This window comes from Dreissena polymorpha, chromosome 4 (genome assembly GCF_020536995.1).
Source record: "Dreissena polymorpha isolate Duluth1 chromosome 4, UMN_Dpol_1.0, whole genome shotgun sequence".
Classification (NCBI taxonomy): domain Eukaryota; kingdom Metazoa; phylum Mollusca; class Bivalvia; order Myida; family Dreissenidae; genus Dreissena; species Dreissena polymorpha.
The window spans coordinates 86,345,644-86,549,077 of NC_068358.1; the positions used below are offsets into that span (position 1 = coordinate 86,345,644).

General features: G+C 35.9%; 1 protein-coding gene across 9 annotated transcripts; it reads right to left on the reverse strand.

Annotated features, from left to right (window-relative positions):
• Window positions 1-4,369: 4,369 nt before the first annotated feature.
• LOC127879450 (arf-GAP with Rho-GAP domain, ANK repeat and PH domain-containing protein 1-like) lies at window positions 4,370-199,112 on the reverse strand. Of its 9 annotated transcripts, XM_052426286.1 has the most exons (46): window positions 198,983-199,112; window positions 171,535-171,844; window positions 169,804-171,021; window positions 155,175-155,290; window positions 152,696-152,739; window positions 148,903-148,981; window positions 147,133-147,195; window positions 141,801-141,845; window positions 136,914-136,952; window positions 125,014-125,089; window positions 124,238-124,305; window positions 122,726-122,782; window positions 122,040-122,123; window positions 118,011-118,117; window positions 108,462-108,546; window positions 107,648-107,708; window positions 105,569-105,708; window positions 95,472-95,654; window positions 93,962-94,030; window positions 93,055-93,091; window positions 90,519-90,587; window positions 89,799-89,836; window positions 78,135-78,207; window positions 77,806-77,867; window positions 76,637-76,704; window positions 73,682-73,790; window positions 73,058-73,147; window positions 71,413-71,469; window positions 69,735-69,804; window positions 68,148-68,293; window positions 67,377-67,467; window positions 64,116-64,193; window positions 61,861-61,995; window positions 61,488-61,593; window positions 58,148-58,241; window positions 48,492-48,587; window positions 43,076-43,123; window positions 39,472-39,546; window positions 28,501-28,593; window positions 26,058-26,163; window positions 24,549-24,682; window positions 23,929-24,057; window positions 23,007-23,092; window positions 15,650-15,697; window positions 14,859-14,943; window positions 4,370-14,320 (listed from the first exon to the last, which is right to left on the reverse strand). In XM_052426286.1, the coding sequence occupies exons 2-46, from the start codon at window positions 171,821-171,823 to the stop codon at window positions 14,297-14,299; spliced, it is 5,070 nt and encodes a 1,689-aa protein (XP_052282246.1). In that variant the 5' UTR covers window positions 171,824-171,844; window positions 198,983-199,112; the 3' UTR covers window positions 4,370-14,296. The 9 variants fall into 9 exon arrangements, with proteins under 9 accessions (XP_052282246.1, XP_052282238.1, XP_052282242.1 ...); XM_052426278.1 differs by having other exon boundaries at window positions 169,804-171,844; XM_052426282.1 differs by lacking the exon at window positions 141,801-141,845 and having other exon boundaries at window positions 169,804-171,844.
• Window positions 199,113-203,434: the final 4,322 nt, after the last annotated feature.

A 203,434-nucleotide genomic window follows, 5' to 3' on the forward strand; every position in this document is an offset into this window, starting at 1 on the left:
TAACCCTGACTGTTTTGTAAGGTTTTCTGTTGATTTTCCATTAGCATCGTTAGCAATTTTAACAGTACGCTAAAACGGTCTTCACTAAACTATGCGACCACGCAGGTTTAAAATTGATAGGCGTAAATGGGTTTCGCATTTCGAGCACCTGATAATTAAAATCGTTCTTTTTTTTTTGCTTTCATTTTAATTTTTAGTCATTTTAATACTATCAATTTAATAAAATTGTAAAGAAATAATAAAATATTTACTTACAAATCGATTCCATTCAGGATTTCATTTGACGGTTGCATAATTATTGGGAAATTAGCAGACTGCTGATGAAAGCGTTGTAGCGTTCTTGATGTTGAACAAACAATGATGGCGTAGCTTTTGGTAAATTCCAGCACATGTACATGATGAAGAATGTTCACGCATTAATGTGGGTAATTAAAACTGAGTTTGTTATGATGATTTATAACTCATTTGAACTTTTTCTAAAAACCGGCACGCGTTTCGTGTTTAAAAGCCACCTTTTGGCATCCTAAAAAAATCGAGATTTTTTTTTTTGGTTTCGTAAAAGATTGGAGTCGGCGGGTCCGAAAATCATTTTATTAAAAAATTTCTGGCCTTATGGTTGGGCAAATCGATCAATATTGAGCTCGCTAATACTTGAGAAAGCGTTGTTCAATGACAGATTACGATGGGTGGAGCTACCGGGGAGTGAAGCAAAAAAATCTTGCCTAGAAGACGATTGTTCAGTAACGTTACATATTGAAGCTGCCAATAGCAGATGCACGGGTAGGTTCCAGCATCCCGCAAGTAACCGCGTGCGATGATGGAAAAAAGTTATAGTAAACTCTTCTGCTTCATGGACAGATTAATACAACATTGCTTTGACTTGTTTCTGACAGAAATAATGTTATGATTACGAGCATTTCGATAACTTACGCAGATGGGGAACGCAATACTACCTACGAGATGCAATTCAAATTAAGCATTGCTGATATAACAATTATCAATCTTTGAGATTGAAAGTGCCAAACAAAGAAAAGTTGGGTCATTTTCAGAAATAAATTAGCGGTTTATAGCGGGGATGTCGTCAATTTCGGATTTCGAAAAGGTATAAATTGAATGCCTCCGACTATTTGTGCTGGTTACCGACTGTCTGAGTTGCAAAAATCTTATTGACACCGTTACACAATTTTTCATTTACGTCTTTTCGACGAAAATAAGTAATGTCAACCTTGACATTAAGCTTTCGCTGAAAATTGCGATGGCAAACGGATCCCGGATTTAACGCTCACCATTTTGTCGATCGATATTTACATAAAAGTTTGATTGAGAGGTGGCGAGATGTTAATTATATTTCATTAATGACATCGGCTCATTCATGTATAATCATTAGATGACTTGAATACACAGTTCATATCGTCGTTTTACTACGAAATATCTACCGGCGTTGTCAGATGCTTTATAAGAAACGTGACAATTAATTAGTTAATTCAAAGCTGATTACTTTTTTCCACCTATATGTCCGTTATCGATCTTAAGCACAGAGTGATAACTAATTAATTAGTTTTTTTTACCTACAAACCAAAACTACAGAGAGCGACGTAGTTTTATCAAATGAATATATATGAACGACGATTTCTGTTTAATTGTAATGAACTTTGAATTAATGTTTCGAATTTCTAGCACATAAGAAGCGTAATTCATCTAGCTAACTACATTTTGTACATCATGGGCCGTAACCCACGTGTCTGTATAGTCGCTTCAACGGCATTCTTTAAGCTAGATGCTTTCCGTGAACGAATAATGAGCATGACCAAACAAACAAAAAACGTAAGTTTACAACAGAGCATTCCAATGGCCGTGGAAAGTTAACCATTGGCTTCGCTTTGAATGTAAATGTTAATTCATGTTCTGTGAAATACTCATTTAGGTGCAGAATTCAAAGACATTTACTGTTGTCCTGTATGACGATATCGACAATCGTGCGTTACATTAGGATACGTGATGATACGTGCTTAGTTATCATTAAATGAAATAAAAATGATATAATAAAAATGATATAATTAATAAAAGAATGTTCGATTACCTTTTCTCACAGGCCGACATACGCAAACTGATTCAACGAAATGATTGTCCAGTGTGAGACATGACAGTATATTTAGAAGACGGGTTATAAATGCAAAAACTTGCAATTTAGATAAATATTCCCTTGATGAAAATTTATTTTCAGGAGTGTCCCTCACGTCGACGATAAACATGTCTTTTTCGACAACGACATAAATTATCCCGAAAAAGGTCATGCCTCCTGAAACAGATTTATCTTTCCACGCGATTGAAAAATACGTTTATTAAAATATTTACGGGAAATTATATCGAGATTTCCGCAAGCGTGATCATAAAATAGTAAACGCCAGGGATCGAAAAATAGTAAACGCCATAAAAGGGCTCGAATAACAAAAGCCAAAACACGATGAGAATAGTTTGTTCTCACATTTTTAAATTCGAAAGCGTTCCAAATAACAGCTCATATACACGAATACTGTTTAACTAGTGTGTTATTTTCCAGATTAGAAAACTTTTCTCAGTCATACACACCATCTATCCGAGATTGTAAGGAGTGTATCTGCACGCAAGTAAAATAACCATCAAATAAACAGGAGGCACACGAGTGCCTTTTGTTTCGCTGCAGATGCGCATTGGGTCAACAGCAAGGAATGTGATACGGTATGTACAACTTAACTAAACGAAAGAACATCCATTAACGTAGCTTCATTTATATGTAATAAATTATGGGTTTTTATTTCATGACTTTAAATCTCAGTTGTAGTGTCACTGAACGGATTTTAATCAATCATTACAAGGTAACGGTTGACTGAATCTAAGTGAACATTGACGACGTCGGAACAAAATACACAAATAATGTGCCAGCTTTGCATTCACGTGTGCAGGTGCGGCAAGAAACGCTGCCTAATGTAGGACGGAGTGTCAACTAAAGTTAGGACAGGACCCATGGCCGTCAAGTTCCTTAATTAACTTCAAAGTAGAAATAATACAATATATTGTCACCTTAAAAACATTTGTTGTTTGTATATGTTTTTTATATTGATATAAATATTTTTACTTTGCTATATTTGATATAAAAGTTGTGATTTTAAAAAGGATATTTAAATGAAATATTTCAAACTCTCATAAACCTCGTTGTGAACAGGGGTCAGAAAAATTATTTGTTCGGGAAATAAAATGTGTACATTTGTAATACAAAAGACACATACGTAAGTAAGAAAAACCTTTTGTTACAGCGAAGCCTTGTGTTCACGATTCCCAATCACAAGTATAGAATAGCGGACACTGACCAATGTGTCCTTGGGGGTCACAGTGCATCCAGGTATAAGCGCTTCAGTGGTTTAAAAGGTCGGTCTTGAACTTTATTCTCGTGTCATGAAATATTAGTCCATACGGCGCGTTCAGGAGCATAGTTCGCTAGATTAATCTTTACAAAATACGGCTAACACGAGTGGACCAAGCTTTTACGATACATTTGATAAGATTACAGAGCTTCCTTTTTATTGTATTACAGAGTTCCCTTTCCGTTGTAATGTCATTAATATAACCATCAAAGCTATTGCCTTTAATTGACGTTTGTTACAGCCCATATCTAATACATAGACGTCATGTCGTGTGTCGTAAGACTACCTTTTGAACCTACTTGTAATAACTCAATGGTGTTTAAAGCATGGTTGTTCTTAAGGCATAAAGGGTAAAACACCGGTTCTTGGTGAAATTTTTATCAAGCTTACTCAAGCTCACATCGATCGCAAACCAGTCAGCCTATACAGAACACCGTCAAGGCTGTCAAACGTCTTATGCGCAGTGCTCGTTTCACGTTTATGACGTAAATGTTTTCTTGCAGTTACATTTATCAAAGGTTATACGTCTAAACGTGTGTCTTACTCATGCGTCTGCACATCCTATCAATGACGTCAAGATTTGAGCAAAGTTTCGTGAAAATTCTTCAACTAGTATAGGAGATAATTATGGAGCCGACAAACCTTTGATCTTGAAATTCGACGTTGACATTGAGCCTGCATGACAGACTCGTGCCTTCTGCATATCGTCAAAATACACTAAAATAATGAGGCAAGTTTCATTAAAATCCATCAACGTGTATAGAAGATATGGAGCAGTCCCACACAATTGTTATGTACATCTTAAGATGGACAAAGGGCATTCCAATAATCTTCTAATAATGATAGCAAAAACCAAAGACCTATAGATAATTGTAATCTATAGGTCTTTGCAAAAACGAAAGGTTACATATGAAGTATGAGATCAAATTAACGGTTTCTTTGTCGGTAAATTAAAAATAAAGACAGAAACATATTTATGCTTTAATTGCTGAAGATCGTAGACCTCTGACATACTGATTCATTGATCATAACCAAGCAATGCATAGATAAACCCATATGTATAAATACATATATCACAAGTATAAAGATAAATGTACATAGTAGATATATAACAATGAGGAAAAGTTGTATGTGCATGCGTTTATGAACAAAAAAAGATAATGACCACAAGGGAAATGATGGCCCTTACGTGCTCACCTAAATTCAAGGTATATCAAGGGTAAAGACTTGACCCGGTGACCCAGTTTTGAATCCCACTTCACTCAGATGCAAACATTGACTTGATATCGTCAAGATTAAAATCATGACCATATTTGTTCAAGATTGAGTAACAAATGTCGCTTCTAGAGAGGTAATATGGGTTTTCAAGTCTTCATATAGTGATCCTGATTTTGGGAAACTTGTGGCAAATATTCAATTTTGGTCTAAATATTGTCAAGATAAATGTTCAGATCAAGTTTCATCAAGGTTGAGTCATAAAAAAGGCTTCAATAGGTTTACAATGTACATTTTACCTTATGGCCTAGTTTTTAGATGCATCTTACTCTGATTCAAACTCTTGATATTGTTAAGATTAACTTTCTGATCAAGTTTCATCAAGATGAGTTATAAATGTTGCCTCTAGAATGGTATTAAGTTTTTTCTCAGGTTTGACCTTGTGACCTAGTTTTTGAATGCACAAGACCAAGATTCCAAATATGCCTAGATATTATCAAGATAGAGATTCGGAACCAAGTTTCATAGAGATTGAGTCATAAATGTGGCCGCTAGAGTGGTAAGAAGTTTTACTAAGATTTAACCTCGTCACCTTCTTGTTTGAAGCATGCGACTCAGATTGGAAGTCTGTTTAGATTTCTGACCAAGTTTCATTTAGATTGACTCACAAATGTAGCCACTTAAGAGTGATAAAAAAAAATATTTGACTTAATGACCTTTTTTTACACATGTGACTAAGTTATAAACTAAGCCAGGGTATACTGTCAAGATAAACATTCTGACCAAGTATTATAAAGATTGAGTGAAAAATGGCAATTAGCTTTTTCTATGATTTGACATGTCAACCTAGTTTTTGGTCATGCATTACCTAGACTTGGACTTGGTCTAGATTTTGTCAAGATAAAAGTTTTGACCAATTTATTCTAGATTGGATCAAACACATAGCCCATAATGCCATAGTTTTTTTAAGTTGACTACACATGATGCCAGACCAGAGTTTAAAATTTACGACACACATGGGGCATAACATGACAACACTAGCTCACCATGAGCACTTCCTGCTTAGGTGAGCTAAAAAGAGTTAAAACATGTTGTCGTTGTTCATAAAAATTACATAAAAAATACAATAAGATACAAAGACATAAGCAAGTGTAAAGATGCTTCACAATGAAAGCACTATTGCGATTCACCATATTGAGAAATAATTGTAATTGGGTTCATTTCAAAATGTCAACAAAAAAAAGAACATTCCTAAAACTGAACATTTGCCAAGTAACTTTTAACGTGCATAAGAATTATTTTAAACAAGATGGCCTGAAAGGCCCAAAGTCGCTCACCTGAGATAACAAGATATTATTGGGACAAATCTTCTGACCAAGTTTCACGAAGATCGGAAAATAAATGTGGCCTCTGGAGTGTTAACAAGGTTTTACTAAAGCCATATAAGGAAAAATGCCCCGCCCCCTGGCAGCCATGTTTTTCAACCAACCAGCATCATTTTTGAACTCATCCAAGATATTATCGGGATAAATCTTCTGACCAAGTTTCATGAAGATCCGACAGTAAATGTGGCCTCTAGAGTGTTAACAAGATTTTACTATAGCCATATAAGAAAAAATGCCCCGCCCCTTGGAAGCCATTTTTTTTTAAGCAAACATAATTATTTTCGAACTCATCCAAGATATCATTGAGACCAATCTTCTAACCAAATTTCATGAAGATTGGACAATAAATGTGGCCTCTATAGAGTGTTTACAAGGTTTTACTATAGCCATATATAGCCATATAAGGAAAAATGCCCCGCCCCTGGTGGCCATGTTTTTAAAGCAACCAAAACCATTTTCAAACTCATCCAAGATATCATTGGGACAAATCTACTGACCAAGTTTCATGATGATCGGAAAATAAATGTGACCTCTAGAGTGTTAACAAGGTTTTACTATAGCCATATAAGGAAAATAGCCCTGCCCCTGTGGTGGCCATGTTTTTCAACCAACCTTTAATTTTTAGACTCGTCCAAGATATTATTGGGATGAATCATCTGACCGAGTTTCATGAAGATCGGACTTTAAATGTGGCCTCTAGAGTTTTAACAAGATTTTACTATAGCCTTATATTGCCATATTAGGAAAAATGCTCTGCCCCTTGGCTGCCATGTTATTCAAGCAAACGTAACCATTTTCCAAATCATCCAAGATATCATTAAGACAAATCTTCTGACCAAATTTCATGAAGATTGGACAATAAATGTGGCCTCTAGTGTTCACAAGGTTTTACTTTAGCCATATAACGAAAAATGCCCCACCCCCTGGCGGCCATGTTTTTCAACCAACTGGCATCATTTTGAACTCGTCCAAGATATTATTGGGATAATTCTTCTGACAAAGTCTCATTAAGATTGGACAATAAATGTGGCCTCTAGAGTGTTAACAAGGTTTTACTAAAGCCATATAAAAAAAAAAATGCCCCGTCCCCTGGCAGCCGTGTTTTTCAACCAACCGGCATCATTTTCGAACTCGTCCAAGATATTATTGGGATGAATCTTCTGACCAAGTTTCATGAAGATCAGACAATAAATGGGTTCTCTAGATTGTTTACAAGATTTTACTATAGCCATATATAGCCATATAAGGAAAAATGCCCCGCCCCTTGGCAGCCATGTTTTTCAAGCAAATGTTACCATTTTCGAACTCATCCAAGATATCATTAAAACCAATCTTCTGACCAAATTTCATGAAGATTGGACAATAAATGTGGCCTCTAGAGAGTGAACAAGGCAAATGTTGACGTTGCACGACGGACAATGGACAACGGACGAAAGGCGATCACAAAAGCTCACCATGGAAAATGGAATAATTTAAATGCAAAGAAAGAGAATCTTATTAAGGAAGGCTTAATGCTCTATTAAACAAAGATCAACATATTTACATATAAATACACTCACCGCCAGCGTCAATCATATAGGCTCCTAATTTGTTCAATAAAACAATATTTAAACAAAAACTTGTTGCTATGTATAGTTATTTTTAACATTTCTGTGAATGAAAACAGTGATCCACAATTGACAATAGTTTTATACGTTTGTTGGCATTATGAAGGCATGGAAATATAAGACGGTCATTATTTATTGTTTACACAAATAACTGTTTATTGCTTTTAGATCTTTATATGATGAAGGTTTTTAACTCTTCAAAACGTCTTTATATGGTGACCTGATCTCATTAAAACCACACCTTATGGCATTAATGAACCTTAATTTTGTTCTCACAGCTATTCTTACCATAGAGCAAACAGATGTGTCTAAATGGAGATGACTTTAAAGAGACTTATGGGCATCATTTATATTCACTTTCACAATAATGTATATTTTTCTATAATGATAGCTGAACATAAGGCTGTTTTTCCTCCTATTTTTTACATTGTTATGACAACAAGTAGCCCCACCGTTCTCAAAAAATAAAAAAATAATAAGGTAATTACCACAGGTTTTGCAGTTGAACAAAATGTCAAAGGATTCTTGATAAGGTAAAACATACAGATATCTAACCACATAATGACATCATAAAATAACCTGGGTAAAAAAACAACACCTTTTTAAACCAAATTTCTTTCACTTTGTATACCAGAAAAAACATTTGTATCCCATCATCAGACGGGCATTGTCCAAATCAACCACTGTGGAATATATTTTCCTTTATTTCGGCAATGCTGAAATATAGCTGTCACGCGCAGCGGACTCTTAAAGTCATATTACTCAGAATCAACTATAAAGTAATCATTTTAGTAAAATCGAATCCAATTCAACAAAACAAACAATTTCCTACCATGATGTAATATATTTTTAACACAAAGTGCAACACAAAAAGCAAAACAACATTTTTACAAATATTAAGAGCGCGTTCAGATTTTCGAGCCGAGAAAAAAATAAACGTCGCTTTATTCCGCACCGACCTTGTATTCTCTATATACTAATGTATCTTTATAAAACGTTAACGGTTTTGTCTTTTAAAACAAGAGGGCTAACATGGCCCTAGTTCTCTCACCTGAGAGGAGTCGGTTCATTCAATCTTTACCAAATGTCAAACTTGACCAAGATATTGTCCAGACAAACATCCTGGTCAAGTTTCATCATGATTTCATCTGCGAGTCATGATCAATGTACCTATGAAGTTTCATGATCCTTGAGTTATCATCCGGAAACCATTTTTCTAAGTTGAGTCACTGTGGGCTTGACAGCCATTGTGTGAATACGTTTTTTGGCACTGTGACCTTGACCTTTGACCTAGTGACCTGATAATCAATAGGGGTCATCTGTGAGTCATGATCAATATACCTATTTAGTTTCATGAACCTAGGCATAAGCGTTCTTGAGTTATCATCCAGAAACCATTTTACTATTTCAGGTCACCGTGACCTTGACCTTTGACCTAGTGACCTGAAAATCATTAGGGGTCATCTGCGAGTCATGATCATTGTACCTATGAAGTTTCATGATCCTAGGCATAAGCGTTCTTGAGTTATCATCCAGAAACCATTTTACTATTTCAGGTCACCGTGACCTTAAACTTTGACCTAGTGACCTGAAAATCAATAGGGGTCATCTTCGAGTCATGATCAATGTACCTATGAAGTTTCATGGTCCTAGGCCTAAGCGTTCTTGAGTTATCATCCGGAAACCATTTTACTATTTGGGGTCATCGTGACCTTGACCTTTGACCTAGTGACCTGAAAATCAATAGGGGTCATCTACTAGTTATGATCAATGTACCTATGAAGTTTCATGATCCTAGGCCTAAGCATATTTGAGTTATCATCCAGAAACCATTTTACTATTTCGGGTCATCTTGACCTTTGACCTAGTGACCTGAAAATCAATATGGGTTATCTGCAAGTCATTTTCAATGTATCTATGAAGTTTCATGAACCTAGGCATAAGTGTTCTTGAGTTATCATCCGGAAACCATTTTACTGCTTTGGGTCACCGTGACCTTGACCTTTAACCTAGTGACCTGAAAATCAATAGGGGTCATCTGCGAGTCATGATAAATGTATCTATGAAGTTTCACGATCCTAGGCATAACTGTTCTTGAGTTATCATCCGGAAACCATTTAACTATTTCGGGTCATCGTGACCTTGACCTTTCACCTAGTGACCTGAAAATCAATAGGGGCCATCTGTGAGTCATGATCAATGTACCTTTAAAGTTTCATGATCCTTGGTATAAGCGCTCTTGAGTTATCATATGGAAACAATCTAATGGACGGACGGACCAACATGAGCAAAACAATATACCCCCTCTTCTTCGAAAAGGGGGGGGGGGGGGGCATTATGAGAAAACTGCCCCCCTCCCAGCAGCCATGTTATTCAACTGACCAGAACCATTTTTGAACTCAACTCTTGTATCAAGGAAACAAATGTTCTGAGCAAATTTTATGAAAATTGGGCCAAAAATGTGACATCTACTGTGTTCACATGTTTTCACTATATACATATAGAGAAAAATGCCCCTCCCACTGGTGGCCATGTTTTTTCACCGATCCCGACCATTTTCAAACTCGTCCGAGATATAAAAACAAACAATGTTTTGACCAATTTTCATGATGATTGGGCAAAAATTGTGACTTCTAGAGTGTTTACAAGGTTTCTCTATAGCCAAATAGGGAAAACTGCCACTATGTACATATAGAGTAAAATCTAATCTCGTCCGAGACATCAATTGAAACAATTTTTTGACCTACTTTCATGATGATTGGGCAAAACTTGTGACTTCTAGTGTTTACAAGGTTTCTCTGAAGCAAAATAAGGAAAACTGCCCCACCCACTGGTGGCCATGTTTTTCATCGGATCAGAACCACTTTTAAACTCAACCAAGATATCATTAAGACAAACATTTTGACAAAGTTAAATGAAGATTGGGCATGAAATGTGACTTCTACAGTGTTTGCAAGGTTTTTCTTTTTTTTGACCTAGTGACCTAGTTTTTGACCCGGCACAGCCCAATTTCGAACTCGGCCGAGATTTCATTGAGACAAAGCTTCTGACCAAGTTTCATGAAGATGGGACAAGAAATGTGGCCTCTAGAGTGTTTACGAGCAAATGTTAAAGGACGGACGGACGGACATACGACGGACAAAGACCTGTCACAAAAGCTCAACTGAGCAATCAGGTGCGCTAAAAATCTATAAATATAGAACTATGATTTTTAACAAGATTCCTTTTTACACCTGGATTATATCTACTTCCATATGTTTCAAAATGTTCTATTGGTAACAACAACAGTAACAATACAGATCTCTATACTTCAAATATTTGGAAACATCTCAATCTAACCTTGAAATAATCCATTGGTATCACAAGATAAGAGTTTATATTTGATGAAATACATTGCCTTGATGCATATTTAAAGGAATCTGATATGTTATTAAAATGACATTGATAAGAATGTCTAGATTTGTTACAAGAATGAGCAACAAAATAAAACCATAAATGAAGCTTTCAATCAACAGTTTTCTTGTTCTTCTGTGTCATGCTTTGAATGGAATGTACATAGATATACTTAGAGTATTAAATATATTCTATCAAAGTATTAAATTGTACAAATGTATATATTGCTAATTGCATTCATAATTATCCCGTGCCATTGGCGGAGGGATATTGTTTTGGCTTTGTCTGTCCGTCCGTCCGTCTTTCCGTCCGTCCGGTGCCATATCTTGGAAGTGCTTTGACGGATTTCATTGAAACTTGGTATGAGTATATATATGGATAAGAGGATGATGCACGCCAAATGGCATTGTACATCATCTTTTAATAACGGAGTAATAGCCCTTTGTATCTTGAAAAAATGCTTTTTTGAGTGTCAAATATAACACTTTTTGTCCAGAAGCATATTGGCGGGGATATCAATTCAACGAATTTGCTTGTTAAAATCAATTTTACAACACTCTACAGCAAACGTTATTGAATTATTTTCAACACCTCCACACACTATTGGGCAGTCAACAAAAACTGTAAAAGTAAAATCACACCAAATTACTTCCAATAAGTGTACATGCGAAATAGAATGACATTAAAGGAACACTATCGATATTGCACAAATGGAAAGCATTTATTACATATCAACTGTTTCAATCTTATGAAAAATAACATGCTCTTCAACCAACCCATGTATTTGGGAGCCATGTGATGAAAAGTTGACCTGCACTTCAACCAACCCTTTATTTGGGTGCCATGTGATTAATAGTTAACCCGCACTTCAACCAGCCCATGTATTTGGGTGCAATGTGATTAATAGTTATTTGCATATGGGTACCACATGATTTGTAGTCAACCAATAATTGCATTTGAGTATCACATGATTTACAGTTAACCTATAATTGCATTCATGTACCACAGGATTTACATGTAATCAAGTATTGCATTTGGGTATCACACATGATTTACAGTTAACCTATAATTGTATTCATCTACCACATGATTTACATGTAACCAAGTGTTGCATTTGGGTATCACACAATTTACAGTTAACCTATAATTGTATTCATATACCACAGGATTTACATGTTACCAAGTATTGTATTTGGGTATCACATGATTTACAGTTAACCTATAATTGTATTCATATACCACAGGATTTACATGTTACCAAGTATTGCATTTGGGTATCACATTATTTACAGTTAACCTTTTTAATTTCGATACATTTGTGCTCCACATTAAGAGTTGTTAAACCAACCAATTCTTTTGTACATACAAATTCTTTCTATGGAAAGTTGACAGGATATAGGATACGAAATGAATTTCAAGAAGCATACATCACAGTAATTGTTTACAAGTGATCTTTACAAGAAGTATGATGCCTGCTGAAATGCCCTTGATATCACATCTAGCTGCTGCAATATTGCCCTTGATATCACATCTAGCTGCTGCAATATTGCCCTTGATATCACATCTAGCTGCTGCAATATTGCAAACACCATTGGGCAGCATTATGCAACAATACAGCAACCCTCAGCCCAATACTTTTATGGACATTAATAGTTCTCTTAAACTTACTTGGAATAAAGAACTGACTGCAGTTTCAACACACATAAACATTATACGCATGCAACAAGAAACAGGAATGTAAATTGGACATAAAAATAGGTATTTCATAAAAATATATTTCTTTTTTTTTATGAAATACTGCAATTGTTGTTCAAGCATATTTCAATGTAAAAATATAATTTGTTCAGGACAAAAAGTTAGATAATGATGTCTCTACCTTTGTTAAGCACCAACCACACTCAAAACACCCACCCCACTCAACACTGACTGTACAGTATACAAATCTGTATTCACATAAATGAATCATTATAATTAAGCTAAGCCTAAGTTTGGAGACATATATAACAAAATATGATTTTAATGATTTTTTAAGGCGATAATAATCAATTTACAAGTAAAATAACATAATATAAAAGTCCATACTGCAGCGATTTTTTACTGTACATATATTGCTGAATGAACAGTTATATAAATATGCATTGATTAAAAAAATACAAATGACATACAACAATTAATATGTTGACAAAGATTAAAAATATCACAAATGCCTATATGTGACACACTTTCAACATGCTCATATTGCATGAGCGATTCTCTATCAATAATATTCCACAGATAAATTTATAGCAAGGCCTTTTTGTTGTTTCTCCAAGGTTGTAAAGTTAATCCAATTAGATATGCAGCCATGTGAATTTAATTACCATTACAAATATAAACTTACAATTGGTAAACACAGGCATTTAAGGACACTTAACCCTTTGCATGCTGGGAAATTTGTCGTCTGCTTACATGTCGTCTGCTGAATTTATAAAATTCGCATTTTCTTTGATTTTTTTCAAAGAATACTATCATAATAGCAAACAGTTTAGATCCTGGTTCTGTGGCGTCTCATCTGGATCCAAACTGTTTGCAAAGGCCTTTAAAATTCGGTTCCCGCACTGAAAGGGTTAAACACTTGTCCAGACTGCAACACAATCACATTCATGTTGGTAACACATATGTTGCTCAGTAACATATCTTCCCTAATAAAAAATGTCTGGTTCACTTGACCAATACACAACCTCAGCTTCAATCAACCAAAAACCACTTTCTGAGTTCATTTTCTTTCTGATGATTTGTTCTGTAAGACTCTTTGTTCTATCTAGTTCTAAGGGTTTTTTTCATGGCCAGGAAAATTCCTTGGCGAATTAGGCCCTAGCTGTCGAGTAACTGCCAGTCCTCTGAGTTGATCCTTTCAGGAGAAAGAAAGGGTCCATAGACCCAGCTAATAATTTTGAATCTGAAAATGTGTTTTTGTCTTTAATGATTTAAATAAGACAGATGAATCATCCAATTCAGATTCTTCTTGTGGCAACATTTCCAAAGTTGGTATATAACACATATCTTTGTTTCACTTTAATATGAATAATAAAATATTAAAATGTTCCATATCAGTCTAGTAAATATTATTAAAATCTTTAACAAGTTTTTGGTTTCTTGATAGCTGTTCTTCCACCTCCAGCCAGGCCATTCTTTAAGGTTCTTGTCTCCACAGTATTACTGAGGATAACATAATCAGTGATCATTCCACAGATTGTTCCGTTGTGACGGCAAGTTCGGCAACATTGCACTAGCCCATAAAAACATGTGCATACAGCTAGCATCCTGCCCCAAGAGGTGACTGAAAATTAAAATATTTAATGTCATAAGTTCAGATTAAAACAAAAAGTCAAATGTCTGAGGCATCTGGAAACTTGAACTTAAAAAGAATAGTAGTGTGTAGCCAACTAAGCCTTATTAGTGCAATGTAGCCTACTTAATTGAAGTATACCAAATGGAGTATGCTCACAATAGTCAACACACTTTGTTAAATAACCTGTATAGATGACTGCTTAATAAAGCCAGAGCAGGAATCTGACACTTTTTAAATAAGAATCGTAATTTTTAACTTTTTTTTAATTTTATACATGTATGTACTAAAATGCAATCTTGTGCATTTTTAAGCACAAGACAAGGTGATTTCAGTATCCCTGAGCAATAGAATGGGAATATCACATAAAAGGTCGATTTTGAACATGTCAACTAGACAAAGCACACATTATGGCCTGATATAAGTCTATGAACGAAAAGTTACGCCGAAATTGTTATATTTGCAAAGACCCAAGAAGTTTTGTTTGTTAGTTAAGTAATTCATATGTCAGAGAATGATTGCTGAATACCTGAGAATTGAGCAATGCTGCCATCCACATAAGTTTCTCCTTCTCACTGGTGAAGAAAACTGTGTGACCAAACAAGTCCTTCTCACTGAAATGAAGTAAACACTCTTAACCCTTTGCAAGCTGGGAAATTTGTCGTCTGCTAAATGTCGTCTGCTGAATTTCTAAAATAAGCATTTTCTTCAAAAAAAAAATCAAATAATACTATCAGAATATGAAACAGTTTGGATCCTGATGAGACGCCGTGTTCTGTGGTGTCTCATCTGGATCCAAACTGTTTGCAAAGGCCTTTAAAATCTGGTTCCAGCACTGAAAGAGTTCACAAACAAGTCCTTCTCACTAATATGAAGACAACAGTGTGACCAAGTTTTTCTCACTGAAATGAAGAACCATGTGGAACCAATCAATGTCTTCTCACTTAAAATAAGAAAACTGTGTGACCAATCAATTTCTTCTTAATTGTTATCAAAATTGTCTCAAAAGTTTTTTATTTGTTAAAATCTGACTTTAAATTTGGCATGTACCTTTAGGACAACTGACACTACCTTTTTTGTCAGTATTTAACCCTTTGCATACTGGGAAATTTGTCTTCTGCTAAAATGTTGTCTGCTGAATTTCTAAAATTAGCATTTTCTTCGATTTTTTCAAAGAATACTATCAAAATAGCAAAGAGTTTGGATCCTGATGAGACGCCATGTTCTGTGGCGTCTCCTCTGGATCCAAACTGTTTGCAGAGGCCTTCAAAATTCGGTTCCAGCACTGAAAGGGTTAACTTTATTTTTCTTGATACTTACGCCATCTTGTGACCATCATTGACATAGAAGGAGAAGCAATGCTCCCATCTACAATGAACAAACAATCATTGGAGTGTTTCCTTTATATATAAGGAAATGAAGAGCCAGTATGCATGAAGCATCTAAAGTAATGTGCTTGTGCTTTTTTTTTTTGTTGCTATTTTAATAATTTTCATTTCTATAGTATGTATGCTCACTTCGTATGCTGCTGATAACAATTATATTAAATATTATGCTAGTTATAGTGTTATGTTTTTTCCTGTTGATGTATGATATAGTCAGAAAAGTCCTTTTTGTCTTTTCTTAATCAAATGTTATCAGTGATAAATGTTCAATACACTCAAAATCTTGATGTTACATGTATCCTTGGGCAGGGTCACGAACAGTAAACAGAAAAAAAAGCAATTTATTTTCCAACAGCTTTTATCTTTACCACATAGGCAATATTTGACGCATAAAGAACAAAGCAAATATTGAAACACTGATAAAATTAATGACATATTCTAGAGAAAATGTGGGCCTGTAAGTAAATGCTATCTTTACTGCTTTGATGTCATTATCAATCATGAGTGCATAACCATCTTATCTGAAATATTTGCTAGATACAAAAGTCTTAATCTTATCCCTCATCCGATATCTAGCTGCTAGCCAAATTAAACCAGGAAGTTGCACGTATGCACAGAAGGTTACCTGGCTATGACAGTTACAAATCTAAAACTCTGTCTCAACATTAAACAAGAGATGTGTTTGTCAGAAACACATTTTCCCCTATTGCGCCGCTTTGAAGCCATAAATTGGACCTTTGACCTTGAAGGATGACCTTGACCTTTCACCACTAGAAACATGCAGCTCCAAGAGATACACATGCATTCCAAATATCAAGTTGCTATCTTCAATATTAAAAAAGTTATGACCAAACTTTAACGAAGGTTAAAGTTTTAGGAAAGAAAAATACAATGATATTTGACCTTTGACCTTGAAGGATGACCTTGACTTTTTACCACTCAAAATGTGCAGCTCCGTGAGATACACATGCATGCCAAATATGAAGTTGCTATCTTTAATAATGCAAAAGTTATCAAACTTTAACCAAGGTTAAAGTTTTGGGACACGCAATTAATGAATGAATGACAGACAGACAGACAGGCCAAAAACAATATAACCCCAATCTTTCGATCCCGGGGCATAAAAACAATGTTAAGGTATAAGCATGTTTCTCACTCAAAAACAAATGGTTGTTACATGTAAACTTGTTTTTTATATTGATTGAAAATGGTGTTACATACAGTAAAAACTCTCTAACCCAACAACCATCATTACAACCAACTCGCATTGACGACCACCATGTTTCAGTCCTGAAATTTTTCCCTTCAATGGTGTTTACACTCACTAATCAGACCAATTCTCTAACAGCTATTACACCTACTGTTATCGGTACCAAAATGAAATTGCTATTATTGATACCTGCCAACCGGTCACTTTCACACCTTACTTGATTATGGGTTGTGGTTCGATCAGGTATGTGTTTAAAGCCATTATGACCAAATTAACGACTACGGTATGTACATCGACTGCGAGGTGATAAGAATTATAGCCTTTGTTGTTTTTTTAACCCTTGATTCTTGATTTATAATAAGCATATATCATTGAGTCTTTGATGGGTAATTTGGTTATTGTTTGGCACACACTTCTCAATAAAGACATATAATAAGTATAAAATAACAGATAAAATTAAGAGGATTTAGCTTTTGTTGGAAATAGATAAATATAACAAGAGCTGTCAGAGGACAGCGCGCTCAACTATTCGAGTGCTTGACAGTATAACGTAAGCCATCATGGGGAAATTGTTCATATTCAATAAGGTCAAGGTTATATAGTCATATACTACGTGGAAGAGGACCGTAATTGAAACATATTGATTGCTTATTTTTTAAAGAAGTTGTACTTTATAGATGATTCTGAGTTCAGGTTATTTTTTTCAAAATCTCTTGATCATTTGTAAAGACATAAAACATACTAATAAGATTTTATTTCAAGTTTGATAGCAATAGCTTGGGTGGGAGGGATGGACGATCCTTCAAAAATAAAGTAAATTAATATTTGTGGCTTTTTTTTACCATGTTTCAAAGAAAAAAAATCTTTTTGGGTGGGGGTGGGGTTGGGGTGGAGAGGGAGGTATAATGTGGGGTGTGGTCATTTATTAGATGATCTTTCAAAAATAAAAAAAAGGAAAAACTTTCTTCTTTTTTTTGAGGGGGGGGGGGGGGGATCCTGGGGTGGTGGGTGGGGGATGGCTTGGGTAGAGTCCATTGTGGTATGTCAGGTAAGTAGTATAAATCAAATCTGATCATAAATAAAGAAGTTTTGGCAGTTTAATACAAATTTATTAATTTGACCTTGACAGTCAAGGTCGTTCAAAGGTCAAGGTCTAATTCAACTTCCCCGATACAGAAACCTCATGATAGTAAGAAAGTATTTGAAGTTTGAAAGCAATAGCCTTGATAATTAAGAAGTAAAGTGGATCTAAACACAAAATTTAACAAAATATTAAAAATTTAACAAAAGTTACTAAGACAAAAAAGGGCCATAATTCTATTAAAATGCCAACCAGAGTTATGCAACTTGCCCTGTACAGTCCCCTTATGATAGTTAGTAAGTGTTGCAAGTATGAAAGCAATAGCTTTGATACTTTAGGAATAAAGTGAACCTAAACACAAAAGTTAACAAAATTTTCAATTTTCTAAGTATAACAAGGGAACATAAGTCTTACAAAATGCTTGATACAGTTGTCTGCTCCTGTTTATAGAATGTTGTCATGTTAGTAAAGAAATATGAAAAATATAAAAGCAATATGACAACGTACATTGAAAATATTTGAGGTGGTACGCAAACTTTAACATAGATTTATCAAAACATAATATGCATATTCTAAGTGGAAAAAGGGCCATAATTCTTACAAAATGCTTGTTACAGTTGTCTGCTCCTGTTTATAGATTGGGGTCATGTTGGTAAAGAAGTATGCATAATATGAAAGCAATATGTCAAGGGACATAGAAAATATTTAAGGTGTTCCGCAAACTTTAACATAGATTTATCAATAATATGCATATCCTAACTGAAAAAAGGGCCATAATTCTTACAAAATGCTTGATACAGTTGTCTGCTCTTGTTTATAGGTTGGGATCATGTTGATAAGGAAGTATGCAAAATATAAAAGCAATATGTCAAGAGACATAGGAAATATTTGAGGAGGTATGCAAACTTTAACATTCCAACGGTTACAGGAACGGTAACAGGAACGCCGATGCCGGGGTGAGTAGGATAGCTCCACTATATATATTTCATATATAATAGTCGAGCTAAAAACAACTAATTTGCCGTACCTTTATTCAAAAGAAAATATTGATTTAATAAATACCATTAATAAGAAATCTAAACGGCAGTTTGCCAATTTATTTGGATATAGAAAGACGCATGTCTGGTAAAATCTTAAACTGTCCTTCCCTCAAAAACGATTCTAGCTTGGCTCTGTTCTGTTATTGATAACTCTTATATTGCATGCAAAACAATAAATGTTCATTGAATATTTACCATTTGTATTATCTGTCCATCGAAATTCATAAAAACTCAGCATTAAGACCAACTTACTATTATGACAACTTTTCAAAAGTCCCACAAGTGGTCTTAATAATGAGGTATCACTACTGGATTCAAATAAACTGATACTAAAACTTTTCACAAGAATATAAATAGCCATAGAACCAGAGATTCTATAAGATTGCCCACACCCTAATCCAGACTTCAGCATGAAACTGCAAGCATGGAAGCTGCATGTGAATGTATTTCGAATATAAAAGAGGTCCTTCCAGGCTGGATTCTGCCATATGTGTGGACCCAGACTGTGTCCCAATTATGGAACGCCATAACTGGCGCTGTTTGCAGTACATTCATCATTAGTTTCTGTGGGATAAGCTTTATGCTGTGTGCAATCTTCTTTACGTTCTTTACATTCGTTATTATGTTCAGTATAAATTACAGCATTACGTGCAGTAGTTACATCATTATGTTCTGTCAAAACTTAATTACGTTCAGTACATTCATCAATATGTTCAGTAGTTACAGCATTACTTGCAGTTGTTACAGTTGTACGTTCCGTGGACAATGTTTTATTTTCTGTGCAAACTTCTTTCTTTTCTGTGCAAAGTTCTTGGCGTTTTGTACATTCATCAAGAGCGGTAGTTACAATATTACGCGCAGTAGCAGCTTCACTGTTTGCTTTGCAATTTCATTATGTTCAGTGCATTCGTCATCATGTGCAGTAGCTACAGTATTATGTTCTCTCTAAATGTCTTTATATTGGGTAAATTTAACATTTTGTGCAGTAATAACATCATTTCGTGCTGTGCAAACGTCTTTACGTTGAGTACGTTCGTCATTATGTGCAGTTGTTACAGCATTACATGCGGTAGTTATAGCATTAAGTTATGTCAAAATGTCTACGTTCGGTACATTTATCATTATGGGCAGTAGTAACAGCATTACGTGTACTAGTAACAACATTATTGTGTGAACAAATGCCTTTACGTTCGGTACATTTATCATTATGTGCAGTTGTTACAGCATTACCTGCCATAGTAACACCATTATGTTCTGTCCAAATAGTTTTACCTTCGGTACATTTATCGTTATACGCAGTAGTAACAGCATTGTGCGCATTAGTAACAACATTATGTTCTGTCCACATAGATTAAAGTTCGGTACATTTATCATTGTGTGCTATAGTTATATAATTATGCGTTGTGGTTTTAAAATTTTGTGCTGTGCAAATTCCATTGTATTCAGTACTTTTGCCACTACGCGTACTGGTTACATCGTTACATTTGATAGAAACGACTTTATGCTTGGTTGATACACCTTTTCGTTCGGTGGATAGGTCTTTCTAGCAACATTTATACGTGACACCGGATGACGTAATTTTCCCTCAAGTGTGAAACAGAATCTTGGACTATTCACCCCAAGACAATTCACCCCCTGGACAATTCACCCCCTGAATTTGATTTCCTTGGACAATTCACCCCCAAAGACAATTCACCCCCAAAGACAATTCACCCCCAAGACAATTCACCCTGATATTTTTATATGAGATTTTAGTGTCATTTGCTTTTGTCATATTTGAAAATAAGTTGTGAGCAGATGTGTTGGGGTTATAATTTTGACTTTGCAACACAATTTTGACGTGAAAATAATAAAATGTAGTGTGTCAATGAAAGATGACATTGTGATTTTTGTCAAATGCAATTCAACAAATGTATTTTTCTATAAACTGTGCTACAACATAAAATATTGAAATAAATAAAGCATTTTTTATAAAATTTGTGCATTTGTTTTAAATAATATTATAAGGTTACTATTTTATTAGTAGTACTTTGACAAATATTGAAGTTCATTAATTAATCATTGAATTCTTAGAATTTTACATTATCACAATTACTTATTTATTAATGTTAGATGGTATAATTAATTTAATAAAATACAATGGTTAATTGAGAAGAAAATGTTAATTAAAGAAAGGAAATTTAATCTGGTTGGGAGCGTGCCATTAATGGGTATCACAATCAAGCATTCACACCCCTGATGAGGCTTAATCAAAAGTGTCAAAACAGATTAATCAAAGACTTCAGTTACACACATTGACAAATAATTATATTGGGCTGGGCAATTCTAAAGGTCTAACATCTCAAAATATAAATATAAGATAAAACAAACAACTTCATAAACATTAATTATGACTTTTATTGCAAATGTCTATAATGTCTACATAATGCTATAACTAAGTGCACATAATGATGCGTCATGAACGAAAAGAGAATTACACAGCATGTAATGTTTTTATAACAGAACGCATTGATGTAACTATTGCACATAATGTCGAATGTACCGTACGGAAAGAAGTTTGCACAGCACGTTATGTTGTTACTACTGCACATAATTATGTAACTGCTGCACTTAATGACGAATGTACCGAACGTAAAGACGTTTGCACAGTGCCTAATGATAAAACTACTACACATAATGTTGAATGTACCGAACGTAATGAAGTTCGCACGGCGTGGAATTATGTTCGTACTGTGCAGTGCATAATGATAAAACTATTGCATGTAATGACGAATGCACCGAACATAAATAAAATTTGCGCAGCACGAAATGATGTTACTACTGAACGTAATGATGAAACTACTGCACATAATGACAAATGTACCTAACGTGTAGACCTTTGCACAGCAAGTAATGATGAAACTACTGCACATAATGTTGAATGTACTTAACATAAAGAGGTTAGCACAAAACAAAATGATGTGACTTACTGGACGTGATGGTGTAACTACAGCACGTAATGACGAATGTACCGAACGTAAAGAAGCTAGCACAGAACTTAATACTGTAACAACTGCGCGTAATGCTGTAACTACAGCCCCTAATGACGAATGAACGGAACGTAAAGAAGATATCACAGCACGTAATGATATTGCTACAGTGCGTAATAATGTAACTACATCACATAATGTCGAATGTACAGAACGTCAAAAAGTTTGGACAGAACATAATGTTGTTACTACTTCGTGTTATGCTTTAACTTCTGCATATAATGACATATGTACCAAACGTAAAGAAAACTGCACAAAGCATAATGTATATTCCACTGAAAATAATGGAAAATGGAACCTAACCCCACATACCTGGTTTGGTAAATGAAAAGAAAATAATAACAATCAGTTAGTGAGTGTTGCTATAAGCAGGCAATAAATGGATAAGTTATCATCAATTGAGGCAAAACAGGCATCAAATTGCAATTTTTGTAACACACTTTCGACATTTATGAAAGTGGATTTTTTTTCATGTGAAATTCCTGATCAATGTCCAGGGTAGAAGCTAAGATCCCAAGGAGCAAGGGAAAGGTACAGATCTTTTCAGGGGGTTTTCAGCTATGTAAAAAAATGGCTGTAAATTAAACACAATTCCAAAGCCAACAGGCTTGATTCCAGACTAAAGTTATTTGTTGTTGTTTTTATTTTTGTAAAGATATGTCTTCTGATTAATATATCTCAATTTTATTTCATAAACATCTAACAAAGTATATTACTATAATTTACATGATTTTTTCCAAAATGGCCAGGAAAAGGCCTGATGTGTCAATATTTGTTCATAAATAAATCCCAATTTGGTCCATTTTGTTGATAAAAAATTCCCAATTTAACCATTTTATCTATTTAAAAAATCCCAATTAGGCCAGACTCGTTTCCCCAAAATGGCTAGAAAAAAAGTTTTTGGTATATATTTGGTTTCCAACAATACTCACTCCTTGGGTGGCTTCTTCTTGGGATCACATCCATTATAGATGACAAGATTCTCTATGTTCCAACTGCATTCTACCTTCGATGCATTCTGTAACATCAGTTTGACTTGTACATAACATTTATTGTAACCCAAGGAACAAATTATTTCCAAAGATTTCTTAATTATTTATTTTTTATTCTCAGGACAAGAGCAAGTATTTCAATGACAATGTTGATATGTCTGAGAATCTTGTTTTTAAATTGTTGTCCATCTTTTGTAGAGAGTAAACCTTATAAAAAGCTAACTTTTTTCTTGATGTTGAACAATTAATATTGAGCAAATGAAAACCTGTCCAGGCCCAAGTTTGTAGGCCTGAATGGTATATGCTCTACAAATATTTAAAGACTTGTATTTATTTCAAATATTACAAATAAATTTATTCACAAAGTCATGCAATTATATGTAAAGCTTGTGATGTTTGCAAGCATGTAAAATACTTATAATTATATACTTTATAACTGTCTTGTATGTAAAACATAAATACATTTTTGTAATGTAACAGAGACATTAGATAAAACATGATCCCTTAAAAGATGGTATGCTAATAGCTTATTTTCCATATTGAATGCAAAATAAATACAACAAAAATGAACCTCACTCTGAGAAAATGGGGCTAAATGCACATGTATAAAGTGTTGTACCAGATAAGTACTCTGCACAGGCTCATCAGGGACTTTCCCCCTAAAATGGATTTTCATTAAGAGAATTTCTCACACAAAAAACCATACAAGCTGAAGGTGTTGTCCTTGATGAGCATGTGCAGACTGCGCCGGCTTATTTGTGACCACATTTAAGGCAAATGCATTAAGCCCCATTTTCCCAGAGAGAGGCTCAAATGTAACATAAGGTGAAAGCACCACATTTTACACCAGTATTGTATTTACCTTGCTGTATGACAACACCGCCTGTTTGAACTCCACCATGACCTTGGAGTGACTTTTCTGCAATATCTTCTTACTCGAGGTGGCTGGGGCATAGTACAGCTCAGCTACCAGGGTTCTTCTGGGGTCATACTGAAATAACCAAATAGCCATGTATGCATGAGCCATGTATAAGAAACATGTAACTGACACATTTAGATACGCAGTGTATGTTGATTAATTCAACTAAAGAATTTACAACATTGTTCTCCAATTCTTAAACAATCGAAATTTTAAAGTTTAGAGTACCTTAAATATAAATCTGAAATATTTAACAGTAATTCTGGAATCAAATTATGAAAGTTTATGTCAAAGTTTGCCCATCAGCTAATATGTGTTTCAAAGGTGCTGAAAAAAACGTTCTATTTAACACTCACTGCTGGAACCGAATTTTGAAGGCCTTTGCAAACAGTTTGGATCCTGATGAGACGCCACACAACGTGGCGACTCATCAGGATCCAAACTGTTTGCTATTCCGATAGTATTCTTTGAAAAAAAATGAAGAAAATGCTAATTTTAGAAATTCAGCAGACAACATTTTAGCAGACGACAATTTTCCCAGCATGCAAAGGGTTAACACTCACTGCCTGCTGTAGTTTTTGTTTGAGTTGGGAGGCTGGACACAAACAAAGACGGGCTGAGGAAGTGTAGTCATCCACCCATGTCTGCCATTGGTGCACCTGGGGCCATAACTTGGTCTTATCCGGTAGAAATCGCTCTAAACACAAATGAGTATTATAGCTATTAACAATACACCTATATGTAGAATTCGGCAAACCTAAGTGAGTTATTAAAGTCTGATAAAAACATGTTTTGTTATAATATGTGTTGTCTATGAAGCCTTAAAGCCTTGGTATGGATAATGGAAGATATATCCATTGCCATGTCAAAAAAAATCTTGAAGTTTGACATCAAACTTATTTATAGAATGTCCATTTGGGAATTAAAAATGTGCTATCTGTATAATTTATGGACTTCGTGTATGTAATGTTTGTTTTCAGGTAAATCTTGTGGTGTGGTTATGAGTTGCGATCTGGGAAAACAGGGCTAAATGCATGTGCATAAAGCGCCTTCCCAGCTAAGCATGTGCAGTCCACACAAGCTTATCAGGGACAACACTTTCTGCCTAGACTGGATTTTTCTTTTATCACGAGACTTTCATGAAACAAACAAGACATGTGTTCGTCAGAAACACAATGCACCCTACTGCCACACTTTGAAATAAAATTTCTATTTATCATTTGGCAGGTATGGAAATCATCTCCCTTTAAAGCTTATTACTTCCCTTGGATTTTGTCCAATCCAACTGGGGTGGGGGTGGGGGGGTGTCTGTAGACAGTAAAAAATGACCAAGTCAGACATCGCTGACAACCAAGGCCTGTGGTAACCAGAGTTCATCATGTATTTATGGACAAAAGTCCACAGGTATGTAATGAACCCTACCATTGACAAATTAGTACAGGAAAAAAATGATAATTATATTATTTAAAAAAAAACTTTGACAAATCAATCATTTGAGTTATAAATAATCAAAATAATAAATCTGTACAGTAACTGTGAAAAGAACTTAAATTCTTGGTAAGGAAATATATAATCTGAGATTTATAATTATATAAATTACTTCCCTTGAAAATAATTGTCTCTAACAAATCTCTATTTTTAGTAGCAAATAATTAAAAGCCACTACCGTAACTGTAGATTCACCACTCAAAATGTGCTTATTTCTTCCCTTGGATTTGTTTTTCGACCCTGTGACCTAGTTTTTGACCCAGCATGACCCATATTCGAACTTGATCTAGATATTGTCTAGATACAACTTCTGACCAAGTTTCGTAAAGATCGGATGAAAACTTTTTGAATTAGAGAGCGGACACGAAAAGTTTGACAGACTGACAGACAGACAGACTTACAGATGGACAGTGCGAAAACTATATACCCCCTTTTCTTCGAAAGGGGGCATAAAAATCATATGAAAGTTGAAAGTGTTGACCCTTATTAGCTTGTGTGGGTTGCACAAGCTAACCTGGGACGACATTTTTCAATGCTTCATATCCTATTCTCCTAGAGCAGGCTCATATAGAGATTGTCCTCACCTAATTGGTCCTTAACAATCTCGTGTAGTGCCCAGCTACCCTCCTTCAAATTCAGGGTCTGGCGTAGAATCCTCACAACTGTATCAGCTGTGGTGTCCTTGGTGATCTGAAACAGAACATAAACTAGGTCACCAAGTCAAAACCCTTGTAACCACTCTAGAAACCATATTTATTACTAAACCTTCAGTTGATGAAACTTGGTCAGAATGTTTATCTTGACAATGTCTAGGCCAAATAAAAATATGAGTCAAATGTGTCATAATAAGAGCAGCGCATAATGGGTGCCACGCTCGGCTGCGAAAACTAGTCAGATTTTTTTCTTTTTTTTTAAGAGGTTACAGTGACCTTGACCTTTGACCTAGTGACCCAACAAGAGATGTGTTTGTCAGAAACACAATGCCCCGTACTACGCCGCATTGAAATAAAATTTCTATTTATCATTTGACAGGTATAGAAATCATCTCCCTTTGAAGGTTATTACTTCCCTTGAATTTTGTCCAATCCAATGGGGGAGGGTCTCACAGTCAATTATGACCATGTCAGACATCACTGACAACCAAGGCCTGTGGTTTAAAAGAGATCATAGCCAGAGTTGATCATGTATCTATGGACATAAATCCACAGGTATGTAATGAACATCAAAGAAATGATAATTATATAATTTAAAAAAAAACTTTGACAAATCAATCATTCAATCATTTGGGTTATAAATAATCTAAATAATAAATCTGTACAGTAGCTGTGAAAAGAACTTCAATTCTTGGTAAGGAAATATATACAGTCCACTCTCATTATGTCGACATCGGATATCTCGATATTCTCAATATGTTGAAGTAAGCTCAATGTCCCAACTTTTTTCCTTCGTTATCTATAAAAATAAACATCGCATATCTCGATTTTCGTTATGTCGAATAATTCGATTTGTCGATATAAAATTTTGTCCCGAGTCTCGATTTTACATGTATTTACTGTGGTTTATCTTGAAGTGCGAATAACTGTCCCAGTGTCGGCAAAAGGTGAGAAAAATTTTCTTTGATACTTCACCGCCCCGCTTCGCCCTGCGGCTCCCGATACTGTGCGGTAGGAAATCGATCTGTTGCATCAATGATCATACGTGTGTAATGTCGTTAGCAATTTATCTCGTCTTCTTGCCACCAAACACCACCAGCATCACGCAGCCGATGGACCAGGGCGTAATCAAGAACCTCAACACTACAGAAAACGTGTTGTTTCCAAGAAGCTGGTGGCCATTGAGAACAACAACACGCTTGTCAATACCGTCCTGGACGCAATGTTCATGCTCAGAGAAGCCTGGGATAGAGTCACACCAGCGACTATTGCTAGCTGCTATGTCGTTAGCAATTTATCTTGTCTTCTTGCCACCAAACACCACCAGCATCACACAGCCGATGGACCAGGGCGTAATCAAGAACCTCAACACTACAGAAAACGTGTTGTTTCCAAGAAGCTGGTGGCCATTGAGAACAACGACACGCTTGTCATTACCGTCCTGGACGCAATGTTCATGCTCAGAGAAGCCTGGGATAGAGTCACACCAGCGACTATTGCTAGCTGCTACAAACACGCCGGTTTCAGTGCAGACCCGACGGCAATCAACGAGTTGGACTCGGACCAGGAAGACACCCGAGGACGAGATCCCACTGGCACAGCTGATCCTTGCCTATGGTTCTTCAGTCAACATCAGCAGTTTGTCGACTTCGACAGGGTTCTCACCTCGACAGAATCACTGACGGATTCCGTCATAATCAGCGACGTCGTCAATTCCAGGACAGCACCAACCGATGAGTCCGACGGCGATGACCAGGATCCTGCACCAGTGCCTGTCACTGCGAGCGAGGCACTGAAGGCATGTGACTTAATCAGGCGCTATCTTCAGCAGCTCTCTACGCGCTCAGACGGTCAGAGGAAGGCCGCCGACGTGGAATTGATTGTTCAGAGACAATTTCTGCAGTGTCTGTTCTAAGCAGAAGGGCATAACTGAATTCTTCAAGCCTGTATCTAGATCTGGGAATGTTGAGTAATAAAGATAATAAAGACAAGACTCAAAATGGCTTTTTATTTTTTATTTTATAACCGATTGAACTTTGCATTTTAAACTACAAAATGTTCAGTATTCTGGAACGTGATTTACGCATGTTCAGATGGAAAACCCTCGTCTTGATTGGACGTCAATTGCATCATAACTATAAATAGCAACATTACCGGATGTTTACTTGACAGTTTAGAAAAATTATAACCGCATGTCTTCATGCAATTATGTAATACTTAAAACGTCATTTTAAGCATTTAAATTTAATCATGCCTCGTTAAAACGCGTATACATGTATATCAGAAAGAGAGCATTATGCCACACGGTGACGGCCTTAGTTAGACCACTTAGCAGGTATATTTATGTTAAAAACAAGGTAAATATTCGTCTTACTTTTTCTTTCAAAACGCCAAATCGGATATCTCGAACTCTCGTTATCTTGATATTTTTTCTTATTCCCGCCGACTTCGAGATAACGAGAGTGGACTGTAATATGAGATTTATAATTATATAAATTACTTCCCTTGAAAATAATTGTCTGTAACAAATCTCTATTTTTTGTAGCAAATAATTTAAAGTCACTACCGTGACTGTAGATTCACCACTCAAAATGTGCAGCTCCATGAGAAACACATGCATGCCAAATATCAAGTTGCTATCTTCAATATTTAAAAAGTTATGGCCAATGTTAAGGTTTTAGCACGACGCCTATGGTGGACGCAAGCTGGCTATGACAATAAATCTCCGAAAACAGCCGAGCTAAAAATTAGGTCAGCAGGTACAATCTCATATTACAACTAAAAAATCCTCAATCTTGATGAACCAAGGTAATAATGCTTATCTGATAAATATCAAGGCCATGTTTGAATCTGGGTCAAGTGGGGTAAATAAGTCAGACACAAAATGAAATGTTTGACAATTGGTGTCTACTAAAAATCTAATAATATACAAATGTCGGGTTTGTGAGCTTCATGTTAACATTTGTTTATTTCTGCATTCAACAAGATGCGTTTGTGAAACACAATGTCCCCCTATATGACGTTTGACCTTGAAGGATGACCTTGACCTTGACCCTTCACCACTCAAAATGTGCAGCTCCATGAGATACACATGCATTTCAAATATAAAATTGCTAGCTTCAATATTGCAGAAGTGACATTACATGAGCAATTTTGACCCATATATTTGACCTTGAAGGATGACCTCGACCTTGACCTTTCACCACTCAAAATGTGCAGCTCCATGAGATACACATGCTTGCCAAATATCAAGTTTCTATCTTCAATATTGCAAAAGTATTCATAAAATAAGCAATTTGGGCCACATATATTTGACCTCTGACCTTAAAGGATGACCTTGACCTGGACCTTTCACCACTCAAAATGTGCAGCTCCATGAGATACACATGCATGCCCAATATCAAGTTGCAATCTTCAAGATTGCAAAAGTATTCATAAAATAAGCGATTCGGGCCACATATATTTGACCTCTGACCTTGAAGGATGACCTTGACCTTTCACCACTCAAAATGTGCAGCTCCATGAGATACACATGCATGCCAAATATCAAGTTGCTATCTTCAATATTGCAAAAGTATTCATAAAATGAGCGATTTTGGCCACATATATTTGACCTCTGACCTTGAAGGATGACCTTGACCTTGACCTTTCACCACTCAAAATGTGCAGCTCCATGAGATACACATGCATGCCAAATATCAAGTTGCTATATTCAATATACCGTAAATATGCAGTCATAAGTCGAGATTTTTTTCCTTCAAAAATTGATTAAAATTATAGTCTCGACTTATGAGATCGTTCATGAAAAAAAAATCCAGGTAGATCGATCCCCGCGGTAATGGTTGTTAAAGTTGTTGTTGTCACGAAAAGTCGTTGATTTACAGCGCAAAAAGTCTTATTTTAACTGACGCGAATAAATTAAATCATATTTGTCAACTTAACTTCTGCTTTATTTTGATAATTTAAACCAAAGTTTAATGTTAGCAAGTGTTGTTTTTTTACTGGAATTGTAAACAAAGAGTTAGTAAAATTTGCACTCAGCGTGAATTGACAGTTTGACGTCATCAAAGGAAAGCCGCTTCCTGTCTAAAGCCATAAAGCAACAAATTTCTTGCCGACAAAATTGGCTTCCCTTGTCTAGCAATCAATATGCTTAACCAATTGTATTTTTGTTCATTAATGGCAATCATTATAATAGCACGTGCATAGCTCCGCCTTTCGACGGTTAATTTAGCAAATGTTTTACCCATGTTGAGTCCCGATTTGCTGTAATTACTCGGCCTAAGCATTAAAACGACGAATACATTTATCTATGATTTTTCAAGAAATACCGATAAGTTCCAATGTACAAACTTCATGTACAGTTCCTTACAATGGCCGACGCTTGTGTTAACAAAATTCCTAAACACATATATCGTAAATAATGGTGCAGTGTGTTGTTGGATTATTACTAATTATCAAATTGCAAGGTAAAACTATTTGTAACTACCGGTACTATAATATCAGGTTTGTTTAATATAATAAACATGTTAATCAATATAGTTGCATTACAAAATCGGAAATAAATTTGATGGGGTTGCAATTTTATTGACGCTGATTTTCCAATTGTCTGTATTTTTTACCCGACTTATGAAGTGAACATACACAAAATGTCACATTTTCGAACCATTTTTATACCCCCGACTTATGAACGGGTAGACCTATGACTGCATTTTTACGGTAGCAAAAGTTATTGCAAAATGTTTAAGTTGGCGCAAACAGACCAACAGACCAACCAACAGACAGGGCAAAAACAATATGTCCCCCACTACTATAGTGGGGGACATAAAAATAACAATCCCAAATAAAAGTTTGTTACAATTATTCAATGAATATCCATGCAGATCAAGAAATTGAAAAATGTTTTGCACATTGAATTCAATTACTTACCAGGGGAAAATTAAGTGCTGAAAATAATCTACAAAGCTTGCTTACTGTCTGTCATATTAAAAATGTTTCAATATAAACTAGTATAAAACAAACAAAGAGATCAATGTGTCAATATTGCACATGGAAACCATCAAAAACAATGTGGGTGACCACAAAGACAAAGTAAACAATAACCGGTGTTATCTCTTTAGCTTTTTAAAAGGTGTTTTAAAGGCATAAGTACAAAACATAAAATGTCAGTCAGCACACAAAACTCTAAAACATGCCACCTGATACAAAGAGTAAATTGGAATCTTTGATATTGATGTGAATAAGAGCTATGTTTGTAAAACAAAATCCCCCCTACTGCGCTGTGAAGTCCCACAGCAGCTATTTAAGAGAAAACAATGCTCATAACTTAGCCAAAATTCAACAGACTGGAACAAAAGTTCAAGGCCCATAACTCCGCAAAAAATAAAATATAAACAAGAGCTGCCACCATAGGATGACCTTAGCCCCCTATAAACGCTTGATAGAAGTTATGAGCTTTTTTCGAAACCTAAACGCAGATTTCGAAACCTAAACGCGGACCCTAAGTTCAAGGTCAAGGTCACAGGGGTAAAAATTTTTGTGCGTATAGAAAGGCCTTGTCCATATACACATGCATACCAAATATGAAGGTTATATCTCAAGGGACATAGAAGTTATGAGCATTTTTCAAATCCTAAACGCAGATTTCGAAACCTAAACGCAGACCCTAAGTTCAAGGTCAAGGTCACAGGGGTAAAAATTTGTGTGCGTAAGGAAGGCCTTGTCCATATACACATGCATATCAAATATGAAGGTTATATCTCAAGGGACATAGCATTTTTTGAAACCTAAATGCAAAGTTTGACGGAAAGATGGACAGACAGACGGACAGACGGACAGTCCGATCACTATATGCCCCCTTTTCTTCGAAAGGGGGCATAAAAAAACTGGAACCAATTTCACACTTCATCTGTAGGTCATGTATGTAGACTCACATACCAAAAATAAAAAAAGATGATTTTTGTTTGAACTTTAAAAAACATATTTTATTGCTGTAGTTTTTTTAAAAGTTTTTTTAAAAATACAAACAGATTTTACCTACAGGAGTAGCTTTAAATTATCAGCAACCTGAGACACATACATATTGATTTGTTTCCAGTGGTTGGGGCTTTAATGCTCAGAGGTGACTACCAAACAGATATAAGAGGAATGCAATATCAAGGAACTTCAGTCTAACATGACATTTGAATATCAAGGAGAACAATTTTATTTGGAATGCTGAAACAAAAATACAATTTATGAAGATAATGGTACTGGATTCAAAACAATGAAGTTTGCTTTGCTATAATGTATCTACTTATTATTATTCAAGAGAATGAAACTCTTGGTAAATGCTCAAAAGCAATCCAGAGATGCCTCAGACAGATTTCCCCACAACCAAGAATAGAGGATCTATTGATCGTAGATCAGAGAGCAGATAAAACCAAAATCCTTTGTGACAAAGTGGTGTTTCTCATTACAAAACGATCTGCTTCACAGCTGCAGCAGTCTGTCTCAGAATGGGTGAGTGTTTTACCAAAGATTCGCAGCATAGAGCTCAATTATTGTATACTGGAATGGGACAATGGAGAGGAAGCAGTTGAACCAAAGGCAGAGTCTTCTGATCATGAACAGGCCGATTCTGTAAACATTAAGGCACCCCAGGAAAATAGTAACTTCACTGAGGTAGACATAGAGAAGCTAGAAGAAAGCCTTTATGATGATAGAAACAAAGATGAAGGAGTCATAAAAGCCAAGAACACAGACATAGAAGAGGGACATGAACCAACTACTGACAAGAAATCTAAACAAAAGGGACAACTTACAGTATCCAATGCTGCAGGTCCAAACATTGAACAGATAACTGTTCTTAAATGTACATCACATAAAAATATCATAAAGGTCAAAGACTTGGCTGACGAAAGCTTCACTTGTTGGCCAATGCTTTTTCAATTCCTGTTTGGACGTTGCTGCGCCCCAGGTGGTCTGGAAAACCACTTTGAACAAAACCCATACCGTTTGTACACAGTGCCAAATTGTGTCAACAACGTTAGAAACTTCTACGAAAACACTGACCCCAATGTGAAGGCAATTAAGGCTATGTTAAAGGGGTATGATTTGTTTAGGGTTCCCACGAGCAAAAAAGAAGTACCCTGTGTCCTAGTGGTCGCTACATCCCAGAGTGCCTTGCCAAGTGACATAATGGCAGTGACTAATCCAAAAAAGGCAAAAGTGTTTACTTTGGCCTTACATGGTACAGTGTTTTCGGATGAAATCAAACAGCAAAGTAGTATGACATTTACTTCAGCGCAAAAAATGGAATTTATCTTCAATCTGATGGTACATTTGAAGATAATCAACACCAAAAGTCACCAAAGGAAACAATATGACGTAAATGTTTCAAACTTCAAAGCAGCTGAGCTGAAAATCATTGGGATTTTCTTGTTCATCATCACTTTACCAGCTGCATTTTTGCAGTTTTCAATTGCCTCTGTTATTCCATGGCCGCTTTACATCCGATATCGAAATGATGAAATAACAGATGAAGAAACAAAGACTTTTAGAATAAACATTGGTTTCGTGATTGTTGCTGTTCTGTCCATTATTTTAACAATATTAAGTGAGTGCGTGTGGTTTCCGCAGGTTACATTCAAGACTGAAGTGCCAATTTCTGTATGGGTTACAATCTATTTGATGTTATGGCAGATCATGGCTCATTGGATACTTATCTCTAAAGGTTTTAAGTATGGTGTGTTCTCTATTCCGTCTGTGATGTTCAATTTTGCAATTAGGAAACAACAAATAAGCCCTTTGCATTTCTATTGATAAATATAAGATAGGAAAGAACATTGTAATTGTAAAAAAGGTACAACTATAATATCCATAACCCAGGGGTCTTGACCAAATTTTGAGTTGCGATCATATAAAAAATAATATACTGTCTTTTTTTATTTATAATAGTTACTTTAGACTATCCATATAGACCATTTCAAAATGTATAATTACATGTAGAACGCCGCCATTTTGTCTGTCACATGACTGTCCGCCATTACACCTCTGCCAACTTCTGCGATTCCAAAAGCCAAAGACATAGAGAATACCCGCTTCGCCAATGTCGGATAAATAAATTACTTAATGAATTATTTTCAGGCGATTATCACATTTTAAAATGATTGTTTGAAGTTGAGATTTGATTGTAACAAATAAAATGTTTAAAATGCTTTAGTGTATTTCTTTTTTTTGTGTGTAAACAAGTGGTAATCATCTGCGAAAATTTGCCGGTACAGTCTTTGATTAGACTTTTTACTTTTAACTTTTTACAAACAATTCACGCATGTATTGTTGTGTTGATTTTAATAGCCGCAACATCAAGTAGATTATATTATAATTAATACTTATTAAAGATTCTCGCACAATTAATTACCGCTAATTGTTTGTAATTGGTCTCAATTGGTAAAACTCTATATTCTAAAATCATAACATATTATATTAAGTATGATATCTTTGATACGCCTTTCATTATTTTTCTTGTTCTAACTGAAATCAGAGATAAAAAAAATGTTGTTTGGATTTGAATTAAATTTTGTGAGCTGGAATTATGTCACGTAAAAAAACAAAACTTTTTATCATGGGAGAGTGATATTGATCTTGACGATCTTTTAGGTGATTATACGGAAGATGAAGAGAATGTGAATATATCTAGTTGAATAGATTTTCATCTTTGGAATCATTTAACAGTTATAAAGCTAAATATCCTAAAAAAATGTATTTTATAGGTCTTTACAGTATAATGCAAAACATATGGATAACGACACTTGTTTAGTCATTTAATCGAAAAGAAACTCCGAAAAAAAACACCTAAATTATATTTCAAAAATATATTATTAAGTGCCAAACAAATTTCTTAATACGTTTATTTGCATCTTTAAAAATACGCGTCATTAGCATCAAATTAAAGATTATCTGAAGACTGAAAGGCTGACAATTTGACACAACAAAGAGCTTTATGCTTAAGTCGTATTATTTTTTGCAGAAAAGCTTCAATAAATTACAATAGTAATACACTGTAACTCCAATATAACGCGCTCCGTTATAACGCTGAATCCAATATAACGCGGGGGGTGCTTGGATCCCATTTTTCTCCAACCTTCCATTTGATTTCTGATTCAAATCAGTATTATGCAACTTCATGTATTTTCAGACAATTCAAAGATGGCGGCAATCAGATGTTGATTGCTTTATTAAACCGTCCGTTGAACCGATTATAATCGCCTCGAGGTTAAACAACACCGACAGCTAATTGGTGTTAATCTGTTGTGTAATGTCAATAAAGGTGTGAAAAACTCGCGTGTCAGTGTTTATTACATGTATTCCTCATCAGAGCCGTTCAGTGCGATAATTTCCATTAGTAAAGTGCAAGCGGGATAGTTATAAAATTAAAGTAATTCAAAACGATTGAAACATTCTTACTTTGATATGGTTGCAGTTTGACTATATTAAATGAGCGGCTGTGAAATATACTGCCCACTGTATAAAACAACTTTTTCTGTCTTTTCATTATCATTCTAGTATTATGTCATTTAATCTTTCAGTTCGTGTATAAGAAATAAAAAAATGCAGACGATTTATTTACATGCGAACGCAGTGTACCGGTAATTATTAACAGAGTTTCACTTTCATTTTCGCGCGGTATCAGAAAGTCCCCGGGAAACACGTTTTTTGCATGCGTATGACGTAATAAAACAATTTTTTGTTCATGAATCATATTGCATTCAATCTATATTTAAAGTCGCTCGTCCAATGAAAGCTCTGCCCCATAATGCACTGTACTCTTAACACTTCTGAAAATGGCATATATGCGTACGGTTGTGTTTACGAATTTCTTAAACAATATCGTCATTAATGTTCAAGATTATTATTTTTTAAGTGATGTTGCAATTTTATTGGATTATCGGATGAATGTGCACATAAGAAAAGCGGTATGTATACTGTTATCGATACGATGCGGTTTATATGCATGTATTTGCGTCAACACAGCATGGCAATATACATGACCTATATTATAGGCTATTCTATACCTGTTTTTTTATAGCGCCCTGCAGTAAATGAGCTCAAAACTTATAACGCGGATCCGTTATAACGCTGTTTCGCGGCTTGAACCCCATTGACCGCGCTATATTGGAGTTACAGTGTACTTCTAATTATAAAAATATAATTATCCATGACATTAGTTCGCTAGTGATAGAAAGTGTAAGGGGTGCATTGAAAATAAACATACTTCAAAGCGCTCTTAAAAGCGAAGTGTATGACGGTATTTACATGTAATTTTAATTTGATGGGTTTTGTGCAAAGAATGACGCTATTGAAGAATATTAACATACAACTGAAAAACACAACTTCACATGATGCAAATTGAACTGTGTATTCATGTATATTAAAAACTCGTAACTTGTGAGTATGAGTGACAAATATCTAACACTTTAACGCAAATATATCTACATGCATATATTATTTTTTTGAAAACATTTTTTACTCCTGTTAGTGTCAAATGTAATTTCTTTTTATGATGTCGTACGTGCATTGCCGTAACATTAAATCTTCATACAGAATGATGTAGATTTAATTAACTGATACCCGCTAAATATGTTAAATGTTTTTACGTAAATTTTATAATTATTAAATACTTTATTTTTTTCATAAATTAAACTGACTAGTATCTTTACGGTGTACAATTTCTGATATTCTATATTGAACATAACTTTTAATTTGTACAATATGTAACAATATATCTAATGTACGCAACTGTAAAGTATGTCGGAGGTAAATTATTCAACCAAATGACTGCTTAATACTACCAGAAAGAGGAGACATGGTGGCATCATCAATTGTGTTTAATGACCAGACTGTTATCTGCCACCCAGTGTGGTTTATGACACCATGTTGTAAGTTAAATCTGGACAATATCTGATCAAAACGAGATAATCGGATTATGCAGAACAAAGGGGCAATTAAACACTGAAATGCAAAGGCTTACACGATTTTAAGATTGATGCAAATAATCAAATGAAAAATATTGCATATAATTTAATTAAATGTTTTTTAATTTGTCAACGTGTTAGTTTTCCTAGACAAATACCTAAAAATGCATGTTTTTTAAACATTTTTCTGCCATAATACAAGCTTAACATCTCCTCTAGCAGAAAAACTTTCATACAATTTGCATGACAAACAAAGAAGTTTTACGAAAAGAACCAAGGCCATGTCATGACGGCCGTAAAATTTAGAAAGAAATTCATCCGTTGAATAATCGGTGCATTCTTATATGTTATCGATTGTTAGGCAGCAGTGTAATGGCGGACGCTGGGAGTATTCAGGGGAGATAATTGGGTAGTGACTAAATTCTGGAACGGTCTATAAACTGAGATACTAACATGTCAACAAACAATATGGAAAACAATGATAAGTGTAAATGCGACTTAGTGATGTAAATTGTTAAGGAAACTACCTAATGTATCATGTTGACTGTATGATTTTAAACAAACCTGAGGCAAGATCTTAAAAATGTGTCAATAGCAAATAATAAATTGAATAATTCATAGAGAACTGATGACTTGTGTGTTATAAATTTGCTAATAATGGATGGACGCCTTAAAGGGGCCATCTCACAGATTTTGGAATGTTAACTGTTCGAGTCACTGTGACCTTGACCTTTGGCCTAGTGACCTGAAAATCAATAGGGGTCATCTGCCAGTCATGATCAATGTACCTATGAAGTTTCATGATCCTAGGCTTAAGCATTCTTGAGTTATCATCAGGAAACCATTTAACTGTTTCGAGTCACTGTGACCTTGACCTTTGACCTAGTGACCTGAAAATCAATAGAGGTCATCTGCCAGTCAGGATCAATATACCTATGAAGTTTCATGATCCTAGGCATAAGCGTTCTTGAGTTATCATCTGGAAACCATTTCACTATTTCGGGTCACCGTGACCTTGACCTTTTACCTAGTGACCTGAAAATCAATAGGGTTTATCTGCCAGTCATGATCAAACTACCTATCAAGTTTCATGATCCTAGGCATAAGCGTTCTTGAGTTATCATCCGGAAACCATTTTACTATTTCATGTCACCGTGACCTTGACCTTTGACAGTGTGACCTGAAAATCAATAGGGGTCATCTGCAAGTTATGATCAATCTACCTATCAAGTTTCATGATCCTAGGCATAAGCGTTCTTGAGTTATCATTTGGAAACCATTTTATTATTTCGGGTTACCGTGACCTTGACCTTTGACCTAGTGACCTGAAAATCAATAGGGGTTATCTGCGAGTCATGGTCAATCTACCTATTAAGTTTTGTGATCCTAGGCATAAGCGTTCTTGAGTTATCATCCGGAAACCATTTTACTATTTTGGGTCACCGTGACCTTGACCTTTGACCTAGTGACCTGAAAATCAATAGGGGTCATCTGCGAGTCATGATCAATCTACCTATCAAGTTTCATGATCCTAGGCATAAGCGTTCTTGAGTTATCATCCGGAAACCATTTTACTATTTTGGGTCACCGTGACCTTGACCTTTGACCTAGTGACTTCAAAATCAATAGGGGTCATCTGCGAGTCATGATCAATGTACCTATCAAGTTTCATGATCCTAGGCATAAGGATTCTTGAGTTATCATCCGGAAACCATTTTACTATTTCGGGTCATCGTGACCTTGACCTTTGACCTAGTGACCTGAAAATCAATAGGGGTCATCTGCGAGTCATGATCAATCTACCTATCAAGTTTCATGATCCTAGGCATAAGCGTTCTTGAATTATCATCTGGAAACCATTTTACTATTTCGGATCACAGTGACCTTGACCTGGCGACCTGGCGACCTCAAAATCAATAGGGGTCATCTGTGAGTCATGATCAATGTACCTATGAAGTTTCATGATCCTAGGCCTAAGCGTTCTTGAGTTATCATCCGGACACCACCTGGTGGACGGACCGACCGACAGACCGACATGTGCAAAGCAATATACCCCCTCTTCTTCCAAGGGGGGCATAATAATAAATATACACAAACATCATAATGCAAACTTTACTGCAGCTCATACGAAAAAAAAAAAACAGTTCGACGAAACAGCAGTTTGTGAGAACTTGCAAAATGTAATTACAGTGGTGAAATGAACTTAACAACTTATTTAAGAACTTAGTTTTAAGCTTCCAATCTGTTTAAAAGCTACAAATCTTTTTTACTAAGCTAATCCAAAGCTCGGATATCACCACAACAATATAACTGTTTAACATATATTGTAATTAATACTTAAAATTAGGGACAACATTTCACCACCAATCTGCATCAAAACGCTTCCTTACCTTTACCATCTCAATCTTGCCCATGTTTGACAGGTACTGAATAGGAACAAGTATATCGTCGGTTGTTCGATTGTTCTAAAAACAAGATGAAATATGCATGTAAAAGAAAGCATACATTACTCCCCGTTCCTGAAAACATGTGAGTTTGCTTGATTGTCACCATACCAGACAAGTGGAGTTTCCTCTATGTTCTTCGGCTCCTCCCTCCCATAACACAAGACCATACAAAAATATATAATATCTTTCTGTACAGAAAAATGGCTGGAGATTGCAGCTTTAATTCAAAATTCATCCCAACTTTCTTGAGTCAAAAAGTTGATAAGGTATACTATGCGGCCCGTGATTTTTGCCTAAATCACCGATCACCGCGTTTGGGCCAACGTGGCAAATCGCGGTGATTCGCCGCAAATAGCGGTGATTCACCGTGATAACACTCTACGGTAGATTCGCGGTGATTCCGCCGTGATTTCACTGCGACCATCTCGCGATAAAGATCAGCTGTTGAATTATCGCAAAACACCGCGAATTGCCGTGATTGGCATTGAATACTATATTTAAATTTCAACTTATTAACTAATGTCATTATTATTGACGATCACATTATATCGCGAAAATGTATTCCAATATGAAAGTAAAAATGTACTTGCTGAATGTCAAATCCTGATTTCCAAACAATATCTTTATTTGTTGAAATAACAATTGTACAGTACGGCTCATGCAAAACCAACAAAGTTTGCGGCTACAGATTCTCCGCAGCCACAACGAGTATTCACTCCGAATCATGCCGAGGCACTCGGCGATAATTCGCGGTAATAAGAAACAGGTTCAGATAATAACCTGATATTTTTACTTCTTCGCGATTGTTTTAACATTTCGTCAGCTTCTCTGCATACTTCATACAATTACCATCGGATGTCATCTGTCAATGATTTTGTAGGTCAGTAACCATATCAAAGAAATTTACATAGTTTAATCTCGGAAACGAAACTTTCTTTATACGTTGAAATAAACGATATATATTTGCATAAAACTTGCTAAAATACACAAACGACACAAATATAAACAAGGGACAAAATTGTCACAAAACCAGGTTTTCATTGTGAAAAAAAATATGATTAAGGGAGACAACTCAAACTGAACTTTTGAAATGAACAAACAAAATTAACCCCCTTTGTAAGTTTGTTTCAAAATAAATCTATTTTAAGTTGTGGTGACCTTGACATTGGAGATATTGACGTGATTCTTTCGTGCGACACACCGTCCCATGATGGTGAACAAATGTTCCAAATAATTGTAAAATCTCACAATGAATGACATAGTTATGGCCCAGACAAGCTCATTTATTGCCAATTTTGACCTTTGAACTCAAAGTGTGACCTTGACCTTGGAGATATCGACGTAATTATTTCGCGCGACACACTGTCCAATGATGGTGAACAAATGTGCCAAATGATTTTAAAATATATCAATGAACAACATAGTTATGGCCCGGACAAGCTTGTTCCGCCAGCCCGCCAGCCAGCCAGCCAGCCCGCCAGCCAGCCAGCCAGCCCGCCCGCATTTGCCAATCTAATAACCAGTTTTTTCCTTCGGAAAACCTGGTTAAAAACCTGGTTAAAAACCTGGTTAAAAATGTCGACCATTTGAATAAAATCAAATGGTTTATTTGTAAAATTAATACTTTCACTTCGTCCCGATTTTTAGAAAATGACTTTTACATATGCATCTAAATTTAAATTTACACATTGCTTCAGATGATGTACGCGTCTCCAATCCCGATTGGGCTGCTAGATATATTTAATAAAATAGTAGCGTGTAAAATTCATTTGATGGAACAATATTAAACATTTGTCTTCACTATTTCTCGAGCAATGTTCAACGGCATATACTTTTGAAAATGGAAGTCGTAATCATTCGGAATTATCATTATTTTAAATGTTTCAAACATAGTTTGTTACACTTAAAATTAGGCGGTGAATCGTTTGATTTGGTGGCATTCTGTTTCATTTCGGACCTCGTGCAATTTTTCAGATCATAATCTCTATGCTTTATTAACCATCAGGCTGTGTATTATGGTCCGTGGAAGTTGCTAGGACCCGTGTTGATGAGCCCTAAATGTTAGATAAGCATGTGCACTATCGATTAAGTTGGTAAGTACAAAAGTTCTACTGAAAACCGCCGACTGTGTCTTTGTTATATTATCCAATCAAGCCCTGAACATCCAATATCCTGTGTATTAAGAACTTGACCTTTGATCTAACACCACAATTTTGATAGGGGTCATCTACTGTCCAAGGCCCATGTGCATGGGAAGTATCAAGCCAATTGGTCAATTCGTTGACGAGTAATTGATCAGAAACACTTTTCCCACTTATTTTGCAAGTGACCATGACCTTTGACCTACCCAGTAGTGACCCCAATTTCAATAGGGTTCATCTACTGTTCAAGGCAAAGGAACATGAGAAGTATAAAGCCAATCTGTGAATCAGTTGACGAGTTATTGATCTAAAACAATTGTACTCTTAATGTGTAACAGTGACCTTGACCTTTGACCTAGTGATCCCAATTTTAATAGGGGTAATCTACTAACCAAGGCTAATACACATGCGAAGTATCAAGCCAATCGGTCAATTGGTTGACAACTTATTATTGGAAACGATGATCATGTTCACACTTAGTGTGATAGTGACCTTGACCTTTGACCTTGTGACCCCAATTTCAATAGGGGTCATCTACTGTCCAAGGCCTATCCACATGTAAAGTATAAACCCAATCGGTCAATTTGTTGACGAGTTATTAATCGGAAACCACTTAATGTGATAGTGACCTTGACCTTTGACCTAGTGACCCCAATTTGGAAAGGAGTCATCTACTGTCCAAAGCCAATGCACACGTGAAGTATGAAGCCAATCGGTCAATTCTTTGATGAGTTATTGATTGGAAACGATTTTCACACTTAGTGTGATAATGACCTTGACCTTTGAACTAGTGACCCCAATTTCAATAGGGGTAATCTATTGTCCAAGGCCAATGCACATGTGAAGTATCAAGCCAATCGGTTAATTGGTTGACGAGTTATTGATCAGAAACTAACTCGTCTACTGACATTCAGACTGGTCTACAGACAGGTCTACAGACAGACCGACCGACATCCAGCAACACATATTGGGTGCCACGCTTGGCTACGGTAGCAGATTTGAATAAATGAAAGCTTGTCAGATTTTTTTTTTGAGTTTTTCAAAGGTCACAGTGACCTTGACCTAGTGATCCCAAAATGGGTGTGGCGTGTAGAACTCGTCAAGAAGCATCCACATATAAAGTTTCAAAGTTGTAGGTGGAAGCAATTAGATTTTAGAGCCAATGTTCAAAACCGTAACAAAATTTTAAGGTTTTAGCACGACACGGATGGCGGACGACACGACAAGCTGGCTAAGACAATACCTCAGGTTTTCTCTGAAAAAGCCGAGCTAACCAGATGGACAGGACAATCATGCCTCCCACACAATACCAGAACATACAAGGCAAACTGAAATGTGTAAAATTCTTTACTTTGAGCAGAATGCTGCATAGATTAGCAGCATACCAGTATGATAAAAAAACTTACTTTCATTAGAGCTTCAAGTCTTTTTCTTGCAATACCATCAGGGTCTTTCTGGAAAAACAAAAAATATAATTTCTTAGTGAGTATATTATTCTGTAAGCACAGTCATGTAGATTTAAAAAACTGAAATCAACCCAAATCATTTTTAAGAAATGCATCTACCTTTAACAGATATGGTTTCCTATATCATAGACAGTACTTATTTAATGGACAACAAGAGCTTGTCACAGTAGTGCCAAATCCCCGCCAAAATGTGTTTGCTTGTATGACAACATTCAAATTTTGTTATAGACAGTAGAATAATATTTGTTAAACATGGCAACTGTGTCATCTATTTATATTTCAAGGATCAATTAATTATATAGTGTTGGAATTATGCTGTAGAGAATTAAATATATGGACATGAAAGAAAGGGAGGTAATTAAAAAAGAAGACTATAAACAGGACTTATTAATTTCTGTATATAAATTAATAATATTTAATTTTGCGGAAAACGATCGTTGTTTACCGGTTTCCATAGATACGATTTCGGAATACTTTGTCTGTTTCCTTATGTAACGTCATGTACAGATTGCCTCAGTCGAGATCGTTAGTACAATAGAATTACGCAGTTTCCATACCACGTGATATGACGTCATTCCGCCTTTTGTAAATTGCCTATGCTGGTGTTTAGATTGCCAAAAAACCCACTTACTGCACCTTGATTGATATTGTGACTGGTCGGTCGTCCACAGTTACAGATGCACAGATTCAATGTAATACCAAATCTTTAGTGTTTTCCAAGGCCGTTTTAGCGTGGCGCGGTTCCATGCCCTTTTTTTGTAGCGCCACGCTGCCCCTTTTCAAAGACTTTTAGCGCCACGCTTCCCTTTTCAAAGGCTGCTGCCCTGCCCTTTCATGAGCACCCGATGTTTTCCGCCCTTATTGATAACATCTTAATTGCCCCTTGACCAAACTCCTAAGCCGGATAGTATCAGATTATGGCCCAAAGGCAGAGAAGTCAATTCGCGCGGTGTGAATTAGTAATGCCTGAATAACCCCCCGTCAATATCAATCGATAATGCTATGTTATACCAAGCGCAGTTATCGGTCGGTGATGTGTACTCCTCCAAGATAAAATTGTGGACTGTTACTTCGGAGACTTTTGATGAAAAACTCGATGTTATCTTCGTGGAAATTGTGCATTTCATGCATGTCATGCATAATTCAGTTATATAAAAACGTATATTTTTACGCATATTTACATTTAAAAACACAAAAAATTAATTCTTTATTGTTATCGTCTTTAAGGTATTTAATTATTGAAGTAATAACTGAGACGTATACTAATTAAACAAAATGCGAATTGCGTATAAGTATTGTAAAATTTTACTTTGATATGCGCACCTGTCGCTTACATCATGATTTTAACAAGATGGCGGACATACAGAATTAAATCATGACTCTGCAAAAATGGCAAATAACGTCGTAAACGATCAAATTAACGATGGAGATCATACATTTAGAAGGAATTTATGAAATGTCTGTGATAATCAACGATGCATAAAAATGTTTTAGATAGCAACTACTTATTTATTTGTAATCTACTCATTGGATGTATGTCCTGGAAACGAGTGTTGGCATATTGTTAGCGATCAGTTTACTCGCAATGTTAAACATCTTACAAGATTATCGTTAGAAAATGGGATAAGACAAACATGGTTTCATTTATATGTTAGTGCATCTGTGTATAATCAGTTTCATATGCATAAAATGCTTTATCATGTTTGCCGTGATGTACAGTGTATTGAAATAGCATGGAACTTAAATGTACATTGCAAGGTAAATATATTAATATAAATCAAAGTAAGTTAAATACATCAATTACCATTAAATATGCTTGTTTATATTTATTTTTTTCCACAACTGCCTCTGATGCGATAAAATGCCTTTTTGAAATTAATGCACCATGCCCCTTTGCCCTCCTGGGAAAAACACTAATCTTACGGCAATAAGGACTAAAGTTTTTTGGTTATATGATTCTGCCGGAAAGTTCTTTATTTCCAGTAAATGTTCATCCAAGCGCATATTGGCGCTGGGTCCCGGCAACCTCCTCACAAATGTTCGTTCTATGATACTGCCGCCAAGTTATTTTATTTCCAGTTAATATCCACCGGCTCTTGGCAGGCTCCTAAACTCTGGTGGCTGGCATCCAATCGCATTGCGGTGCCGGCGCCAGCAAATCTTCTCACAAGATCGTTATGGGTCTACCGTTCGGTCCGGTATAGAAGGGACGCATCTCGACGGGCAGTGTGACACAGTGCTTGGACCTTCTTCATTGCTTGAACTGATCAATGAACTGTCGTGTGTATATACTTGCACAGTATTCTTTCTACTTGTTAAGATTAACATATACAAACATTCAATATGTTGTCTTTCTTATCTTTTATTTCAAATATGCCTACTTATGTTATTGTCATGCTTGTATTTTTAATTGTGTTTGCTTTCCTGTTGCGATGCAGAATTCTGTTTGCCGGGGCCAGATGGGCAGGCCTACTGATTCTATAACATTATCTCTTAAAGCTAACCTTAGCGACAATGACGTAACACATTTGCTCCAATGGACTCTGCGCTACTTGTGTAACATCTGCGACTTCTTTAGGGTAAATGCCTACTTATTCTACAACATATGTCTATTAAAGCTAACCTTAGCGACAATGACTTCGCACATTTGCTCCAATGGACTCTGCGTTAATTGTGTAACATCAGCGGGTTTCTTTCGGGTAAATGCCTACTTATTCTAAACCATAAATCTCTTCAAGCTAACACTAGCGACAATGACTTGACACATTTGCTCCAATGGACTCTGCGTTACTTGTGTAACATCAGCAGGTTCTTTCTGTAAATGCCTACTTCTTCTAAAACCTATATCTCTTCAAGCTAACATTAGCGACAATGACTTAACACATTTGCTCCAATGGACTCTGCATTACTTGTGTAACATTAGCTGGTGCTTCAGGGTAAATGCCTACTTCTTCTAAAACCTATATCTCTTCAAGCTAACATTCGCGACAATGACTTCAGACATTTGCTCCAATGGACTCTGCGTTTCTTGTGTAACATCAGCGGAAGCTTCAGGGTAAATGCCTACTACTTCTAAAACCTATATCTCTTCAAGCTAACATTAGCGACAATGACTAAACACATTTGCTGGAATGTACTCTGCGCTACTTGTGTAACATCAGCGGGTTCTTTCCGGTAAATGCCTACTTATTCAACACCATCTATCTCTTAAAGTTAACCTTAGCGTCAATGACTTAACACATTTGATCGAATAGACTCTGCGTTACTTGTGTAACATCAGCAGGTTCTTTCGGGTAAGCATATAGAGCACATGCATTTTGCCAGTTGTTGTAGCTACCATATTCGAACATTCATTATGTTGTCTGTTTTTATACTGTAATATAATTTGTCTGGTTCAATTCTTGTAATATGTGTCTGTTCTATATTTTAAATATGTCTGGTTATTTAATTGTCATAAATGTCTTGTTTATATATATTTGCCTCCCTGTCACAGTGCTGGAAAATTGTGTTTGCCGGAGTGTTAGATTGGCATGCATACTTATTCTACAATATTTATCTAGCTAACCTTAGCGACAATTACAAAACACATTGGCTCGAATGGATTCTGGGCTTCATGCGTAGTATATCCAAGTAAGTAAAAGGTTAAGCTTAAAAAAAAGTAGCAATGCCGTAGGGGAAAAACTTGTTTGTGTCTAATTGTATTCAATGTCCAAGTTAAAAAGTGTGTAATCGCTGGTTAAGCAATTATTGTGATTAAATGACGGAGTTTTAAAAGTAAGAAATCGCTGGTTGAGCAAGTAAAAAAGTGTGAAATCCCTGGTCAAGCGATTATTGGTATTAAATGTCCGATTTAAAAGTAATGGTCATGTGACCATTGGTGTAAAAAGTGTGTAAAGGTATTGTGTTAATGATCAAGTGACCATTTGTATAAAAAGTGTGTAAAGGTATTGTGTTAATGGTCAGGTGACCATTGGTATAAAACGTGTGTAAAAGTATTGTGTTAATGGTCAAGTGACCATTGGTATAAAAAAGTGGTGTGTAAAGGTATAGTTGCTGGTTGAGCGATAAATGGTCAAGCGACTGGTAGAGCGAGGTTTAGCCCAATCAAGTGAATGGTTTTTCCTGGCCCGGTCGCTTGATTAGCAAGAACATTTTAATTTTGGGTAGGCGGTGTTGCTACTATAGCGGCGTTACTTCACATTGGTAATTTAACATGTGATTGTCCGCATAGGCATAATTTTCGGCTGTTTCTTTTTTACACTGCGGCCATTATATCCCACTCTCTTACTTGCATAATATATTATATAGATCTGTTAGTGAATACTTCATACGTGTACATTCGATTTCATTTGTGTGATGTTTATTGGGAGGCAAAATATATTGGAATAAACTAATCAACTTAACTAATGTGTTGTTCAATCGTTGCAGTCTTAAAATAATTACTGTTCTTAATCACTGTATTTTTCCTTAAACTCGTCTATTCATTTTATAGTGAATACTTCAGTGTTCAAATAAAAATATTATTGTAAAAATAGATAAAGGATGATATTAAAATTAAAAAAGCTTTAATATTACTATATACTATGAAATTAAATTAAAGATGATTTAAAATTATAAATAAATAAAATATTTAAAAAAAATAAAAATAATAAATAAATAAAGGGAGATAATTCAAAAACTACGGCAAACAGAGTTATGGTTTTTAGTCACTGCACTTCTCCTACTGTACTTGCCATATGTTTATATTTAAAGTTTCAAGTAAATCCCTTCAGTAGATTTAGAGTTATGCTCCCGACAAAAATTTACTTTGAAATTATATAAAAGGGGAGATAATTAAAATATTAAGGTAGATAGTTATGGTTCTTAGGCACTGCACTTCTCCTACTTGCCATCTGTTTATATTTTAGGTTTCAAGTTAATCCCTTCTGTAGATTCAGAGTTATGCTCCGGGCAAAAATTTACTTTGAAATTATATAAAAGGGGAGATAATTAAAAAACTAACATAGATAGAGTTATGGTTCTTAGTCACTGCACTTCTCCTAGTTGCCATCTGTTTATATTCTAAGTTTAAAGTAAATCCATTTAATAGATTTGGAGTTATGCTCTGGACAAACTTTCGGACGGACAGACGAACAGATACTATTACTATATCCCCTCCGAAAAAAAAATCGGCGGGGATAATAATCACCTGGTAACATGTCATGGACACTTAGCTTTTTATATTTTGAATACAACCCAAAAATACATATGTGTCTTGGAATTTAAGTCCCCAAAACCTGTCTTGGACTGCAGATTCAAACAAATAACTATCCTTTGGATTTGAAGTGCCATACTGAGAGGCCTAAAGTCACCATACCTCTTCTTTGTTGTCGAGCTCAAAGAGCCATTCATGATAAGTGATGATGTCTGTCATCACCTGGATCTGCAGGTGGGGGAAACGAGGAGGGTTAGTCTGAAAACACAATCTTACACTTGTACAGCTGCAACATTATACATGTACAGCTGCAACATTATACCGATACAGCTTCAATGCTAGACCTGTACAGCTGCAATGGTAAACCTGTACAGCTGCAATGTTATACCTGTACAGCTGCAATGGTAAACCTGTACAGCTGCAATGGTATACCTGTACAGCTGCAATGTTATACCTGTACAGCTGCAATGGTAAACCTGTACAGCTGCAATGGTATACCTGTACAGCTGCAATGTTATACCTGTACAGCTGCAATGGTATACATGTACAGCTGCAGAGTTATACCTGTATGGCTGCAACAGTATACCTGTACAAACATAAAATAATAAATATAAATATTTGTGTTTTTTAACCGTTTCAAAAAAAACAATTTGGGGGTGGGGTGGGGTGAGGTATAGTATAGTGTGAGGGTGGTGGCGGTCATTTGTGAGATGATCTTAAAAAAAAAAAATAAGCGGGGGGAGGGCACGGGGGATGGTTTGGGTGGAGTCTATTGTGGTATGTCAGGTAAGAGTAGTTTTGTAAAAGTATCAATCAAATCTAATCATAAATAAAGAAGTTATAGCATTTTTAGCAAAATTTAATAATTTGACCTTGAGAGTCAAGGTCATTCAAAGGTCAAGGTAAAATTCAACTTGCCAGGTACAGTAACCTCATGATAGCATGAAAGTATTTGAAGTTTGAAAGCAATAGCCTTGATACTCTAGAAGTAAAGTGGATCGAAACACAAAATTTAACCATATACTCAAAGTTACTAAGTCAAAAAAGGGCCATAATTCTGTAAAAATGACAACCAGAGTTATGCAACTTGTCTTTTTACTGTACCCTTATGATAGTTTGCGAGTGTTCCAAGTATGAAAGCAATATCTATGATAGTTTAGGGGTAAAGTGGACCAAAACACAAAACTTAACAAAATTTTCAATTTTCTAAGTATTAAGGGCCCATAATTCCGTCCAAATGCCAGTCAGAGTTACATAACTTTGCCTGCACAGTCCCCTAATGATAGTTAATAAGTGTTGCAAGTATGAAAGCAATAGCTTTGATACTGTAGGAATAAAGTGGACCTAAACACAAAATTTAACCAAATTTTCAATTTTCTAAGTATAAAAAGGGCACATAATTCTGTCAAAATGCCAGTCAGAGTTACATTACTTTGCCTGCACAGTCCCCTTATGATAGTTAGTAAGTGTTGCAAGTATGAAAGCAAAAGCTTTGATACTTAAGGAATAAAATGGACCTAAACACAAAACTTAACCAAAATTGTCAATTTTCTAAGTATAAAAGGGCACATAATTCTGTTAAAATGCAAGCCAGAGTTATCTAACTTTGCCTGCCCAGTCCTCTCATGATAGTTAGTAAGTGTACCAAGTTTGAATGCAATAGCATTGATACTTTCTGAGAAAAGTGGACCTAAACACAAAACTTAACCGGACGCCGACGCCGACGCCAAGGTGATGACAATAGCTCATAATTTTTTTTCAAAAACTAGATGAGCTAAAAATTCTGGTCTAATGTTGAAATCTCCAATAAATATTGTAGCTATAAATTGAATTAAACATTGACTAAGATGGAATTGAAATTTCTCTTTAAAATTTGTGAATGACAAAGACGGCGCTTTGTAATAGTAGTATTTCTTTAAAATGTATATTTTTGTTAGTGTAGTTTTCAAAAATGATCTCACTTAAAAACTTTTTTACCATAAAGCTAACACCATCTGATCAGTTTGAAAATAGAAGGGCACTTGAAAAGAGTGAAAAAACATATGCCCCATGTTGGATTCGAATCCATGTGGCATCAGGTATTGACTGACAATTGTTAAGCTAATTTACGTGTTAGAACAAGTTTCTATCATCATTTCACAAAAAATAATGTTATAATAGTCTGAATTTAACAAGATATGGATTGATAATCTAGCAGTAAATGTATAGATAAAAATTGTGGAAAATCTAGTGCTAAATGTGCAAAACAATAAAGACAAAATTAGTGTATACGCTGCAAGAAGATCAAGAAATATAATTTTTATTTTAAAAAAGTTTGCATATTCCGTCAGGTTCTGATTTTGAAATTATTGTAGTGAATACAAAATAATATACCAGTGAATAATAAAAATTACACAACGACGGAATGCGCAAACTTCGTTTTTTTCCATAAAGATAATATTTCTTTACCCATTCAACTTTTGAGATAAATTACAAGAAACCGTCAGAGACGGGTGATGCTCCCCAAAGTTGTTTTTTTGTCACAATATTGCACTATATATTCAGATAAAAGGAAACGTCTTGAGGGGCATAACTTTGGACAAAATAATACGATGGATGGTTTAGCAACTTAAAAATTTCAAAGGGCCATAACTCTGTGAAAATTAAATCATCTGACCAGAACCCGCTGATAATATGCAAACCTCCTCTTGGTAGTGAAGCTTCCCATAAAGTTTAATTTAATTCTTGTCATTAGTTTCTGAGAAATAGCCCGGACAAAATTGTGCACAGATGGACACACGGACGGACAGACGAAGCGGCGACTAAATGCTCCCCCAAAATAAATTTTGGGGGAGCATAATAAATAATTGGACCCCAGTCTGTTTAAACTATTACTCGTATATAAAAGATGGTGTATTTCTCAAACTGTCATTGCTCTGAATATTAGACCAGTTGTATTTACCATTTTTATACTTTTTCTGTACATATTGTTTCATATAAAAGAAGGGAATAGTAACATTATATATTGTGAACTCATTACAATCCAATATTGAGTAAGGAGATTATATCCATGTCTATTCATATCTATGTTGTCAGTAAAATAAATTCATATATTTGTTTTCAGTAAAATATAAACTGGAAAAGTGGCTCCTTTTAAAGTCTCGTTATCAATTAATTAATGCTGTTATTTTTCAGTCAGATTCAAATTGTATGCTTTATTCATAAATACATTTGCATACAATTATCATAATCTAAAACTGCAAATATATGTATTCAGTTATTGATTGTTAATTCATATGTAGCTAAATTGTAGTTTACAAAATAACAAGGGACAAAATGTCACAAAACCAGGTTTTCATTGTGAAAAAAAATCTGATAAAGGGAGAAAACTCAAACTGAACTTTTGAAATGAACAAACAAAATTAACCCCCTTTGTAAGTTTGTTTAAAAAAATAATAATCTATTTTTAGTCGTGGCGACCTTGACATTGGAGATATTGACGTGATTCTTTCGTGCGACACACCGTCCAATGATGGTGAACAAATGTGCCAAATGATTTTAAAATCTGACAATGAACGACATAGTTATGGCTCGGACAAGCTCATTTATGGCCATTTTTGACCTTTGAACTCAAAGTGTGACCTTGACCTTGGAGATATCGACGTAATTATTTCGCGTGACACACCGTCCAATGATGGTGAACAAATGTGCCAAATGATTTTAAAATCTGACAATGAACGACATAGTTATGGCCCGGACAAGCTTGTTCCGCCAGCCCGCCAGCCAGCCAGCCAGCCAGCCAGCCCGCCCGCATTCGCCAATCTAATAACCAGTTTTTTCCTTCGGAAAACCTGGTTAAAAAGAATTATGACCTGATTACTTTCTTAAGTATATATAGTGAATAATTCAACATTTTGTGCAAGAAGATTATCCTTTAACGTGTAATTTGTTTCATTCTCATCTGATTATTTGTAAATTGATAATATCATTATCTCAGAAAATTAAAACACTGGAGCACATTTCATCTTTCTTATCAGTTGTAATCATCCCACACAGTGCTGGCTGGTGGCAAGCAGATATCAAATTACCTTGCTCCCCAGTGTTTAATTGTCAAGCAATTCATTATGGATTTCGCCCTTCATGATAAGGTGTTAGGTGAAAATGCTGCCTTAGGCCGGGTTTCCATGCATCCGTGTCCGCGCTCCGCGTCCGCGTTCCCTGTCCGCGTTTCCTGTCCGCATTCCGTATACGGACACGGAGTATCGTTTCCATGCATCCGCTTATTATTTTAGCCTTACCGTGTAAAAAGCTCATTCCAAACGTGGTGGTGCTTGGATAAGGATGTCGTTATTAGAAGAGCACACATTTTTAAGATGACTGCATCGGCAGTAATGCATGTTAGTAGACGAAAACACAGACATAGGTACATGACATGTGCCATCATACGGAACCGTCAAACAATTAGCATAATTATATTGATAAACGTTACTGAATTATTCGTATTAGACAGACTTCAAAACGTATATGTGAACTCGCATAGAAAAAAAAGAACATAAATAGCGACTTCTTTTAGCGTTATATCTTATTTGAAATATATACTGTGCCTTTTGAAAAGCCATTATAGAGTGTACAATATGCAAACGATATATATTCGCATATTACTATTCCCACTTACATGAAACGCCATCAATTAACATTTCTTTGGCTATGCTTTGCCAGATGTTTGATGCAATTTCTTTGTCTTTGTATTCTTCCATACGTTGGTTGTATATTTCAGGGTGATCCCTTACTAAATATATTATTTTTCACTAATATCTATGCTTGAAAGTCGACCTTTCATGTTGACTGCCGTCCGTGTATTGCGTCCCACACGCAATACGCGGAGGAAAAATGCGGACGCGGAACGCGGATACATGGAAAAGCTCCAACAGATTTCAACCAGTTCGTTTTTTCGCGGACACGGACACACGGACACGGAACGCGGACACGGAGACATGGAAACCCGGCCTTACCCTTGTCCTATAACCCAATCAAATAAGAGCACTCCTATTCTTAGCATCCAGGTAAAGATAAGCACTGATCAAAGTTTGTCACTGACCACTGATGTAAACTATCTGCACAGTTCTAAGACAGGCCCCACATTCCTGTGCTGACCACTTTTCACACATTTTGTTGCATGTAATTTAATGACCCACAGACCAATGAAATAACCATTAGCAACAGCAATACCTCAATATCTCTGACAGTTGCTTGATGCCTAACCCCTTATTTACAGCCCTTTGCAGGGAACAGCAATTGCTATACAGTGGTATCAATATAGAGATAAACTCATAAATACACCTGTCTGGCATTTATTTTCGGAAAAAAATCAGCATGCTGACTGCATAGAAAGAACAGATTACAACATTGAAGCAAGCTCTTGAAATAGAAATATTATGTACTTATATATTTCCAAGAGAGGTTTATACAATATATATAAATTTAATGGGCGTGATATTTCATATTTCTTAGCTTAAAGAACAGTGTTGTCTGTTGAACTTACCTAATATGGCTATTATTTAACGTATATATAACTATCACAAAGTCCTAGTGTATATTATGAATATCAAGAAGAAAGAGTAAAGATATGTACATAAAAATATCATTTACAGCTTAAGCAACAACTGTTGTCAAAATTCAATTATGTGGATAAATAAAAAAATTAATTGAAATATTCTCCAACTTTACTGTTGAACATTTTTTGACAAAAAATTATCGTGTCTAAATGTACACATATCACGGATATACTTTGGTCAGGAATTAAAGAGATAGAGAAAATGTACTTAAAACCCACTATTTGCGTTACTAATGATATTAAATGCAGCTGGTATTTGAGAGTAAAGGGATAATTAATAGATAAGTAGAATTAAAACAAAAACTGTTTTGGAACATAGATGCGCAACTATTATTAAATGTAATAAGACTAATACGTTAGATTTGACATTTTTCTAGAAGATAAGCTGATTGCTCTAAATAAATTGATTTGAGCATCCCGATTATACTGCCGGGAGGCGATACTTGAAAGTAATACAATTATGTTTCTGGATAATTTTAAAACTAAACTTCAGCAAGACTTATTGGTGTTTAATCGAAGAATCCGAGCTGTAAATATACTTTCCGTATATTAGTCTAAATTTTTAACTATTGTGTATTTATATCACAATTTCTATGTTAAATATATTTTTCTTCAGAACACAGACTTACAGAAAACTGTTAACCATGTACTGAGCAAATGCGGAGGTATTACATTTGTTAATGCTGATCAGAGAACTAAACATAGATTTAGAAGTCCACTGTGCTGATTTCCCTAAATAAATTTGCAACTTGAATTCACAAAAGTTATTTCAATCAAAAGAGTCTTTATAATTTAGAAAATGCCAAATAACAAGGTTGCCATGAAAACAGTTTCATAGCACAGTAATCTGCTAAATACACCAACACACAGTAGGTTAACTTGGCTTATCAGTAAAGATCAAAGATAAGGCTCTACAGTGCATTAGTACATGTACATTTATTTTATGAGATAGGTTTATTAAATTGCATGCAAACTACTGTCTTTAGGCCACGACTTTTATATTTCTTGGTTTACAAAACCGCCGACCCTAATTTTTGGAAAATGGGAAAACAAATCAAACGGAAAATTGTCTTTTGTATATATATTTTATTCCTGACCGCACTAAAAAACAAGCGAAACGAGAAAAAACATCCGGTTTGAGTACAGTTGCGAATAAAATCAAGTAAGTACAATCAACAATAGGTTCACATATATTGCAGAGATCGGGATATTTTTCAATGTGACACATTATGTACATGTACCAGTCCTTTTATGGGCACTTCTCAAAATCTATTTTGGGTAAAAATTACAGACAATAGGAAAGTCAGCGTCAGTAAAATGTCGAACCCATCAAAATTTATTTCCGAGTCTGTGACGCAACTATATTGTTTAACACGTTATTTATATTAAACAAACCCAATATTATAGTAGATAAACAGTATTACCTTGCAATTTGATAATTAGTATAAATAATCCAATAAAACACTGCCATTATTTATGATATATGTGTTTAGGAATTTTGAAAACACATCCGCCATAGTTTATAGGTACTGTACAGAAAGTTTGGAAATCGGAACAAATCGGTATATCTCGGAAAATCATTGATAAATGTATTTGTCGTTTCAATTCTTAGGGCCGAGTAATTTCGGTAAATTGGAACTAAACTTGCGTAAAACACTAGCTCAAATTAACCGTTAAACTCCGCCTCCGTTCTCAGCAAAAGATTCGAAGGCGGAGCTATGCACGTGCCATTATTAAATTGGAGGATTGCAATTGAGAAACAAACACACGATTGGTTTGGCATGTTGATTGCTAGACAAAGGAAGCCAATTTTGTTGGCGCGAAATTTGTCGCTTTATTACTTCAGAAAGAAAGCGGCTTTCCTTTGATGACGTCAAACTGTCAATTCACACAGACTGCACATTTTCGGAAGACTTTAACTGACTCCTTGTTTACAATTCCAGTAATAAAAAAAACACTTGCTAACATTAAACTTTAGATTAAATTTTCAAAATAAAGCAAAAGCGAAGTTGGCAAATATGATTAAATTAATTCGCGTCAGTTCAAATATGACGTTTTGCGTTGTTAATCAACGAGTTTTCATGACAACAACAACTTTAAAAAACATTACAGCGACGACGCGGGGATCGATCTACCTCGATTTTTTTTCATGGACGATCTTATAAGTCGAGTAAGAGCAAACACATAATTTGTGTATGAGTTGTTTATCTTATAATTTATAAGATTTTTGCAACAGGCATCGCATTGCGTAATGGTGCGCATCAAAGAACAGAAATGAAACGCAGTTTTTCGTTTTAATGGGAAAAGAACGAATGTCATGTAATGGAGTGTTTAAAATTGCCTGATGTTACAAAAGGTGCTTTAAGGACACATTTCATTTGAAGATATAGATGTGTTTCATTGCATAATTTGATTTTTTGTCTCTGTGTTAAGGTTATAAAAGATATGTTGTCTTTGTTCTGATGTTATTAGTATTAACTTTTTTTCCAATGTTTTTTTGTTGTTTTTTTTCGACCGCCTGATGGACCATTTTCAAAATAATTATTGTAAACCAATAAAAAAAAAGTCGTAGCCTTATGTACACCACATTTTATGAAAGAAGTTCAAGGTTTATACAAGGGAGTTAACTATTTCTTAACTATTAGAAAGTATGTACAGGTTATCTTTTTTTAACATTATGGCTAGACTGTTTTCACTATATACATATAGAGAGAACTACCCGCCCCTTGGTAAGCCATGTTTTTCAAGCAAAGGTTACTATCTGAACTCATCCAAGATATCATTGGGACAAATCTTCTGAGCAAGTTTCATGAAGATCGGAAAATAAATGTGGCCTCTAGAGTGTTAACAAGGTTTTACAATAGCCATATAAGGAAAAATGCCCCGTCCCCTGGCAGCCATGTTTTTCAACCAACCGACATCTTTTTCGAACTCGTCCAAGATATTAATAGGATGAATCTTCTGACCAAGTTTTATATGGATCGGACAATAAATGTGGCCTCTGGAGTTTTAACAAGATTTTGCTATAGCCATATAAGGAAAAATGCCCCGCCGCTTGGCAGCCATGTTTTTCAAGCAAACGTAACCATTTTCGAACTCATCCAAGACATCATTGGGATCAATCTTCTGACCAAATTTCATAAAGATTGGACAATAAATGTGGCCTCTAGAGAGTGAACGAGGCAAATGTTGAGGCCTCACAACGGACAACGGACGACAGACAAAAGGCGATCACAAAAGCTCACCATGAGCACGTTGTGCTCAGGTGAGCTAAAAAAGGCTTAGTTTCCCATCCTTAAATACTGATGAGCAGCAAAAAGCATAAAACCTGAATAGTCTGTTAGTTACAAGCAGGCTGTTCTGGATTCATGCTACTTTCAAATAACAACTTTAAGTTTGCTTCTAAGTTGTGCATTTACCTCAATAAGAGAATTACACAGATGATGACACCAACAAATGAATGTCTAGTTGAGCTATAAATCAAAGTTACAATGTGTATTAAATGAACAAGATGCACTGAAGCCCGTGAGGTGTTTTCATTTAGAAAATGCTTCATATACAAGTACATTAAATACATAACCAACAAAGGACAAACTGAATGATCATAAAATATACACATGCATAACAGATACGCCAAATATATATTACAATTAAAGTGAAATAATTAAGAATATAACTGACTTGGTATTCATGAATACTCCCAATAATTGATTATAAGAATGCGACAAAAGGGCTATTGAATTCAATGAAATCACCTATACCATCATGATATTTGTTGAAAATAAGTTTGAATTCCTTGGCATGAACAAGCACCATTTGCCGAGACATGCGGCAGATGCCTCTATCAACTTAACTGTCAGACTGAAAAAAGATTTATTTAATTTCACCCATACTTTAATAGTTATGCTGTGAAGAGCAAAACGGGTACAGCTACTCCTAACTAGATTGGTAAAGCTTGGAATATAACATATGAGCTTTGTTTTGGGAAAACAGGGCTTAATCAATACATATGTAAATTGTCGTCCCAAATTAGACTCTTCAGTCTGCACAGGCTTATCAGGTACAACACTTTTCCTTTTTATGGTATTTTTTCCTTTAAAGGAAGTCACTTCTTAACAAAAATCTAGTTTATGTGGAAAGTGTTGTCCCTTATCGATTAATCTGCCTTTTAGCCCCATTTTCAAACAGTTCAACTTATATAGAAACTGATTAAAGCTACACGTACCGGATCAGTAACGCTGTCGGAAACCATCATGGAGCTGGTTACAGTGGCCAAGTTAGCTATCGTCATGGCATTCTCCTTGTCGGAAAGCGACACTCTATCATGAGAAATATTGTAAAAGTGTGCGTTTATATTTAAGCAGATCTAATTTTATGTAGGTAAAAATTTAAGTCAATAATTGTAATGCATGATGGAAAATGCTAAGTATGTATGCAATTCAATTTTCACTGCAAACATTTCTCAAGAAGAAATGATTCAGAAACAAAAGTTCTTTGTGGAGTACATGACTAAACAAGAGGGCCTCAAAGGCCCAAAGTCGCTCACCTGAGATAACAAGATATTATTGGGACAAATCTTCTGACCAAGTTTCACGAAGATCTGAAAATCAATGTGGCCTTTAGAGTGTTAACAAGGTTTTACTATAGCCATATCAGGAAAAATGCACCGCCCCCTGGCAGCCATGTTTTTCAACCAATAGGCATCAGTTTTGAACTCATCCAAAATATTATCGGGATGAATCTTCTGACCAAGTTTCATGAAGATAGGACAGTAAATGTGGCCTCTAGAGTGTTAACAAGATTTTACTTTAGCCATATATAGCCATATAAGGAAAAATTTCCCGCCCCTGGTGGCCATGTTTTTAAAGCAACCAAAACCATTTTTCGAACTCATCCAAGATATCATTGAGACCAATCTTCTGACCAAATTTCATGAAGATTGGACAATAAATATGGCCTCTAGAGTGTTAACAAGGTTTTACTATAGCCATACATAGCCATATAAGGAAAAATGTCCCGCCCCTGGTGGCCATGTTTTTAAAGCAACCAAAACCATTTTCGAACTCATCCAAGATATTATTGGGACAAATCTTCTGACCAAGTTTCATGATGATCAGAACATAAATGTGACCTCTAGAGTGTTAACAAGGTTTTACTATAGCCATTTAAGGAAAATAGCCCTGCCCCCGTGGTAGCCATGTTTTTCAAGCTACCTGCATTATTTTTGAACTTGTCCAAGATATTATTGGGATGAATCTTCTGACCGAGATTCATGAAGATCGGACTATAAATGTGGCCTCTAAAGTGTTAACAAGATTTTACTATAGCCTTTTATAGCCACATAAGAAAAAATGCCCTGCCCCTTGGCGGCCATGTTTTTCAAGCAAACGTAACCATTTTCGAACTCATCTTAGATATCATTAAGACAAATCTTCTGACCATATTTCATCAAGATTGGACAATAAATGTGGCCTTTAGAGTGTTAACAAGGTTTTACTATATATTGCCATATAAGGAAAAATGCCCCGCCCCCTGGCGGCCATGTTTTTAAACCAACCGGCATTATTTTTGAATTCGTCCAAGATATTATTGGGATGAATTTTCTGACCAAGTTTCATGAAGATTGGACAATAAATGTGGCCTCTAGAGTGTTAAAAAGATTTTACTATAGCCATATATAGCCATATAAGGAAAAATGCCCCGCCCCTTGGCAGCCATGTTTTTCAAGCAAACATAACCCTTTTCGAACTCATCTAAGATATCATTGAAACCAATCTTCTGACCAAATTTCATGAAGATTGGACAATAAATGTGGCCTCTAGAGAGTTAACAAGGCAAATGTTGACGCCGCACAACTCACAATGGACAAAGGACGACGGACAAAAAGCGATCACAAAAGCTCACCATGAGCACGTTGTAAAACTAACAAACAAAGGCTGTTTGTAAAACATGAATGCCACCCATATGGGCTGTGAGTTGTAGTGGCAGCCATTGTGTGAATACGTTTTTTGTCACTGTGACCTTGACCTTTGACCTAGTGACCTGAAAATCAATAGGGGTCATCTGCTAGTCATGATAAATGTACGTATGAAGTTTCATGATCCTAGGCCTAAGTATTCTTGAGTTATCACCCGGAAACCATTTTATTGTTTCAAGTCACTGTGACCTTGACCTTTGACCTAGTGACCTTAAAATCAATAGGGGTCATCTGCCAGTCATGATCAATGTACCTATGAAGTTTCATGATCCTAGGCAGGTTGTTTTTTTTGGACCGATTTTATAGCCGAAATTTGGCTATATTCCCAATCGCAAAAAGTATACTTTTTTCTTAACCAAATTTTCAATTTTCTTAGTATAAAAAGGGCACACAATTCTGTCAAAATGCACGCCAGAGTTATCTAACTTTGCCTGCCCAGTCCCCTCATGATAGTTAGTAAGTGCACCAAGTTTGAATGCAATAGCTTTGATACTTTATGAGAGAAGTGGACCTAAACACAAAACTAAACCAGACGCCAACGCCAAGGTGATGACAATAGCTCATAACTTTTTTTTCAAATGACCTTGACCTTTGACCTAGTGACCTGAAAATCAATAGGGGTCATCTGCGAGTCATGATTAATGTACCTATGAAGTTTCATGATCCTAGGCATAAGCGTTCTTGAGTCATCATCCGGAAATCATCTTACTATTTCGGGTCACCGTGACCTTGACCTTTGACCTAGTGACCTGAAAATCTATAGGGGTCATCTGCGAGTCATGATCAATGTACCTATGAAGTTTCATGATCCTAGGCATAAGCGTTTTTGAGTTATCATCCGGAAACCATTTTACTATTTCGGGTCACCGTGACCTTGACCTTTGACCTAGTGACCTGAAAATCTATAGGGGTCATCTGCGAGTCATGATCAATGAACGTATGAAGTTTCATGATCCTAGGCATAAGCGTTTTTGAGTTATCATCCGGAAACCATTTTACTATTTCGGGTCACCGTGACCTTGACCTTTGACCTAGTGACCTCAAAATCAATAGGGGTCATGTGCGAGTCATGATCAATGTACCTGTGAAGTTTCATTATCCTAGGCCCAAGCGTTCTTGAGTTATCATCCGGAAACCGGTTAGATTCTGACTTGCAAGGGTGGGAGATAAAGTAATTGACAGTGAAGTCTGTACGCAAATGTACAGGTGGGTGATAAAGTACTGGATAGTGCAGTAGATTTTTATGTAGTTACTAACAATTACTGGTGAGTGACAAAGCATGTTACATTAACCCTTTCCCCCATAAAAGCAAAGTGAAAATGGCTTTTGCTACCAGCATAAAACCAGAACAGCCTGTGAGTAACTCGCAGTCTGTTCAGGTTTCATGCTGTTTGCTGCTCATCAGTAACTAAGGGTTGGAAATGAAGCCTTTAAAACTTGAATTTAGTAAGAAAGGTCTTAAATATAATGTTTCTATCTATGGGACTACAAATGCGTTAAAATGTGTATCTAAGAGGTAAAGAGTTAAGGTAGTCACTTACTAGTACAGGTGGGTGACAAAGTACTTGATGGTGCAGTAGATACTTACTTGTACAGGTGAATGACAAAGTATTTGATTGTGAGGTAGTTAATCCTAGGCAGTTGCTGCAGGAGATACTTGTACCACTGAAGCTTTGTATTGTGGTCAGTCTCATCTGATGAGAAACAACACATATATTGCAAATGTAGTGTAGTGACATTAGTGGTGAAACTACATGTCATTTTGTACAGATTATTTAGTAAAAAAAGATTTTTGCACAATTTTAGACTTTGAAGTCCAATTTTAATAACAATATTTTATATTAACTAAATATTGAGCCTTAAAGACAGAATGCAATATTTTGATTACTTCAATAATGAAATTATAGTTCACCCCCCCCCCCCCCCTTTACTTTGTACCAGAGGTAAAACTAGTTGCTTACTGGCTGTCTGACACCATCGCTTGTAGAGATCGCTGGTGAACACTGGCTCTCTCAGCATACGAAAAAATCTCTTCAGAGTGTTACTGACCATGTACACTGTTACCTCGTCTAGTCGCAAAACCACTGAACGGGCATCTGCAGAGGTAAGATAAACAAGAGACGTGTTTCAGAAACACAATGCCCCCTATTGCGCTGCTTTGAAGCCATATATTTGACCTTCGACCTTGAAGGATGACCTTGACCTTTCACCACTCAAAATGTGCAGCTCCATGAGATACACATGCATGCCAAATATCAAGTTGCTATCTTCAATATTGCAAAAGTTATGACCAATGTTAAAGTTGAGGTACAGACACACAGACAGACAGGCCAAAACAATATACTTCCGATCATTCAATCTGGGGGCATAAAAATAGGAGCTTCACTCTGAGAAAATTCAGTTTCATGCATAAGCTGTAAAATGTCGTCCCAGATATGCCTGTGCAGTCCACACAGGCAAATAAGGTACCACACTTTCCATTTTCATTTTCGTTCAAAGGAAGTCTCTTTTCAGCAAAAATCAAGTTTTGGCGGAGATAGTACTGGTCATGTACGTAATTCCGGCCACTTTTGGGACTATTTAAGAAAAATCTTTAGTGTTAGGCAACTGGTTGAAACTAAACTTCACATATATAATCCTGGGTTCAAAACTAACCTAGCATGAAAATTTAAATAGAATTAGATCAGTGAATGTTACTTAATGAACAGAAAATGATGACATGTAAACTATCCATTTTCGTAGGTTAAATGTACCTAAAAAATCGGCCACTTTTCAGTTTGATCTGCAGATAAAATTACAAAGCATTATCTTTTGACAAATGTCCTCAAATTCAGAGTATTAATCAATGTTTATACTATTAAAATTTTTGACTTGAAATTTAAATAAATGCGAAATTATTATACCAGTTACTCCCCCTACCTATTTTAATAAATATAAACAATGGGAAACTGCTAATTCATTAAAAAAAATATTTCTTTTGAATGTGTTTAATAAATTTTTTCAAACATAGCTAAAAAAGTAAACACATTTTGTTTGAAAAGTTGACTTCAGTTTTGATGATTAGTAAACGCTTATATATAATATTAAAACATGTAATCTAGTAATATTCTTATAAAGGGAGGTAATTCATATATTAAAAAATATATTTAGGTTCTGATTTTTATGTTTTGAATATAATTTTTTGTACAATTAATTGGTAAAACTTTAATTTAAGTTTATTAGATAAAATAAAAATAATTTTATCAAATATATTTGTTTCTTATATGAATATAATTGTTGAAACAAATGATGACATCACTTTCCCCACGAGCCAAATATTTCCCGCTATATTTGTGACATTTTAACCCAAACGTTTACAGTGATGTGGTTCTTACATTTGCAAAACATTGAGAGTAGGGATGGTTTTCATGTTGATTTTTATAAATAAAAACAAAATATGTGCGTTAAGATCATGAAAATGATTTTACATAGGTGGCCGATTTTTTACGTACAGGCCGGAATTACGTACATGACCAGTAGTCCACGCACAGGCTAATCTGGGATGACACTTTACACACATGCATTAAGACCATCTGCAGAGTGTAATTTAAACATATTTATTTGAGTATGATTGAATCTGGAACTTATATGGCTTACTGTGCTGTATAGAGAATGCTAGGCAAGTGTTGACTACAGGTTCTTGAGGATTGGACAAACTTAACAATTGGCTGTTGGACTCTCATGAGTGTGTTTGATGTTTTTAAATAAATGGAAATAACACTTAGTTTATACCACAGGGTGTTATTTCCTCAATGGAGATGTGATTATGGGCTAAAAGACACTAAAGTAATGACACTCATTAGCCAATTTCTTGGGTACAACCAGTCAGTTGTGCCACGGTGAAAGACTTACGAAAGGTCAGATAATTTTAAGTTTATCTAAGACAAATCAGTTGAGAGAAGCCAGGCTTGACAAAAAGCATGTTTTATATGGAAATGTGAAGTTTGACCACAAAATATTGCTACAGGTAAGTCTTTTTTCTTTAATACAATTATTTGACAACATTCAGTAATAAAATTAATTTTGTTATCATTCTGACTTTATCAACCCTTATTTTAATCAATATAAACAATATGTTCAAGCCTCTTTATACAACTCAATCTTGCAATCAAACTGGGCTGGCTGATAAAGCAGCCAAATTTGCCATCAATTCCATCTCTCCTGTAATCAAAATTACCCTCTCTAAATTTCTGTAGCAGATTATTGATCTTTGACTCTTGGTCTGCCTTCCGGTAAATTCCTTCAACTTTCATTCCTGCAAAAACAAAGTTTCCAGTCATTGTTAATAGTATTAGTCCTCTATGATAAATATCAAATACAAAGCAATTCTAACTGAACACTTCATACCTCAAATCAGATATATAATCTAAAGTTCCCAAAAGAGAGCCATCTGACAAAATAATGCTTTTTACTCAGGCACAATATGTAAGTTAATAGCTATAACATTACAGAAAAGGAATTGTGGTCACTGAACACGTTATGTGTTTGGTATATGGCTAGATATGTTTCAACTAGAGCTTTGTCACAGACGTGAAATATACCCCCACATGATGCATTGACACAGACTATTTTGCATGCTGTCTCCACAAAACAAGAGAATCTAATTTATGGCGATTTTTAAGAATTATTATGCCATTATCATTTATGGCCATTTTTGACCTATGAACTCAAAGTGTGACCTTGACCTTAGAGATATTGACATAATTCTTTTGTGCAACACACTGTCCAATGACGGTGAACAAATGATTTTAAAATCTCACAATGAACGACAAAGTTATGACCCGGACAAGCTCATTTATGGCCATTTTTGACCTTTGAACTCAGTGTGACCTTGACCTTGGAGATATCGACGTAATTCTTTCGCGCGACACACCATCCAATGATGGTGAACAAATGTGCTAAATGATTTGAAAATTTGACAATAAACAACATAGTTATGGCCCGGACAAGCTAATTTATGGCCATTTTTACCTTTGAACTCAAAGTGTGACCTTGACCTTGGAGATTTCGACATAATTCTTTCGCGCAACACGCTGTCCAGTGATGGTGAACAAATGTGCCAAATGATTTAAAATCTCACAATGAACTACATAGTTATGGCCCGGACAAGATCATTTATGGCCTTTTTTGCCCTTTGAACTCAAAGTGTGACCTTGACCTTGGAGATATCAATGTAGTTCTTTCGCGCAACACACCGTCCAATGTTGGTGAACAAATGTGCTAAATGATTTGAAAATTTCACAAAAAACGACATAGTTATGGCCCAGACAAGCTCATTTATGGCCATTTTTACCTTTGAACTCGTAGTGTGACCTTGACCTTGGAGATATCGACGTAATTCTTTCGCTGACACACCGTCCATTGATTTTGAACAAATGTGCCAAATGATTTCAAAATCTCACAATGGACGACTAGTTATTGCCGGGACAAGCTCATGTATGGCCTTTTTTTACCTTTGAACTCATAGTGTGACCTTGACCTTGGAGATATCAACGTAATTCTTTTGCAAAACACACCGTCAATTGATTTTGAACAAATGTGCCAAATGATTTTAAAATTTCATAATGAACGACTAGTTATGGCCATTTTTGACCTTTGAACTCAGTGTGACCTTGACCTTTGAGATATTGACGTAATTCTTTCGGACGACACACCGTCCAATTATGGTGAACAAATGTGCCTACTGATTTTAAAATTTTACAATAAATGACAAAGTTATGGCCCGGACAAGCTCATTTATGGCCATTTTTGACCTTTGAACTAAATGCGTGACCTTGACCTTTCAGGTATTGACGTAATTCTTTCGTGCGACACACCGTCCAATGATGGTGAACAAATGTGCCAAATACCGTAAAAATGCAGTCATAAGTCTACCCGCTCATAACTCGGGGGGTAAAAAATGATACGAAAATCGGAGATTTTGAATACGTCCATGTCAGTAGTCGAGTCAGAAATTATCTGTGCAAGAATTTCATAAACAGACTCAATTTTAAATGTACGGGTTTTTATTCTATACATAGACTATGACGTCAATATAGCACTGTGGGACGTAGACATAGCGGACATGTGTATTATGTACTTTGTTTAATATAATCAATACGAATCGATATATAATTAGGAAATTGAAAATAATATATGAAAATATAGACAAGCAAATCATAATGAACCACATAAAAACAAAAAACTTAGGAAACCAGAACTTATATACATGTACATCGTAATTTACACATCAACAAAATACGAAACACCAAACTCGCGTTCAGCAGCACTATTATTGATTGCTCTGCAAACTCTATCACGCGTATTTTAAACGTATTGTCATAGGCATGGCGTTTTCGAGGCATTTTCACAAATCAAATGTGTTAGTCAAATTAATAAATTATTATTATAAAGTTTGCACTAAATAATCCACAAACTTATAATCCGATGACACACTGTGATCACTGTAATCAAATCTTTGTACTTTTAATCTGACTATCAAAACAATTGCTTAAATCCTCGGTAAACACATTTTTATGACAATGATTGACATAACCAATAGACTGCTAACTCCACCTTTGTTCTACATAACAGTTTAAAAGGCGGAGCTATGCACGTGCTCAAACATAATTGGACGATTGCCAGTGAATAACAAACTCGCAATTGGTTAAACATGTCGCTTGACAAATTAAAGAAATTTTATTTCATCGGCAAGAAGGGTGATGCTTTATGGCTTCTTGACAGGAAGTGGCTTTTTTTTGATGACGTCAAACTGTCAATTCACACAGGTTGCCAATTCTTGGTCTACTTTAAAAATGACTCGATCTTTTGTTTACACGTTTGGTTGTAAATAAACACCTGTTACATGAAAACTTTGGATTAAATTATGAAAATAAAAACAAGGGAAATGTTGCGGCAAACTGTGGTTATATTAATTGGTAAGTATCAGTTAAAAGAGGAAATTTTGTGTGTCGTATTTCAACAAGTTTTCTATACAACAACAACAACAACAACTTTAACCATTTCTGCGGGGATCGATCTTAGTAGAATGTCATCATTATTTTTCATGGACGACCTCATAAGTCGAGACTGTAAATTTAATCAAATTTTTGAGGAAAAAATCTCGACTTATGACTGCATTTTTACGGTAATTTAAAATCTCACAATGAACAACATAGTTATTGCCCGGACAAGATTTCGGGACAGACCGACAAGGTGACTCCATTATACCCCCATTACCAATGGTAATGGGGGTATAATAAGAGACGTATGCAAATGGGCACATCATTTATTTTTATTTTACTGTAACAAATACACATAATGACAGTTGTAAAACATATATAAGTGCACTGGAAATATGGAAATACAAAAGTTTTGTATGAGAATGGATCATCAAAAAGGATTGGAAGTGGATGTTATTACCAGTCACTAACATTTACCCATCAATGAAATCACTCACCAAATTGAGCAATGAATGTCACACAGGTCTCCACGATGACAGGAATCTCTTCTACCGTCAACACCTGGTCCTCTATAGTGTCACCCCCATACTGATGGCAAACAACCATTTTCTTATGTTATATAGAGGAAGTATAATTTATAATGAAGTATGCTTATGTAAACAAAATAAGTTAAACAGTTGTACAGGTATTTCAACAGACAGGAGTCAAATAACCATGTGCTTGAAATGTGCAGGGGTGAAATTAATGTTTAACCCTTTGCATGCTGGGAAATTTGTCGTCTGCTTAAATGTCGTCTGCTGAATTTCTAAAAAAAGCATTTTCTTTATTTTTTTTTCAAAGAATACTATCAGAATAGCAAACAGTTTGGATCCAGATGAGACGCCACGTTCTGTGGCGTCTCATCTGGATCCAAACTGTTTGCAAAGGCCTTTAAAATTTGGTTCCCGCACTGAAAGGATTAAGGGATCAACATACGGAAGTCAGAGAACTTTTGTTTCTGCATATTTGTACAATGCTCTGCAAATATTTCTAAATATAAATTTGAAAAAAAAAGGCTTATTTTATTATGAAAAAAATATTAAATAGAAAATATTATAATATAAGCTCCCTGATAGATTTTGCATTAAAATGATGCAAGGCAGATCATGTGAAGGAGTCAAAAGTGAGAACATTTTAAACTGCTTGTATCTAAACGCTGGATTCTGTTGCAATTCAAACCCAAACAATTCTTAAAAACATATCAACCAAAAGTGTACAGGTTAGTGTACCTTGACAGCGTGTTCCAATTCCCCAAACATACGCCCCGTGTCCCTCACAAGGTCTGCCTGGAAGTACAGCATTCTCTCTGTCTCCTGGCGCACCTTCATCAGGAACTGGAAACCAGTCTCTAGACACGTCTTGCACGAGTCAATACCTGCAATATGTGCAACAGAAGTTTTGAATAGGTATACAGAAGGCAAGGTCAAGATTTGTGGGTATAAGAGATGAAATCTGCAGGGGGGGGGGGTCAACCATTTACAGGATTATAACATTCTTTAAGCATATTTAAAGAGAACAAGATGTGTTTGTGAAACACAATGTCCCCCTATATGATGTTTGACCTTGAAGGATGACCTTGACCTTGTGAAGGATGACCTTTACCTTTCACCACTCAAAATGTGCAGCTCCATGAGATACACATGCATGCCAAATATCAAGTTGCTATCTTCAATATTGCAAAAGTATTCATAAAATAAGAGATTTGGGCCACATATATTTGACCTCTGACCTTGAAGGATGACCTTGACCTTTCACCACTCAAAATGTGCAGCTCCATGAGATACACATGCATGCCAAATATCAAGTTGCTATCTTGAATATTGCAAAAGTATTTATAAAATGAGCGATTTTGGCCACATATATTTGACCTCTGACCTTGAAGGATGACCTTGACCTTGACCTTTCACCACTCAAAATGTGCGGCTTCATGAGATACACATGCATGCCAAATATGAAGTGGCTATCTTCAATATAGCAAAAGTTATTGCAAAATGTTAAAGTTGGCGCAAACAGACCAACGTACAGACCAACAGACCAACAGACAGGGCAAAAACAATATGTCCCCCACTACTATAGTGGGGGACATAAAAAGGGTAATTGATGCCGTGAAAATGTGTGTCAAATCAACCTTATTGTGATGTACTCCAAATAGGAGTTATACCCAGTATGAGTCAATATATGGAGATGTTTAAGGAGAGGACACTATTTGAGGTATTCATCTTGTAGGTTTAAAAAAAAATAAAAGAAAGCACTTTTGACACATATATCTCATTTATATGATAGATTATTTTTGAAAAAAAGGTATATATGTATATCAGCACAAAACAAACATGGGCAAAACATTGAGAAACTGGTTACAAAGCTTGGCCAAACATTGATAAACTGGTTACAAAGCTTGGCCTAACATCAAGAAACTGGTTACAAAGCTTGGTCAAACATTAAGAAACTGGTTACAAAGCTTGGCCTAACATAGAGAAACTGGTTACAAAGCTTGGCCTTACATCAAGAAATTAATTACAAAGCTTGGTCAAACATCCAGAAAGTGATCACAATCAAGGCCAAACATTGAAAACCTGATTGAAAGCTTGACCTAACATAAAAAACTGGTTACAAAGCTTAGGCAAAAATCCAGAATCTGACCTTACATCAAGAAACTGGTTTCAATGATTGGCAAAAAATCAAGAAACTGATCACAAAGCTAGGCCAAACATAAAAAAGCTGGTAACAAAGATTGGCCAAATATCAAGAAACTGATTACCAAGCTTAGCCATGGCATATCAGAGGCTGGGAAGCAAACATTTATCTTAAAAACTTACCTTGTGTTATCTTAGTGATGCTAGTGACCCGACGTAGATCTATCACATCTACACTTCGTTCAGGTTCACCCTGCAATAAACATTACAAGACCTAATACTCAAGGTGATAAATACTGTTTTGACACACTAAGAAGTACGACCAACATTTTGACCTTCAATCTCACAGTACACATGAATGAAGAAGTAGTTTGAAGGACAAACTATATACAGTCCACTCTCGTTATCTCGACATCGGATATCTCGATATTCTCGATATGTCGAAGTAAGCTCAATGTCCCATTTTTTTTCCTTCTTTATCTATATAAATAAACATCGCTTATCTCGATTTTTGTTATGTCGAATAATTTGATATGTCGATATAAATTTTTGTCCCGATTCCCGATTTAACATGTTTTTACTGTGGTTTATCTCGAAGTGCGAATAACTTTCCCAGTGTCGGCAAAAGGTAAGAAACTTTTTCTTTGATACTTCACCGTCCCGCTTCCCCCGGCTGCTCCCGATACTGTGCAGTAGAAAATCGATCCGTTAATTACATCAATGATCACACGTGTGCAATGTCGTTAGCAATTAAATCTTGATTAAGGCCTGTCACTTTAAGTGTCACTTGAACATCAATTAACTGCAATTAATACACAGCCTGCCGAAAGGCCGAAAGACTAATTGTTTTTACAAACAACATTCCAAAATGCATTGAGTTATATTTTTGCGTATATACACCGTCGTTTACTCGACAGTTTAGAAAAATTATAACTGCATGTGTTCATGCAATTCTGTTATACTTAAAACGTCATTTTAAGCATTTAAATAAAAAAATTATTCGTGCCTCGTAAAACGCGTATATATCAGGAAGAGAGTATTATGCCACACGGTGACGGCTTTAGTTAGATAACTTAGCAGGTATTAAGATGTTAAAAACAAGGTAAATTTTCGTCTCATTTTTTCTTTGAAAACGCCTAATCGGATATCTCGAACTCTCGTTATCTCGATATTTTTTATTGTTCCCGCCGACTTCGAGATAACGAGAGTGGACTGTATGCAAAAATGCCAAAATCCCCCTCATCCCAATCATCATTCTAATAATGAAACAAACATAAATCATTCTGCCTTCAAGATAGTTTGTCAGACAATTCACAACTTTTTTTCTTTATGTACCCATTTACTTTCCACTAAAATATATTAAAACGGGGTAAACCTATTCCTCGATTGAACTAAACCTAATGTGCATATGTCTTTGTAAGAACATATTGCATTCACAATTTACCATTTTTGTAAGTAGTTACTTAGTACAACATTTAAAGTATAACAAAAATACAATACATTGAGCTTTGTTCTGAGAACACTGGGCTGAATGCATGTGTGGTAAGTGTTATCCCAAATTTGCCCCTGCATTCTGCACAGGCTAACAAGAGACAACAAATTCCACCTAAGTGGGATTTTTGTTACGAAGATAATATCACCCCATTGATGCAAAAAGGTACCATGTGTCTTCTATTTTCAATGTTACATGGTACCTTTTTACACCAAGGGTGCAATATTTCCTCTAAACAAAAAAAATCAATGAAAACAGAAAGTGTTGTCTCTGTTCAGTCTGTGCAACTGGAACAACACTTTACACACAAGCTTTAAGACCCGTTTTCCCAGAGCCAGGCACTTATACGTATACAAGAAATACACAAACCTCATCAACAAACAGCAATTTCCTGCCTTCCAACACAAACCATGTCCTTTGCCAATCCTGGAACAATAACATGGTTCAAACAGAAATCTCAAACCTAAATTCAAGCACTTTTCAAGGACTTTTCAAGGCCAGATTTACATTTTCAAGGCCGAGAACCGTTCGTTAGTTTCCTTAAAAAATGCATTTTCAAGCAAGTATAACACAGTAAATATCATTTATTTGCTCAAAAAAATTAAAATTATTCCACAATAACTCATACATGTTATTTTTAGTTATTGCATACATGTTTTCCATCCTTAACTCAACGAGTCTCACATACAGTTTGTCAACCAGTTCCGGATTATCAGCAGTTCCGATTAATTTGATTTTAATTTTCCATAATGCCCCAATAAAAACAAAATGATAAGTGTCTAAGATATACAATAGGTAAAGGAATAAATTAACAAAGTTTTAGCAACAAATCTTTTGTAAATAGCTTACAGAGTAGAAAAATGCAGCAAAAAGTTAACCAGAACTGATTGAAGGAGTTATGTTTTGAAATGTGCATATGGATATAGAAGGCTTTATTATTTTCAAATAAACTTTTTGCTGATTGAAAACAAATGCTATGACAATGTTTTGAAATACTAATTCTGTAAGTTGAATGATTTTTAATAATTTTCCGAAGGGTGAAATTAATTGGCTATTTTTGACAAAAAACTGCATATGCCGTCTGGCCTACCCTGTTATCATACAAAATAAATGTTACCCTTTATTTTTACATCTTCTCACATTGACACTAAATCCCGAAAGAAATTATTGTGGTCAAAAGAATAAACGTTTTTGCCGGGTGATTCTTAACTGGTTAAATGACTGTATGTATTTACTTTTTAAAGTTATTACAAGCAAACACATTGCTTCTCAATTTCATGTTTTCTTTGTGGGTTTCCTCTTTCTCGTGGCTTTTCAAAGCACTTTCCCCCATCCCCCGACACCAATGGTCTTCATACAGACCCGACAATGTGCTTTTCGAATGTCCTTTGTTTTTCTGTACCCAGTAATATTCAGTTAACCACCCTGGTTTGAAACGACACTTCCCCATCACTGCGTTTTCACTCGCAAAAATTGATCACAATGGAGAACCTCTGACGTAGTACACATAATCTGTGACGTGTACGCATAACGTTTCGTACTCAATAGTGTACAAAACTTATATTTCGTACTCAACTTTTTGCGCGAAGGAATTTATGAAAAATTTTCGTAATATTTCCCTTTAGAACGATTTAAGTTTATAATCAAAGCGATGATATAAGTAATTTTGAGCAGAAATAAACATTTTCAAGGCTTTTTTTACATGAAATAAGCACTTTTCAAGCACTTTTTCAAGGCCAACCTTAGTTCAAGGGCTTTTCAAGCCTAGGACTCGTTTTCAAGCACTTTTCAAGCCCTGTGCGAACCATGAATAAGTTTTCTTATATTACTGCATCAATACAAGTGGATGTTGAGTGATATTAAACAAGACGAAACAAAACTACTGGATTTGAAGGTTCAATAGTTCATTAAAATGCATTTCACACTGCATGTCATGCCTGAAGCAAACATTACATCAAGCAATTTGATCCTAGACAATAGCAACATTATGCCAATCTATGAACGTTCAACTCACCACATTAAGGGCAGTCTTTAGGTGGGTGTATCCAGCCAGGGAAAAGCTCTTGGTCCTCATAGAGTCCATCAACTTCACGGGACAGCAAACCTGCAGGCAGTAAGTATACGGCTTTGAATATTATTACCATTATTTTCAGCACAAATTACGAAGGAGCCCAAAACTATAATTGCTGATCAGTGTTAAATCGGAAACAATAGCTTTATATTAAGGCCTCAATACAACATGCATATAAGCATTTAGCTTGTTGTAACATGTAAATATAGTTTGTGATGTAATATAGTTTGTTATGTTATACTAACAACATACTGTCTATTTATTTCTTAACAAACATCAAGTCCATTCTACTAGAAAGTGCACACGGACATGCAAGTCTCTAATAATCTTATGCAAAAATCCATGAATAGCATACTCAATTTTAACCGTGTAGATATTGTGCAAGGATGTTGGCTTATTTATAAATTGGCTGTTAAGATTTGGATAAATGGGAACTAGAAATATGCTATTGATACAAAGTTCAAGCCATAGGTCTCAACTATGAAGATTTATGAAGACCTGTGCTATAGCCTTGCCTGTGCTATAGCCTTGCAAGTGCTATAGCCTAACCATTTGCTATAAGCTTACCTGTGCTATACTTTGCATCCAGCCCAATCGCTCTTCATCGGAGGAGGCAGCAAACAAGTACACCCTGTTGTTCTCCTTGTTGGTGCTGATCTCAAAACAACCCACTTGTCTGAAATGAGGGAAGAACAAGCATTGCTTGTTAAATAGTAATACACACCCTTTGTTAAAAGCAATGATAAACTATCAAAATTGAAGGATGAAAACAGTTTGATTTACAGTGAGCATTCATGATTACAGACAAAAATTGAGACAGACAGAAGGACATATGGAACAAGGTGTGTTTGTGAAACACTATGTCTCCCCATATATTTAACCTTTACATTGACCTTTGACCTTGAAGGATGACCTTGACCTTTCACCACTCAAAATGTGCAGCTCCAAACCCATGCCAAATATCAAGTTGCTATCTTCAATTTTGCAAAAGTTATGGCCAATGTTAAAGTTTGACGCAAACAAACAAACCAACAGACAGGGCAAAAAAATATGTTCCCCAGTATAGACTGGGGGACATAAAAAGGCGAATCTAAATTCCCCCTCCCTCATTAAGTGTGGGCATAAAAAACACATAAAACTTTGCTTACCTATTAGAATTATAATTTATCATGTTCTGTGGGGAATAGGGTGAAACATGAAAAATTAAACTAAAAGGACCATATTTAACAAAAACAAGAATATCAGTTTCACTGATGGATGCTCCCCAATAATGCTTTGTCAATATATGGGTTGTGTGGGAAAAAAGTGTGACTTGAGAAAATACATTATTAGCCTCGGTGACCTTGACACCAGCGACCTCAAATCTCATCAAAAGGTAGAGGTCCATGCAAGGTACCTACATGCCAAATATGTAAGAGATGGGTAAAATATTGAAGGCGCTGTGAGAATCTGTAACAAAAGTATGACGGAAAAAATATTTTATTAGCCTCTGTCACCTTGACCCCAGTGTCTTCAAACCTCATCAAAAGGTAGAGGTCCATGCAAGGTACCTACATGCCAATTATGTAAGAGATCGGTAAAATATTGAAGGTGCTATGAGAATCTGTAAGAAAAGTGTAATGGAAAAAATCTGTTGTAAGTCTCGGTGACCTTGACCCCAGTGACCTCAAACCTCATCAAAAGGTAGACTTCCATGCAAGGTACCTACATGCCAAATATGTAAGAGATCGGTAAAATATTGAAGGTGCTATGAGAATCTGTAAAAACAAGAGCTGTCAGAGGACAGCGCGCTCGACTATTCGAGTGCTTGACAGTATAACGTAAGCCATCATGGAGAGGAGGGTATAATGTGGGTGTGTGGTCATTTAATAAATGATCTTTAAAAAAATAAGGAAAAAAAAGAAAAAAAATTGGGGGGGGGGGGATTCTGGGGTGGGGGCGTTGGGATGGTTTGGGTGGAGTCCATTGTGGTATGTCAGGTAAGTGTTGTTATGTCAAAGTATGAATCAAATCTGATCATAAATAAAGAAGTTATGGCCATTTAAATAAAATTTATTAATTTCACCTTGCGTCATTCAAAAGTCAAGGCCAAATTCAACTTGACAGGTACAGTGACATCATGATAGTAATTAACTATTTTAGGTGGTACGCCAACTTTAACATAGATTTATCAATAATATGCATATTCTAAGTGAAAAAAGGGCCATAACTCTTACAAAATGATTGATACAGTTGTCTGCTCTTGTTTATAGATTGGGGTCATGTTGGTCAAGAAGTATGCAAAATATAAAAGCAATATATCAAGGAACATAGAAAATATTAGGGATGGTACGCAAACTTTAACATAGATTTATCAATAATATGCGTATTCTAAGTGGAAAAGGGGCAATAAGTCTTACAAAATTATTGAAACAGTTGTCTGCTCTTGTTTTAAGATTGGGGTCATGTTGGTTAAGAAGTATGCAAAATATAAAAGCAATATGTCAAGGGACATAGAAAATATTTGGGATGGTTCGCAAACTTTAACATAGATTTATCAATAATATGCATATTCTAAGTGGAAAAGTGGCGATAAGTCTTACAAAATTCTTGATACAGTTGTCTGCTCTTGTTTATAGGTTGGGGTCATGTTGGTAAAGAAGTATGCAAAATATAAAAGCAATATGAGAATCTGTAAGAAAAGTGTGATGGAAAAAATCTATTATAAGTCTTGGTGACCTTGACCCCAGTGACCTCAAACCTCATCAAAAGGTAGAGGTCCATGCAAGGTACGTACATGCCAAAAATGAAAGAGATCGGTAAAGTATTGAGGGTGCTATGAGAAACTGTAACAAAAGTGTGACAGAAAAATCTAATATTAGCTTTGGTGACCTTTACCTTGACCCCAGTAACCTCATCAAAATGTAGAGGTCCATGCAAGGTACGTACATGCCAAATATGAAAGAGATTGGTAAAGAATTGAAGGTGCTATGAGAAACTGTAACAAAAGTGTGACAGAAAAATCTATTATTAGCCTCAGTGACCTTGACCTTGACCCCAGTGACCTCAAACCTCATCAAAAGGTAGAGGTCCATGTAAGGTACCTACATGCCAAATATGAAAGAGATTGGTACAGTATTGAAGGCGCAATGAGCAACGGTAACAAAAGTGTGACGGTAATAGGGAAGTATGGAAGTAAAGACAAACTGGCAACTATATGATCCGCCGACATTTTATTTCGGGGAGCATAAAAAGGTGACAGAAGTAAGGACAAACTGGCAACTATATGCTCCCCATATATATCTTTATATATGGGGAGCATAAAAATTGTCTGGCTCTACGAACAAGCGTTTGAATAAAATATGATTACGATGAAAACTGTTCGACTAAATAAGTAACATTTTGAAAACTATTTGACCTCATATAATTTAATGATGAATTTAATGATACAAACATTCATAGGGATACGTAAACAAAATGCTTAACTATTTTCATACATCATGTCTTTAGCCATGCGTCATATGACATTCAGACACCACCTACTTGTCATGAGGTATGCTCTGTACACACAGGATTGACTCGTTGTCGATGCGATCCTTCTCCACCTTGCTCTAAAAATAGAAAATATCATAAGATGAGGAAGGCAACACATAAACAAAGTGCAGGTTAATAAACTAACAACTAACAAAATTGTCACAAAACCAGGTTTTCAATAATTAAAAAAAAGGTTTGATAAAGAGAGACAATTCAAAATGTGCATTGTTACCACCTTGTTTCAAATTTAATCTATTTTTACTCGTGGCAACCTTGATTTCAAGTTGAAACAAGAGATGTGTTTGTCAGAAACACAATGCCCCCTACTGCGCCGCTTTGATACATGTTTTTTTACCTTTTACCTTAAAGGCTGACCTTGACCTTTCACCACTCAAAAGTTGCAGCTCCATGAGATACACATGCATGCCAAATATCAAGTTGCTATGTGAAGGGAAATAGAAGTTATGAGCATTTTTCGAAACCTATGTGAAACCTAAATGCAAAGTGTGACGGAAAGACAGACAGATGGACGGACGGATGGTCCGATCACTATATGCCCTCCTTTGGGAGCATAAAAAAAGTCTGATAAAGGGAGACAACTTAAAATGTGAATTGCTAATGATTGTTCAAAGTTACCCCCCCTTGTTTCAAAATCAATCTATTTTTAGTCCTGACGACCTTGACCTTGGAGACATCGACGTAATTCTTACACGACACACCGTCCAATGATGGTGAACAAATGTGCTGAATGATTTTAAAATCTCACAATGAACGACATAGTAATGGCCCGGACAAGCTCATTTATGGCCATTTTTGACCTTTGAACTCAAAGTGTGACAATGACCTTGGAGATATCGACGTAATTCTTTCGCATAACACCGTCCAATGATGGTGAACAAATGTGCCAAATGATTTTTAAATCTCACAATGAACGACAAAGTTATGGCCTGGACAAGCTTGTTCTGCCTGCCCGCCAGCTATCCCACCCGCCGACATTCGCCAATATAATAACAAGTTTTTTCCTTCGAAAAACCTGGTTAAAAAGTTAATCAGGTGCCTACAAGTTCAACAAACAATAATAACATATTGGAAAGTTTCATAAGCGATTTTAGAACCTTGTCCCAAAACTAAACAGGAGCTGTGGAGAAAAACTTGGAAGTAAATAAAATGCAACTTACAGCTTCACTGACATAGTAACTCAAGTGGCCATGTTCAAGTACACAGTGCCTCTTTAAGAAGTCTGAAATGAAATATGTCATAGTAACTAAACTATTGTTCTGGTACCTATAACAATTTGGAGATATACTTCTGACAAAATTGTAACTATTGTTTACTGTAGATGTGCACTGCAAATCCCCTCAAGGATATCTACCGAAATGTGATTTTTTAAGTTGGTAAATCAAATTGTTTTCAAAAATTAACAAAGGCTAGTACACAAATACTCAAAACAACAATTACTACTACTACTAGTAGCGTATGAGTTTGCTTTTTTAAAATAAAGACCTACCTTTCTTATTGGATCCCGTCTTCATGAGGAAGCCCTGTTTCTGCACCTCCGCTCTCAGTCGGGCATTTAGGGCCTGCAAGTGGAAGCAAGGTAACAAATAGGAACACAATAGCCAAAAATATCGTATTTATGCCATATGCAGCCAGTATAGCCCCAGAACAGGCTGGACATGTGTTAAGTCTGGTCAAGAGCTACTGTGCCCAAGAAACCTTGCATGACTTCACAGAGGACAGCGTAGCTCCTGGCGCAGACTGTGCGATTGTGCAGGCCGGTCTGGCACCATTGTTGTGCTTCATGGCATAAGACCCATTTTCGCATGATGCAGCTCATATAGTGTAAACAACCTTAACCTATGAGTATGCTTCAAATATGTGGAATATTTTATTTTTATTTTATATCATAATTTTGCTGATTTGATGATTTCAGATAGCTTTCAAATATACTGCCCAAAAATACGTTGTCTTTTTACATGTATATTTTAAATGTCTATTAAAAACCATTATTTCATCTGGACAAAAGGACACTTTTGTAAACGTTTGGCTAAGTTCCTAATTATGCTTAAAGTCATGCACTATTCATTTCAAACAAACATTTCATTCTTTTCTAAATAATGAGTAATCTTCAACCTATCTTAGCCAAAATAGATTCACGTTTCTGGTAAAAACAAGCACATTCGTTGAATTGATATCCTCCGCCAATATGCTTCTGGACACAATAGTGTTATATTTGACACTCAAAAAAGCATTTTATCAAGATACAAAGGGCCAAAACTCCGTTATTAAAAGATGGTGTACAATGCCATTTGGCGTGCATCAACCTCTAACCCATATATATACTCATACCAAGTTTCAATGAAATCAGCCAAAGCACTTCCAAGATATGGCTTCGGACACACAAAAAAGCATTTTTTCAAGATACAAAGGGCCATAACTCCGTTATTAACAGACAGTGTGCATCATCCTCTTATCAATATATATATACTCATACCAAGTTTCAATGAAATCCGCCGAAGCACTTCCAATGGGTCCGGACACAAAAGTGCCGGACGGACGGACGGAAGGACGGACAACGCCAAAACAATATCCCTCCGCCTATGGCGGGGGATAATAAACTAGCAGCTGCTGCAAGGGATCCAAATAAAAAAACTAGAGCTTTGTCACAGACGTGACGAATACCCCAACATGTCGCATTGACACAGAATATTTTGCATGATGTCTTCACAAAAAACAGCCGACAACATGCTCGATGTTTAAAACGCATTAAGTGACCTAATGACCTAGTTTTTGACCCTGCATGGCCCATGTTAAAATTTTACCTACACATCTAGAAACAACTTCTGACCAAGTATGGTGAAGATCGGATGAAAACTACTTGAATTAGAGAGCGGACATCATGCTGAATGTTAAATAACGCACTAAGTGACCCTGTGACCTAGTTTTTGGCTCAGCATGGCCCATATTCAAACTTGGCGTAGAGATCATAAAACTTATGACCAAGATAGGTAAAGATATTGGATGAAAACTACTTGAATTAGAGAGCAGACAACATGCTGAATGTTTAAAACGCACTAAATGACCCAATGACCTAGTTTTTGATCCGGCATAACCCATATTCAAACTTGATCTAGACATCATCTAGATACAACTTCTGACCAAGTTTGGTGAAGATCGGATAAAAACTACTTGAATTTGAGAGCAGACACCATGCTCAATGTTTAAAACGCACTAAGTCACCCAGTGACCTAGTTTTTGACCTGCCATGACCCATGTTCGAACTTGGCCTAGACATCATCTAGATACAACTTCTGACCAAGTTTGGTGAAGCTCGGATGAAAACTACTTTAATTATAGAGCGGACACCATGCTCAATGTTTAAAACGCACTTAGTGACCCCGTGACCTAGTTTTTGACCTGCCCTGACCCATGTTCGAACTTGGTCTAGACATCATCTAGATACAACTTCTGACCAAGTTTGGTGAAGCTCGGATGAAAACTAATTATAGAGCGGACACCATGCTCAATGTTTAAACGCACTAAGTGACCCCGTGACCTAGTTTTTTACCTGCCATGACCCATGTTCGAACTTGGCCTAGACATCATCTAGATACAACTTCTGACCAAGTTTGGTGAAGCTCGGATGAAAACTACTTTAATTAGAGAGCGGACACCATACTCAATGTTTAAAACGCACTAAGTGACCCCGTGATCTAGTTTTTGACCTGCCATGACCCATGTTCGAACTTGGCCTAGACATCATCTAGATACAACCTCTGACCAAGTTAGGTGAAGCTTGGAGGAAAACTACTTTAATTAGAGAGCGGACACCATGCTCAATGTTTAAAACGCACTGAGTGACCCCGTGACCTAGTTTTTGACCCGGCAACACCCATATTCGAACTTGACCTAGACATCATCTAGAAACAACAGCTGACCAAGTTTGGTGAAGATCAGATGAAAACAACTTGAATTAGAGAGCGGACACTTAATACGGACCAACAGACAGACCGACAGACAAGCTCACTCCTATATACCCCCCTAAACTTCGTTTGTGGGGGTATAATTAGTTCAACAAGCAAATTCGTTGAATTGATATCCCCCGCCAATATGCTTCTGGACACTCATACCAAGTTTCAATGATATCCTCCAAAGCACTTCCAAGATTTGGCTACAGACACACAAAATAGCATTTTTTCAAGATACACAGGGCCATAACTCTGTTATTAACAGATGGTTTATAATGCCATTTGGCGTGAATCATCCTCTTATCCATATATACACTCATACCAAGTTTCAATGAAATCCGCCAAAGGACTTTCAAGATATGGCTCCGGACGGAAAAACGGAAAGACAGACAACCCCAAAACAATATCCCTCCGCCTATGGCGAGGGATAACAAAAGCCCAGTGTCATGTTTATCACAGCAAAATGAATAACAAGCCACAAGCTGCAAAAACAAAATAGGCCATCACTTTATAAAATCCTGCATCATACAGACAAATTATCCACTGAAATTAAAGATGCAACAAATATACAGGTATTCAATGCAAAACTAACAAAATTGGCTTTGTTTTTTTAAAGCAGATATACATTAAGACAAGTTTCGTGAAAGAGCAGTAACTGTTACATACAAAATCTTGATTATTATTGTGCATTTTTCTCACATGTAATTTCAATCTAAACAAGGCAGTGCAGGTGACAGCTCCGTCACCGGTCCAAAATTAATTGACCTTGAAGTGCTAACATTGACTTCAAGCCAGTACCCTTCAAAGGGATGTAGGAGATATGCAGATATGAACAACTGAAGGCTTAAACTATTTAACTTCAAAGGTGACCTTGACCTTGTTCCAGTGTGATTGACTAATGCCTTCTGCAAATCAATTCAATGACTAAAACAATTTTCAAGTTTAACCGTATGAGAGAGCCAAGTTTCATGAATATCCCCTTCCGTCAGTATGGAGGTATGGAGCGGACACAAAAATGGAGCATCAAACTTTTGAATTTCAACTGTAACCTTGACCATAAGTCAGCCTTTGAGGCTCTAGGTTTTGAACTTTAAGTGTAACATTGACAATGAGCCAGACTGGTGCGAGAGGCTAAAACTTTTGACCTTGACCTTTAACTAGTGTGACTGACTCATTCTTTCTGCATATGGTATAAATTCACTAAATATTTTAGCAAAAAAACTTGGAAGGGTATAGAAGCTATGGAACAGAAAAGAACATTTAGGCTGAAATCTTTTACTCTTCAGTATAACATTGATCTTGAGCCACCATAACTAACTGATGCCGTTTGCACATGGCCTTCATGCCCATTAAATGTGTCACAAGAAACTGACAAAAAACAGGCATTCTGCTTTGTGGTTGGGGGTAATACTATATACAAAAACTCTTTTTTGCCTACAAGTTGTAAGTTAAAAATCGATGATGAACAACTGTACATATCTACTGATTTAGACGTTTTATGAAATAGTTAGCAGGCTTTTGCTATTTTAATAAACTCCCTCACCTAGCTGCATAATTGCACTATAATTGTACTATATCTACACCATGCATGCTTTGATATACTCGTGTACATTGGTAACTTGAACACCATACATTTCATAATGCAGCCACTTAAATATTTCTACAGCAATTACAAGAGCATCGATTTAAATTTAATGAGATGTATGCAATTTGGATTCTTGTCTGTTACTTTAGTTGTATTAAGACAGACTTTATTGCTGCATTCTTCGGATAACAAATCATAAATGTAAAATTTGGTCCATTAAATATATTGTGAATATTATATAAATGTGGCTTTTCGGTGGGTTGTATCACACAAGTTGATTGTGTGATGTTTGCTAAGTTCTTGCAGGGAGAGTGGAATACCATGCCCTACCATCAACGAGTGGGTACAGCACACCGAAACACCAAAGTCTTGTTATATTTTATTTTTTGTCTACCCGTTTACGATTAAAGTTAAATATTGATTGAAAACAAGTTGTATAACAAATTATTACATTTCAACAAAAACAAATCACATTTTGTGACAAAAATTAAAACAACACTTGGAATAACATACAATGTTAATGAAATGTCTTGTGTCTCTTTGAAAATAAAACAGAATTTCTGAATGTTGCTCAATACGTTAAAGACATTAAAAATGAATAACAAATAAAAAGTAATCAGCTTTTCCAGCCATTTAAGACAGAAAAACATTTCACACTATTATATTTGGATTTCCTTTTAAGAAGCCTGACATTCACCACACCACGTTAATTAGTTTGAATAATTACAGGTACACAATAAAACAAGGGACAAAATTGTCACAAAACCAGGTTTTCATTGTGAAAAAAAAATCTGATAAAGGGAGAAAACTCAAACTGAACTTTTGAAATGAACAAACAAAATTAACCCCCTTTGTAAGTATGTTTTTTTGAAAAATCTATTTTTAGTCGTGGCGACCTTGACATTGGAGATATTGACGTGATTCTTTCGTGCGACACACCGTCCCATGATGGTGAACAAATGTGCCAAATGATTTTAAAATCTGACAATGAATGACATAGTTATGGCCAGGACAAGCTCATTTATGGCCATTTTTGACCTTTGAACTCAAAGTGTGACCTTGACCTTGGAGATATCGACGTAATTATTTCGCGCGACACACCGTCCAATGATGGTGAACAAATGTGCCAAATGATTTTAAAATCTGACAATGAACGACATAGTTATGGCCCGGACAAGCTTGTTCCGTCCGCCCGCCAGCCAGCCCGCCAGCCCGCCCGCATTCGCCAATCTAATAACCAGTTTTTTCCTTCGGAAAACCTGGTTAAAAACCTGGTTAACAATATTCAACAATTTTCATATCATTTTATAACATAAGGTTAGTTTGAAAAACAAGAGCTGTGTTTGTGAAACACAATGCCCCCTACTGCGCCGCTTTGAAGCCATATATTTGACCTTTGACCTTGAAGGATGACCTTGATCTTTCACTACGCAAAATGTGCAGCACCATGAGATACTTGTTTGCCAAATATCAAGTTGCTATCTTCAATATTGCAAAAGTAATGACCAAAGTTAAAGTTTTAGGACATTTATATGACAGACAGATAGACAGGCCAAAAACAATATAACCCCGATCATTCGATCTGGGGGCATAATAACATATGCATGTAGACAATGCTAGTGGGTTTAAAACAGTAACATTACAAGTGAGATTCACACAGTAACTTATGCTTGTGAGATTCCCTCAGTAACTTATGCTAGTGGGATTCACAGAGTAACTTATGCAAATTGGTATTCACAACATATTTTATGCTAGTGGGATTAACCACAGAACTTGTGCTAGTGGGATAAACAACCTAACTTATGCTAGTGATATTTACAATGTATCTTATGCTAGTGGGATTAACAACGTTTTTTATGCAAGTGGTACTCACAACGAATCTTATGCTAGTGGGATTCACAGAGTAACTTATGCTAGTTGTATTCACAACATACCTTATGCTAGTGGAATTCACACCGTATCTTATACTAGTGGGATTAACAACATATCTTATGCTAGTGGGATTAACAACGTAACTTATGCTAGTGGTATTCACAACGTATATTATGCTAGTGGTATTCACAACATATCTTATGCTAGTGGGATTAACAACATTACTTATGCTAGTGGTATTCACAACGTATCTTATGCTAGTGGTGTTCACAACGTATCATAATCTAGTGGGATTAACAACATAACTTATGCTTGTGGTATTCACAACCTATCTTATGCTAGTGGTATTCATAATGTCTCTTATGCTAATGGGATTAATAACATAATAAATGCTAGTGGCATTCACAACACATCTTATGCTAGTGGGATTAACAACATAACTTATACTAGTGGTATTGACAAAGTATCTTATGCTAGTGGGATTAACAAGATAACTTATGCTAGTGGGATCAACAACATAACCTATGCTAGTGGGATTAACAATGTATCTTATGCTATTCACAACATATCTTATGCTAGTGGGATTTACAACATAATTTATGCTAGTGGTATTCAAAACCTTTCTTATGCTAGTGGTATTCACAACGTATCTTATGCTAGTGGGATTAACAACATATCTTATTATAGTGGTATTCACAACGTATCTTATGCTAGTGGTATTCACAATAGATCTTATGCTAGTGGGATTAACAAAGTAACTTATGCTAGTGGTATTCACAACCTATCTTATGCTAGTGGTATTCACAACATATCTTATGCTAGTGGGATTAACAACGTATCTTATGCTAATGGGATTAATAATGTAACTTATGCTAGTGGTATTCACAACGCATCGTATGCTAATAGGTATTAACAATGTATCTTATGCTAGTGGGATTAACAACGTAACTCATGCAAGTGGTATTCACAATGTATCTTAAGCTAGTGTGATTAACAACGTAACTAATACTAGTGGTATTGACAAAGTATCTTACGCTAGTGGTATTCACAGCGTAACTAATGCTAGTGGGATCAACAACATAACTTATGCTAGTGGGATTAACAATGTATCTTAAAATTGTGGTATTCACAACATATCTTATGCTAGTGGGATTAACAACGTAACTTATGCTAGTGGTATTCACAACCTTTCTTATGCTAGTAGTATTCACAACATATCTTATGCTAGTGGGATAAACAACTAATCTTATTATAGTGGTATTCACAACGTATCTTATGCTAGTGGTATTTTCACCGGATCTAATGCTAGTGGGATTAACAATGTAACTTATGCTAGTGGTATTCACAATGTATCTTATGCTAGTGGTATTCACAAAATATCTTATGCTAGTGGGATTAACAACGTATCTTATGCTCATGGGATTAACAATGTAACTTATGATAGTGGTATTCACAACGTATCTTATGCTAGTGCTATTCACTACGTATCTGATGCTAGTGGGATTAACAACGTAACTTGTGCTAGTGGTATTCACAACGTATCTTATGCTAGTGGTATTCACAACATATCTTATGCCAGTGGGATTAACAACGTATCTTAAGCTAGTGGGATTAACAACGTAACTTATGCTTGTGGTATTCACCACCTATCTCATGCTAGTGGTATTCACAACGTCTCTTATTCTAATGGGATTAATAACATTATTTATGCTAGTGGTATTCACAAGGTATATCATGCTAGTGGTATTCACAACGTATCTTATGCTAGTGGGATTAACAACATAACTTATACTAGTGGTATTGACATAGTATCTTATGCTAATGGGATTAACAAAGTAACTTATGCTAGTGGGATCAACACATAACTTATGCTAGTGGGGTTAACGACGTATCTTATGCTAGTGGTATTCACAACGTATCTTATGCTAGTGGGATTTACAACGTTACTTATGCTAGTAGTATTCACAACCTTTCTTACGCAAGTGGTATTTACAACATATCTTATGCTAGTGGGATAAACAACGTATCCTATTATAGTGGTATTCACAATGTATCTGATGCTAGTGGTATTCAAAACGGATCTAATGCTAGTGGGGTTAACAACGTAACTGATGCTAGTGTTATTCACAACATATCTTATGCTAGTGGTATTCACAACATATCTTATGCTAGTGGGACTAACAATGTATCTTATGCTAGTGGGATTAACAATGTAACTTATGCTAGTGGTATTCACAACGTATCTTATGCTAGTGGTATTCACAACGTATCTTATGCTAGTAGGATTAACAACGTATCTTATGATAGTGGTATTCAAAACGTTTCTTATGCTAGGATTAACAACTTAATTTATGCTAGTGGTTTTGACAAGGTATTGTATGCTAGTGGGATTCCCACAGTTACATATGCTAGTGGTATTCAAAGCGTTGCTACTGCTAGTGGGATTCACAAAGTTATTTATGCTAGTGGGATTCACAAAGTAACTCATGCTAGTGGTATTAACAAAGTTAGTTATTCTAGTGGGATTCTAAAATAACTTATTAGTGGGATTTACAAAAAAACTTATAAGTGTGGGATTCACAAAGTTACTTATGCTAGTAGGATTCAAACATTTGCATTTTCTAAAGACATTATAATTGTTCATGCATCATTCCAAATAAAAACATTGCATACCCCAACAATAATTTAAATGACATTGAATATATTGTATGTATTGAGTAAAAATAAAGCAACAAAATGTTACACACACGAAACTACTAACCACCTGAGAGAGTGTTCAAGTTACCTATGTTTTTTATCTACTAATAATATAATATGTATACCTTATGATACTGAAAGAAATAATATTAAAGAATAAAAATTCTCTTTGCAATACATGTTAGCACACACCATTTAAAACAAGAGCTGTCACCATAGGATGACTTATGCCCCCTATAAATGCTTGCTAGAAGTTATGAGTTTTTTTCCAAACCTAAACGCAGATTTCAAAACCTAAACGCCGACCCTAAGTTTAAGGTCAAGGTCACAGGGGTCAAAATGTGTGTGCGTATGGAAAGGCTTTGTCCACATACACATGCATACCAAATATGAAGGTTATATCTCAAGGGACATAGAAGTTATGAGCATTTTTCAAAACCTAAACGCAGATTTCGAAACCTAAACGCGGACCCTAAGTTCAAGGTAAAGATCACAGGGGTAAAAATGTATGTGCGTATGAAAAGGCCTTGTCCATATACACATGCATGCCAAATATGAAGGTTATATCTCAAGGGACATAGAAGTTATGAGCATTTTTCGAAACCTAAATGCAGATTTTGAAACCTAAACGCGGACTCTAAGTTCAAGGTCAAGGTCACAGGGGTCAAAATTTGTGTGCCTATGGAAAGGCCTTGTCCATATACATATGAATACCAAATATGAAGGTTATAGCTCAAGGGACATAGAAGTTATGAGCATTTTTCAAAACCCAAACGCAAAGTGTGACGAAAGACGAACAGACGGACGGACAGGCCGATTACTATATGCCCTCCTTCAGGGGCATAAAAACATGTGGTTATCCCTAAATTATTCAATCTAGTTCTACAAACTGATTCAACATTCCACACACAAGCATGCAACTCATGTTTCTGTGGGTACATTGAGTTTTAGTCACGGTACTAAGTGATTAACATCATCTATACCTCAAAGGAAACACATCATAACATAATTTTAAATAACACTGTGTATTGTGTTTTTCGGGTAAATTCTACTATTTTCTTTTGTTGGCTTTCACAATAAGGCTCAAGGTTTTAAGAAAATTATGGGATGAATAGAAAACTATATAAATGTTAAAAACAGATACATTTGTTTGCTCAGCTTTATCGGAGGCTTGAGATACACGATTTCTAAATCTTGCTAAATATACAGAATTCAGCAATAACATAGTATTCTATTTAAGCATATCAGTTTAGTGCCTTACACAATCACTTCACTTAAACATCACATCTATAAAAGGTGCTTATTCCAGAAACATATTAAAATCAACAGATTATTTTCATTAAGCTTTAATATAAATAATACTAAAGTCCATTTATCAAAAAGTATGTGAAATTCACAAAAAAAAGTTTCTTATAGTTAATTAAAACTTGCAATGCCATGATGAAAACTTTATAGGTACATGTCAATGGTGATTTAAAGTTATGAATAAGGTTGTAATAAAAACTAGAGCTTTGTCACAGACGTGACGAATACCCCAACATGCTGCATTGACACATAATATTTTGCATGTTGTCTGCACAAAAAACAGCGGACACCATGATCAATTTTTTAAACGCACTAAGTGACCCCTTGACCTAGTTTTTGAACCAGAAAGGCCCATGTTCTAACTTGGCCTTAAGAACATCTCCATAAAACTTCTGAGCAAGTTTGGTGAAGATCGGATGTAAACTACTTGAATTGCGAGCGGACACCATGCTGAATGTTAAAAAAACGCACTAAGTGACCCCCTGACCTAGTTTTAGGCCCAGAATGGCCCATAGAGATCATTTAGATAAAACTTGTGACCAAGTTTGGTGAGGATTGGATGAAAACTACTTGAATTAGAGAGCGGACAACATGGTGAGGTTTAAAACGCACTAAGATACCCCGTGACCTAGTTTTTGACCCGGCATGACCCATATTTAAACTTGACCTAGACATCATCTAGATACAACTTCTGACCAAGTTTGGTGAAGATTGGATGAAAACTACTTGAATTACTGAGCGGACAACATTGTGGTGTTTAAAACGCACTAAGTGACCCTGTGACCTTGTTTTTGACCTGGCATGACCCATATTCAAACTTGCCCTAGACATTATTAAGATACAACTTCTGACCAATTTTTGTGAAGATTGGATAAAAACTACTTGAATTAGAGAGCGGACAACATGGTGAGGTTTCAAACACACTAAGTGACCCTGTGACCTAGTTTTTGACCCAGCATGGCCCATGTACGAACTTGACCTACACATCATCTAGTTACAACTTCTGACCAAGTGTGGTGAAGATCGGATTTAAACTACTTGAAATAGAGAGCGGACACCATGCTCAATGTGTAAAACGCCCTAAGTGACCCTGTGACCTAGTTTTTGATCTGGCATGGCCCATGTTCAAACTTGGCCTTCAGATCATCTAGATAAAATTTCTGACCAAGTTTGGTTAAGATCGGATGAAAACTACTTGAATAAGAGAGCGGACACCATGCTGAATGTTAAAAAACGCACTAAGTGACCCCGTGACCTTTTTTTTTGACCCGGCAAGGCCATGTTCGAACCTGGCCTTAAGATCATCTAGATACAACTTCTGACCAAGTTTGGTGAAGATCGGATGAAAACTACTTGAATTAGAGAGCGGAGAACATGCTGAATGTTTAAAACGCACTAAGTGACCCCGTGACCTAGTTTTTGACCCAGCAAGGCCCATGTTCGAACTTGGCCTAGACATCATGTAGATACAACTTCTGACCAAGTTTGGTGAAGATCGGATGAAAACTACTTGAATTAGAGAGCGGACACTTAATGCGGACCGACAGACAGACCGACAGACCGACCGACCGACAGACAAGTTCACTCCTATATACTCCCCTAAACTTCGTTTGTGGGGTATAATGATTCTGGAATTCTGCCCTTGATGTTAACATTTCAGTCACATACATGTATTAACACTAAGACATGGTAGGTCAGTGCATTTTTATAATTGTCTAGTGAGGTTTGAAAACCAGTAACTTACCGCTTCTTCGTTTGAGCCTGCAACAAAGTTCCGAGTCCCTGAAAAATTTGATTTCTAAATGAACACCGGCTTTAAAAGCACTAACATATTTTCACAAGATGGCAATGGGCTCTAAGGCTCTAACCTGAGACTGAAAGGAACTAAACTTTTCTGAGAAGTTGCAAATCAGAATAATAAAAGTACTATATGAAACATAAATATTTGATTTCTAGGCACATTTTACTTCTATAGAGTTAACAAGGTTTCACGAAAGCGATATAAGGCACACTGCCCAGCGCTCTTGTGGACTGAACCATATTTTCACTCCGCTGCGACATCATTAACACATTGTTCTGGCCAAATTTCATGCAAATTGGACTATAAATGTTAATTCTTGAATGTTTACTAGTTTTTTTTTTTCATTTTATATATAAGCCTAGTTTTTTTACCTCAGGTGATCGAGTTTTCATCTATGTCAAGATATAGTCTAAACAAATATTTTAACAAATTTTCATGAACATCATACAATAAAGGTTGCTTCTAGAGTGTTAACAAGGCAAATATTGATTAAAGTGTAAACAAGTCAAATATTGATGACAAACAATGCACAACAAAGAAAAGGCGATCTTAAAAGCTAATCATTAGCACATGGAGCTCGGAAGGGGACATAAAAATGGCATCTTACAGTTCACAAAATTTACATGATGTAAAAAGTAATGTCCATATATCAAAGCCACCTACTATCTCCTCCATTTTGTAGCAGGAACTCCATCTGAATCCTCTGGTGGGCATCCTTGGCTCTATCATACGCTGAAACAGTTAACACTTAAATGTGTAGATGCGCATTTTGACACGTTTGTTGTCCCTAAGAAAATCCCTTTAAACCAAAAACCTTTCTTCGTAATTTCAAGTTTTAGAGGCTTCATTTCATAATCTAAGATGAACAGCTAACATCACGAAACCTGCAATTTGAAATTATCAGACCTTGACATTTTTTTTAGTTGTTTGTTCCCTCATTTACTTAAAGCAACAATACACCAATATTCAACCATTTCCCTTATCTGAAGAACATGAAATGCTTTTGTGAATGTTTCAACCTCTAAAACGTGTTTTACACAAGCATGAGAGTTGGAATAAATTATTACACAACCATGCACCTGCTTTGATAGAAAACAAGAGATGTGTTTGTCAAGAACACAATGCCCCAAACTGCGCCGCTTTGATTTATTAAAAAACAAAAACAAGGGCTGTTTGTAAAACATGCATGCCCCTCATATGGGCTGTCAGTTGTAGTGAAAGACATTGTGTGAATATGTTTTTTGGCACTGTGACCTTGATCTTTGACCTAGTGACCTGTAAATCAATAGGGTTCATCTGCGAGTCATGATCAATGAACCTATGAAGTTTCATGATCCTAGGCGTAAGCATTTTTGAGTTATCATCCGGAAACCATTTTACTGTGTCAAGTCACCATGACCTTTGACCTAGTGACCTGAAAGTCAATAGGGGTAATCTGCAAGTCATGATCAATGTACCTATGAAGTTTCATGATCCTAGGCGTAAGCGTTCTTGAGTTATCATCCGAAAACCATTTATCTAAGTTGAGTCACCGTAACCTTGACCTTTGACCTAGTGACCTGAAAATCAATAGGGGTCATCTGCAAGTCATGATCAATGTACCTATCAAGTTTCATGATCCTAGGCATAAGCGTTCTTGAGTTATCATCCAGAAACCATTTTACTTTTTCGGGTCACCATGACCTTGACCTTTGACCTAGTGACCTGAAAATCTATAGGGGTCATCTGTGAGTCATGATCAATGTACCTATGAAGTTTCATGATCCTAGGCATAAGCGTTCTTGAGTTATCATCCGGAAACCATTTTACTATTTCGGGTCACCTTGACCTTGACCTTTGACCTAGTGACCTCAAAATCAATAGGGGTCATCTGCGAGTCATGATCAACATACCTATGAAGTTTCATGATCCTAGACATAAGCGTTCTTGAGTTATCATCCGGAAACCATTTTACTATTTCAGGTCACCATGACCTTGACCTTTGACCTAGTGACCTCAAAATCAATAGGGGTCATCTGCGAGTCATGATCAATGTACCTATGAAGTTTCATGATCCTAGACCTAAGCATTCTTGAGTTATCATCTGGAAACCATCTGGTGGACAGACGGATATACGGACTGACCGACATGTGCAAAACAATATATACCCTCTTCTTCTAAGGGGGGCATAAAAATCATTTGGCAGGTACAGATAATTATCTCCCTTTAAAGTTTATTACTTCCCTTGGATTTGTTTTTTTTAACCCTTGACCTTGAAGGATGACCTTGACCTTTTACCACGCAAAATGTGCAGCTCAATGAGATACACATGCATGCCAAATATCAAGTTGCTATCTGAAGCAACAAAGAAGTTATGAGCATTTTTTGAAACCTTAACACAAAGTGTGACGGACAGACGGACAGACGGACAGATGGACGGACGGACAGTCCGATCACTATATGCCCTCCTTCGGGGGCATAAAAATCTGTTGTTAATAGATTACGCAGATAAATAAATTAAAAGGAGTGAACTTATGTATTAAATTCTTAAGGTACTGACAAAACATGTTATGTATGAGGTCAAACATTTCCATAGGCTGGACATGTATAGGCATTCTGTCAACCCCACAGGAGATTGACAAAAAAACTGGAAACTGTTAATTTCACAGGCACATACAAAATTTAATGGTTATCTTTTTACCAATGATTTTGTTGTTCTTTCATTTGGTGTCGCATACAAAATAAACAGGTGCAGAGGCTATTTAATCTTTACCAAGACATTGTATCTGCTCATCATGCCAAAATTATTTTTAGACAGTTGCTATTCATTATAATGGAATGAAAACTGTAAATTGTGTCCACATCATTTCTTTCATATTTGTTTTATGTAATGACATACCTCAAACACTTCCCAACCCTCATACATTATCCAACAGATCCATAAATATTTCTAGGGAATTAATTCTTACTTATTATTTCCATTCCAAACAGATCTTATACCTTGTGCTCATTAGGAAGTTACAGGGTGATATGACTTTCATCATACAATGCTGTTGCATATGTGGTCTTTAGTAGATTGAATTTTTTTTTTCATCACAAAAAGACAAGGATGTTAAAAACATTTTGAGATTATAGATAACTACTTTGGTCAGAAAGATAAAACTGAATTGTTTACGTGCAAAAACATAAAGTATCCTATGAACTTGTGTTATATATTTACCAGTGTAATTTGGCTGGTCTGGACTGCTATAAAGCACCTGAAATAAATCAATACAGAAATACTCAATCATGGGAACTTTAACCATACATTTATATTTCCATATACAAACTTACGTCATTATGTTTGTGAAATTTAAACTCGTGTAATGGCATTCTCAAATGATGACTGATGCTGATATCGAATGAACCATGTTTACTTAATTTTGTTAGTAGTATTTATGCTGCATGTTCTATAAAACTCCTGTAAATAATATAGATTTTAATGCACTGCAGTATGTACTTAGGGCAGTTTTTATGATTTTGTGGGCGTTTCTCATAAATATATATATATGAGCTGTGCTCTGTGAAAAGGGGGTTTAATTCATGTACGTAAAGTGACGTCCCAGATTAGCTAATGCAGTCCGCACAGTCTTATCAGGAATGACACTTTTTTCAAAAACTCGATTTTTGCTAAGAAGAGACTTTCTTGAAACATTAATATCATAAAAACCGAAAGTGTTGTCCCTCATTTGCCTGTGTTGCCGAAAGTGTTGTCCCTCATTTGCCTGTGTTGCCGAAAGTGTTGTCCCTCATTTGCCTGTGTTGCCGAGAGTGTTGTCCCTCATTAGCCTGTGACGTTATAGGCTAATCTGGGGCGACACTTTACTTAGCCTGTGCAGTCCACAAAGGCTAATATGGTAGGAAACTTTCTATCCAGACTTTATATAAGAAAAGACTTACTTTAAAAATAATTCCATAAAAAACAAAAAAAGTCATCTTGCTTTTCCTATGCAGCCTACACAGGCTAAGCTGGAACAACACTTTACCAACATGCATTTTAAGCCCAGTTTTCCCCAGACCGCAGCTCACACAGATATACACACTTATGAGACTTCATGATCCCCATTGAAATGTTCTGTAGTACTTACCTCTGCTCCGGACAGTAGCACCTGGTACGTTAACAGAATATCATCCGTTATAGAGGTGGCTAACAGTTCCTGCAATCATGCAATAGAACATTGTCTATATAAGCCTCTACAAATATCAGACAGATTTAATTGACTTCTGTAACTTTATCCAATTAATGCCTGTGTATCTTACATATTTAGTAGCTTAACAAATTTACACAAAAGGGCACATAAGATATGTTTATGATTTTAAAGCAAGCACATGGTGATGTTTGTCATTTAGCATGAATGCTAAAAAACATTTTAGCCTTGTTCTGAGAAAACTGGGCTTAATGCATGTGCGCAAAGTGTCGTCCCAGATTAGCCTGTGCAGTCCGCACAGCTAATCAGGGACAACACTTTCCGTCTAAACTTGATTTTGGGTAAGGAGGGACTTCCTTGAAACTAAAAATTCCATTAAAGCGGAAAGTGCCGTCCTTGATTTGCCTGTGCCGACTGCACAGTCTAATCTGGGACGACACTTTACGCACATGCATTAAGCCCAGTTTTCTCAGAACGTGGCTCATTTATAAACATCTGGGCAGGAGGTTTAAAGTGTCATTGCAAATCCACTATCAGACATACACCATCAAAAACCTAATCAGTTTCAAGAACCAAGGATCAAAGGGTCTGAAGAATTCAACGTTATTATTTTTTTAATCCATAAAAGGATGAACCATGATTTTTTACCCAATAATCAATTTGTTTACCTTCATAGTCACTTACCTTACTTCAAAGAGCTTAGGTTGAAAGTTTGCAAATTTCTATGATGGAAGAAATTCATAAATTATTTTGTGTGATTAAAAACAATCTTTTGACCTGTTTGAACTTTGACCAATAGACCGGAATATAACAAATAAGTAAATCAAGATTGTAGAAAATTGTTCATGGTTCTGCCTTAACATGGGCTGATCTTCCAGTATATGCCAGTCACAGGAGACTTGGTCTGGGAAAACTGGGCTTCCTGCATTATTCTAAACTATTGTCCTAGATTAGCCTGTTTAGCCCCCACAGGCTTATATGTGACAACTTAATAAGAGACTTCCTATCAACAAATCCATTAAAGCAAACAGTGTCGTCCAAGATTACCCTGTGCATATTGCAAAGGCTTATCCGGGACAACACTTTCCGCCTACACTGGATTTTTTTTAGAAGGAGAGACCTGCTTTAACCAAAAAAATTGCATGCTGGGAAATTTGTTGTAAGCTAAAATGTCGTCTACTGAATTTCTAAAATTAGCATTTTCTTTAAAAAAAAAATTCAAAGAATACTATCAGAATAGAAAGCCGCTTGAATCCAGATCCTCATCTGGATCCAAACTGTTTGCAAAGGCCTTTAAAATTCAGTTTCAGCACTGAAAGAGTTAGAGAGGAGAGTGTCGTCCCTGATTAGCAGACTGCACAGCCTTATCTGGGAAGACAGTTAACGCACATGCATTGTGTCCAGTTTTCCCAGAAAGAGTCAATACGACAAGTCCTTCTTCAGTATTTACCTCATTGAGTTTTTGTTTATCCCCAGCTAGATGATGCAGGTTGCAGTATTTTTTGTCCTTATACTTCTCATGTATGAACTGTTTGCGCTGGTCGATGGTACTCACGGAGGTTATACCGGCGCCTGGCGGCAGGTTGTGTAACCAAAACTGGTTCCCGTTCTCATTGCCGATCACTTTAAACATCTAAAATTCATGCATGATTATTAAAAAAGAGAGTTCCTTAAATGTCATTAATAATTATGAAATGGAAACATATTTTAAGCTTTAAAGATTTAAAATGGCGGACAGTGTGGATGTAAAAATATAGCCGGAGAACATTTTAGAATTTTAAACGTGGATATTGAACATATAGTACACTGAAACTATATATTTTTGACAGTATATTAGACGTTGAGTGAATTAAAGGTATCGTTTTATGGAATTTTAAGTGATTGCATGTGATTTCATGTGAAATATGGACTAATATAAACTATCCATTGTGAATTTCAAATTTTTCATCGAGCGGGAGTACACGTGACATACGGATTTATAAAAATGGCTTACCTAAGCAGGCAAGATTTTATTGATAGTACACCTGATAATAAACTATTGCACATGTTTGATGAGCTTAGGTACATAAGAAAAGAGCAATTAAATTGTAGCAAAAATCTTGAAGAGTTTCAAAAATCGCTAACACAGGTTGATCAGAAAATTGGACATATAATCAATGTGACAAATTCACAAACAGAGCTCTTGAGAGCAGTGGCGTATAAGTCGATAGACCTGGAGGCTCGTTCAAGACGAAACAACCTTATATTCAGAGGAATTACGGAAACACGGGAGGAAGATTGTTACGCGGTAATTGCTGACTTTCTAGAATCAAAATTGGACGTAAATTCGAGAGACGTGTACATGGCACGTGCACACAGACTGGGAAAGCGAGTCCAAGGTAAAAATTTCAACAAGAGGCCGATAATCGTAAATTTTAGAGACTATGGAGATATCAGCTATGTGATGAGCAAAGTAAGTCGGTTGAAAGACCATCCGGGTTATTCAGTTGACTATGACTACCCAAAAGAAATTCAAAGTGCAAGATCTCGACTCTGGCCATTGTTAAAAAAACACCGTGCCGAATATCCAAGGTCAAAAGTAACTATTGTCTTCCCTGCCAAATTGATAGCAGATGGCCGGCTTATTCAGGACGAATTCCCCAATTGGAACTTTTACGTCGGTTACGACAGAATGACACATATAAATGTGATTAATCAAAATGAACAAGTGCAACAAACGCATGCTCAACAACAGGTATTTACGAATGTCGTACCAGAACAGCGCGCTGAAATGAACACCTCGACTATAAACCCCCCTCCTGGTTTCCCACCTGGATACGCCCCGCTCATGACCAGACAACAAATTCCGCTCACTGATAATGTCGGACCAAATAACTATAACAGTAAATCTGGATTTCAGCCAAATAACACATATATCCACGATATGGACTCTCCGTTAGCCAGCACTAATTACAGTCCAGGATTATCAGTTGTGTCAAATGTAGAAAACACGGGTTTTGCGCAATTGTTAAATTTGCAGAGTGTCCAAGTGAGCGATGGGTCATTAAATAGAGCGGACCAGACAGACAAAGTTGTGAACTCCGAATATTTACACGGGAGTTATTTTGGAGCGATGCCTTCCCTGTTAAAAGATACATGTGCACTATTATTACCCAATACTACCCCTGCGTCCGGTAGCATTAACACCCATTCGCCGGTCGTTAGTGAGCAAAATCAGTGTAATATTTCTGAAAACAATGCGCCTTTAAATGATCAGACATATGCTAAGGTGGTGACAGGTAGTGGCTCGCATGTATCCCGTACAAGAAACCGTACATCTCGGCGGACCTACTCCGCTAGTCCATATAGTAGAAATTTGACAGCTGTCAAAAATGGGAATTTCCCAGTTTCTAAAAATAGAAACGAGACGAACGATGGACAACAGAGTGAGCCGGAGGTCAAGAAGTAGGACGGAGAGGAGAAGATCAAAGTTCGATGCGCTTATATGAACATTAACGGACTATGTAGTAAAAGGACTGACAAACTGAAATCGGATTTTGTAAAGAAATTATTCGATAACAATGATTGTATTTTATTTACAGAAACATGGACAGATGCTTTTTCAAATTTACATGTAGATGGTTTCGAACATTACGTTTTAAATAGAGAAGATATTAAAAGCACAGCAAAACGAAATTCAGGCGGTATTATTGTTTATATAAGAAATAATCTAGTGTCAGATGATAGTTTAGTTTTTACATCAAAAGATGACATTATTTGGGTTAAATTATCTGCCAAAAAGTTAGGTACAGAGAGAGACTTTTTTATAGGTTTATGTTATGTGGTTCCAGATGATAGTAGCCGCCAATCTATGGATGAGACTAATGTTTTTGATAGGTTAATTGATTCCGTTATATATGTAGAAAGTTTGTCAGAAAATGAAAATTATTATGCAATTTTTGGAGACTTTAACTCACGCACTTCAACTTTGCCTGATTATGTAGAAAATGATATTGTGAACAATTTCAATATTGATTTACTGCCTGAGGGGTACCAGTCGGATATTGAATTACGTAGGTTTTCATTAGATAAAACGTCTGTCAACAATAATGGAAGACTTATGTTAGATTTTTGTAAGCAAACGGGCTATAGAATTGTAAATGGTAGAAAAGGCAATGATAATACGATAGGGAAACATACATTTGTAAGCAATAGGGGATGTAGCGTGGTGGACTATTTGTTATGCAAATATGCTATGTTCAAGAATATTTCCATATTTGATATCGATGTTCCAAATATTGTCTCAGACCACTGTTTAATGAGCGTTACATATACATTAGACTCAATTATCAGTAAAAATACAAGTGATAGGTGTGATACAAAAGATTTTGAAAGTGTAAACTATAAATATGTATGGAAGCCCGACTTGAAAAATACTTATATTGAAAATTTAGAAAGTGAAGAATGTTTAGAAAGCTTAGATGTTTTGACGAATAATATAAGGGCTAGCATGACATGTGATGATATAGATGTGTGTATAAATAATTTCGAAACTATTTTAGACAATGTTGCCTCACCTTTTGTTAAAAATATATGTACAGAAAATAGTAATTATGTTGTTAACTCGGAAAGTTCACAGCCATGGTTTAACGAGGAGTGTTTTGAGAAAAGGAATATTTTCTTAAGATGTCTTAATCAGTATAGAATTAGTCAAAATGAAAACACAAGAGTGAATATGGTGAAATCTAGGTCGGATTATAAGTTAACAATAAGAAAATGTAGATACAATTATGATAAAGAAAAAACAAACAAACTGTTTAGTAACAGGCACAAAAATGCTCGTTTATATTGGAATATGTTAAAGGAATCGGCTGGTATCAAAAAGTCAAATATATCAATGTCAATGTTTGAAAATTATTTTAAAGCTGTTAATAATCCAGAAGATAGGTTTTTTACACCTGATGAGGATATTATGTATTTTATTGATAGGTACGAAAATGATGAATTTAAAATTATGTTCAGTGAATTAAACACATGTATAACTATTACGGAAATAACAGCAGCCATTAACCAGTTGAAAACCAACAGGTCAGGTGGTCCTAATTGTTTAATAAACGAAATGTTTACTGTCGGTAAAAATGCATTGATGAACGTGTTTTATACATTGTTTAATAAGATTTTTGAAAACGCATATTTCCCCAAGCGATGGTCGGAAGGCTTTGTGATTCCACTGCATAAAAAAGGCAGTATAAATAATGTGGATAATTATCGGGGTATAACTTTATTGAGTAGTTTAGGTAAGCTGTTTACTAGGATTATAGATAATAGATTGAAATCATGGGCCGAAAAGTATAACGTGTATATAGAAGCCCAATCAGGATTTAGGGCAAATATGAGTACGGTAGATAATATATTTGTGCTTAACGGTTTAATAACACATGTTCTGAATCAAGGGAAACAACTCTATACATTATGTGTTGATTATACTAAAGCGTTTGACTATGTGGTTCGTGAAAATCTTTGGTTTAAGCTGATACAGCTGGGACTTAGAGGTCATATACTCAACATTGTTAAATCAATATACGATTCTGTTAAGTCTAGAGTTAAGTATTGCAATAAGTTAAGTGATGAATACACATGTACTCTTGGGGTACGTCAGGGGGAGTGCTTATCTCCCTTTTTATTTTCGATGTTTATCAATGATTTAGAAGACATGTTTATTCATAACAATGCAGATAGTATAGATGTTAATATGTTTAAGATATTTATGTTACTGTATGCCGACGACATTGTCATTTTTGCAAATTCGGCTGAATCATTACAGCGTAGTATTGATATATTATATGATTATTGTTTAACATGGAAACTGAAGGTAAATGTTGCTAAAACAAAAGTTATGATATTTAAAAAAGGCGGTTCTATCCCAAATGACATTGCTTTTTATTATAATGGCGAACCAATTGAAATAGTTAACAAATTCTGTTATTTAGGTGTGGTTTTTACTACAGGGGGTTCGCTTAGTACCGCACAAAGTACTTTGGCCGGACAGGCACAAAAAGCCATTTTTACTATGAATAAATACTTGTATAAATTTACTTATATACCGCCAAAACACAAGTTGGAACTTTTCGATAAGCTTGTATCGCCAATTTTGAATTATTGTTGTGAAATATGTTGTTTTGCGAATGACTTATCAATTGAGACAGTACATATGAGATTTTGCAAAAAACTGCTTGGTGTGAAGAAAACTACTCAGAACGATTTTATATATGGAGAATTAGGCAGAGTATCTTTTAAAACTATACATATGTATAAGGCTATTAAATATTGGTTACGAATTCTTCAAACGAAAGAAAATAAGTATATTCTTCTTGTGTATAATTTATTAAAGAATGATTTAGAATTGTATCCCAATAAAACAAATTGGTGCTCCTTATTGAAGAACTTATTATGTTCGCTTGGTTTTGTTGATGCCTGGACTTTTCAAGGTGTAGGTAATAATGACACGTTTCTATATATTGTTAAGCAGAGATTAAATGACCAATTTATACAGAACTGGTACGCCAGATTAACTCAGTCTAGTAGAGCTTTATTCTACAACACAATTTCATCTTTTAGATTTCAACCATATCTCGAATGTTTAAATATAAGCAAGTTTTGTCAATCGTTTTCTCGTTTTCGAGTCTCATCGCATAGATTGCATATTGAGGCTGGTCGATGGACCAGACCTTTGAGTACCTCAATAAGTGATAGAAAATGTGCAAGGTGCAATACAATTGAGGATGAATATCATTTTGTTATGGAATGTGTAATGTATACTGACATAAGGAAAAAATATATTGGCAGAAAATATTGGTTTAGACCTAGCATGGCTAAATTTGTAGATCTTATAAAGTCAGAAAATGAGAATATACTTAGAAACTTAGGAACCTATATTCATAAAGCATTTATTATTAGAAATGAGGTAATGTATAGAAATTGACATGGTAAAATTGTTGCAAAATGTGTTTCGTGTGATACTGAAAATACATGCTTTCTATGTGTTTGTTTGTACTTGAATTGTATATATTTCGTGTTTTCAATGTTTTTCTGCTGAAACTATTAATATGTCTGATGTACTATGTATGTTCCTTGGTATATTACAGAAACCATACGCAAACTATGTTTACATGATTGTTGGTTACTGTTACATACATTTTGTCATACGGATAATAAATATGATATGAGGCCTTTATGCCGTTTTAATTGTTTTAATTGTTAAGTATACCAGACTATGATAGCGTGCTATTTAGAACTGTAATGTATTGTAGTGAAATACGATTACATTATAACATGTACATGCATTTTTCTATTACGATTAATAGATAAGACATGTTGCCTTAATACCCTTTGTATTATTAGTAGTTCACGATCGTACAATTAATGTATTATAATGTGTCATTTTAAGTCTAGTTTCCACAATATTTGTCTTACATGTTTCTTTCGGTAAGACAAATATATGAAAAGTGGATATAAATTGTTAAGTACAGATGTTAGTGATAGCAGTTGCATATGATATCAGTCTTACATTTTCGTTTCGGTAAGACATATATATCTATGGCACTCTTCATGTTAATTCCATAGATGTTAAAATACCATCTGTGATAGATATATAACTCATACATGTTTAATAATTAAACTATATTATAATTTTTTGTATTCAAAGGTTTCTTTGCGATTGGTTATTTTACTTGTTTTTCGTAATAGTAAAATTGAACTAAATTTATAAACATATCCGAAGAGGCCGATGTAGAGAAACCATTTAATGCAGGATAAAGTGGTGTAATATGGCATACTTATGTAAATGTGTATGTTATGTCGTTGTTTGTTAAATCGATGCATATGTTTAGAATACAGCCCGAAAATGCTTCCTTTAAACAACATACTACCATGCTTATATGATGATATTTGATAGTACGAAACAAATTAGGATAAATGTATGCTACATTTTAAAAGCCAATTTCTATGTTTCTACATTGTTATTAGAATATCATCCAGTAATCGGATTGAAGAAACCTCTAAGAAAAAAACATATTGTATTATATCTTGAAATAGATTGGTTAAATGCTTAGAAAACGTTCCAGAATTATCTTGCATGTATGCTTTTTGAAATATTGTTTTCAAAGCGATCTTCTCCAAATGTTGGAAACATACAACTACAACTTTTGTTAAAATTTTGTATTCTAGTCTACACTGTTCGTCAACACTTGTATTGTATATATGTCCTTGTGGGCTTAAATGCCTTATTGGATTGAAATAAACTGTCTGTCTGTCTGTCTGTCTTTAATATGTGAAATAAACAAAGAATGTCAATTCAAAATATTAAGTACAAATATGAACAGATCAGAATGGACAAAGATGAAAATGTTAAAGCAAAATACTCAAAATTAAGCAAAAGCAAGATTGGCTTCAGGAAGTGTCAGAAGCAGGATATTCTCATGAGCTGCCGAAGCCAATCTTGTGTTTGCTCGTTAATGTTTGGATATTGTCGTGGTATATACACATGGAATATATTGTCACACAAAAAATAAACAAGAAACAGTCGGAGACTGGTGATGTTCTCCAAAGGTTTTTTTTTGTCACAATATTGCACTATATATTCAGATACAAGGAAACGTCTTGAGGGCACAGTAGTTGGGGGGACAAGATATTTTTTATAGAACATTTCAAAGGGTCATAACTCTGTGAAAAATCATCCGACCAGAACCCGCTGATAATATGCACATCTCCTCTTGGTAGTGAAGCTTCCCATTAAGTTTCATTGAATTCCGGTCATTAGTTGCTGAGAAATAGCCCGGACAAGAATTGCACTATATGTACAGTTAATGGAAAATTTCAAAGGGCCATAACTCTGTGAAAAATCATCCGACCAGATCCCGCTGATAAAATGCACATCTCCTCTTGGTAGTGAAGCTTCCCATAAAGTTTCATTGAATTTAGTAATTAGTTGCTGAGAAATAGCCCGGACAAAAATTGTGCATGGACGGACACACGGACGGACAGACGAAGCGGCAACTATATGCTCCCCCCCAAAATAAATTTTGGGGGAGCATAAAAACACTAATTTGTAACTATGATTTTGAGTATATATGTGACTTAAAAAAAAAAATTATCAATTGAAAATATAACAAGAATGGTCAAAATTAATTGAAAATATGAACAGAACAGCCTATACAAAGTAAAAATATGACATGGACTTGTTCACGGACATTTTTGATAAAGTCATTACATAAATATACTAATAAACTGTAATATGTGAAATACTATTAAATAAATTATACTTACATGGAAAAAGATACAATAAACTAGTAATGTGAAAGTAATATTGATGCCCCGATAACACATTACTACACAGCCGAACCAAATGTATATTCTACAGTGGACAAAGAGGACAAAGTGGACAAAGAGACTTATTTCATAATTCAGCCCAAACTGGTTGTAGTCACTGTTCTATTCTTTACAATCATGTACACATTAAGGTCATTCAAACATAAAAATTTCAGCAAGATTCACCAAAAAGTTAGAAAAGGAGTTAACAACACATAATTTTGGGACTATAAATTATATTTGATAGTGGAAAAACAGACATTATTTCTGTCACAAGTCCTTGCAGTCAAGATGCCTTTCTTTATGATCATCTGTACATTAGGAGTTTTCACCAACAGTTAAAGATTAGTTGGAAACAGAAGCTTCAGGCGACTATATATTATACAGTAGAGTAATACACAAAGGTTTATATGAATGCCAAATAATATCGCAGCCAAAATCCGTTTCTTAACAATCATCAACAAACACAGGTCATTATAATGTGAAAATTTAGAGCGCAATCCTACCTGTCATTAACACACCGTATTACGCGTCACATCAATGACAGAGGGTGCCGTCGAAGACAGACAGTTGGACTCGACCGCGAACAACAGGTATGTTATAAATTCGGTCGATATAACTATATTACGCAAGTAAGGCCAAAATCATTGCTACGAAGATATTGTCCATTGACAATTGAGTTAAAAACACTTACTTCAAGACATACCTACGTAGGGACCAGTGAAGCAATGCAATACCCAATACTCATGGCTCTAAGGGACAAAAGAATGTTCCCGACCTGGGATTAAAATCCCGTACATTCAGAAACAAAAGCTAACACGCTATCACTACACAAACTAGGCTTTTGAATTCAGGTGGTAGATTATGTCAGTAATACAAGTTTTTGCCAAATTTTTAATGAAAAGCGTTACAAACATTGTCAGTAATACGAGTTTTTGCCAAATTATTAATGAAAAGCGTTACAAACATTGTAAGTAATATGAGTTTTTCCAAATTATCAATTGAAAGCATTACAAACATTGTCAGCAATACGAGTTTTTCCAAATTATTAACGAAAAGCGTTACAAAAATTGTCAGTAATACGAGTTTTTCCAAATAATTAATTGAAAGCATTACAAACATTGTTAGCAAAACGAGTTTTTCCAAATTATTAATGAAAAGTGTTACAAAAATTGTCAGTAATAAAAGTTTTTCCAAATTATTAATTGAAAGCATTACAAACATTATTGTCAACAATACGAGTTTTTCCAAATTATTAATGCATAGCGTTACAAACATTGTCAGTAATACGAGTTTTTGCCAAATTATTAATGAAAAGGGTTACAAACAATGTCAGCAATATGAGTTTTTCCAAATTATCAATTGAAAGCATTACAAACATTGTCAGCAATACGAGTTATTCCAAATTATTAACGAAAAGCGTTACAAAAATTGTCAGTAATACGAGTTTTTCCAAATAATTAATTGAAAGCATTACAAACATTGTTAGCAAAACGAGTTTTTCCAAATTATTAATGAAAAGTGTTACAAAAATTGTCAGTAATAAAAGTTTTTCCAAATTATTAATTGAAAGCATTACAAACATTATTGTCAACAATACGAGTTTTTCCAAATTATTAATGCATAGCGTTACAAACATTGTCAGTAATACGAGTTTTTGCCAAATTATTAATGAAAAGGGTTACAAACAATGTCAGCAATATGAGTTTTTCCAAATTATCAATTGAAAGCATTACAAACATTGTCAGCAATACGAGTTATTCCAAATTATTAACGAAAAGCGTTACAAAAATTGTCAGTAATACGAGTTTTTCCAAATAATTAATTGAAAGCATTACAAACATTGTCAGCAAAACGAGTTTTTCCAAATTATTAATGAAAAGTGTTACAAAAATTGTCAGTAATACGAGTTTTTCCAAATTATTAATTGAAAGCATTACAAACATTGTCAACAATACGAGTTTTTCCAAATTATTTATAAAAAGCGTTACAAACATATTTCTCAGTCAATGATGTTATTTTTCATGTTTGAATATATAGCAATCATTCTTTATGACAATATTTCTTATTTTTATAGTTGTCATTTTGCTAAACTGCGAACAAGTCCTTTTACAGAAAGATAATTTTATTTGAAAATATGTATAGAATGGACATAAAATATTGAGAATATTGCAGAATGGTACACCATGGGCTGAACCCTACCTCAATCAGACTGGAGTTCCAGACTTTTGTGTCCATGCGGAGGGATCGCACCTTGGACAGTCGGTAGTCAAAGCCTCTGTGTATACCCGCGCAGTGCATGCACAGAACCAGGCCAAGGTTCATGGAGGCCCAGTGTGCACCTGGAAGGAGGAGGTGGGGGGTGTATGTGTAAGCAAATATTTTTTCGACGTAGCTGTATTAAGCCAGCTTTTCACCTGACCTGACCTTTGTAAGTGTCCAATAAAATTCAAATAAAATTTCCCGCGGCTAGGTACGAATGAATACACTTCATTTATTCGATTGGCTGATTTGAGTATACCACCAGAACATTGGAAACATATCCGCGTCTTTGTAACACTGTTTTACTGCATGAAACAATTTTATCTCTAATGAAAAGGCTCAATAGATAGAACAGTTTTACACTCAATTCTCCACATAAATACAGTTTGTGCGTGCACCTTTTATTTTCAGAGAATTACCAGCGCAAAAGCGTTTATACTTAAAGGCTATGTTCTCATATTTAGTACTTACTTCCATATTCCTGTCAACATGTTAACATGTAAAAGTATAAAGAGCAGTGGAAGTGAGGCCTCACTTTCATACATTGCATTTTAAGCTGCCAGGTGTCGGGTCAATTCGCGGCCAGTGTGTGAATGTCAGAGTTTATATACAGTTCATCACCGGAGTTCGCGGCCAGTAAAATAATCGTTATATAATAAAGACGCTATCCGTGAACTAGGTGACCTGGAATTATCTTTAGACCAGAAATATGTTGAATGAAGATATTCAGCAATTTAATTATGGTATTTCAATAATAGATTCTTAATGTGTTTTCAACAATACAATGATCAGGTATAGGAATTAATACACATACCTGACAATGATAAATATTATTTTTGATTAATTTGACAATAATTATTCCACCATATTGACTAATGTATTAAGCATGAGCGCCATGATTCTCAACACTGTTAATAATCTAATCAAATAGCAATGCCCGACAAACCACTCCCAGTCAAAATCCATTTTTTTACAACCAAATACATGTGCACGAAATTCAACTAAGTTTGCGCAAGATTCACTAGTTAAAAAGGATTTGAAAACAGAACATTTTGGGACTTGACATTCTACAGTAGACAAAAAAGGCAAAGAGCATTAATTTAGCCAAATCTATTCGCAGCCCAAACTAATTTCTTTAAATTCATATACACTTTGAGGTCATTCAACCGTGAAAGGTTGAGCAAAATAAAGCAAGTAGTTAAAGAGGAGTTAAAAACACATAATTTTTGGAACTAGATATTCTATTGTTGAACAAGAGATGTTTTTTTCAGAAACACAATGCCCCCTATTGCGTCGCTTTGAAGCCATATATTTGACCTTTGACCTTGAAGGATGACCTTGACCTTTTATCACTCAAAATGTGCAGCTCAATGAGATACACATGCATGCCAAATATTAAGTTGCTATCTTCAATATTGCAAAAGTTATGAGCAAGGTTAAAGTTTTGGGACACACACCATGAATGAATGAATCAATGAATGAATCAATGAATAAATCAATGAATGACAGACAGACAGGCCAAAAACAATATACCCCCGATCATTCGATTTAGTTCACATCTACACTTCATGGTAATGACATATTTAAAGTTTTAATATTTAATGGCTAAATGAATGTGGAACTAGTTTGTTCAACAAGCTTAGATTATGTTTTGCTACAGATTTAAAAATGGCTACATTCAGAGGCATGTAACACGGAATGTGCAGTTAATTGGGCATGGACATCTATACCTCATGGTGCTGACATTTAAGAGTTTCAATTCAAACACTTGATAATCTAAAAGTTGTTTGTTAAAAAAATATTTGAGTATTTTATTTACAAACTGACCAACAGAGTAACTCCTATATACCCCCTCCCTGTTGGGGTACAAATAACAGCTATATAATCAAATACATTGAACCGTGATAACAACAGTGCTACTTTCTATTTAATGTAATGCTTTGAAAGAAATTTCAATACATATACAAATGACTGCTTTTCATTAAATTGATAACTGTCTGATAAAGTTATTTCACCTACCTTCCATGCCACAATCAGCACATTTTTTGTTGACAGGATTTTCAATGACTTGATCTAGAATCTAGAAAACACCAAATAATAAGGGTTTTGCTTAATATGCAACTGTTAAAAATATTAACAAAATACATCTTTATCAATACCTAAAATTCAAGTCACCAAAATAGAAATTCTATATAATGCTACTTTCTATTTTTCGATTCTTCATTACCATACAAGCTTGACAATTTTTTAAGAATTCACGAAAGAGTAATGCAAACAAACAGTAATCTATTGCTTGAACTAAACTCAAAAGTAATTATAAATGCAAATATCAAACTAAACTAGAGCCACTATGTCAGAGGCATCAGAGCCATATCAACGGCTGTGTTTAACCCTTTACCGCTAAAATAATTATTTTGATGCATTTGTAGTCCCTTAGAAAGTTACATTTAATTAAAGACCTTTCTTACTAGATTCAAGTTTTTAAGGCTTCATCTCCATACCTTAGATACTGATGAGCAGCAAACAGCATAAAACCTGAACAGATTGAGAGTAACTCGCAGGCTGTTCTGGTTTTATGCTGTTTGCACATAGCCATTTCCACTTTGCTTCTGAGTTTATAGCACATCACTCTGGGAAAAGTGGATTACTGTGTGTGACAATTATGTTGGCACTGGATTACTGTGTGTGACAATTATGTTGGCACTGGATTACTGTGTGTGACAATTATGTTGGCACTGGATTACTGTGTGTGACAATTATGTTGGCACTAACTGTCTACAATAATGATAACCATGTTATCATAAATTGTCTACCATGACAATGTTATGGTTACCGTGTTATCACCAAGAGCGTCTGTTATGGCCTCCTCAATCGCCATTTTCCAATTGGAGGCTTCGGACGATGTCTCAAAGTGCAAACTGAAAGTATGGAAAATATGATATGACAGATTACATGAAATAATATAACTTACTAGAGAATTATATTAATATTTACAGAAAAATATAGGCACATTCAACAAAACATATAGGTGATTATGGATTATAAATAACATGAAGTATTATAAAAGTCCATTATAGAAACAAGTAGGAAATCTTATTGGCATATCATTAGAAAAAACATAACATAAACACTTTTACATGCTGATCAAATTATAAATGTGTATCAAACATAAAAAAGGTGACCATGGGGCACCGATGCCCCCAAACTCCACTTATGTCTTAAAACTCCACTAATGTTAAAAACAAGCTGTGTATTGTCAAAAATTGACCTTTGACCCTTAAGTGTGACATTATCCTTTTAGATAGGGAGACAGGTGATACAGGTTACATTCTGCCTTTTCATGGTTGTTTTAACTGGTAAGTTATTTTTTAATAACATGATGAATGGCTAATTTACAGTCAGGTAAGTGTGATCTTACACTTTTTAGGTAGTGACACTATTGTTACACAATACATGTCGTCTTTTGATGGTATACATTCATGCCAGCTGATATCGAAATTCATCAATATATGGCAAAGACATGTCATTGACAGGAATTCTTAAGCTGCTTTATGGCTAAATTGGACCTTTTACCTTTGAGTGTGGCCTTGACATTTGAAGAAGAGACAGGAGTGTCAAAGGCAACAAGTAATCTTACAATCTTTAAAATGTATCAATATATTGCAAAGTTATGGCTGAGAAAATACACGTACAAAACAGCTGCTATACGCCGCTTTTTCAAAGGGGACAGAAAAAACAAAGGTCAACATGAATGATGCTCAGTATTATTTGCACTACTGTAGACTTATATAACAAATTATTAGAAAGAATGTTAACTCTTTCAGTGCTGGAACCAAATTTTGAAGGCCTTTGCAAACAGTTTGGATCCAGATGAGACGCCACAGACATGGCGTCTCATCAGGATCCAAACTGTTTGCTATTCTGATAGTATTCTTTGAAAAAAATCGAATTTAAGAAATTCCGCAGACTACATTTTTGCAGACGACAAATTTCCCAGCATGCAAAGGGTTCAATATTGGGATATATTTCCAAATTAGCACTTTAAAGAAAGACATTCCAAGGGGTGTGTACATATGTTCCACATAACATTCAAACAGACAAACAGTCTCACATTCAAAACTTGAACAATTGAAAAAAGAGAAACATACTCCAACAAGAGACCCAAACTGTCACAAGATACGCCCGTTTAAAGGCTTTGGACAACTTGATAACTTTACCATGACCCATATTTGAACTTGACCTACATATCATCTAGACACAACTTCTGACCTAAATTGGTGAAGATCTGATTAAAACTACCGTAAAAACGCAGTCATAAGTCTACCCGGCTCATAAGTCGGGGGGTATACTTTGGTACCAAAATTGGAGATTTTAAGTATGTTAGCTTCATAAATCGAGTCAGAAATTTTCTGTTTACGAATTTCATAAACGGACGCCATTTTAAATATACATGAAGTTGCGGTAGTATTCTATACATTGCACATGAAGTCACTGTGGAACTGTTGAACGTAGGCAAAGCCAACACATGTATTCTAAATTTCGTTTAATATATTCAATACGATTTATTGTGGAAATGGAAAATAATATTTTTCAATATAGACAAGCAAAGCATAATCAACCACATAGAAAACAGCATAGAAAACTTTAAACAATACGATCTTATACCAAACTCACGTTCAGCAGCACTGTTGTTATTTAAATTCTCCGCAAACTCTATCACGCGTATTTTAAATGCATTGTCATAAGCCTGGCGTTTGCGTTTGCCAGGCATTTTCAAAGATTTATCGTAAGTCCAGTTGTGTTTTTGTTTATCTAATTAATAAATGGTTGCACTCAATAATCCACGCTAGTAATTATCCACAAACTATTTTCCGCTTTTAATCCGATGAAACAATATTTTCACTGTAATCCAATCTTTGTACTTTTAATCTGACTGTCAAAACAATTGATTAGTGTCTCGGTAAAACGTGTTTTTATAACAATGATTGACATACCCAAGAGACCGCCAACTCCACCTTTTTCTCTGAAACAGTTTCAAAGGCGGAGCTATACACGTGCTCAAGCATAATGGGACAATTGCAAGCGAGTTACAAGCACGCGATTGGTTAAGCATATCGCTTCTCTAAACAAAGGAATCCAATTTTGTCGGCGAGAAAGGTTTTCTTTATGGCTTCTTGACAGGAAACGGCTTTCCTTTGATGACGTCAAACTGTCGATTCACACATATTGCGAATTTTCGCGAGACTTTAAATGATGTCCTTGATTTTTTGTTTACATGAACAGTAAAAAAACAACACCTGCTTACATGAAGACTTTGGATTAAATTATCAAAATAAAAACAAGAGCAATTGCAAACTGTGATAATATAAATTGGTTAGTATCAGTAAAAATACGACGTTTTGTTAGTCGTAAATCAACGATTTTTTTTTATACAACAACAACAACTATTGCCGCGGGGATCAATCTTCATCGAATTTCATTATTTTTTTCATGGAATTTCTTTTTTTTTTTCATGGACCACCTCATAAGTCGATACCGGTTTTTTAATCAAATTTTGGAGGTAAAAAATCTCGTCTCGTTTTTACGGTACTTCAATTAGAGAGCGGACACCATGCTTAATGCTTGAAATGCACTAAGTGACCTCGTGACCTAGTTTTTAACCTGGCATGACCCATATTTGAACTTGACCTACATGTAGATATTGTCTAGACACAACTTCTGACCAAATTTGGTGAAGATCGGATGAAAACTACTTAATTTAGAGTGCGGACACAATGCTTAATGCCTGAAATGGTTTAAGTGACCCTGTGACCTAGTTTTTGACCCGGCATGACCCATATTCGAACTTAACCTAAATATTGTCTAGAAACAAGTTCTGACCAAGTTAGGCGATTATCGGATGAAAACTACTTTTATTAGAGAGCGGACACCATGCTAAATGCTTGAAATGCACTAAGTGACCCTGTGACCTAGGTTTTTACCCGGAATGACCCATATTCGAACTTGACCTAGATATTGTCCAGATACAACTTCTGACCAAGTTTGGTGAAGATCTGATGAAAACTACTTCAATTAGAGAGTGAACACCATGTTAAATGCTTGAAATGCACTAAGTGACCCTGTGACCTAGTTTTTGACCCGGCATAACCCATATTTGAACTTGACCTAGATACTGTCTGGATACAACTTCTGACCAAGTTTGGTGAAGATCGGATAAAAAGTATTTGAATTAGAGAGCGGGCACTGCTGCCGACGCTGCCCGCCCACCGCCAAGGTGAAACTATAATACGTCCCGGTTTTTTTTAAACAGGCGTATATCAATAACAAGAGCATCGCCTTGCGGGTGCAGACCGTTCATCTATTTTTCTTTTTAAAGGTGTAGGGACCTATCTCAATTTCAAACACAAAGAAGGGAGGGGTGGAGTGGAGGAAGTGAATAGTGTGGGGGTGTGGTCATTTATTACATTATCTTCCAAAAATTCAAAAAATAAGAAAAACAAAATATTTTTATTTTTATATTTTTTTTTGGGGGGGGGGGGGGGGATTCTTGGGTGGGATGGTTAGACGGTATTTCAAAAATAAAATAATTAAAATACATATTTGTGTTTTTTAACCATGTTTGAAAAAAAATTGAGGGGGTGGGGGTGGGGTATAGTGTGAGGGTGTGGTGGTCATTTATTATATGATCTTTAAAAAAAATTGTTTGGGGGGGGGGATTGGGGGGATTCGAGGGGGGGGGGGGATAGTTTGGGTGGAGGCTAATGTGGTATGTCAGGTAAGAGTTGTTTATAATCTTGAATATAATCATTAATAAAGAAGTTATGGCAATTTTAGCAAAGTTTAATAATCTGACCATGAGAGTCAAGGTCATTCAAAGGCCAAGGTAAAATTCAACTTGCCAGGTACAGTACCCTCATGATAGCATGATAGCATGAAACTATTTGAAGTTTGAAAGCAATAGCCTTGATACTTTAGAAGTAAAGTGGATCTAAACACAAAATGTAACCATATATTCAAAGTAACTAAGTCAAAAAGTGCCATAATTCCGTAAAAATGACAACCAGAGTTATGCAACTTGTCCTTTACTGTCCCCTTATGAAGGTTTGCAAGTGTTCCAAGTATGAAAGCAATATCTATGATACTTTAGGGGTAAAGTGGACCAAACACAAAACTTAATCAAATTTTCAATTTTCTAAGTATAAAGGGCCCATAATTCCGTCAAAATGCCAGTCAGAGTTACATAACTTTGCCTGCACAGTCCCCTTATGATAGTTAGTAAGTGTTGCAAGTATGAAAGCAATAGCTTTGATACTTTAGGAATAAAGTGGACCTAAACACAAAACTTAACCAAATTTTCAATTTCTAAGTATAAAAAGGGCACATAATTCTGTCAAAATGCCAGTCAGAGTTACATAACTTTGCCTGCACAGTCCCCTTATGATAGTTAGTAAGTGTTGCAAGTATGAAAGCAAAAGCTTTGATACTTAAGGAATAAAATGGACCTAAACACAAAACTTAACCAAAATTTTCAATTTTCAAGTATAAAAAGGGCATATAATTCTGTCAAAATGCAAGCCAGAGTTATCTAACTTTGCCTGCCCAGTCCTCTCATGATAGTAAGTAAGTGAACCAAGTTTGAATGCAAAAGCATTGATACTTTATGAGAAAAGTGGACCTAAACGCAAAACTTAACTGGACGCCGATGCCGACGCTGACGCCGACGCAAAGGTGATGACAATAGCTCATAATTTTTTTTCAAAAAATAAATTAGCTAAAAATGAGTATTTTGCTAGTCCTTTCAAGCGTTCATCATTTTAACAACTTCAATTCTTTTTTGAAGGTGTCTGAACAGCAATCAATATCTCTTAGGTAAGTGAAATTGTTAAAATTGTTTTCACCAAGAGGAGGCAAAACATGCATTTGCCAAAGAAATCATACCACACCCAAAGAGATTTAAGAACATGACAGATTGTTACCTGTTCAGCTAGTACTAATAGGTTTTAAGCACAAAATGTATCCATAACTGAGTAAAATTACTTCGTTCTTTTACCACAAAATGATTTGAAGCAGGTATGTGTAAATCATTTTTTGATTTTAAAATGTACATTTCCAACAGATATACAAAACCCAGCTGGTTTTATTGGCCTTGGCTCTATTATACATATGGAAGATTTGTAACATTGAACTTGACCTACAGACAGTGTTTTTGAAATTCACTTACTTTTAAACAAATATGAACAGCACTATGGGAAAACATGGTGTTAATGCATATGCATGAAGTTTCGTCCCAGATAAGCCTGTGCAGTCCTCACAAGCCACATATGAGATGACATTTTTTGCCTAAGCGTTTAGAACTAATTTGCTTTCAAACAAAAATTCCATAAAAGCACAAAATGTCCCTGATTAGCTGTTGCTAACCTCAGGGTCTAATCTGGAGCCGTATTCACCAATAATAAACAACAGCTAATCAGGGACATTTTGTGCTTTTATGGAATTTTTGTTTGAAAGCAAATTAGTTCTAAACGCTTAGGCAAAAAATGTAAAACCAGAACAGCCTGCAAATAACTCAAGTCTGTCCAGGTTTTATGCTGTTTGCTGCCTATCTGTATAGTGTAAGTTTTGGAGATGAAGCCTTAAAAACTTGAATCAAATAAGAAAGGTCTTAAATTCAATGTAACTTTCTAAGGGACTACATATAAGTGAAATTACATATCTAAGTGTCAAAGGGTTAAGTGCTTAATCGTGAAAATCTTCCCATTATACACAATCATGCACACAATTAGGAATACATTAATTTCAAAGATTTTTTTCCATGTAATAAAACATGCTTAAAGTGTTGATAATATATGTATAAGTGATAATGAAAAGAAAGGAATTTAAAGAGAGAGATTTATGTTGATGTTACTTATACACTGTATTTCTGAAATAATCAAATGCCTTTTATGTTACAACTATATAACTGTCAAGCACTAACAAGTATCAATTAAGAAAATAAGAAGTCCATGATGGCACTTTAGCACTCATAAGTTTAAACACATCAATTGATGAAGACATGACTAGATTTTGTCCTGACACGTTGGCTTCATATTGTCAAAATAAATATTTTGACCAAGTTTCATCAATACTTAATCATAATTTTGGCCTTTATATTTGACCTGGTGATCTTTTGTTGGACTCACGTGACCTGGATTTAAACCCCACTCGATGTTGTCAAGATAAGCATTTTGACAAAATTTAATCAAGATTTAGTGATATATGTGGCTTTCGTAGTGGTTCCAGTTTTTGTAAGATCAAACCTGGTGACCTGGTTTCTAGACCCACATGACCCTGCTATGAAACATGGTCAATATATATATTCTATTCATATTAAACCTTGTAAAGTAGTTTTTGGATACATGTAAACTCGGCCTAACGATTGTAAGCACCAACATTCTGACCAAGTTTCATACAATACAGGATTAACAACACTATTGCCAAGCAATATATGTCCCCTACCGGCTCCACCATTGTCAGAAATTCCAACATTTTTAGAATGTTTTATATATATTTGTTGCCATAGCAACCAGAATTTTTGACGTAGGAAAAAAATGAAATGAGGTGCATAATGTCCATATTGCCATCTATCCATGATTCAAGTTTTATGAAAAATATGAAGAACTTTTAAAGTTATCGCAGGATCCAAAAAACCACCATTTTCAGCACTATTTCTAGTCTATTTGTTGCCATAGCAACCAGAATTTTTGACGTAGGAACAAAATGAAATGATGTGCATAATGCCCATATTGCCATCTATCCATGTTTCAAGTTTCATGAAAAAATATTAAGAACTTTTAAAGTTATCGCAGGATCCAGAAAAGTGTGACAGACTGACTAACAGACTGACTGACTGACTGACTGACAGACGGACAGACGAAGTGCAAACCATAAGTCCCCTCCGGTGAAACCGCTAGGGGACTAAAAATGCGGCATCTTGGTAACAAGGCTTTCTAAAATTTCACCCGGTGACCTAATTTTTGGACATTCATGACCTGAATTTAAACTCAAACTAGTTCTGTCAAGATATATATTCTGACCACATTTCATCCAGATTGTTTCATAAACATTGCCTCGGAAATTGACATGATGACTTAGTTTTAGGATGCACATGCCCCTGATTCAAAGTTAGCTAAGATATTGTCAATATCAACATACTGACAAATGTTCATCAAGATTGCATGAAACATTTTGCTTCTTGAGTAATATAGAGTTACCTCATGACATTTAGTTGGATCCACGTGACCCAGCTTCAACCAGATTCACACTGGGCCCAGATATGTGAAGACAAACATTCTGTCTATGTTTCATCAAAAGAAGGTGAAAAATGTGGCCTCTTCAGTGGTAACATGCTTAAAGTTGACAACACACGTCTCACAATGCAGGACATAGACTGACCACAATAGCTCAACGCTAATTTAATTTCATTGTGCAACATGATGCAAAAATTCTTTGTAAGTCAAACATTCGCCAAGAAATGAATATTTAAACACATGTATTTTACTTAACAATATCCTGACGGCTTCTGTAAATATTTAAAACAAAAGAGATCTAAAGACCCAAAGGTGCTCATTTCAGACCCAAGCAACTAACTTGTTCAGAGAAGATTTTGTTCACAACGTTTCAGCATAGACTTACGAAGAAACTGCATCAACAACTATGTTTTAGAACAAACCACAATCATTTTCATAGTCAACTCAGCACAGATGCATACAGCTTTTTTTTATATTTTAAGCAAGTTTCACAGTAAACGGATAAGGAACTGAAGGTAGGCAAACTGCCTTGCCTCATGGCGATCAAGTTTTTCTATTGACAGGAACAATATCTCACTCATTGCAGGAAGCATAAGATGTTCAAAGCAAGTTTTATATATATTGCGCAAACAAATGTTTACAAACATTTTACTTAATTTAACATAGTTTTTGACCCCACAGGACCAAGTTTCGAACTCATCCGATATATTGTTTGGAGAATTTTTCTCACCTGGTTTCAAATAGATTGGGCAGTAAAAGTGGCTACTACGAAGTATTCACTAGCCTTTCCTTCAATTGGACCTATAGATACATAGTTTTTGATCTATATAACTCAGTTTAAAACTCAGATAAGATTTCTTTAGGACAAAATGACAAAGTTTCAAAAAGATTTAGCAATAAGTGTGTCATCTAGAGAATTTAAAAGCTTTTGCTCTACTTTGACATAGTGATCTAGTTATGCACCCTACGTGACCCAGTTTGGAACTTAGCAGAAACATCATTTTGCAAATGTTCTGATTAAGTTTCATGAAGATTGGATAATAACGGTGGCCTCTTGAGTGGTAACAGAATAACAGACGACTGATAATGAACAAGGGTCAAAAGGCGATCACAAAACTCACCATGAGCAGTTTGTGCTCAGTTGAGTTAAACAAGTTGCGCATAAAGGTAAAATGTTTATAATATATATACAAGACTTAATTAAACATTTACGGTGAAATTATCATTAAAGACTACCAAGAAATTACAATAAGCCACACACATGTTTTCTTACACAAGTATAATTTAAAGAACACAGAAAATATACACATTTATTGGCTAGGAACAATCCACAATGCACCATGCATTTCTTCTTGGTATTATTTGATCATGCACAAAAACAATTTCTAACAATCTATATTAGACAGCATTAAACACTTATTCAAAACTATGCATCAGTCATGCTCATAAATATTAACACACCAAATCAGTACACAGATTACACTATCACTCACATAAAACTGCTTGTAATACATAAACAAAATACTTAAAACATAAACATGTATTATTTTTAGAGAAAAAAGTAACACTCTTTTTGTAACAATTACAAATCTTACACATCACATATGCCTGGTATGGTCATCAGCTTATGATAATGTACAATGAACCTTAGGGACCAAAGCTGCTTATGTCAAACATTATAAACAACCTGAGTATACCATAGGCCTGTTTGGGTGATCCATATGGTGTGATAGGTGGTCATTATATTAATATATTTATAACTTTAAATGAGCCCTGCTCTGCGAAAATTGGGTTTAATGCATGTGCGTAAAGTGTGATCCCAGATTAGCCTGTGCAGTCTGCACAGGCTAATCAGGGATGACAATATCCGCCTAAACTAGATTTTTTCCTAAAAGAGACTTTCTTTAAACAAAAAATATCATAAAAGCGGAAAGTGTCGTCCCTGATTAGCCTGTGTAGACTGCACAGGCTAATCTGGGAGGACACTTTACACACATGCATTAAGCAACATTTTCCCAAAGTGCTGCTTATGTTCCACCTGAGATAAGACACCTCTATCAGCCCTAAGCCTGTTTGGTGTGATCACAACAACTCACCTGAAGTGGCCATAGTGTGTGTTGAGCTGTAGTCGCGTGCGGTCAATCTCCTTCACACTCGATAAGCCCATTTGGATCTCGTGCAGTGGGGAGGCCATGTTGAAATCCTACACCGGAACAACAGCTATTAGCCCTGTCCCACTCATATGCAGAGTGTAAATGGTAACAACCAGCATAAAAACAGAACAGCCTGCATGATTTTCAGGTTTTATGCTATTTGTTGCTAGTCAGTACCTTATGGTTTGGAAATGAAGTCTCAAATCGAATTAATTTTTTTAAGGGACTTCAACGTGTCAAAGAATGTTTCCGAGTGGGAAAAGAATTATCATGAAAAATGATGAGTATTATCAAACATGAAATACAATTAATTTATTTGTTGTTGTTTTTTTGTAACACTAAAGCTTGCTGCAATGACTAACTTTTGACACTGCATGTTGAAACAAGAGCTGTGTTTGTGAAACACAATGCCCCCTACTGCGCTTTGAAGCCGCATGGCAGCTATTTTAGAAACAAGGTTATATTTTTAAAGTGACCTTGATCTTTGACCTACCGAAAGTTACTCTTAGTTTTCAGACACGCTCTTTTTTAGCAAAAATCATTATTTTTCCTGACTCTATATTTTCGGACAAACAGATTTTCTTCCATAATTATTGACTCCAAATTTTCTGACAATACATTTCACAGCCCTAGTTTACTAGATATCTGCCCTGTTTTCCATTATCTGGGACCCTTTGATTATGCAGTTTTACAACCGGATTAATGTAATAAAACCTGGCATAGAATTCCCCGAGGCCATGGACCATTACAATTGCGTTATTGGGTAGATTACCATGTATACCTGTAAAATAATGGTTTTACCCAACAACATTTGAAATGATATCGTATTCAGGAAGCGGTATGGTTGCTGTTTATGACATTTTTATATACCAGGTAAGAGATTGCAAATAAGTGAAGTTGTACTTTATTTAAAGCAGGAAAAGGAGAGTACAACAAAATAAAATTATTGCACATTTATAATTGGTTTTATTTCATTATAATAATTAACAAACAACCATAATATGTATGTCTCTATATTTTCGGACACTCGTAATTTTGGAATATTTTTCATATCTAAATTTTCGGACACGAATTTTTTTTATTATTTTTAAGTGTCTGAGTAATTACCGTAGTGACCTAAAACCTAAAACCATGTTTGATAGTATATCTCAATTAGATGCATGCACATGTGAAGTTAAAGGAACATAGACCCACGAGTTTTCATTTTATGAGCAAGGTTAAAGTTTTGGGATAGACACACACATACAATGACAGACAGACAGACAGGCCAAAAACAATATACCCCCTGATCATTCGATCTGGGGGCATAAAAATAAAGCTAAGTGAAATTATCAGGTTATAGAGTTTCTGAGTAGAAAAGGGGGAAAAAGACCATAGGTTGCTAAGCTCGGACCCCAATTAACTGTTTGGAGAATTTTTCTAGATGTTTGTGCAAAAGATGTGGATTATAAGACCTATGCTTTTACCAAAAACTTGGCTAAGATTTCATAAAACTAAAAATAACGTTCTGATAAAATTTCATGCTGATTGGACAAGAAATGTTTTTACCTTGTTTCACTGAAGCCATATAAGACAAGGCTATTGTCAAGCAATATGGTCCCCTACCGGCTCCACCATTGTCAGAAATTCCACCATTTTCAGAAATTTTTTATTTTAATTTTATTTTGGTTGCCATAGCAACCACAATTTTTGACGTAGGAACAAAATGAAATGACGTGCATAATGTCCATATTGCCATCTATCCATGTTGCAAGCTTCATGAAAAAATATTAAGAACTTTAAAAGTTATCTCAGGATCCAGAAAACCACCATTTTCAGCAGTATTGTAATGCCCCAGCACTATCGTGTTTAGTTAAATACGTAATGTTCACTTACCTGTTAAAACTAGTTTAAGTCGTACCTATTTGGTGCCCCTGAATTGCTAGACAGGCCATATCTGTTCATGAACGCCAGGATGGCCTGTCGCTCCAATTCCCATTCAAAACACTTTATTTGACATGTATCCATGTTGTTTATATTTTACAATTACAAAACAAGTTTTTATATTGTCCTTAAGCCGTTCTGAAGGAAAAGTAACCCGTCTAATTTTGTATTCACACAGTCTTTAACTCGAAGTTTGTGTAGTAAAGTAAAGAGATTTTCATTTTTAAAGACTGAAGTATTATTTATGTTCATGATTTATATGCTTATATATCAACCATGATGCCTTATGTTAACACCTGCACACAACCATAGTGTAAACAATAGCGAAATATTTGCTTCCAAACGCAATAAATACACCAATTAAACTGTATTACAACAGCCAAGACATTTATCTTTCAGAAAATAATACACTTGGCAAAAAAGTACAAGCTTTTCATTGTACTCAGAGAGAAAGTTTCATTCGAAATGCTCAAAAATCCTTACTTGGACACAGGTGTGCACAGCTGAAAACTGAGAATTCTAGAAGTAACTTTCGTATTCCTTTGTTATAAAGCTCTTTTGCTGGTACATATTCCTTGGATAGTTTTTTTCATAGTAAAATAGAACATAACTACTATTTAGTGAGCATATTTTGCTAGAAATTCATATCAATCTGCTTTAATTTCACAATGACAATGTTTTACTTTCATTTTGGATAGTTCACATGTATTTCTAACATGCGATTTGATTGGTTGAAATTCCACTGCAGTAATAAATCCAGCCATTCACGTTCCACGTAACATTACCTGACAAATTGCATACAAATCCTTGAAGATAGTAGAAATGTAAACAAATTTAATATTTACAGTGTTTTACATATATGCAGTTACATGAAATTATGGAAGGTGTCTACTTTGATTAATAAAGTGTCTATGGATAATAAATCAAGGTAAAATTTGCTCAACTTCTCTGTAATTATTAAATTATGAAACAAAATGTGTCAAAGTGAGTGTGCACACCTGTGTCGCATTTCGAAAATTTTACTGTTTTTCATGAAACTTTCGTTTCAAACACAACTATGAACACATTTACTAATATAAACATAGTTATTATCTGATAGATAAATGTCTGAGCTGTTGTTATACAGTTTTTTGGTGTAATTATTGCTTTTGGAAGCGATTTTTTTGCTATTGTTCAGACCATGATTTTGTGCAGAAAATTTGACAGTTGTATCCCTTGTATATATGTATATAGTATAATAGAGTATTTTTTACCTAACGATCCCTGTGGGTAATATAGTGAACATAAATGAAAACAATGCTCATCTCTTAGCGGTTATTTCGTTAATATGCTGTTGAACTTTTCTGTTCAATAAAATGTTATACGTTTTAAGCAATAAACTGTTATGCAATACCGTTCTTTCGTTTTCTTGGATAAAAGGAAAGACCTGAGTCGTAACAGTATTTCTAGTCTATTTGTTGCCATAGCAACCAGAATTTTGACGTAGGAAGAAAATGAAATGACGTGCATAATGTCCATATTGCCATCTATCCATGTTTCAAGTTTCATGAAAAAATATTAAGAACTTTTCAAGTTATCGCAGGATCCAGAAAAGTGTGACAGACTCACGGACGGACACACAGAGAGCAAACCATAAGTCCCCTTACGGTGAAACCAGTAGGGGACAATTCACCGGAGGGGACAAAAAACTGCCCCATTGCCAGATGGCCATGTTTTTCAATGGATCATTTTAGACCAAGTTTCATCTGATTGGACTATAACAGTGGCCTTAAAGGGTGTAAACAAGGCAAATTGTTGACCAAAAGTGTCATCCCAGATAAGCCTGTGCACGGACGACACTTTCTGCTGCTATCTAACTTTTTGTTTAAATCAGGTCTCTAAAAAAAAAACTCCACTGCAAGCCGAAAGTGTTGGCCCTGATAAGCCTGTGCGCACTGCACAGGCTAATCTGGGAAGACACTTAACGCTCATTTATTAAGCCCAGATTTCAGAGCTAGTGACCCATATGAATAATCCATCTTGCTAGAAGCATTCTAGACTGGTACTCACATCCTTGCTCTGGTAGTAGCACAGTCTGTGTTCCTTCAAGGCCACGTAGAACTTGTAGCGGTTACGATTGATTTTCATCCAACCCTGCAATAATGTACAAGTAACCAATCAGTACTTATAATGTAGTTCAACTGGTCTTTACTTAGCATTATTTATAATTTAACAAGACGACTATGTGCCAATGGCATTAAAGTTGGATTTAATGTTATATTTCAAATGGACGTATAATTTGTGTCAAGATGGGTGAAGATCTAGAATAGATGTTTTTTGCACATAACCTAAAATGTATCCAGTTTAGCGAGTTTGTGAATATAATTATCTATAAAAAAAGGGCAAAAAGTTTGGACAAGAGAAAACATTATTATTTTTCATAAAATGTATGTTATTATCTTTAGTCAAGGAGTTGTACAGTAAGAAGTTTCATCAGGATAGACAACAAATTCACACCAAACAAAATTGCTGAGAAATTATTTGAAATCATAATGATGTTTAAGAAAAAGAATCCATCTTTTTAGATGACCTCTAATAAACCAAGAATTCATGTTTACAATATTACACAAACAAATAGGTGAACTAAAGTATGTTTTAAAAACTGGTCAAATATTTTATGTCATAAAGCAAAATCAATATGCACTAACAAAAATCACCTTGTGTTATTGTCTTATAACACTTTAATGAACTAATACCTCTATGTCTGGATTTGCCATTTCTCCACCCTTTTCCACTACATTATTTCCTTTGTTCTGAAATAATCAAACCAGGCATTTTTTATAATAGCTCCTTTATGTTATGTCCTCCAAATGGTGTAATTTTTTCTCGTGAAAAGTCAACATTCTTTGTACTATGCACTTGGTTTTATTTTGGTTAGCGTTCATGAGTAAACAGCTATAGTGTAAATATATTTATAGCGGTCTTATTTATCAGTTCAACTTAATTTCAATACAAAAACTAACACGACTATTGCCAAGCAATATATGTCCCCTACCGGTTCCACCATTGTCAGAATTTATTTTATTTTTTTATTTACTTTTTTGACATAGAAACCAGAATTTTTGACATAGGAACAAAATGAAATGAGATGCATAATGTCCATATTGCCATCTATCCATATTTCAAGTTTCATGAAAAAATATTCAGAACTTTGAAAGTTATCGCAGGATCCAGAAAAGTGTGACAGACTCACAGACTGACTGACTGACGGACACATAGAGCGCAAACCATTAGTCCCCTCGGTAGGTAGGGGACAAAAATATATTCAACATTTCATTTCTGAGATAAATTCATGCCTATTTGACCAGTGTCGTGTAATTGTGCTGAAGGAGATCAAATTTGAGACACACCTCATTGCAGAGCTCCAGATAAGGGTCGTATTTTCGTAATTACGAATTATTTTCAAGTCCGTTACGTATTTATTTTAAAATCTTGTCGTACTATTAAGAATTACAAAATCAAGTTAGGAATATTATTTTTACATCGGTTCATATCGATTTTTATTGAGTTCTTTTCGCGTATTAAAGATTTTTGCGGTGCTTATATAGAATGGTTATCGGGTTTGTTTAACAAAGCGCATTTTTTCCAATAAAAGCGGCGTATACAGTCTATCTGTCAAAAAACAATGGCGGCGCCTAGACAGCGTCCTAAAAAACTGCAAAGCGTCCAAAAACACGCTTTTAACATATTGTACGCAAAGTGAGTCGAAGTTAAATGTTTAAAAAGACATTATAGAAAAGATCTTATACGATGTTGTATGTTCAGTTGCCGACACAGTCGGAAAAGCTAAACAAAAACGCGACACGACGGGTCCAAACTTAAACACACAAAAAAACATTGAACGAGTGGAAGGGACAAGTCCTGTGGCTAATCGTTGAAAAGATTGAAGGGGAGAACTGTTTTAATTGTGAAATATGTAAAAATTCATCTAAGGCATGCAATCTAAGCACAGTTTGGGCATATGAAGGTATTTGAAAAATAAAATTGTATAATACTGAAAAGACACTGTTGAACTCGTATAAATAAAGTTGCTAATATGTTTATTTTGAAAAAAAATTTGCATGAAAATAACCATTATTATTTATTTTTAGGTCATTTAGAAAAAATAAGAATTATTTTCCAAAACTTAGTAGTAACCTTAAGAATAAAATTTCAGAGTTAAGAATTCTTTTTGAAAATCTGGTAGTAATTTAAGAATTTCACAAAACCTTATCTGGAGCTCTGTCATTGGCTAGAATGGATTCCATAAGGGTACTGGACCACATCTTGCAGTCATCTGTAACAGACAGAGAATTAATACATTAAAACCTTTCATCTGGATACATTGAAAGCTTTCACCTGGATACATTAAAAGCTTTCACCTGGATACATTAAAAGCTTTCATCTGGATACATTAAAAGCTTTCACACTTTCATCTGGATACATTAAAAGCTTTCATCTGATATCCACATATGATATCAAGTCTCACTCTGGGCCACCTGGCTTTTATGGGTGCCTGTAAAGTGTAGTACCAGATGAGCTTGTGCATTCCCCACAGGCTAATCAGGGACAACACTTTCTAACTTAATTGGATTTTCAGTTAAAAAAGACTTCCTTTAAACAAAAAATTCCACTTGTGAGGTACTAAGCCCTGTTTTCCAAGAGCAAAGACCAGAATTTTGAAAGAATATTGGTTTTCCCTTAAGTGATGATTTTAAAGCATAAAAAATTATGGTCAAAAGTTGATACACAATCGCAGCCCAGCCTTCCACTTGAACTTTATGAGAATGTAAAGAATATTTACATTTTGAAGATTGTTAAGTCCTCTTTGAGTAAGCTTTGTGTTTTTAAATTACAAATCATTTATATTTTGAACTACAATTACACAATTATATTATTAAATTATCAACCTTATATTTGCCTTTTAAACTTCCATAGCCATATTTTTGTATTGTTAACACTTCACTATGTTTCCAACCAAAATCAAAATTAACCAAAAACTCACCCAGATTGTCAGTAGCAAACAGGAAGGTTCTGTTGGTACATTGGAGTCTGAACTTGTACTGCCGGGCATTGCTTGGCTAAAAACCAAGAATGCATAATGTTTAATAATCATTTGCTTGAAACAAAAAAATCATTTTAACGAAATGTTTTAAGTTAAGTATGCATTTGAGCAGTGCATTTTAAAGAGCATATAAACAAAATGCTATGTCATATTCCTTCAGAGGAAGAATTGTCAGCACCGATTCATGGACCAATCCAAAAATAGGTCAAGCTCAAGGTCAAAATGTGGTCATGTGACATGGATATGTTTTGAGTGTCTATAGATAATATCTCTACAAGTATCAAAGCTTTAATTGTAGAAAGCTGCTTCCATGTTAGACGGAACAACTTGTTTTGGGTTAACAAATAATTTAGACCTTATAAATTAGTCTTGGTCCAAAAGTAGGTCAATTTCAAGAACAAAATCAGGTCAGGTGATGTGGGTGCATTGAAAAAAATTCAAAGACATAATCCAAGCAAGTATTAAATATTTGGAGAAAGCATTATTTATGTTAAAACAATACACATTACTTTTGTTTAACCAAAATTTTGGACCTTCTAAATTAGTCATAGTCCAAAGTAGGTCACTGTCAAGGTCAAAATAGGGTCAGGTTATGTGGTAGTGTTGATAAAGTTTAAAGACATATTCAATGCAATTGTCAAAGCTATGTAGAAAATATTATTCGGTTTGACAAAATATGTGTCATTTAGGGTTAACCTCATATCTCCTGGCATCTGCATATGCTGGGGTGGAGGCGAAATAAAAAAATAAATCTTAATCCTACTTTCATACTGTATATCATGTTATTTCAATTTACATGTTCCTGGCATGTATACATGTTAGACCACAAAAAGCCACTTCATTGAATCAAGCAGGCAACATTTTAAACACAAGAGGGCCTGAAAGGCCCAAAGTCACTCACCGGAGATAACAAGATATTATTGGGACAAATCTTCTGACCAAGTTTCACAAAGATCGGAAAATAAATGTGGCCTCTAGAGTGTTAACAAGGTTTTACTATAGCCATATAAGGAACAAGAGGGCCATGATGGCCCTGAATCGCTCACCTGACTCATTAAGATCAGATGAAAACTATGACCTCTATTGTCTACACAATGTTTTTCTATGATTTGACCTAGTGACCTAGTTCCTGACTCTAGATGACCCAAATACAATCCCAATCCAGATTTCATCAAGATAAACATTCTGACCAAAGTTCATAAATATTGGATGAAAACTGTGACCTCTATTGTCAACACAAGGTTTTTCTATTTATTTGACCTAGATTTTTACCCCAGATGACCCAAATACAATCCCACCCAGATTTCATCAAGAATTCTGACCAAATTTCATAAAGGTTGGATGAAAACTGTGATCTCTAATGTCTACACAAGGTTTTTCTATTATTTGACCTAGTGACCTAGTTTTTGACCCCAGATAACCCAAATAAAATCCCAACCCAGATTTCATCAAGATAAACATTCTGACCGAATTTCATAAAGATTGGATGAAAACTGTGACCTCTATTGTCTACAGAAGGTTGTTCTATTATTTGACCTAGTGACCTTGTTTTTGACCCCAGATGACCCAAATACAATCCCAAACCGGATTTCATCAAGATAAACATTTTGACCAAATTTCATCAAGATTGGATGCAAACTGTGACCTCTACTGTCTACACAAACAAATTGTTGACGGACGGACGCACGGACACACGCAGGCACGCACAACTGACGCCAGACATCACACGATCACATAAGCTCACCGTGTCACTTCATGACAGGTGACCTAAAAATATGTGTCAGAGATAAACATGAACAGTTGTGGTTAAAATCCCATACAAACAAGGGCTGTTTGTAAAACATGCATGCCCCCCTATATGGGCTATAAGTTTTAGTAGCAGCCATTGTGTGAATACGTTTTTTGTCACTGTGAATGGTGGTGGTGGTGGTGGTGGTGGTGTAGTAGTAGTTGTAGTAGTAGTAGTAGTAGTAGTAGTAGTAGTAGTAGTAGTAGTAGTAGTAGTAGTAGTAATAGTAGTTGTGGTAGTAGTAGTAGTAGTAGTAGTAGTAGTAGTAGTAGTAGTAGTAGTAGTAGTAGTAGCAGTAGCAGTAGCAGAAGCAGTAGCAGCATTACAAGACCAATACTTAAGAATGATCAAATGGGAAAAGGTAACCTAGCACTGGCAGTAAATATGGGGCTCATTTACAGGTCAGATTTGGAATCTCTGCTGTAAAATGAGATTTTGAATGAATTAAAGGGAGGCAAATCTGTAATAAAAAGAACATGCATAAACCGTAGTTGTTTCCCTTGTTTGAACCATGCTAAATCCTTACAAGTTTGGAAAGAATTGGATGAAAAATTTGGACTTTATTGCATAAACACTATTTTCTCAATTCAAGGGGAGGTAATTCTGTACTTCATGGACCAATAATGCTCATTTTTTGTAGGGTTCGTGTCCTCATTGATATAAAGACACTGTGCAAATTTGGAAAGGATCGGACAAAAAATGTGGAAGATTTTTGAAAGTTTTCACAAAATAGGCAAAAACGAATAAACATGCAAAGTTCAACGAGCTCCTGCGGCCATGTTTTTTGACGAATCAAATTTCTTTGAACAACTTTTTCAGGGGAGCCTTCAAATGTCATCCCTGTGAAATTTTTTGAAAATCTGATGAGCGGTTTCTGACAAGAAGATTTTTTAAGGTTTTTACCATATATGGTCATGGTGGCCATCTTGGTTATGTGATCAATTTTTTTTTAACAATTCTTTTGTCCCATGACCTAGGGATGCTCCACATGAAATTTAGTTGAAATTGGCTCAATGGTTTAGTAGAAGAAGATGTTTACAAATTGTTTACAGACAGACAGACAGACAGACAGACAGACAGACAGACAGACAGACAGACAGACAGACAGACAGACGGACGGACGGACGCCGGACGGTGAGTGATCACAATAGCTCACCCCGAGCTATCGCTCAGGTGAGCTAAAAATGCCCCACCCCCTGGCAGCCATGTTTTTCAATCAACCAGCATCATTTTTGAACTCCTACAAGATATTATTGGGATGAATCTTCTGACCGAGTTTCATGAAGATCAGACTAATTGTGGCCTCTAGAGTGTTAACAAGATTTTACTATAGCCATATAAGGAAAATAGCCCCGCCCCCGTGGTGGCCATGTTTTTCAACCAACCAGCATCATTTTTGAACTCCTACAAGATATTATTGGGATGAATCTTCTGACCGAGTTTCATGAAGATCCAACTATAAATGTGGCCTCTAGAGTGTTAACAAGATTTTACTATAGCCTTATATAGCCATAATAGGAAAAATGCCCCACCCCTTGGTGGCCATGTTTTTCATGCAAACGTAACCATTTTGAACTTATCCAAGATATCATTAAGACAAATCTTCTGTCCATATTTCATCAAGATTGGACAATAAATGTGGCCTCTAGAATGTTAACAAGGTTTTACTCTATATAGCCATATAAGGAAAAATGCCCCGCCCCCTGGCTGCCATGTTTTTTAACCAACCGCCATCATTTTCGAACTCGTCCAAAATATCATTGGGATGAATCTTCTGACCAAGTTTAATGAAGATTGGACAATAAATGTGGCCTCTAGATTGTTAACAAGATTTTACTATAGCCATATATAGCCATATAAGGAAAACTGCCCCGCCCCTTGGTAGCAATGTTTTTCAAGCAAAGGTTACCATTTTTGAACTCATCCAAGATATCAGTGGGACAAATCTTCTGAGCAAGTTTCATGAAGATTGGAAAATAATTGTTGCCTCTAGAGTGTTAACAAGGTTTCACAATAGCCATATAAGGAAAAATGCCCCGCCCGCTGGTGGCCATGTTTTTCAACCAACCGGCATCATTTTCGAACTCGTCCAAGATATTATTAGGATAAATCTTCTGACCAAGTTTCATGAAGATCAGACAATAAATGTGGCCTCTAGAGTGTTAACAAGATTTTACTATAGCCATATATAGCCATATTAGGAAAAATGCCCCGCCTCTTGGCAGCTATGTTTTTCAAGCAAACGTAACCGTTTTCGAACTCATCCAAGATATCATTGAGACCAATCTTCTGACCAAATTTAATGAAGATTGGACAATAAATGTGGCCTCTAGAGCGTTAACAAGTCAAATGTTGACGCCGCACAACGCACGACGGACAAAAGGGGATCACAAAAGCTCACCATGAGCACGTTGTGCTCAGGTGAGCTAACAATTTAAAATTAAACCCAGGCTTATGTTATTATTATTATTAAAATAAATATTGTTATTACTTTTGTTAGCAGAAGTACTAGCAGTGGTACTAGCAGAAATACTAGATATATACTAAATGTTTTTTATTTTTTACACAAAAGAAGGTTATCAAACATGTATTTCATTTACATTTGGGAACTACCGGTCAAATTATTTAACCTTTTAAGAGCAATATTTTGAGCTATTGCCCATATTTGGCCTAAAGGCTGTGGGGCCACAGTTCAAAATAACGCACTCCCTACTTTTGAGAAAACAATAAGACTGAACATGTATGTTAATAAAATATCTGTATAATTGTTATGTAATGTGGAATGTTTTAAGAATGGAGTTTTTTCTTGTTTGGTTTAAGTATTGACATCACATCATTTTTTTTCTGTTACAATGTAACAATTTTTCCAGTTGTCCAATCTGACTTTTTTAAGGAAGTGTCAAAATCCAACTAACACACTATTTGTGTTAAATATGAATCATTAAATACCACATTTTCATGAAGCTGAAGCCACATCATTGATTGTATACAAAACAACGAATAATTTGATTATAACGAATTTGAAATAAAAAAATAATATTAAAGAACAGTGTGATATCAGCAGCATACTAGAATGAGCAATTTATAATGAAATACATTTAGCCATGCAATTAATACAGGCAGCAAACATAAGCAATTAATGATTAGCATGCAACATTCTACAAAATAATCCAATAATGAACACTCCTAGCTTTACCACAGCAAGAGAGAAAATCACACATTTTTATGATCTCTTGTAAAACAAAGCACAATATTTTTAAAAGCAAACTAACTCATACACAGTTGTTACTTCAAAAGGAAATTGACTGAACAGTAACAACAAAATCAAGATATAATGGATACAAAAGAAGTATTAACAAGCAAATTCCTTGCATTGATATCCCCCGCCAATATACTTCTGGACACAAAAAGTTGTCTGCACGGATGGACAACGCCAACGTGCATCATCCTCTTATCCATATATATACTCCTACCAAGTTTCAATAAAATCCGTCAAAGCACCTCCAAGATATGGCTCCAGACACAAAACAGCATTTTTTCATTTTTATCAAGATACAAAGGGCCATAACTCCGTTATTAACAGATAGTGCACAATGCCATTTGGCGTGCATCATCCTCTTATCCATATATACACTCATACCAGGTTTCAATGAAATCCGCCAAAGCACTTCAAAGATATTGCTCCGGACACAAAAAGCCGGACGGACAACGCCAAAACAATATCCCTCCGCCTATGGCCGGGGATAAAAATCAGAATATCCTATAAAATAGCACAGCATAATATAACACATCTAAGTAACAAATGAAATAGATTGTAAAGGTAGGATATAATGTAAAATATATCAGCATTTGCAGTCCACACAGGCTTACAGTACAGCCAACGCGGAGCAAACATAATTCGCGATCCCCGGCGGCAAGGCGCAACGAGTCGATGTCGAGTCGGCCGTTGAAGCCGCGTCAGCATGCGGCGGGAAAGGCGCATTTCGCCGCGAAGCTTCGCATCTGTCCGCCGAGACATGCCGAGGCAAGCCGCGGTCCGCGACATGACGCAGAGTCGATGCGCATTTTCAAATCAAAATCTTTTTTAAATGATTAGTTAGTCAAAGAAATTTAAAAGAACAATTATAATAATATTTAAAATCATAATTAAATTAATGCGTGTGGATTCAAAATAGATAAACGAGTCAATAAAAAAACATGCTGTTGTTTTGTTTTAGTGATTGCATTCCCGTTTCTTAAGAAATTGATGTCATCTGGATACAAATAATTATTTTAAAAGAATGCAAATAAAAACAAGGGACAAAATCGTCACAAAACCAGGTTTTCATTGTGAAAAAAAATCTGATTAAGGGAGACAACTCAAACTGAACTTTTGAAATGAACAAACAAAATTAACCCCCTTTGTAAGTTTGTTTCAAAATAAATCTATTTTAAGTTGTGGTGACCTTGACATTGGAGATATTGACGTGATTCTTTCGTGCGACACACCGTCCCATGATGGTGAACAAATGTGCCAAATAATTGTAAAATCTCACAATGAATGACATAGTTATGGCCCAGACAAGCTCATTTATTGCCAATTTTGACCTTTGAACTCAAAGTGTGACCTTAACCTTGGAGATATCGACGTAATTATTTCGCGCGACACACCGTCCAATGATGGTGAACAAATGTGCCAAATGATTTTAAAATATGACAATGAACGACATAGTTATGGCCCGGACAAGCTTGTTCCGCCCGCCCGCCAGCCAGCCCGCCAGCCAGCCCGCAAGCCAGCCCGCCAGCCAGCCAGCCAGCCCGCCCGCATTCGCCAATCTAATAACCAGTTTTTTCCTTCGGAAAACCTGGTTAATTTTCCTTCGGAAAACCTGGTTAAAAATCGAATTTATAAAAACACTAGAAATGGCGCGGCAGAGGCCGACGCGTATCCCCACGCCGAATGTTTGACCTAGGTGTGCCCCAGGGTTGGTAATGGGGCCATGCATAGCTGAGATTGACCGTATTGTCATAAGAGAAGTTCATCATCAATTAGAAGTGAATTGGTGTAGAAATGAAGAAGTTATAGTAAAAGGCAATTTTGGGTGGGTGTGACATATGTGGGCAGGGCGCCCCAGGGTTGGTAATTGTGCCATGCATAGTTGAGATTTACCGTATTGTCATAAGAGAAGTTCAGTATCAATTTGAAGTGAATCGGTGTAGAAATGAAGAAATTATAGTAAAAGGCAATTTTGGGTGGGTGTGGTCTATGTGGGCGGGGCGCCCCAGGGTTGGTAATGGGGCCATGCATAGTTGAGATTGACTGTATTGTCATAAGAGAAGTTCAATATCAATTTGAAGTGAATCGGTGTAGAAATAAAGAAATTATAGTAAAGGCAATTTTGGGTGGGTGTGGTCTATGTGGGCGGGGCCCCAGGGTTGGTTATGGGGCCATGCATAGTTGAGATTGACCCTAATGTCATAAGAGAAGTTCAGTATCAATTTGAAGTGAATCCGTGTAGAAATGAAAAAATTATAGTAAATGGAATTTTTTGGTGGGTGTGACCTATGTGGGCGGGCGCCCCAGGGTTGGGATTGGGGCCATGCATAGTTGAGATTGACCCTAATGTCATAACAAAAGTTCAGTATCAATTTGAAGTGAATCCGTGTAGAAATGAAAAAATTATAGTAAATGGAAATTTTTGGTGGGTGTGGCCTATGTGGGCGGGGCGCCCCAGGGTTGGGAATGGGGCCATGCATGGTTGAGATTGACCGTATTGTCATAAGAGAGGTCCAGTATCAATTTGAAGTGAATCGGTGTAGAAATAAAGAAGTAAATGTAAAATAACCTAAAAAAATGAGTGATAATTTGTGACGCGGCCCCACCCCAACCGCTATAACTTTTGACCCAGGGGTCAGATCAAAATTCCAAATAGTGCAGGGTCGCACATATGCCCATAGCTACCATGTGTGTAAGTTTCAAGGTTCTAGTGCTTTTAGTGTAGGAGGAGATAGTGGCCAGGACGGACGGATAGACAGACAGACAGACAGACAGACGGACGGACGGACGGCGGAGATAACCACAATATCCCCACCTTTTTTTAAAAAAGCGTGGGGATAAAAATACGATTATCACGGGCATGTATTAATTAATTATTTTTAGAATCGACTAAAGTACTTTAAGTTACTTTGTGTGTGTTTATTGCGCCTTATGATAATTGTCTTTATATTAAATGACCAACAAACACATTTGTTTTGGGTTTAATTTTTACGACAACATGTATTAGCATATAAGCATATTTAATGTGTCTGTCCAAGTTAGTTTGTTTCCAGCCCGTAGTGTATGTTTTTACACATAAACAATGTCACGTGTCATGTTTTGGCACATACGAGTGGTCAAGGCTCCAGCAGATGGTGGAATCATATATAAGTGCATAATGTTTTTGCTATTATATTTTAGCTGAGACAATTAGCAGTTTGAAGCCACATCAATAACCTACACTTAATTATCAGCTTATTATAACTATTGTTTGACTATGCGTATATAAAGTAGTTTCATTTTGTTTATATTATACAGTTGATATCTCTAATCATTACCCGATATTCCAGTTTTAAAGCAAATTCCGGTAAAAATTTACGATAAAAGTGCTCAAGACACACACACATTCGCAATTATTCTTAAGTATCAAATACATTTTGGCATTTGTTACTATTTAAAGATGTGATGAAATAACGTCCAATCAGGGTGTTTTTTTTTCCTTTGAACACGCATAAATCGCCTGACGTGATGTACATGTTTTAATACAACACAAAATACACCCAAACTTTCCATGCGATGTTCTACATGTCTGCATAATTTTCGCGCGCTTTTTATGGAGACTAAGGATATTTTAGCACTGTTTATTTGACGCTAGAATTTGTTAATGTCGCATTAGCATTAAAATTCGGAAGCGTGTTTCGGATTACAAATTTAATAAAGCTCATTTCAGAATCGAACGAAACATTAACATTGTGCGTAATTTATTCAACGATAATTGGTTTAATCGCATTACGTGCCACATCGCTTATTAAAACGTGAAAATAATAAATATGAAAGTAGCGTAAATCTAGGTTTCTATGCTACACAAATGTACATGTAGGTGTATATCTTTTCACTCAATCCCCCGCGTACGTATGCGGCAGATTTACTCCGCGAAAGTTTGAGAGGTTAAAACAGACTCGGTGTCATCGTGCGGATCGATGCCAAGTGCCTCGGCGATACGCAGCATGAACATTCGACACGGCTGCTGCGTAATAAATTTCTGGCCGTCGCGTGGCCGCAGATTATGTTTGTTCCGCGTTGGCTGTACTGTATTTATAACAACACAATTAAATCACCAACATAATTAATTGGGTTTAAGACAAGTTTTTAAAAAGAAAGATTACCTTAAATGAATAAAATATTATCCTTGATAAGTACACACAGATTTCACAGACTGATTTCACACTGCACTTAGGACTTTTACTTTCATGCATTTTGCCAGATTTTCCCACAACAAGCCTCATATGACCTGTGTCATGCCAAAATGTGTCATATGCCATATGGAACAAGTATACAGCCAGATAAGCCTTCGCACTTGCTCAGTTTGGGCATGAGCTACCCTGTTCACTAATGACTATCCTGTTCACTAATGACACCACGCAACCTTGCATTGCTTAACAGCACTGAGCGTAGCTCCTTACCAGACTGTAAGATTACACAGTCATGTCTGGAGCTACACTTGCAGCCTTTGGCACTAGACCCATTTTGGCATGACATGGGTCATATTTATTTGGTAATAAAGGTTACAGGACAATTTTACCAGTTTTCAAAATATTGAAAAGCAAAATTGGCCCAAAGATGCATTTTAGTTGTTCAATAAACATAATCAGCCTGTGATGAATCATATCCTTAATTTTTCAATTGATAGGATATTATTCAACATGAGTATTTAATTGATAATTTCCTTCATTTCATCCATTTTTCCAACTTCAATTGCTACTTTAATTCCAAAAACTGTGTATTCAATGTCATCTAGGAAATGGGTTGAAGGGCCTATCACCTTTTCTTTATATAGTCAGTTTGTGAAAGGTAATCAAGCAATTAAAAATGTCAAAACAACACTACAGAAACAATATTGGTATTATACCATAGATTTGACATGACCCTTATTTATATAATGTGAATAGTTGAAGCGATAGTAAATAAAGAAAATAAATATAATAAAATTATTGATATAGTCGCCTATATATTTATATTCATGCTTTTAAAAAAATTCCGGATAGAATTCTTCATGAACCAAAGGCTCAAAGTTAGTTACAGCCTAAGGTCAGTAAGCTGTGAGGTTGGACTTTATAACAAATATTGTGTTCATGGTCAAAATTATTATGTTTTGTGTAATTATGTGACACCAATTTTGTACAAGGTCAATAATTGTCTACTGTTGCTGCTTGAAACACTGAGACTAAGACTCAATGGGAATGAATTAGTTGGCTTCTTTCATTGCTAGTATACAAACACTTAAATGAAAGGTAAAATATAATAATACAATATATATTTAAGAGTTTAAATAATTATCTTTTATTCATTATTTAAAAAAACAAGTATCGTTGAAAACAATGGATGCTCCCCGATGATGCGCTTATTCAATCTATGGGTAAATAACCACATAAAAAAATCTATTATTAGCGTCGGTGACCTTGACCCCAAATGGCATCAAGCATCATCAAAAGGTAGAGGTCCATGCAAGTTACCTACATGCCAAATATAAAAGCGATTGGTAAAGTATTGAAGGCGCTATGAGAAATGGTAGCAAAAGTGTTATGGAAGGAAATCTATTATTAGCATCGGTGACATTGACCTCAGTGACCTCAAACCTCATCAAAAGGTAGAGGTCCATGCAAGGTACCTACATGACAAATATGAGGCGATTGGTAAAGTATTGAAGGCGCTATGAAAAACGGTAGCAAAAGTGTGACGGATGGAAGTCTATTATTAGCCTCGGTGACATTGACCTTGACCCCAGTGACCTCAACAACAGGTAGAGGTCCATGCAAGGTACCTACATGCCAAATATGAAAGCGATTGGTAAAGTATTGAAGGCGCTATGAGAAACGGTAGCAAAAGTGTGACGGAAGGAAGTCTATTATTAGCCTCGGTGACCTTGACCTTAACTACAGTCACCTCAAACCTCATCAAAAGGTAGAGGTCCATGCAAGGTACCAACATGCCAAATATGAAAGCGATTGGTAAAGTATTGAAGGCGCTATGAGAAACGATAGCAAAAGTGTGACGGAAGGAAGTAAGGAAGTATGGAAGTAAGGAAGTAAGGAAGTAAGGAAGGACAAACTGGCAACTATATGCTCCGCCAAAATTTTATTTCGGGGAGCATAAAAAGAGAATCCAAAGGAAAAATAAAATCCATGACATTCAGTTTACAAGACCTACAGTATCTTGATCCACTGTACCATTACAGTCTGATGTAAATGCTATGGCCCTGTTTGTATGCATCCCTTTGACATCAAGAAATGTGTTTGTCAGAAACACTATGTCCCCTTCTGCGCCGCTTTGATTTATTTTATTTTATTTTATCATTTGGCAGGTTCAGATAATTATCTCCCTTTAAAGCTTATTACTTCCCTTGAATTTGTTTTTTTTGACCTTTGACCTTGAAGGATGAGCTTGACCTTTCACCACTCAAAATGTGTAGCTCCTTGTACACATGCATGCCAAATATGAAGTTGCTAACTTCAATATTGCAAAAGTTATGGCAAAATGTTCAAGTTGGAGCAAACAAACAAACCAACCAACCAACCAACAGACAGGGCAAAAACAATATGTCCCCCACTATAATGGTGGGGGACATAATAAAAAGCTAATTTTTTCAATCATGTCCTCTATTTTTGTCATTTTTCCTTTAAGACAATATCAAATGCCAGGGGAGAATAAATGAGGGCCAAGTTAGATCTATCGTATAACCAACAGGAACCAAAACTGAAAAGCAATTATGGCAGACATTTTTACTAAAAAGCAATTTGCATATTATAAAGCACTTACTTTCTTTCCATTAACTAGACTTTTACGAATATGGCTTTCCTAGGTAGACACAAAAATAAGAATCAGTACTAGCCGAGTAGCAGACTTATTTACATTAGACTGAGCCATGTCTTAACCCTTTCCCACTCAGAGGCAAAAGTGAAAATGGCTAGTATTGGCAAACAGAATGAAAATAGAACAGCCTGCGAGTAACTGGCAGTCTGTTCAGGTTTTATGCTGTTTGCTGAACATCTGTATTTAAGGGCTGGAAATGAAGCCTTTGCAATTTGATCATAGTAAAAAAGGTCTTTAATAAAATTAATTTTTTAAGGGACTACAAAAACTTAAAAATATGTATCTAAATGGTAAATGGTTAACTCTTTAAAAAAGCTGTTAAGCTGATAAACTACTGTGAACTTCTAGGTGATAAGAATTCCACAGGAAGCAAACACATCTCCTTCTGGGAAAACAGGGTTAAATGCTTGTATGTAAAGTGTCATCACTAATTAGCCTGATGTCGCCTGAACTGGATTTTTGCACAAAGTCATCTTTTAAACATAAAATTCCATAAACGTGGAAATTGTCATACCTCATTAGCTTATACGGACTGCACAGGCTAATCTGGGATAAAACATTACAGACATGCATTAAACCCAGTTTTCTTCGAGAGGCGCTCAGTTGTTTTGCAAAGCTGTGAGAAGTATTTGCCTTAGGTACATGACTTTGTATGTCAGTCAATTGATACGCACAATATATCGCCCAATTGGTGCACGAAGGTAACATGATATCGAATTTAGAAGGCACATGGTACCTTTTTGCACCAATTTGGCGAATTATTTGATGCATAAACATGAACAAAATAATCTTGTGCTTTTGCATATTCTAAGTAAAACAGGAACATAGATTGAAACGTTTATCAGTTCTAACATGTCTGTGAATAAAGGGATTCAGTCAGAAGTCATCAGAAACAAAGGCACAAAGAACATTGACATCGTCTTTTGATATCAAGGTATGATATGCCACAATGAATTAAAACATAATATATTTCAGAATAAAAGAAAATGGCAATATCTCTTAAAATAAATGGGAAAGCAAACAGTTTGCTACAGTGATAGCAAACAAATACAGTAACCTTCATAAGATAGAGTACAAGAGAAAATATTACTATGATTTATATAACAATAAATACTTCATAAAATATTTCATATTGCATAGAATAATGATCTGTGGAAAAAAAAACAGATTCGAGAAACCAAAATAACGTTTGGAGTGAAATTGTTACATGATATATTTAAAATTCTACCCAAAGTCTTGTATTGCTATTAAAATGACCATACACTCTATAATTGCTATTACACTTGTATACACAAAAACAAGATCACTATAAAAATGTGAACAGCAGGAATGAGACCAACAACATCACCTGATTTAAAGTGACCCAAACAATCACATGTGGAACAACAAACCTTCAACAGGAATGTTCACAACTGGGTCATTATTACTGGAGCAAATATGGAAGGCTCTAGGAGAAGTGCCCCCCCGGAGAACTGCCCCCCCAAAGATTTTTCACTGGGCGGAGAACTGCCCCCTCACTGTTTTTGTATAGGGTGGAGAACTGCCCCCCTGCTGATTAATAAGGGGCGGAGAACTGCCCCCCCTGTCAGAAATGATGACCCGGAGAAGTGCCCCCTAATTAAAGAAATAGCGGTGATATATAAAGCGAGTATTATAATGACAATAACGCCAGTAACTTTCTTGCTATTATGTATGGAAATTGAGTGAAATTTCAAAAGTAATATAAAGTTGTACAAGTAATAAAAGTTATAAAACGGCATAAAATAACTACCTCGACATGGACGTCGTCACGTCGCCAACTTTATAATCACGTGATTTTCGTCAATGTGAACAAAGAAAAACAAATAACTTTTTGCTAATAAAAAGTTTTCGCGGCTGAATTATTTGATATTTTCCCCGTAATAAAAACAAACAATTAGCATGCAATTTAATCCATCCTTATGCCAGCTGAAAACAATAATTTATTTGTTTGTTTTCGCCAATTACGGATTTGGACGGTTCAATATAATAAACCCGTATGCGGCTTTATTCAAAGCTAACAAGTTCTTAACAATTAAGGTCGGTCCGGTCTACCAATTAAAAGATTAAAAGATCGCGGTACTTATCGTTAACGGTAACACGTTCTCTGCCTGCCTTATTAGCTGCTAATTAAAGCAACTGTTACCGATTTTGTTTGTTTGGCATGTCGACATGATCTGCTCAAAATGCAAACTGCGGACGACTCGACGGTCTGGCGATGCTACCGACGGATAATGTGCTAGAAGACATGAATTTACTAAACAACATAAATAAATTGCTTATAAATTCAACTTCACTTCACTTTTTTCTTCGAGTCAGCTAAATTATTGCCTTTGCCTTGCCTATTAATTTACTTTTTTATATGTCAATTAACTTTTTTTTCATGGGTCAATACTATCTTTATAATGTAAATTAATTCCGATGTAACTTTTCCTCCATAAGTACCGAGTTGCACGTCTATATTTAGTTGCAACACATTGCCAGTATTAACACGCACGCGTTTCCTGTGTGGATCTCGACTATGTTTCGCGCTCTTATTAAAACACGACTTTTACAAGGCATTCATGTATAGTGAGTGGTGCAGATGCGTACCAAGGGCCTTAAACAGTATTATCACATGCCTCTAGACAATTTGTGTTATTCAGTTCGATAAATGGTAATATACTTGTACTGAAATTAAATTGTTACCGGATAAAATGTGTACGGCGATAACGTAAAATTACCCGTAAGTATTGTTTTCACTACGTAACTAATAACTAATATGACACCGGGGGGCAGTTCTCCGCCCCTACAGATTTGATGGGGGGGAAGATATCCGCCTACTAAATTCCGACAGGGGGGCAGTTCTCCGCCCCTACCGATTTGATGGGGGGGCACCTCTCCGCCACCTTTAAAATAAGGGGGCAGTTCTCCGGGGGGCAGTTCTCCGGGGGGGCACTTCTCCGGATACCAATATGGAAGCATTGAATTAAGGAAATCATCAGATTTCTTTATTTTCTTTGCATCTAGCACAACATAGTCCTAAGGATATAAATGATTCCTGTGTAATGTCTTAAATGAACATAGTTATACAACAGAAACATTTATAAACAGAAATAAGCAAATATCTTTTTTTTAAAGTTACTGGTACACAAGTTAGTAGTGAGGCATTTTAAATGTTACCTAGTTTGGACACATAAACTAATGTAACTCATGAATTAATGATAAGACACTTAAATTATAAGTATCTCGTTAATTTATCAATCTCTTTTTTGTTTGTGAATTGATTTTAGCGTGTGTTTCACATGTTTCTATGCACAGGCTAATCAAGTACAACACTTAACATCCAAAATGAATTTTGGCTTAGAAGGGACTTTCTTTAAAAGAACAAGAGCTGTCACCATAGGATGACATATGCCCCTTATAAACACTTTGATAGAAGTTATGAGCATTTTGCGAAACCTAAACGCAGATTTCGAAACCTAAACGCGGACCCTAAGTTCAAGGTCAAGGTCTCTGGGGTTAAAATTGGTTTGCTTATGGAAAGGCCTTGTCCATATACACATGCATACCAAATATGAAGGTTATATCTAAAGGGACATAGAAGTTATGAGCATTTTTCAAAACCTAAACACAGATTTCGAAACCTTAACACAGACCCTTAGTTCAAGGTCAAGGTCACAGGGGTGAAAATTTGTGTGCGTATGGAAAGGCCATGTCCATATACACATGCATACCAAATATAAGGGTTATATCTCAAGGGACATAGAAGTTATGAGCATTTTTCGAAACCTAAACGCGGACCCTAAGTTCAATGTCAAGGACACAGGGGTCAAAATGTATGTGCATATGGAAAGGTCTTGTCCATATACACATGCATACCAAATATGAAGGTTATATCTCAAGGGACATAAGTTATCAGCATTTTTTTAAACCTAAACGCAGATTTCGAAACCTAAATGCGGACCCTAAGTTCAACGTCAAGGTCACAGGGGTCAAAATTTGCGTGCGTATGGAAAGGCCTTGTCCATATACACATGCATGCCAAATATGAAATTGCTGTTTGAAGCGACATAGAAGTTATGAGCATTTTTCGAAACCTAAACCCAAAGTGTGATGGACAGACGGACAGTCCGATCACTATATGCCCTCATTCGGGGGCATAAAAATACCTTTAAAGCTGAAGTGTTGCCCCTGAAAAGCCTGTGTGGACTTCACAGGCTGAACTGGGACGACACTTTCCACACACTCACCCAGCCCCTTTTTACAAAAGTTTACTTTATATTCTAGTAAAAAATATAAGAATATAATTTATGTGTCACAGCTTTATCCTTATGAGTACAATATGACAGATTGCTGTATAATAGAACACACAACACAGTGATATTGTTACTAGGCAACAAGTAAACATGCCAACAACACAACATTGTTATACATTATTGTTATCAGTGTTTTTAATGCCATTGAGGAATACCACTAAGAACCTCTTTTTAGATAGTCATCTTGTTTTATAAGGGAGTATAACAAACATTAAAAACTAAAGAAAGCAATAAAAACACTAAAAATTACATTTGATAATTATTAAATAATTTATGTTAGTAAAAGCAATTACAACACTTTTTTAAACTTAAAAATTCTCATAATTTTGTTGGTTTTTTTATCATTAGGCAACACACATTCATTGCAAAAATGTGTGGTAAAAAATTAACATACCAACGACCTAGTAAACCTTAAGGGCCCTTTAATGACCTTAAAAACACTGCTTTGGATAAAATATACAAACATGTATGAGTTATTATAACATGATATAAATGTATGAACGGTTGGAAAACTTACGAAGATTTCACCACTCAATATCCTAGCAGAAGTTGTTTGTCCAGCCTAAATTTGAACATGAGAGGAATTAAATACAGATACAGTTTACTCCAGATCCCAATCCCATTCAGAAGCAAAGTGGAAATGGCTATGTGCTAACAGCATAAAACCAAAACAGCCTGCGAGTTACTCGCAGTATGTTCAGGTTTTATGCTGTTTGCTGCTAATCAGTATCAAAGGTTTGGAGATGAAGCCTTAAAAACTTGAATCTTGTAAGAAAGGTCTTAAATTAAAGATTCTTTCTAAAGGACTACAAATGCTTGAAAACACGTATCTAAGTTATATATAGTATCTGCAGGGACCAGCTACCGATGAATAAGTTGATAGCATACGGATACAGATATCAGGAGCATGATGGTCAATGATGATTAATTATTGTTAATTACAGTCAATGATGATCAATTATAGTCAAATAATGAACAATGATGCTTTATGATATTTAATTACTTTCGTTGACAATCAATTATGGATCATTAAAGGTTATGATGGTTTATGATGGTCAATGATGGTCGATGAAAGAAATATGTGCATTATTGGACAAAAATGCGGCTTATAATGCAACACATAAGATTGCAATAATAGCTTCATATGATTTGGCAGATACAAAATCATGAAAAAACATGTCATGGTCCAAAAACAATCGTAAACATAGATTTCTTTTTTAAAGTGATTTTAACCCTTTCAGTGCGGGAACCGAATTATGAAGGCCTTTGCAAACAGTTTGGACCCAGATGAGACGCCACAGAACGTGGCATCTCATCAGGATCCAAACTGTTTGCTATTCTGATAGTATTCTTTGAAAAAAATCGAAGAAAATGCTAATTTTAGAAATTCAGCAGACGACATTTTAGCTGAAGACAAATTACCCAGCATGCAAAGGGTTAAACACACCTGTTCTAAATATTGTTATAGCTAACAATGCCCATTGATAATCTAAAAATGAAATATGATTTGTTAACCCTTTCAGTGCCAGAACCGAATTTTAAAGGCCTTTGCAAACAGTTTGGATCCAGATGAGACGCCACAGAACGTGGCGTCTCATCTGGATCCAAACTGTTTGCTATTTTGATAGTATTCTTTGAAAAAAAATGAAGAAAATGCTTATTTTACAAATTCAGCAGACGACATTTTAGCAGACGACAAATTTCCCAGCATGCAAAGGGTTAAAACCAGGCTAGTTTGATCTATTGGAAAAATAAGAAATGAAACATATATAAAATGAGATGGACTTTAAAATTTAACATGACAGATACAATACCGTAAAACGTTGTGTATAAGGCGCACTTTTTTACCCCAAAATTTCATTTTAAAAACTTGATGCGCGTTATGCACAACTACAGCCATGCAAGGACATTTTTTCCCTGTCAGTTACCCAGTAGCGGTAATTCGCATCATTCTGTTTTCCGGTGTTTTAACTGTAACTATGTTAATAATAGTGTTATATTGACGATCTGAATAAGATGGACAAACATTATAAAGTTAACATAACATTTTCTATCTTTTTCAGGTACGTACAGAGCATTGAAATCAAATGAATTTGAAGAAGAAAATTAAAAATAAGGAAGCCATTTTTATTTAAATGTTATTGTTTTCCCACAATATTATACCCTACTGTACTAGGGTTACACAATTTATTTGGGGGCACTTGTCGATTTACAATAGTATGTCGGCAAGGTATTTCCCGATATATTTATGATTATTTTTCTTGCTTTTCAAATGTGTTAATAAAATTGATGCTGTGTTTGTTTGCACGTTTTCATACGTCTTGTCAAGATTGAGGATGTGATTATCGAGCAATTTGCGTCACCTGTCAAGTTTTGTGTAGCTGGGCTATTATCAAAACATGCAAACTGGCAAACGGCTTCACACCTCCATTGTTTGTTTATCGCCGGTAATGTCGTAATGGTGTTGAGAAGTTTGAGTCGTTAAAGTCTCCTGTCAATTATAGACACTCGAAAAGAACGCATGATATCGGCATTGGAAATAAAACGCGCGGTTGTGAATTAGTCATGCACGAATAAGCACGTGACAATACCAATCAATAATGTCAGTTTCTTAGTTATAACTAATCCATCCGTTATGTGTACTCCACGATAAAATCGTGGACAGTGACTTCGGAGACATATGATGAAAACCTTGATGGTATCCTCGTGGAAAGTGTGCATTTCATGCATAATTCATTTAAATCCAAACATTTATTATTACGCACAATATGACTAAAAAAAAAACACAAACTAGTTGTATTGTTATCGTCTTTAAAAAAAAAAATAATTGAAGCAATAAAAGAACATGTAAGATCGGCAATGTAAATAAAACGATTTTCAGTTAGGCTGCGGTACGGAATTTTCCCCCCAATTTTTTTGCTTCAAAAACTTTTTTTCCCGATGTTTTAGCTTAAAAAAGTAGATGCGCGTTATACATAAATGCGCGTTATACACAACGTTTTACGGTAACCAATAGGTTCAGTAGGATGTTATACATGTATATTGATAGAAATAAAACAACCAAGAATTTGTATTATATTTATGCCAACAAGGCAATTCATAGTGATACATGTACCAATAAAAAATTGGTTATACATGGTAAGATCAAAGAATCATCATGTGCTATAGCACACAGGCCATTCAGCACCGATCACATTGGAACCTCCCTCTGGGGAAACCGGGCTTAATGCATGTGCTAAATATGTTATCCCACATCAGCCTGCGCAGGCTCATTAGGGATGACCCTTACAACCTAAATTGAAGTTTCGTTTAGCGGAAACTTCCCTCAAACAAACAATTCTACAAAAGCGGCAAGTATTGTCCTTGATTGGCTTGTGCGGACTGCACAGGCTAATCTGGGACAATATCTTAAGCAGATGCATTAAGCCCTGATTTCCCAGACAGCAGCTGATTATATTGCTGCAGACCAAAGATATATATGACATTCTTGTGCAAAGACTATAACATCACAGGCAATCTGTATTTGCTCTTAGAGATTCTTTACTCACTCGTCTTTCATCTCTTACATGAGCAGCCGCAACCATGTCTTTTAGCTTAAGTTGAAACATATTCATACACTATTCATGAATTAATCATGGAATTATATATATATTTAATATAAAATAATCAGCCTCTATTCCTTTTCCACCAGAGCTCGAATTCACCAGCCCATTGACTTCAGTATAAAGCATAGATGATAAACCAAGAACCAAAATGTCTTACTTCAGAATTTACATTTTGCAGGGTAGCTGCATGTCTCTGTCGTGAGCACACAACAATACAGAATACATTCTATAAAGAACATTACAGTTTTAAGAACATTGTTTATTCTTTGACTTCATACTAAGAATAGGCTGGTTAATTCGGGCCTTGATCAAAACAAAACATCTGTCCAAAAGTATGTAGAAATTGGTTGGCATACATGTATGATAATATAATACTAAGCTACATGTATTGTGGTATCAATCCTTTGTTTGGTTTTTGTTTTCAACATACATCTTACGTAAAGGTGTCTACCATTTATTGTTATTTTTCTTTTTTATCCTAGAGTTTTTATAAAAGTGTTTTTTTATCTTCCATTACATTATAATAGAATAAACAAAATGTCACAAATACCAAAATTTGTAAATAGCCTTTTATAAAAATGCCTGAAGTAGACACCGTGAAATAAAATGATTTTGAAGTGCATACTAAAATACCAAACCATTAGCAACTGTCAATGAATTACTAGAGTGCTAAACACACATGGTATAAACAAGCCATGAGATGTGTTGGAAATCATTTTGACTGTATGTGCACTGAGGTTATATAAGAAATCCCTGGGTTGAGTTGTTTATAGGAGCCTTGCTCTGACAAAATGGAGTTTAATGCATAAGTGTAAAGTGTTGTCCCAGATTAGCCCACGCAGTCTGCACTGGCTTATCAGGGATGACAATTTCCACTTAAATGGGATTTTTTTTTGCCATGAAGAGACTTCCCTTAAACAAAAAATTGTATAAAAACAAAAAGTAATTTCCCATATAACTACCAATGCTGACTACACAGGCTTTGCATTTATAAGGAAATGCATAAAGCATGTTTTTTTCAGACTCAACTCATATAGTTTATTCCATGAAGGCGAATGTTGAACCTAAAGGAGCTAGTCAAAGCCAGGAATTAGACCAGTAGCTAATTGTATAAATCTGGATAACTCTTATCAAGCTGATAAGTTTTGGTTATTTTTAATTTTAGGATATGTCTTTGGTTAGTGATTGTATACAAAATAGTTATCCGAAACAGGTGCATGTTTTGGGCAAGTTTTGGATAAGATTTAGCCAAGCTATATGACTTCAGTTATTTTTATCGGAAAAAAGTAATGTTTTTGATTAGCTTAACTTATCCATATTTATACAATTGTCCGCAGGTGACCATTCCAATATTCACAACTGAGTTATCACTCATACACCAGAAGTACACTCAGGAGTGACCTCACAATTTGACATTTTGACTTTTAAACAAGTGATGTGTTTGTCAATAACTCCGTATGTGCCTCCGTAGCTCAATGGATAAGGCGCTTGCGTTGCAATCCAGAGGTCCCGGGTTCGATCCAGGGTCGGGGCACATACATGCCAGTCATGTTTCAGCGGAATGCTGACTGACAAATAAAGGCTTAGCCAGGCATTAAGACGTTTTTTTTAAAATAACACAATGCCCCCTACTGCGTGGCTTTGATTTATTTTTTAAATATTTTTATCATTTGGCAGGTACAGATAATTATCTCCCTTTAAAGCTTATTACTTCCCTTGGATTTGTTTTTTTGACCTTTGACCTTGAAGGATGACCTTGACCTTTCATCCACTCAAAATGTGCACCTCCATGAGATACACATGCATGCCAAATATTAAGTTGCTATATGAAGCGACTTAGAAGTTATGAGCATTTTTCGAAACCTAAACACAAGTGTGATGGAAAGACGGACAGTTCGATCACTATATGCCCTCCTTCGGGGGCATAAAAATCAACGCTAAATGATAATCAAATTTGAACTTACTAACCATGAATTATTGAAAATGCCTCTGTATTATTTGCTGATTGAAATGATTTTGTGCAAAGCAATATTATTCCATAAATATAAGAAAAGCACAGAAAATCTTAAATGTATAACATTTCACCATGACAAATGCCTGACACTAAAGCAACATTTAAACAAAAACACATTAATGGTTCTTGCTACATTAAAGCAAATTTATAAGCATTTCTGTTAGTGCATGGTCAATGCAATGGTGACATGGATAAAACTGTATAAAAAATTGTAATGACAATATTCTTACCCTGACATCAATTTCCACATTCTTCATACACGAAAGAGGTACAATTCTCTTAGAAACCTGGTCCTAAAAAATGTGTAATTTTGTGCAATAAACACAATAAGAATTAAATATTAATAATAATATCATTAAAAATAGTAACAAGAGCACCGCATAACTGGTGCCAACGCTCGCCTGCGAAAGCTTGTCAGAATTTATTTATTTTATTTTTTTTAGGTCACAGTGACCTTGACCTTTGACCTAGTGACCCAAAACTTGGTGGGACGTGTAAAACTCATCAAGGTGCATCTACATATGAAGTTTCAAAGTTGTAGGTGGAAGCACTTTGATTTTAGAGCCAATGTTAAGGTTTTAGCAGGACACCTACGGCGGACGGCGAGCTGGCTATGACAATACCTCAGGTTTTCTCCAAAAACAGCCGAGCTAACAAGGGCTGTTTGTAAAACATGCATGCCCCCCCCCCCCATATGGGCTCTTCGTTGTAGTGACAGCCATTGTGTGAATATGTTTTTTGTCACTGTGACCTTGACCTTTGACCTAGTGACCTGAAAATCAATAGGGGTCATCTGCGAGTCATGATCTATCTACCTATCAAGTTTCATGATCCTAGGTATATGCGTTCTTCAGTTATCATCCGGAAACCATTTTACTATTTCGGGTCACCGTGAACTTGACCTTTGACCTAGTGACCTCAAAATTGATAGGGGTCATCTGCAAGTCATGATCAATGTACTAATGAAGTTTCATGATCCTAGGCATAAGCGTTCTTTAGTTATCATCCAGAAACCATTTTATTATTTCGGGTCGCCATGACTTTGACCTTTGACCTAGTGACCTCAAAATCAAAAGGGGTCATCTGCAAGTCATGATCAATGTATGTACTATGAAGTTTCATGATCGTAGCCATTAGCGTTCTTGAGTTATCATCCAGAAACCATTTTACTATTTCAGGTCACCGTGACCTTTACTTTGATATAGTGACCTGAAAATCAATAGGGGTCAACTGCGAGTCATGATCAATCTACCTATCAAGTTTCATGATCCTAGACATAAGCGTTCTTGAGTTATCATCCGGAAACGATTTTACTATTTCGGGTCACCGTGACCTTGACCTTTGACCTAGTGACCTCAAAATCAATAGGGGTCATCTCTGAGTCACGATCAATGTACCTATGAAGTTTCATGATCCTAGACATAAGCGTTCTTGAGTTATCATCCGGAAACCATTTTACTATTTCAGGTCATCGTGACCTTGACCTTTGACCTAGTGACCTGAAAATCAATAGGGGTCATCTGCCAGCCATTATCAATCTACCTACAAAGTTTCATGATCCCAGGCAGAAGCGTTCTTGAGTTATCATCCGGAAACCATTTTACTATTTCGGGTCACCGTGACCTTGACCTTTGACCTAGTGACCTCAAAATCAATAGGGGTCATCTGCGAGTCATTATCAATGTACCTATGAAGTTTCATGATCCTAGACGCAAGCGTTCTTAAGTTATCATCCAAAAACCACATGGTGGACGGACCGACCAACAGACCGACATGAGCAAAGCTATATACCCTCTCTTCTTCGAAGGGGGGCATAATAATAATTAAATACTAAGAATTGTTCGTTTAATTCTATTTTTCTCCTATTCCAAAAACAACTACTAAAACTGCTGCTTCTACTGTTGCTACTGCTACTTCTTTTGCTACTACTACTGTTTTTAAAGCCTCTATAACGCTCAAAATCAATGAAAATATTAGATTCAAATACTTGTTGTACATACTTTTGCACTTGAGAAATATCTCAAAGTCTTCCCATCAAAGATCACCCAACGTTTCTGCCAACCTCTGTTACGCTGGACCCTGCAATTGCAAGAAAAGCATTAAGCCAGCAATTCCTGTAAGCCAGCAATTCCAGTAAGCCAGCAATTCCAGTAAGCCAGCAATTCCATTAAGCCAGCAATTCCATACTTACACACAAATTACTGTGGACACAAACATGTAAATGTAAAAGGGTCTTTTTCACAGATTTTGGCAGATATTGAAGTTTGTCATTAAATGCTTTATATTGATATATATATAAACATTGGATCTAAAATGCTCCAGTAAACAAGAGGGCCTGAAAGGGAAAGGCCCAAAGTCGCTCACCTGAGATAACAAGATATTGTTGGGACAAATCTTCTGACCAAGTTTCATGAGTGTTAACAAAGTTTTACTATAGCCATATAAGGAAAAATGCCCCGCCCCGGTGGCCATGTTTTTTAGGCAAACATAATTATTTTCAAACTCATCCAAGATATCATTGAGACCAATCTTCTGACCAAATTTCATGAAGATTGGACAATAAATGTGGCCTCAAGAGTGTTAACAAGGTTTTACTATAGCCATATCTAGCCATATAAGGAAAAATGCCTCGCCCCTGGTGGCCATGTTTTTAAAGAAACCAAAACCATTTTCGAACTCATCCAAGATATCATTGGGACAAATCTTCTAACCAACTTTCATGATGATCAGAAAATAAATGTGACCTCTAGAGTGTTAACAAGGCTTTACTATAGCAATATAAGGAAAATGCCTTGCCCCCATGGTGGCCATGTTTTTCAACCAACCAGCATAATTTTTTAACTTTTCCAAGATATCATTAGGTAGTGTTTTTCCCAGGCCATTTTAGCGTGGCGAAAAGCCACGCCGCCCTCCCGGATCGCCACGCTGCCCTTTTTAAAGGCAAATTTCGCCACGCGCCCTTTTTTTCAAAGGCAAATTTCGCCACGAAATTTGCCTTACGATCTAACTTGGTCCGCAAAATCAGCTTCCTTGATTGTCTGTGACACTCCGACTGTGCTTGATTTACTCGAGAGGCGTCAACGTCTAATCGACTATATTTAATTGAGCAGATTTAATCTATAACAGTGCGCGATTAGGTCTTACTGGCTGCCCCAAAGCTGTGAATTAGTCATGCGTGAATAACCCCGTGTCAGTATCAATCGATAATGCCGGAGGCTATGTTATACCAAGCGCACTTTTCGCTCGGCAATGTGTACTCCTCCACGATATAATCATTACTTCGGAGACATTTGATGAAAAACTCGATGTTATTCTTGTGGCAATTGTGCTTTGCATGCATTATTCAGTTATATCAAAACATATTTTTTTACGCATAATTACTTTTAAATTCACAAACAAATTTATTCTTTATCGATTTCGTCTTTAAGATAATAAGATCTAATTATTGAAATAATTACCGAGACGTATACCAATTTAACAAAATACTAATCGCGTATATGATTTAACGTTGCTATGCGCACCTGTCGCTTACATCATTTGACATTTTATCAACATGGCGGACTATACAGAATTAAATTGTGACTCGGCAAAAATGGCAAATAACGTCGTAAACGATCGAACTAACGATGGAGATTATACATTAAGAAGGAATAAATGAAATGTCTGTGATAATCAACGATGCATAAAAATGTTTTAGATAGCAACAGCATAATTTATTTATTTGTAATCTACTCTGTGGATGTATGTCACGGAAACGAGTGTTTGCATATTGTTAGAGATCAATTTACTCGCAATGTTATTTTAAACATCTGTCGAGATTATTGTTAGAAAATGGGATAAGACAAACATGGTTTCATTTATATGTTAGTGGATCTGTGTATAATCAGATTCATATGCATATATTGCTTTATTATGTTTGTCGTGCTGTACAGTTTATTGAAACAGCATGGAACTTAAATGTTCATTGCAAGGTAAATATATTAATATAAATCATAGTAAGTTAAATACATCTATTACCATTAAATGTGCTTGTTTATATGTTATTTTTTCCACAACTGCTTCGTGGAGCAAATAACATGGAACGTTTTTGCCCTTTTTTGCCTAAACTGCGCGCTAAAATGCCCTTTTTGAAAGTAATGCGCCATGCCCCTTTGACCTCCTGGGAAAAACACTATTAGGATGAATCTTCTGACAGAGTTTCATGAAAATCGGAATATAAATGTGGTCTCTAGAGTGTAAACAAGATTTTACTATAGCCATATATAGCCATATAAGGAAAAATGACCCACCCCTTGTCAGCCATGTTTTTCAAGCAAACGTAACCATTTTTTTTTTCGAACTCATCCAAAATATAAATAAGAAAAATCTTCTGACCATATTTCATGAAGATTGGACAATAAATGTGGCCTCTAGAGTGTTAGCAAGGTTTTACAAAAGCCATAGCCATATTAAAAAAAATGCCCTGCCCCCTGGTGGCCATGTTTTAAAAGAAACCAAAACCATTTTCAAACTCATCCAAGACAAATCATTGGGACAAATCTTCTGACCAAGTTTCATGAAGATCGGAAAATAAATGTGGCCTCTAGAGTGTTAACAAGGTTTTACTATAGCCATATAAGGAAAAATGCCCTGCCCCCTGTCCGCCATGTTTTTCAACCAAAGGGCATCATCTTTTAACTCGTCCAAAATATTATTGGGATGAATCTTCTGACCAAGTTTCATGAAGATATGACAATAAATGTGGCTTCTCGAGTGTTAACAAGATTTTACTATAGCCAAATAAGGAAAAATGCCCCGCCCCTTGGTACCCACGTTTTTCAAGCAAAGGTTACCATTTTTTAACTCATACAAGATATCATTGGGACAAATCTTCTAAGCAACTTTCATGAAGATCGGAAAATAAATGTGGCCTCTATAGTGTTAACAAGGTTTTACTATAGCCATATAAGGAAAAATGCCCCGCCCCCTGGCGGCCATGTTTTTTAACCAACCTGCATCATTTTCAAACACATGAAAACTGACGACATTAAGAGCGAAGTAGGCACTAAGTTCAATGTACTTCAAATTGATACTGAATATTTCTTATGACAATACGGTCAATCTCAACTATGCATGGCCCCATTACCAACCCTGGGGCGCCCCCTAGGTCAAACATGTGGTGTGGGGATACGCGTTGGCCGCTGCCGCGCCATTTCTAGTTACTGTTGTCTTACAAATATCATAACTACAACAACAATTTGTGAATCTGAAACAACTTTGTGAATTATTTGTGAATGTGAATTTACGAAAACATGCAAAGGTCCCTTTAACCATTCACCAATTAGATATGTATTTTGCATTTTTAGTCCCTTAGAAAGTTAAATTTTATTAAAGGCCTTTCTAACTAAATCCAAGATTTAAAGGTTTCAGTTCCAACCCTTAGATACTGAAGAGCAGCAAACAGCATAAAACCGGAACAGATGGCGAGTTACTCACAGGCTGTTCTTGTTATATGCTGTTTTCAAAAGCCATTTTTACATTGCTTCTTATGGGTGAAGGGGTTAAGGTACGAGCCAAATTATTGTCAATACATCCCAATATTCCCTGATATGAGTCACCTCATGTGACAATGGGTCTTATGAGACCATCAAACAATTACTTTATAGTAGACAATGTAGGTTCTGACCAGATTGCCTGATTGGGCACGCTAGTTCTGAGCTACGCTGGCCCCATGTGCAAAAATGAAATACAGTCTGTTTGGCCAGACATTGGTATGCATGGTTTTCATAGATAATGTTATATGATCATGCTTACCCTCCCTGTTTGTATAAATATCCGCTTCTTTCCCTTTTTCTCGGCTGAAAATAAGTTGAGGAAACCACTATAGGTAATTGGAAATCCATTTTTAAACTGTTCTTTTCCAACAAATGCATTGATGAAGCATAGACATGTATCACAGTATGCTATAAGCATAAAATAAAATCACTTTACATTTCATTTTCCGGTAGTTTCAACTTTAAATAGTAATTGCCTGCATCCTGGTATCAAAACTTCGATGTGAACATAGATGTTTAAATTTGGTTATTTACACATTTATGTAAAAATTGGTGAATATCAAAGACAGCTATGCAACAAGGAAGTCCTAACTAAGATAATAGCCGATCTCAGTTCAAACCCTACTGGTTAGTCAATTCATTATATTTTTAAGAGGAATACCATGTACAAATATTAATGAGACCTGAATAGAACCAAACTATTTTACTACTACCTTCTTTTTCCACACCAAAAAGGGTCAGTAATAACCATCTGTTATATTGTTTACAAATATTGATTATGTTGACTGGTTATATAAGCGTGATATCCATAATAACCCTTTACCGATTAGCAATTAGATGCGTATTTTGAAGCATTTGATGTCCCTTAGAAAGTTACATTTAATTAAAGACCTTTCTTTCTCTATGCAAGTTTTAAAAGTTTCATTTCCAACCCTTAGATACTGATGAGCAGCTAACAGCATAAAACCTGAACAGACTGCGAATAAGGCTGTTCTGGTTTAATGGTGTTTGCACATAGCCATTTTAACTTTGCTTCTGAGTGGGAAAGGGTTAATACCCTGTACCTACCCCACGAGGTTACAAGCTATATCACAGACTACCCTGTACCTACCCCACGAGGTTACAAGCTATATCACAGACTACCCTGTACCTACCCCACGAGGTTACAAGCTATATCACAGACTACCCTGTACCTACCCCACGAGGTTACAAGCTATATCACAGACTACCCTGTACCTACCCCACGAGGTTACAAGCTATATCACAGACTACCCTGTACCTACCCCACGAGGTTACAAGCTATATCACAGACTACCCTGTACCTACCCCACGAGGTTACAAGCTATATCACAGACTACCCTGTACCTACCCCACGAGGTTACAAGCTATATCACAGACTACCCTGTACCTACCCCACGAGGTTACAAGCTATATCACAGACTACCCTGTACCTACCCCACGAGGTTACAAGCTATATCACAGACTACCCTGTACCTACCCCACGAGGTTACAAGCTATATCACAGACTACCCTGTACCTACCCCACGAGGTTACAAGCTATATCACAGACTACCCTGTACCTACCCCACGAGGTTACAAGCTATATCACAGACTAATACCTACCCCACGAGGTTACAAGCTATATCACAGACTACCCTGTACCTACCCCACGAGGTTACAAGCTATATCACAGACTAATACCTACCCCACGAGGTTACAAGCTATATCACAGACTAATACCTACCCCACGAGGTTACAAGCTATATCACAGACTACCCTGTACCTACCCCACGAGGTTACAAGCTATATCACAGACTAATACCTACCCCACGAGGTTACAAGCTATATCACAGACTACCCTGTACCTACCCCACGAGGTTACAAGCTATATCACAGACTAATACCTACCCCACGAGGTTACAAGCTATATCACAGACTAATACCTACCCCACGAGGTTACAAGCTATATCACAGACTACCCTGTACCTACCCCACGAGGTTACAAGCTATATCACAGACTACCCTGTACCTACCCCACGAGGTTACAAGCTATATCACAGACTACCCTGTACCTACCCCACGAGGTTACAAGCTATATCACAGACTACCCTGTACCTACCCCACGAGGTTACAAGCTATATCACAGACTACCCTGTACCTACCCCACGAGGTTACAAGCTATATCACAGACTACCCTGTACCTACCCCACGAGGTTACAAGCTATATCACAGACTAAGGGCTCTTCTGTATAGTTTTATTTCAATAAGGTTGCAGATTGTCTCAGAAACTAAGGATACCCCATTTAACCATTTAAGCGCTGGAACCGAATTTTGAAGGCCTTTGCAAACAGTTTGGATCCAGATGAGACGCCACAGAACGTGGCGTCTCATCAGGATCCAAACTGTTTGCTATTCTGATAGTATTCTACGAAAAAAATAGAAGAAAATGCTAATTTTAGAAATTCAGCGGAAGACATTTTAGCAGTCGACAAATTTCCCAGCATGCAAAGGGTTAACCATTTCATGCTCAGAAGCAAAGTGAACATGGCTTTATGCAACCATAAAACCAGATCAGCTGTGAGTAACTCGCAGGAACCAAGAATAAAACATGAAAAACCTGTAAGTAACTTTTGAGAAGGTTGGTCAGGTTTTATGCTGTTTGCTGCTCATCAGTATCCCAGGGTATCCAATGAATGCATTACAGTGAATATCAGATTGGTAAATGGTAAATTACTCACAGAGAGGGCGGTGGGAAGGATCTCCACAGGGGACATGAGCTCCCCATGCTCAGACTCAACTTCCCCCGGGGACAGCATGTCATCCACGCTGTCCACACTGCTGTGGTCATCATCCTCTACAACACAGATAGCAGCGCTATCAGAAGGTCTGTGATTTTAGAACCACCTTACGGGAGGAAAATGCCCTACTGCCTAAAAGGGCTCAACTCACACGGATTTGTATTTACATATTGATCCAGCTTATTTAAGAACTATTTGTACAATCATTTTGACATTAAAAGGGAGGAAATCAGTGAAAGGTGTATAAATCACACCCATACATGATCAGAACTATGATAGAACCTCCTACTGTGAAACCATGGCCGAGAGCCCTGGTAGTAGAGGAAGTTTTTCAATCAAGTTTGGAAATGACTATTCAAATGATGAGTCAAATTTTGGAATATCGCATACAGCATTCATTGCAAATGTGATCATGACTTCCTTATAAAAATTCTAAGAATTATATAATATTACAATAATTATCTATTAATTAGTTCGTTTAGTAATCACACGAACTAATACTTATGAGTTTACTGAATATTTGTAATTATCTTAAGAATATATGATTCATGCATAAATTAAAGTACACAGTATCTAACAAAATAAGCTTTTTTAACATTCCTGGATTATAACTTAGATGTATAATGTGTAAAGGAACTTAATATTCAAAACTAGAGTGTTAACAAGACTTTACTATAGCCATATATAGCCATATAAGGAAAAATGCCCCGCCCCTTGGCAGCCATGTTTTTCAATCAAATGTAACCATTTTCAAACTCATCCAAAATATCAATAAGACAAATTTTCTAACCAAATTTTATGAAAATTGGAATATAAATGTGCCCTCTAAAGAGTTAACAAGGCAAATGTTGACGCCACACAAAGCACAATGGACAACGGACAAAAGGCGATCACAAAAGCTCACCATGAGCTAACAATTATCCAAGTATAATTTTCTCTGGTATGTTAAATTAATACAAATATTGCTTCTATGAGATCAAATGCGCTAGATGTTAAAACAATATTGAAGTTAATATGTACACACATTCCATTGCACATAGTTACAGAAGTACACATATTTAAAATATTTAGGTTTGCCTGATGATGCATACAAATTTTGCCACTTACAATTCAAAACATAGCAAGATTTTGTTTCAAAATTTATCAGGGGTGTGGTTGAGGTGAAGTCAAAAGGGAAAAAAATTAGGGGAGGAAAATTCTGTTTTTGGATAACCAGATGTACTTAATGGTTGACAAAACTATTTCAATACATATAAAAATTAACACTTGATTAAACTTTAAAAAAAATCCTTCAAACAACTTTTACTAACTTCATATAAAGGCTAAAAAACTTAAATTTAATTTAAAGGCTGCATATTTAACAATAACAGTATTCATTGGGTTGATTTCCGATATGCTCTTCTTTTTGTTTCTTAATCTCTGTGAGCAATGCTGGCAATCTATCATGCCTTGCTTTATGTTTGTACTTTTGTAATAAGATCAGCACATTTCACATTGCCTTTAAATGGACTTCAATAAACAACACTTTATCACTGGATCCTGATGGCATGACATACAAGTACAGCCGATGTTTGGTAACAATTTGGAAACCAAAATAGCTTTCTGATTTATATGTCCACAGTTGTTTGAAGTTCTTCCCATTTTAACCCTTTCAGTGCGGGAACCGAATTTTGAAGGCCTTTGCAAACAGTTTGGATCCAGATGAGACGCCACAGAACGTGGCGTCTCATCAGGATCCAAACTGTTTGCTATTCTGATAGTATTCTTTGAAAAAAATTGAAGGAAATGCTAATTTTAGAAATTCAGCAGACGACATTTTAGCAGACGACAAATTTCCCAGCATGCAAAGGGTTAAGTTATTTTTCACTGATTTGCCAATCAGCAAAATTTGGTGAAAGTCGTTCTTTCCATAATCTTGAGAATGACACCGTTTGCAAAAGAATCAGCAAACAAATTACCATTGTATGAATGGAAAACAACATGTAATCATATAGCTATTTACAAAACGTTGACTTGCAAGCAGATATGGTTGCCAGTGTAATACGCAGATATATTTCAAAGTCGTGTTTTTTCGGGACACTTCTAAAATGTAAAGCTGAATCTGTATTACCCCACCCTCTAACGCCATTTATTTTTCATTTAGAAAAATCTCAGAAATGATCACTGAGTACATTAAATATCAAATCCAGCAGATCTGGAGCAGGGCCCTCAATCTATCAAATCTGCCGCCGAATTTCGGCGGCAGTCCCCCACTTGAAAAGTATACTTTTTTCTCCTTTTGGGGGGAAAAATTCCCCCTAAAAAAAAATAAATAAATTGTTTTTTGGTTTAATAGAAAGATGTGTCTCATCTCATGATTATTATATCTCAATTCTATTTCAATTTAATATTTTCAAACATACTAAATTATGAAAAATGCAATGAATTTTGTGCAAACATGTACAAATGTAATAATGAGAGAGTAAGTAAAAAAATCCCCCAAAAAGGGAAACGCCACGAAAATTCCACCTCCTAAGGGCTGCGGACCCCTTCCCCCAAACTAGTGTTAGGGCGCTGTGGAGAAAATCACATCCCTGTTTATTATAATCAATTGACCATCACCTGTTTCAATGGTCAATAACAGAACTGGGAGTTAAACCACAAGAGTGTTTGTGCAAGCTGCACTTGCTTCATTTGCCAGTAATAAATGATTCTGCATTCCGATGCATTGAACTACAAAGACTTTTTCCCATGCTGTTAAATAACATGAAAAACAAGCAAATTCGTTGAATTGATATCCCCCGCCAATATACTTCTGGATACAAAAGTTTTCTGGACACACACAAAAAAAGCATTTTTTCAAGATAAAAAGGGCCATAACTCTGTTATTATCAAATGGTTTACAATGCCATTTGGCGTGCATCATCCTCTTATCCATATATATACTCATACTAAGTTTCAATGAAATCCACCAAAGCACTTTTAAGATATGGCTCCGGACACAAAAAAGCATTTTTTCAAGATACAAAGGGCCATAACTCCATTATTAACAGATGGTTTACAATGCCATTTGGCGTGCATCATCCTCTTATCTATATATACTCATACCAAGTTTCAATGAAATCCGCCAAAGCAATTCCAAGATATGGCTCCTGAAACAAAAGTGCCGGACAGAGAGGGAAAGATGGACGGAAGGACGGACAATGCCAAAACAATATCCCTCTGCCTATGGCGGGGGATAATAACAAGGGCTGTTTGTAAAACATGCATGCCCCCATATGGGCTGTCAGTTGTAGTGGAAGCCTTTGTGTGAATACGTTTTTTTGTTACTGTGACCTTGACCTTTGACCTAGTGACCTGAAAATCAATAGGGGTCATCTGCCAGTCATGATCAATGTACCTATGAAGTTTCATGATAATAGGCCTAATAATTCTTGAGTTATCATCAGGAAACCATTTTACTGTTTCAAGTCACTGTGACTTTGACCTTTGACCTAGTGATCTGAAAATCAATAGGGGTCATCTGCCAGTCATGATCAATGTTCCTATGAAGTTTCATGATCCTAGGCATAAGCATTCTTGAGTTATCATCCAGAAACCATTTCACTGTTTCGAGTCACTGTGACCTTGACCTTTGACCTAGTGACCTGAAAATTAATAGGGGTCATCTGCCAGTCATGATCAATGTACCTATCAAGTTTCATGATCCTGGGCATAAGCATTCTTGAGGTATCATCCGGAAACCATTTTACTATTTTGAGTCACTGTGACCTTGACCTTTGACCTAGTGACCTGAAAATCGATAGGGGTCATCTGCCAGTCATGATCAATGTACCTATTAAGTTTCATGATCCTAGGCAGAAGCGTTCTTGAGTTATCATCCGGAAACCATCTGGTGGCCGGACCGACCAACGGACAAACATGTGCAAAACAATAAACGCCCTCTTCTTCGAAGGGAGGCATAAAAATGAGACATAGATCTGCGTATCAATCAAGACTATACAATCATTATTTGGCATCTAAAATGATCTCACCAATATCTTTTCAGTTGAAATGAGACATGAGCAGAGCTCTTAGAAAGCTCAGCTTAATGCATGATCGAAAAGTGTCATCCCCGTTAAGCCTGTGCAGTCTGCAGAGGCTTATCTGGGAAGACACTTACTGCTTTGAAGAAAGTCTCTTCTAAACCAAATCCAGTCTAGGACTGAACAGGCTGGGACAACACTTCTGGCACATGCATTAACCCTTTCAGTGTGGGAACCGAATTTTAAAGGCCTTTGCAAACAGTTGCGATCCAGATGAGACGCCACAGAACGTGGCGTCTCATCAGGATCCAAACCATTTGCTATTCTGATAGTATTCTTTGAAAAAAAAATCGAAGAAAATGCTAATTTTAGAAATTCAGCAGACGACATTTTTGCAGACGACAAATTACCCAGCATGCAAAGGGTTAAGAACTTTTGTCCACAACGCGGCTCATATTTATGCTGGGCCCTTTTTGCAATGTCTATTGGGTTGCAATGTCTATTGGGTTGCAATGTCTATTGGGTTGCAATGTCTATTGGGTGAGTTAACCATTCCTGATGCAATGTCTATTGGGTGAGTTTAACATTCCTGATTTTGTTCTTTTTATACAGAAAATTAGCAAGAAATCAAACAACAATACCTGATATCTATCTATGCCCTTTAAATGTTTGATAAGCTGACAGGTATTGATAAATGTACATACCAGGAAGTTAAGAAGTGTGTTTAACACTATGTGAGCATGTGAACACAAAAAACAGAGGCAATTAAATGAGCTTGAGGTCAACAATGTTCTTCCTATTTCACAAACACTCGGCCATAATAATTTGCAATTAAACAAGGAAAAAGATGAAAAAGTGCAACCGTACAATTAATAACCTTTTCTTTATGATCATTTTTCATGTTTTTCATTAAATCAATTTTTAATTTCTTTATATATTATTCATCAATCTACAGTATTAGGTAATCAAAATATGTAACCAAGCAGCCTAAACGTAAGTAACATGATGGGATATAACAGGATTCAAGAGAGTATAGTAAACACATATCAATCTGAAAAGTGGAATCCAGGATTGAATACGTATTTAAATATTGATTTTGCCTGCAGATTAAAAACATTTTAATATAAGATAGAAGGGCTACAGCCTGGCAACATTTGAATCTCATGTCTGCACACATAAACAGGACATGGCTCTAACACTATGACATAAAAGCTTTTTAAATTTTTTATCAAGTTGCAATAAGGACAAGCTTATTATGACAATATTAAATCTTCCATCTATGAGGTGATTTTATCCTTTTATCAAGGGGTACATGTGTTATGCTAAACACTCAGTCTTGAACTTCACCTTTCAAACTTACCTAATGAGAACTAAAGTTGCAGTCAGGTAATGCTGTATAATGTAAATGTGACATTGACCTTTTAGCTAGGGTCACAGGTGATGATAAATGGTAGCACAGTAAGGGTGTGTGTGTGTATTTCAAAGTTTATGAGGTTCTTACCCAGCCGGAGGCTACATTATGTGAGGACTCCGAGTGTGCCCCAGCACTGTTAACTAATAAACTTACTTGACTCCTGAAAGTTGGAACAAATTTTGAATTATATCTGCAATTTCAAGCTTATTTTGTTGCTACTGAAAGATTTTAAGTTGGTCGCGTTAGCGGCCGACTAAATTTACAGAGCATGTTTTGCAAATCAGTCTGTGCTTAGCTTGCTTAGCTAGCTTAGCTACGCTAAGGACTGTAACTCACTATGCTAGGAATGATTACCGCTGCCTGTCTGCACTGCAGACGACGAATGCTTAGGAGCGTCTGCTATACTACTGCAGTGGGTGTATTTACCAGCTTGTAATTTGACATTGGCCAGTCTAGTGTTTATCATTGAAATCTGTACATATTGGCTGCTTTCAGGGCAAACGGGGCTTAAAGCATGCCAAATAAGATTAGCCTGTGCACACTAATTAGCCTGTGCAATGCGCACAAGATAATCAAGGACAACAGCGAACAACTTCAGTGCCTTCAGCACTTTGATTCCATTTTGGTGTGGTCTTGTGTTGTGGGAGGAAAGCCTGAATACCCTGAGGAAACCCCACCAACAGGTGTACCAACCACTGTGCTAACGTGACAGCCTTAGTACAGTAAGGACAAGCTGCATTATGCCTATATTTGATATGTGTGACCTTGGCCATTGACCTAGTGACCTAGTGACACAGGAGATGCCAGTGGCACACCATCTCCATACAGGGGTCATTTGTGTTAAAATAGTTTACTAGTGCCTGATAAAAGATACAACAGTCTGGGAAGCTGTATATTAAAATAGCATGCTAACTAATAATAAAGCCACTATAGGGACAAACTGAAATGTGACCATACTTGACCCTTGGCATGTATAAGAGTCCAATGACCTTTCAATACCTGAGGATTGAGGAATAGTATATTTTACCTTTGACATTTGAAAACCTAAGGATGTGTGTACGTCATCTTTGAACTTTGACTACCCGAGGATCTGACTAATATATGGGCGTTTGGATTTTCGAATGCCTGAGGACACATTGAATGCAAGTTATTTGAATATGCTTTAGTTACAAGGCACACAAATATGTTGTTGCCCTTTTTTGCTCTTCTTAAGATAGAGTGGTTCAATATCTGGAGCTTTATTATGCAGATATGGTTCAGTATATTTCTTGGCATTACCCTTCTTCCTGAGTTTGAATAAACCATTCCAAGATTTCCCAAACAGGGCTTGCACAAGGAACTTACATACATTGTATGTGGAGCAGTTACAAGAGATACAATTTTAAATAAATACCATATGCGACACTGTTGACACATGAATCCTCGTCGGAGTCATGAAGGCAAACTTGCCAACATCCAGGGTTGATTTCATAACAGTTAACATAAATATCATCCATACTTCCACTGACTCTTCCAGGGGACACACAGTTCTCCATGTTGTTCATCATTTCATGGGCACCTGCTTCAGTTGGCATAGTGTGATAATGTCACTGCCAGCGAGTTGAATTGAAAACACCATCAACTAGTAATCTCTTTATTTTTCCAATCTCATAATTGCAAGTTCACTGCACAAAATTATTGCAACCTATCAAATATTTAGTAGTAGATACTAGAATGTATAATATTTTATGACTGCTATCTTTACTTAAAAAGATTTTATATCTGAACTTGATGTTTGACAATTTTGTACATGTAAACTTACAATAAGCAATCCAAACACTGTGAACTTTGAAATACACAAGAACAGCCAGAAAAACAGTTATTTAACTTTAACAGTTACTGTAGAATTAATTAGCTGTTTCCAAATGTTTGCTTGCAATCAACAAGCCACAATTTCTGTAACATATACTGACCATATTAAATCACAGAATCATTCATCTGTCATGTTTTATTTTCAAGTTGTTTTTGTTAACATATATGCCTTTAACTCCTGAAATTTTCTAAAACACTTAACACCTAAACACTATCAATGCTTTCGTGATTGCAGTATATCAATACTCATCACCCATTTAGGAAGTGTTAGTAGTAAAGCTTTTATCTGTACCTAAGCTTCATGTATGCAGACTGCAATATAAACTGAAATTGATTTAAAAGGCTCGTAAAACATAAAATTTGAATATCAGGACAGGCACCATAATTAAGTATGAGAGTTAAGATTTTCTCTTTTTTTAAACCCTTTAAAAGCCTTAAATATGTTAAAAATAACACCTCAGTATCCAGGTTCAGCACTTAAGCCAATGTTAATTTTTTTTTCTGCAGTGTACATATAGAATAACAGGTTACTGTCCCATCGTTTTGTAATATATCAGGCAAGGCTTAGAATAATATAACGGCAAGGCTTGCCGAGCCTTTATTTTATTCGTGCCAAGCCTGATATATTACAAAACGATGGGACAGTAACCTGTTTTTCTGTTTATCATACCACATGTTTCTAAAAATCTGCAAAACAATCCATTTTTTATATTTAAAATGTACGGATCCCCGCTGATTTTGCTGAACCGGCTTTTACACGTTGACACACGTGTAGCAACGGCGTTCGAAAAGACGACACGAATAATCGCTTATTTTAAACATCGTATAGGGAAAAAAGTTGTTTGCACTAAGAATTAGAAGAGTAACGAATGAGAAGAGTACACCCGCTTTAATTATAAACGTCTTGTACTGGAGATCAGGAATGGACTGCAGGACAAATTTAATCGAAGAACACACTTCACTGAATAGTTTGGAGACGCCATTTTGGAGATGTGTATTGAAATTGACATTTTGATGATGGTGTCAATATTGACATAAGCGTTTTAAATTGTTTGTTAAAACGTTAAGGATTAGCATACAGTTGTGTTAAATCGTTTGTTAAAACGTTGAGGATTAGCATACAGTTATCATTTGCCTTGACTTTCTGTGCAACACTTGCGAGTCCAATGACTATATCGATATTTAAGACTTATTGTCCTGTAGTTATTTTTAAAAAAATAAACGTTTTTGTGATTTATGACTTTAAACTTGAATAAAATATATGTGTTCTTGGTATCAAATTGTTTGTTTTGTTGAACCTGATTAATTTTGATAGAAATTGTTGACTTTATTGCAAATCCCACGTAACTCCAAACATTGACTGATATAAGAACTTCCTGTTGACCATGATATAAAAAAATATATCAGGCAACATTATCAGGCAGATATCAATGCGGTATGTAAAATCTTTGTCAGAATAGTAGTATTTTTGTCCTAAACATGCATTATCAAATAACACTGATTGAATATGAACAAATAATTATGCAATTAGTGTTTGCATTTTTATTTCCGATGAATTTTGTGTGCGTCTTTTGTCATTGTTAAGTTTTTTTGGAGAGTATACCATTTTTCATAGTTAACAAAAAATTAAATTAACAACAGAACAACAGCAATTTATTTAACGGTTTTGAGTTTTTTATAATTCTGAGGAATTAACGTCTACATGAACAGCATAACAAATATCGTGCCAAAGTCAAAAATCTTATTCAGTAAATGTTTAACCCTTTACCACTTTGATATGTATTTTGACGTATTTGTAGTCCCTTTGAAAGTTAAATGTTATTAAAGACCTTTCTTACTAGATTTCTTGCTGTTCTGGTTTTATGCTGTATGCACATAGCCATTTTCAATTTGCTTCTGAGTGGGAAAGGGTTAATTTGTCGACATTTAGGCAAGTAAGCTTGGATTATTTCATTCGACAAGCAGTAAAGCCTTCACCAAGTTGTATCACTGAAAGTGCTTTGTCCTATTAATTCGATTCAGGAAGTATTGGATTATCAAGATTGATGATTCGTGGACTGACACTTCAACCCTTTATCATCAATAACATATTTACAAGATACCCTTGCATTCAATAAACTACATGTAATTTTGTTAGAAGACTACCAGCTACAAACATTCACAACAAACTCAATACAATTTTTAATTGACATTACTACATATTTTATGTGAGTTGTGTGCGGTCAAAATGTGATTGCAATACACTTGTTAACAGCTGTTGAGTGACTTTAAGTTTATTATTGTATTTATTTCTTTTGTATGATTTTTTCTTTTGCAATAAGAAATTACTACTGCATGAACTTTATTCTGATGTGTGCAAGGGTAAATTATAAGGTAGTACTCTATTTTTTAAATGTTTTTTTGCGAGATCTATGTATGCTTTTGCTTCTGTGTGTGTATTTCGGTCCTTTCCAGGTCAGAGCTGGCTACATTATGTGTGGACCCGGAGTGTGCCCCAGCACAGAGCTAGCTACATTATGTGTGGACCCGGAGTGTGCCCCAGCAGGTCAGAGCTGGCTACATTATGTGTGGACCCGGAGTGTGCCCCAGCACAGAGCTGGCTACATTATGTGTGGACCCGGAGTGTTCCCCAGCACAGAGCTGGCCACATTATGTGTGGACCCGGAGTGTGCCCCAGCAGGTCAGAGCTGGCTACATTATGTGTGGACCCGGAGTGTGCCCCAGCACAGAGCTGGCTACATTATGTGTGGACCCGGAGTGTGCCCCAGCAGGTCGGAGCTGGCTACATTATGTGTGGACCCGGAGTGTGCCCCAGCAGGTCAGAGCTGGCTACATTATGTGTGGACCCGGAGTGTGCCCCAGCAGGTCAGAGCTGGCTACATTATGTGTGGACCCCGAGTGTGCCCCAGCAGGTCAGAGCTGGCTACATTATGTGTGGACCCGGAGTGTGCCCCAGCACAGAGCTGGCTACATTATGTGTGGACCCGGAGTGTGCCCCAGCAGGTCAGAGCTGGCTACATTATGTGTGGACCCGGAGTGTGCCCCAGCAGGTCAGAGCTGGCTACATTATGTGTGGACCCGGAGTGTTCCCCAGCACAGAGCTGGCTACATTATGTGTGGACCCGGAGTGTGCCCCAGCACAGAGCTGGCTACATTATGTGTGGACCCGGAGTGTGCCCCAGCAGGTCAGAGCTGGCTACATTATGTGTGGACCCGGAGTGTGCCCCAGCAGGTCAGAGCTGGCTACATTATGTGTGGACCCGGAGTGTTCCCCAGCACAGAGCTGGCTACATTATGTGTGGACCCGGAGTGTGCCCCAGCAGGTCTGAGCTGGCTACATTATGTGTGGACCCGGAGTGTGCCCCAGCAGGTCAGAGCTGGCTACATTATGTGTGGACCCGGAGTGTGCCCCAGCAGGTCAGAGCTGGCTACATTATGTGTGGACCCGGAGTGTGCCCCAGCACTCCTACCTTCTTAACCCTTTGCATGCTGGGAAATTTGTCGTCTGCTAAACTGTCGTCTGCAGAATTTCTTAAATTAGCATTTTCTTCGATTTTTTTCAAGGAATACTATCAGAATAGCAAACAGTTTGGATCCTGATGAGACGCCACGTTCTGTGGCGTCTCATCTTGATCCAAACTGTTTGCAAAGGCCTTTAAAATTCGGTTCCCGCACTGAAAGGGTTAATAGATTCTCGAAAGTTGGTACAGATTGTGAATTATACAATGCAGCTGCAATTTCCAGCTATTTTGTTGTTACTGCAAGTTGTTCAAGTTTGTTGTGTTGTGGGGGGAAGACCCCACCAGTCCTGTATGGTGACCACCAACCACACTCACATGCAGCCGGGAACGGGAATTCAACCCGGGTCGACTAGGTGACAAGCGAGTGTAAAATATTTGAAAATTTATTTGTAAACCATATGCATGGCACAAGTTGTAATATTAGATCTTGGTGATGTAAGATATTTTTAAGTATTGCAGCGAACAAAACGGTATTTAATGACAATCAAATTTCAAGATTTTACTTCCACAATTATTTCAATTAGATATCATTTGTTCAGCACATATCTTGTTATCAAGGGGTTACTATGACCTGTAATTTTGAACAGCAAAACATAATCAGAAACCAACTTTTTAGTTCTTTTTCATTATTATAGTGTGATCCAACCTGATAAAGGGCTTGAATGTTACATGTATGATCTTTACTGATGAGCATAAGTTATGTAAATGAGAAAAGGAAAGTGCAATACAATTCAACTCGGGCAGTGAAACAGATCTGGCAAGCTCCGCCTCGTCGGAATCCGGTAGGTTAACTGCCACTAAATTTGGCAACTTTATAAGATTGAATGGTTCTGATATAAAGGTCCGTCTCCCAAAATTCAAGGACACTGTATCACTATTTTTGCTGTATCTCATTTCATGACTTATCTGCCTTGACAACCGTTTCAACTTGCACATTGTGCGCTTATTACGAAAATCATGGATCAAAGATTCCAGATTCATTCTGTTGAATTTGAAGATGCACTGATTTGTTATTGTTTTAGAAACATTGCTCTTTCGGTTGAACCTTCCTTTGTCAATAGTATATAAATAAAAGTACAAATGTACATGCACATTTGTTATAAACACATCTCTGACAAACAATAAGTCTACACTTCTTCCTAAATGTTCATATGAAGTTCAGTCTTAACACATCACTGGCAATTCTCAAATAAATCAGTCCTCCAGAGTTCTTGCCAACTGAACTGTACAGTAAACGTCAAGAATATCATAAATCTTGTATTACATCACAAAATATACTCTGTAGTGTTTTTTTTAAAGTCCATACAAAAAAGCAACAACATCATTAATTAAATTTCATAAAATTCCTCTTTAAAATGTTGTTTTTCTTTGTTCACTTTGCTTTGTGTTCTATGTACAATCTGTGTTTTAAGGCAGTTAACTTTCACAAAAGTTATCTAGCGATGTTTTTTTCTAATTTAAATAATGAATAAATTAGCACTGATAGCAAAATCACACATTTCTCATGCTGCTGCATTAATAAATAACACCTATATAAAATATCCACAAAACTAGCAGTTAGAATTAATCCATCAATGCCTAAGCTACATGTATACACATGGACAAGTCATTCATCAACCATTTCCTCAAAAAATTAACACAGTTTTTCTTTATGATTCAGTTCATATAGATGGTATCATCTTTTAAACATCCTTCCTGTGGGCAGCTAAATTGGTCACTTTGTTAACTGTTTGATCTTGATCTGCTGTTCTGGCATCCTTCCTGTGGGCTGCTAAATTGGTCACTTTGTTAACTGTTTGATCTTGATCTGCTGTTCTGGGAAAACTGGTCTTAATGCATTTGCTTCTAAAGTGCCCTTCCAGATTAGCCTGTGTGGACTGCACAAGGACTACACTTTGCGATTTTATGAAATTTTTCGTTTATAGAAAGTTTCTTCTTAAAAAAATAGAGTTTAAGCAGAAAAGTGTCATCCCTGATCAGACTGTGAAGACTGCACATGCAGGCTAATCTAGGATGACACTTTACATACTTGCATTAAGCCCCATTTTGCCAGAGTGAGGCTTATTTCATGATCAATGACCAATGCCCATACAAGTTATGTTGCAGAGCTGGATATCAAACTAAATATGTATGGATTTGAGGTCCAGTGCTCTACAAACTGAACTAACCAGCCCAAAAAGTAGCATCAAATTAGTTTCAATTACCGTATTTTTCGGGTTATATGTCGCACTGGAATGTAAAATGCATCCCCTTTTTTTTTACATTATTTTGTCCATACATTAGACGCTCCGGCGTAAACGACGCACATAAATCATCATTAAATATTCCCAAAAATGCAGTCACACATGTTTATCCATTAAATGTTTAATCCTCTTTCGTGTTTTATTTCAGATAGAAAATTCATCTTAAAAACGATGCTGGCATTTGTTCTCTCACATGCTCATTGTAATTATATATTTTTATCCATTAAATTTATTTGAACGTATTAATTTAAACAAAAACGTCTTTCAGAACAATGTATTACCGGTAATATTTGACCCTATCCGCAAGCCATTGCATTTGCACATTTGTAACTGTTCTGTCAAAACATCGCAGTGTAAAAACTGCTGATCATGTTTTCACATTTACCAAAATTAAATCTAGTCTTGACCAGATTTTCCTGTAAATCAGTACACAGAACATTTTCTGTTTCAATAATAAACTACCTAAATGAGCGTAACGTCAAAGATAAAGCATTCTCTTTGCTAAACAGTTTTTCTTCAACAGTGTATACACCCACGCTAATTTTTGCGCCTTTCTAACAGAACAAAGAAAAGAACATGAGCTATAGATGTGACTAGCGTAAATGTGGCGTTAGCAATAAAATTGGAAATACGAATTTAAATAAGCGCATTTGATAATACAACAAAACAAAACAAAAAACAAGGTTAGCTCGTAAAAAAAATTTAGCAGACGACTACTTTTTTTGTTGCGTTGTTTTATTTACGTTACGGTACTGTATAGTACCCCAATATTATAGTTAGTAGTGTGTAACCGACTATGTGTAAAATAAAATTGTGTTACAAAAACAGCGAAACAAATTACCGGCAATGGTTATCAAACTCGCGGACTTATGCAATTCCGACTTAAAAATTTGACATTCTGACTTTGGAAAAATCGATTTTGTACATACATTAGACGAACCGGGGCATGCGATGCATGTTACTTTTGCCTGTAAAAAAGTCGCGACTTATACCCAAAAAAATACGGTAACCAAAAATTGTTTAGCATCTGGAAGTTCTGTTAAGCGACATACATATTTTGCAGGGCTGGACTCATGATTTTACACTACAAGAACAAATAACAAATGGGTCTTGTTATCACACAGCTTGTATATTTCATTATACAATTTTGCATTTCACTACAGTGTAGTTGTTTTATTCAAATTTTAGGCAGAAATTTGGCACTATTCCCAACCTCAAAAATATGTTTCCCAATGACTTCCCAAAATTTCCTGATTGGAGGTCCACCCCCTCCCCCATTTTTTTAAATTGCAACATTAAAATCATGTCCTTATCCAACTCTATAAGTTGCAATTTAAAAAATATAATATTGAAAACACTTTAAACTAAATTTTAGATTTTCATAGCAAAATAACAAAAAAACAATAATTTCCAAATGTTATTCAAAACAATATGATTTTTTCCTGCCCAACTCCATTCCAAAAATGATCACCAAACCACTGCAATAAACATATACTACTTATTTCTGTCCAAAATTCACTATTTATAAGCACTCACCTAGAGGCTTGGCAAGCATGTAGGAAGGTTGGTTATCCCAGCTGTCCTTCGGAAACGTGAAACCCAGAGATGGTGGTGGCACCACCTGACTGAGGCGATGATTGCTGCCGCTACTGGCGCTGGAGCCTGAACGGGCCACAGTAGATCCACCTTTCTGCTTATGGAGTCCAAACGGGTCAAAGGGCTCCTGAATAGCGCTAGCCATCTCGTACATAAAGTCTGACTTCTTTGCTGTACTTTTGCCCTTTAATGTTTTACCAAATTCAAAATGGGTTGAATCTGAGGTTGAACACGGATTTGGAAAGGTATCATCATCCATGTCTGGTTTGAATTCCCCGAATGGATCATCGTTGGAGAATGGGTCGTCCGCTACGCAGGAGACATTTGCGTCTGAGTAGCATTCTAAGTATTGTGGACTGTTCAAAGGAATATCGGGCTCCATGTTACAGTCAGTACCTGGGAGCGTGTAGGACTCGTTAAGGTTGTAAAATTGAACGTTTGCGTAAGGTTGAAATTTGGGAGCTTTGTAGTTGGGTGGTCTTGGTGGTACAGGTGGCTGGGTCAGTGCAGAGTGTATGGTCTCATCATTTTCACAACTTTCTGTTGAAGTTGGAAGAGGAGGTGGAGCAAAACTTGGTGGTGGCATGTCAAATGAGGTTGAATTCCTGTTGTCATATAGGGAAGTTCTGTCATGGGTCTTGGTGCGAGTGTCGGAAAATTCTTCTGGGAAGGGAGAGAACTGCATTAAGTTGGACTGTCTATAATGTTCATTTGTATTTGGGTTGTGTCCCTTTTCCTTCCATATTGGTTCATAGATATCACTGTCTGATGACACTTGAGTAGAAATTTTTGGACTAGAATGAGTACTTTTCACATGTGAACCAGCACTAGTCATCTGATGTGAATTGCTTCCAGTTTTGAAGGTTGCACTTCCAGTTTGGAAACCAACTGACAAAGGGTCAAACTCATCAACAGAAGTTAATTTGGTTTCCTCTGACAAAGTATGAGGTTTATTTTTTACAGTTTTTACTTTATATTCATCATATTTTTCTTCTCCGAGATTAACATATATTTCATCACTTTCTAAATCCATTCCATCTTGAAATAGATTGTCATTTGCGTAGGTTTGCGCATCATCATTTCCCTTGTTCTTTCGCTTATTAGGATGTATGTACAGATCTTTAGACATGCTATCAGCTGACTCATCAACACATGCACCTTCAAGAGAAAGAGCTAACATTTTCTTCTCCGTAGTCTCCGGGCTTTGAACAATATTTATTTCTGGTGAATACACATTCCAATCTAAAGAATGTTTCTCTGTTTTAAGTGCCTCGAGACCATTGTTAAAGCTTTCTTGTAAATCGGAGCCTAAATTACTGTTTGAATAAATATCATCCTCTCCGTAAGTCCAGGACGGTAGCTCTTTTTCTTTGACTGGTAAATTATCTTCAAGCGTGCATGTATCAGTTGTGGCATTGGGAGGACCATATGAGGATGCCCTAACTTTGCTCGGTGACTCCTTCACAGGCACATACGATGATGCCCGTGACCTTGGTGCAGGGCGGGGTTTAGTCAATGGCCGGGGAGATTCATCAGATGGAGACTGCAGGTCTGACTTGGGCTTGGGAAGCAGGCTGGGACGAGGTTTAGGTTTGGGGCACAAGGACGGCTCTGAAGCCTGGGGTGGAGGTGAAGAGGTGGAATTTACCTCGGGAAAATTTGAATGCTCACCAGACGTCTCAAATTCATCATCGTTGTCCCTGGCATACTTGGTTTTCGGGGGCAGAAGAGGCCCAACACTGTTCTTGTCTGAAGGCCAGGTATCGGAGTCGACAGATGGAAGGTGGTTTAGAATTCTCTTCTGGTGCCCTGGCAACATCACCCCGATCTGCTCGAGTGTCTCTTTGTCGAGACTGAGACATTGCTTGCGGGTTACACACCCATAGTCGGTGAACACTTGGACGTACTGAGGCAGATTTATGCTTTCCAGCCACACACACAGCGGGTGGGGATCGCTCATCTTAGGATTACTGCATTGCGTCTGAAAGAGAAATTAATACAAATAATTGAAGATTCCTACATAAAACTTACAGAACTTGTTAAACTATTAAAAATACAGTACAGCCAACGCAGAACAAACATAATCCGCGGCTACGCCACGGCCAGAAATTTAGTACGCGGCGGACGTGTCAAGTGTTCACGTGGTGTATTGCCGAGGCACTCGGAATCGATCCGCGCAACGACGCCGAGTCTGTTTTAACCTCGCCTACTTTCGCGGAGTAAATCCGCCGCATATGTACGCGGCGGATTGAGTGAAAAGATATACACCTACATGTACATTTGTGTAGCATAGAAACCTAGATTTATGCTACTTTCATATTTATTATTTTCACGTTTTAATAAGCGATATGGCACGTAATGCGCTTTAAGAAATTATCGTTTAATAAATAACGCACAATGTTAATGTTTCGTTCGATTCTGAAATGAGCTTTATTAAATTTGTAATCCAAAACACGCTTCCGAATTTTAATGCTTATGCGACATTAACAAATTCTAGCGTCAAATAAACAGTGTTAAAATATCCTTTGTCTCCATAAAAAGCGCGCGAAAATTATCAGACATGTACAACGTCGCATGGAAAGTTTGGGTGTATTTTGTATTGTATAACAAGGGCTGTTTGTAAAACATGCATGCCCCCCTATATGGGCTATAAGTTGTAGTAGCAGCCAATTGTGTGAATACGTGGTGGTGGTGGTGGTGGTGACGGCGGCGGCGACGGCGGTGATGTTTATTGATACAATGCATTACAAAAATGCAGTTAGCCTTACATTTGGTAAAATTTTTATATATTACAAGGGAGGCAAATGCTGTAACAAAAAGAACATGCATAAACGGTAGTTGTTTCCCTTGTTTGAACCATGCTAAATCCTTAAAATGCCTATTTCCAGTAGCTGTGACCTTCACCTGTGACCTTGACCTTTGACCTAGTGACCTCAAAATCAATAGGGGTCATCTGCGAGTCATGATCAATGTACCTACGAAGTTTCATGATTCTAGGCCCAAGCGTTCTTGAGTTATCATCTGACAACCACCTGGTGGATGGACCGACAGACCGACCGACCGACATGAGCAAAGCAATATAAGCATAAAAACATGTACATCACTTCAGGGATTTATGCGTGTTCAGTGGGAAAAAAACGCCCAGATTGGACGTTATTTCATCACATCTTTAAATAGTAACAAATACCAAAATGTATTTGATACTTAAGAATAATTGAGAATTGTGTGTCTTGAGCACTTTTATCATAAATATTTACCAGAATTTGCTTTTAAACTGGAATATACGGGATTATCGGGTAATGATTAGCAATATCAACTGTATATTATAAACAAAATGAAACTATATACGCATAGTCAAACAATAGTTATAATAAGCTGATAATTAACAAAACAACAATTAAGTGTTAAGTGTTGTAGCTTCAAACTGCTAATTGTCTCAGCTAGAATATAATAGCAAAAACAACAAGCAATTATAAATCCACCAACTGCTGGAGTCTTGACCACACGTATGTGCCAAAACATATTTACGTGACATTTATGTGTGAAATACATACACTACGGGCGGGAAACAAACTAATTTGGCCAGACACATTAAATATGCTTATATGCTAATACATGTTGTCGTAAAAATTAAACCCAAAACAAATATGTTTGTTGATCGTTTAATATAAAGACACTAATCATACGGCGCAATAAACGCACACAAATTAAATTAAAGTACTTTAGCCGATTCTAAATATGACAATGGCAAATGATTATTGGAATTTTATTAATACATGCCCGTGATAATCGTATTTTGTTTTTGTTTTTTTATTTTGTTTTTATAAATGTGATTTTTTTTAATTTGCATTCTTTTAAAATAATAAGTATTTCTATCCGAATGACAGCAATTTCTTAAGAAACGGGAATGCAATCACTAAAAACAAAACAACAGCATGCTTTTTTATTAACTAGTTTATCTATGTTGAATCCGCACAAAATAAATTAATTATGATTTTAAATATAATTATAATTGTTCTTTTTAATTTCTTTGACTAACTAATCAATTTTAAAAGACTTTGATTTGAAGATGCGCATGGACTAGGCGTCATGTTGCGGATCGCGGCTTGCCTCGGCATGTCTCGGTGGACAGATGCAAAGCTTCGCGGCGAAATGCAACTTTCCGCCACAATTATTACTGGTGCGGCTTCAACGGCCCACTCTGCATCAACTCGTTGCCCCTTGCCGCCGCAGATCGCGAAATATGTTTGTTCCGCGTTGGCTAGTGTACTGTATATCCAAACTGGAATAGCCTCTTTTCTTGTATATTCCGCCACTATTAACTTAATTTTTCCTTTGTCTCTAAATGAAGACAATTTCAACTCATGTGAGAAATTTGATTAAAAAAATGTATGTCTTTACAACAAAATGAAGGAACAATGATTAACATATCAGATATTTCCTTTATAACAGGTGAATTCTAAGCAGGCACTCTAAAATCCCTGATGTGTTGATATCTTTCCTATCAATCTGTTCAGATTGGATATCACTAAAATTTTGTAATAATTTTGATATAAATCATTGAATAAATCCTCTTAATTGTTCATAGCACAATCTTAAATGTTCACACGTTTTGAACTTAAAAAACAAAAACATATTTGTGATAGCATTTTCTAAACAAGAGGGCCATGATGGCCCTGAATCGCTCACCCAACTAACCAATTACAATCCCAACCCAGATTTCATCAAGATAAACATTCTGACCAAATTTCATAAAGATTAGATGAAAACTGTGACCTCTATTGTCTATACAAGGTTTTTCTATTATTTGACCTAGTGACCTAGTTTTTGGCCTAGTGACCTAATTTTTGACCTAATGACCTAGTTTTTGACCCTAGATGACCCAAATACAATCCCAACCCAGATTTCAACAAGATAAACATTCTGACCAAATTTCGTGAAGATTGGATGAAAACTGTGACCTCTACTGTCTACACAAACAAATTGTTGACTGTTTTTCTATTATTATCCCCACGTTTTTCGGAGAAAAAGTGGGGATATTGTATTGATGTGCGTCCGTCCGTCCTGGCCAACTGCTCCTCCTACACTATTAGCACTAGAACCTTGAAACTTACATACATGGTAGCTATGAGCATATGTGCGACGGTGACAGTGACGGAATTTTGATCTGACCCCTGGGTCAAAAGTTATGGGGGTTGGGGCGGGCCGGGTCAGAGATTTTCAATCCTTTTTTTTTGTTATTTTACATTAACTTCTTCATTTCTGCACCGATTTACTTCAAATTGATACTGAGCCTCTCTTATGACACTAAGGTCAATCTCAACTATGCATGGCCCCATTACCAACCCTGGGGCGCCCCGGCCACATAGGCCACGCCCACCCAAAATTGCCTTTTACTATAATTTCTTCATTTCTACACCAATTCACTTCAAATTGATACTGAACCTCTCTTATGACAATACAGTCAATCTCAACTATGCATGGCGCCATAACCAACCCTGGGGCGCCCCGCTCACATAGGCCACGCCCACCCAAAATTGCCTTTTACTATAATTTCTTCATTTCTACACCGATTTACTTCAAATTGATACTGAACATCTATTAATACAATAAGGTGAATCTCAACTATGTATGGCCCCTTTACCAACCCTGGGGCGCCCCGCCCATAATAGGCCACACCCACTCAAAATTGTCTTTTACTATAATTTCTTCATTTCTACAACGATTCACCGCTAATTGATACTGAGCTTCTCTTATGACAATACGGTCAATCTCAACTATGCATGGACCCATTACCAACCATGGGGCGCCCCTGGGTCAAACATGCGGCATGGGGATACGCGTCGGCCTCTGCCGCGCCATTTCTAGTTTCACCTAGTGACCTTGTTTTTGACCCCAGATGACCCAAATACAATCCCAACCCAGATTTCATCAAGATAAACATTCTGACCAAATTTCATAAAGATTGGATGAAAACTGCGACCTCTATTGTCTACACAAGGTTTTTCAATTTTTTGACCTAGTTTTTGACCTAGTGACCTAGTTTTTGACCCCAGATGACCCAAATACAATCCCAACCCAGATTTTATCAAGATAAACATTCTGAACAAATTTCATAAAGATTTGATGAAAACTGTGACCTCTACTGTCTACACAAGGTTTTTCTATTATTTGACCTAGTTTTTGACCTAGTGACCTAGTTTTTTACCCCAGAACACCCAAATACAATCCCAACCCAGATTTCATCAAAATAAACATTCTGACCAAATTTCATAAAGATTGGATGAAAACTGTGACCTCTACTGTCTACACAAGGTTTTTCTATTATTTGACCTAGTTTTAGACCTAGTGACCTAGTTTTTGACCCAAGATGACCCAAATACAATCCCAACCCAGATTTCATCAAGATAAACATTCTGACCAAATTTCATAAAGATTGGATGAAAACTGCGACCTCTATTGTCTACACAAGGTTTTTCTATTATTCAACCTAGTTTTTGACCTAGTGACCTAGTTTTTGACCCCAGATGACCCAAATACAATCCCAACCCAGATTTTATCAAGATAAACATTCTGACCAAATTTCATAAAGATTGGATGAAAACTGTGACCTCTAATGTCTACACAAACAAATTGTTGACGGATGCACGCACACACACACGCATGCACGCACGCACATATGGATGCCGGACATCACACGGTCACATAAGCTCACCATGTCAATTTGTGACAGGTGAGCTAATATAAACAAATTACTTAAATTGTATTCAAAATATGTCGTTCTTACTGAAAGATGGGGGTGGTCGAATTTATATGAATCAATGAAACTATAGGAGAGAACAACATATTTTACATTTTCAGTGTTTTGTTTTAAAAAATATACATATTACTGAAAGTTTTCAATATCAACTTTATTGAAAGACAGTGTCTGTGAAAACAAAATAGGTACTTATATTACATCCCAATCAGAATTGTCATGTCAATACCAAATCCTGTAATCACTATTAAGAAATTGGGTAGGGAGATTTGGGGTCTGAAGTCCACCTCACATGTTCAGATTATTTCAAGTTTTCGTATTAATCAAATACCCTGCATTACTAAAAATCAACTGTCTGCACTATTAAGTGTGTAGATATTATTAAAAGGGCCATAACTCTGTGAAAAATCATCCAACCAGAACCCGCTGATAATATGCACATCTCCTCTTGGTAGTGAAGCTTCCCATAAAGTTTCATTGAATTCCGGTCATTAGTTGCTGAGAAATAGCCTGGACAAAAATTGTGCACGGACGGACGGATGGACGAACACACGCACTGACAGACGAAGCGGTGACTATATGCTCCCCCCAAAAAAAAAATTGGGGGAGCATTAAAAATTTTGAAAATGCTTTAAAGGTAAATAAATACTCATATTTGCTCTTATTGAAAATCATATTTTGACAATTCGTTGACATCTTAACTCCTACAGTCTATGAGTCAAAAACAACACTATAAATCTATATACATTTACCTAATTTAGTATGTTGAAAAAACAGGAACTTGTTTCACAATATCAACACCTGTGTTTAAAACAACAACACCAACATATTGTATGGAAGATATAGTATACTTCAGGACAAGTGGACCCTGGCATGAGAACTCTTTACCAGGGAAAATGGATCTGATACCACAGCCAATTTTTGGCTATTATTTAGACCAAGGAGTTGTACAGAGATTTGACAGCTATATCCTTATTTATAAATTGTTCATTTGTGTGCCCCTCTCTGGGATAACCAGGCTAAATGCTATTGCATAAAGTATTGTCAGTATTTAGCCAGTGACGTCCCGCGTAGAGTTAGCCTGAAGTTTTGTTTAGAAAAGACTTCTTTTTAAAATAAACATCCATTAGTGCAGAAATTGTCATCTCTGATTACCCTGTGCAGACTGCACTGGCTAATCTGAACTACATTTTACGCACAGGCATAAAGCATAGAACATATTTAGTATATTTGTTAAAGGTCTCTTTGCCAGTTGTAAGTTATTATATTTAAGAAGGTCTTTGTTACAGTTTGTTCAGAGATCAAATTTTATTGCTGAACAAATTCAGAATGTCTGACAACAAAATATCACTTTTCATAATCTGAATTTAAAGTTCAATCAAATGTTATAACCCAATATTTTATTTGATATCCTGTGATTTATTCATTGCTGCATACAATTTAAATGTCAATTGAATGACCACTCTGACTTTAAATAATTAAAATGTCAAAATGTCAGATTTTAACATGTGGCCATGTGAAGTTAATAACCCAAGTTTTACATATAAACATAGTCTACCTTAACACAAACACATTTTGATGACCAAAGACGTTCAATTAATTTTAACCCATTTATGCCTAAAGGAATCTCCCATCCGTCTAAATTGTATCAATGTATTTCCAAAATTAGGGATGTCTAGTATATTTATTTCCATATTTAGAATATTTCTTACAGAAATCCCTTTAAGCAAACAGCGCAGACCTTGATGAGACGCCGCATCATGCGGCGTCTCATCTGGGTCTACGCTGTTTGCCAAGGCCTTTTTTCTAGACGCTACGCATAAATGGGTCCAAGTATCATCATAAGTTGCACTTCTTTTACTGGTTACATCCCAGAAACATAAAACAAAGAGAAAATTAGTGGTTGCCACTTAAATAAACAAGAGGACTAGGATAGCCTTTAGGAGCTCACCTGACCTTATTGTACACCAATTGTTAAATAAACGGCAGGGACTACCCTATGCCTTAAAAATAGGGAGAAGTAACTTCTCCTTTGTTCTGAAACAGGGAGAAGTTTGGAAAATCAGGGAGACGTTTTTGCAAACAATATCAAAAACAAAGCGTGTTTATTTTACAACTTTTATTATTTCTATCATTATACTATGTTTATTTGTAAAAACAATAAATTTTCACTAAAATCTTCTTCATCATAACACATTTAAGTCATTTAACACATTTAAGTATTTAATAATTTGTACCAGTAGCACTTTTTCATCACATATTTATCATCATTATATTATCATCATCCTTATGACTGCTTTTGTAACAAAACACAATCTTAATGCATGGAACATCTAGTACATGTATATCTATTACTGTTTATCCGAATACTTTACATGTCCGAAATATGTTCACTTAAGAATGCCTTACCTGTTTACTTTAATAATCAAAATTTTCCTTGTTGCTATCTGGTTTAACAAACCTTATCAAATGTTTGTTAAATCCAGTTAATTCTTTCTCCATTATTGAATCACCATTACTTGTAATATGAATCGCCAGCTTTGAATTGAACGCGGGTGTAATGTTACAATTCGTCCGCCATTTGAAATGTTGATGGTCATGACATAGCAATTTAATTCTACTCAGATAATTTATATCTAATCGAGGAAATGTGTTTTCTCAATATTTATGTGTAGTATTATGACTTATAGTATAACAAATGAACTGTGATTCCAGTTTATATAAGATGGGTGTTACTCGTAATTTTCGGTGGATTAACAAACTGACAAAACTTGCTGGACTTTATAGTGGATCTACGCAATTTATAGACCTTTGATCAAGTTTGTTTTTCTTGAATTATTTTTGCCGACTTTCTTTAACCATGCTGTCTGCTAAAAACCTGCAATTATCAGATGGTCAATCAATTATCACGTAATCAGAAGACAACTTGCGGCACGCGTGAAGAGGCACGAGTGTGTTGTTAGCAACCAATATTAAGGGGACTGCTTTGTCACGGTCAATTAACGATCCGTGCGGGGGGTAAATTGTGTCACCGTTAGATAAACAAACAATAACTTGCTTATCGCATGTGGGCGGTAGTACGCCTTAGCAAAAATAATTGGGCGACTTGATTTTCACTTTTCCAGTCGTTTACTCAAAAAATCGGGCGACTTTATCTTTGCTTTTCTGCGCTCGTAGGGCGAAATCACGGGCGTAAGAACGAAATTATCGCTCATAGTTGCCTGTAGGGTAGTCCCTGTAAACGGTATTGTTTCCTCATCTGACCTATATCAAATTTAATTAAATATCTTAAAAAAAGCAAATCTGTAAACAAGTCCCTTTAATATCCTCTAAGATAAATTAGTTTAAGTGCAAATTTAATGCATCTGTTGCACACAAACAACATACAAAAACAAAACAAGCTTGGAATAGCATATTATTAACCCATTTTAGTCGGGATACGGTTTCATTTGTATCGCCCCGGTATCAGATTATTACAAATATTTGTATATAAGCAAACAAATTCCTGTGTTGCTTTGTATTGTATAGCCATGAAACGCAAACCGGAGCAATTAACATAATGGGATGCTGCAAAAGTCCACAAACACAAAAGTATGTGGTATTGGTGGGACTATATTAGAAAGAAAGATTTGATAAATCATGAGAAAACTGATTGCCATGTGATTCCTTTGTTACAGTCTGCAAGTGTAAAAAAGCAATAGACACAGTCTGATAAATTTTGTACTTCGTTTTCGGTTGGATTGCGTCCTACTAAACATCAAAGACGAGTCCTCAATGAAATACTACGCGTTTCAAACTATACGTATAATTGGTGCTTGTGGTTGATAAACGGAAAAAGGTTTAAGAGCACACTTATTTGAGCTACAGAAAATTGTTTGTAAAACAAATGCCAGCGATGTTGACCCGCAATACAGGATAGAAAACGATGAATGTTTTTTTAACAACAAAATGTCAACTATAAAACTAACATCGTGCAAAAACTTTTGTACGTCTTACAAGTCGGCTAAGTCACTAAGGTCAAAACTAAAACGACACATGTCAGTTTCAAATATTGTTCAGGGATCTTTTTGTGTTCAAAAACTGTTCATACGACATCTTTCAGGCAAAGACGTTTCTACCGATAATATCAATATATACCGTTATATCAGTATGATGCCCGACAACTTTGAAAAGCGGTCTAAACCCAAAGAACCATTCTTAAAACTTGCTAAACGAATAACAAACATTCCGCCTATCGATCACGATGTAAAAATTGTGAAACAAGCTAATTGGACATTTGTCATGAACATTCGTTGTGATCCTAAGTATACATGAAGAAATGTATCAAACAATACAATAGATAAACGTGTGTGTGGTATTGATCCTGGTGGTAGAACGTTTGCTACACTGTATGACCCAATTGACTGTAGTGTTTTCCAAGTTGGTATTGAGGAAGACAAGCAGTATGTGATTAGCAACCTCCACAATAAATTAGATCATGCCCATATGCATTTGACAAAAGCGCAAAACAAAAAGCAACAACAAGCAGCACGTGAATGAATTGTATCACTGAAAAAAGTACATTTGAAACTTACAACATTTGTTGAAGATATTCACCTAAAGCTTTCTTCAAATCTTGTCAAAGAGTATCAGTATGTTGTGATGGGTAAAATCAATGCAGCACCACTGGTAAAAAAAGAAAATTTATCAAAACGAGCTAAAAGGGATTTGCTATATTGGCAACATTACAGATTTCGCCAACAGCTAACCAACCGGACTACGAATACTGGCTGTGTATTGGATGTTCAAGATGAAGCATACACTTCAAAGACGTGTGGATTGTGTTCAACAATCAACGAAAATCTTGGAAAGATTGAAACATTTTATTGCGATAGCTTCAAATATAACACACACAGAGACGTTAATGGTGCTAGAAATATTTTGCTGAAATCTTTGCGCATGTTTCCGTTTGAAAAGCAACAACAATAGTAACTCTGTAACAATTAGGTTGATCAATCATAAATTCGAAAGTCAATTGCTACGAGACGTTGCATATGCTTAGTCCAGGGCAATTTTCTGCCGAATAAAATGGGTTAACACACAATAAACACCACCTAGATATTGTGTTCTACTTCTCCTCAACATCCATTGAGTCAAATAAACATTAATGTACAGTACACTCCACGCGTTTTCCCCAATTTCCCTCCATACTCCGCAGGTTTCGACCTGGAGGGAGATTAAGAAAATCCCGCTATACGCGGCGTTTGCATGATTTTGGACGCGGCGGTTAACGATCGGCAAAACTGATAAGCCGACGCGGCGGCCCTCGGCGTTGGCAACGCGGGGGAAACTCCACGTTTTACGAGATAACGATCAATTTAATTTTGTTTGACTTCCTGATTTTCAAATAAAATTACATTTATTACAAGTACATACATGTACATGTAGTATAATATTTACAATTAAAAAAAACAACCAAGATAGATCGATCCCGACGTGGTTGTAGAAGTAGTTGTTGTTGTATAGAAAACTCGTTGATTTACGACACACAAAACGTCGTCTTTTAACTAATACTTACCAATTAATATAAACACAGTTTGCAACATTGTTTTTATTTTGATAATTTAATCCAAAGTTTTCATGTTAGCAGGTGATTTTCTATACTGAACATGTAAACAAATGACCAAGGACCCTAAAAATCTCACAAATCTGTGTGAATTGACAGTTTGACGTAATCAAAGAAAAGCCGCTTCCTGTCTAAAGGCATAACTTACTCAAGTGAACAAGTTCAACGAATGCATAAGGAATGGTTTTAATTGTCGGAACAAAGTCAATTCTCTGCTCGCTAATGCATTGATTTTCTCTTTGTTTGTAGGTTATTCCATTGATTGCTAAAAGGTGGTAACTATTGACTTGATAATTGCATTTAATATTCACAGTTGTATTCTTGTTGCGTCGACATTCTGAACAATGTTTACCAGTAATTATGGACCAAATCGGCAGAGTGACATTAACACATGTTAATCCCTTTTGTCAAAACACCGCAGACAGCAGTCTACACAATTGGTCAGTAGACAAGCTTTGCGTGTTTTCATAACGTCAAACACTTAAAATCCAGTTCCGCCCAGATGTCTTCTTTATTCAGTTTACAGTACAATTAGTGTTAAAATAATTACTCTACTAAAATACCGTAACGATAAAGATTCGGCGTGTTCGATTTGAAATTATTTTAGAGGAAATATCTCTTATTCGCGATATAATTTCGTTAATAAATACCAAAGAAACTTTTAACCGAAATCAACAGAATTCAATGTTCTCTGCGCTACAAAGTTTGTATAAAAAAAATCAATACACGCACGCTTTGCAGGAGTATAAATTGTACCTTGACCTTGTACATTGCAGCATAATTTTCGCGCGCTTTTGTCGGGAAATATATACATGATGACTGTATATTGGAAGCATTTGTAAACGTCGTGTTAACAATTAACAAGAGTTCCGCGGTCGGAGATGACCGCATTGAAGCCGGATTTTTGATTTAAATGACAGGAAAGTACCTTTCGTGTTTTTGTCAATGCAATACTTAAATTACTGAAATATTGTTCAAAGGTCAAAATGAAATGTAAGTACTTTTCAAGGCATGAGCAAAGTTTGAGATTCTAGGTCCAAGCATACCAAAGTTACAACAATTTTAACATTTTAACATTTAAGTTCACAGTGACCTTGACCTTCAAATGAATGACATTGAAATGAATGACCTTGAAATGACCAGTGGTCATCTAAGTGTGCTTGCAAACCTTTACGTCAAGTTTGAGATTCTAGGTCCAAGCATACCAAAGTTATAACAATTTTAACATTTTAACATTGAAGGTCACAGTGACCTTGACCTTCAAATGAATGACATTGAAATGACCAGTGGTCATCTTCTAGTACTGGCCAATCTTTATTTCAAGTTTGAAGACTCTAGGTACAAGCATACCAAAGTTATAACATGAAATAAGAACTTTAACATTTTTACATTCAAGGTCACAGTGACCTTGACCTTCAAATGAATGACCTTGAAATGTCCAGTGGTTACTTACTAGTTCTGGCCAACCTTCATGTCAAGTTTCAAGACTCTAGGTGCAAGCATACCAAAGTTATAACAACTTTAACATTTTTACATTCAAGGTCACAGTGACCTTGACCTTCAAATGAATGACCTTGAAATGTCCAGTGGTTACTTACTAGTTCTGGCCAACCTTCATGTCAAGTTTCAAGACTCTAGGTCCAAGCATACCAAAGTTATAACAACTTTAACATTTTTATATTGAAGGTCACAGTGACCTTCACCTTCAAATGAATGACCTTGAAATGACCAGTGGTCATCTGTTAATCCTGGCCAACCTTCATGTCAAGTTTGAAGACTCTAGGTCCAAGCATACCAAAGTTATACCATGAAATAAGAACTTTAACATTTTTACATTCAAGGTCACAGTGACCTTGACCTTCAAATGAATGACCTTGAAATGACCAGTGGTTACTAACTAGTTATGGCCAACCTTCATGTCAAGTTTCAAGACTCTAGGTCCAAGCATACCAAAGTTATAAGAACTTTAACATTTTTTATATTGAAGGTCACAGTGACCTTGACCTTCAAATGAATGACCTTGAAATGACCAGTGGTCATCTGTTAATCCTGGCCAACCTTCATGTCAAGTTTGAAGACTCTAGGTCCAAGCATACCAAAGTTATACCATGAAATAATAACTTTAACATTTTCGCGCACGCCGCCACCCCGCCCCGCCCGCCCCCCCCCGCCCCGCCCGACAACATCAATCTATAAGCCGAGATTTTTTCGAAAAAAATCCGGCTAAAAATCGTAGTGTGTTTCGGATTACTAATTATTATTCTCATTTGGAAATTTTACGGAACATTATTCTTGTGTCATATGTGTTATGATTTAAATATTAATTTGTCAAATGTATTATATTAGACTAATTCATATTGTAGACGTACTTGTGAATTAAAAAACATAATTTTTATACGTATTAATTTTCTATACAATTATCTTTTTTATACATGTACTACAGTATTTAAACAATTTATTATAACAATGTTTTTATTTTTTGGCATGCCCAGTAGCACACTGCTAACGCGGCGTTGGGCGGCGATCACTGATAAGAACGGAAAGTGTCTGCATTTACCGACTAGCCTAAAGTAATACACGCCGCGGGAATTAGCGAACGCGGCGTAACGCCAAGCGTTTTATCGAGTTCACCTCGCTCTTCCAACGCCGCGTGAACACTCGCTAGCAGAAAAAAAACCGCGGAGGGAGCGCGTTTTTTGGGGAAAACGCATGGAGTGTACTGTAAATGTAGTGATATACTAGGAACAGGAATCATAAAACTTTGTATGTTCTTTTGAAACAACAAAATTATTGGTTCATCATTTGGATAATGAGTGTTGAAGTTTGGATGAGAACAGGAAATAAATCAGATGTTGTATGGGCTCCGTGCATATTAAGTATACCATACTAACATTTTGCAAGTATTATCCATGTTCAGAGAACAAAAATGTATTCGGTAATGGGAAATGTACAAGGAAAGATGTTTTTTTGTAATCTTTGGGAGCAGTTTGGCTTTACAACAGAGCCTTCAAAAACTCCTCACTTTCAACAAGTTTTGTCAACATCAAGTACGTAAAGTAGAATTAATGCTCCAGCTAAGATTTGAAAACAACAGGGTAATAAGATTAGCCAAGAGCAATGCATAACGGGTGCCACACTCGGCTACAGGTGCAGTTTTGAATAAATGAAAGCTTGTCAGAATATTTTTTTTTTAGAGGTCACAGTGACCTTGACCTTTGACCTAGAGACCCAAAAATGGGTGTGACGTGTAGAACTCATCAAGGTGCATCTACATATGAAGTTTCAAAGTTGCAGGTTGAAGCACTTTGATTTTAGAGCAAATGTTAAAGTTTATGTTAAAGTTTTATATTAGGTCACAGTGACCTTGACCTTTGACCTAGTGACCCAAAAATGGGTGTGGCGTGTAGAACTCATCAAGGTGCATCTACATATAAAGTTTCAAAGTTGTAGGTGGAAGCACTTTGATTTGAGAGCCTTAGGTGGAAGCACTTTGATTTTAGAGCCTATGTTAAAGTTTAATATTAGAGGACACATTGACCTTGACTTTTGACCTTGTCACCCAAAAATGGGTGTGTAGAACTCATTAAGGTGCATCTACATATGAAGTTTCAAAGTTGCAGGTGGAAGAACTTTGATTTTAGATCCAATGTTAAGGTTTTAGCACGACGCCTACAGCAGACGACGAGCTGGCTATGACAATACCTCGGGGTTTCTCCGAAAACGCCGAGCTAAAAATGACAGGGTGTTTTTTTGTCAAAAAGACACTTTAGTGTGCGCTGTCATCTTATGCATATTTCCAATATATAGTGTGTGTTATTTATGTAATAAATACTTATTTCATAGTTTATGCATTTTCATGTTGAGGGGGCAGGGTGAACTGTGGGGAAGCAGGGACTTAAACCCTTATGGAACTGCAGGTGACATAACGGAAACATAGATGATCATTGGCTGCATACAGAGTGTAACGAAGATTTAGTTATTAGTGATGATCATTTCCTTTTGTTACAAATGTGAGACAGAGTTATAGTAACATTTTATACAACGCATGTAAATACAATTTGTTGTCTTCTATTGAAAGAAGTAAATGGTGATTGCTTTTGTTAAATTAGTAAATTATATTCAGTGATTTTTTTTGCCTCAAATTACAGCCTCTTACAGGCTGTTTTCCAATTGCAAAAAGTAGAAAAAGGCTGTTTCCCAATGGCAAAAAATAGCATTTTTCCCCAAAAAATCTGACCAAAATTCCCCCCAAAATAGGCCAAACTCTTCCAATAAACTCAATTTTTGATTTATTATGTTTATTATACAGCAATTGTATTTCCTAGCACTTAATAAGATAAATTTTAGAAAGCATTCATTTATAAACAACTGGTATACTGTAATTTATTATCATATTATTAATGTTTAATTTTTCCCAATTGCATGAATTATCGCGCCTTTTTTCCCAATCCAAAAGACACAGGCTGTAAAATATATAAAGCAAAAAAATTCACTGTTAATATAAGAACAGATTTGAAATAAAATTGTGCATGAATTGTACATTTTGTTTTAGCTTTCATATAAGTATATGTATTGCAAAATATGTCTAGTCATTTGTCTAATATTATTTGGAAATACATGTGAATATCAGTGTCTGTTTCCCTTCTGAAATGGAGATTTATTTAACAGGGAATTTATTTATCCTCTTTTCTATGATGGTGGTTTATCTAGCACATTACATATTAGAAAGTAAACAGCAAATTACCTAAACGTGAGACGGACAAACCAAAGCAACTGTATTGATTGCATATAAAATTATCATTTATTCATAAGAAATCAATGTTCAGGCTTTATGCCTTAAACTTTGGCTAAAATATTTGATTATTACCCCAACACAAATGTTGTTACATGATAATCTGGTATTGAATTGGTTAATACAGTCTTTCTTCTAAAGCTACCATTGAAGTACATATTGTTATTATTTCAAGTTGGAAAAGCAAAACACCAAAATTCAGAATAACACTGCAATACCTTTTAAGTAACTTCACCAAACCAATGCACACATTTGTACTAAATTGCTTTTAAATTCCTTTATGCATTTTGAATAGGAAACACTTTTTAAAATCTTTTTTTTTAATTGTGTTTAGTATAAAAACAATCCAGAGTTCTTGAGGGAAATACATCACTGACAAAATCTTGACAAATTGTTCAAGCATGAACTTGACCGCCTTGACAGTAAACACAGTGTATACACTATTTGAACCTTTGATAGTATATTTAAATACGTTGACTGTATGAAAGCTTTGTGTTAATAAAAAAATGTTTTAACCGATTCTGTTAGATTAAAAAAAAGTCAAATTCATTGAATTGATATCTCCCGCCAATATGCTTCTTGACACAAAAGTGTTATATTTGACGCTTAAAAAAACATTTTTCAATATACAAAGGGCCATAACTCCGTTATCAACAGATGATGTACAATGCCATTTGGCGAGCATCATCCTCTTATCCATATATATACTCATACCAAGTTTCAATGAAATCCGCAGAAGCTCTTCCAAGATATAGCTCCGGACGGACGGAAAGACGGACGGACGAGAAAACAATATCCCTCCGCCTATGGTGGGGGATAATTACTTCAACAATGAATATAATTCAAACATACAAACCTTTGTTTCGTTAATGTCCTTATTATGGTGGGACCTTATTTGGACTGTACTTGTTTAAATTACGAACGAGAATCTCATGATGACGTTACAGGCATGAGCTCTGGGGCTGTGAGCTCTGTGTGTTTTGTTTTACTATTATTACTTAAATTGAAAATAAATACAACAAGATGTGTTTGTCAGAAACACTATGTCCCCTTTTGCGCCGCTTTGAAGCTATATATTTGACCTTTGACCTTGAAGGATGACCTTGACCTTTCACCACTCAAAATGTGCAGCTCCATGAGATACACATGCATGCCAAATATCAAGTTGCTATCTTCAATATCAACAAGAGCGCCGCATGACGGAGCAATATACGCCCGATTCGTGTACCATTGGAGATGATACACTGATGATTGATGTATTTGTTTTGGAAATAAGCAAAATAAATATTGCATGTGTTAATCGGTTGCATGTCTCCAATCAGACCTGACTGATATATAATCTATATACTACCTCTGACCAAGTTTGGTGAATTCAACTTGAACTAGAGCTTTGTCACTGAATGTGACTTATACCCCCATACCACTTTGACGCAGGATAAAAAGTTGTTTAAAAGTTTCGGATGAATACAATTTGAATTAGAGTCCGGACAAAGTGGCGCCGTTGAAAATGCACTAATTGACCCTATGACCTAGTTCTTGACCCGACATGACCCATATTCGAACTTGACCTAGATATCAACTAGATGCAACTACTGACCAAGTTTGGTAAAGATCGGATGAATACAATTTGAATAAGAGTCCGGACAAAGTGGCGCTGTTGAAAATGGACTAATTGACCCTATGACCTAGTTTTTTACCTGGCATGACCCATATTCGAACTTGGCCTAGATATCAACTAGATGCAACTACTGACCAAGTTTGGTGAAGATAAGATTTATACAATTTGAATTAGAGTCCGGACAAAGTAAAATGCACTAATTGACCCTTTGACCTAGTTTTTGACCCAGCATGACCCATATTCGGACTTGACCTAGATATCAACTAGATGCAACTACTGACCAAGTTTGGTGAAGATCGGATGAATACAATTTGAATTAGAGTCCGGACAAAGTGGCGCCGTTGAAAATGCACTAATTGACCCAATGACCTAGTTTTTGACCCGGCATGACCCATATTCGAACTTGGCCTATATATCAACTAGATGCAACTGCTGACCAAGTTTGGTGAAGATCGGATGAATACAATTTGAAATAGAGTCCGGACAAAGTGGCCCCTTTGAAAATGCACTTATTGACCCTATGACCTAGTTTTTGACCCGGCATGACCCATATTCGAACTTGGCCTAGATATCAACTAGATGCAACTGCTGACCAAGTTTGGTGAAGATCGGATGAATACAATTTGAATTAGAGTCCGGACAAAGTGATGCCTTCCGCCCGCCGCCCACCGCCCGCCCGCCGCCCGCCCGCCCGCCAAGGGGTTTCACATAATACGTCCCGTATTTTATACGGGCGTATAAAAAGTATTCATTATATGAGCGATTTTGACCCATATATTTGACCTTGAAGGATGACCTTGACCTTTCACCACTCAAAATGTGCAGCTCCATGAGATACACATGCATGCCAAATATCAAGTTGCTATCTTGAATATTGCAAAAGTTATTGCAAATGTTAAAGTTGGGGCAAACAAACCAACAAACACACAAACCAACAGACAGGGAAAAATAATATGTCCCTCACTATAGTGGTGGGGGACATAAAAACAGCAAAAATGTGGGAAAAAATAATTTACTTCATTTCTTAATCTTACTTCATCTTAAATGATCCAAATTCATCCATAGTCCATACATTTTAACATTCTATGACCCCACTAGTGTGAACACAACACGTTTATTTCAAATATGCAATGGAGTACTCTCCCTTAGGTGTGACGTCACTGACTGGAATAAGGTCAGCCATGCAAAAAATAAAATAAAATGCTATTGCAGTGTGTATGTAACTATCAGCTTTGCAAGGTAAAACATGCTGCAAATTAGCAACTTTGACAGGGATTTAATGGAAAATAAATAATGCTTTGAAGGTAAATTGTTTGTAGCATAGTTTGCGTTAGTTAAGAAATTATGTTACTCGTTTTCTTATTACACCGGAACCATATTACTGGTTCATATTAATATCCTTACATCATGCAATCAACCCTTTCCCCCATAAAAGCTTAATGAAAATGGCTTTTGCAACCAGCATAAAACCAGAACAGCCTGCAAGTAACTCGCAGTCTGTTCAAGTTTTATGCTGTTTGCTGCTCATCAGTACAATGTAACTAAGGGTTAGTAAGAAAGGTATTCAATTGAATGTAACTTTCTAAGGGACTACAAATGCATCAAAATACGTATCTAAGTGGTAAAGGGTAAAGCAAAGAAAGCACATGTTCACATGTATATATACTACAAACGCAATCACAACATCCACTTAACGCTCAGATGGTTTTTACACTGTGGCAAAGTCAACACAATGTTTAAACAGTATTAAATAATGGAAAAAAATGTTCTCTGGGGCATAGTGGAAAGCAGTGATTCATTTGAACCATGGATCACTGTTGTGTGAAGTATTCTACCACAATAGCAATCATCAGCTGTCATACATCAACATTTTATTACAGGTACAAATTGGCCAAATGTGCCACAAAAGAAGACACACATCAAAATAATACATACTTTATTTTCTGATAACAGTTGTGAAATTAAATGTAATTTGTATTTTTTTTTTATCCAGTTGGACTAGTGAAATTAGGCATTTCACTTGACTGACACAATTTTCACTCGCCCAAACTTTTTTTTTTAATTTTAAGAATCAAAAACCAACAATAATATAGCACTTTTACTGATATTTCACACTTAAATTAACTACAATATGCTTTTCAACTACAGTCTTTATATGTTTTTGCTCTTTACCTGATAAAGCTCCATAAATATACCGTATTTTTCCTTGTATAGCGCACCCTCATGTATAGCACGCAGGCTATTTTATTCATGCAAAAATGGAGAAAAAAATATTTAAACACAATAAAACCACCAAATCGGACCGAAAATGGCCGCCATTTTACTATTTACTAATTAATTGCGAAATCCAATAATCCGGGGCATTGGAAAGCTTAATTAAGTATTCAAAATAGGATGCTTCATTATGATTAGGAGCATGGGTTGCATAGCACTATACTTTTCTGACAATTTTGTAATTTTGTGTACGAATATGAGTTTGTTTATTGATCGTTTTTATTGCTGATAATGCGATATCACTTAAATTAGGTCATCTGTTGAGTGAACTGTGTGTATACAAATAACAAAGTAAAATGTGACTTACGCCGAGCATGCGCAGCCGCAACACACGTATTTACAACAAAAAATGTGTGATCGTCGAAAATATCCCTACGTTGAAATTACCCCACATGTACGTGAAGATAAATAACAAAGTCCTGCACTCAGCAAAAAACTAACTTTTTGTAAGTATTCAAACCTTATAATATGTTATTTTCACCCTTAAAAAAATAATGTAAAACTCAAGAGGACCAAATAAGGTGACTCTTGGTTTTCATAATCATGAATTCATTGAAGTTCTAAACATGTATACAAGGGTAATCACAAGCAAATATTATCAAAACCGTGTGTTGTCAACAAATTAACCAGATGTTGCACACACACAAACACAAATAGATACACCTAAAATAATACCAACTTCCTTGATTTGTCCAAATCCAGATTTTTTTCAATTTATTTACCACAAAATTATCTGCAATGTGCATTTCTAGCATTACACTCGCATGTACATTTGCACAATTTAAAGATATTGCAACATATACTTAGTACGAGGCAACCCTCACCTAAACTGCAAATAAAAAATATAAAACTGTATATTAAAAAAACATGGCACATTCGAGCTAAATATGGCAACTTTCTTCCTTATAAGCACAAGGAAATAATCTCAATGAGTATGAATGTTCAATTGCCTACTTTACAATAATAGCTTCACATCACTGTTTCCAGCTCTCATTTGGTACACATATTACAAGCAATGCATTGTATTACAAAATCCACTTTGTGCCATATTGATTGTCGCTTGTTTACCTTTTCGGTAAACATTTGACAAGCGACATTTGAGTTTAAACGTCTTCATTTAGCTCGATTGCATTGAAAGCCTAAGGCTTATTAAAATGCTTATTATTAATATGTAGAATCAGTATGTGGTGCCTTAAAGGGAGATCTAAATAACGCTGCCAGTGTAGGAAACAATTCCATAACCTCTTGGTCACAGGGCTGACATCAATTACCCCACAAGGAACTTCAAGCGACAATTCAGAATGACACAAAATATTTTCAGATGAAAGACAACATTTCAACTTTTGATTTTCACATTGTCATGCTTAATGATATACACCACTCAAGTTGCATCAAAAATAGATTTTTTGGTGTCAACATTCAAAGCAATGCATGATGTGACAAGCGACATAATATGATTATTGTGGGAAAATATCATGCAATTGTTGACTGCGAATCGACATCCATTAAGCACAACAGACATTATTCCAAGTGACACAATACATGATATTGTGTGTAGAGTTTCAACCAGTGTGTTAGTTAATTCTGAAGAGGTGTTTCGATAGAATCGCTTCTTGTCAGATTTTTTGCATGATTATAACAAATGCCTTAATTAAAAATATGTTCATTCCAATGGCGATGCATGACAGATCAGACGTAGATTATATAAAGTGCAATTAAAATAGAACCAAATAGTTAATTAATTATCAATTAAAAAATATTGCTATTTTACTCATGTACATGGCTAGCGCTGGCCCAAAATATCTTTGAGCCACCCAGATCTAGAGATCTAGGGGGGTCCGGGGGCACCCCCCCCCCCCCCCCCCCGAAAAATTTTTGGATCCTAGATTATCTGTGGTGCGTTTTGGGCCTATTTCCAACCAGTTTTTGTTTGTTTAAAATAACAATATATACAAGCACATGTCACATATCATAATATACATCACATCACAATTTTCATAGTTATAGAGATATTTTCATACAGCACATTTTTAACAACATGATGAATGGCATGTAAAATACAAGCATACATTTCATTCACAAAATACATTGCAAACAAATCCTGCTATACACAGAGAACAAAGTCATGACATGTATCATTATTATTTCATTATTATTCTGCGCCGTTTTTTACAAGCCCATAGTTTGTAGATCACTTTAAAGTCAACATCTTTGCAGTCTTTTCCTTCAATTGAGATTTTCATGAGATGTTCCAAATTTTGTAGACGATATGAATTACTGTTCCTTTGTGTTACAAATTCCTAACTTAAATTAAACTTTAATTGCAATTAAACCGCGCGTGTTTTTCACGTTTTCCTTTGATTAAAATACGCCGTTGTTAGTTAGCATAGTGTGTGAGTAAAACGATCAAATTAATTAATAATCACCTTTTCATCGGCAGAAAGTTGTAACATCAACGACATAGAACTAATTCAATATTAACTGTGTATTCAAAGCTCCACCCATTTTTACGTTTCATTCAACAACGTCATTTCATGTGTAAGCGAACTCAGATTTGATTGGCCAGCTACCATGTGCACTTCAATAACAATAAGGTCAAGCGATGTCTCGATACAGGTGCAGAACGGTTTTCGTTCAATGTTCAAATTGCGAATACTTTCGTTGAAACAAAGAGAAAAATATAGAAAACCAGTTTCGGGTTAAAATGGCGGCAGTTTTCAATGAAATTTTACGAGATTTTAGCATTTTCACAAATCGGATTTTTCTTGAGCCAAATTTTCAATATTTTCGCAAATGGCTCAAGTGGCGAACGACAGCGCGAGCCCTGATGTAGATTGGATAGTTGAAAAATTAACAATAATTTTGATATAGATGGATACTCTATCCCAGGATTTGATTTTTTAAATTTTATGTTCAATGCCTCCAACGCTATGGGGTATAAAAAGGAACTTTAAAAAAAGCACCTAAACATTTCCCTGTGTATCAAGATCAGATTGTAGCAGTAAGTGCTGTAAATGACTAGCTCTACATCATCTTAAATGAGCCACTAGCTATAAACAATCTAAATCTAACTATATAGTTGATTGTGTTTGAATACTAAACTAAGATCAAGGAAGTAACAAAACTGAGCATGATTTCATATCCCAATACAATTTGTCATAAAAACCAAAATTGTTATGATCTGAAGCGCATAAAATGTCATGTTAAAATGAGCATCTTAACGTTTAACAGCTAATTCTCTGCCTACTGCGTCCAAATTATTGCAAACTGCATGCCTATAATTTAATTATGTACAGTTAATTTTCTGGTGGAGTGCAGACCAGACACCCAACATTCACAGGAATTGTATGGATCTCTTTTTATAGTTAAAACTTCAAAATTTGGCAGGCAACAATCTGAATGGCTCAGGCTCCAAGAAAGGTCATTTTAACATTGCAAAGGCCATAGCAAAGTTATCCAAATAATCCAGTCAGGCGAAATATAGGAACTAAACTACTCTGACAAGGTGGTGATCAAAATAATGAAAGTACATGTACTTTATGAAACTTTATTATTACATTTGCGGCCATTATTTTTTAAACTAAGCATTGCATTAACATGTTCAACTGAGGTTCAAGAAATTTTGCCAAAGAGGATGTCTTCTAGGGAATAAAGATGCTTTTTATGCCCCCCTTCGATGAAGAGGGGGTATATTGTTTTGGTTATGTCGGTACGTCTGTATGTATGTCCGTATGTCCGTCCACCAGATGGTTTCCGGATGATAATTCAAGGTTCTCCCAACGCTTAGGCCTAGGATCATGAAACTTCATAGGTACATTGATCATGACTCGCAGATGACCCTTATTGATTTTCAGGTCATTAGGTCAAAGGACACGGTGACCCGAAATAGTAAAATGGTTTACGGATGATAACTCAAGAACGCTTATGCCTAGAATCATGAAACTTGATAGGTAGATTGATCATGACTCGCATATGACCCCTATTGATTTTCAGGTCACTAGGTCAAAGGTCACCGTGACCCGAAATAGTAAAATGGTTTCCGGATGATATCTCAAGAACACTTACGCCTAGGATCATGAAACATGATAGGTAGATTGATCATGACTCGCAGATGACCCCTAATGATTTTCAGGTCACTAGGTCAAAGGTCAAGGTCACTGTGACCCGAAATAGTAAAATGGCTTCCAGATGATAACTCAAGAACGCTTATGCCTAGGATCATGAAACGTCATAGGTACATTGATCATGACTCGCAGATGACCCCTATTAATTTTCAGGTCACTAGGTCAAAGGTCAAGGTCACAGTGACAAAAAACATATTCACACAAAGGCTGTCACTACAACTGAGAGCCCATATGGGAGGGGCCTGCATGTTTTACAAACAGAACTTGTTTAAATTTGATCTTGTGACCAATTATTTTTAGCTCATATGACCAAGTTGACCTGGGCTGAGATTTTAATGGGAAAAATGTTCACCCCAAGTTTCATCCTATTAAGGAAGCAAAAAATTTCTGCTGCTACTTGTTTGTTCTATACCATTTCAGACAAGAGTTAGCAAAGCCGTGACTTTGTATTAATTTATTTTTAAGCAGAAAAAGAAGCATTGATCACTGTACATTGATTATTGTACATTGATTTATCTTAATTTTTGTCTCTAAATTTTTAGACACCTGTAAACAAAAAAATTGTATCAAAATGTTCGGCCACAAAAAGTCATTTTTAAGTGTCGGAAAACTTAGATTAACTAGGGTTTTTGTTTTACTATAGCCATAAAACAAAAACTGCCCAACCCCTGGTGGCTTTGTTATTCAAGGACCAGAACCATTTTCAAACCCAGGCAATATATCTTGAGAAAATAATGTGTGACCAGGGTTCATGAAGATTGGACTTAAAACACCCCTTATGATCCACTTTGAGTGTCAACAAGGTTTTACTATAGCCATATTAGGAAAACTACCGTCGACTATATACATGTAGCGGTCATGATTAAAAATTGAAGTTAACCATTTTTTAACTCAGATGAGATATCATTAGTAGAATAAATGTTCTGTTAAAGTTTCAGGAAGATTGGACATAAAATGACTTCTAGAGTATTAACAGGCTTTTTATTTTATTTGACCAAATGAGCTTCTTTTATACCTTTTATGAGGCAATTTAAAAATCAGCCAAGATATAATTGGGACAAATGTTTTGATTTTTTTTCCATGAAATTGGGCAATAAATGTGGCCTCTAGAGTGTTTACCACGTTAATGTTGAAAACACCCGTTAGAGATGCATGATTGTTAAGTGATCACAAAAGCTCACCATGAGCAAATGTTGTGCTCAGGTACAGTACAGGCACCGTGTACTTAAACGCCACTCGCCACAGTGTTCGCTAAAAATAAAATAATTGAACATAAACGTATTGTATTTTTCATTTAAAAGAGATAATGAATAATGGGTTTCACACCAATGCCCATGACAGTGTTTTAAACGCCGCGTATAAAAGAAAACGGTGTTCACACCTAGCTGTAGGATACCGCACCTGGAGGAGTGATAAACGCGTGTTTGATTATGCAATTAACGCTCTTCGGGTCATTGTCGACCTAAAATGGCTTGAAGTCCCCCGCGAAATGTCACCCATCGGGAACAGTGAACACCGCGGACAGGCGTTTTTGTTTAAGTACACGGTGCCTGTACTGTAAGCTAATAAAATATAACCAGGGCTATAGATAACTTTTGGGGTATATTGGGTAATTCACCCCCTGTTTTTGACAACAATAGCGTTTTTGTAAATTCAATAGAGTTTTAGCAAAAATTTTCACCCCCTACTTTTGAGCTTAATTGGGTTTTTCACCCCTGTTTTTTAAAACTAAATTGGGTAATTTAGGGAATTGCATATTTAACATAATAAAAATCTACTAAAGTTACTATATTATTTATACAAATGACATTTAAAAAGGTACCTGTACATAACAACAAACAATTACCGAATTTCTCATCAGTTTATTCACTTTTGCGTTGAATAAGACCTAGTTCGTGAAAATCGCTGCACAATTGATGAAGTTATGGCTGTTCAAAGCAATGCAACCCGTTTTCGGGTCATTTTGAGTTGAATACATTGAAAATGAAAGTAGAAATCAGACGGGTCTACGAATAATTACAATACTACCCCAAAGATAAATAACCGCTGGAAAGACTGCATTCTTTTTATCCCCCCCAAAAAGCATATAGTCGCCGCTTCATCTGTCCATGCGTGTGTCCGTGGTTCCGTGTGTCCGTCCGTCCGTGCACAAGTTTTGTCCGGGCTATTTCTCAGCAACTACTGACCGGAATTCAATAAAACTTTTTGGGAAGCTTCACTACCAAGAGATGTGCATATTATCAGCCGGTTCTGGTCAGATGATTGTTCACAGAGCTAGGCCCTTTGAAATTTTCCATTAACTGTACATATAGTGCAATTCGTGTCCGGGCTATTTCTCAGCAACTAATGACTGGAATTCAATGAAACTTTATGGGAAGCTTCACTATCAAGAGGAGATGTGCATATTATCAGCCGGTTTTTGTCGGATGATTTTTCACAGAGTTGTGGCCCTTTGAAATTTTCCATTGTTCATATAGTGCAATTCTTGTTCCAGCTATTTCTCAGCAACTTATTACGGGAATTCAATGAAACTTTATGGAAAGCTTCACTACCAACAGGAGATGTGCATATTATCAGCCGGTTATGGTCGGATGATTTTTCACAGTGTTATGGCCCTTTGAAATTTTCTATAAACTGTACATATAGTGCTATTCTTGTCTGGGCTATTTCTCCCCAACTACTGACTTGAATTTAATGAAGCTTTACGGGAAGCTTAACTACCTTGTGGAGATGCGCATGTTATTTGTGGGTTCTGGTTAGATGATTTATTGAGAGTTATGGCCCTTTGAATTTTTTAAGTTGCTAAACCATCCATCGTATTATTTTGTCCAAAGTTATGCCCCTCAAGACGTTTCCTTTTATCTGAATATATAGTGCAATATTGTGACAAAAAAACCTTTGGGGAGCATCACCCGTCTCCGACGGTTTCTTGTCTTCATTGGTCGGCATATAAACTATGCGGTACATTTTTGTACGGAAAATAACCAGTATAATAAATACGCCCGGTGTTCGTAAGAATTGCGTTTCGTGACGCAAGATTTTTTACGGGAATTACGTTAATAAATTTGTATTTGCGTTTTTATACGCTTTATTTTGAATTTAATTACGTTTTTTGTTATTTTAATTGCGTAATAACGCAAGTACGCTTGTTATCTATAGCCCTGTATAACAAATTACATAATATATTTTAAGATCAGGCTTAGTGAAATTCTTGGACACTGGTACAATGTTGAGCCTGTAGAGAGATACTTTGGGCGCTGGCCTCATGAGTTTCATGGGGCAAAGACTTGTGTATATGAAAACAGAGTTGTGGTCACCAATATCCCAGATAACAGACATTGAAGTGTAAGTGATATTTTTTTAGCTGTACAACCTGTAGGAAATAATCTTGGTTAACATCAATAATTTTAAGTTGTTAGGATTGACTACATGTAGTTTTTGAAGAGTTGGTAATAAAAATTGTTTTAACTGTGTTTGATAGATAGTTGGAAAAGCAAAATACTAAATATTAATGTCTTAATAAATAACAAATCCCCATTCATGACAAGTATAGAAATACTTTTTGGGTGATGCTCCTACTCCTAGTCCTGATAGGGGAATTACATTTCTAGGGGTAAGAACTAAGATTTACTTAAGAATAAAGCTGCATGAATGTTAGGACTTTTTACAGGCAATTAACCATATTACAAAAAGCTATAAAATAACACAGGAATTGCATTTAATTTGTCTTTAATTTAATGACTTATTTGTTTTTAGCTTTTGTTAACTCAGGTCGTAAATGACTGTAAATGTGTAATAACAAAATGACTCGGACGCGAAATTATATGATACGTATGAAATTCTGCTTTAACAACCATATGCCAAGCACAAGTAATGTGATAAAATGTGTATATTATCAATTTAGATAAAACGCAATGAAAAATGTAATGTGCAAAATTAAAATAAATACCTGGTCATGGTTCAGTGTTTATTGATGTTTTGATATTTTCTGAATCCGTTTTCGCACTTCCTGGTTTATGGTACAGTTAACTACGACAGCATTAACGTATCGTTATCAACAGTGGCATTCCATGTTTATGAGGTCTATCCGCCCTGTGGCTGCATTATGTGAGGACCCGGAGTGTGTCCCAGGAATCCTTCCTAATCAGATTTTAGACTCACGAAAGTTGGGACGAATTTTGAATGATAGCTGCAATTTCCAGCTATCACGAAAGTTGGGACGAATTTTGAATGATAGCTGCAATTTCCAGCTATTTATTGTTTACTGAAAGTTTTTTTCTCAATTTTGAGGTGGTCTTGTGTTGTGGGGGGGGGGGGCATCAGTCTGTCACAGACTTTTAACGGTTATATCACAGAAACTGTACAAGATATCAACATGAAACTTTAAAGCGGTATTGATATCAATGAGGAGAAGTGATATGCACAAGAACCATAAACCTACATTTTCTACAATAAGAATTATTTCCCTTTGTTTGATTTTTGTATGATGAAACTTGTCTGGGCTATATCTCAGATACTATCCAAAATTTCAGCATTAAACTTCATGGGTAAATTGATATTAATGAGAAGTGCTATGCGAAAGAACCACAAACCTTCACTTTCTTAAATAAGAGTTATTGCCCTTTGATGTTTTTGTATGATGGAACTTTTCAGGGCTATACCTCAGATATGATACAACATTTCAACATGAAACTTTGTAAATGAATAGATATCAATTAGAAGAGCCAAGCACAAGAACCACAAACCTGCACTTTCTTTAATAAGAGCTTATGCCCTTTGTTTGATTTTCGTATGATGAAACTTTTCTGGGCTATATCTCAGATACCATGCACAATTTCAACATGAAAATGCATCGGTTAATTGATAGTATTGTGATTGCGTAAGAACCATAACCATTCACTTTCTTAAATAAGAGTTATTACCGTTTGATGTTTTTGTATGATTAAACTTTTCAGGGCAATATCTCAGATATGATACAACATTTCAACACGAAACTTCATTGGTGTGTAGAAATGTATTGGAAGAAGTGCCATGCATAAGAGCTTTAACCTTGCACTTTCTTAACTAAGAGTTATTGCCCTTTGTTGTTTTTGTATTATGTAACTTTTCAAGGTTATTTCTCAGATACGCTACAAGATTTCATCATGAAACTTCAAGGGTGTGTAGATAATAATGAGGAGAATTGCAATTTATAAAAGCAATTACCCTTCACTTAATTTTTTATTTATGCATCAGTTGAGTTACATTCTGAACTGATGGGAATAATCATGTTACTAGATTTCTTAACAATAAAATGTTGGTTGTACAAAGGGATAAGATTACAACAAATCTGTCAGTTGTTCAATGAAATAAGTCCACCCAAATTGTGAGCAAGCGAGCAAACAAACATAAAATATACAATTGTTAACCTGTTTGCAATATTAAATCAAAGGCAAGTAAAAAGCAAAGAATAAATAACTACTTGAGGAAAACTTGTGCTAAATAAAAGGCCAGGGGACCGTTTCAATTAACATCGTATTACACATTTATGATACGTTACATTTTTCGAAGATACATAATTGCTAAAGTCCATATCATATGATTACAGATTTTCAGTACTTAATTAATTACATTGGCAACTCCAGCGCCGTACATATTTGACGAGCATGGCGAGCTAGTTCGTCTACTTATTTAGATTACAAAATTCTCTCGTAAGTTAAAATTGACATAAGATCGTTTATGAAACGGCCCACAGACATCTTAATTCAGCAATTTTGTACCATTAATTGTTTAAAGCCATAATAGATACCCAAAATCAACAAATATTTCATAAAATATTTTGTAAACTAAAGTGAACCCATAAAAAATTAGTATTTCTTATAGCAATAGCAAAACTTTCAACGCTACATGTGGTTTGGTAACATAGGTCCCTGTTTGCATAGGTCCCTGTTGCAGGGTATACTGTAAGATTAATGTCCCATATTTAGGTTCTTGCAATGTTCTGTAATGTTCTACTGTATTAAGGTAAATGTCGTGTTCTGTAAAATTGTCCTGTCTTAAGCCACTGATGACCAAGTGGTCTAAGTGTTAGTCTGTTATTCCAGGGGTCAGTGGTTCGAGCCAAGTAAAGGGTTACTTTTTTTTCTTTCTTTAATTTAATTGTTGTTTTTTACTGGAGCTTTTTAGATCCAATGGTTACATTTATCAATATAAAGCATTTAATGAAAAAACTTCAATAATTCCCAAATCCGAGAAAAGGTCCCTTTAAGCCACATACTGTGCTTTGTAAGGATGTCCTTTATAAAAGTTCTTGTTGTGTTCTGTAAGATTGTCCTGTCTTTAGCAATATATGGTGTAACGAAAGGTTGGCCTTTATTAAGGTTCTTGTTGTGTTCTGTGAGATTGTCCTGTCTTAATCCACATACTGTGTTATGTAAGGATGTCCTTTATTAAGGTTCATGTTGTGTTCTGTAAGATTGTCCTGTCTTAAGCCACATACTGTGTTATGTAAGCAGGCCCTTTATTAAGGTTCTTGTTGTGTTCTGTGAGATTGTCCTGTCTTAATCCACATACTGTGTCATGTAAGGAGGTCCTTTATTAAGGTTCTTGTTGTGTTCTGTAAGATTGTCCTGTCTTAAGCCACATACTGTGTTATGTAAGGATGTCCTTAATTAAGGTTCTTGTTGTGTTCTGTGCGTTGTCCTGTCTTAAGCAACATGCTGTGTTATGTAAGGATGTCCTTTATTAAGGTTCTTGATGTGTTCTGTAAGATTGTCCCGTCTTAAGTCACATACTGTGTTATGAAAGGATGTCTTTTATTAAGGTTCTTGTAGTGTTCTGTAAGATTGTCCTGTCTTAAGAAACATACTGTGTTTTGTAAGGATGTCCTTAATTAAGGTTCTTGATGTGTTCTGTGATCGTCCTGTCTTAAACCACATACTGTGTTATGTAAGGATGTCCTTTATTAAGGTTCTTGATGTGTTCTGTAAGATTGTCAAGTCTTAAGCCACATACTGTGTTATGTAAGGATGTCCTTTTTTGATGTTCTTGTTGTGTTCTGTGAGATTGTCCTGTCTTAAGCCACATACTGTATTATGTAAGGATGTCCTTTATTAAGGTTCTTGATGTGTTCTGAGAGATTGTCCTGTCTTAAGCCACATACTGTATTATGTAAGGATGTCCTTTATTAAGGTTCTTGTTGTGTTCTGTAAGATTGTCCTGTCTTAAGCCACATGCTGTGTTATGTAAGGATGTCCTTAATTAAGGTTCATGTTGTGTTCTGTGAGAGTGTCCTGTCTTAAGCCACATACTGTGTTATGTAAGGATGTCCTTTATTAAGGTTCTTGTTGTGTTCTGTAAGATTGTCCTGTCTTAAGTCACATACAGTGTTATGTATGGATGTCCTTTATTAAGGTTCTTGTAGTGTTCTGTAAGATTGTCCTGTCTTAAGCCACATACTGTGTTATGTAAGGATGTCCTTAATTAAGGTTCTTGTTGTGTTCTGTAAGATTGCCCTGTCTTAAGCCACATACTGTGTTATGTAAGGATGTCCTTAATTAAGGTTCTTGTAGTGTTCTGTAAAATTGTCCTGTCCTAAGCCACATACTGTGTTATGTAAGGATGGCGTTTCTTAAGGTTCTTGTTGTGTTCTGTAAGATTGTCCTGTCTGAAGCCACATACTGTGTAATGTAAGAATGTCCTTAATTAAGGTTCTTGTTGTGTTCTGTAAGATTGTCCTGTCATAAGCCACATACTGTGTTTTGTAAGGATGTCCTTTATTAAGGTTCTTGTTGTGTTATGTAAGATTGTCCTGTCTTAAGCCACATACTGTGTTATGTAAGGATGTCCTTAATTAAGGTTCTTGTTGTGTTCTGTGAGATTGTCCTGTCTTAATCCACATACTGTGATATGTTAGGATGTCCTTAATTAAGGTTCTTGTTGTGTTCTGTAAGATTGTCCTGTCTTAAGGCACTTACTGTGTTATGTAAGGATGTCCTTTATTAAGGTTCTTGATGTGTTCTGTAAGATTGTCCTGCCTTAAGCCACATACTGTGTTATGTAAGGATGTCCTTAATTAAGGTTCTTGTAGTGTTCTGTAAAATTGTCCTGTCCTAAGCCACATACTGTGTTATGTAAGGATGGCGTTTCTTAAGGTTCTTGTTGTGTTCTGTAAGATTGTCCTGTCTGAAGCCACATACTGTGTAATGTAAGAATGTCCTTAATTAAGGTTCTTGTTGTGTTCTGTAAGATTGTCCTGTCATAAGCCACATACTGTGTTATGTAAGGATGTCCTTAATTAAGGTTCTTGTTGTGTTCTGTGAGATTGTCCTGTCTTAATCCACATACTGTGATATGTTAGGATGTCCTTAATTAAGGTTCTTGTTGTGTTCTGTAAGATTGTCCTGTCTTAAGGCACTTACTG

Excerpts from the sequence above, each read along its gene's own strand:
- LOC127879450 (XM_052426278.1), bottom strand. The coding sequence starts at position 171,823 with ATGAGCGATCCCCACCCGCTGTGTGTGTGGCTGGAAAGCATAAATCTG. Across the intron at positions 93,092-93,961 it reads TGCTACTGTCCGGAGCAGAG|GTGCTTTATAGCAGTCCAGA; the intron begins GTAAGTACTACA and ends GATTTATTTCAG. Across the intron at positions 67,468-68,147 it reads AATTGGAACACGCTGTCAAG|TATGGGGGTGACACTATAGA; the intron begins GTACACTAACCT and ends GTTTGCCATCAG.